Source organism: Xiphias gladius, chromosome 19 (genome assembly GCF_016859285.1).
Source record: "Xiphias gladius isolate SHS-SW01 ecotype Sanya breed wild chromosome 19, ASM1685928v1, whole genome shotgun sequence".
Taxonomy (NCBI): domain Eukaryota; kingdom Metazoa; phylum Chordata; class Actinopteri; order Istiophoriformes; family Xiphiidae; genus Xiphias; species Xiphias gladius.
Genome location: NC_053418.1, coordinates 18,731,178 through 18,980,306, shown reverse-complemented (window position 1 = coordinate 18,980,306; position 249,129 = coordinate 18,731,178). Strand labels below are relative to the sequence as shown.

General features: G+C 41.3%; 11 protein-coding genes across 17 annotated transcripts in view; 7 read left to right on the top strand and 4 right to left on the bottom strand.

The window, feature by feature from the left end:
• The first annotated feature begins 11,003 nt into the window (after positions 1-11,003).
• Positions 11,004-16,261, top strand: lzts1 (leucine zipper, putative tumor suppressor 1). The gene is made up of 8 exons (XM_040155945.1): positions 11,004-11,273; positions 11,365-11,493; positions 12,926-13,088; positions 13,192-13,583; positions 13,723-13,881; positions 14,098-14,229; positions 14,441-14,635; positions 15,053-16,261. The coding sequence occupies exons 1-8, from the start codon at positions 11,043-11,045 to the stop codon at positions 15,599-15,601; spliced, it is 1,950 nt and encodes a 649-aa protein (XP_040011879.1). The 5' UTR covers positions 11,004-11,042; the 3' UTR covers positions 15,602-16,261.
• Positions 16,262-20,172: 3,911 nt separating this feature from the next.
• Positions 20,173-21,820, bottom strand: hspb11 (heat shock protein family B (small) member 11). The gene is made up of 5 exons (XM_040154188.1): positions 21,713-21,820; positions 21,465-21,571; positions 20,502-20,570; positions 20,365-20,408; positions 20,173-20,273 (listed from the first exon to the last, which is right to left on the bottom strand). The coding sequence occupies exons 1-5, from the start codon at positions 21,802-21,804 to the stop codon at positions 20,181-20,183; spliced, it is 405 nt and encodes a 134-aa protein (XP_040010122.1). The 5' UTR covers positions 21,805-21,820; the 3' UTR covers positions 20,173-20,180.
• A 174-nt stretch (positions 21,821-21,994) lies between these two features.
• Positions 21,995-26,135, top strand: smn1 (survival of motor neuron 1, telomeric). Its single transcript, XM_040154187.1, has 8 exons — positions 21,995-22,108; positions 22,630-22,701; positions 22,795-22,914; positions 23,170-23,361; positions 24,214-24,393; positions 24,939-25,016; positions 25,260-25,367; positions 25,924-26,135. Exons 1-8 carry the CDS (start codon positions 22,061-22,063, stop codon positions 25,978-25,980), a joined length of 855 nt encoding a protein of 284 aa, XP_040010121.1. The 5' UTR covers positions 21,995-22,060; the 3' UTR covers positions 25,981-26,135.
• A 4,192-nt stretch (positions 26,136-30,327) lies between these two features.
• rtkn (rhotekin) lies at positions 30,328-85,325 on the top strand. 4 transcript variants are annotated; one of them, XM_040155719.1, is made up of 11 exons: positions 30,328-30,546; positions 74,374-74,635; positions 75,481-75,534; positions 77,281-77,398; positions 77,532-77,756; positions 77,943-78,037; positions 78,645-78,751; positions 78,952-79,083; positions 80,126-80,291; positions 80,462-80,566; positions 82,776-85,325. In XM_040155719.1, the coding sequence occupies exons 1-11, from the start codon at positions 30,436-30,438 to the stop codon at positions 83,459-83,461; spliced, it is 2,061 nt and encodes a 686-aa protein (XP_040011653.1). In that variant the 5' UTR covers positions 30,328-30,435; the 3' UTR covers positions 83,462-85,325. The 4 variants fall into 4 exon arrangements, with proteins under 4 accessions (XP_040011653.1, XP_040011654.1, XP_040011655.1 ...); XM_040155720.1 differs by lacking the exon at positions 30,328-30,546 and adding an exon at positions 45,374-46,073; XM_040155721.1 differs by lacking the exon at positions 30,328-30,546 and adding an exon at positions 57,590-58,137.
• Positions 85,326-85,900: 575 nt separating this feature from the next.
• Positions 85,901-89,212, bottom strand: mblac2 (metallo-beta-lactamase domain containing 2). The gene is made up of 3 exons (XM_040154423.1): positions 88,610-89,212; positions 87,132-87,346; positions 85,901-86,638 (listed from the first exon to the last, which is right to left on the bottom strand). Exons 1-3 carry the CDS (start codon positions 89,049-89,051, stop codon positions 86,465-86,467), a joined length of 831 nt encoding a protein of 276 aa, XP_040010357.1. The 5' UTR covers positions 89,052-89,212; the 3' UTR covers positions 85,901-86,464.
• Positions 89,213-89,294: 82 nt separating this feature from the next.
• On the top strand, positions 89,295-92,709 carry polr3g (polymerase (RNA) III (DNA directed) polypeptide G). Its single transcript, XM_040156280.1, has 8 exons — positions 89,295-89,603; positions 89,782-89,913; positions 90,688-90,817; positions 91,435-91,500; positions 91,582-91,641; positions 91,721-91,785; positions 92,015-92,140; positions 92,266-92,709. Exons 2-8 carry the CDS (start codon positions 89,803-89,805, stop codon positions 92,353-92,355), a joined length of 648 nt encoding a protein of 215 aa, XP_040012214.1. The 5' UTR covers positions 89,295-89,603; positions 89,782-89,802; the 3' UTR covers positions 92,356-92,709.
• Positions 92,710-92,784: 75 nt separating this feature from the next.
• On the bottom strand, positions 92,785-96,688 carry lysmd3 (LysM, putative peptidoglycan-binding, domain containing 3). Its single transcript, XM_040156279.1, has 3 exons — positions 96,560-96,688; positions 95,229-95,505; positions 92,785-94,353 (listed from the first exon to the last, which is right to left on the bottom strand). The coding sequence occupies exons 2-3, from the start codon at positions 95,493-95,495 to the stop codon at positions 93,760-93,762; spliced, it is 861 nt and encodes a 286-aa protein (XP_040012213.1). The 5' UTR covers positions 95,496-95,505; positions 96,560-96,688; the 3' UTR covers positions 92,785-93,759.
• Positions 96,689-109,095: 12,407 nt separating this feature from the next.
• adgrv1 (adhesion G protein-coupled receptor V1) lies at positions 109,096-207,916 on the top strand. Its single transcript, XM_040155521.1, has 95 exons — positions 109,096-109,281; positions 110,072-110,221; positions 112,750-112,845; positions 114,240-114,344; positions 114,598-114,711; positions 115,124-115,354; positions 115,571-115,908; positions 116,094-116,364; positions 117,841-118,167; positions 118,704-118,880; positions 119,333-119,556; positions 121,508-121,634; positions 121,784-121,969; positions 122,363-122,543; positions 122,988-123,151; positions 123,266-123,389; positions 123,507-123,767; positions 124,894-125,020; positions 125,223-125,446; positions 125,627-126,361; positions 128,392-128,765; positions 129,544-129,723; positions 130,246-130,426; positions 130,728-130,921; positions 131,056-131,185; positions 131,534-131,614; positions 132,485-132,624; positions 132,814-133,179; positions 133,326-133,569; positions 133,691-133,906; positions 134,005-134,220; positions 134,322-134,566; positions 134,674-134,855; positions 134,976-135,474; positions 135,627-135,936; positions 136,188-136,397; positions 136,970-137,100; positions 137,344-137,443; positions 137,570-137,749; positions 137,922-138,085; positions 138,409-138,496; positions 138,726-138,752; positions 139,503-139,581; positions 139,678-139,816; positions 140,162-140,303; positions 141,312-141,577; positions 141,801-141,976; positions 142,157-142,284; positions 142,411-142,592; positions 142,766-142,912; positions 143,020-143,100; positions 143,254-143,518; positions 144,216-144,338; positions 144,481-144,703; positions 144,837-145,041; positions 145,207-145,353; positions 145,504-145,759; positions 146,402-146,604; positions 147,404-147,580; positions 147,834-148,016; positions 148,152-148,331; positions 148,661-148,825; positions 149,002-149,122; positions 149,240-149,363; positions 149,497-149,635; positions 149,810-149,995; positions 150,153-150,388; positions 150,632-150,780; positions 150,963-151,161; positions 151,460-151,679; positions 151,780-152,019; positions 152,189-152,338; positions 152,465-152,685; positions 152,790-153,069; positions 153,233-153,376; positions 153,854-154,025; positions 154,268-154,409; positions 154,622-155,190; positions 155,311-155,574; positions 156,055-156,172; positions 156,304-156,475; positions 156,670-156,912; positions 158,317-158,724; positions 159,602-159,774; positions 159,954-160,200; positions 160,400-160,539; positions 161,537-161,697; positions 161,820-161,920; positions 179,604-179,720; positions 183,285-183,463; positions 186,801-186,958; positions 194,106-194,227; positions 200,332-200,517; positions 202,926-203,103; positions 207,479-207,916. The coding sequence occupies exons 1-95, from the start codon at positions 109,096-109,098 to the stop codon at positions 207,595-207,597; spliced, it is 18,651 nt and encodes a 6,216-aa protein (XP_040011455.1). The 3' UTR covers positions 207,598-207,916.
• A 21,632-nt stretch (positions 207,917-229,548) lies between these two features.
• On the bottom strand, positions 229,549-236,151 carry arrdc3a (arrestin domain containing 3a). The gene is made up of 8 exons (XM_040155564.1): positions 235,640-236,151; positions 233,422-233,503; positions 233,159-233,306; positions 232,608-232,710; positions 232,150-232,406; positions 231,405-231,561; positions 231,167-231,309; positions 229,549-231,044 (listed from the first exon to the last, which is right to left on the bottom strand). Exons 1-8 carry the CDS (start codon positions 235,917-235,919, stop codon positions 230,976-230,978), a joined length of 1,239 nt encoding a protein of 412 aa, XP_040011498.1. The 5' UTR covers positions 235,920-236,151; the 3' UTR covers positions 229,549-230,975.
• An 845-nt stretch (positions 236,152-236,996) lies between these two features.
• On the top strand, positions 236,997-241,549 carry arsk (arylsulfatase family, member K). Its single transcript, XM_040154461.1, has 9 exons — positions 236,997-237,087; positions 237,811-237,953; positions 238,182-238,311; positions 238,446-238,605; positions 238,954-239,236; positions 239,344-239,515; positions 240,459-240,683; positions 240,895-241,110; positions 241,203-241,549. The coding sequence occupies exons 2-9, from the start codon at positions 237,846-237,848 to the stop codon at positions 241,475-241,477; spliced, it is 1,569 nt and encodes a 522-aa protein (XP_040010395.1). The 5' UTR covers positions 236,997-237,087; positions 237,811-237,845; the 3' UTR covers positions 241,478-241,549.
• Positions 241,550-241,685: 136 nt separating this feature from the next.
• Positions 241,686-249,129, top strand: part of ttc37 (tetratricopeptide repeat domain 37) — a 16,457-nt gene continuing 9,013 nt past the window's right edge. Inside the window, exons 1-22 of one of the 4 annotated variants that reach the window (XM_040155065.1) lie at positions 241,686-241,746; positions 242,184-242,284; positions 242,431-242,574; positions 242,828-242,919; positions 243,109-243,184; positions 243,279-243,425; positions 243,711-243,809; positions 243,959-244,067; positions 244,276-244,416; positions 244,568-244,666; positions 244,910-245,034; positions 245,255-245,341; positions 245,539-245,642; positions 245,783-245,909; positions 246,165-246,344; positions 246,515-246,639; positions 246,735-246,985; positions 247,119-247,221; positions 247,364-247,546; positions 247,730-247,877; positions 247,967-248,045; positions 249,128-249,129. The exon at positions 249,128-249,129 is cut by the window's right edge and continues 60 nt beyond it. In XM_040155065.1, coding sequence (XP_040010999.1) covers positions 242,195-242,284; positions 242,431-242,574; positions 242,828-242,919; positions 243,109-243,184; positions 243,279-243,425; positions 243,711-243,809; positions 243,959-244,067; positions 244,276-244,416; positions 244,568-244,666; positions 244,910-245,034; positions 245,255-245,341; positions 245,539-245,642; positions 245,783-245,909; positions 246,165-246,344; positions 246,515-246,639; positions 246,735-246,985; positions 247,119-247,221; positions 247,364-247,546; positions 247,730-247,877; positions 247,967-248,045; positions 249,128-249,129 — 2,511 coding nt within the window. In that variant the 5' untranslated portion in view covers positions 241,686-241,746; positions 242,184-242,194. Of the gene's footprint in view, positions 242,076-242,183; positions 242,285-242,430; positions 242,575-242,827; positions 242,920-243,108; positions 243,185-243,278; positions 243,426-243,710; positions 243,810-243,958; positions 244,068-244,275; positions 244,417-244,567; positions 244,667-244,909; positions 245,035-245,254; positions 245,342-245,538; positions 245,643-245,782; positions 245,910-246,164; positions 246,345-246,514; positions 246,640-246,734; positions 246,986-247,118; positions 247,222-247,363; positions 247,547-247,729; positions 247,878-247,966; positions 248,046-249,127 lie in introns of all 4 variants that reach the window. The other 3 variants (XM_040155067.1, XM_040155064.1, XM_040155066.1) reach the window with 3 other exon arrangements.

Below are 249,129 nucleotides of genomic sequence, written 5' to 3'. Positions count from 1 at the left end.
AAATGCCAGGAAAAGAGAAAAAGAGAGAGGCAGGGTAGAAAGTGAGAGGAGATAGATAGAGAGAGATGGATGCAAAGAACAACGGATGAAAGAGAGAAAATACCACAGAAATACTGCACAATTTAAGAGATGTATGTATGTAAGAGGTGGACGAGGCAAGCGGCAGAGGGAGGGAGCAAAGTAGGAGGGAAGGGGTGTTGGATGTTCAGAATGAAGGAGAGAGTGGGAGGGAGTTTAGGAGGTAGACAACAATGATACACTGTAAAGAGAGGGAGGGAATAGAGAGAAAGAGCTTGTTTATGAAGGAATGTGACAGTGTTCAGTGTATAAGAGATGGGATGGACTGATTGCACCATACCAGGTGTTGAAGAGGGATGAGAAGGGGGACTCAGACAGAACATCAGCAAACAAAAGCAGACATCTCTTTCTGTCCACACCAGCACTGTTAGCTAGTATCCAGTTGGAAGTGGTTTGTCTACAGTGATCCACACAGCTTTGGGAGACAGAGCAGCAGAAGCAGTGACTGTGGGGGCAGGCAGACTATAATGGAGGTAAGTCACCTCCAGACAGACCTGAAGGAAGGTTATGGCTGTTTGACAGGATGTGACAGGGGACAGATGAGTATACAGACTCCGTCAGGGCTCAGAGCCTCGCAACTTCAAACAAGAGTGAACCTGTGTGGCACTAGTAGATCCCACAGATTGGAATGTGTGTGATTTGTTAAGTGGAGCTGTAGTGATGTGACTTACAATGCGTTTTTTAGCTCCGTTTCTGTACTAAGTAAGCAACAAAATGTAAACTAGGCTCATTTTAGTACCAAACTGAATTACGTCTGTTGTTTACATAGTTAAAAATTCTGACTGAACCAAAGTTTGTCAGCGTGGAAGCAGTCCAAGTCTTTTGCCAATTTTAATCGGCAAGCTGAATTTCAAAGTAAAAGCATCTCTGTGTTTGAGGAGATGCCAGCTCTGAATAAAATGTCTGCTTTCTACTTTTTTTTCTTTGCAGGAAACTGCCGATCATGCTCTTTACTTTCAGCACAGCCATTACTGGACAAACTATTGTTTTTAAACTGGTGAAATAATACGGCGCAGCATGGGGCTCTGTTTAAATGTTACACCTTACGCAGCAATTTGGGGAAATAAATGGCAATGGACACAGAGCCAGTTGTTACTGGTATTTTAAGTGTCCATCTAGATATGTCCCACCCTATGATTTTCTAAAGTAATTGGCCCCACTGTTCTTATGACTGTTCTCATGATTTTGTTGTATAATTAATGGCAACACAAGGAGGAGATCTGTGTGGGGAATAATTTGCTCTTTGGACAACCTCCCAGTATCAGCAGTGTCACACCTATGTACAGTAATGTAAACGTTGAGACATGCATGGATCTTGAATTACTGTACATTGTGCTGGTGACACCATGTATTGGTAAGTATAGGGCACCTGTTCAGGCATGTTCAGCCTTGCTCAGTACTGTATATTATTTGTACAGAGGAAAACACAGGGGAGAGACAGAATCACAAGGAGAGGGGGTGGAGGATCAAAGTAGCAAAGACAGTTCCCTTGTCTTTTCATGGCAGAGCATAGCTGAGCTATTTGTTTTTCTCATGTGAAGTGCAGAATTCCTTTCGTTGGTGTAAATATTTAGACTTGTCATATCATTTTATATCTTTTATATTATGCATTTTGTCATGGGAATTAACGCAGCTTAGTTCCATATCTGTGGTGTATGACAACCATCGGAGCTGTCATGACCTACTGAAGACAACGCTTCTTAAAATAACTGTCCCAGATACCCAAATACAGCATCCTTTCATGAGTAAAGGCTCTATGTCAGAGAAGTGCAGCATCCCAACATCTTTGTGAGTCCCAGCTCTTGATGATTTGCAGAGTTTTCAGTTGATGATTACCATAAACCTCTTTGAAATAAAATTACAGTCAAATGTTATAAGAATAAGCTGAACAAATGTTGTTTGTTAGTTATAACACCTCACACTGTTAAAAGAGCCATGCAGAGTTTCCCTACAATGGACAATCTAGCATTACAAGGTTATAAGGCTTTTATTTTTTAGCTGAGCACATGTATTGCCTGTAGCACATATTTCAGCACCTTTCAGAATGATACAGATCCCTGAAAGTCATCTCATTGTGTCTTTTTTTACTCCCACATTACACCATACACACACAGACACATACACACACACACACACACACACACACACACACACACACACACACACACACACACACACACACACACACACACACACACACACACACACACACACACACACACACACACACACAGGCAGCTACAGCAGATTAGAAGGATGGGAGGATGGTTATGCTCCAAAATGACAACCTTATCACTGAGTTTTCAGCTTGCAGGGTCAATGGGCCCCAGTGCCAGGAAAGGCTTAATTCTTTTCCACCTACCTATGCATGTCATACCACTGTGATACCATATCAAACAAGAATATATAAGACAGACTTTAAAGAAATGGTGCAGTGACCATGTGTGTCTATGTAAGAAATGGCAATGTTAGGTGATTTTATGTAAAACTTACCATTCACTGCTATTACTAAGTAAAAAATGTTTATCCCTCATTTGTATTTGGAACACAATTTTATGATCTGACATTGTAATAACACTACAAAACCAGAACCAAAAACAAATCTGAAAACTGATCTAGACACCAGTAACAGCCAATATAATGGTTACCTATATAACTTTACACTTTTTACAACAAGCTTCCTTGGTTCCTTGCTGAAAGCTCCGCAAAAAACTGTGGCCAAATAACAAATCTGACACCAGAACAAAGCTTTTATGACAATCCAACAAAGCTTAAATTTCATATTTATGAGGTGGTCATATCATGCATAAATGAAACAGCCTGTTCAAAACAAGTAATGGTTAATGTGAAAGGTAACCAAATATTTGTGGGTAATGGATGGGTGATAATACAAAAATATCTGAGAAAATACTTCCTCTTGTTACGATGCATTTTCACTTTCTGTTTTAGACTGATAAAAGCCTAGAAGTAAATATTTTATGACAATGGAGCTGGCTGGTGATCTGCTGTATTCCAAATCAAAAGACACATACAATTCTTTAAAACCATTTTGGACAGATTTCTATGGCACTGCATGTCTGTAATAAGCATTAGAGAAAAGTGCAGAGACATATTGTAAGGCAATAATCAATCTTGCATGGGTGATGCATCTCAATACAGAAATATAAAAAGGAAATTACACACACAGACACACACACACACACACACACACACACACACACACACACACACACACACACACACACACACACACACACACACACACACACAGACACACACACACACACACACACACACACACACACACACACACACACACACACACACACACACACACACACACACACACACACACACACACACACACACACACACACACACACACACACACACACACACACACACACACACACAGACACACACACACACACACACACACACACACACACACACACACACACACACACACACACACACACACACACACACACACACACACACACACACACACACACACACACACACACACACACACACACACACACACACACACACACACACACACACACACACACACACACACACACACACACACACACACACACACACACACACACACACACACACACACACACACACACACACACACACACACACACACACACACACACACACACACACACACACACACACACACACACACACACACACACACACACACACACACACACACACACACACACACACACACACACACACACACACACACACACACACACACACACACACACACACACACACACACACACACACACAGACACACACACACACACACACACACACACACACACACACACACACACACACACACACACACACACACACACACACACACACACACACACACACACACACACACACACACACACACACACACACACACACATACACACACACCATACACACACACACACACACACACACACACACACACACACACACACACACACACACACACACACACACACACACACACACACACACACACACACACACACACACACACACACACACACACACACACACACACACACAGGCAGCTACAGCAGATTAGAAGGATGGGAGGATGGTTATGCTCCAAAATGACAACCTTATCACTGAGTTTTCAGCTTGCAGGGTCAATGGGCCCCAGTGCCAGGAAAGGCTTAATTCTTTTCCACCTACCTATGCATGTCATACCACTGTGATACCATATCAAACAAGAATATATAAGACAGACTTTAAAGAAATGGTGCAGTGACCATGTGTGTCTATGTGAGAAATGCCAATGTTAGGTGATTTTATGTAAAACTTACCATTCACTGCTATTACTAAGTAAAAAATGTTTATCCCTCATTTGTATTTGGAACACAATTTTATGATCTGACATTGTAATAACACTACAAAACCAGAACCAAAAACAAATCTGAAAACTGATCTGACACCAGTAACAGCCAATATAATGGTTACCTATATAACTTCTACACTTTTACAACAAGCTTCCTTGGTTCCTTGCTGAAAGCTCAAAAACTGTACAAATAGCAACCTGACACCAGAACAAAGCTTTTATGACAATCCAACAAGTTTAAATTTCATATTTATGAGGTGGTCATATCATGCATAAATGAAACAGCCTGTTCAAAACAAGTAATGGTTAATGGAAAGGTAAATATTCGTGGGTAATGGATGGGTGATAATACAAAAATATCTGAAAATACTTCCTCTTGTTACGATGCATTTTCACTTTCTGTTTTTAGACTGGGATAAAAGCCTAGAAGTAAATATTTTATGACAATGGAGCTGGCTGGTGATCTGCTGTATCTAACCAAAGACACATACAATTCTTTAAAACCATTTTTGGACAGATTTAAGGGCACTGCATAAGTCTGTAATAAGCATTAGAGAAAAGTGCAGAGACATATTGTAAGGCAATAATCAATCTTGCATGGGTGGATGCATCTCAATACAGAAATATAAAAGGAAATTTCAGATATTTAATTTTAGGAATCCTTAAATTCATGAGCATCAATTCCTATCCTCTTGCAGTGCTAAAGGCTTCCATTTAGAGTCCATTAAAAATACATTTCCCCCCATACTCCAGCTGCCAAGGTTATGCAAATGCCTGTGCTACAGGAACAGTAGTTGGCCAGCCATACAGACCCAGTGAGCAGTGCAGACAACCGCCTTATCTATTAAAACCCAAGGAGGTGGATTGTTTGGTTGACCTAATGTCTCATTTGTATGCACCTAATTGCATCTGGGTGCAATCTAATTTCAGCAGGGGGTCTTTCACTAAAAGCTGGCCTCAAGTCAGAAATGCTGCCACATGGCTGCCAAAAGAAGACACAGAGACTGAATTAATGAGTAACAAATGTTTACTCAAATTATTTAAGTAAACATGGGGTTCTTACACTTTTCTCTTCATCCAAACCAGAATCCTCAAACTTTGAAGAGAGGAGACATTGACTGTTTGATGGACAATACAACAGTTCAAAATATAATGCAATTTGAGCTCCACAAAATATAGATCTCTCTTTCACACACACGCCGTCTTTCTGCTTGTGACTCTCTCTCTGTGCCTGGTAGTCCATCTTCTTACTCTGGAGCGGTAATGAGTGTCTGATATTCTGTTCTTCAGCATTGAAGCCCTATTCATGCTCAATCTCTTTTACAATGCACTAAAAGGATTACCCAATTAGCTGCTATTGGACATCATTGTGTGTGTGTCTATATGTGTGAATGTGTGTGTGCGTGTGACTGGGGCCTCGAAAGGCCATAGAGGATGACAGAGAAAGAGACAGAGCATTGCATCTCAATAATTCAGCCTATCAGCACATCATTTGGAAATATACTCTCTACTGTCATATCTGTGCTGTTTTGTTCTTCCTTTGGCTTTAATTTGTGAGTTTAATTTCCACTGTGTTACGCCTGGGATAATGGGAAATGCCCGCTTCATTACACATGAATCATCAGTTGCTTTGTGTGAATCACTGATCGATTCCAGTTATATAACGTGTTACATCACAATGTTCAACGTTTTGCATTTCAGGGATCGAACAGTATGATAAAGATTGATTTAGACTGATGTGTCCTCCAGAATTAAAGGTACAATTCTGAATTTTCGAGCATTTAAATTTTGATTACAATTCTTATTGGTTTCATTCCTTACAGAGTGCTGTGAAATAGCATATTGTAGTAAAACACTGGGACACACTACTGCCCTGTAAGGATAAGTCAGGCTTTACTTTATCTTGTAAAATAACAGCAACTCCACTGGAGAGACTGAAACCAGCAATGAATTTACTACCAAGTATTGCCTGTGATGCCAGAGTATGATAGCTTATACGTCTCAGTACAGTTGACTCACATGTTGAGCCATGTGATGACCCAGCATGAATATCGAGGAATAATGTAATGTCAGTGTGCTAGCTTTTTACAAGGTTGCTCTTCAGCAGTCGACTTGACTCGCCTCCAGAAGTCTTTTGTGGCTCTTGAGGGAGCTTTTCTGAAAAATAACTTGTGTCATGGCATCGAGGTTAGCTTGGGTTTTGAGACTTGCAAACTGGAGGCATGGGCCTTTACTGAGCATGGAGAGTAGAAAGAAAAGATACTACTGAGTTGCATAATGAGAAGTGTTTTTGTAGCTTGACACATAGGAGAGACTAAAAGTCGGGATATCTCATCCTCCAAGTGCTCACATTAAAAACTAATTCAACATTAAATTCCAAAAACTTTAGAGTAAATGGGGTAAAACATCAAAAAAAAAAAAAAAACACCGGAAAGTTACTTTAAAGTTTGGGTTAAATATTTAAAACCGTTTAAAAAGGTCTTGTATTAAAGATTCCAGAAATACATTTTTACAGATAGATCGCACAAACCACAATGTAAAACAAGTAGTTAAAACAAGGATAGCATTTAAACAGGTTGGGCCTTCAAATAAAGAGATGCTGTGCATGACATTGTCTATGTCCTTAAGACTGCACACATGAACAAAGTAACAATAAGCTGTCCAAGAATGACCTAAAAAAACAGACACACTGAACTAGATAGATTACACATGCATCTGTTAGAAATTACCATATAGACAGTAAGAATTAAAGTGATGCCATCTGGCACCGTGGCAGTGCAGAAATACAGTGAGAACAGAGGACAGTTTCATGGTCATTGTCATACAGGTATAAATCCTGGACCTTTATAGCACACTGCTGCCTTCCACTGGCTGAGCTAATGGATTGGCTATGCTCTGCAAGTGTCTGTCCTATGTGTGAGTGTGCTGTTTGTGTGTCTGTGTGTGTGGGGGTGTATTGTCAGCTGGTGTTGTGCAGGACAGGGCTTTGTGTCAGGCAGGTCAGCTGGGGCTTGAAAGCTAGGACGACACCCCGCCCAAACACACGTGCCCCTCCTGTGTGTGTGTGCCTGCACACAAACACACACAGGCAACAAAATAGTGTGCACACTCTTTTGTGCAGACACTGAAAAACATCCAGCCAATCAGATATAAGATTAGATGTATGCATGCATCCACACACACTCAGACACCCCCGTACCATCTCACCAAAGGTCTTAAATCATGCTGTCCTCTCAAAAGCCACGAGGTCAGACCATTTGTACTGCTTATTAAAATTTCCAATGATGGTGGAGTAAAAACAAATTCGAATCACTTCAATATTTGAATCAAATAAAAGTGAAATAGGCCAACTCTCAGTAGTAAGTGAGTGGGAACATAAAAGTGAAATTATAGGATCATTGTACAGACAAACAGGCTTGGGGCTCTGAATAGGATTAATGGAGGAACAATGGTAGCCAGCTGAAAGGATAAGTGAATGGTGCTGCTAAAAAAGATTATGGTAGATCTACAGAGATACTTTATGTTATTTGATAAGTGGGTCAAATGACTTTATGAAAACACTTTATGGTAAAAAATTGCAGACAGTATGATGTAATATCATGTAACCTTTAGTGCAATTCTGTCTGCACATGTTGAAAGACACAGTATAGTCATGCTGCTTCCCATGGTTTGTTATCAGTTCAGTTTTAACAAACTGAGTTCTTTATGGATATCAGTGAATCAGTAGTGTTCTATCTGTGGATATGTGGTAAAGCTGTAATTTTTCTTCACATTAAGAGAAAGCATACATTTACATTTGACAAAGGTTGGATGTAAGATATTGTCAGCAGCAGAGCTCTGGGGTCATATCTTTTCTGTTGTTGTAGTTTGTCCATTTGGAACACAGTATCTTGTATTTTTGCTGTGATTGTATTTCATCCACAAGGTGTTTTGTCAACAGTGCGTACTCTGTGGGATGCTGAACGCTCTACTGCTTTAGAGAGACTTTTACTCCAGCAATGAGACTGTGTGAATGCGTGTGGATTTGTAAAGATGTGTGTAAGAGAGTGAGTATGTGTGTATGTCTGACCAAACAGCACGAAGGAAGGATGGTGGTAAATCACTATAAAACTGAAGCTCCCCAGCCCTCTCATTGTGACGACTAGTCATTTATTTAACAGTCAAATATGGTGCTGGGCTGTTTGGGGAGAATACATCAACCAGCACACAAGAGTCGAAACAAAGAGCGGCACACTTCAACAGACAAAGAGTGAAAAGAGAGAGGGCAAGCGCCTTTTTTTTCTCCTTCAGATGAAGTGTTGTTTGTCCAGGGTGGGTGCAGGGCACAGAGTGGGACGGATGGATGGAGGGAGGGACTGATGGAAGAAGGGAGGGTGGGAGGGAAGGATGAATGGTTATTGCACAGTTAGTCGATGCACAAACAGGGGGTGTCTGTGGGTGATAGTGGGGAGAGGAGGGGGGTACACGGGGGGGCTGTAAAAGATCTTTTGTGAAGGCTGGGAGTTAATCACTTGAGCGGCACACGCCAGTTCTATGGGAGCACATGTTGTACACTGGCTCCCCTGAGGGGAGCGGGAGGTCCCAAAACACACACACACACACACACACACACACACACACACACACACACACACACACACACACACACACACACACACACACACACACAGTTGAATTTACATGTCAGTTATAATGCAAAGCTGGGCACAGGCCGACTAGAAAAGCTGAAAGACCCACCCCCTCCACAGAACAGTTAGCAGACCCTCCTGGCCGTGGTGATAGTGTGAGCTTTGCATTTACTGCTGGTTCATTCAAGGCCATGCACACACAGACGTACACACATGTCTGCCTGTTTGGTTTCTCCAGGACTGGATAGATGACTCTGCAGGGGCCTTGCGGGAGATGGATGTTTAATTTGACCTGGCTGTAAGTAAAATCTATTGTTTCAGTATTTCAGTCCCATGTCAGAGGTGGATGCTAATATCTGAGAGTGATAGTGAAGACTGGAGTTTAGATTTAGTGGCAGACATCCAGGCACAGTAGAATAGAGGCAGTCACAGTCATTTCAGAGACTGTTTACATCAATGGCAGTGCAACAGGGCGATGCTTTGCTTTGCTTTGTACTGGTGAAGGTACAAATTTACCATTACTCAACATTTTCAATAGTTGTTTACTTTGTAGAAAAATTTGAAATTTATCCTGAACAAAACAGAAAATCAAAATGCAGCTGTGCCGGAAGATGTTAACTGGCTGTGTGATTCTTTCATGATTAGTAGGTTTCATGTATTTTCGGGTTATCTTTCCTTTTCCTGTATTCACCTTCAGTAGCCTATGACTGTCAGCTTTTTCTTCTGCCAAATCCACCACTCAAACTTTCCCTCCTCCCTCTGTCTCACTCACTGTCTGTGATTCTCCTCCTATTATTCTCCTCATCATGAAACATCTATTTTGTACATGTCTCATCTCGCTTATCATTGTTTTGTGGGTGATGAAAAGTGACAAGCTTGATCAGTGCTCCCTCCTTCATTCAGCATTTTCTCCTTCAAGCACGCTCATCAAACACCTCAGGAAAATGACACTGACAGCTATGTGTATCCTTACAAACACCATTGCGCAACCAATAATTATGGATTAGCCTCAAGCCAAATGCAATGTACACTAATATGTGACTTACAGCAGGCCATTAGTCCCTAGCTTTGTTGCTGTGTGCCTATTATAAAATGCTTAAAGACTGAGGACCAGGCGGTTAGGGGAGCCCACAAGCCCGATCAGCCAGTATGGAGCCTTTTGCTACTAAGTCCCTACTGAGGGGAGTTTTCCCCTGTGGGTTAGATATCATGACTAGCAACATCTGGGGTCTCGTTGCCTTTAAAAGGGAGGTGGGGACAGTGGATAGAGAGCATCACTAGTATCACTGTGAAATGTCCTTGTAGATTGTAAGGGAGAATGTTAACAACATCATTTTTTGTGTGTTTCATCCAATCATTAGTTATTTGTAATTCCAGCCAATAACATTATTAAAACATGAATATTTCTGTGTGGTATGTCTATACAATGTTCAAGTGCAGTAGCAAATAAAAAATGAGTGCATAGTATTATTCAGATGGCAGCGCCGGACAAGTCTGGAGCAGGCAGTAAGGAGTCTAATTGCCAGTTTGTTTAGAGGAAGGGCACCCAAAGGGTTATTTGTCAAATTCAACGGCCGAGCCATAAATTTAGATACACAAAGCCAGGCAGAATGCCAAGATGGAGTTTTTTTTTTCACTTTGTTTGTTTTGCAAACATTAACACACCTGCTTCAACACTGCATCTCTGGAATGAGCAGGAAACAATCAAATTAAACAACACTAGAAAACTGATAACCATCAGAGCAAACTATAGAAGGCTTTAAAAAATCCTCTGTTGAAGGATCAACAGTGATATTCTCTGTGTTTAATTTGTATTATCCATTTCTTTTCCTACAGATGAAGCCACTGACTGCACTTCGAGGTCATGAGCTGTGTTTTCTCCTCACTTCTGTGTAACTTGACCACCTGGACTTCAGCCCCACCATCCGCTCACCTATGCCCACAGGACCATGGGTAGTGTCAGTAGCCTCATCAACGGCAACAGCCCCAACAGCAAACACTGCAAGGCGTCTGAGTATAGTTTAAAAAAGGGAACAAACCATCATAGAAAGAGTGGAGGTTGCAGCCTTGATGGGTTACTGAAGTGTGGCTTCACTCAGGACTCCTCGTCCTCCACTTATCCCTCTAAAGGTCTCACCCACTCCCGGTCAGGACGAAGTGAAGATTTTTTTTACATCAAAGTGAGCAAATGTTTGTGTTTTCAGGTGACATGTATATGACAACACATATTGCACTGCTCCTAGATAAAATGTGTATCCTGTTTCATACAAGGTGAGCCATAAACCAAGGTCAGTGTATCACAGAGAAGGATCAATGGCCGACCGAAGGAACAGAGATGGGGAATCAGATGGGCGAAAGCAACCAAAGCTACTGCTCATGTCAGGGAAAATGACTCAGAGGGTGAGCAAAATGCCCTTTTTCCCTCTCTAACGTAAGATTAGATTTTAAAGGAATAATTCAACATTTTGGTCAAACATCCATATTTGTTTTCTTGCAACAAGTTAGATTTGAAGATTAACAGCAAACTCACATCAGTATTGTAAATATGTAGCCGGACCCTACAGCTGGTTAGCTTAGCTTAGCATAAAGACTGGAAACAGGGGGAAACAGCTAGCATGGCTCTGTCCAAAGGTGACAATATTTGCCTACCAGCAACTCTGAACCTCACTAATTTAGATGCAATATATCATTGTTTATACTGTAAGTGTAAAAATAACAATTCTTTGTTTTATGAAGGGGTTATGTGCTGTACTATCTCTTGGCCAGGAGCAGATGCCAGGCAACTAGTACAGACTCCAGGATGTTACCAAAGTCAGTGGTGGGGGGAGGAGCGGGATATGTGTCATACAACCTCCATCTTTGGCGTTACAGACTTTTCTATTCAAAATGCTTTAAGTGGTTTGTCTTCTCTCTTATAAAATCACAGCCCCCTGTAAAATGACAAATTGTCAATTTTACACTACACGAATAGGAAAAATTGTGTTAATTAGTGAGAATAGAGGTGCTGTTAGGCAAATTTTGTCACCTTTGGACAGAGCCAGGCAAGCTTTTTAGCCCTGTTCTGGTCTTTATGCTCAGCTTAGCTAACCTGCTGCTGTCAGTAGTAGTAGAAAGCAGCTTTAAAAGAGACAGAGCACAGAATAAAGGAGAAAAGAGAGAGATTGATGGCCAAATAGAGTTTGAGGGATAGAAAGAGAGAAAAAAATACAATGAAAGGCATCACAGTCATGAAGTCAGTGAGAAGGAATGCTGATCTCACAAGCTTTACCTCTTACACTTCAGCAGTAGCTCATTTTATTAATATCACACGGAGGGGCTATTCATTTTCCCTCAGACAGCACATGGGGGAGAGATGTGGGATGCAGAGGCAAGGAGAAGAGGACAGAAAGGAGGGGAAGTATGGCACTGCTTGTGATGTTCTTGGACAGCACAGATGGGGCATGTGGAGTTTAAGTTCAGTTTTCTCTTTTATGACAGTCTAGTGAATTTTACTTGCAACTACTGCTGCGTGCCTTTTAATACTGCCAGCTTGTAGTGAGGCATTTCTGCACGCTTCATTGGTTCTATTTCCAATGAAAAAACATGACTGTAAAAAAGATCTACCCCTTTCATTTGTACAGACTTCCAGCATGTGACAATATTTATCTCTGTGAAATCCAGTCATTATGATTTTCAAGTTTCAGAAATACAACTCATCCTTGGCTCCTTGTACTTTCCGTAACAGTACAAGAAGACTTGCTTTTTGCTGTGCTGTCAGCTAAGAGAAGCCACTGAATATAAAAATAAAAATAGGGAAGAGCACCCCTGACTGTGTGTCATTTCACTCTTCTAGACCTCTGCTGAGAAGTCACTGGTCCGTTCCACTGCCTTCAAGCCTGTGATTCCCAGGAGTACGTCCTCCACAGAGACGGGCCAGAGAAGCCTGGACCACATCCTTTTTCCTCTGGAGAAAGCAAGGAATCCAGACATTAGACAAAAGCGAGACACCTTCTCAGGTCTTTATGTATTCTATAGTGGTAAAAAGTTGTCTCAAAATGAGATTATTCAGATTGAATGACAAATAACACTGAAGTACAATGTCATCTCTTTTACTCTCAGGGACTCTCTCAGACTCCGGACGTAACTCTATGTCTAGCCTGCCCACCCACAGCACCAGCGGCAGCCTAAGTGCCTCCACAGGTCCTGTCAGTCACAGTGATGGCAGCTCAGCTACCGCAAACAGTCTCAGTAAGAGAGTACAACCGAGTTTGCCTTCATGGGTCCACGGGAATAGCGCTAACCTTGACAGTAGCTACAGGGCTGTTTTAAACAGCAGTGGCCTGGCATCTAAGGCTAATGGGGATGCTGGCTCCCCACTTTGTGCAGATGAGCCAAGCCCTCTCTCTGAAACTGCAGGTGGGATTCGGTCCCCCATTACTACAGATGAGTCACTGATTGAATGTTTGGAACAAAGGCTGCTGGAGAGAGAGACTGAACTGCAGGAGCTACAGGTACCAAGCTGTCATGTAAAAGAAACAAAAAAAACATGTGTTGTGTGTTCTTGATCAAGATCAGCACTAGCCATCAGTAGTTAGACTGTACAACTGTCTGAGATTTTTTATTTATTTAAATGTATTCACCTTAAAACAGGTAAGTTTTGAGGAGAAGGAAGCAGACACCTGCCAGCTGTTTGAGGAAAAACAAAAGTACTGTGCTGAAGAAATGGAAGGGCTGAAGCAGCGATGCTCCGCAAAGCTACAACAAGCGTCCCAAATGGCTGCAAAAACCCAGCAAGCACTCCAGCTGCAGGTCAGCCAGCTCCAGGTCAGCCCAACCCCTCTTTTCTTACCAGTCCCCTTTATGTCTGGTTCAATATCTAGTCAAGCCTTCTCCCTGTCCAGCAAATCAGTGAATTAATCTATAAATCAAATAAGATTCAACTTTTCACCACTAGCAAGCGCATAGAAATTCCAATCCTTGCACACTTGCAAAATTTTTTGAAATGAGAAATGAACTCTTGTACAGGCAGAGAAGGAGAGACTTCAGGAGGATGTCTCAAAGTTAACCCGAGAGAAGGCTCTTGTCGAGCTCAGACTGAGGTCTTACGAGACTGAGAGCACACATTTGGCTCCGACACTTGAGGAAACTCAATGGGAGGTAGGTCATGAGTCATATGTGTGATATAAATTGGATTTGAAGCTTTGCAACGTACAACACAATCTGGTACAGCCTTGAAGATTGCTGCTAGGGTGTGGGAACATGATGTTCTCCCATCACTAGAGGAAAAATCCAAATTTTTGTATCATGTTTAAGAAGAAACACAAATCCATCAGAAAAGATCTCCATAATTGTCTCTCTCCAAATGCAGGTGTGCCAAAAAACAGGCGAGATCTCACTGTTGAAGCAGCAACTGAGAGATAGCCAAGTGGACATCAGCCACAAGCTAAACGAGATAGTCAGCCTCAGGGCATCACTGAAGGAAAACACAGCAAAGATGGAGATGCTCGAGAAAAAGAATAAAGACCATGAAGACAAACTCCACTCCTGCACTGTAGAGCTTGAGGTTAGTCTGTTAATTATTCAGTGGCAATCCATTTCAAAATGGAGTTCAAACAAGGACGTGTGAATAAAATGCCTACACATTGCTTATGAGATGAAAATACTTTTAGTTGAGAATGATACCTGCTATTATGTGCTACCCTTGCTTTGACCTTCAGACCTTTCAATGTCCATGGCTATTACCGACATACTATGTGTATGTCAAAAAAAATATACACACACACAAACACACACACACACACACACACACACACACACACACACACACACACACACACACACACACACACACACACACACACACACACATATATATGTGTGTGTATATATATATATATATTTATATATATATATGAATGATTAGTCAAAATAATCCTCTCAATTGCTGCCTATATCTGGATATTTTCTATTTTTAATTCAGGTCTGCCAAAATGAACTCCAGCGCAAGAAGAATGAGGCTGATTTGCTGAGAGAGAAAGTGGGCAAACTGGAGAAAGACATTCAGGGAATGAAACAGGATCTGGCCACGGCCAAAGAGCAGAGGGTGCAGCACAGTTTTCAACTTGAGGCCAATGCCCAGACTCAGGCCTTGGAAGGGCTAAGCCAAGGCTTAGATTCCCCCACCCACGGCCAGGGGGAGGTGAACAGGGAACACATCTACACAGAATCACTCCAGAGACAAATAGAGAGACTGAGGCGACAGCTCAGGGAGGAGAAGGATGCTCAAGAGAGGCTGGCCAACAGCTTTGAGCAGGAGAGGCAGACATGGAACAAGGAGAAAGACAGGGTCCTCAAGTACCAGAAGCAGCTCCAGATGAACTACCTGCAGATGCACAAGAAGAACAAGGACCTGGAGAGGATCTTGAAGGAGCTGACCACTGAACTGGAGAGCCGGACAGAGTTAGGCATGGACATGACCTACAGCTCAGGGTTACAAACATATGAGGACGTTATTGCCACAGAGATTTGAATGGAGCACTCACTCACATGCATTTGATAAAAGTGATACTGTCACTTGACTGTTATTTTACCTCAGATATTTATGTGTTTCAATGTCACATGCAACATCACAGCAACTGGAGCTCATTCCCTGCTCATTAGTGTTTTACGAGGGTTATTTAATAGAATATGCATAATCTAGTGTGCTTTGAGGCCAGCACAAAAAACAGTAAGATTATACCTAGCTTTTTGTGATGACACTGGTACCATTTGTAAGTGCTAAATTATTTAATGTTCAAATGAGATTATGTCTTATTTTTTTACCATGTTGTCTAACAGGATCACTCATCGTTCTAATCATGCACAATTTTGTCATTTAAACACAATTTAGTAGTTGTTAATTGATACAGGTTAGACAATAGCTTACTCATCTGTTTCATGGTTAATGTCTGATGGTAACACATGATAAGCATGATTGTGGTTGAACATCTGTCTCTGCAGTCCCTTCAAATAGTGATATATCATCTGTTGTGAGCCTGGGTTCCTGAAATTTAATTTACTTGGCCTTGTGTATCCATTTTACTGTATGTTCCCACACTGTCCATTCTTAAGGGGTTTGTGCATGGAAAATTATTTTTAAACCATTTTATGAGTCATTTCAAAACAATACACAGGTTTTATGATGTGATATATCTACACCATTGTGAAAAAATGTTTTCCACTTCTAAAACATGATCATGTTGAGCTGTCAAGTATTTTCACCCTCAAATTCAATTCAACTGTGAAAATATAAGTTTAAATGCACACAGACAATAGTGCAATTAATATATTTTCATTAGATCATCTGTATGTTTTTGTCATTCTCTGGATCTTGTAAAAACTTTTCAGTGATCAGTAAATTAATCTCATGAGGCTTTGCCACTTCAAGTGTCTAGTCAGGTGCCATATTACACATACAATAACCATCACTCCACTGAACATGAAATATTTCTTTTGTATGAATACTAACTCCTGAGACTGATTCATTGTGGTTCAGGCAGACTGTGGTTTTACAGTTGTAATCGAATTGTCCAAATTAGTTTACTATGGCTCCTTTTACAAACTTAAGCAGGGATTCAAACTTTGGATCCGTGGACAGTGAGTGCTTTGTTTAAGTAAACTATATGTCTGAACTATGCAGAGAAGGGAACGTTTATTATATTGTCAAAATGTTATGTTCATTTCTGATACAGAAATGCAAACATTACAGTACAGTATATACTAGAGAACACCTCTGACAGATATAGAGGGCGAATGGAAATTTTTGGGTTTCACTTTGTGGTGTTTGTGTTTAGAGGGGGAGAGATTAAAGGGAGCTGGATAGTATACAATAAAAGCAAATATTTAAGCGAAAAACAAAGTAAAAAAACGTTATCTCCCAGTAATATCTGTCGCTGTCCCGACATTGTTCATTCAACTTGGTGAAAATAAACTGGCACTGCGCCACTTGGCGACAAACAATCCTTCCTACCATCAGCCTTGGTCATGTAGCTCTTCTATTCCACTTCGCACAAGGGCAAAGTAGGTTGTGAAGAAAAGTTTAACCGCTACGCCCACTCAATATTAAAGGGCTCACGTTATACTATCAGGCAGAAGTATATGCACACACTGCACTGGTCAAGAATGCGTGTCAATCTCCGTAATGAGACTGCTTCAGAATGCTCAGCTACCAACCATTACATTACATTAGCACAGCAGGCCAGGAGAGATTTGGAGGCAGACAGACTAAGTGGAAGTCTAAGGTGAGGTGCTATAACCAGTGGCACTCAAACTCAAGTGAACGATAAGTGTTCTACAGCCCTCACCCTGGGCCTTGGCAAAGAAAAGTGGTCAAATACAGAAGCCCAAGGATGGTTGATGCTGCAGCTATGGTACTGGCAAAAAAATGAATTGGAATTCAATGAACAAAATCAAACATAGAGCAACTTGCACAACTTGGGCAAAGAAATCTTCAGGGAATTATCTGTGATAAGACTGAACTGGAAAGAAGTACCAAGAAACAAGCTCGGGTGCAAACACGTGATTTGAGAAGCAGCATGTATTTGTCATCTTTGCGTTGCTGCTCCTTCTAACGCCATTTCTGATTTACTGTGCTGTATTCTAAAAATCTGTTAATTTAAAAAAGTGAATTTTACATCTATGCCAGCAGAACACATTATTCACAGAGATTTTCTCTGCCAAAAGAGGTGAAGTGAGTGGGTTTATATGTTTAAATATCAACAAATATATTACGGGACTAATCTGCATTATGTTTGCTTCTTATGATTACTAAAACTGTCTTTTAATGCACCTCCTGTTGAAAGGTATGTGGGTGAATACTTTTGATTAAGCAAACTACTCCAAAAAAGACAATACACTGGAGCTATAAATCTGTAGAGGTATTAGATTTACAAAAAAGGTTTTCAGACTCTTGTTACTTACACAACTTCACAAGCAACTGCTGGATTTAGAGTAAGAAATAAATATGAATGTTGTTGTTATATATTCAAAGTTGTCTTCAACTGCACTCTTTGTCAGTTCCTCATTATCATTCTCAATTCCTCTTGGACTAAAATAATGAGAAAATTGTTTTCTTCTCCCGTTCAATCATCTAATTTCAGCCTTTTGATAGCGTTCCCTTCTCCACACAGCAGCTCTTACCAGCTCAGCTTCTGTCATAACTAAGCTGATTGGACCAAATCAAAACTGAAATCAAATTAAGGCCCATTGTCAGTGTGTGTGGCTCTGTCACTGACATGAAAGGAGGACCACACAGAAGAGATAAAAATTAATTCAAAGTCGCTGGTTTGACATGAAAGAAAGTAACAGAGCTGGGTGGGTGAGGAGATTTCTTTCTCAGAATAACCATATAAGATTGTATACAATAAACATAGATCCATTAGCCATTTCTAATATGCCTTAATAGCGGACGAGTTGTAAAAAATGTATTTTAATGTATTAAATTACAGCTTTCAATATTTATCTTTTTCATTAAATCTACCATTGTCGACTAAGTTTTTTTTTTTTTTTTTTGGCATTATTATGATTTGGTATCTCTTTTTATGGACTCAGCTGAACATACAGAGTTGTGGTCCAGCCGATGTCTCAGTGTGATTGGACAGCAGTTAGGCAGCCGTAAGAAGACACTGGGTGATAATTTAGCCCTGCCCTGCAGTGACATGATAATAATGCACTCATATCCTGCTGTGATTCTCCTGATCGGCTGACAGTCGAGCACAAAAGGGCCTGAATTCATTAGTAATGTGGAGGCACATATGCAAACCTCGTGTTCAACATACAAAAAAGGGGAACCTCTGATTACAAACAGTATTCATAGCAAACAAATGTAATAAATTGGAACTATGGTAGAAATAAGTCATGGATCTCCTATGAATTGGGAGTTTGCGCTTCATTTCATGCCTCGACCCTCACCTCTAACGTTTTAATAAATATTCCATACTGGTAAATAATAGATGAGTCAATAACAGTGTATCAGTTTCTACCTTGCCCTCATTACTCATTGCACACTCACATACTTAAATGTGCTATATCCCAGCCATATCCCTAAGCAATTAGTTGCTCTTAAATATCTGGGGGCTAGTTATTCAGGCATGTATTTCATATTTTTATCGGTTTATTCAGAGCCTTGCATGCGGACCAAGCTACACCAAACTGCCTCAGCAAATCTCAAAGCTCCTCCACAGTCAGCAAAGTAATTGGGGAGGGAGTCCCAAGGGGTCCTCGCACACTGCTGAACCCTTTGCTACCGACAAGTTGAAATGGCAGTGAAGGTAGATTGTAATCAGTGCTTGTATGTTGAGTGTGTGTGTATGTGTGTGTGTGTATATGGAGGATATAAGTACAGGAGGTGGCTTGAGTACTTGTGTGAATAGGCCCACAGTATTTATAGACTCGCTGGTTGGCTGGGAAACCATCTGTTTCCCCAACCTCCCAGCTGCATTGCCCATGGTTCCCCATTTCTATGGGGATGTCAAATCTGCTCATGGGGGAGCTGCACTGATGCCAATTTAAACCCCCACTACTCAAAATTAGTTAATTAACTCTATCTCTCACACAGAGAGAAACTTCCTTTGTAAGAATTCTAACCATTCATCACAATCCAACTCTTTTATTCTAAAGCTTTGCCAACTATCAGCTTGTGTAATTAGCAGGAGCAGTTGAATGTGGGATAAAAAGGCCCAGAAGTGAATTCATAACATTAAGGCACAAATGCTGAAAATTGGTTGAAGCAAATTTCAGATCTAGAGGTCAGATTTAAAAATGCATCACAGTTTTCGACCATATGCTTTGTCTGAAATTGAAACTTCACTGAGAAGATTAGGAAGATAAATGGATTTTTTTTAGACATCCATTAATTGATTTTTCCAAATCAATGTACCTCACATATTCATGGAATATCCTTATCAGATTCCCAGTTACTACTACCACTGCCATGTCAGTGTGTGTCCATTATCAAAACAGACTAAGCATATCATGAGATCTACTCATATTTACAATGATAAAATAATGCCATAGAGCCATATATATAAAAAAATAATTCATTTTGATTTAATTCACAATAATCAAGTGTGTCAGTTTTGTACACTGACTCTGTGCACTGAAACAAAGTGATCATATCCTGTAGTGATGATAAAACGAAGGTGTGTTGCACTGCTTCCATTTAGCTGAAAGAGAAAATAAAGAAAAGCATTTGTTTTACCTGTTAATTCTAAGGATTCATATGTTTTATATAATAATATTTTCATTTAAACTTACTGAAATAGCATTTGACTGAAGATGTCCATCTGTATGTTCAAACTCTATGAAACATTCAGATTGTTAATCCCAAATCCAATTATTTGGCATTTAAACCAAACGTGCAAACAGATACTGTAGATGAATGTCCCCCTTACCTTTCTCTGTGACAGACTCAAATTGAAAAGCATTTTGTGAGGTATTCTTTTCTATCTTTAGATTCTTGACTGCAAAAGAAAAAAAAACATAGCTTTACAGATATCCATAAATGAAACCAAACACTGAAACAACACAAACTAGACAATTTTTTCTTTTCAGGAAAAAAACATATTATCTCACAGTGGTGGTAGCATGGCTGTAGACTTGTATCTTCCAAATCAATCACTCATTTTTGACCATGTAAATAACACGTTTATATATATATGAATCACAGACTTTGGGGATTAGATGTAATAAGTATTTCTGTGATCGCAGCTGTTCATAATATAAAATATGAGCCTCTTTACTTCTGATTACAAACACTGCTGACCTATGAAACCTTTAAAGTTCTCAGAAAACTTAGTCTTGACTTTATCTCAACAAAAGATTTGGCAATATAGACTTTGACTGCATATGACTCTATTCTGAAGGCAGAGTACAATGGAAATGAGTTGCCAGCCGATCATAGCAGCTGACAGCTGATCATCATTTTTCCTTTAAATTTAGAATGTGAGTTGTAAATTATTTTCAATGAAGATTCACTGCATTGTGTTTAGATTTTGTCCATTTGAGAGACATGAAAAGTCATTCTCTTTTCAAATTGTTTTAATCCGTTAAAGGGTTCTTCATACTTTAGAATATTAATTTTGATCCGGTTGGTAATAATGTAAAATTTTATACTGACTATGTTGACAGTGTGGCAGAGATTAACTATTAACAACAGGAGATTTGATATCTGTATACAGTTTGAAAACTATCTTATTTAGTTTATCTTAATAGACTTTTATTAATTCATTTATTGGAGATAATGACACAAGCAATGTGTTATGGGGGATTTCAAGGCGTAGGACAGCAATTTTTTTCTTGATTTCTCAATTTATTTGAATGTAACAGTATGTATGATACTATCACAGCCTCCATACCATTGTAGCTGTCCACTGTCACAGCAGAAAGTTTCGTGGGTTCAGCGAAGCGGATGATGAACTCCTGAGGAAACATCCCGGTGGACATCCAAAACGTTTTGGTGTTTCTGTGTGAAAGGGACAAACAAACATTAAATGTTAACATTGAACAGGCGGGGTTAGTGAGCATGGAACGAAGCGAACACCTAACGTTCACTGTGGCGACTCGTGGTTGAGGGAACCATTATTTCAGAGGAAGCTACACTCACCCGTCAATGATGTTTTCTGGTGGGTGACTCTCATCGCTGGATGTAGCGACGACAACCTTTGCACCCAAAGAACTTAGACAGGAATCGGTCATCTTCGTACCACAGAGAATACAGATCTCCGGTGCTGTCTGGTCGAGGAAAATAACAGTAGTTTCGACAACAATGAACAACAATCTGTTCTTTTCACAAGTCTTGGAGAAGTGGACAACTAGCCAGTGCCGTTGCCAAGTCAACCACTGCGTCGCAACAAATGTACGTCAACACTACTAAACGTCACTATTTCCGACGCACGTTGCTCGTTAGTTGTTTAGCAATTGACACTTAGCAGTGAAATCTGCACAACTTCAAATGGCGAATGGATGCAAAGAGACGTTGTTTACGCGCGGAACTGGTCAGGTTAGTTAGGATACACCACTGAACTTCAGATAACAGCACTTGTCCACCTCTCCAGGCCGCTGTAGATTCGGGGGAGATGGGGAGCTAGGAAGCTAGGAAGCTAAGCTACAAACCAACGCTTAGTTGGGCTAAGTTTGGTAACAAAGAAGAAAGGAATAGGGAAAAAAGGCGAAATCAGAAATCCACTGTATTCCTGATGTATTTCATTGGTCGAGACATCGCCTTGTTGTAATACAACGTCTTTGACACACATCACGTGAATTAGGTTTAGCTGCACAAATATGTTGGACTTTGTTGTAGCATCCTTTCCACAGTGCAGGGGACGCACAGGTAAACTTGTCGGGTCAGCTGCGAGCATTAGCTGCACTGTAAAATTGGCTGAGAGGATCAAATACATTAAATCAACTACACAATCTTCTGCATCTTATCGGTCATGTTGCCTACTGAATAGGAAATGCTTGATTTAAAAAAAAAAAAAAAAAATTCATCTGCAGACGCTCTAAATCTGTTCTCTTTTCAAGAGTGATGATTCGGATATATGGGATGACACAGCACTGATAAAGGCTTACGACAAGGCAGTTGTATCATTCAAGGTAAAATAGATCCTTTGCATCATATGTGCATGTAAAATTTTTGTTTGTTTTTGCCACTTATATGTATGTCTCCGCTGTTGCTTTGTTTGCCAGACTGCCCTTAAAGGTGAAGATGAGCCACAAGCCTCCAAGAAAAACCAACCAGGAAAAAAACGCAAACACAACAAAAAGAACCAGAGCAGGAAAAGAAACAATGCACAACCGGATAAAGAGGTCTGTAACTGGAACTAAAAAATACTGATGGGAAGGAGACAGTTTGTAGTGGTCTCATTGACAGCATTTAAATCAACATCATAGGCGTAAAAGTGCATCGTAACACATAAGACAGTTTAGTTTCTGTGTTTCACAACATATTTCAGTGATCTTACTTAGTATTTTTTCATTCTTGGTTTGGTTTACTTCAGACCAGGAGACAGACAGAACAGTATGGTTACGCTTTGACCTTAATGAGTTTATGTTGTGTCACAGTGGCAGGTGGGGGACTCGTGCTGTGCTTACTGGTCAGAGGATGGCCAGCTCTATGCAGCCACCATCTCCTCCATAGATGAGAAGAGGGGTACTTGTATAGTTATTTACACAGGCTACGGCAACAAGGAGGAGCAGAACCTCGAAGACCTGCTTTCAGAGATTTCTGAGGGTGATGAGGAAACAAATATCAAGGTAGAGCAGCACAAATAAATTATTTTATTTATAATTATGAAATTATTTAGTGTTTTTTTTTTGTGTTTTTTTTAAATCATATTTTATTCTTACACTCTTACCTGTTTATTTAACAGGTTAATGGGAATGTTCATTGCAATACTTTAGTTTATTTTGTTTGGTGATGTATTATTCCCATATGCCAAGCGTAAAAGATGTAAAAGTGGCCTCAGACTTTTGGATCCCGCTGTTTGTCACAGCATGACTGAAATTTGACTAAAATTTCTTGCTGTAAATGTCAAGTTTTTCTGTCACTCTGTCAGAATCAAAAGAAAAGGGCTTCTTTCCAGACTGAACATTTTCCAATTTAATATTGATAAACCCCTTTCACACATGCACTTTAATTTGTAGATAGATCACCAACTTTACCCTAAACTCAGTGAAAACCAGTAGCATCATTCCCTGAAGTTATGTCTTTTACTCTGCAAATACACACCACAAATGAGAAATTAACAAAATTAACAGTGTGTGAGTTAAATGGAATTAAGGAAAAGTGAGATAAATGTCAATTACAGTGCTTGATTTTCATCAAATAATAACTCCTGGAATGCAATGAACATAAATATTTGTTGTTCTCACAATCAATTCAAGGATTAAGTTGTAATTAGTATTGCACTTGCATCTTATATGGATTGTAAATTAATTAAGCTGTAGACACGTTAACCTTTATTTCTTCCGTTTTTGCCTGTGCTTTTTTTTTTTTTTCATTGCTTCCAAAATCAAATTCATATATATTTCAGAAATTTTATACCAAGGTATAAATAGAAGGGAAATGAGAAATCAAAGTTAAAGCAGTCTGTCTCGGCAATTAAGGTAAAGGAGGCAGAATCATCAACAGAGGAGAGTGACAGGTCAACCACACCAAACCAACACAAACAGCAGCCGCGCAGTAAAGGCCAAAAGTCCCAGGCCTACAAAGAACCTCCTCCTATGTGGGCTCCTGGCTTCCCTGCGTTTCCTCCAGGCCCACCTCCCATGCATGCTTTCAGACCGGTAGGTACCTTTTCTGTTATTTTTCAGTGAACAAAATTAACTGGTAATAGACTGCTTTCATTCATACTATTGCTTGAGATTAAAATGTTGAGTTTAAACCATTTGAGACTTTTTAAATTATGTGAGAATGTTGGCTCTTTATTGCAGCTAAAGAAATCGCAAAATGAAATGTAAACAATAAAATGTTTACAATGGGAACAAGAAAAATGGAATATAAACAACAGCCTCTCCGAGTTGGCATTTATCACCGGTGCACTCTATTGGATTACAATAAATTGGACTGGCATTTATCCTAATAGTTCTACTCTCTGTGTTGATGTAACTCTGTATGCAGTCATAGTAAGAGGAATGTTATCTTAAGACTCCCTTGCAGGTTGCACATGATATACCTGGAAGTTTTTGTGATTAGAACTGAATGACTCGAGACTGAACTAATTTCATATGTAGAGGTTGTGTAAGCTATTACCTTCACTTTAATCTAAAATGTTCTGGTAATACTGACATCACAGTGTTTTCACCCCTCTTTTGTCTTTTGTGTCCGTTAGCAGGGGGGAGGCAGGCGATCTGGTGGTCATGGGCCTGTACCTCCTTCCTGGCCTCCCATGATGCCTTTTGGCCCACCAGTGAGTTGGAAATATGTCTTACATACGCTATTAATTACAAATGCAAAAGCCACAGCAGATGCTGTTTTATCTGAGCAATTAGTTCTGAAGTCTATGTTTAAAAAGCACACATTTACTTATCCAGCTGGTAAATAGAGAAAAAGACTGCTGATATAGCATGGGAGTGGTTCACAACAAATATCATCAGCCTCCAACATCTGCAATCTGATCTCACTCCTTCTGCTGTTGATGTCTCTGCCTCAGATGATCCCGCCACCTCCACCGATGAGCCCTGACATGGTGGACGACGAGGCCTTGGGCAGCGTGCTCATCTCCTGGTACATGAGTGGATATCACACAGGATACTACCTGGTATGTGCACAAGGACTAAGTGGCTTATTATGGGCTATAAAACAGCTTCTATTTACAGGCTGAGTCTATTGCATTATGTAATGAAGAGCAGTAGGCGTAGATGTGTATATGTGTATATCTGTGGGCGACTGTGGCTGAGGAGGTAGAGCCACCGGAATGTGGGCATGTCGAAGTGTCCTTGAGCCAAGATACTGAACCCCAAATGGCCCCCGATTTATCATGTGTGAGTGTGTGTGTGTGTGGAAAGCACTGTATGTATAGGGGAAAAAAAGTGCTGTGTGAATGTGGTATGTAGTGTAAAGCAATTTGAGGGGTTGATAAGACTAGAAAATAGCGCTATGTAAGTGCCATCCATTTAAGTGTAGTCCATATGGTAATTTGGATACTTTCTGCCTTTTTGATAAAGTTCCTTTATTTTTTTGCTATGCTTCAGAGCTTTTTTACCAAATGCTTCCAGGTTCATAATATGTGTGAATGAATCCTTGATTTTTTTTTTTTTTTTTTTCAAAAGAGGAGCTCTGTTAACGTCATACTCCTCTTTTTACTTCTTGTACAGGGTTTGAAACAAGGTCGCAAAGAAGCTGCCGACTGGACAAAACTGCAGCACAAATGAAATGATCAACTCATGATTTCATCCTTGTTTTCAAAAGGAAATGTCACAAAAGAAGTGTACATGGTGTGAACAGAGCATTCATCAGAGCTCAAGGAGAAGAGTTTTGTATTTTTTGTAAATAGATTACATAAAAGCAATCAGAGCACCTCTGGTAACTGGCTTGGTATTTTGTTTTTATTAAATTGTACACTGTTTATTACACTGCTTTGACACAATGTTGTAAAATGAAAATTTATCGTACAGTACATGGGTGAAATTACAGACACTTTTTTCACTCATTATAAATACATTTTTCTCATTTATTTCACTAATTAGCAAAAGAGGGGGGAGTTTGCTTTAGATCATTTATGCAAATGTGTGTTTGACAGGCTCAATGATGTGGTACTGTAATGGCAAGTATTGTCCAGTAGAAGTCAGACTAGTATAATTTTTTCACGTTATAGGAAGATGCGGCTTGAATACATGATAGCTTGCTGTTTAAACCTGTACAGCTTCACTGCCAGAGAGAGGAACAATCTCCACTTCTAACAGTGTGTCTGTCTTACACTTGTGTCTCTTGGCATGTTAAGATTTTAATTGCCAGCCAGACTTGTTTCATGCTTTAGTCCCTCAGGTGTTTTCAACACAATTAATTCAGAGTATCATTCCAGTATATGCCCTGCGTTCAAGCTCTCTGTTTTCCCTGAGGTGTTCCCTCGTCCACCACCCAATGTAAGATCGCATCAATCATAGTGTTTTTCAACTCGCATCAGATGGGTGCATATTTCAGGCTGATAGTAGTCACGGTTTCAGCTACAGACAGTATGACACATCGGGCCGGTTGTGCAGATAAAGATTGATTCTCTAACAAAATCACTGAGACATTAAGATCATTGAAAGACATTTTGTCCTAATGTCTTTTATACATGACAAACTCAACCTTGCAAACCTTAATTGTCAATGAGAAAACACGGAGACCTTCAGAACCGACAGATAGTCATGTTTCATAATTTTATATGGCAGATATTTATTTGGATATTATTCCTGAGTCGTCCTGAAAACTGAACCTGGAATGTTCGAGGTTTAATAATGTAAGAACAGTAAGGCACTGGTTGTAAATACTGTACGTTTATATTTAGAATATAGAAAACCACATGTAATTACAGTTGGAACAACCACAGTCATTCTGCTGAGCCTGTAGCTCTTTCTTTTCATTTCATGAAAAGAAAAGCCAAACAGATTTCCCGTATTTTCTATACAGGTGATTTGCTGCCTGCTGAGACCCACTCTTCTGGTTCTAAACTGGTGTGCAATTGATCATACACTGTGTGTGTGTGTAAGAGAAACAGAGCAGGGTTTTGTGGTAGGATGCGGCAGCACGATTGTGTCCTGTTTTTCGAACCATGTGATCTTCCTCCAGCTGCTCCACAGCCATTGCTTTCTGAGTGAAGAGCGGTCCCTTTGTTTGTGTACTGACTATGGTCGGCATTTTACAGCCCACTACGACTGTGCCAGTGTCGACTGCTTTATTTGATTCTCACTGTAGCAGTCACTTTTGTTTTCCCTGCTTTGTGTGCTTGTAAGTGGGCAAAAGAGAGAAAACAGGAGAGAAAAGAGGCACGGTAACAGGAGTATGTGTAGTTTGTGGGATTTACAAATGGAACATGCACTGTAAACGAGGGGAGATAAACCAGACCTATCTTTTCCCCACAGATGGGTTTAAAATCTGCCACAGCAAAGCCTGCACATAAGCTCATTGCTTGCCTGACTCTGCAGCAAACTGAGCTGCCCAAAGGGCTCGATGGAGCCCAGCGAGGAGTTAAAAGGGGTCAGACCTAGCTTGGGAAAGCACTGCTCCCCTCTGTGACTGTCTACCCCCTACTGACCAGAGCAGCATGAGGCATGTAAACATAATCTGCATTTCACATAGTCCCTTCTAGAAAACAGACAGACATCCAAGTGAGATCACATTGCTGTGTGAGTTACAGCGCCTTCAGCTATTTACTCAAGTTCCCAACATCAACAAACTTCCTGCTTTTAAATAAGAGTCTTGGGGGAAGATTAGAGCAACAGGGTCTGCACAATCCCCTTTCCCTTTTTCCATAGAGGCCGAGCACCAAACACTAATTGCAGAACTACAGTCATCGTCTGTGCTAAATCACTGGATTAAAGTGTACGTGAGACTGTGTGTTACAGTAGGCAGAGCATCAAACTGTTGAGTAATCATGTTGAAACCTGGCATTGGAAGTGTCTGCAAACAGACTAAATTTACATTTTATGATTGACAGACAACAGGTTTCAGTATCGAGGCTGTTTATGATTCAGACAATGAACAAAACATGCTGACCATCACAAAAATGATACTATGATGCCAGAAAGGGGGTTTTCAGACTTAATTGCCAAACCAATGTTAGTTAACTCAGTTATTTAGTAAATAGTAGCAATCACGGCGAACAATAGCTCGCAATTGCACACACCCTGACGTAGGCTTCTTCATCTTTTTAACCTATTTATGGCTTTTGGGGTACTTCTGATCGTTCTCCCTTTAGATGTCTCATGCTTTATTTGGATAATTTCAGCTGATGCAGTAGATCAGGGTTGGAGTCACACAAGTGTGCAGAAAATAGATAACTGAAGCTTTGGTGAATGCTGGCTTTCTTGCCACCAAATAGTTCTTGTAGTATCAACACTGCCCGAGGTTATCGCTCACAAGTGGAAGAATGGAAATTTTTTTTTTACATCGAAGCAATTCAGATAAGATCAACAGTATCAAGTCTCAGTCAGCAGTTGTGGAAAGTAACTAAGTACATTCACTCAAGTAGTGTACGTAAGTACAAATTTGTGGTACACGTACTTTACTTGAGTATTTCTATTTTCTGCTAGTGTATACTCCTACTCCACTACAATTCAGAGCCAAATAATGTACTTTGTACTCTTCTACATTTATTTGATTACTTTGTACTTACTTACTTCGTTACTTAAAAGATCTGAGCACTTCTTCCACCACTTTAAATCGGTACAGTGTTGTGTGGGAACATCTGGTACGTTGCTTACTGGAAACCTACAGAACAGCCAAACACACACCTGCCATGACGGTTGGTGGACAGTTCATAACTCTAAGGGTCCTCAGTTAGATGTGAGTCCCTTTATCGGGATAAAATGTGCTTTCTTATGGGCTGGACTAAGCGGCTTTGCAGTATCACCTTGTGTCATGAGGCTGGGACTTCCCAGCACACATTTGTCACTGTCTATGTGGATGTAACCTCTGCCTTGGTGAGACTGATCCTCGATGACCTTCTGACCTTTACGAATTCCACTCACAGCATGTCCAGTAAAGTCCTGGTGCCGCCACAGATTGTGATTCACAATCCTGCTGGATCTTCACGCTCTGCTGCAGATGCTCGTAAATAAAATGTTACACCCTGAAGGCAAAGTCAATACTCCCCACTTTATAACTCCCTATGTAGGCTGCATTATTGGCTTTAAAGAAATGAGAATTCTCAAAGGCGTAAGGGTAGTAAATAAGTATTACCTGAAACATACTGTACATTTAACAGACCATGGTCCTTTCAGGTCAAGGAATTGTTTTATCTGGTATCTTACTTATGCAAGAGGCTAGAGAAACCATGTGCTATTAACATAATCAACCCAGCGGACCCACTGGTGGATTCATCATTCAGAAGCACATCGCCTGGCCAAACATTATCAATCACTACAGGTCTTGTATTGGGGCAAAACACAGACATGACAGGAAAAGCAGTCAAAAATGCCTGTGACACTAATTTGAAGTATGAACCTTGAAATATAACACAGCCTCAAAAATAAATTTGGATAAAAGTTGCTCACAAATACATTTTTGGATGGATTTTGTATATTTTGAAAGCTGTATGCCAGAATTAATAAAATTGACATGTTACATGTTACAAATGTTGGTGCCACACACACACACACACACACACACACACGCACGTGTGTTTTTTATGCTTCATCCATCCCTGCTGAATGACTTGCATAAACAGGCCTTAGACAGGAAACCGAGACTTTGCACTAGTAAGTCTCTGCAGAGTACACACCATCCATCGCCGGTAGAGGTCTCCGGATACAGGACAGGGCAAAGTTCGGTCTCAACAGCGCTGTATGGGGTGTCATCGTGTCACTGTCGGACGCACACCGGGCAGTGGTTTTGCAAAAGTGAAAGTCGGCTTTGAAAGAAGACTCCGTAAGTCTGTAGGTTTTTTGTTTTTTTTTTTCCTGCTAGTGGACTTGCTTCAAAAGAGGAAACGTACAGGGGGGGGGGGTGGGTTTGCCGAGATCTCTTGGGAGTTTTCGCCGGTGGGGCCGTTTAGTGCCACCTGGACCTGCGCTTGGCTGCTCGGCAGTTTTTGAAGCGGTTCCTGCCTTTTGTCCCGACCCGAAGTTCAGTTAATACACTCTGCACAGGTCCGTCTGTGAAATTGCCAGAAAAAACAAGAGACGATGTTTTGCCGAAATCAAACGGCGAGAGCCACCGTTGCCCGAGGCTCTGCCCTTGAAATGGAGATACGGCGAGGGAAGTTCAGAAAGAGCGTTTTCCTGGACACATCACAGGTAGACCCTGACTGTCCGCCGGTTATCATCACCGTCGCACCCCACAAACACACACAAGCACACAGCACGGACAACATGTGGGGTGTGTGTGTGTGTGTGGGGGGGGGGGTTCTCTGTTTATACCTCTGACTGACTTCTCTCCCTCCACAAACTCATCTGTTTGGCACACGTTTAATCCGGTTCTGAAGGCGTTTGAGTGGGTACCCGGCTTTGCTTTGTGTGATATTTTAATGAAACTGCGCCGAGGAGCTGTGCTGCTGCGCTCACATCGGCAAAATAAAGCTCTTAATTGCAGCATTTCCAAAAACCACTTTGCATTTTAGTTGACTCTAAACAACAACCAGTAATATTCCTACAGAGACGTAAAAGTGCGTCTGTGGCACTCAGTAGAAGATGAGAGTAACTTAAATGTGCTTTATGTTATGTTCCATCTCCCATGATGTCTTATTATTCCTAGATGGTTTAGTATTGTATACTTTTGTTATGATGCTTGCACCTGCTGAGGGTTATTTCTTGACATTTGTTTAATGAATTGCATCATAGCTACTTTTAAATGCTGCTCTCCAGAAATATCTGCTTCCCTTGAAATTCACCTCGTTCAGCTGTTCTCAGACATTTACTTTGAATATCAGTGCAAAGTTTCGTGTTCCTGTGTATCACGATTTCAACCTCTTGGCTCAGTTGTATGTCTTTGTACTGCTTTAGCATGGGGACAGTCACCCTCGAGGGAATAGAAAGAAAAAAAAAAAAAAAGACTCCATCCACCAAAAGTTGAGAACTAGGTCAAAGCTGTGGCCTGTGTATCCCTCTCAGATGTTTATCGCTGGATTAGAACTGGTACTGTTCCTGCATGTTTCCCCTCTTCCTCTCTCCAAGGCTCCCATGTCAACATCTGCTTGATATTTGTCGGCAGAGCAGACGGGCTTGGAAGCGACTTCCAATCTAACCTCTAATTATTTTTACTCACGGTTCACTTTAAAACTGTTTTTATGAAAAGTCCTCCCTCTGTCTATCACACTTACCTTCCTTTCTCTCTCTCTCCAAATCACGCACTCGCCTGTTCGCCCTGGGCAATATGCATATTCTTTTGGTTTCCTTTTACATTGCTGATATTTTGTTATATAGTCCGAAACTTGTTCTTGTCTCGTGGGTGTTTGTGTCTGCTAAATTAAAACTACACCCACATTTGAGATGTACACAGTTTTGGAAGTTCAGACAAGTCACTTTGTTTTATAAGACCGAAGTGACAAAGAGGGATGTGTGTGTGTGAGGGAGAGAGGGGGAGACACAATTGTAAGAGGATACTTAAGGAATGCTAATGGTGCAAAATGGAAAAGATAGGGTATTGATTCTCTCTCTCTCCTTCCCTATTTGAATCTCCCTTGCTTTTTCACCCTGTCTGTGTTTTTGTAGCAAGCGTACCTTTTTGTCAGCTTATGTCTACTAGTTGTTTATAATTCATGTCACAGGAAAACACAGCTAACCCATGGGAAGTCCAGCACACTCCATCGTATTGATCTGCAGTCAGAATAAGCCTGATCTGGTGTCTGTGCAGCGGGAGTTCATATCTGACACATGAGCTCGTATAGGCGTATAGACGTTTCCTGGAGGTGCAGTAGAGTTAATGTGGTTAAATCTGGACAGTAGCTCGGACAGAAGTGAATGATCTCATGTGTTTTCAGGTTTACTTTCGGATGGTGTGAGTTGATGATCTCCTCAGAGTGTTTGACCAGTGTAAGCAAGTGACCAGATATTGTGATAAGAGAGATGAGCAAAGCCACATGGCCAGTCTTTTTTCTGGGGGGGGGCAGGTTAGGATTTACATTTTTTTGTTCCTTTCTACTATTCTAGTGAATCTTTTGGGGAATTAAATCAAAAAAGTTATTTAAGAAATGACTGGCAAGAGATATTCTGAACGATCACATTCATCTTTTAATCACACTCCATGGAAATTTCACCCCTAACTCATATTACTTTCCCCTGTTTAGTCTCTGTATTAGTTCTTTATCAGGGTAAAGACTTCTCTTCTTTTCACAACAACAACAATAATTGCTTCCTTAACTCTGTAATCTTCTCCCGCTGGTTCTCATACAAGATTAATTTGTGTCTCTGCCTTTGTTGCCAATGCTAATAATCCTCTTTCAGAGGCTGGGACTTTTCCCCAGATCTGTGTGTTCGGGCTCTCTCGGTCCCACCATGGAACCAGTCTGTGGCATTTCAATGAGGCAGGCTACCTCAGTGTGTGAAAGCACCCGCTTTCACTGTGCCAGTGGATATCACGTTTGTGTGCATTTCCGCCAGTGTTTGAGCCTCTTATGTAAATGTGTGTATGTAACGGTGGTTTTTCTGGAATTTTTTGTTAGTCAGTGACAAGTTATCAGACAATGAAACACTTACTGCTCAAACTACCGATAAAGGAAGAAAAGCCTCAAATGCTTTGTTTGCCTGAACCCAAAGAGTGCTGCCAACTTACACATTTATTTGTATGTATGTGTGTAATGAAAACGTCTTAGAAGAGAAGAGATGTTGATTAGATCCGTCACTTCATGCTCCAGTTATCAAACCTAAACTCTTACATTAGTTCAAGTTCACAGCAGTGAAGCATGTCTGTCTAATTACAATAGACGCGTATTTAATGTGTATGTCGTTACAGTAAAGGGACAACTATAGTTTCTATTGAATGGAGTAAAATGGTAGAAATGCACCCATAGTCAGCAGTGAGTGTGTGTGTGTGTGTGTGTGTGTGTGTGTGTGTGTGTGTGTGTGTGTGTGTGTGTGTGTGTGTGTGTGTGTGTGTGTGTGTGTTTGTGTATATGGGTGTGGGTGTGGGTGTTATCGTACCCGAAGGCTGTAGGCAAATTAAGCCAAGGGCATGATTTTGTAAGACTAAATAACCATTATTAATAATCTAGAGACTGAAGAAACAGGCTTTGGGGAGTTCTCTGGACTATGTGCCTAATTACACCATTCAGTTATGTAAATAAAAGATTAAAATGTTTAAAATATTGCCAGGCTTCCAGTTTGAAGTCTAGACATATATCCATGGCAACTTATTGTTTCCATGTGTCTGTGCTTTATCAAGGAATGTTTTGACAGTCTGTCTCACTGTGCTCTGACTCCACATCTTCTGAAGTCTGGTGCTGAATCATTCTGCTGTGTGCGTATCACATTGACAGGGTAATAAGGCCAGACAGTGGAAGGAGAATGAGAAACTGAGAAAACGATTACATGCTCACACAGGATTTGTCCAGAAATCCATTCCACAGTCGCCCTGTCCCCTCTCTGCCCGCTGCTCTCAGTGGGAGCAGAGATGACATCTGCTTTCTACATCCCTCCTCTCTGATCCACAAGGCCAAAAGTGTGTCTCTGCACTCTGCTCTGACTGCATCCTCACTGGCTCTGCTGTTGCAGCTGATGCCACCAAGGCATGCAGTGGGAGCCAGAGATAGTTTGGTTATTATTGTGGAGGTGGGGATGGAATGTCCTCTCTTCCAATGCTCCGACTTTGCCTTATGTTTAAATCAAGGATGGTCCCAACTATTCCAGACCACTGTGGCTGCCACCAGCTATGCAAGGCCAGGAAGTGGTTAGATGTGTGTAGGATGACACACCCATCCACCCACACTCTCTCCGAGTATGCAGGAGGGTATGGCAAGGTCTGGTAGTCTGCCATTTGTGTTGAGTAACAGCTTAACAGCTTTGGGCTGTGGTTTGGTTGGTTTTGATGCACTGCCCTTCTCCACCCTGTAGATCCACACAAACTCACCAGTAAGTATCCAAACTGAACATACTAGTGGCTTTAGTGAAACTTTGGATACTATGGGTGTTTCCTTTGCTCAGCGTATATTTGGCCATCCGAAAAAGAGTGTGTCGGTCATACCAAAAGTGCAGCAACTCCTATCTCAATGTTTGGGTAATATGATGCAGTGTTTTCTTATCAGAACTTGGTTCAGCTAGAGAATTGTTTACTTGTGTATTTGTTTTTCTCCACAGTCTAATCTTTTGCGTATGAGGAAAATTGTGCTTTTTCCTTTTTTTTCCTGGTGTTATTGCATCCAAGTGAGAGATATTGTCTGACTAATATGTTTTTTTCCAGGCGCTTAGATATATGGATTGTAGTTCACAGGTGTAGTCCTTGCACTCTAAGCAGCCTCCCAGTGTGGCTTCTGCTAGTGTTTAATGTGGCCTAGCAGAAAAATTCGCCATGTTTATGTAAGCAAGTAAGTAAGTAAGTAAGTAAGTAAGTAAGTTTGCCTCCCCACATACAGAGAAGGAGCGAGGTCAAATGGATGTTGCCAGGACGACACTTCTGCCAGCAAAGAGGAAGCACCTCAGACTATGAATCTAGTGAGAAGGAGTTGTTTTCAAGGAATGCCAAACCTTCCCCCAAGGCTCCCTCCCAGGGCAGCTCTGTGTACCCAGTGAACAATGGGCCATCACTGCACTGTAGCCCCAAACCAAACCCTGTTCTGGGCCATGAAATGCCAGGGAAAGGGGCTCAGAAGCCTGGGAGTTCTTAAGAGTGGATGCACTCTACCAGATATCCTGAACAACTGCAGTGTAAAATTTGCCAAGACTGGCCTACACAGAGTTCTGTGAGAGAGTAATGATATGGGATTTTTAGCCCACTCTTCCAAATTAGTGTGGGACTACCCAGTAGTGCTTAAATCCGTGTGAACGCCAAAATGTGTGTGTGTGTGTGTGTGTGTGTGTGTTTGCAGCCTCAGGGCTTTCTGGCATTTTGAACATTGCAGGGGTGCAGGGGAGATGCCAGGGAAAACTTTAACCCTTCTAAGATCCTTCTCCTCAAACAAAGCTCGACCACTGGAGCTTTCTGCTTGGAGGCTTTCTTGGTATGCCGAGGGATATTTTAACTAGCAAATGTTTAACCTTTTTTTATTACACAGGCTTTGTGTATATGTCATTGTGGAGCACTGCTTCCCACTCAGACTCTGAGAGCAAGCACAAATGAAAAATTGTTTAATCTCAGTTTCTTAAAGCTGCGAGTAAAATTCAACCAATGTCCTATTATTGTTCCCATGGTAATGACTGGACTGTTTACCTAATAAGTTTGGTGAAAGAGAACAAAGATTTATTGTTCAAATAAAGTATTAGTGAAGATTCTTATTTCTTGAACTCATATAAACACATTCTATATCTTTTTATGCAACAAGGCAAGGTTATGTATTAGTTTATTATTAAACACAATAGAGCTATTATTTATAGGCATATTTTCTGCATCACATGTAACTTGCATAATGTCCTCGCTGTTATGCAGTGATAATCTCTATCAGTCTCTAATTTGTTAATTTTCACAGTGAGCTATCTGAACAACAGCTGACGATCCTCATATACTATACATGTGTTCACCTGCCGTTGGGCCTCAAAGTCTCGAAGGTCTCTTTTCTTTCCTATTTTATATTACACACACACAAACACACGCAAACAAGTCTCAAGTGTCATAGTTACAGGATGTCCTCTTGTGCTGCTGACCCTTCACTGGTCCACTCCACAGGCCCAAGGACAGCACTTTCCTCACAGCTTTATGTTATCTAAGTCCCATTGACAGGACATGCTGGACAACCAATTTAATGCTTGGCTTGGAGAGATGGTAAAATTGGCATTATGAAGATAAAACGTTGTTATGTTCTTACACGTAAGTATTTTGGCCTTGGAATGTGGTTAGCAACCTGTGTCTTTCTGTGGCAGCTGGTGTCAGGGTGCAGTTTAACAGCTGAGGGTCTGCTGCTGATGTTGCAAGTGAACCCTGCCCAATCACAGATACATATTCTGGCACATTATAGGGCTTCACTCTGAATAAAGCTAGAGAACAGATGTGTATATAGTCACATATAGGTGCACACGGCAAGTGAGACACACATAATTGTCTATACATTTTGACATTCGGTGTTATAAATGAAAGCTGCTGTTTTGAGCTTGTCATTAGTCATTTATGATAACTGCAGTTTGTCAAACTCTTGTTTTCAAACACACACACACACACACACACACACACAGACAGACAGTGACTAAGCAGTTGAGCAAGGTCGACTGAATATTCTCAGACATAGACAGGCTTTGTTCCCTCAGCATATGCTGTCCTGAGCGAGGCTGTCACCGGCAGTGACTCGGTTAACAGACAGACAGAGAGATAGGTGGAGGTGGCGTAATCACTGGATGCTTTCCCACTCCTCCATATGGGAAACTTCCTCCATGCATCATCAAACCTGTCTCATTCTGTTACCACCGTGGTTAGTTAAGTGGATAAAGCTTTTGAATCAGAGTAACCCAGAACAGTCCCTTCTTGTCTCAATTTTTAGTCTGTAATACTGGAGAAGGATTTGGGTTCAGCCCTTGTTGTAAAGGAAGCTCTCCCAGACAATATGAATGACACTGAGCCAGAGCTGAAGATAAAAGAAACTTAAAAGAAACTAGAATAGATCTTAAATGAAGTCATCTCTTCCGGGTTAAAGGAAATGAAAATGTTTGACATTATGAAGCATACTGCAGGTAAACCATTAGCTCACCTGCTTCTGTGAACTTTCACATCCTTCCACTGTTTCATTCTCCCTATTCTATCAACCTCAACACCTCCCTTCCCCAGGAGAACCATGTAATGTGGGCCACACCACTTTGTTGAGTCTCAGGCCCCCGGATGTAGCAGAAAAATGGGTCTTTTTTGTCATGTACTATAGTCCTAACCCACTTTCCTGATCCAGATTACTTAGAGGAAGTCCTCCTTTGTCTTTACCTCTAGACAGTCATAGAGGATTACGATTTTTTTCTATGTCCCTTTATCTCTCAGTCTTTTTTTTTTCTTTTTTCATCCCTGTATACACACACCAACAGAGACCTTAAACTTAACCTATTGAGCCTGGCACTAACAGACTGTAAAACAGAACTTGACTGTCTCATGCCAAAGATATCTTCTTCCTGTTAACAAAAAACCCCCACTGCTCTGTTAAACATTGACAAAAAAAAAAAAAAAACATACGCATGCAAACACAGATTCCGATGTGTGGTTTCATTTATAGTCCGGGACACTTATTGTCAGCCCCCTTTGTGTTATCACAGAGGGCTTAGAAACATGAGAGGCTTTGTCTCTATGTGGAAGAATCCCATTCTCTGACAAACAAGCTACTTTGAGAAATAGTTGCAAATGCTGCCATTTGTGTAACTTTCTGAATTTGGGCTAATGAAAAACAGACCTCGCCCCCTCCTTTTCTGGAATTAACAAAATAAAGGGGCCTGATTTGTTTTTATTTTAACCATATTGGCTGAAAAAGGCATATATGTCAGATATGAATGTTTTTTTTACATCTTGTATGGATATGCAAACCAAACACTGAACATCGGTGAACTGCAGTTGAAAATATTAACAACATTTTACAATAAGGTAGCAAAAACACAGATAGGCAGAGAGAAACTATATGATAATCCATTACAACACTGTAGCTTTAAGTTTAGCCTGTAACTTCACCAGAGACAAGTCCACACGGGCATTAAGGCTGAAGAACATTGGGCGTGTCTATGGCGGCCCATTATGCCACACCTTTTCTACTGTTCTTCTCTATTCCACTCTATTACTTCATTTTTTTTTATGCACAAATAGGCTTTTTATGCCGTGCTCCTATACGTCTCGTAACCATCAGACTTCATCGTGAAATAGATGGAGTCAGGGCCTCTCTTTCATACAGAGGAATGCAGTTTGAATTGAATCAATACTGAGGAATGTTTTAGAGGTATATGTGTGTGTATTTGATGAATAGGTGGGTTGTACATGTCTGTTCCTGCACTACATGTTTCATTTTGTGCAGTCTCACTGAGTTACAAAGTGATGAGTTCACGCTAAGTCACCCACCTGCCCACCATAGGAGAACTGTGTGTAATAACCAACAAACTGTAGCTGTTTAGTTGATGGATGTAGGTATTGTATTGCTATTCCTGACTTTTTTAAATTAAAAAAAATAGTGCAGAATGAGTCTAAATTCAAAACTGTATCTTAGATGAAAGGACATTTTTGCAGTGCAGCCTGGCCAGGAGATCACTGGATGTTATTGTGGAGAGGAGAGGGCAAAGGGGCACCGCCACCAATGATGTTGCACTCTTTTGATGATGCCAGGCAGGTGTTTGACTTTATAAGAGCAGATGGGTCTATTATGCATGTCTGCCTTCCCTGCATTCTGCATAGTGTACTAGTCCCTGCCAGCATGTCTGTGTTTTAATGTGTCTGTTTACTGGCCCCAGTGGCAGACGGTGTGGTGTCAGATCTTGTTGTATCGTTGTGTTGTTCCTGCTGTCTCAGCAATTATTTTTATCAGGTCTTTCACTAGTTAGCGCCATTTGTCCGCACTAACAGTCAGTCAGCACTTTAAAATGTGATACCTGCAGGACGAAGTCAAAGCAGCCAAAGTAGTGTCCAAATTAAGTACAATCAAAAGGCTGTAAAATATATTCAATGTATTTAATTCAAAATTCTATCAAAACTGAGGACAGAGTATACTGCACTGACGCACCGAATATGACACACCTTTTATAGCAGTGGGTTATTCAAAAATAAGTCCGTCTTTTCTTTGGAGGTGTCCAACCTTTGGCTGGACAAAACAAGACATTTGTAGATGTCACATTGAGCTCAGGGAAATTTTGATTTCCTGACGTTTAATAGACTAAATTGCTTCTCGATTGATCGAAGGAAAATAATTGATAGATGAATCAACAATAAAAATTTAACATTTAGGGCTGCAATAATCCTAATATAACATCATCACATAACCCAATGTACTGCTGCCTTTATATGTAGAGAATGCAGGGCATATTATAACATTTGCGATATGTAATTTATTATCAGTATTTGTTGTGTACTCTATGTGTCCAGACTCAGCCCAGGGAATTCCCCAAGGGTATAACTAGCCAGCCAGAAAAACCACCCAACCCAGAGATGTTTGCAGTTGCACGACAAATTATTTGCATGACATCATGTTTACCAAGTAATACACAAACCTCATATGTCTGCTTATGAAAGCAACAAAAATAACAAAAAAATGAATTCAGCTCTGAATTTGAGCTTTAACATGACAATTAGTATTTTTCCAAGATGTGTAAGTGGAGAACATTAAAAAGCGGGCCACCGTTGTCTCATTAGACCCTCTCCTTCCTCCCTCCTAGCTGTTTAACCTTTAAAGATGTTATGCTTGTCAGTTTGAGATATGGCCTCCCTAATGTCATCTCTGGAGATGTCCTTAGATTCTTATATTGTTTCTGCAGATGTTTAGATTTGTGGCTTGGATTTTACCCAGGCATTCTTTGCTACAAACAGCAACATCTTGGTGTGAGCTCTACGAAAAGAAACGTGTTATGGTCTGGGAGAAGTGTCCTCATGGCAAATAAAAGAACAGAATTTCTTTTTTTCAAATTCTGACTATTTATATATGTAACAATGAGTTTTTTTTCTCTCTTTGTCTCTGTCTTTCCCTCCACTCCTCACGCTATGTCTGGTTTAAGAAGGCAACAAAAAGGAGCGTGATACCTCCTTGAACTTTCATTTTCCTTTTTTCTTCTGATTACAATTATTCGAGTTTACCAAACTGATATTGACACACAACTCCACTTTATGTGTAGCAATTATTTATTAGTAAAGTACTGTGCAAAATATTGTGGTCTTAGGTTGTGTTTCTTAGGGTGGCATATCTGGCTGTGTCGCTGCTTCTGCTCTGCAGAGGGAGCCATTGCTCCATTTCAGATTGTGCAGCAGCCCTGGAGCGAAGACACAGCTTTCTCTCCTCTTATTCACCTTTCCATTAAAGAATTGACATTCACTTTATATTCAACTTACAGTCATTAATAGTCATTTTACAAGTGCATGCATTTTATCGAATACTAAATTATTTGCTTCAGTGTACAAATCCTCTTACATCCACACAAACCAAACCTGATATTGCATAGCCTTTGCCCCTGAGGGCAACAATCAATGAACTGTCATTATGTTTGGCTCTCTGCGTGTATGTATGCCTGTTTTTCCTTCAGTACGTGGAGTCCTGTTGAGAAATAAGACGGGCCCTCAAAACAAGGTACTAAAAACACTCCCTGTTCTGTTATTGCAGCCTGTGACGAGGCAGGCAACTCCCCCTAGCTTTTCTAAGCTAACCCATGGACTGTGACACATACACCCTTTTATTCATTATAGGATTTCCAGTGGGGGAACAACACCAGCTGCATTATTTGTGGGTCTGTGTCCAACACTTCATACCCAGCATTCCTCAACTTTTAATCATGGGTAGAGTGTAGATGATCTCCAGGACATGCATTGTCATAACATCCCCTGTATCTAATCTTAAAGCAGAAGTTAGACCACTCACACATTGCAGACTAAAACTCATGCACCTAATAACAAGGGAGCCCGTCGATGAGATTCACAATGTCATTACTACGTCTCTGGGTCTGAGTTATGACTGTCTGGCTGTCAGCGCAGGTTTTCCATGCTCTATAACTGAGAACTGACCTCCAGGGGGATTTCTCTATGATACGTCTGGTTTCACAGCTCATCACATGCTGCTGTCATCAAGTGGAGCAGATGTGACCGAGTGCTTGCCGTAACACAGCCATTTAATTGAGGTCCTGTGATATTCAGATCTGTTAGGGCTGATTTTTTTGTTTGTTTTTTTTTCCCCCAAGTAGACTGACTTTAAAACTGTTGCTGGTTTCTGTGTGTCTCCTCCTATCTTGATAAGAACATTTATCTCTTTATAACTGTGCACAGTCACAGGAAGTTTCATTTTATCTTCCAGGCACAAAAACTGTGCACCTTTGTGAACCTTTTTATTAGTGATGCACATTTTACAGGAGCAGTTTGTAACCTGGTGCTTTGGCAGATCACATTTTCACCGTGTGACTATAAATCAGCTGAAAATACCTATTTTTCTCTCTCTGTCCTTGTGCAGTCAATTGTCTTTCATATTGTATATTACACTCTTACAGCTCTGTAATAATTCAGTCTTGTTTTATTTCTTTGCCCTCTTTGCTTTAGGCCATAATCAGATAGACAAACCTTGATCATCTGCACTTGTCTTGTATTTTGAGACAGTTTTGCTATAGCTTCATGTTGTGTGTGTGTGTGTGTGTGTGTGTGTGTGTGTGTGTGTGTGTGTGTGTGTGTGTGTGTGTGTGTGTGTGTGTATACTATGTTCACATGTTTCCCAGAGTGTTCGTTTATGTCTGTTTATGCCTGGGTATGTATTTGTGTATGTAAGTGTAGGTTTCTGTCTGTTTACCTATTTCTCAGTTGGTGAGTGGGAGTCGTGGTGTGGGTGGGGTTCAGTTTTCAGAGTGGGTCTAGATGACAGTCTGGAGTCTTTGTTGTGGTTTGGGGCCCAACTAGCCTGGAGCCCTCTTGTGGTTCCTTGCCCCTGTTCTGCTGCCGCACTATTAGATGGAACACCCTAGGGTTCTTTTTCTCCTTTCCAGACTGCCTGTCTGGACACGGGGTATACTCTGTATTCTTGGATCTTATATTCTTGGTTTTGGCCCTCTTTCCTATTAGTAATCATAACATTTGATTGATCCTGTGAATCGCTGAGATTTGGGAATGATGTAACATCACTAAAACAAAGTTGGACAGGGACAGAAATCTGATCATACAGGTTTTAATCAAACCCCTGGGTTAGACAAACTAACTTGGAAAAGAAACTGAAGGCATGATGCTAAGACGATATAATGTTTGCCATGTTCACCATCCTTGTTAAGCATGCCACCGTTTAACACTAAACAAAAAGTGCAGCTGACACTGATGGGAATCTGTTAGGCCTTTCAGATATTTAGTCATAAACCAAAGTATTGAGCAAATTAAAATTTGGAAATGATGATGGCACTAGAACAAAAGTTTCATCCTAAAGATTCATCCCAAAGGGCAACGTGAATGTGTGTACCTAATTTCTTGGCAAGCTATGCAATAGTTGTCAAAACCAAAAATGCAATGCTCCTGGTGGCACTAGAAGGAGTTGGAGATCACCAGAGTCATTAGGATTCATAATTTGGGAACCATCCATGCCTGAACAAACAAATGGGAATTACCATTTATCATTTCTTACATGTGAAATGAGGAAATTTGTTTTGTTCATTCTTTTACTTTGGCTTATCATTTATTTTAAATGACACAAATTGTCTGGGGTCCATTTGTCTTGACAGTCTCTCCTTCCTTTCTTGCTCAATTCAGTGCCCAGACTGTCACCACTGTCCAACTGATTGATGAAAATATAAATCGGTCTTACAGTCAATTACTGTTTTTCCTCCACGACATTTATAATACTTGCCTGTAATGTCTCTTTGGCGCAGCGCCACCAGCTGACCCTCAGCTCCGACTCCAGCATGTTTCCTCCAGCTGATTAGGTGTATGGACAGGAAGTTTCCTATATTCCTCCACACATCCGTTCAGAAACAAGAAGGGCACCGGGTATTGTCTTGAAACCTTCTCTGAGCCTATTACGCAAGGGTCAGCCTGCGTGTGTTTGGAGGGAAGGATTTCATCCTTTTTTGTTTTTTTGTTTTAATCTTTTCATGGAACAAGTGTCAGTGCTCCGTTTACCTAATCCTCAGTGTTTTGATCAAACCTCAGAGTTAGCGTTGGATTAACTGATGGTGTAATGCTTTGGTTTCATTCTTCCCTCATGGCAGCCAATTAGCACATCCGGCCCTGCTACAGTCAGATCAAGCCTTTAGTCGCAAGCTGCCAATCCACCGTCCTATCAGCAGGTAATCAGCATTTACCATAGCAGAAATCACAGTCCGGCCTAAAACTCTTATCTCTCCGCTAACCACTTATCTGTTGTCTCTGATTACCTTAGTTTGCCCCATCCTCGGTGACTCCTGGCCAAGAAGCAGCGATGCTCTGTGTTTGAGCTGGTTGCCTGCCTGCCTGCCAGCGTGCCCTGTCATTGAGATAATACCTGTTTTCTGTCTGGCTTTGTTACGCCTCTAGGCTTTTGTGACAAGGTGTCAGTCTTTGTGTTTTACTGCAGGGAGTCTTACCTGCAGCATGTTCTGCTTCAAGGAACTGCTGCTGGTGTAATAGGGGGACTAAAGAAAGACTAAATGGATTAAGGACATCAGAATAATTAAGTGGTTGTCCTGTTGCTTGTTCATAATCATCATTTAAAAAACATCCGCATCTATCAATGAGAAAAGTGAGAGCAGCTGTGAGATAAACTTTATCACTTCTTTAAAGGGGTTAGGACTTTTTGAACAGAATTCAGGATAGTGTTCATGGTGTTTGAGGTCTTTTTAAGTGGATATTTTCAAGCTCAGCAGCATGCCAGATCAACTTTCATAGGGGACTGACTGGATATGAATCTGCACACAGTGGATTTTGAATCAAGCGCGAGCACACACACACTCGCACAAGAGCCCCAGAATTTTTTGTGAGTACCTGTAACCCTCCTGCTGTGCAATCACCTCAACAATTTCTCATTCCACCTCAAGAACAATAAATATCTTCTCTTACAGTGTGTATGTTGGTGTCTGTTACAGATTAGCCAGGTGATTTAAACTCTGAGGGTGGAGGCTTTTCTTGGGGAAATGACCCGCTTGCTGCTGGCCCCCCTTTCTCCTCTCCTCCTCTCCTCTGAGGTGAAAGGGCTTTATAGCTCCTTTGTTTTCACTGTTTGCCTGTGTAAAAAGAGTTTAGAGGTAGCGCCTCAGAGTGATGGAGGGCCGTATGGGCATGTGTGTGTGTGTGGAGAGAAGCCGTCCCAAATTTCATGTAAAAATGAGGAATGAGGTTAGAGAAAAAACATCCTTAATACTTTATCTCCCATAACTTTCCTACATGAGTGATCTTCTTTCTCTTGATGAGCCCTTGAAATCAGTCGGTGACCCTCTGAAAGCTCCACTCCAGTGCGCCCGTGTTGTAGAATACCAAAAGAATGTGTGTTTATCACATATAATGTGGCTCAGTGAGCAGGGCACAACGTGACGCCAGTTTCCTGCCGAGGGGTCGGCTTGTGGTTTGCGCAGCTTGGTCTCACCCACACCAAAAGGAATAATACACACAAGGACTGTATCAGGTCCAGGATTAACGCACTGGAGAGATCTCTGTGCTTGTACTTCCCATGTAAGGTCTGAAGAGCAAAGACAGATTGTAAACGTTAGGATCCTCCTGGACAGGAAACTGGCCACCAAACAGCTGGAGTGATGGGAAAGGAGACTGGCCTTGCCCTGGCTTTTTTTTTTCCTCTATGGAAATATTTCTTCCTTTAATAACAAATTTCTCATATTTCTGTAACATCTCACTTCCAGCACTGAATGTGAAATTGGGAGTCAATATTTTTGTTGGATTTGGTAAGAATTGCCAGGAGAGACTTAGATGAATATTTTAAAAGGTTAGGTGATAAAAGATTGAAACGATCTGTGACACTTGGGATCTGTGCTATGAAATATGTATTCGAATTGGCCGAATGCTTGTGATCCTGTGACCTACTAAGGCAAGTCTTTCCATAACTTCTCGAAATGTCAGCGCTGTTTATGAGTTTTTAACAGCAGCAGAAAGGCGCACCGGAATGAGACATTTCACTTTTGTTGTAAAAAAATGTTTTTGGTTTATTAAACAATGACTATGTAATGATAGAAATCCCCGCCTGTTTAAATGTATCACACCTGGGCTTTTCCCGAATCGTCTCTCTCGCCTCCGCTCACCAAGAGCGCCAGCTGACACGGTTATAATTTCTCCATTTATTATCAAGCCATTAAAAAGAACAAAGCTCTCCACCCCGCTATGCTTGTGTGGTGGTGCGGTATTTGCTATTTGTTTGTTTTAAAGGGCGTGGGGGCTTCTACCGTAATCCCTCTCTTTCTTTTCCCTCTTTCTTCTTTTTTTAAAAGCTCATTACCATCACCAGAGGCGCGTCGTAGGGGTTAATTTAGTGCCGAGTTGGGGAGCGTCAGGGCGCACACAGTGGGCTAGTTGTGCCGATCACTCCCGCAGAGGCGATGCCCTTTTGCGGAGAGGTCTCTTGTGGCACAGAGGACAGACGGCATTCACTATCGGGACACAGGGACACAAAGGGAAGAAACTGCATTTTAAAAGGCTCCATTCTTCCCCCGCTGCCGCTGGGTGTTGACTGTGGGTGTTTGAGAGGATCGTTGTTGCCCGGAGAGAAAGTAGAGAAGAAGAATACGCGCCGTGGACGGGTTGGGGGAATTTTATGGACAGGGTTACTACAGTGCAGCTGATGCTGTCATCCACTCCACCTCTGCCTGCTTTCCCGGAGTTAGTTCTCTCTGTTTTGGATGAGGAGCGGAACTTTTACGCACTGATTGTATGAGTGGCGACTGAGCGGGGACCGTCAAGATGAGCTCTGGTCTCCCCGGTACCTGCGGGATCGCGCTTTGAGCCCGATCGTTAACTCCGAGAAGCAGCGATTTTGTGGATACCTGCCTGAAGGATGCCGGTCGATAAATTCGCAAACATGGAGGAAAAACTGTGGATATTAGAGGATCTCAATATGATGTACATCCGCCAGATCGCACTCAGTTTACAGGTAAAAGTTTATTTCAATCTGCAGCTGACCATCACTGGTCTCGGACCGTCTGCACGCGTTTTTGTTTGCTCTTACTTGCGCTGTTTTCGCCAGTTTTTTTTTACACAGTTTCAAATTTGTGGGGTGTGTTGGTAGAAGAAGTGTGCGTGATCGTGTTTCAGACTGTTTTACTGTCTTTTCTCGATTGATGGACTACCCAACCTGATTACAAGAAGGCTCAGTAATAGCTGAAATCTATTTTCAGACATGCCCCCTTGAGTACAGTGCATTACTGTGTTAACCGACTGAGTCTGCAGCTGTGCCTCGGCGTGTTGTAAAGTTTACTGAAGGGTTGGCTGCAGAATCTTTCTATGTGACAAACGAGAGGAGCTGACACTGGTGTGGTCTGTCCCTTTACAGATGGCAACGCTCTCACCGACGGCAAATAGAAAACAAAGCTGCATGCCATCCACCTCTCCCTCTCTGTGTCTCCCTTTCCAACTGCGGTTCACACACAGTCCACAGCTGCACATATGGGCCTCATAAGTCCCCACTGAAGTGTGTGTACGTGTGTGTGTGTGTGTGTGTGTGCGAGCTAATGTTGTTCTGAGAAAGACAGAGATAGGAGTCATTCCACGCAACATGATGAACATTTATCATTTACGTAAGATTTAACCACCTTTTTTTTGTGCAAATCTCCACAATCTATCTTAATGTCAATGTTTATAGACGGAGTACTTTAAAAATGTGTCTGTTTCATTCTTAACAAAATCCAAGGGAAGGGGAGACACATGGCATTTGGAAATGTTACAGGAATTTCAAAGGGAAATTCTAAAATATTTCATTGGCCCCACAATCTGAAAAGATATTGCCTGTCTGTGCTGCAGCTGTTTAGAGCTGAAATCTTCTCCAAAAGGCCTCCAGCTGTGTGACATGAGGGCTGTATGAGAGGTGTTATCACTCACTGGTTTGTTGTACCTGCTAGCAGTCTGGCATGATTTTGTTTTCATCTATGAGTTGTTGCTTTGTTTATCCACCTCTGCCAAGTTCCACAGAGCATGTCCGATTACTGGCTTTTTAATCACATTAGAGGAGATATGTGACCATGAAATAACACACAGCTGCCAACTTCTTCAGCTTGTGTGTAAAGTCTGGTTTATTCTGTTTCTGGGATGTTACGGTTCCCTAATTGTCGATATGTCTTTGAAATCCTCATTAAACTACAGAGCCACTCGTACTCAAGATTACAGCACCGGTAGCCTGAAATGCACCAGCACGAACCAGCTATCACGAGGTGTCTATACCAGCAGGTTGACCAGGCACTAATCGGCTGATTAGTTTCTGTCACAGATCCTCCATTGATGAATAAACTTGATTACAGCTCAGACATAGACTGGAAAGTGGCACTTTGTCTGAATATTGAATCTAGTGCATTATGTAGGAATGCACATAACAGGCAATTCTGTCGTAAGACCTCTGTGCACTTAAGCATTTTCTGGTCTTTGTCTCAGTTTTATATCTGTCAATGCAATTGCAAGGACAGGAATGTGTAATAACAAGATGATGAGCCCTTATTTAGGCCTGTGGGAAAACTCTCTTGTTGCTTCTCCCCTGTCACAGGGAGTTCAGAGGTCAGGGTCGGCTGCAGAGCAGCATTACTCTGCAATAACAAGTGAGAATTTCAGACTGTCGGATACAAAGTCGCGTTCATCTTCAACTCATGAGTGCTTTTGCTGGTAAACACTCACTTGTTTGCTCACATGCTCACTCACTCAATTCTCTCTCTCTTCCCCTCCCTCCCCCCATGTCTCCTCTGCCTGGGTGGGTTTATAAGACAGGGATTCTTTGTATGTGGCTGAGCTGCACGGCCCACAGTCTAACTGTAATTTCAGCTAGCTAGGATGTTTTTTTGCTCCAGGGTCTTTCATAAGCATCCTGTTGGAACATCATGCAGTTATTACGCTGTAAACCCCTTCTCCTCCTTTTGTTTTTCCCTGCAGCAAGACACATTATATGTGGAAGCCCCCCCACCCAGCATTTGCATACACATACATGTGTAACATATAGAGGTACACCTTGTTTGTTATTTTTTTCTCCCGGTCATCTCAGGAGATAGAGGCGTCATGCATGTCCCGAGGTTTCAGCATTCCTCATGCATGGATAATTACTGCGTCGAGAAGGGAGAGAGAGCAGTCACTGTGTTATTCCAAGCTGAGTAGGAAGAAACTTTTCTGCTGTTCAGGTTTTAACAAGTCTGTTATAATAGGAACGACTGCATTCTTGGCTCCACTGTGCTTTTTTTTTTTTTTTCGTCTTTCCCTCCTCTCTTATGAGGCACATAATACAGTAACTGCATTTCAGAAGCATAAGTGTGAAAAGCATTTTGCCCACAGTATATAGGATTCGCCTCACAGGAGAAGTGGCCGATGGGAAGCAGGAAATGATCGTGTGCAATTACTGTATCCCACCGGGAGAGACAACATGATGTCACTGAACCCACTGCCATTAATAGACATATACACACCATTTCCTGTCACTACAGACCCAGATACACACAGCTTTTTTTTTTTTTTTTTACATTTAATGTCTTCTGCTCCTCTCTTAGCCCTCTTCACCTCCTCAAGCTCCGTCCCCCTGTCCTTTCCTCTTCTCCCCATTGATAGCCAGAGGGCCGTAGATGGACACTGTCTCCCTGGTCTAATTTTAGCCTGCAGACTGTCCTCGACTACACAGATCGCAGCTTTGCCAGTTAAATGCTGACGTTTGTGAAGGGGTTTCTGAGGTCATTCATTTTTGCCCAAGTTATAAAAGCAGGATTTGTGTTGAGCATTTGATTCTGTAAGCCAGCCATTGTTTCTGAATGTACAATACTTTCTCTATGTGTGAGTGTGTACGTGTGTTGACCTCAATGGAGCCGACTAGCCCTGCTTTAATCCGAAGGAGTGCAGTTGGGGCATTATGCTGCTACCGCTTTGGCTGCTACTGATCATACCAATGATATAATCTGATGAAAGAGTAAGGAGATTCCCGTTTTGAGTTCTGCTCCAGTTATCGTATTTGTTGAGATTTTAGGATCTAAGCGAATGAAATCATGTTACGGAGCAACTGTCCTGACCTTAACATGTTGTAGTCGCGGTAGCTCATCCTCTGACCCCAGTTGACTGTGAGCCTACATCGGGGTCAGGTGGGAGTTTCTTGCTGTCTCACCCAGGACTCATGTTTGACTTCTCACACGCTCACAAGCCCTAAACTTAGCTGTGGCCATGCCTTGGATAGTTCTGCAGATTCTAGACACCGCAGGCAGGCCTTAAATATCCATTGGCTGGTACTCATGCAGCTTCTCTTCATCTCTTTCAGAACACTGGTCAAGCTGCCTTGACTGTTTGATTGAGCAGGCCTTATCAGACACAACTCCTATCCACCGGGATCGGTGCCTCTTCTATCTAAAACTTTGCTGATGTTATTGCACAAAAATCTCTCCTCTGTATGATTAAGCTTTTTTTCCTTGAACACGTGTTGTCATGTCTCTGAAGACATTGACTGTGGCTGTTTTACCATTTCCTGCTGTATTAAAAGCCTTCAATATATCAGCCCTTGTAAAAGATATTTTTCAGCTCTGCTCCCTTTAGACCTCACAGATGGGACAGTTAACCAGTATCTTCTTTTGCAATGCAGCTGGACTGATTAATCTCTACCCTGATGATGTATCTGTATAAGAGCAAAGGTTAATCTTATTTGTACTGGAATAGCAAAACAGTGCATATAAGGTTTATCTCCAGTCCGCTGGCTTACCTGGTCTAGACTTGTAGTTGCATTCAATTTCATTTGTAATGTTTTAATCCTATTTTGGTTCCATTCTTGGCTTTTCTCCATCATATTCTTCTTTTATAATTGTCACCCTTTATTTGATCATTCTTGATCGTACTGCCCATTTCTTGCTGAAAGGATTTCTAAATTAATCCTTTCAGCATTTTAGTCAGTATCAATATATCCTTCCATGAAGAAACAGCCGGTCAGCCATTGAAATCTGTGTGTGTGTGTGTGTGTGTGTATGTGTGTGTGTGTGTGTGTGTGTGTGTGTGTGTGTGTGTGTGTGTGTGTGTGTGTGTGTGTGTGTGCGCGCGTGTGTTCACATGCGCATTTTTAGGTATGTTTATGTTAGTTCAGCTGTGGGGTTGTTTAAGTAGCCTAAGTTACCACAGACCTGCTTGCTTCAGTGGAAGGTGTGCTAAAGCTAACAGCACCGGGCTCTCTTGTGACACTGGATACACAGTCATGTTCGAGCCCAAACACATTCCTCCACAACGAACCACTTCATCGTACACCGCTCCCTGCTGAGCTCGTCTGTGTGTCTGTGTGCTTCTGACAGTGTGAATGCATAAATATTTGCAAAGTGTAATAAGCCAATACTGTAAGCCTTATAATCAAGCAGAGTGCTTTCATTTAATAAGGGACCTTACGTTTATCACCAAGGATTTCACTGTGAATGTGAGTTTTTTTTAATAACAGGCTTTTTTCATTTGTTTTGAATTAGATGGAAGAGTTTCCTAATGTAGTGCAACAGCCTAAAATGAATTGGAAAAAAGCCAGGTTTGTTTACTTGTAAGTGTTATGTATATAGGTTTTAGTCCGTCTACTGTGTTTGTGTGTTTGTGAGTGTGTCTTTGGCATCTTTACCATGGGTAGCTACAGTAGGTTCCAGTTTTTACTGTGCTGTATGCCTAAATCAAGCACGGTATGTGTGTGAAGTAGAGGAGAAAGGGGGCTTTGTATCACATCACACACACCCAGCGCTGCCTACCCAGTCCTCCTCTCCTTCTTGGAACCACACATCGAACTCCCAACCCTCAGCCTTCTCTTCCAAGCCTTCCCGTCTCCAGGCCAGGCTTAAGTCTACTAACCGCAGTCCGAACCATCTGGCTCCCCACCTCACCTCTGCACTCAACACTTCCTCTACCCCCAGTGCTGTAAACCCCCCCCCCCAACACACACACATACCTCAGTCCTCACACCAGCCTTTGCCCATGCAGCGGATAGGAGGAGTAGCATAGGTCTGAATAGGCACTCTGTTTGTGAGCAGGAACTAGTTAGATGCCACAGCCTGAGCCAGTTTCCTTTGAAAAATAGCAGACATGAGCCAGGAGAGTGAGAAGGAGAAAACACCGAGCCAAACTGAGAGGTGCTGTTATTGGAACATCGATCTGACTCCCTGCACCTTCCCAGCCTGCTTCCTTTTTTCACTCGCTTCCCTCTCCATGCTATCTCTGCCTGAAACTATTTGATAATTTCACTCTTCTGCTCTCCTGTCTTTCTGTCTCTCTCATCTTTTGGCCCTTATTTCCACACTTTTATCTCGACCTTCGGCGTCACCTTTCTTTAATCCGCCTTCTCCACACTTTCTGCTTTCACCTGCAGAAACACAAAGGTGGTTTTTTTTTTGATTTTTTTTTTTTTTGCAAAGAAAATTGGAGCTACTTAAGCCATTTGAAATTGAGATTGCAGGCATTATTCAAATCAGCACAGATTGGATTTAAAGCTAATGTTTGACATGTCCTGTCAACAGCTCACAAGTCACTGTTTTCAAGTGGCAATATTAAAAATGGTGTATTGCTTTGTAAAACATACAATTAACAACATCTGAACATTTCCTGGAGATGCAGCTGGTGATTTAATCAGAGGGCTGTCTTTGAAAATGTGTGCAAACACATTTTAAAAAGACCATTTGGTAATGTGTTTATTTGAGCCTGTAGATGTTGCTTTTGAGTTTGTCCATATGGATTTAATTTATGCTCATTTCTGTGTGATCTATTTGTATGCTTTCAAGCTTGTGCGATACACTCTGCACAGTGTACATGATTGCGTGCAAGTTTATGGTTCATGCAGCGACTTCATTGATCTTCGATGAGGTTTATGTACAGTATGTGGGGGAGTTTTAAGTGTGCATTAATAAATTCAGTCTATCTGTCTCGGCCTGATCTCTGATCTCGCTATCTGTCTAAACCCTGTAACCATGCAGAGAAAGTGCCCTGGAACAGAGAGTAGGTGGAAGTCAGAGAGGCAGAGGACAAGTATGAAGCAAGAGCTGTTTAAACAAACCATTACTACCGTTAAAGCAACCCATTCCCCAGTGCACATTCCTCTGACTGCATCAATAGCATCACCAGCCCCACTGTAACTCTAAAGATTGTGTCTTTTGGGGCAGCGTGAGTGTGTGTTCGATGTGTGTTTAAGCAGTGAGCCAAAGTGTCTAATTGAATCACTGCACGCTGTGGGATCCTTGGCCACTGAGTTGCTGCGTGCAAGTGTGTGTGTGTGTGTCACTGGTTGGAGTGTGTGTTTGGCAGGTGGAACTACTCTGTCAGCATTTGGAGGGCTGCCTTCTGACCATCTGAGAGTCCATTCTGCTTTCATCAAGGACAAGAGAGGATCTCTTCTCTCTTTCATATATGATGTAATGCTGTTTTATTGTCTCTGTCTCCATGTTCTAATTGTCAAAGCATCTGTAAGAGACCCGGCAGAATCACAAAAATAGCAATTTGGCTGTTTAAATGTTGATCATTTTGAATCATACAAGACTTAGAGCAGAAGTAAAACAAAGAGCAAACTGAGCAGATGGTCTGACAGCATCTGTTTAGGGCTTTATTATCGCTGCAACAAGAGCACAGAAAGGCAAGATTAGCCTGAGTTTTGTGTGACTTCTGTCGGTGGATGCCTGGCCTTGAGAAGATGGGTGGCTGCGCTGTTAAGAAAATCTAAATGCCAAAGGCGAACTGTCACGGGGGAATTCCAGGGTTTGGAGGCGGGTCAGCAGAAGCCAGGGCTTAAGGCTGAGGTAGATCTGAGGGCCAAGGCTTCTGAAAGGGGCCTCTTGTTGTGGTAGGAGGTGTTGAGAGCCATGGCTGAGCTGTTCAACCCCCTAAACAACAGCCCCCCCCAAAAAACAAAAAAAAAACAGCGTCTCCGTCTCACCATGATGAGATCAGTGGAACAAACTCTCGAGCTGGATGATGTCATGTTTGGGACTCAGGGTCAAAAGCCTAGGGTCCCTTTTGGGGGAGATGTATGTATGTGTGTGTGTGTGTCTGTGTGTGTATGCGGGGGGTGTGTGTACAAAGCACTTTCATAACTGGATGAATTTAATACAGGCTGTAGTGCTCAAGGTGTTGTCGCAGTACTGTCATTTCTTATTTTTACTTTCTCCTTGCACACACCAACGTGTACGTTAGCACACACACCTTTGACTCCGTTGCCACTGTGTCGCCCTTCACCCCCTCCATTAGCGAAGCTATTACACAAAAGCTCGAAGAGCCTCCTCAGGTTGTCAGGGTTGAAAGGTGTCCACATGTCAGTGTATATGTTTCTAATCTTGTCACCACTAGGAGATGAAAAGGTTAATCCATGTTATCTTCATTGGAACGGACTAAGAACCTGGACAGGGATTCCTATTGGTTCTGGGGAGAAGCATGGCTCAGTGTGATTGGCTGAGACAGCCAACTAATCAAACCGGAGGCCCCTATTAACTCCTGCTACACCAAGCCCCTCTGAAACACTGTGTCATTGGTCAGTATGTCACTTGGTTGTTATGTAACCGCATGTGTAACTTTACTGAGGCACTATTTTAGGACTACGTAAAAAACCCACACACACAGCTCATGTCCTCAGAGTTGGCAACCCCAGCTGTCAACTGTGAGATCCATCAAGACTGACAGTCAGTATTTGCTTTCGTTGTTGATTTAACTTACATAATACTAAGATATGGTGTGCAATAGCTTTGCATCACGGTCTTATGATGTTGTTTGTTAGGTTTCTCATGTTGCGCACATTTCTACTGTTGTAGTGATAATAAATGTGTGTGTTAGCTGCAGTAGGTCGTTTCTACACACCGTTTTCTGTTATTTAGATTTACAGGCTAGTTAAGTTGCACGGTTAGTTAGTATAGTTAGTTTGTAAACTGCCACTGCTACGAGAGGTGAGTGAATATCACCTCTTATACGTTATAACAAGCTTCAGTCAGTTACTCTGTGATGTTGATGTCATGACTGGCATGCCTCCCAGCATACTTGAAGTTAGATAACAGTCATGTCCATGACCTGTTCTACAGCACCTCAGGCTGCCTGGCACTGAGAAGAAAGTAGGTCTCTACATGCCTCTTATGCTTGCGTAAGACAAAGCCACAACAGGCACATAACAATATGGACACAGTTTCTTAGACATGAGGCACAGATCAGCAATGAGAGTATAGGGAGAGGAGTGAATGATTCTGTTTCAGTGTCCGTAGATGTTGCCGTGCCCTCCTATGGCCAATAGGGGGCTGATAGGCTAACCAACCTGAAGAAATGAATGAAGACATTTTTGCTCCTTCCGCGTAACATGTGAAAACAAGCAGCATTGTTGCCATATGAATGATAAAAGGTAGAAAAAAGAGGCAATAAATAAAGGATGGATGCATTGTCCAGTCTGCTTTCAAAGGATTGCAGTTTATTTGTTATGATAAGGGTTGCCCCAAATTCACTCATTTTCATTTACTCCATGCCCATGGAAATCAAGCCCAATTTCTAGCTTATAAAATAACATACACATTGTTAAAACAATCATTTCATTCAATCAGAGCAAATCTTAAGCAATATTTAAAGGTATGTACATGACACTATACTGTAGAGTGATCCCCATGTACTGCACTATTTAGCTAAATAATTGCAATGATTGTCAATGTTGTGCCACCAGCATAATATATTTTTAGCAGTCTAAAAATATAGTGGTAAGAGGAAGGGAAAGGTATTGCACTCTTGCATTTTTACTCTTATTTCTGGCACCTTGCAATAAAGCAGTTAAAGCTTATCCATGTGCTTCAGTGCTTCTTTTGGGTCAGTTTCAAGCACAGGCACAAGATTATTATTATTTTTTTTTGTAAGCTTATTTACTGTCCAGTCACTTCTCTAGACCATGACAGGAATTACAATTCTTTCTTATCCAACTTAAAAACATTTAATAAAGAGATTACTGATTGAAGAGAAGGGAGGAGGGAAAGAGACACGATGCCACAGGCGACTCTTATTTGTGTATATCTACAGTAGGAAGGAAGGGATCTTACGGATGTACAATAGTAGCAGAGAGGAAGAGAAATACTTCTTTGAGAAAAGCACTCTTGTCAGTGAGTCAATAGGAAGTGCTTGAGTCTCAGAGGGACGGGGCTGAGTAGGTTAGTCTGGCTGGAAGAATGTCCTCTCATCCTGTGAAATGTGGTGTGATGACACTGGGAATGATGCTACCATTCATTCAGCTGGTCCCACTGAGTCATTCAGCATGGGAAAACTGAAGCAAGACTCTGTGCAATTGCGAGCCTTTATCTTAAATGTAGATTCCTTTAATATTTTGTAGAGATTCAGTATATGTGTTGTTTGGTCAGCTCCATATTCTTATTTAACTGGAGGACACGGAGAGTTTAAACCAACACTTTTTTTGTCTGTTTATTCTGTGTATCTTTGTCTTGGTATTGTTGCTCACCCGCTCCTGTGACCCCCCCAGTGAACTGTGAGTGTTAATTTGTCTACGATTGAACTCCTCTGGCTGGCTCCCTGGCACAGCTACTTGCTGATGAATCCTTAATCTGATTAACCGCAGTATATTTACAGCCCTAAGTCCTGAGTTATCAAGGCTCATCTTGTTTTTGTTGAACATGTCTGCTCACACAGAGAGATGAGCAAAGCGAGAGAGAAAGATTCATATAAGAGGGTTGAATACAAATTCTTAAACACTGTATGACTTTGTTAACATTCTTCTTGGCGCTCGATGCTTTTGGCTTCTGTGGAGGTGTCCTCTGCTCCCACTGTGAAGTGAATTTCATGACAAAGCACACCCCCCTCCCTTTTCCTGAGCTAGAGGTAACGGGCTGTATTCACTCAGCCAGATGCACAGATGTATTATTGCACCATTGAGATGGACTTTGATGCTCTGTTGCTATTAGCTAAGGCTGCCCACAGATTGACTCTCTCCTCCTCCATCCTGATCCTCCTACAAATCATCTGCTGCATCTCTGGATTTTGTATCTCATTCCACTCCTCAACTCACCCACAAACAACACACAACAACACAAGCATGTTGAACACATTGAACACATTGTTCGATGCTTTACAGTTATTTCCTGCAGAGGTAAATGTTCATAACGTACTCCTTGTGTTTGCAAAATATGTCCTGGGCACTCCATTATTAGTTTTCCAGTCCAGATTTCCTGGAGCCAAACTCTCAGTTAGCTGATTCACCCTAACCACTGTTTTATTCCCGCACTTAAATCTAGCCGGATTCATCTGTGTTCTCCGTTTCCACCTGCTCACAAATTACTCTCATACATCACCGGTCGACAAGGCGACACGCTTCACCGCACAACTTCCCAGTGCCACATACAGTATGGGCCAGACAATAAGCAGAGGCAGGCACAGAAAGAGAAAGGGCAGAGGGAGACAAATGGAGATTTTAATTTTACAGAGAATGATAAATTGTTCTGTCAGTAGAACTACATATACAGTATGTAACAACTGTAGGCTGACGGCTAATGTTATATGAGCACACTGGTGTCTTCATGTTGGAACAGTTTAGACTGCTAATTTAGAGTACAGTTATGGTTATGCAGCTGTCATTGCCAACAAAGTATCATAATAAACCTATGTATTTTGGGAGGAATTGGATGTGTAATGGTAGTATAGTGACTATATTGTACTTGTTGCCTTTTTCTTTTTTGTATCGCTAAATGATCTTCATAATATAGGGACATAAATGTGTCAGTGCTACTCATTGGAGAGTGATTTACAGTATATCTCCACATGGAATCACTTCACTAGGTTGATATCTCACCAAAAATAGCAGCATTATCTGCAGGTTAACTGCTTGGAGGTTTTGCTGTGATTGTTTGTTTTGTGTCCTGCAATATCCCAATATTGCAATAATGAATAAACGAAGGACACTTGAGACTGTCCATGTACTTAATGTATGCACATCTCGATGTTTGGGATGTTTTGCCTGTACTGTGCAGTGATGCAAACAGCAAATTGCCCATTGCCTTGTGTAAGAAGTTGGCTCACAACTTTAAAAAAAGAAAAACGTCTTTTTCCACTGTGGGAGGTGTAGGCACCAGAGCGGACACAGTGGTTTTTTCTACTGACACTCATGCAAACCACTTCAAACCATGGCCGAACTCGGGGCTGCCAAATCCTTCTTATGTCAGTTTCTCCCAAATAGCTTTAGACTCTGCACTGCCATTTGTGAGATTTTCGAGGGACGCTGGGACCCCATGGGAAAGGAAACACTGAAATGCACGTCTGTGTTTGCTATAGTGCACAGACAACAGTAAAGGTTTGAGGGAAACATCACATCATTTACATAATGTCAGTTACTTTATGTCTGGTGAATGAGAGTAGGATGACACAGTGCCTAAAATTGCTGCCAACGTCCCTCCTCGAGGACCCCTAGAGGTCCCTGGACACAGCTTTGACAGCCAGTGTCTTAAATGTCAATTCACTCTCCTTTGCATGCCCGCAGCTACACAGATTAGGCACAGACACAGACACACACACACACACACACACACAAACCCGCCTCCTCAGAATTGGCTTTCATTTGGTCCATCAGTCGGTCAGTCTTTATCCTCCCTTGTGCTGGTGGTGGTGTGTGAGAGTCCGGAATGGAGCTCAGGAGCTGCTAGGACAACGACAACGACGACGACAGTGATTTTCATGATGATAACGAAGACACTGCGGAGAGTGGTTTACACACATGACCGCTGTCGTTCCCAAACTGCCACGAGTGTGGTTTGTATTTCCTGCGCGGATCCATAACAACTTCTGAGGTTAATAACCGGCAGCTGTCTTCGGATTCGCAGCGGATATTTCATTTTGCCCCCCCTCCAAAAAAAAAATAAAAAAAAAAAATGGAGGTGCCTCAAAGGGAAAATCTGAGTTGAGGTATTTCACGGTGTGTGTGGGACGTTGAACGGACACTGGTGTTGCGTAAAGCGCCCGTGCCGCCAGTTTTGGAGAGTTGGGAAGCGGAGTGCTCCTCTTTGAACACGATGAACAACTCACACAATCGAAGGGTAAGCTTGTTGTTTTTGTTTATTGCCCAAGGACTCGGAGCGCTTTAGGGGCGAGATGAAATGGAAAAATGTCAGTCAGTCGTAATACGCGCGACACTTCGGCCACCGTCGGATCACGTACGAGGCTACCTCTGGTCCTACGCTGAGCCGCAGAGCAGCAGCTTTGGAGACAGCCCACCGAGTCCAACTGACTGGAGCAAGGCTACTCCGATAACATGCCGGTTACTCTGGAGAGACGCAACGCTACCACTCAAAACCCCGCTATTTTAAATGTGCCTTGTTTATCTCTCAAGGCTGCTTTCCCGACTGAACCTAATCGGGACCTATTTTGAATCAGTAAGATATGTTGATGAATTCGGCTCGTAGGTGATTCAACCAGAGGATTTCATTAATTAAAATTCCAACTTTTAGAATCGGTTCACATTGCTCGGTGCCACCTACCACGTCTCTTTCTAACTGGAAGAAGATTGAGGTAATAATAGATGAACCAGTTCTAAAAGATGAATTTACCAGGGGAAATTTTTTAATTGGTGTATAAGATATATGCCGAATTAATGATTGGTACCTGATGATTTGTGAAATCTTTTAAGTCATGTTCTACAACTTAAAAACTTCTACTAATAATCTTCCTTTTTTTTTTGATTTCAAGATTTTTAATGGAGTTTGGTTACAATATATCCTGAATTGTGCCAGTATTGTCTGTAACTGTTAGTTAGTGCCTTCTTACATCTGGGGACAGACGTTGTTACGTTAATACATTAATCACATTTCCTATGGGCATAATGGCCAAGTCAGTAATAAGAGCTAGTGATGATTTTGTTCCTTTGTTTGTCACCTTAAATAACTTACTCACTGTGGCTCTTTCTTTGCTGTGTGTGTGTGTGTGTGGGTGGCTGGAGTAAATGGTGACATCAGTAGGGGGATAGTAACTCTCAAATTCATGCTAACTGACAGCACTGTGGCGTATCATCCAGCCTCTCACAGCGGGGACACTGTGAAATCGTGGGATATTATTGCAATAATGACTTACATCTCCCAGTCATCAACCTTTCCCCTCTTGTGAATAAATCTTTCCTCGACGCCTGGAGTTGGCAGCACAGAAATAATCGTATTTAAATTGAATTCAGGAGTAGAAAAGACCTTTAAATGTTAGAATCTTTAGATTTTAGCTGCTTTTTTTTAACATCTATACAATAATAAAATGCCATAGTTTTGACAGAAGGATGTTGGCGCTCTTTGGATGCCAGTCCAAATAGCAGAGACATGTTTATCTTGTATTCATATTTATATCTCAGGAAGAAGTTCACCATGCTCTCCACTTAAACACATGCACTCCAAACCTCTGAAAAATACTAGAGAGAAAGGACAGCTATCAAAAAATGTTTTCCTCAACATGCCATCCCCTTAAGAACAGTGGCCAGAGAACCTGAGTGTGTGTGACAGGCAGTAACTCTGGTTTCCTAGTTTGAGCACATTTGACTGGTAGCTTTGACCACTTCCTACAAATCAACTTTTTAAAAGTCCATGCACAGACTAACCAAACAACTGGCTGCGTCTCTTTCTGTTGATTGACTTCACTTTACTTCAATACAGGCCGCTTCCTGATGTGAGAGAGCCAGAGTTTAGACTTTTAAAAGGTCAGCTGCATCAGCATCAGTCAGAGACTGAACAAACTAGGCAGATGTGATCTTTCTGTTCCTGGAATACAGCCTGCGTTTTTGTGTGTGTCTGTATCTCTGTGTATATGCATGTGTGTATGCAGTGCATTGAAAGCTTAAAGCATGTGGTGTGTGTTCATCTTGTCCCCATTAATGTTACAACCACAGTCATCTCTGGTCATTAGTAGAGAAAAGGTCACTGAAGTGCCAGAGGTCCTCCTCAGTGTCACTACACAGTATCCTCAATATACAGTCTTCCTGATGCGTTTTTATACAGTGGTGTGTTCCTGTTCGCTGTACACTGTAAGTCTGGTCTTGGTCATTGTATGCCGCAGTTAAGTAGGTCCTGCTTGCTGTTAAATGCAATTCTGCTCGTGCTTTATATTTTGTCTGCAATTATGCTAGGAGGGAAAAAGTCAGCATCCTGTGTCAGTTCACTGGCCATGGAATCCTTTTGGCCCTTGTCTTACAATCAATAACCACTTACTGCAGAGGAGGTTTCTGCAGTCGAATGTCTGTCTGTCCACCTAGCTTTCTGTCTCTCTCTTTCAAGATAGGTATCTCGAGTGTCTCCTCTGCTTGTATCTGTCTGTCTCTCCTTCTTCTCCTCCTCCCTCCCCAGCCTTCATTCACCTCTGCAGTCACGTGTGTCCGATTTTTTTTTTTTTTTTTTTTTTTTTTTTCTCTCGCTGCCTCTCTCTGCCCCGCTCTGTGCTGCTCTGTGTCTGCAGTAGAGGTCATGCTGTTTTTTCTGCTGATATTGTCCATTGCTTTTTCCCAGGAGGTGCCTGCTGGGACTGAAATAGGTAGGACCTCCTCAGCCTGAGAAACACAGGTGGAACTGCAACCCATCACTCTATGTACTGTATGGCATGACAGAAGCTGTGGAGGAAGAGGTGGCTGAACTGGACTTTGTTTTGTGTGCGTCTCCTTGAGCCAGTTGTCTGAGGAATAGTGTGAAAAATGAGCCACTTATACCCTTCTCTGCCACAGTACTGCGTCTCCACCTACCCAATGATTTATTTTTTAACTCAAACTTATTTTTACAGTCTTTTTCTCTCCTGGGGTTTCTTACTTTCATATAACCTCTCTTGCCAGCTTTGGTCCTCCTCTCCTGCTTTTGGTTTCTGACTTCATGACTCACATCCGCACTAAACATGCCATGACACAGCTCCCTCAGTAAGGTTATGTCTTATTTTTCTCTTCTCCTTCTAGAAGCAAGCATTTTGGTGGGCAGAGAGGCAGAGATTTTGATGGGTTTGTTCCGGCGTGAGTGCCTCCTAATGAAAGAGACTGAGGAAAAAGTGGGGAGGAAGAAGAAGACATATCTGTGTATTGTAAGAAACATACATGGGACAGCATGTGTATTTATTGAGCCCAAGAGAGATGGTTTGACTTGATGATGCTGATTCAGTGGATTAGGATGGGAGTGACGGACAAATAGAAGACAGGCAGTTAGACAGACAGACAATTAGAGAGGAGCGATTACCTGACAATGCAGAGGGAGATTGTGAAGGGATTGATGGTTGTGTAGGAGAGAGCTCAGTCCCACAGACGGATAATCAGACAAGCAGCTAATGCAGAGCTACTGGCAGTGGATCAGAGTCAGACCCGGTCCATGTCTATCTGTCATGTTTATCTGAGGAAGCGGATGCTGAGCTATCAGTCATTTATACAGCACTGTTTGAAAGGCTGTCCAATATCTGCTACCTGTGTGTGTGTGTGTGTGTGTGTGTGTGTGTGTGTTTTCTCCTTAATTTCACACTGCATCTGCGATTAGGTTCTGTTTGTTTAGCGGAATGGTCTTGTGTTCCTGATATGAGCAGAGCCACAAAATGTGTGCACTGACACAGACTCACACACAAACCCTTATACACACTCTCAGTAGGTCTGCGGAGCTCTAGCATCATGGGTAGTCCTACAAGGCTAGCCTTTATCCTGTTCCCATGGCTCTCTGATGAAATGCTGGCTTGGCCGTATAGAATCGATAATAATAATATCAAAGATACAGCTTTACGCTCCCTCACACACACACTCACACACATCATTCCCTGCACACATCATGTCACTCTCATGGTACCTCAGCCAGTGTGGGTTGGGGATAGATGTTGCAGACAGAAAGGGTTGTGTGTGTGTGCAGCATGTGTGTGACAGAAGACACAAAATAGCTCAAGGATTTGCTTAGCAAGAGAATGTGGAAGGGGCGTGGTGCATACTTGATGCATGGCTCCCGAATGATCTGCTGCTGTTGATAACGGAACATGTTTACTTGGGTTCAGTTAAATCTGTGTGCATATGTGCCTGTTCATTTGTTGGCTGACTGAAGAGCCTCCATAAATACCCCCACACTGAGCAGTCAGCAACTGTCAGACCTGTGTTCTGCATTTGTTTCATGCTGGAAAAACTTCACCAATATGGGCTCTAATATCTTTAGACTGCGCCAGCCAATAGCCAATATTTTGGTAGCGTATTTATCTTCTTTAAATTTCAAATTTCAAATAAAATAGTAATATTTATTCCTTCGCTTCCCTTTTTTAATTTCTGGGTTGAAAAGCTATTTGAAAGAGCACCAGAACATCCCTCACTGCAGCTTTTATGCACTGCTGTGTTTACAGAGAAACTGCCATCACCATTTCTTCCAGATTAGATGACTGCAGAGAAAATCGGCCTCTTAAGTATCCAGTATTTAATGAAAGACCATTATTGGTCCAGCCAGACAGAAGCAGGAAAGACAAAAGGGGTTCACTCTGAACTGGAATGTAAGACTATTTGAAGCCCAGACCAGCTCAGCTCATGTCTGCGTGCCCATGGTACGTTTACATGTCAGCAGATAGAGGCTGTGCATTGTTCTGTTGTAGCTGAATAAATATTTTGTTTAAGTAAATCTGTGTGTGCAGTGTTGGTGTGTAGATAAGTAGTCGTGTAAATGAGTGTGTAGAAGTTTTAAGTTTCATTCTAGTGTGTGTGTGTGTGTGTGTGTGTGTGTATGTAAATGTCGATCCCCAAATCTGTTAAAGATGTTCTGGAGGGCAGAGATAAGAACCATGCGCACACATGCGCGCGCACGCACACACACACACACACACACACACACACACACACACACACACACACACACACACACACTTGCCACGATTAATTATTATCCCTCTCTTGTTCTTTCGATTTCTCCATCTGAGTTGCCCTTACATGCCTTCTTGCCTTCCTGACTCCTTTTTTTCACTGCCTCTCACTGAACTGACACACACGCATTCACACGTGTGCACAACACACACGCACGGACTCCAAGGGTTAATGTGGCCCATTAGTAACCAGAGCAAGCCGTAAGTGCTGTGAAGTGGCAGAAGGGTGGAACCAAAATCACAGAGTCGGGGACTGTGAGTGGATCTCACCTTACAAGTGTTCCCCATGTTATTAATACAGCTGTCAGTGAAACAAATACTGCCTTTATTATCCCATGATAGCAATATTCCTCAGGCCTTGATTTATGGCAGCTCTCCCCCTCCAACTCACTCATATACATACACACACACTCCCTCCAGCCGTGCCTCATCTGTCCCCTTCTTGGTCATTGTACCCTGAGGGCAGAGGGCTGAGGGTCAGCTCAGTGATAACCAGCTTTGCTTTAACTCCACTCAGAAGTCCTGCAGCTTCATGAATATTATAATGAACTGCTCTACTTCAGGGCTGTCGCCGGTCAATAGTCAGAGAGGACACACATGCACCCGTACGCACATACACACAGCTTGAACGTAGAGTGTCTATTGCCTTATTATTGTGTCTGTTCTCTCTGTCTCTGTCTTGAAAACCTTCAGGACAGCCAACAGCCTCACCTCCCCTTCAACAGATCTCACGTGGGGGCAGCACATGTGGTTATATATACACATGTGGCCATATAGTCTAAATAAGGCAACAGTAGCAACAGTGATGAATAATAGAGAGTGTTGAAAACAGCTTTAACTACAGAGCCCTTGGCTAGAAATGGGGCTCAGAGAGAGCACACTGAATAGAAGAGAGACAAACAGAGAAAATGACGACATTTACATGGATTGCATTATCCCATTTTTGATCAAAATGATAGAAGCTGTAAACAACATTGTCTGATTGCTTTAACCTCCATAGACCCACATTGTAATAAGCATAATTGAATTTGGAATATTCCAGGGAAGTGGAGAGAAGATAAGTACAGAGAATATTGGACTCAAACAGTAATATAGAGGATGGACCATTTGTGTGCCTAGATGGTATAAATAACTTGCTAGTGATGCTGCCAGTCAAAAAAAGTAAGCCATCACTGCAAATTAGATGCTTTAATTTCATTTAAAAGAAATTAAGCTGGATACATCTATATGGGAAGTATGAGTTTTCCATTCAAACTAAAATTTCCAGGTAGTTGTAAAGATGTTACTCAAAGTTCAAACTTAAATGCCAAAAAAAAAAAACAAAATAAATCTTGAATCTTTTCTTCCTCAAGCTCTCAGGTTTAATGGCAGCTGGCAAACGACAAAACCATATGGTTAGCAGAGGAGTTGAATGTGTGAGATTGTTTCTGAAAGTTTTATCGCATGACAGTCATATGTTAGGATTTTATAAGAGCTCTGTTTTGCCCAGATATGGAAGACGAGTGTTTTGGAATCTCACCGGTTTAAAGAGTTCATTTGAATGTGAATAGAAGGCCAAAACTAAGAAGAATAATGCATTTTCAGATTTATATGCATTAATATGGTTTCCGCCCCACATGCTTTAGACTTAACTGAACCTCTCCACGTGTGTCTGTAGTATCGCACAGAGAGCAGAGGTAAGAGACAAGAGGGAGGAGAGTTTCGCAGGCTTAAGTGCTAGTTAGGCTGGCTGAGCTAATTAGCCCCGATTTCCTCATCCCGATTCAGACAAGAAGGAAAGCCTGGGATTACTGAGACAAACACTCTGTGTGTGTCACTGAAATTGTGTCAGGCTTTTGGAACTGTTAATCAGCATGGGGGTTTGGGGGCACTTATTTGCAAAAGTCAACTAATGAAAGCTTTAAGTGTGTTACAGTGTGTTGCACAGCAACTTTTAGGATTGGTTCGTGAAAGTGAGATAACTGGCCACCCCATACCCCACTGAGGATGAAAAGGATCTTAATGCTACGGTACTCAGCAGGGATGCCAGTCTCCTTCGGGAAGCTGTGGCACTGTGACCTCTTGCCCTCCCCAACCTCTGTTTGTCCCTTTAGCTGTTCCTCATCTGCCATTTGTCTGTCCCATCTTCCTACTCCAACAACACTTCATCCCATGACATCCTTCTCATACATCTTGTGATGTGAACAGGTTTCAATCTCATTGCCTGATAGAAGGGTCTCATTGTAAAAGGAAGCCAACTCATTTTGCTAAGGTGATTGCCGACATGGAAAATGAAAAGAGATATGAAAAGACACATATTGAAGAAAGAGTCTGTTGTTTTGTTGGTTCTGTAGAGTGTTAAGTTGATTCTGTTTTTCCCTTTGTTTGCAGCATGGGGATTGTTGACACTAATGCCAACATTTCACCCCAAATTTATTTGACATTTTTGAAGAGGAATATGATTCCATGAGAAAGGACTAGTATAGTCATTGCAGCTAAGGGTTTGTTTATTACTCATTTATGTTTGCTGTTTGGGACTGGTTGTAAGCTGGACAACTGGAAGCATGCAGCCCAAAGGCCTCCTGTAAAATATACAACTAGTCATGTGATACTGTTGACCAGTCACAGTCAAAAATGTGAGCAGGCCCAGAAAAACTTTTTGCTGGCCAGCCTGGACACATGTCAGAGATCAAACCCAAGAACTGTAATTGTGCCCTCCTCCTCCCTGATGTGCATCCGAGGTGTGAGTTATACTGAGAGATGTCAGTCACCATGACACATGCATGCACACTGAGGTTCTCGTGAGAGCCAAATTACAACCACTTTAATTAGGAGAAAGTGTTGTGCCACGTATTCTGCCCGTCCACTCACAGCCATACCGGCTAAAGCGATAACATTCACAGACTAATACCTCTCTTCAAACAGTAATTTGATGTATTAGAGAAAGAACAGGATGTAACAACATGAAAAATTCCAGCACAGAGTGGATAACAGTGTCATGTCAGTGTCTTTTTGCCTCATGTGTATCTTTTAATGTGATTAAATCCCCTTTACTTCATCTCCCCACTGAGGGATGATGCACTATAAGAGTGCTCTCATTGAGAGAGACCACAGCAGTCTTTGATCAGGGGCTTAGAAAGACCGATTCACACCCGCTCCTCTCCTAAACCTTTCTCTCCTTTCTCTGTAAGGGCTTCTGGCTTACAGGAAAAGCTGGCTAATCAGTTAATAATACAGTATCAACTTGTGTAATAGTCAGTGGCTGTGTTCCAGCCGGCAGTGCACAACTCTTACTGTGCCAGTAAAGCGCACAGATGAGGTTACAGTATTGCTGTGTGTGTGTTTTGCAATTCATTAGTTACCTCATCTAGGCCTAAGACAGTCCGTTCTGCCAGTTACTGTGATTTGGGTTTCTCCATTACTGTTTGTTTGGAAAAGGAAGCTGCTCGGTGACAACTCTTGCCCCTTCTCTGTCTCCTTTCTCATCAAAATCTGAGGATTGTGTTCGAGGTGTGAAACATACAGAATAATATATTTTGTTGTTCTTCTTTAAGATTGTATCTGAACATATTTTGTGTTTTGAATATAGCCCAGTTTGTTCCCCCTGGTCCTCTTAGAGGTGAGATGGAAGAGGAGCAGAGGGGGTAGTGCTGCGATTAGTGTTTTTGTCCTGTTGTTACTCATAATAAACTAACGTCCAGGTTGAATGTATACATTTCTTTTCCAGCCCACAGTTATTTATGAGGCTGGTCCGGAACATGTACACAGTGTTTCATGAATCTCTACTCTGCAGGCCTGTTAGTTATATGCTGAGAGACCACACAGTCTTAAAGTAGATATACTAACACACACACACACAAATACAAACAACTTCCTGTTATTATCACCTGTACTTTGCCTTCAAATCATTCTGCAGTTTGGTTTGCCTTCCTGCAGCTTCTCCCAGCTCCCACCATGCCACTATATGATAATGCAGACCGGGTTTGTTAGGCTGAGTCTGCACAGCCGTGTAAGAGCCATCAAGCTTTAGTGTGCTATAAATTGTTGAAGTGATCACTGCTTGGCAGACTCTAAGCTCCCTGTGCTCTCTCGTAACTCTAAACAAATTTGTTTTATAGCTCGAAATTCACTCCACTGTTTCTCTCCTTAGGGCCTGCAGCCAAAAAACAAATCAACTTGCAAGTACGAAGTGCACACACAGAACAAATATACACTTATTCACTGCCACGCACTTGTTTGCGTACACAGGCTTATTCGTCACCTCCTGCAAGTACAAACCCATGATCCATGATTTAGGACACAGAAACATGCATATTATTTCTCTCTTTAGCAATTTCTGCTCTGACCCCGCCCCATGTGTGCTGGGACCCAGCTGCATTGAAACACACTGCCTTTGTGTGAGAACAGCTGCCTCCGAAGTCATTTGGACACACGCTTGCGCACATAAGCGCATGTGGACAAGCTCTCACACAGATACACACATCATTTTCCATGCAAGCAGAGCTGAAACAGTCTCTATTGTCAGGGAATAATTGAACGCATAAGTTGTTGGGGGGGGGAGTTCACAGTGTTCCAGCTATAAGACTTGGTCCACTGTTGAAACTCTATAGCGATCACCTCAGTGATGACGTCAGCATGTTGGCACAGAGACCAGCGTACACAGGCACATTTTGCCATATGAAAAGGCCCTGGGACTATGTGTCTTAAGTGTGTCCTGCAATGAACAGACCTGGACGGCTTTGCAGCCAGCTTCGCCGTTGTAAAAAGGTGATGCAAACACTCCACCCGCTACTGTTTCTCTCCCCCCTCCTCTCTGTCTTTCATGACCAACGCCAAACCACTTCCCTTCACTGTTGTTGTGCCCTGGCTGCCCAGCAGCAGCTGGAGTCTGAAACACTGTAGGGATGTTGTTTGGTGAATTGTATCATTGTTTTTGAGTGGTTTGGGGTCGGTTTGGGATTGTCGCCTGTTTTCTCCTAATCTGACACTAGGCTGTGTGTTCTGTAAATCACTGTGCACATGCGTACGTATTGCAGTTTATGTGTACATTAATATGAATTCTTCCCATTCCGTCCTTGCATTTCACTCACCACTCACTTTCATCCTTTCACCCTCATTCTATCCATTCTTCTTTCTCCATCATTCTTGCTGCTCTCCCTTTATTCTACTTGTGTCTTCATTTTCACTTTTAATTTTCTCTCATACTCTAACCTTATCTCAGCTAATTTGCCGTTGATTGTTTTTCTCTCCTCACTTACCTCTTACTCTTGTTTGCACTTTCAACTGCTCCCTCCATCCCTAACTGCGTCCATGCACTGGGTGTGGGAGAGGAAAAGGGGAAGAGGGTGAGCAAGAGGGAAAGTAGCGGAAGAGGGTGGAGAGGAAGGCGAGGCACATAGTTGTGGCTGGCTAATTGAAAGCCAGCAGTCTGGTCAGTAATGTTGAGTCGTAAGGGAGTGGTCAGGAATTTGCAATTCTTGATTATGTGTGTGTATGTGAAATAGAGATAGAGCACATTTGTGTCAGTGTTCATGTCTGTGGCCATGAAGATTGACAGATTGTTCATGTTCTTGTGACTGTGTGAGCTTGTGTGTGTGCTTGTCTGGTTGTCTGCTTTTCTGTGTGTGAAAGAGTGAGAAAGACCTTTTCCTTTTTGTCTGAGTGTCTTTCAGTTCTGCTGCTGTTATTCTCCACTTTTGTCTCCTTGCGTCTTTCTTTTCTATCAGTCTCTTTCACTCTGCCTGTCCGGCAAGCTTTTGTATTCTGTCAGTCAGCTGTAGCGTCTTGTCTGTTCAAAAAGAAAACAACTTCAGAGTTAGTACAGAAGAAAAGGAGACATGGCTGTGTAGTGGTTAGAGAAACCAGCCTTTAACTGGAGCGTACAGGTTCTACCCCAATGTCAGCAATCCTCTTCATGACCTCTGAACACAAGTAGACGGACACTTCCTCTACTGGTATCAGTATTGATATTAAATCTCTGTTGTGGATGTTGCTCATGTTTCAGTTGTGCAGGAGATCATTTTGTACATGATAGTTCTACAGTAATACCCAATGTGACAATACTCTGAACTGTTGTAATCTAATAAGACTAATAGTCTACACTACAGCCATGCTAGCAGTTCCGTGAGGCTGAACTTTGGCACAGCGGTGCTTTGAACTAAATGTTAACATCTGCATGCTAACATGCTGATATTCAGCAGGTATAATGTTGACTCCAGGCTGATGGGAATGTCATTAGTTTTGCAGGAATTTTGGTAATAAAATATTGGAAAAATCAAATTTTTTACAATAGCACTAGAAAAGTCACAGGATCAGCAAATTTGTTACAATTCATCCTGTGGGAAACATGAATATCTGACTCAAACTTAAATGAAAGGTCAGGGGTCACCAAAATCAGGGTGGGATTCATCCTCTGTTAACCATCATAGCAATCAGTCTGATAGTAGTTCAGATATTTCAGTCGGGACGAAGTGGTGGACCAACTGACTGACAGCGTAACATTGCAGTCCATAGAGCAATGCTGCTACCATGGCTAAAATGGTGAAAGTGTGCTTTCTGTTTTCAGGTCTAAAGTTAGTTGCAGCATTTCACAATTATTAATATGAGTAATTTTGTTCAATTATTTAACCATAATTTAATAACTCCTCCTCCTCCTCTCTGTGACTTGTCTGAATTAATTTGGTTCTGCTGCACAAAACGAACCGTGTTGTTCCTTGATGTTTTTAATACTCGCTGTGTGTTCATCCGCACCCTGTGGACCAACCCCATGCTGTAACTGCAGCCGTCTGGTCTGGTTAGGGATAGAGGTCAGAGGTCAAGGGTCAGTGATCTGAAGAGGAAAGTCTACTCATGCAGAACAACACATCGTAAACAAACCATTACACACCATCTGCAGCGGCGTCAGATCCCAAACCACAGTGTGTGTTTGTGTGTATGTTTGTAGAGGTGGTTGTGTGTTCACAGCGTCTCTGTGATCACACCCACAGACACACAAGTGAGGATCACAACACACAGCCAGGCGGGGACAGAGAGGTGACAGAGGAAGTGACCATCTGGTATCTACTGAGGCATCAAATTACCTGCTGAAAGGTTACATTGGCATTATGGATGTACTGTGTGTGTCATGCAGTGCTACTATCGAGGTTTATTGAAACATTTATCTGTAACCCAGTGGAGTTTTTTGGATGAATTCTTATTTTTCATTACATTTTGTACAGCAAATGCTAAAGTCCAAAATGAATTACATTTTTCAAACACACACAATGGATGCAGTTTGGGGTTAAGTGACTTGTATAAGAATCTCAGTCATAATTCATTCACAAGTCATTATGAAGTAATCTGTCCTTAGCCATTGGTGCAACCTTCAAGTTTTGGGGAGACACACTTGTTTCCATATGGCCTACGTTTTTTCCTCTCGGAAAAAGACACTATCTTTCCCAGTTATTGAAACGTCTGCTCACTTGCAGAACTTTGTACTTCGTTACCTTGGGAGCAGATTTGATTATATAGGACCCACCACTTCTGTTTCTTTTGCCAAATCTGTATCTTAATTTCTTGATTGCCACCTCCCTTTTGCACTTTCTGTGTTTTTCCCATCCCTCTTGTCCTCTCTTGCAAGCCCAACAACTTCATCCTCCTCCCTCTTCCTTTTCCTCACCATCCCTCCCTCCTTATGCCCTGACTCTATGCCATTCCAGATATTCTGTGCTTTCTCTTTCTTTTCTTCCACTCGCCGTTCCCTGCCTTATCTCTTTTTTTTTCTCTCTCAACCGCCTCTCTGACTCCACCCAGACCTTTTGCCCTGTCAACCCATATCTCCTCCTTTCGTCACTTTCTCCCTCGTCTCCAATCTTTTCCTCCAGCCCCCCGTTTTATTTGACAGCACCGCCTCCCTTCTGTGTGGCTGCTTGATACCCAACATGCACTGCATCCCTGTCGCCAAACCCTTCCTTCACCGTCTATCTGGCTGCTGTCCACACTGCCACCATCACAGGCATTCAGCTTCTCTGGCATTGCCCACTGGTCTAACACCTGCCACTTTGAAGACACTATGTGAGGGAATCACTGTGACAACATGTGTGTTTGTAAAACTGTATTTATGTGTGCCTGGGAGCGTTTGTCACAGATAATAAAAAGAAAATGAGTTCATCATCCACTCTAGACTTTTGTCCTGGTTGTTGTTGCATGTGTGTAAACCTGTGTTGTTTGCTGTGTTGATCTCTTTATTAACCGTCTGTGAGTGTTTTTGTCCCTGCTAGCCCGACATACAGCCAGACACGTGGATTAGAGTTAGATCTAGGCTGCTTGTTGTCTATTCTGAGATCCCCAGAAGGAGAAGCTTGTTAATTTAGCTGCTATAAATATAGGACCTCCTCCTAGCAGGTCACTCTAAGACCCGCTGCATGGAAGTGGACCGTGGTGACAGCTCCTTTACTCTGTGTTTGTGTGTGTGTATATGTTTGTGTATGCATTCCGTCAAAGTGTGGCTCAGCCTCAGGCTCAGGGATGCTTGTAGCATAGTCTGTGGTGCCAGTATTGACAAGGACATTTTGGACAAAGCCTGAACTGAGCTTCCTCTCTTTATCCTCTTTATCTCATATCCTTTTTTATGTTTATCACTTACAGCTAATGGTTTTGTTCTGATCGAATAATATAACACTATTTTTTTTTTTTCACAAACCAATTAATTGCACCTATATAAAATGTCAGAAACAATGAAACATGTCCTTTGGGGTTTTTTGGCAGGAGTCTAAAGTGGTGTAATCATTTTGTCCAAGTTCAATTAACAAGGATAAGAAAAAGAAAAACAGCAGATCTTGACATTTGAGAACCAGTTTTCTTCAAATGGAAGATATTTATGACTTAACGAATTACTTCATAAAGGAAACAAATTGTCATTGATCAACTAAATCAATTTATCAAATAATTGTTTCATCACTGACAGTTTGATTGTCTTACCTGGTAGAAGAACCTCTGTATCAAAGATGTAGATTCTACAAACCCTTGTGCTCATTATTGTTTTATTGCTGATTTTTAGGAAATATGCATCTGTTCTTCTCTTGCAATGGTTTTAAGGCTCTCTAGAATGATCAGCTAAGTACCCAGTAGATCAGAATTAAAAATATACTTTAAGTGTAGGCTTGCTGGTTTATTTTATCCTCTCATTTTCAGTTAAAATTACTCATTCTTTCTCCAAAAGCAGACACATGATGAAAGAAAAGCACATCAACTCTCATAAACAAACACTTGACCTACAAAATTGAATTCTCCACTTGTGCCTTGCAGACAATCTATGTTTCTGCTGTTGCTGTAATTTGGTCTCCTTTCTTTTGCTGTCACGAGTACCATAGTTGCTTTTCAGTCAGTGAAAGCAACCTTAGACTCTGTTCAACAGCCACAGTGTAGATTTTACACAACTCTAGACTGATCATTATCATTATACCAGTATAAATACACTTAATTATACTGTGTCTAATAATTCTAAACTCCAGTAATCTGAGGAGAAATCTGCTAGTAATCACCTCCATCCATTTTTTAATGTCATATCATGTTATTGTAGTCATCCTGTAATGCATGTCAGGCTTTTACTGACAATGTTTTAATGTTATGGTGGTTTCGGTGGTTTAGAGACAGGGTAGTTGGATCTTGTGTGTGCTTTACAGCTGTTCGTGTAGGTTTCACCACCAGGCAGACGTAGCGTGGTTGTATCCTGAGAAGCAAGTTAGTTTTTCCACATACAGTGGTTAATCGAGAATTACATGAAATCTCATTTTGTAATGCACTGTTTCCAAGCAAGGATCTGTGTCCAAATGTGGACTTTTATGTCAAATCCGCATTCGTTCCTCTCCCACTGGGCCCCTTTCAAAGAAAGTGAGAGACTCATGCTAAGAGAGAGACAGGTGGAAAGAAAAAGGAAGATGTAGAGGAAAAGAAAGAAAAGGCTGATTGAGGACAGTGAAGTGGAACGGATGGAGTGCGAGAGAAGGCGGAAGAAAATGAGCAGTGAAAGAATAAAAGCTTAAATCAAAAAAATTAAAAATTCATAAGAATCAGGCAGAGAGAGAGAGGGGGGATATAAATGTGAAAATATCAGATGGAGGAGGGGAAGGTGCATTTATCAGGCAGAGAGAGGGGTGGGAAAAGAAGGGCAAAGGGAGCATTAGAGATTATTTGTGGGGAGAGTGTGAGCTTACTAATGTAAGAACTGAAGAGGATGAGCACACACACACACATATTCACATTCACATACACATACTCCTGCAGTCAGGCAGATGTTGCATACCATTTGTTCATTCATTCATTAGAAACACAAAGTAAACTTAATATTACCCTAATTTGTTTAAACTATGCTTTAAAGACAACCTTATCGATCAGTATTCCCTGGACTGAAGCAATTGATGTGCATTGATTTGTACGTGACTCAAAGGTGTTTTAGCTTGGAAAAAGAAAAAAAAAAGAGCACAGGCACTAACACTTAAGGTCAACCCGGCTTTGCTTTTGCTTGGTCTTTGTATGATTCCTGGATCCTTTTGTGCTCTTTCATCCCTCTCCCCACAATTGTTATTTCTTTCCCTTCACTGTCTACTGTTTCAAGTTCATGCATACGGTATTTTTGAAGAGGGGCTTAGAGATTTGTTTAAGACTCTGGACAGCATCACCAGAGACAGAGCCAGATAGTTTAGGACTGAGGAACCTTCACTGTCTGCATGTGTTTGGGTTTGCAAGTGTGTCTGTACTGCTCCATAAGTGTACAGAGTCTAATCACAGACAGGATGGTTTTTTTGCCCCACTGGAGCCAGGTCAAATTTAGTCTGATCATATTTTCTTTTTTTTTCCTTAGAGAAAGCTGCTTGAGGGAGGGGATGGTGTCTAGAAATCGCTAAGTCTGTGTGTGGACATTTGTGTGTCTGGGGCTTCGCATTTGGGCTGCAGACGTTCAATGTTTGACAGCCTCATTCTTTATTCTCTCACTCGAGATGTGCTTCTCCCCCCTGTGTGTGTGTGTGCGTGTGTGTGTGTGTGTGTGTGTGTGTGTGTGTAGTGTGTGTGGTGAATAAGTTTGCACTAAATGATTCAGCATCTACGCGTCTGCTCAGCAGGGGACGGGGTCGTTGGTGAGAGGGCAAAAGGCCATGTGTTTGAAAATTGTCTTTCCCAACTCCCTCACATACACACACCAATGAACACAGACTCCAGAATGCTTCCAGAGACACACCTCAATAATATATCCACAATAGGCCTGTAATCTACTGCAGACTTACACTCTCTTGTTTTCTCTCATCTTTCTCTTTTCACCCAAAAAACAATTTTATCTACCTCACTCTCAATTTGCCTCTTGCATATCTCTAATAATATCTTAAATGAATATAATAAAAAAAGGGTTCTTTTAAAAGTGACATTATCTGTCTTTTAAGCCTCATTTCCCTCACACTCACTCATCTTCCCCTCTGCCCCTTCACCATCTCTTGTCCTTGCAGGACAGCGACATCCAGAAGAAGATTGACCATGAGATCCGGATGCGTGACGGGGCCTGCAAGCTGCTGGCTGCCTGCTCCCAGAGAGACCAGGCCCTGGAGGCAGCGAAGAGCCTGCAGACCTGCAGTACTCGCATCATGGCGTACATGTCGGAGCTGCAGAGGATGAAGGAAGCTCAGGTCATGCAGAAGGTCACACGGAGGTCGTCGGATGCAGGGCCAATGGACGACAGATTCCCATGCAAAGGAAAAGTGGCCATCTCAGGCAAGGAACTACTAAAAATATGTATTGATGAAAAGGAGGTGACTGGAGGAAGGGTAGGGGGAGCATTTTCCTTGAGCATTTTAAGGAAATTACATTTGAAATGTGGCAAAAGACTGACCAACAATAAGAAAGGAAAAAGGAGAGAATCTTCACCAGCTTGTCAGGCAAAGGCTGATATCCAGCTTCCTCTCTCTCTAATAGGGCATCATCATTCCCTCTTAATAGACCGCAGTGAACGTGGTGACTTGCAGATGTTTCCCATTGCAATATAATGATTGATTATGGAGCTACTCTGTATCACAGACATACTGCAGAGAGATAATTCATACCAGGGAATAAGACAATGGGGTTGAAATGTTTTTGTTTTCATGTTGTTCTTGTTTTGTTTGTGTTTACAACATGATGAGAAATTAAATAAATTATTGTGTGTGTGTGTGTGTGTGTGTGTGTGTGTGTGTGTGTGTGTGTGTCGGTGGGTTTGTGATGTGTGTGGGTGGGTGGGCTGGAGGGTAGCGGTTCAGTGGGGCACTGCTGCATGTCTAGTACCCAGCTGGGGAACATGCTACACACACTCTCACACTCTCGTGTGTGTGTGTGTGTGTGTGTGTGTGAGAGAGTGTTAGAGTTCACACTCTCTCTCACACACACACACACACACACACACACACACACACACACACACACACACACACACACACACAGCCAGTTATTAGCTGTGGATACTTTAGCCAGTAAATGAAAGCAGCATGGGCAGGGAGACACACACACAGATACACACATTTCAATTAGACAGAAGGGGTGGTTAACATTTTTGTGGTCTAATCCCTTGTCTGTTGTCGTTACAGATCTTCGTATCCCTCTCATGTGGAAAGACACAGAGTACTTCAAGAACAAAGGAGGTGAGATACCACCTCTGTATGCATGAGAAGAAATTCATTGATGGCTTATTAATGATTTATGCCTGTAAGTTCTATTAATGATTTGCTTCTGAGGGAGGTGGTATGTGGCTTCACACAGTAATGAAACTGCTAACAGATGTTGAATTTGTGTGAAAGCTTTTTGCAATCATTGGCGTGAGTGTGGGATTCCTTGTGGCCACAGAACAAAAATCACCTTTTTATCATGGGCTTCAGAGTGAAACACTGATGTGATATTTTTGTATCATATTTTTGACAATATCCTGACCCAAGAGACTACCACTTAACTGTGCAAAAAGACCATTCAGTATGACATTTTTCCACTCTGTGCAGGGTCCATAGCACAGTTCCAGTCGCTAATTATTACAATCTGTTGCAGCTTCCCAGATATCGCTGTATTTTACAGCAACTGATTTTTCTTTTTTAGACATGAGAAATTCCTGGCAGCACAATCTTGACCCACTGCTCAGTCTTGTTGGCTGTGCCTCTTGGCTCTGAGAAGCTGCAGTACACAGGCGCTGAACAGGATCGTTATTGGTGGGGTAGAGAATACTGGAAGGCAGAACAAATGAAGTCTGAAATCTAGGGAACTCCCATAGTCTTTTGTCCTGTGGAGTGTTACAGTGAATCAGGTCATATTTAAATGTTTTGTGGTGCACCGAAAATATTACAATGGTAATATTGATAATGACTATTTTCTTTCCCACCTCCTCTTGATAGAGTCAATGTGGGTTAACCTCTATGCAGTCATTATAGCAGCCTCAGTGCTCATTCTCTCCCCTGGCATCTTGAGTGGAATTAATCTGTGTGGCCTGTGCACATAAATGAACTCGAGAGACAGGTAGTAGACTCTTAACAAAGCTTAATGAAGCTGTTAGTCGAGGTCATTAAGCACACAGAGACATAAACTAAGCCCAGGAGGCAAGGAGGAGCAAAGCGTGTTCCTCCCTCACATGTCCAATCATATTTTAAGCATGCAAGTTTATACTTGGAATAAGTTTGAATATTAAGTGTCAATGTGCTGTAGATGGGGAAACACATAAGTAGAAACAGACAACCTCCCTCAGCCTTTTCACTTGTAACCTTGAATTTGTATGAGAAGTAGCAAAGTGAACAGAAATACACAATAAAAGAAAGATAGTAGACCAGGGCCATATTATTCAAATTACAACAATGATACCTGAGGTACTGTTTCTTACATACATTTCTAGCTCTTATTATGGGTGTGATGTACTGTGCTTTAGCACAAGAATTCACCAAATTAGCCATAATAGTGAAAAAGGGTAGCGAAGCTTCTCAACAATGTATGTGTATTCCCTTGAATAGTTTATTTGCAATGTATATAGAAGCCAAGAGTTGTTGTTACCCAGCTCTCATTGGCTACTATTAAAAACCAAACAGCTAACAATGCTGTATAGGAATTCTTAGCAGAGCTGGTCATTGAGACTGCTAAACTGAAACTAACAACAGTAGAAGTGCTTGTCAGCCAGGTGGTGGACTTCTAACTACTCATGTCATGTTCCCTGTCTAGCGTCTGGTCTCAAACCTTCGTTAACAGTTATTTAAATCTTTAAATCATCTGCAGATGATGCTGTTTTGGAGCTGAAAATGGGTTTTCAAGTGATGCAAATGAATGAAAGCTATTCAGACGTCTTGTAAGTGTGGTGATTTTTTTCTTTTTTCTTTTTCTCTCTCTTTTGTACTGCTTTTCCACCTTGTCCTTTGTAGAGCTCCACCGGTGTGCTGTGTTCTGCCTGCTGCAGCTGGGAGGAGAGATCTTTGACACAGACATGGTGATAGTGGACCGGACACTCACTGATATCTGCTTTGACAACACCATTGTATTGTAAGTCATCTATCTGCTCTATTACCAAACAGCCACTTAAACTGTGATACTCAAAAAAAAAAAAAAAAAATCGCGTACAACCAGTGTGTGACACTGGCATTGTCATGGTCATCATGTCTGTATCCTTCCTCAGCACTGACGCCAGCCCAGGTTTTGAGCTGCGTGTTGAGCTGTACAGCTGCTGCTCGGAGGACGACTACTCAGCAGGGAACACACCAAGGAAACTAGCCAGTAAACTGAGCTCCTCCCTGGGCCGATCAGCTGGGAAGAAGCTCCGGGCAGCCATGGAGCCTGGACCATGCAGTCCTGTCAGCAATGGAGGGGCAGCTCCCCTCCTGCTGCCAGTTCCCTCTGTACCGTAAGTTTGATTTAAAAATAATAACTAGTATACATTTTATACCAAATAGATTGAATCGAAGAAAGAATAACATACAGTATATATTTCTGAGAACACAGGAGCATATTTATGGAGACCGTTTTTCACTGTAAGCATGCATACTCAAACACCGAATCAATTTCTCTCCCCCCTCTTATGTATCGACAGAGGCCCTAAGTACCACCTCTTAGCTCATACCACCCTGTCACTATCACACGTCCAGGACAGCTTTCGCACACATGACCTCACCATCTCAGGCAACGGTGAGTGGCAGCCTCGAACAATCTGTCTCCTCACCATCTCTCCCCTCTCTCTGCCAAATCAGCCATCTGTCTGTTTTTTTTTTTTTTTTTTTTTTTTTTGTCCTTCTCTCACCCATCACTGTCTCACTTCTCCACTTTGAATTCTAATAGTTTCCTTTAAACCAGCCTACTGTGCATCATCTCCCTCCCTCCTTTTCTTCCTTATCCCTCCTGTCTGCCATTGTCAAGAGTATAGTAATAAAGGCTATGCTAGTGAGGTGACTGTTGTGTAGAGCTGTAATAATGTGGGCTAACAAGGTCTGAGACTCTCAGACAGACAAGCCCCTAGTTTTTTATTCATTGGCCCTTCAGCCTGCTGTAAAGTTTCATTGCCGCACTTCATGACACTCTCTGCAGCTGCAAGTCTTTTACACCTTTGTGCCTTGTTTTGTGTGTGTTTTCTTTTTTTTTTTTTGGGGGGGGCGCAGTGTGACATGGGGATGAAGTGTGTCAGTGTGTGTGGATGCATATGAGTACACATGTTTGTGCATGAATTTTGAATTTCATGAGCGAATTTTTTTATTTATTAATGGTGTTTATGTTTGCCCATCTATCTCTCTCCCTGTAGAAGAGTGTTCATACTGGCTGCCACTCTATGGCAGTATGTGTTGCCGTCTCGCAGCGCAGCCTCACTGTATGACCCAACAGATGATGAGTGGATGTTTGAAAGTTAAGGTAAGTTGGCAGGTGGGTGTTCAGCACGGATGCGGGACTTCCCACTCAGGGTTTTAATAGTTTTTAGCTTTTCTCCCCGACTTATTTTTATCCTTTTCTCCCCCTCCACCTCCCCCCTTTGCTTCTTATGATGCCATCTCTCTTTGTGTTTCTTTCCCTGTCTTTTACTCCGCACTTAACTGACTTTCTCTACCTCACAGCAGTGCGGAGGTGACCCTCAGAGCTGGACAAAAGTGTACGCAGTTCTGAAAGGAACAAGCCTTTTCTGCTACCACCGGCAAGAAGATGTGGAGGCTAACATCGAACCAGCTTTCACTATTTCTATCAACAAGGTCAGGAAAAGAATCACATGAAAGCAGAGAAACTATTTGGGATGTGGTAAAAAGTCTCCAGAGGTTGATCCAACCTTCCAGAAAACTTTACAGAAATTTTTTTAACACCTAAGGCATCAGCAACATGGATGATAATGCCTGTGGATTGCTGCCAGTTTGAATCTTAAGCCAAATGGTAGAATCTGAGCCATAAAAGTAAATAAGAAATGAGATCTTCTCTTGCTCAGGGTGCTCCTGAGCAAAGTACTTAGCCGTCAATTGTCCCAGTAGAGCTGCTCAGAAGCCAAGAGTGGAAAAATGTCTTTCTGTGGCAAATCTTTCTGGTGTAACTGTAAATGTTCAGCAGAGCTAGAAAGGAACAGGCATATGTGCATAAAAGGCTTTAAAGATTTCAAAATGAAATCTGTTTGGTATCTTCTCAAGTCTTTGCACACACAATAAGACACAGCGGTCAGAGCCATCCAATCAGGAATCACATTTTTCTCATCCCTCTGTTTTTCCAGAGACCAAAGTGAAAAACAGTCAGCACGCCAGTCAGGTTCTCATTCATCTTATTTCCTGTCTCTGCGTCTGAGAGTCGATGCCTGTGGGGCTTCTCATTCTTTCCATAGTGACTCAGGCAGTCTTTTATAGCATCGGACCCTGAGCACACAGCTGACCCAAAGCCAAGTCAGTTAGATCAGATCAGGTCTGTATGATCCTTTGTCAGTCAGCTGTCGGGCTCTCCTAAAGGAGGAGGAGGAGAAGGAGAGAGTTCAGTGTGACAAATAGAGAATTGGAACAACACTGCCATCTAGTGGTCACAAACAGACCCAGACACTGCACCTGTTGTTGGATAATTGCTGGAGGGGAATGGATTGGAAGAGGACTAATTAGGGGCTTTATTAGTGGGGGCTTATTTTCAGAGGGGACTTACAATTTTAATTGTAATAATGATCACTTGCAGGACATTATTTCGTTCATTCAGAAGTACTGGCACTTATTCCTGAGTGTAGTTATTTTGTCGCAGATGATTGTAGTCTTTGTCGTTCCCGTTTTTCAGGAGACCAGAATACGTGCGTCAGAGAAAGACCCTCACAGTAAAGTTCAGAATATCTGTATCAGCAATCAGTACGGAGGTGAGGAGGTTACACACACTCTGACCACAGACAGCCGCGAGGAGACACACCGGTGGATGGAAGCCTTTTGGCAACATTTCTATGATATGAGTAAGTACTTGCTATGCTATAACACAGGCAGTGTGTGATACACACCCACTACATACAGCCACTCACATACGTTACCATAGCTGCTTAAAAGACTCCATCTCAAGGGCATAAAATGTTCTGTCTGCTGCATCGGTTTGTTGAAGGTGACCTTTTTTGTCTCAAATATACAGGCCAGTGGAAGCAGTGCTGTGATGACTTAATGAAAATTGAACTGCCATCGCCAAGGAAACCAGCTCCTGTCACACCAAAACAGGGCTCTCTTTACCACGAAATGGGTAAGATGGGGGTCTCTGATATGCACAAAAAAACATTTTTTGGTCACTCTTAACTCGAAAAGGAAAAATAAAGGGAAGACAGGGAAAGGAAGAACTGTGCCTGCACTGCATGTGACTGTATGTAGCTATAATTCCTTGGGCCCATGTGCATGGGAGATGCTGTCACAATTAAATTTTCCTCTCTGATATCTCAAACTCAAACTCTGCTTTACTTCTCTGTACTGTAGATAGACTGGGTCTTATCTCTGACACGCTGACTCACTCTCAGTCTTCTGTTTCTCTGTTCCTCTTTGTCCTTTTCAATTTTCCTTGTGTGTCCTGAATCTCACTCCGTGGCTTTGTCTCCTTTGTCTTTCTTTATCATTTCCTTTTGTCCTCATACATTATTCACGATCAACGCCACAAATTCCATCAACTTTTACCATTCATTTTTAACGGGCGAATTATCTTTATCCTTGAATTAATCTTTTTCTGTTCCCTCATCATGCCTCAAAATTAATTTCCTTAATAAACACTTTTCAACCCTTATTAATTTCCATCATGACAATCAAAACCTATAAAAACTCATCTCCACCTGTTGCACATCTACTATCCACTCCCCCCTTTCTTTCTTGCCAACCTTCCTCTTGGTTTTCCTAACTCCCCCGGCAGCTCCTCTTGCCACACCCTCCTGCGAGGGTCTTCTGCTGCAGGATAACGCTGTGTCTGCTGAGATTCGTGCTCTGCTCTCATCCTATTACAACGACAGGTGAAGTAACAGGCGTAGGGTCCCATGTACAGCCCTGGTTGAAATTATCGGCATCCCTGAATTTTAAGTACAGAGTTTAGAATATTTTCAGAAATAAATGCAAATAAACCAATTTTGTATAATCGAAATATTTTAATCAAATGTCCAAGGTTACTGAACAAAAGAAAATAAACACCTTTGTTACCTTCTGATTTCATCATTCCTTTAGTACATTCAATGCCTCCAGTACCAGAGGCAGCAAAGCAGCCCCACAGCAGCATGATAGAACCTCCACCATGTTTTACTGTAGGGAGGATGCTCTCTTCCTTATTGGAGTCATTGCCTCGCCAATAAACAAACTGATGCACTGCATTCCAAAAGATTTCTACTTTGGTTTCATCTGTCCATACAACATTACCCCAGAAAGACTGTGGCTCTATGAAGGTTTTTGCAAACATTAGTTTTGCCTTTTTGTGCCTTCCTTTCAATAGAGGTGTCCTCCTTGGCCTTTGCTCTTGGAGCCCTACTTGGTTTAGTGTGCAGCGAATGATACAGGCTGAAACCACCACTCCAGATGGCTCCAGCTCAGCCTGAAGCTCTTTAGATGTCTTGCATGGTGTTTTTTCCACAATCTGCACAGTATGATCGCTAGCACCTTGTAGCCTTTGGAATTGTTATGTTTTTTGATAGTAGCATTTCTGATGCTCTTAGACAGCTCTCTTGTCTTTGCCACTGTGAAAAAGAAACAGGAATCAATTGGCCCCTTTTTATGCAGTAAAACCATCATTCATTTGTTAATTGTGAACCCTGCAAATGAAGCACAGGTGAGTTTTAATTGTTTTTTAATTTGTTTGAGGAACTAATTTAAATTTATCAAACGGATGCCAATATTTGTGTCACGTGTACATTTCATGTCTGTACTTCTTATTTCAGTATATGAAAGCATTTTTTTGTTGTTGTTGTTCAGTAACATTTTATTAATTATTCTGATTATTCCAAATTGGTTAATTTGCATTTATTTCTGAAGATATTCTGAATTCTGCACTTAAAATTCAGGGATGCCAATAATTTCAACCAGGAGTTATGCAATCCAGGATTTATTTCAAACTCATATATAAACTCAAAGATATATTTGAAAATACCATTTCACGGCTTCAGTTTGAAGTTAACAAATGTAATAAATTGCAAACATGTCTTGAAATCTATCCAGAATCCTTACGTCCTTATTAAGATATTCCTAAATTTTTCAGTAAAACTATCCTTATCCCTACCTTAGGACTCATTACATACAGAGTAGGGCATGATTACCAAATTCATATTCCGAATGGTAAGAACTTCATTATGTGTTCTGAGAGACCCAAATTTCAGATTTAATCCAAACCAATAATTTCAAATTTGTCAGATTAAAATCCTTTTAAAAAACCAGCGTCAAGCCTACTCGACAGCAGTAAAATGACGAGCTTTGCTGCATTCCTCCTGCAGTTATTGAGTCATCTGATGACCTCAGCAGCACTGTGTCAGACATCCTGGCTCGGAGGTTGCACGAGCTGGAGCTCCGCAGCCAGCTGGGCACCTCTCCCACCTGGATGTCTGTGTTTGAGGAGAACAACCCCAAAAGCGCTGGCTGCCCTCGTCCCTGCACCCCTCATCGACTGCCACAGAGCCCTGCGAGCCCTCACCGCTGCCAAAAGCTGGGACTGCTGTCCTCAGATGCAAGTCTGACGTCAGACAGCGACAGCCACTGCAGTACCAGTCCCTGCTCTCACCATCATGGCTGGCCCGAGCCTTCTTCAAACTTCTCTCTCTTGTCATCTTCCCCCTCCCGTCTGAGGCCACGCACTCTGTCCCTGGACGCTAAACTCAGCACCCTTCGAGGGAGGGGATACGGAGGAGGAGGGACCTTCCAGTGCCCCTGCCAGCCTCCTCCCTCCTCGCTGCTCGCACCTATCCCCCTCTCCTCTCGGTCACCTCGATCACAGCTCAGCACACAGACCACACTCTCCTGCTCCAGCTCCACCTCCAGCAACAGCTCCAGCAACAGTGAAGGCAGCCACAGCCCTGAGTCATCTGAGGGAGCCCCCTTCTCGAGGCCCTCCCCAGCTCGACGCAGCCTCAGGAACCTCAGGGCCAGACTTGATCCTCGCAACTGGCTCCAAAGTCAGGTGTGAACTTGTTTCCTGGCAGACATTTCATGCTGACTTAAAGGCAATAGTGCTCATTAAACTATGGTTTAACTTGCTTAACACATGTGAACCAACCTCAGGCTATCTGCTAGGCCATATGCACAGCCCTGAGAAGGATAAGCTGCCTCTAGCCTGCTTCCTGGAGGACGATGGATCATGGAATACCCTCCTGGGGCAAACTGGAATGTCTTCTAACACAAAAGACAGGTGACAATCACTGCAGGCGACTCTGCGCTTTGCTGGGTAGCCACAATTTTGAAGACGGTCCAAAACTAAATAGGAGGTACTCTGCTTGCTTTGACAAATTATGGTCATGCTAAGTGATGCTAAGAGCTAAGGACTTGCTCCGATAAACACGCCACACTAGGCCTACTCTCTGTCTTTGGAATCTAATTCTGAAACTGGAAAAGCTTTTCTTTTGTCCTCAGCATCAACCATCCTGGCCACTCAAACATTGGATCAAGGTCATCTCTATTAATGCACTAGCTGTGTTCTGACTGGATGATTCTTATCTGTATTTTAAAAATAAAGGTTTGCAGTGTTTGATATGAAAGCCAGTACGCATGTGGCAAGATGAACATGCAAGATGAACATAAGGTATAATCCTTCAAGAGTTTTCACATGTAAACTATTAAGTGTGGAGGGAAGGGTTGATGTTTGTTACCTGTACTGTGATATCTACTTCAGTGTACTTTTCGAAAACACAACAGATGATCCTTGTGGTTCTCCTAAAATTACTATGCACCATTTTTGTTTGGGTTTTCTTTTTTTTTCTTTTTTTTTTGCATGATTACACTTACAGTTAAAATGTTGAACTACTTGAGATCATTTCAACAATGAATCTGGTGAAGCTAAACTTAATGCAAGTGCTCATACTTACTGTACTGGTTATTACTGTGATCTTTTCAGGGTAAGAATCTGTGCTCTGGTCTTTACTTCTACACATTTATCTGCACACTATTGACAGGCTGTAGTCAGAACTGCGTAAAAGATCCTAGAATAAACTGAAATTAACCAAAGCTTAAGTATTATTGAAAACCTAAGCCATACTTATAATTCTGCTACACTGTGTCACAGCAGCATTGTAGGATTTTATTGAATAGGGATTCCTGCTTATGATAAATCCATTAAAATGTGAAATGTCCATTGATCCATTAATATGCAACACAGGAAGAAATCTCAGAAATTATTTTATGGTGGCTGTATTTTAGAAAACCTTCTATGAGACTAAGTACTTACATAAAACAAAGTCAACTGTTAAGTCATTATAGTAAGAGCAAAATTTAAATGGTTTGTTTACACTGCAGCCTATTTTTTTTTTTTAATAATGCAAGTTGTTGCCATTTAGACAATTCACTGCAGTTTTTTCTTATCACAAGAAAACAGAATCAAATCTTGTAGGAGAGTCGGTGTCTCTGTCAGTGCAGTAAAGCCTCTTCTTCTCTGTCTCCGTTGTTTACTTTGGACTTACTTACTGTAACAGTTTCCCTCTTGGGGCTCAGAACTCGAGCAACCATTTTAACTAAGATTTATGTCAAATGCTTAAAAAAAACAGCATTTGTTACTGTAAATTAATTTTTATAAGTTAACAAATAAACCTCCTCTCTTTGTCTTTTGTTATATTATTGATTTTGTTATAAATGCAGCTATATTGATAACTGATTATCATAATGTTGACAGATGATGTGCAGATCTTTAACTGTTACAAATAGATACCATTGAATGTTATAACCTTGCAAGAGTTTCCCTTTTTAGCAGGCTTCGTGTTCTGCATGTGCGCCATCCTAGAAGGCGAACATAAAATGAGAGATGTGTAAATCTCACGTTTAAATAATATAACATTAATTATAATAAATGTTTTATCAACTCACAACTGCCTTGTTTCTATCATACCTGTATCTGCCTTGTCCACAGGAAATAAGACCCACTAATTAATATTTTAAATCGTATGCTTTTGTTACATGTAAATATGTCAGAGGTATGACATTTTAAATTGAAATTGATTAGAATCTTCCAAAAATAATTCCTTACCGTGAATCTTACAGTTCCAAGGACATATGAAGACAACACACCTATAACTACACTGTAACACAGAAGATATGAGTGTAAACTAGGTAAAACACGGCACACTTTTCTTCATTCTGCACAGTGTACTAAAAATTCTGATCAGGAACATCCTCTCTCTCCTGTATCACCATCAACACCTTTCCCTGCAGTTGGAGAGCTTTCCATCCAATCAGAGAAGTACTTACAGAACTCTGCACTTTGAACATATGATGGATCATATTCTATCCAATTCTGTTCTGCTTCTCTTTCTCCCTCCAGCAACAAATCCCATAGGAGATCCCCTCTTATGTTAACGACTGAAGATAAAATTCCATATAGCGGCTGGAGCGGTCTGTGTTGTAGAAGCATCAAGAAAAGCAGGTAGAACAGAAGCTTTATTGTCAATGTTTCAATAGCAAAGCCGTAGATTAGTCAATAGTACAAAGCACTCTTACAAACATAGGAGGTAGTCGACACCGAGTCTTCACTGAGCTTTATATTATGCATAGAGAAATACTATGGCCATACTGAGTCTCTTTCGAATGTCTCAGAGGAAAACCCAAAGCTCCCTGCTTTCTGTTTGTAGTGCAGAGTTGTACCATTGTTGTGCTATTGTAACTAAACATCTGCTTAAAGTATAAAAAACCATACATCTAATCATATTCAGGCCAACATATACATAATCATCAGTATATGACAAAATCACACTAATAAATACTCCATATTATATGCTTCATAAGATGCTGATAAGTGACTTATGTAACCCAATAGGGGCATTTTACGCAAAGTTTGGCAATTATATGAATTCTGTTGGAATACATAAGTAAATGAACAATGTTTAAATGAGGGGTGTCTCCCCTCCTCACCCTCTTTCATGTCCTCCATATTTAAACATTTTTCTTTGTGCACTTATGCTTCCTCCAGCTCCATGATCCGCTCTCCTTAGCAGGCGCTCCGTGGGTTGAACGCCCGCAGCGCCACCCCAGCCAGAGTACTCCAGGCAAATGTGGAGAACTTTGCAGGGCACGTTCCAGCTCTGCTGATATATGTGGACGCAATCCGATGGAGCCGCTTCGCACCAAAGGTGTTGTAGTGTCCTGGGAGGACTTGGTCAACCTGTTTAATGAATTTGCCAGTTAAACAGATGTTGTACAGTACAGGCTTAATGAATTTCTAAATCATCAGCTGTGACACACTCCAGCATAATTGCTTTGGGTCAACACCAATCTGTATTCATCAGTACATGGTACATATCTCTGATTTAAGGACAATTTTTACATACAGCTGAAAAACAAATTCTGGTAAATCTTTTGATTTACATGGAAATTACTTAATTAATCATACTTTCTCCTCTTAACATATATTTTTTTACAAAAACACAATTGTTTGTAAACTAAAATCCCATTGTCACTGAGGGTAGTGAACAAACGTCAGCTCAGCACCTAAAATGTACATATAATGGAAACTTCTGGTCAAAAGTCTTATAATAGGACCATGACATTTTTTTAGATGACGGAATTGGATACCTTGTGCATCAAAGCTCAATTAATGACCCAAAATAGTAGAACTATGAAAAAGGCTACGCCACCTCTAGTGTGTTTCACTGTACCTGTTCGCTGTCCACCAGCCCCACCAGGCGCTCACAACTACTGATGTAGTCGCTGACGCGGCTGTAGGGCAGCCAGTCAATCATGGCGCCGTCGTACACTACGTCTCCACTGAAGAGCAACTTATTGTCACGATCATGGAGGCAGATGCTGCCCCGAGAGTGACCAGGCATGTGGAGCACCATCAGCTGTCTGTCACCCAGGTTGATGACATCACCTAGAAAGGAGAGAGGGAGAGATGGTATCATATTTTCACAATCATTCACACATACAAACACAATATAAATTATACCCTTAGGCCCATAGGCATCCCATTCCCAGATTTACATCCAGACTAAATCCATACATTCCTCATAATTTCGCTGGCTGGAATCAAGCCAGGGTTATATTTGTGTTTTACGCATCACCTCAGGTTCACCTCGTATCACCATGATGTGTATAGTCGTGGACATTCAGTATATCATCGATTTGGTCCAGACGCAGTGTGACAAAAACGTGAAACTGGCAGACCAAGCAATTAGATATTTAAACTGCACTGCAGCAGTGGCTCTAACACAGCAGAGCAAGTCAGTGTATGGACCAACAGTGCCAAAATTACACTCTATAAGAATACTAAAGAGGCTAACAGGTAAGGTTTTGGACCAAACTCCAACAAAAGCAGAGCTGCTCATCCCAAATGAGGGGTCCTTTGTGAAGCTTTGTGCAACATCTTAAATCAAAAGTTAAAGAATGTGAGTTTAATCTAATAGTGATTGATCTGGTGTGTATCTACTAACAGCATGGTGGGTGATGGCTAAATCAGTGCTGTAAGGTAATTAATACTCTATGGGATGCTGGCTCCTCTTCTTTCTTTCTTTGATGTAACAGAATTCATCAGTCATCGCTGGCTTAAAAAAAGAACTGCTCTGCAAGTATGAATGCACAAATAGCTGCCCAGAAAAAAAAAACAAAAAACAGGTTTCATTCTTCTTGTCACACATTGTCTCCCAAATTATCAATACAGTTGTGCTTAGGGTGGCCACCCCTTTACAAATAACCTGTCTGTGCACTCTTTACATAACCCATCTCATGTTATGTAATGAGACACTTACAATTATATAAGCAATACCCATCACCTCCTATTGCAAACCTGTCTTGATCAAATACAACATCCTTTGAACATAAACTGTGTGTGTGTGTGTGTGTGTGTGTGTGTGTGTGTGTGTGCGTGTGCGTGCACTCATTTAGCAAGTCATTTTTGGTCTTCTGCCAAATTCATTGTGCCGTGAAATCTTCCCGTGGGGATAGAAAGGATTTCGTATAGAGCATAATGTGCAAAATATTGCTAGAGTGCAGGCGCAGCCATTAAATATTGCCTAACGGTATCGACCATGATGCTTATCCCCAGGCTAATGCATGTAGACCTTGTGACCTGGCCTTTGAGGACAGACCTGCTACCCTACCATATATCATATCTGCAAAAGCGGCCTCTCCGACCTACCCTCTTGCAGTATGTGTGTGGGCTGCACAGCCTTGACTTTGTAGTGCCTTGCCCTCCATCCTGGACTGGGAGCCTCGGCTATCTCCCTGTCGCTGAGCCAGGTGACCGTTTCGAAGTTGTCTCCGTTGGCCAGGGCATCGACCTCGGCGCTATGGACGCCCACCTGTCGGAACTGATGCAGGCCGCCCGAGTGGTCGAAGTGGGCGTGGGTGGCGATGGCAAGCAGCGGGTTCTTCCTCTGAGGATCTTTGCCGAGCAGCCCCTTGGCGTCAATGTAGTCAGGTAAGCTCCTCAAGCCCAGACCAGTGTCTATAACCACGTCCTGGTGTGTGCCGCGGAGCAGCCAGATGTTGGCCCGGTTCTCTGACTGGTAGAATCGCTCCTGGATCCAGAAGAGTCCGTCTCCGAGCGATTTGTGAGCGTACCAGTCGGCTGCAGACATCCCAATTCATGCACTTAGCGAGGTAGGCTGGTGTGGGTATTGTGCTGTCGGGTGATTTTGCTGCAGAGAAGTGCAACTAGCCTTCAAGCTAGAGCTAGTATGTTTTCATTCAGGTTAATGTGATGGTGGCCGCTGTTACACCCGTGTAGGAGGAGAGCGCTCATTGGGCGAACGGGCGGGTGACGACAGCCTAAAGCGTGCTACTATTGGCTGCGTCAGAGGTTACGCCTTCTGCAACGTCAAGCAGGGGCGGGGCGAGTTAAAGCCACATTTCCACATGCTGAGTGTAGTGTGAGAATACGTTTCCACGACGGTGTTAGCAAAGCAGTACCAGTCTTACTAAGAGTTAGCTGTAAATTTAGTGATTTCAGGAGTTAGTTTACGTGCCGAACAACAGATAAAACTGGGTAGCTGCATGTTAATGACAAGTAAACTCGAAAAGTGAAAACATGGAGTAAAGTAAAGGCTAAAAGCCGCTGAATAGCCCTGAAGTACATAGACTCTTAGGATTTTACGTCTCCACATTAGGAGCAATTTACTAACAGTCCCCTAGTGAGTATTACAACTTACTGTATGTGTGAATGTGCTTCCGATCTAATATGTCAGTGTTGACCAACGTTGCATAGTAGGCAAAGTCAGAGAAGAGGCGACGATGTGTCACATTAACTTGTTGTGTCTGCACGTGTTTGACAGTGAAGTTGACTGAAGACATGTGGACTCTGTGCTGCAGGTACAGAGGAGGCTTGCAGCCATGGCAGGCAAGGGTCGTGGAGTCGCTGCCTTTACCTTCAACATTGAGGCTCTGGGCATCGGCAGGGGCAGCATGCCAGAAGCCAGGGTGGGGCCCAGCCCGATGTTTCCAGTAAGTACCGACCACACACACACAAACACACACACACACACACACACACACACACACACACACATATGCAGAGAGCCCAGGATGACATATCAAATTGCAGTACATTAAATTCACGTATAAGCCCTCAAGGTCTTAACCGCAGGTGAAATTTGCATGATCTCTTTAAACAAAAAGCACACGCTGTGAAATTTGATTTCATTTTCATAATTAAAGTTGTTTAAAAGAATATTTGTCATGGTCATGTTAAGGACCTGCACATGTTTAAAACCAGTGTCCCACTAAGTGCCTCTTCCCAGAGCATCCTCTGCTAGAACAGGTATCAGTTGCTATAGGCTGCTTCTAGCATTTTCTGAATGATGCAGCAAATAGGGGCCCAAAGGGAAAAAAAAGACCTTTGGGCCCTTATTGACTCCTCTTCCTCATACTATCTCTGCAAGTATCCACTTGCATTACTGTGCCCTTCAAGGACATTAGACACTATACATGACAGTTTGATTGTATTTTGCATATATTTTAGGATCAGTTTAGTAAAATTTTGTACTACGGAACAGCATTTTACTATAAGCAATAGATGTAATTGTACGCATATCAGTTAAAATCAATATGTGATCTGTTAAAGAAAAAAGAGGGGGTAAAACTTACAGGTTTTTCAGTATGCTTCCACATCTGCGCCATAGTGTTGATCAAAGGTAAACAAATCTTCCTATGAAAAAGAAACATAACTGTTACACTTAACTGCTGTCATCTCCCTTTCACTATCTATCTTACCTCCAGACCACAGACTTTAAACCAGTTCCACTGAAAGCTGGTGAGGATGAGGACTACATGTTGGCCTTGAAACAGGAGATGAGGGGAACAATGCAACGGCTGCCACATAACATAAAGCCTCAATCCAATAAAACAGGTGAGGGGGAGAGTCATGCATTAGAAACCTGACATCTAATAGAAATGCTATGGCAAGACAATTGGCTGCTGTGAGGAAAGATAATGCAGCACTTAGGAACTGAAACATTTAATTGGGGTCATATTTGCGAAAAGGAGAGAGAGGCTGATTGCTGATAGAAATATTGAGTTACAACTGCTGTCTCATCTTTCGTTTTTAATATGATTTCTATGGTCTGGCCTTACAGGCCTTTCAGAGTTCCCTTGGTCAACAGTGAGCTAAATATATCTGTAACAAGTAGCAGATTTAGGTTTTTCAGAATGTCTTGTCCTACATGTTGTAAGATGCATAATTAAGGTGCTCTGTGTTCACAAAACAATGTGCTAACTGTCATTTCAATGGCTGAGAGTTTGATAGATTATATCTATGACAGTAACTCATTCTGTTTGGGACTGGCATGTGTTCTGTAGTCGAAATGTCAAACTTGATTTATCATTGTGGCTAAAAATCTGGAGTAGCACCCAGTGGGTGGTGTTTACACTTGTGTTTCTACTAGACTGCCGAATGTGATGTGAGAGTACATTGGGACTTGTTTTAATGGTATTGAGGCAGAAGTTGCTCTTGTTCACATGAAACAGAAGTGGAGAGATACACGGAACGATACCTAAAGCAAAGCCAGATGGAGGATGAGGAATGGACTCCAGGTACTTGCATAATCACACTGTAATGGGATTAGAACAAATTGAGAAAAATATGGAAAATAAATACTATGCTTGATATTTTAGACTGGAACCTTTTCCCAAAAGAATTGATGCCCCAAAAGAAAAAAACGCGTGCTAAAGCAGGTATATGAAGACATTATTTATATACTGAGATTTCAGTCTATAACTATAAGGATAAAGACAAAATGCTTAAATTCAACAGGCGCAAAGAAGAAAACAGTGAAGATTCCATGCAAAGACACACAGGATATGCTGAGTAAATTAGATGTAAGATTCTATTTACTTGTTTGTTCTTTGTTCAGCTACTGAGGATTACATGTACTGTTAATGTTGACTTGATATGATTTATCAAGTGCCCATTTATCAAAGCGTCATGTTATTGCAGTATATACGAGCTCACAATGTATACTGTATGTACTTACCAAGAACTATGCATGTCCCTCTGAGCCTGCAAATGTTTTACATAAATAACTGAATCCTAATATCGATATTTCAGGAACTGGCAAAAAAAGACGATGGGAACCCTGAAAAATCAGATGATGAGACTGAAAAGAAAAAAGGGAATGAGGATGAAGAGCAAGAAATTGAAGAGGAAGAATATGATGAAGAGGATATTGAAGAGGTTAGATTAAAAATGATAACCTGAAATCTTTATTGCCAAATTTATTAAACACCAATTTAATGTGGTCAGTATGTAAGAATTAGAGTTAATTTTACTTAATCCATGTTTCCTTTGTTTCACTGTAGGATAACGACTACATAGAAAGCTATTTTGACAATGGCGAAGATTTTGCTGCAGACAGTGATGACAATATGGATGGTGAAGCAACATACTGAAACAGCATGACTCAACCATACAAACTCAAGCAAGCGTACACGGTTGTTGAAGTAAACAATCATTATGTGATTGTTTCTATTCGTTAAATATTGTAGATACGTTGGAAATACTCTTCAACAGAGTGATATTTTTTGAGAGAGGAGCTTTCCTTAATGATTTATGTAAATAAATGCCAAACTATGTGCACACTGACAATAATTTATTCAAAATAGATGTATTTATTCTCCAGCCTGTAGCACATTTCCACAGGTTGAAAGGCACATACTGTCAACAACACAAAACGCTTTGTCATAAAATACCAAGTGAACACGGTGACAAAATAAAAGGGCTATATAACAAAGTCTAAAATTTCACATAATATACAAGTGTGAGTCATTGTGGGAATACTGTGCATTTTCCATTTTCCTCACTGTGCTCATAGGTTGTTTTTTTTTAATTAAAAAAAAAAAAAAAAAAAAAAAAAAGCAGTTCCAGGCAAGATCAAAGGGAGAAAAATTCAAGCAAATTTCATTGAATTTCAGAAACATAATTTAACTGGTAGCTCTCAATACTGGTAGTGTAAGTAAAAACGAATGCTCAATAGTCGTGAAATAAATTAATTCTGTATTAAACACAATGGCAGCAATCATACTTTTCCAACAAATAGTATTGAAAAATTACTAACATGGCAAAAATACAGTTGGAACAGAGTAAGTCTGAGAGTAATTCTGTGGATTTGGTTTCTCAAACCAAATCCACAGAATTATTGACTGTCTTAGGGTATGGCCACTGATCCATCACAGAAGAAAGAGGTTAGAGTTTTGCTTTCTCTCTTGGTTTGTTTTTGAACTTGTTTGACACAATTTGTATGGCGCTTTAGGAAAATGCAGCAGCCCAGGTGATGACAAAAACATCCCCTGAGTTCTCCTGGCTTCACTGATGACAGAAACTCTGAAACCTTTCCATCAGTTCCAATTAGTTCAGCTTATTATAACATTTGCTTGTCATGCGACACACATCTGGCATAGACAGTTGGACCCATGTTCAGCCCATCTATGCTTTTTGTTGAAAAGCATATAAACGTAAATGGACAGACACAAGGAATGATTGTGGCCACACCCTTATTCCTAGTCTGTCAACCCTATAAAAATGACTGTTGCACAGTAAAGTGACTGTCCCAGTCAGACAGATTGCATTGATGTATTAAGTCAAAAAGTTAAGTTAAAAAATGGAAACATCCATCCAATTTTATTAAGTCTCTGAGTTAGCAACAAACTTGTATGTAAAGTAATAATCCTTTGCTATGTTTTCTCATACCCGCCGTGTTCACCCTCTGCTGCTTTGTCCACACCGGATCCCTGGGGATCTCATTTAACCACATTTCCAGCATGATGTCCAGGTCCAGCCCCTGTATGGTTGTCTCCTCAAACAGGAGGGTCCAAATTATTGTCATGGAGATGTCCATGAGGCATTTCGCCATGAGCTTGTGTAGGAATGCCATGATGGCTGACATCAGCTTTCATAATAACCTCATAGTACAGCAGATAAAACACAGGCGTGACAATACCAACAACCAGCATGATGGCCACTGCCGCCCACCATCTCATGCCCCAGTCTGCCCCATAATAAGGGTCCTTCCTCTGTGCTGGTTTATACTCTACTTCTGCTAGCAGTGGCTGCTGCTGCTGTAGCGTTAAGGAGGAAACAACCTCATTCAAGCTGCTCCGAGACGGACCTGTGGATTTCACCAGCCGCTCAATGTCCTTGTCCTTCTCCAGGAGGAATCCCTCCACACTGTCGGTAGAAGAAGAAGAGTCTGTGGAGGACTCAGAGGGGAGGGAGGTAACGGGTGAGATCTGAGGCAGGTGCCTGGCACCTGAGGGGGAGGCAGATTTAAGAGGTCCAGTGCTGTGTGTCTCAGTGAGGACGCTGAAGCGCCTCACAGGAATCTTAACAGAACGCAGGGCAAAGAAGTCCTGCTCTGTCAAGAGGTTGTTGGCACGCTTAATGTCAGCCACCTGAGGAACACATAGAAGAAAGACAAATTAATAAAAATGCTTAGAGACAGATGATGCTGTTAAATTTAGTGTCCTATGAATATTCTTGATTCTGAGCCAACCATTAAATTAGAATGGTGCTCTTTACACATGGCGCACAAAAGATATTATAGTCAACCTTCTATAGACTTCTGGAAATAACAATCCAACATATTACATACACGAAAAATCTGGTAAAATAAAAGCAAATAAAAGGGAGAAAATTCAAGAATTTTTTTGTAGCCTTCTCCAGATCTGTGCTTTAACACAATCCTGTCTCTGACCTCGGCAGGCAGTTCCTTCAACCTTGTGGCTTGGTTTTTGCTCTGATATGCATTGTCAACTGTGAGATCCTTTATAGACGTGTGTGCCTTTCCAGAACATCTCAAAGATGATCAAGAAAAATGGGAGGCACCTGAGCCAAATTTCGAGCATCGTAGCAAAGGCTCTAAATACTTATGTCAATGTGATTATATGTATGTAAATAAATATACACACACACACACATACATATATAAATATACATTATATCTATATCTATAGATATCTATAGATATAGATATATATAGATCTCTCTCTCTCTCTCTCTCTCTCTCTCTCTCTCTCTCTATCTATCTATCTATCTATCTATCTATCTATCTATCTATATATATATATATATATATATATATGTTGGTGTGTAAAAAATATAGTTTTAATGTTGTGGCTGATGGGTGAATTATTGGTGTATATGTAATATAGCGCATCAAGATAAAAACAATAGTCTACTTCAGTGAGGGAGGGTTTGAGTGAGTACTCCCTATAGAGAGGAGTGAGCAAAGAAAGACAGACACACACAGATCTGAGCACAGACATACCGAGCAATGGTATTGCAGGGCAATGCTGTTCAGTGTGTCACCCTCCTGGATATCTCTGGTCAGGTAGATTATATCGTCCATCCTCTCTCTGGAGGTGCTCCTCCGTAGCCTCTCTCTGCCACGAGGCCGCAGCTCATAGCTCTCCCCATCCTCCTCTGACAGGTCATTCTCTGAGCCATTGTTTCCAAACAGATAGGCATGGCCGCCATTGGCAGGCTGCACCATGGTGGCTGACTGGAACCCATAGTGCTGGCTTCTACTGGACATTTTTTCTTCACTGTATTGGGAAAAGCAGAGATAGGCTTTACTAATAAATCCTGAACTTGCACAACACCATTACAGCTGTCAATGTCACCCCCAATGTGACAAATTAAACCATACAGATACTTTATAAAGAGACTGTGAATGAAAGCTGGCCTACGTGACCTTTATAACATCATACAAAACCAAGCATGCATTTCCTTTTCTGAAACCTGCAATTAACAAGTGTAGGAAGCAGCGAAGTTCACTTAAACTAAGTATACAGTTCTGGCAGTTAAAATGAGGATGTTCAGCATACTAAAATAAACAAACTGTATCCACTTTCCAGTATCATAAGTAATGCTACAAATAATTTAATCCTCGAGATGTCAAGGTCCTATGTTCATGTAACATTTCAGTTTCGTTATCCATTATAGCCATGGGAACATAACCTGCTAATCTGACATTTTATCTGATAACGTTATCCAGGTATTCTCCTATCAGATCTGTGATACATCTGCTGTGAGCAATGCAAAGCAGATTTCACTCCAGGTTACGATTTTGAACCAAATGCCAGACTCCTGACCAACGTAATGTTAGCTTAATTAGCAGCTAGCAATCCAAAGTGTTAACCATAACCACACAGTCTTCTTTATCAAGCACGGAGGGATGTGATTAACTAGCTACGCTTGCAAAGAGTTAACGTTATTGTGACAAAAATCAAAGGTTAGTTGCTATTGAACTAAGCAATTCGCTTTAAAACAGTATACTAATGCTCTCACCCTACGACAAGCCCGGTCGATGTCGTCTTCCACAAGGAATAACAACGTAACTTTAGAGACACGTCTCTCTAAGCCACAAAATCGGTGTCATAAATGAAGGGTTGTTCTTGTGCTGACAGAAGTGTCATGCACAGCGCACTTCCACAGTTCGGCTAGTTGGTAAACCGAGGACCGTCTGTACAGGCTACACCAGTGGTAACTGGCGTCCTACTATGCAATATAGCTAACAAGGTTTGTACAGTTCTATCGGTCAGTCGTCACAGTTGATGAATAATATGTGTGGGGGAAGTCGTCAACAACTGCCTTTACCTGAAAAAAGTGAACACCAATCAATCAATTTTCCTGAATAATGTCCATCCTACTTCCAGAGGATTATCTTCAGTCTCACCTTGCCGTTGGCTTGGTATCTACCTGCTAGCTACCGTTGAACTGCTATTGCTCACGCCACGTCAACAGAATACTTACGTAATGACGTTATCACTGATGACTCCGAACTCCTTACTCGTAATCGCAAGATGGCGCTAAAGGTTAACTTAATATCTGATAAAATCCTTACGCTTTGGGAGCAGACTGAGCACCAGCTAAACTTTTGGATAGAAGTTAGTGTCAGGTTATTTTTCTATACAGACTTCAGTATTCATATCTGTACTAGCTAGCTCTTACAGTTTACCCAAACTAACTGTTAATAAAAATAGAAGCTAGCTTACTTTTAACTAGGTTAAAACTAAGCTAGTTAAAGTCAATTCATTCCTTATAAATATATAGTAAATGGTGTAAATTCTTCTCTAAATTATTAACATATAGGTTACCACTGTCCCTCCGAATATTTAGCCGAGGATGTATTTAAAGCTATTTATAAATCAACAGGGAACAACATTTTCGGCTACGTGGACGACGATGCAAGCGGTATTTTCCTATAAACCCGCGTGCATATGGGTCGGTGACAAATTGTGTCAGATTTCAAGTTACTCAGCTACAAATCTGCAAAATTCACGTGGAGTGATAACAGCAGTGGCGAGAAGGACAGCAACTGCTCGCGGGGTCTATGCCTCTTCGGCTCTCTGGGTGGAGCTGTCCGCCACCACACTGTGCACCCTCAAGAGACAAATGGGATTAAAACATCCTGTCTGATTAGGCATCGACCGGGAGACTAGCTGGAGTCACAGTAGCGCCGCAAACTAATCTTTTCTGTTGGGACAGTGAGCCGTGTGTGCAGCAACAGTAGCTCTCACATGGCTGCAGGAGCCCGGATCTGTGTGTAGAGAGCGGGGAACCGCTCCATCTCTGTTATTTCACCCGGCTTCTGTACCGTTAGATGACAGACGCGCTTCATCCCATGTTTTTCACCGGGAACCCAAAGCTGCCGAAGGAATAACAGATTTCAGTAGTTTTTTTTTATTCAGCAATAGAAAATGATGCGGTATTTGACTGCTGTTTGAGAAGAGGAGGAGCTGAAGATCCCGGGAGCGCTCATCGATGTAATCCTGAGTAATAAAGATATTGTAGCAGTTTATCTTGGACAGAGAGGCCAAGCAAGGTGTCAGGTAAATTGGAATAATTTATTTTCTGTCTCTTTTCAAATGTGTTTCTCAATGTGTCATTGTGAGCAGGCTAATAGTAAAGACGTGTGGCGCCCAGCAAAACTTTGCTGGATTCGTTTCATTGAAAGACTTGAGGGTGCGATCATATCGCTTTGTGACATATGGTTATACTGTCTCTTAGGCAATTCAAACGGCTGGGATTTATTTTTCGGTAAGTGGGTCAGTAATGATTGGTGACTCCGGGGGCTTTTGCCAGTGGCACATTAATAGTGCAGAGAATAAAGGAAACAAGCGAGAAGCGATACTCGTCATCAATTATGCCAGACAGCTAAAGCAGACATATTGTATAACACTATAAGAAAACGATTAAAAGTGGTTGGCCACTGCTAATTTCTCTTTGCACTGTGCCAGAAATCTCCCTCGGAGCAGCTAATAAAATTGAAAAGCCTAAATATTGATTCAGCGCAATCAGTAAATGAATGGCCGGGTAGCCCATTGAGGACGGAGACAAACGCTTCCATGGTTACATCCAGGATCTCCAGCGTGATTACTGCGCTTTGTGTGGGTTTTCTCTCACCCACTGAAATAAAACAACAATTCAGGGGGAACTGCCACACATGGTGAGCTGGAGACCCTTTCATAAAGGCCCCGTTGACTAATCTATAGGCTTACTCGGGCCATAAGTAATCTTGGCACACTTTGAGTGGCGCACATGTGCTGATACTGTTAAATAAACGAGTGGTGCCTGCAGCCTCATTGTGCTGCTGCTTCTTTGACTCCAGGCTCCATAATTTACACCAGTTGATAGGGTGGGGTTTTCAGTCCTTGAATAACTGAATATGTCCACCTTATCTCTAATTGATTTGACATGATGTCATCTTGGTGCGTCCTTTGCAAATCTCTTTTGTTGCCTCCTCAGTGGTGCTTCAGCAGCGTTAAATCCTTTTTTCTCACTGGGGAGGAAGGGAGGGAGCTGCTTCTGTAACCATTCAGCACTTACACCTGCTCTTCCTCAGCGCCAGCCTTCACTGTTAACTGTTTCTGAAATGTATCATGGTATAAACGGGAGTAATTGTTCAATCAGTTGAAGAATTACAGTTGTCCCTCTTTGTTAGCAAAGAAGCACCCAAACTTGCCATGAAACGTTCACAATTTTATTTCTTTAAACCCTCGATCTCTATTTCCGTCATCCCAAACCCACATGTCACGGTCAGTCTGTTTATGTAGATTTGGATCCTCTGAGATTCACCACTTGCTCAGAGCCCAGGCCCTTTGTTTGTCAGTGTTTATGTCATCGCCTGGCAGGGGTCAGCCCCCAGTCGCCTGTGTGTGAAAGTCTGAATGTGATTCACTGGGCGGAAACTGTTTTACTGCCTCCCTCTCTCCCCTTCTGTCTCCTCTCCCTAATCGCTGCACAGTACAAAAGTGGACAGTGCCATAAACAGAGCTTGTTCATTGAATAAAGGTGCCAAAGTGTTGCACATTGCAGACAGGATGAGATTGATGTTTGCCTGGGATGAGAGGACTTGCATTCTCCCCGTGTGGGGATAGAGGGAAATAGTAGACGAGGGCACAGCTCTCCACACACTTCACCGCCCTGCAACAGGCTGTGCTCGCTTCTGTGCACCATGGATCACTGTTGGGTGCAAGAGTTGTAAAGGATGTCCTTATCTGTGAAATGAAGGAAATTTGTAAAAACTTTGCATGGGTTCATAGTTACTCTGCATGTACAGATATTCATGATCCTTTTTGTGATCTACAGTGGTTCCATATTACTTCCTAGACATATCTCCACTAGTTATCCTGAGCCAAAAGCTATCTGGTTGTTTTCATACATGTGTTCTGAATCCTACCATATCCTCATTTATTAACTGAGCACATCTTATTATAAGTAAACTAAAAAACACACACAAAAAAATTATAGTTGTCTTCTCCTCAGTGAGAGTTCTGCATTTATGTTTTTCATGAGGTGGGAAGAGAAAACCAGCAGACTTACCTACTATACACCTCTGATTAGTTATGGTCTGGTTTTCATTTCCACAAAATGTTGCGCTTACTTTCCCACCTCTCTCTCAAATTACCATTTCTTCCAGAAGTACCGTGCAGTATAACAATTCATAATCCTATGGTGCAAGACAGTCCAGATGTACTTTATACAACAAACCTGCCTCTTTCGCACAATATTGGGAGCTGACTGGACTCACTGTATGCTTATTTGAGTTTATGAAGTATAGATGTTAACATTTTTAAACATCAAACCCAATTTTTGGAGCAACAGATTCTTAACCACACATTTGTGCATGCACAGCTGATATGCAGAGGGTTTCCCCATGCTTTTTAAATCCACTAAAAAATTATTGGGGGAAAATAGAAGCATTAGACAAACTGGGACAAAGAACAAAAATGTTTGCACAAGCACATGTAGTCATGAGGTTTTTGCGCTTTTTAGATTTAACAGTTTTCTATGCTGAGCATGGTGACCAGATCAGATTAATTTTTTCTGTGCTTTAGAGATAATCATTCTTAAACAGAAGTTATTTTAAAGCCATCTCATTCAGTTTTTGGTGTCATTTCAGTATATCGCTTGTCGATTACGTGATATTTGTCCAATGTGGAGAAAAAAGCCACTGCTGTGGGCAGACAGTATAATTAAGGCTCTCAACTCCACAAGGAGACATTGAAGAGACCAGGAGAGTGCTGTAGAGTCAAAGAAGAAAATAAAAAAGTAGGAAAATTATTAACACCAAAATGAGATAAAATAAACAGATCTATGCCATTCTCATAGAATTGAAAATAATTGTGAGCTAATTTCCAATGAAAATTTACTATGTCCTGAATGAGAAATAATACGGTGCCTATGCTATTTTATGCATGTCATCCTGTTGTTTATTTTGACTGGGATGATCATTTCTGATACCACCATGTCTGCAAACCCTGGTGAAGTTGATGATAGATTTAGTGAATGGACAAATTCAAGTCATAAATAAGTCTCTTATAATGTTCTCTGGTATTTTAATACTTTGTTTTCAAAAATCATTTGACAATTCATGCTTACGCAGAGGGGAGAAAGTATCATGTTTTAGTAGTTGTTGTCCTTGGAGCAGATGGACAGGAAAGTAGTGGGTCTTCAGCAGTGGCCAACAATCCTGAGGTCTCTTTAGTGGGCTTGACCAACCGCATATTGTTCCCGGTGAGAGGATTCCAGTACGGTCGCTGCAGTGAACCCTCGGCCATGACCTCGCTGTCAACTCTCATAATCACACACTCATACATACACACACACGTACACATACACACACTTATTGTTATATCTCACACTCTGTAGAGGCAAAGAGGAGCCCTCCTACATCTTCCCAGCATCTCTATTCAAGTATTAAACTTGAACTCTGACCTCTTGTGATGTTAGAAAAGCTGGTGGCCTTAGATAGTGCAGCCTTAGAGTCTTTCCTAGCAGCTGTACTGTACCAGTTTTTCTACTAAGTCCAAACAATAGTAAGTAATAGTAAAACTATTATCAAAAAAAAACACTCCATCTAAAATAGAAAAACAATCATTTTATTTCTAATATTTCTGTTATATGCCCACTTTATTCTATGGTAATTGCATTTAAATACGGATAAACTAAAGCAGCTATGTTTCATTTCAACCTGCAAACTGCATGAAAAATCAGTGCAGGAAGCACACAGAGCAACATCCTTTTCTCAGATATTAAAACAAAGAAAAGTAAAAGAACCTTTAGGAAGGCTGTTTCCTCTCGTTACATTAGCTTGGTTAGACTCTGTACAAATTAAATTAAGTTTCAAGGACTGTTTAAAGCATGTATTCTTTTGGGATTTTGTTTGTTTTTTTTTAAATCATTGAATGTTCTATAATACCCAAGAAATAAACTTGCTCACATAGTGTTGCTTGATTTTCACTGATCCGATCTGTAAATGCACAGACCCCTCTGTAGGTCCCTGTGTCTGGCCATAAATCCTTATGAGTTTTGCCCTGTGCCTTGATGTTTTTGAGGGAGCCACGTGGAACACATCCCATAGTGCCCCCTGCTTCCTGTACTAATTTAGACAAGTTGAGTGGGTCACGCTGGAAGGAGATCATGGCTATCCATCCCTATACCCTTCCTTCTTTTTTAGTACTCCCCTTGCCTCTCACTAGGGTCTTTGTTTGTGTGAGAGAGAGAATGAGAAAGAGTGAGTGGGAGATATAAAAGAGTCACAGTTCCTATCTAAAACATAAACCAGTTGATGTAGCTCACGGACTCTTAGTCGTTGCCCCCCCATTCTCTTTCTCTGTTTATCTCTCATTTTCTTCAATGTACAGTAGTTGTTCATGGCAGAGGAATTCCTTGAGTAGGTAGGGGTGGTTCATCCAACATGGCTGAGATGTGGCATGGTGTGTTTATTGTTGTAAGAAGATGTATTCATACACTTTCTCTTGATGCCTGTCATCATAGACTATAGCTCTGTAAATAAAACATCTCAAGAGATAAAGATCACTCGGTAGTAAATAGAAAACACACCCTGCATCTTTGTGTGAAGCACCTTTGAAGAAAAATGTTTCACATTGGACTGAAATGTCAGTTATTGTTTGTAAGATAAGATGCCTCTGAGTTTGATTAGTGTATTTGTGTAGAAATTGTGGCAGGACCCACACACACACATGTATGTCATGTACACTAACAATGGATACACACTTATAAGTGCCCCATCCTATATTCACTGTTACGTAACAAACAGTTGTGTGAATGACTGGGTCAGTGAATCAGTGAGACAACAAACTTGATGACTACCTTTATGTAGGCAATGAATATTACTTTTTAAAATTATTTTTCTTATTTTTCTCTACAATAAGCAAGATCGGTTGACCACACTTGTTCAGGAATTTGCTTCCTCATCAATCCTGCCATCTGGCCTATAGTGTTCCAATGCCGCAAAGGCCTGAAAGAGGGGCTGTCCCACACCTACTGTACCAAGGATGTGTGTTCCGTGCGTGTCCTTGTTTAGGAGTGATAGAGTAGAGCTGAGAGAAAAGGAGGGAGTCTGAATAGGATGGTTTGGATTCAGCTGGAGAGGAGGCTGGCATAGCAGAAAGTGGGAGTAACAAAAGAATAGAGAACTGTGGCAATGTTGGAAATGCACACAAAACACAAAAAAGAGCATGAGTGAACAAAAGCCTGCTCCTTAAAATTGTGTGCTGGTCAGTGAATCGTAAAGTCCCGCTTCGTCTCCAATGAAAATACACCCCCGTTCTGGGTTGCCTCTCTGTTTTGGGAACTCTTTTGAAATGCAATTAGCATTTCGTCCAAGCCCAACCAGTTACATGCAATGAAGTAATACCCTTTCTAATTTGGCCCTTTGGTCTGTGAGGCTGTGGAGAGCACAACCTTGTTTAATCCCCTGAAAGTTCTTTTCTGTCTGCCTCCATCACTGTGTGTCATACAAGCTAATCAGTCAGCCAATGCTAAAACTGGAAAACACTCTAAATTGCCTACGCACTGGTTCCTACTCAATTGGAACCACTTTCCTTTTTCTATATCCCTTCCCTCCCACTATTTCCTAAGAAGAAAAAACTTTTGTTTTTCTTTAGGGATGTGAAATGCCATTGGCTCAACTTAAGAGCAGCCGACCACGGTCATATGGACAATACGCCTCTCTCTGTTTCTTTTTTCACAGTAAAATGCACACTTGATTGGCAGCCTCTAGCCCCTAAAGGAGAAATGCCTGGTTTGAAAAGTATCGTTTGACAATAGCTGAAAGGCTGACCTCATGCATTTTTTTTCTTTAGAGAGGTATTAATTCAAGTGCGTTCTAGTTCTCCTTATGTGGAATGGCATAATTTGGCTGCAATTCAGGACTGCCATCCTCATTTCCCAAAAATCTTTCTCCAACTTCTTGTTGGACTAATGGTAGGTTTTCTGTTTTTCCCTTCAAAATAAACAGAATTCTGTTTTTTGGGTAGAGCTCTCCAAAATAAGCCCAGTGAGTAAAACAGGCTTTTGTCAGATTTAATGATGTATGTTTTAGCTCTACTCGCTTATTAAGTTTCTTAATTTCTTCTCCCCAACTCCTCTGTATGGCGAGAACATTCACTGATCTAAAAATACCAGAGGCAGAAACTGCATGTGAAGTGCAATTATGGGCTTGTGAGCTGACTGGGTATGGCAGCCATGGCTACGTTGGGCTGAGAACGGACGGTGGGTGGTTTCTGAGGTAGGGCTCGACTCACATTGTGATGATGGCATCACTTAGCATGGAGTGCAGCTCAAACAGAAAACAATCCAATAAACAGGAGAGACCGTGGTTTTTGGCCAAACATGCAGCCTGAGACTTATAAATATAAACTGAACTAATACAGCAGCCATTCTATAACAGGAGAAACAATTTGTTTATATGCATTAAATGTCACAGTAGTAGTATTATAAGGTTTTATTTTATTAGATTTGCTCCATTTATTTATTTTTTTTATTTTAAATTATCAAGGGCTTCAATAAACTTTTTTTGGAAGATACTTTGAACTCTGTCTCTGCCTGCTCAAATTAGGCATTTTCATATTTAGTCTGACCTCTGAATAATAACCGCAGCCATCCAACCACATGGTACTTCCATTTACCAGTGTGTTTACAACCCTAAAGGACTGACTGAGCACTCATCCCTTACAATCTACATCAATAAAGATTAACAGATTGATTGATATATTCGAAGACTCATTATCACCTCTTTCTGTATGCCTTACTGACCACCACACCAACTGTCTCTGTGTGTTGCTGTTTACTTATCTGCTTCTCTGTCAGCATCAGTCATACTGTCTGTTTGCAGGGTTGGTTTTCAGTGTGAATGTGTACTGAGGAGGCACACAAACATTCCAGGAACACTGTTATATTAGTTGATGTTAATGACAGAGCAGTTTCTTTTTGTGGTCAGACTGACTCCAGATCACCAACCAGAGCTGTAAGATTGATGAATGAGATCCCACTGCAGGCCTCGCAGTGTCAGACAACTGGAGATCACGTTCTGTGTGTGTGTATGTGTGTGTGTACGCGTGTGCATGTAACTAACTGCCAGATATAACCACAGGCTCTTCACCAAAGGCGTTTCAGGACCAGGGAAGCCTCAGGGCAGGGATGCCACATGGGAAAGCCCTTGATTAAAACTCTACAGACTATTATCCCACACACCCTCTACCAAAAAGGAAGTAAGAGTATTGCTTTCCACTTTTAAAGCTACCCAATACCAAGTATTCTCAGTGGAACAACTAGGGGAAAAGGCAAAGTCCTTGATTTCAATTATGGAGCCTGGTACTTTACCTCATGAAGCTCCCTGTGGCAAAAAGGGATGACAGATACTGTATTTAATAAGACAAAGAACTGAGACATATATCCCAGTTAAAAAGAGAGAAGTTTAAGTCACTCACTGTCAAACCTGACAGTCTGTAAGGTCACATTTGTGATAACATATACATACGTATGTCAACTACCCAATCATCTGACTCGTTCTATACCATGAATCCTGCTTTGTCATGTTTACTAACATCCTCTCACTGTTAAGTCTTAGGCTTGCAGTGAATAATTGATGCTAAACATTACGGCACAGAGACCACTGTCAGGAGAAACCCTAGAGGCATCAGCAGCAAGCACTGACCACAGGAGCAGCCCTGCAACCAGACACCTCCTAAGCAACTCTGACGGGGATATCCAATAGATCAGTGAGTGAGTGACTGTGTGTGCGTAGTGTGTCTGCAAGGGATCTGATGTAATGCCGGGGTCCTAGCACTGGTAGGCTGTGTCAAGAAGGACTGACAGGTGACGGGGTCAAACCACCACCGATTAGTGCTGATATTATCACTGTGACTGGTCATGATGCTTATCATTTTTGAGCTTGCTGAGAAGGCTGTCTAGTGATGAGCTATCCTTCACAGATATAAAGGGAAAGGAGTTTGTCTCCCAAGAAGAATTAAGATAGAGAGAATTAGCAGAATTCAGCAGAAAGAAAGGACTGAGTGATTGCAAGTGGATACGGATAGGATACTTGACATGTTCTATACTTGTGTGTACATTGGCTGAGTGTATGTGTGTTGCCTATACACTGCTCCCTTTATCTTTGATCTGAGCTTAGCTGGTGAAACAAGTGGACTTAAAGAAACAGTTGTAGCTCAATGCCAAGTGCTAAGAAACGTTCCTGGAATGCACAAAGCCTGCTTTTGCAAGAGATCCATAATTCTAATTGACTGCATATTGAAAGTAAGAGAGAAGTTAGCTGGAAGTATTATGTACTGGACAAAAATGGTTATGGTGAAAGCAGGTTCAAGGTCAAGGCTTAGCGAGATAGTAATCCGATTTAAACAACAGCTTTGGGAATTTGTACCTAATTGTTTGTGAAGAATGATTCAGGGCTGTTCTAGGCCAAAGGTTAATTTTCATTTGAGCTTGATGACTAATTAAAGAGAACATTTGACAATGTATTGTTGTTCTGTTGTGGATGAATGTAATGATGTGCATCACATATTTAACCAAATACTATATATAGTAGGTAATACGTATTTATTGGCTGCTGTGTGTGTTCCAAGAAACAAAGTAATGCATTATAAAAGAAGAGTCAGCTGACTGAGGTCAGAATCACAGAATAAGTCAATAAAATTAATTTTGGATGTTCAGAATGTGAAGTCTCTTTAGTTGTGGTGTTGTCTGTGGCTTGTTAGAGCGCCAGATCCCAGAGTCCTTGCCCCGGCCATCATTTTCTGTTCATTTGGCCAAGGATATTTGTGATTGACAGCTTGTTTTCTTACATTTCAGAGCTCTCCAGTGTCCTTGCCTGTCACCCAGCTGTCAAGCTGAGCACTGAGACCTTGCATTTTGGATGCATATGCTGAATGTGGCAGCCCTGGCAAAAGTGTGTGTGTGTGTGTGTGTGTGCACACGTATATGACTGTGTCTCTTTGCACCTCTCTACATGGACTCCGACTCCCAGCCTTATCAATGTCACAGGTCTGCGCCAGGCACTCCATGCTGCCTTTTGCTGTGATAGACAGATCCCTGGTCCCCCTGTAACCCCTGGGGTCAGGATTGGCACAACGCATGATGCCAGCAAAAAAAAACTGCCTTGCCTCTTATATAACAGACCTGTGCCATCCACACGGCATCTGCTTTGTATTAAGTCCTCTGAAGGAAGAGCAGCATCTGGGTCAGTGGATGCAAAAGGGACCACCCTTCTGTTTTGGAGTAGGGGATTAGGAGGTTAGAGGGTTGGATGCTTGCTACCATGCATCTAAAAGATTGTGGTCTAAGTGATGTTAGGCAATCATTTGGAGGTTTGGAAGTGGGGTTTTGAGGCACAAGGATTTACTGAACAAATAGCCTGAGGGAAGTCAGACCTTTTGTTCTGGAAACTGAAAGCAGGCATGACATAGAGAGACTGAGTTTAAATGAAAAATATTCTATTCTACATGATAAAATTCTGATAATTTTTAGCAAAGTTTGCAAGCTGTGGTGAGTAAGGTATTGACCATGACATATGGTGCCTTAACCGTCCATTATAACTCAATTAGGCAGGTAGGTGGTTATACAGTACATGCAGCTGCCCAAATGCTTTGAAATTGAACGTATCCTCAGGTGCACTATTACCCACTAGAGTGTCGACTAAACACTGGTGTAGACTAATACTGTGTAAGGCAGTTTCACTTAGATGGTGCAAGAAAGAGGGTTTACAGCTTTTCACTCAAGCTCTCAGTCAGTGATTCAGGAAGTTCCCAGCCCCAGGAGAGAGAGCAGGGCGAATAACAGGATTTATTCAACCCTGCCCCGTCTTTGTCCAGTGACACACTCACCTCTCTTCCCCCTTAGCCTCACCCTCTGTTCCACACTGTCCAGCCCTGCTACCCACCAGCTCTAAATCCTTTTTTGATGGATTTCCCAGCAATCTCTCCACTGCTGGCATGTGTGTAACACATGCACACACACTCACACGCACACATGCCCATTGACATCAGCTTCATCAGACAAACTCTTTCATATACATATATGCCCTCTCTCCGTCACACTCGTTCATAACATCTGCATCAATTAATTTTGACTATGTCTGTCAACCAACAACTTCTGATCCTGATATGGTGTCATATTCTTCTCTCCATGCTGACAAACTGATTGATGGATGGTTGCTATTTAAACCCTCACCAATACTGAGAAAAACTCATATTGATATAACAGTAATGGAACATATGAAAAATGGGATATTTTCAATGTCCAACTTTCCTAAACGATTTCTGCGTATGAAAAAAGAACCAAACAGCATGACTTCATCCACTGTAGCTGCTGATGTTCTTTTTCAACCTTGTAATTAAGAGCAAATATTTTTTTACAAGACCTTACGTGTTCATAGTTTTGGCAAGGCTATGTGGTGCAGATTATGAATGGGATGGGTAAAAGGCAGCTGGAAGGGGAAAGACAGAACAGATTGACCAAAATTTAACTTTAAGCTGGCTCCACCCCACTTGTCGTGCTGTGTTGTTTTGTTGTGTTAACCATGACAACTGTCTCAGCAGCTCCATCCAGTTTTAGGATTATTCTGGGTGAGAGAGCTGAGCAGGAGAGAATTGGGGAGAGGAGGGGGGAAGACACGAGATGAGACAAGTAGAGAAGAGAAGAGAAGTCGAGGGCAGAGGGGTGTATAAGAGACAAATTGAGAAGTGAGGATGATTGAAGGAAGCAGGAGAGCCGAAAAAGATAATTAGAGAGAGAGAGAGAGAAGAGAGTGTTGGCAGTGCAGAATTGCACAAGAGACTGTCTGAAGTTTCATGCTGAATTACTGAAAGTACCTCGAGTGATCATATTTATTCTGGCATGATTAAATTTATGTGGTAAAGAAGAACAAACTCGACAACAACTACTTTAACAGTTATGGCAACCTGAGGACAACAGCCGTTGGACTTATGGAATAATGTTATGAATCACTTAGACCACAATGACCAGCAAGCCTGCCAGCCAGCCTGGCTGCACATTTTCAAAACCCAGGCCTTCTGAACATCTGGCCCAGTCAATATTGTCTGTGGATCATATTACTTGTAATCTATACTGACTGTATATTGTTTTAATTTTATCATCAGCATCCATTAGAATAAAGAATATGGGGACGTGTTTTAGACAAACTTTTTGATTCTGTTGTTCTCTGCTCTTTTACTTTAAGTTCTGCACATCCTACATCTTTACACTGAAAGATCTTTTTTTTAAGATTAGGAGATATTTACTCTTAATACTGTATGACATCTTTTTTTTTTTTAAATATTTCCTCCATCTGCTCCCCCGTTTTCGTAGGAATGCTCCCTGTCCTCCTGCTAGGTGGGTTGATTCTGGCTCTGTCCATCCCTGGCACTACGTCTGAGTCAGCCACGCTGCGGTTCCTGGGGCAGACTGACTTTGTTGTCAACGAGAGCAGCACAGCTGTGGTCCGGCTGGCTGTGGAGAGAGTGGGAGACCCGGTCAATGTGACGGCTTTGGTTCTGGTAGGACATGGGACAAGATCATCATTGATAATGTATTGTACTCATCAGCCTGTCACCTATTACATTATGTCTGTATCCAAACAGATCCACCCAACACAATGATACATGGTGTACTATATCATGTAATGCAAAGAAAAAACAGTCACCTTTCTCTGTTGCTGGACTGTCACTTCTATGTTCAGTGAAGGAGAGAATCAGTGACCTTTAATTTATGGCAAATGTGGTGGTATCATCAAAGACCCTGTGTGTCGACAGAAATGGCCTTGGAAATCACAGAATGGGTTTTCGCTTTATGTCCACCATGTAGGGGCTAGTGTCAGCTGCTCACAGTCAGTGTCTGTCTACTTTTTCTTACATGAACTATTACACCTAGGCTGTCTTGTTAGTAAATGAAATATTGAAATATCAGCCTTCCTTCCAGGAAACTAATGAGCAGAGACAGAAGCACATGGAAACTCAATATCAAGCAGATAAAGGTACCAGTTGAAAGGAAGGAAAGAGTCAAGAGCACAATAAATGCACTCTGCTGGAGGAAAGAGCTGAAACCGGCAAATACATCAAGCCTGAGGCATCCTATAGGCTTAGTTGTCTAATGCATAGATCATGTACCTTCAAAATCCTGGATTCAAACCCATCTCTAGTCCATTGTCTCCATATCTTTTGTAACTCTCCCGTTTCTCTCCATTTTACAGAAAGTATCTCAAACAAACAGAAAATGTGCAAAGAAGCAGGTATCTTACTTTAGTGTAATGGTGAGTGATACAATTTTATGTCTGCTTATTTCTCCCAGCTAGAGGGAGTCGACACAGGGGACTTTGAAGCCATTAATGCTGCAGCCTTTCTGCTGTCCACTGAGTCCAGTAAGACTATATTCATTGCTGTGAAAGATGACGACTTGCCTGAAGCCGATGAGACATTTACCTTCAATCTTACACTACAGGTAAAGGCCTGTTTATGTGTGTGCGTGTGCAAATTTTCCTTTGCAGTCTTGTGTGTGTTGCATTTATGTGCCAAATATATGTTTGTGGATTGATGATGAATCCCTCTTCGCCCCTCACTCCATTGTCTCTCCTCTCTCGAGCTCCAAGCTTTTTTCCACAAAGTCCCACTGTTCTAATTCTGCCCCTGACCATCTTAAACCCTAACCCCAGCTACTAAGCAATAGGGAGTGGGGGTGTCATATAGTAAGCCCTGGAAGGCTCTGAGCTGCAAGGTCTTTGATGTCTGTGCTCCATAGGACTTTTCCAGGGCTGGCATGGGTGGGGCCAAATGTTGTGTGCGTCTCTGAGGTTCCCCACTAAAAGACACTTTTGTGAAGAGAAACTAACTTTGACAGCCACTGCCTCACCACACATTAGATTAAAGTGATTCTCTCATTCACTGTCCCCATTGACTTCGATGGGCATGTCCGTTCCGTGGATTTCATTTCTTTATGTGTTGTGTGTTCACCATTGCAACTGGCACACTATTATAGATGAAAGCTCAGTCTGTTACAATGAATGAATGGATTCACAACCAAGTACATTCAAATCTTTGTCAGCAAAACAGTCTTAAAATGCATGAAAAGACCATATCATCAGACAGTGCACCTTGCTACTTTATTCTGTAAGATAAAAAAAATAAAATGAAAAGATGGCCTGCAATTATTGTTTTTTATCATGTTATGCTTTTGCTATTGTGCATAGTCTTGTATAGGACTGTAAATCTTTGTCAAAAGAATTACCATCACAGCCCAGGATGCCTTACCCTTAGAAACTATCTCCATGGTTTCATATAACCTTTAGCTGTCAAGTTTGATTGATGAGCTGGGGGGCCTGGTCCTGCTGTCTGCCTGTCTTATCCCGCAATAAAAGACCTAAGACAAAGGTCATTGTGAATCACTGATTGTCAGCTATGTATGTTTACAAAACAGAAACAACCCTGAGCAGCTGTCAGCAAGACTAACTTTGTTCACAACATTTTCAATTTGCTGCTGCATTTTTGTAACATCTGGTTAAAATCCAGTTGCACAATCCCTTATTTAGCGTGCTACGAGAGTGAAAGACCAGATGAGGCCCACTTAGCCCTTCTGTTTACACTACAGTGGAGACAAAGCTTTTGGCCAAATGCTACCCTATCAGTTTACTGAAGAACTGTCTGAGGATGAATGTGCAGTACAAGGGGTGGGATCTAGGGGTGTCATAGATCAAACACAAGAAATAAAGGGCTGATCAGGGTACATCTATCATTTGTGACAGCTGAATCTGTCACAAATGATAGATGTTTCAATAGAAAATATTGTACTAGCTTTGTTAGAAATTAGTATGACCAAGACTTGTTATATAGAGGTAGTGTAGAACTGTGGTGGACCAGAGCAGGTGCAGCCTATCAGTGCTATGCAGGAACAGAAGGTAGAAACACAAACTGGATTGTAGCATACTATGTAGTGCTATGTGTGTATAATAAAGCTGTTTTTTAATCAGCCAATTTGTGTGCGTGAATCAATTTGTATTTTAGTCTTTTTATGTAGTTCGGCACACATGAGTATGAGCGTAGGTGAATGTGTGTTTTCAGACTCCTGGCTCGGCTAGTGGCTTGGCTTTGAGAAAGCCTGTGGATTCTGTGTCTGTGAGTTGACATCTACAAGAGCTCAGCAGCAGAAAGAAAGCTCTGTTACAGCTGGGAAAAGACCCATTTAGAATAAGCACTAAGCACTTTCTTGTTTTTCATTTTCTACTTTGCTTGCTCTCACCTTAACATGCGCACACACACACACATACAGAGGTTTTGCTAAGGACTGTGTTTGGCTGAGAAAAATAGAGAACATTTCAAAATTGTGTTTCTCTTCATCATATGATGTCAAGACTCTCATAGTTGGTTATTTTCCAGAACACCATTGTATGTTGCAAAGGGATTTTGGAGGTTTTGGTGGAAGCCTGTGCACTTGAGCTCAGACATGGTGGTTGTCAGCAGAGTTGGTCCATAACATGCTTGTGAAAACATTGGTAAGCTCACTAATGGAAACCTTGGAAAGTTAAACCAAATAACAAGGCTGTGGTCTTTCTCTTTGCTAGAGTTCAGAAAAAGGAAAACCCTCCTTACACAGATAACAGGTTGTTGTTCTTTTTGTTAAGTTAAAAAATCAGTGTAAGCCTTGTGAAGTCGCTATGTGATTTTAAACATGCTGAGATTTTAAGTTTTTTAGGTTGTAGCGCCGAATCACAGAGCACAGCAAAAGTCCTGAGGAGGTATCCCACTGTGAGCCAACCTGACATGTCAGCTGGGCTGAGACAAATACTTCCTGTATTTGTGCCTTCTCAGTGGGAGCATAGTAATGAAGTGAAGACAGTGAATAAGGGAGGCATTCTGGTTTTTCACATGAGCATGTGTGCTGGGGAGAGGTTAAGATGTGTTATGGAAGTTAAGATGGTACATTCGGTATATTAAGCCTGGTTTTATGTAACCATTTCAGTTCTTCCCACTTTCCAGAGTTCCTCTAATGGCGTTACACTGGGGACACCAAACAAGGCAACCATCACCATCCTGTCCAATGACAATGCCTTTGGAATAATTGCCTTCAACTCAGTAAGAAACCCATTTTGCATGCATCTTGTCTTAATTTTTATTCATTCACTTTGTCTCATCCATTACAACCTATCACTTCTAATTTCAAACTATGATTAGTTCAATGTACATCAGTTTATCATAGTTAGTCACATGGTATCATTATGTAACTACCACCATTATCACCACTACTCACAGTTATCTTCGCAGGCACAAAAAGAAAGAAAGCACAGCAGCTTTGAGCAATCAGTAACAAGGCCAAATAAGGAAACTGGAGATTTTTTTTTTAATTTATTCAAATTTTTTAGAGTATAGGAGCTACACAGAATTAATCTAAGTCTTTGGAATTTTTTAAGGACAAGACAAGCTGCCTGATCTCTTTTCTTGACCCTTTAGGAAACTGTCAGCTCGTTTTAAAGGGTATAAGTTATGCTGAAATTATTGTCCATTTCTGAAACCTGCCCAAACATTCGTTTGTCACTAATATTGCAAAAGTCAGCTGGCCACAACGAACTGCACTTGCATTATGAACATCCACTTGTATTTGGGACCATATTTATAAAGAAATAGAGCCTACTGATGTTAGTAAGTAGTAGTAGAAACTAAGGGTTTCGGGGTGGATTAATTTGGACCCACTACTGCAGAGAGGGTTTCAATTATGCCAATATCGTGGTTATGGGAGAATTGACCATCTTGTGGCTGAGGGTTTCCAGGAGCAATTAAAACCACAACACTCCTTGGATTAAGTTATCAGTGGGAGTTTATAGTGTTTCCATGGTAGCTGTGTTGTGTATGTTGCGAACTGTTTTTTCTACCACCACCAGATGGTCTCATATGATGGATATTGATTTGGCTTGCTTAGAATCAATAAAGGGCTCCTGGCCTCTGGGGAGGTGTTTATGTTAGTTATGTTTTTATGTACGAAATTAATTCATGTATAGTATTTCTTTGCTTTCTTTGTCTTCTTCTTCCTTTACATTCTTCTGAATTTATTTGGTTATGGTAAATGGAACTTAAATTACGAAGAAAAACAGGAGCTTGATAATGACTTGCAAATTCAGTGATATTTCTCTTACTTCATGTTGCTTTAGATTTAATTTTTTGATTCTGTTTCAGATTTATTTACTGAAACAGAGTACCACTTTATCCCTGCTAGTATGGATTTCCTTTGTCTATGTGTCTTTTTTCAATTCAATTTAATTCAGCTCACTTGTACTGCCTGTTTAGAGCCCATTTAAACTCAAATTTACTTTGGGTTTTGGTTTGTTATTGTAGTCTTTCAAAAATGACATTTTGCTTTGTTTCATTATTTGGTTGATTCTAATTGGGAATAAGAAACCATGTTGAAACTGATTAAAGAGAGCTTATTGGGGTTCTGTTTGTGTGTTTTGTATCTCTCACCGTCTTCATCTCAGACTGAAGAGATAGTAGTTGATGAACCCAGAAGAAGCAACCATTATGTGCCTTTCACCCTGATTAGAGAGAAGGGAACATATGGGACTGTGACCGTGAACTTTGAGGTGAGAGGGCAATGTAGACAAAACCAGCATAACTAAGACACTGTACTTGTAGTATGTTTATCCCACTGGCTAAAAATGGAGTTTGGAGAATTTAGATCCAAATCGGAACATGTATTTCTTTGATTACATGCAGTTTTGTGGTAGATAATTTGATTATTTATATGCAGTATATAAATGATAAATGAAAATCCACATACAGTACAGCACACGGGCATGCCAAAGTGTGAACTTCACTGTGACTCCTCCGGTTCAGATCTCTGAAGGTCCCAACCCTGCCATTGAGGATCTCAGTCCAGTCAGAGGAAACATCATCATCCCTGTAGGACAGGCCATAGTACACTTCAGTATCCTCATCCAGGATGACCAGGTATTGCACAGGCTCCTCACAGTACTAGTTGTAGTTGGAACGATTACATATTTGGGAAATGTGTAAAAAGATTAAAATAAATGATCAAAATTCTAGAGGCTGACAGGACCTAACCTTATATATACCTTATATATATAAGCTTAACTGATGTAATTGCTATTCACATCCAGCAGTGATGCAAATTACACTGATAGGTTTAATATAGTGGAACTTAAAGATCAACAGTACTAAAGGCCACATGTGCATCACCCCTTAGATCTTGATAAAATTTGAAACGCATCTTTTTAACTTCAAAATCAATAAAGCATAGCATGAGGAATTTATGTTACTCATCTTGTCTCAAGTTTCATGTTCAGAGTTGACAACAAGGAACAACTGTATATGAATGTGCTTCTCTTTCTCTGTTGGCCAGATCCCAGAGGATGATGAGGTGTTTTCAGTCAGACTAACAGGTGTGGCGGGTGGAGCCCTCCTCAGGCCTGACGCCAGCAGTGTTCAGCTAAGAATCCGGCGTAATGACAGCCCACTGCGGTTTTCCCACTCTATCATGGTTGTACCAGAGTCTGCTGGAGTCATCGCCCTCAATGTGACCCGAGGTCGATTAACTGAAGACGGGCCACTGATCGGCTCCGTTGACACTGAGGTTCCTTTCTATCAATCCAGTCATTTGTTTACCTAAACTTTTGACTGTTAAAAAATAGGGCACCGCCACTTTAATTATACATTTTTTTACGTACAGTATACCATACACAGCCACAACATTAAAACTGGTAACTGGTTTTAATGTTGTGTATAATAAGCATACAGTATAAGCATAAGACCCAATTTATATAAAACATCTGGACTGTACTGTCTTTAGGTCTCTGTAGATTACATGGTGGTGAGCGGTGAAGGACTGGGCAGTGCCACACCAGCTGTGGATTTCATCGACCTACAGCCAGTCAGAACAGTTACGTTCCCTCCATTTGTCTACACGACCAGTCTGCTGTTCAAAATCAATGATGACATCATGCCAGAAATTGCAGAATCCTTCCATCTGGTCCTGCTGGAAGAGACCATCAGAGGTGATGCTGTGCTAATATCACCTAATGCTGTGCTAGTGACCATCGAACCCAATGATAAGCCTCACGGTGTCCTGTCCATCAGCAGCAGCGCAGTCATTCAGCCAATCAGCATCAATGAAGATCTGACACAGAGGTGGATAATTTACAAATACTTAGAAAACTGTGATGGCATATACAGTATATATTATACAAGGGGATGGGTATTGTAACTTCTTTAACAGCTATTATTTACTGAATAAACTCTCTAAATACACTATAAGTGCAAAAGTGTCATAACAAAAAGAAAAAAAATTATATCCAAGATTGTCACTCCCCCAGATTTGATGGCATCATTATTGTAAGAAATGGAGGCAGCTATGGTGCCGTGTCCGCCAACTGGTCCATCAGTAGAAACTCCAGTGATCGCTCGCCGGTGTCAGATGACTTGAGTCCTGTGGCAGGGACAGTAAGATTTGCTGCCGGTCAGGTGACCGCTGTGATTCCAATATACATTGTGGCAGATGATCAACCTGAAGAGGCAGAAGCCTTCATTCTCAAACTGCTGCCTAATACTGTAACTGGAAATGCAGAGATCGACGAACCCATGGAGGTCAGTTTATAAAAGATCTTTTATAAGCCAGTGTTTATTTATTTATTTAGTTGTTCTCTGTTTGCTGTAATGGGTTTGTGACAGAGAAAAAAAAGGCTTCACTTTTTAAGGAACATATCCTCCAGATGTCATGCATCTGTTATGCATCTGTGTGTGCGCGTGTGTGTGTGTGTGTGTGTGTGTGTGTGTGTGTGTGTGTGTGTGTGTGTGTGTGTGTGTTTGTGTGTGACCTGCTGTAAGGTACAGTGGCAAACTTGGCACATTCTGAAAAAGTCGACCTCGTGGGTGTTCCCTTAATGTGGCTGAATCAAAACAAAGCAAAAACAGCAGGCACACTCTGTGTGTGGTGTCTGTGTGTGTGTTTTTTTTTAGAAAGCGGGGGTGAAGTGGTGACAAGTTTTTATAGCTTCCATCCTTGTCCAAGCCTCTTGGCTATGTGTGAAGGCAGTGGGCAGATCTAACTCTTGTTTATGTTCAAGGCACGAAATGAGACGCATAGAAACTCTGCTTTGGTCACATACAAACACACATCAGAACAACACCTAAGGTTGTGAGGCTATAGGGTCTGTTTGCCATCTTTGTAGAGTGAGTTGGCTTAGCAGAAATTCCCAAACAATTAATAAACACCTTTAACAGCAGAACAAGTTAATCAATGTTAATTGCTATTAATGTTGTAAGTGATATATTACACACACACACACAAACAAAAAAGCATACACAATAATCTGATTTATATATCAGCTGTTACAAATGTGCCAGGCAATGCATCAGACAAGTGTAGGTTTTGGGTTGAAATGAATGCGCCTCAGTTAAAATGGTCATGAAAACTGCTCTGGCAATCTTAGCAGAGTTAATTAAAGAGGATGCTTCTCTAAAGTTAGCATAGGGCTCTGTTTTACTACTTTCAGTCTCACATGCTTTCTTTCCTCTGCCTGTTCCTCACCTCTCCTTTCTTCTTCTTATAACCGAAGATACAGTCTTAGTAAAACAAAAACAGGATACACATCAAAGTCCTACAAAGTAATTGATGTTAAACCTGGGCTTCATTGCAATTACCCCCTCACAGCTTGAAGATCAATCAGCTCCCTCGTCACTGCACGGGGGACTCTACACGGCACAGATGCGTTCCCTCTTAGACAGTGCAGCTTGATGTGTCAAACTTTTGAAATCACATTCTCTTCCAAAGCAAAGTGTATATAACTAATTGTACTCAATTTAAACATGAACATTTTATATTGTTCATCATCATCATAATCTTTTGGTGGAGCAATTTGAAGACTTACAAGAGACTTTACCTGTGAGGCCCTATTTGATCAAATAAAGTAAAGTAAAAGGATATAGTTAATCAACATAACTATAATCTTGCCAAGTCCAAGTTTTGTGTTTCCTACAAGATACCAAAAATATGTTTTTGATAATCATTTTCGTCAGTCAAAGTGTAACATAAGCCTACTTTCCCCCCCGTTCTTTCACCAGATGGTGTTCTACATCCAGGACAGTGACGATGTCTTTGGGGTTTTTCGGTTTGACCCTGCAAAAGAGCAAAGCATCCAGAGCCAACCCGAGGGCCGCTTCCTCTCACTAAATTTCCTGAGAGATGGTGGTACACTAGGTGATGTGTCTATGACCCTCACCGCCCTCTACATTCCTGCAGGTCCAATAGACCCAGCACTGGCCCGTGACCAGGTTCTGAATGTTAGCAGATCTGTTAATGTGATGTTTGCCCGTGAGCGTATGGTACACGTCACGCTGCCAATCAGGAATGATGCCTTTCTTCAGAATGGAGCTCATTTCTTAATACAGGTAGCAAGGCCGGAAATATATGTTTTTTTTCCCACCTTTCAAGACATTATTAATTTTTAAGTTGTAGTCGTGGCAACATTTTGCTTACATGTCCAAAAATATGCTCTTTCAGTTAGTGTTTGCACCTCTAGTGAAATTAGTGCCATCCAAAATTTAAGTGTCTCATTTTCATGTGTGAATAGTTTGACACTGCCTCTCAAATCTGGCATGTTCCTACGGGATTCACCCAGCTCTCCAAACTAACAACATCACCTAGCCCTTAAAGCAAGTAACAAAGTACAAGACAAACCTTGTTCACTTTCTGTAAAACCAACTCCACACAGTTTCAGCCTCAACCCTTTAACATATACATGCACAAACATAAAAGGAGACGGAACAGAAATAAGCAGATGGTGAAGAAAGAGACGTATCTTTTATTTATCATTTATTATAGTGACGTGCTTTATTTTTCACAGCTTCCTCTTATAAATATCAATCCCCTAGTTCACCTGTTTGATCCTTCTGTTAATTGAGTTATGTCTTCTATTTTCCTGTAGTTGAATACACTGGAACTGGTTGATATCAATCCCTCAATTCATTCAAACAGCCCAAGGTTTGGGGGACCTCTAAACCTGACCTTAACTGTCACCCCTGACATTGCTAACGGGGAAATCGGCTTTACGAGTAACACCACAGTGGTGGTTTATGAACCAGAGGATAGCAATACAAGCACGGTAAGATATGACCATTGCTTTCAGCAGTAGTATAAAAATAGTGTCAGATCTGTAATGCCTTATCTCTATTGAATTAAAGAGTTCAGTATCATGTAAAACAGCATATAACTTTAGTGAGAAAAGTGATTTAATGGAAATTCTAAAACAGTTCTTACTTAAGACCTTAAGTTAGCTGACAGCCCTCAATGTACCATGATTTGTGTTAAGGATATGCTATCGTCATTCAGTTGTCGCGTACCCTGTAAAATGCTAAACTAACCAACACTGTTAAGGAAAACGATATCTATTTTGCCACTGTAAGTGAGAAAAGTTTTTAGTCACTGACTTTATAGCCACCATGCTGCTAGTCAGAAAACTCCCTTTGCCCTTGCCGAGTTTAATTTGTCTTCATAAAGTGAATATTCTGAATGTGCATATGTATAAGAGGTTAAGCCAAATGATGTTTGGTGCAGGTGAGCCTCCCTCTGCGGCGTGATGGGACAGACGGTCAGGCTGTAGTGTCCTGGAGGCTCCAGCCAATCGGAGCCAATCATGAAGATGTAACTGCTAATGACCTGAAGCCTCTCAGTGGCTCTGTTGTCTTCCTCTCTGGGCAGAGTGACGCCTCCATCAACCTCACTGTCATGGCTGACAACATCCCAGAAGTCAACGAGACATTACTGCTCACTCTGGATAGGTAGGGACATTAAACTCCAGGGAAGGTCATAGTTGACCAACAGAATAAGTGTTCATTTTGTTAATTATCAACAAGACATATTAGACCCTTCTGGTCTAGCCATAATATGACTGTAATACAACTTTTTGGGGTTCAGAGGGTGAAACTGTAACTGTAATGTTTTAGAACAAACTTATACATCAGAACAATTTGAAAGGCTGAGTGGGGGCTATCTCAACCCACCGCCCCTTTGGTTTTCTGGAGATATGTGCGTGTTTGTGGTAGCAGTTTTGGAGTGGGTTCATCTGTTAGTCTTATGTTCTGATGAGAACGGCATCTCCCTCTTCCTCCCACTCCTTCCCTGCAGGGTGGAGACTACACGCTTTATAGTGTACTTTGGGTAAGTGGAGAGTGGGGTGAACCTGGACCTTTTGTGCGGCATGAATCAGGACTTTGTTTTTCTGAGAAGGGCCTACTTCAGGATTTCTGGGGTCTTTGGTTGACGTGGAAATGAGGGGGATTGGGACGGGGGGGGGGGGGGTTCTGTGATGGTGTGAAAAAAAGAGAATCCAAAGGAGGGTGGGTGTTGGGAGTAAATAGAGAATCTTCTTTATGTGTTTTGCTCTAATTTAACCAAGCTTGATTGTATACCCTTTTAAAGATGTCAGTGTTTGTATGCACACAGCGCCTTGGCTGTGACTGTTTGTTTTGAGTGCTTCATTCTGTCACGTCTTCGTCTCCCATTTACCCATCATGTGACACTTGCTTGGCTCCAATTTTCCCAGCTTACACATACATACACACACCCCTGTGGAGCAATAACGATGCAGGCATGCTGTTGATTGACATTGTGGTTAAACGTGGCCTAAACAGCAGGACTTCAGGATAAGGAGCATCACACTATACAAGGAATGCTTATTACTTCATTAAGAAGTTCAATTTAAAGTTGAGTTGTTTTGCTATATATTATAGCTGATGTTGTAAAAACTCACAACGCTCAACAAACACAAAAGTCAAAAAAATATGCATGTCACCATTGTGATCTGCTGCACCATGAAGGTGACATTTATCTGCCTTGTATGCTTACGATGCGTTATGTTGGGCTGGACTGCAGGGGTGGGGTGGTGGGGGGCAGCCCTATAAAGGAGAATGTCCGTGTCTGACTGACTGACAGAGTGAGTTAGTGAGTGATAAAGTTACACCATTGTCAAGCCGAATGTCACGTGACTAAGTGTTAAAGTTACGCCATTGGTCATTGCTCTTTATAAATGAATTGGTGCAAATAGTTTCTGTTGCATCATCAGGGGTTCATTTACAGGAAGTGTTACCAAGTTAGTGCCTTTGTCGCTAGATTAACCGACTTTCACACCCCTTTAGCGACTTTTTTTAGGCACCTAGCGACAAATCTAGCACCTTTTTGGACAAACCTTAGCTACTTTCTGTAGAAGAGAGTCGCCAGTATTGCCCCGTGAGCTCAGACTTTCCCTCCGCAGGCACACCGTTCTATGCGTCTCATTCAATTGACCGCACAGCAGCTGACACAGACGTAAATGAGCTTCTAAATTTCTCTCTGAGTGATCATTTAACAAGTATTATAGCCAAAATCACAGCACAGCTGTTGTCCTTACCTTGTGTGTATGGTGATTTTGTCAGATGATGTCACGGTTATAAAATCTGGATTTTAGCAGTGCAGAGAAGCAGCTTGGAAAGGGCTTGGAAGTGACTGCTGGTTAACATTTAGTCTTAATGGGCCGCGTTAGTCAATATTCCATAATTGTTCCGTTGTCTCACAACAGAAAAAGAAAAATGTGTAAATGAGAACAGCTTCATTGGGAATTAATTGATAAAGGGCAGTCCAGCCATATACTAGGTTTTGATCTTAGTCTTTGTTATATTTTAGTCATGGTCACACAGTGTGATGATCTAATACTGTCTATATGCTTAAGTGTGCCTTTTTGTGTATTTTTCCCAGGAGTAATGTTGAGAATCAGATCCTTAAAGCTGGCTTCACCAGCAGAGAGATTGTCATTATGGAGAACGATGACCCTGGGGGAGTCTTTGAGTTCTCCCCATTCTCTAGAGGTCCATGGGTCATTAATGTAAGTCAAAGTTTGAAACTGAAAATTATGCATTTAAAGTATTTAACTAGCTACAATGTGAAGTGATAATCATGTACAAAAAAACACAAATATTGTTATTTTCTTTGCTGTCTCTCTGGCCACATGAAATTTGAACATTTTAAACCTAGGAGGGTGAGGCTGTGGAGCTGCATGTGGTCAGAGCCCAGGGACTGCTGTTGAAACAGCTGGTACGATATGCTGTAACGCCTTCAGGCAACACTGAATTCTATGGCGCAACAGGCATCCTGGAGTTCAAACCAGGGGAGAGAGAAGTGATGGTGGCACTAGTGGCAAGGCCTGATGGGGTGCCCGAGGTAAGAACATGGTCAATAAAATGTTGACTTTTTGTGGTTATATAATATCAATTTCCCCCACTACAAAATAAAATCCTTCTGGACTTTTAGTTTAGAGTTTATTTTTAGTTTAACAAGTGAAGTTACTTATCAGTTGATTCAGGAATTTTACCAGTGTCCCTCTTGAAATGAAGCAGAATAAGTCTGTTTTCATTTGGTAGTCACAATGTCAACATCTGTTCTACATGCTGCTAAAATGTATCTCAAATTTAGTATTTGCTCGATTATATTGCAGACTGTAAAGATTATGCTTTTGTACCTATGTACCTTGCTACATGAAAACTGTGTATGTGTGTGTGTGTGTGTGTATGTGTGTGTTTTTGTTTGTGTTTGTGCATATGTGTGTGCATACAGCTGGACGAGACTTTCTCTGTGGTACTAAGTAGCCATAGCACTCCACCCAGTCGCCTAGGCAACTACAGGGAGGTCAACATCACAGTGCGGAAGAATGACGACCCCTTTGGGGTCATTGAGTTCATCCAATCAGGACTGACAGTGACCATCAATGAGAGCAAAGGGAAAGAGATGCACCAGGGTACTTTGAAGTAACAGTCCTTGATTCACAGAACATTTGTATGCATTTAGGATGAGCTGGACTATGATAAAAGTTTGTATTTTATGTGCTAGTCAATTAAAACACAAAGGTACTTCATGAGTTGTCTGTGTCATGTTTGATTAATGCATAAGTATGCGAATGTCCAGTGTTCCATCTGCTCGTGAGAGCAGAGAGAATCAAAAAGCTTTTCTTTAGTGAATGAATAACCAGTGTTTGTACTTACATACAGCATACAGCCATACATTTGAGCTGCACCACTTAAAAAATTCTAAAGTTTAGCTCAAAACGAGAAAAATTGATTATATTTTATATACAAAATGGTAGCTTCTACTGTCAAGAGAAAGGTGCATACACAAGAGTTAATGACTAAAAAAGCTTCAGTATCTAAATAGATCACCTCTGTCTATTCTGAATCTCTTCCAGCTGTTTACCCTGTAGTGAGGAACAGGGGTCACTTCAGAGAGGTGTCTGTTTTGTGGGTGCTAGAGCCGGCCCTGTCTGGAGACGTCAGCCCCCTTCAGGGAAACATCACCTTCGAGGTCGGGGAGTACCTGAAAAACCTCACTCTCTTCTCTGTACCTGATGAGGTAAAGATAGAAAATAAATTCTGACTTGAAACCACTTTTTTTTTTTTTAATTGCATGTATCCAAATTTAAATTATATTTCCTTTTTTTGGATTTTAATTTATTTTTTATTTAAGACCCCAGAGGACATGGAGAATTTCACCATCACACTGTTAAATGCTACTGGTGGAGCAAGACTGGGAAACCTACTCAATGCCAATTTACAGATTAATAAGAATGATGACCCCATATACTTTTCTGGTAAGAATTTCACTATATTTGCAGGATCGTCTGAAAGACTGCAATAATATATGTAGTAATATAGCTACAGCCATTTACTTGTCTTCCCTGTCTCTTTCCATCTCACTCTCGACTTAGAACCTGTTGTCTTGCGGCTTCAGGAAGGGGGGGTGGCCAATTTAACTGTTCTGAGGGCAGGGCGGGCAGACTTTGTTGCCACGGTGATGTACCGAGTGGAATACGGTGACGCATCACCAGGTGATCTCACCATGCTGAGTAATAACACATTGCTGATATATGACGTGGGTGAATGGATGAAGAATATCTCCGTGGCCGTGGAGGATGACAGCACACCAGAGACTGATGAACCTTTCTACATTGTGCTCTACAACGCTACAGGCGAGTATGGGCTTCCTTTTAAACAAGTGGTTAGCACAGGGGTGTACTGTCTATTATACGGATATCTTCTGTGAATCACTACTTAAGTCAGGTTATATAGTGGATATGTCATATCTTCATATATGTATAATTAAAACAGCAGAAAGTCATTTGCTTTTCTCATTGTTCAGTGTGTTTCATAATAGAAAAACTAGGCAAACACACTTCATTTCAAAATAACATCACCCCCTTCTCCCCTGTTTAACGTCTCTTTCTTGATGTCAGTTGTATATGTACACAAAGAAGTGGGTTATTTAGCATTGTCTGTGGTAACACTGAAAGCTCTCCTAATCCCAGCATTGTGTGTCAGGGATGGGAATGAAAGACAGCTGGGCCTCAACAGGACCTTAATTACCAGACTCCAGACTTTCTAAGACACAAAGACCAGCCACTCCACTGGCCTCTCTCTGTTTACTGATTGACATTGAGTAGATTCAAGTAAAGGTTAGGCTCTGGTTTATGCTTGGGAATTGTCCTATATGTAGGAACTGAGTTAGACGTCAATAACCCCCAAGTTAGGAGTCAATCAAACAAATACTGGGACCTTGACACTCTTTACCTTGGCTGTTTAATTTTGAGCCGATTTGCATGCTCATTACAGTGTATTTGACGTCCGGAAACTTGAAATATGTGCTCTTAAGAGGTTATTGCAGTTGTGGGGATGCTATTTCAGCTAAACATTCCCATGTAGTTCTTATTTATTCTGTATTTTCTATAAAAGTTTTACAATATAAAGTTGTTGTTAATGAGTCTCTGTCCTCAGCTTTGTTCACTTTAACTCCTTTGCTGAGAAAAGCCTTTGTTTTTGGATTCTCCTTTTTATCATTAATAAGAAGCCCTTTCCCTCTTGGCTTGGTTGTCATAGTTATGGTGTGCTATGTTAATGAGACAGCCTCTCCCTGTTGCATGACATTTAGCATTACAATAACAATATGGCCAATGCAATCCATGTCAGTTTTTCTGTTGCGTGCGTCTGTCTGTACAAAGCATCCTATTTGGCAACTTGAGAATACATACTGCAAAACACATTAGCAAGAGAGCAACATGTAAGTCCTGATGTAACCTGATAATGTGCTTGTCTACACAGGTGATGCTGTTGTGTATGGAGCACACACGGCTACTGTGGTGATCGAGGCCAATGATGATGCCAACGGGATTTTCTCCCTGGAGTCCATAGAGAAACCTGTCGAAGAGGGCAAGATCAATAATTTTTAGTAAGGAACATGTCCCCAAGTCATATTTTTTTTGTGCTAAACTTGATTTAAAAGTTATGAAAGAGTTATATATTGCTGCTTTTCATGCTCATTTACACTTTATTGGAAGAATTATTTCAAATTAAAAAAAAATGTATATCTCCAAAAGTTTTCACCTGTATTCCATTGCTGAAATTATTACTCTGTTCTCCTCTTTCCCTAGTGTCCTGCGTGAAAGGGGCCATTTTGGTAATGTTACAGTCTTCTGGCAGCTGTTTGCCAATGACTCTGTGACTCTTCTGGAGGAAAACCAGGAGTTTATCAACACATCTGGCTCCATTACCTTCACTACAGGGGAAGAGACCAAGCCTATTGTCCTGCAGGCCATCTCAGATACGCTTCCAGAGTTCAATGAGTTCTTCATCCTCAAGCTGGTTAATATCTCAGGTAAGTTCCAGATAAAAGGGAAAATTTGTCAAACATTGAGATTAAATTCACCAGGAAATACATTTTGAGATTTCTGCTTAGATTCTCAATATTTAGATTCCAAACATGATGGAGAAGGATGAATTTCATTCATACTTTTGTTTCAAAAACCCTTCAGCTCTTGCCTATAATTTCTTTAAGGTGGCTACCCAGGAGAAGGTGGACGACTGGCTAAGACTTCTTTGAATACCTCGGTTTTTATCCCTGTCAATGACGACCCATTTGGTGTCTTTGCAATTGCTGACAGCAACCTGGACCAAGAAGTAGCCGAAGATGTACTCTCAGAGGATGATATGGCTGATGTCACTTCCTTCACCATCCTCCGACAGCAGGGTACTTTTGGTGAAGTGCGGGTTGCCTGGGAAATTGTTTCTGGCCGCTTCGTAAAGGGTCTTCCTCTGATGGATGACCTGCTCCTTCTAGCTTCCTTCCCAGATGAAGTTGAGCTCAGGCCTCATGCCAGGAGACACCACTCAGCCACAGACACGTGGTTTTTCTCTGGGCTCCCAGGAGCTTATGGGACCATCTCGCCTGAAGATGGACCTGCTGCTGTCAGCAGCTTCACCTTTTCTGCTTGGCTAGTGCCCAGACAACACACGGACGGCTTCATAGTCTCCAAAGGAACCAGGAATGGGACATTGTATTATGGAGTGAAGGTCCACACTAATGAGTCTCATGTCACGGTGATGCTGTACTATACAGTAATAGGATCAAACAATACCCAGGTGGCCCGGGCCAGTGCTGTGAAGTTTGTTGAGGATAATACTTGGCTACATGTCATCATTACTGTTGATGATGGGATTATTGAGTTCTTTTTGGATGGGAACCCTATTCTTGGTGGGCTGAAGAGCATCAAAGGAGAGGGCATTACTGATGGTAAGTTGCTCAGTTAGAGATTTATTAAACATAGCATAGTGACAAAGGGGAGGTTGTTGATAGTATAAAGGGTCCATCATATGCATTTGCATAATGTCACATTCAGCTTGTGTCTGTCGCTCCTATTTGTCAGTACAGTTTGTCTGTGTTTAGAATATGTTGTCATGACTTTTGAACATGTTCCCCATAACATTTTGGTTTACCAATACATCTTTAGTTTGGGCATCCCAATTTGGCCTCTTTGCACCATTGTTGCTTTGAAAACTCCATTTCAAATCATATACTGATGCGTTTATAGATAAAAAATGTTGCTAATTGGCATTCAACCAAACATTGCCAATTTGTTTGAATTTGACACTGTGATGAAGTTTCTCTTTTTAGTTCTTTTAATGTTAAAATAATCTTTTTAACATTTATTGTACAATGTCAAAACGTTACGCAAAGGCAAAAGCCTACTCAGGGCAAATTGTGACTTTATAATAAGTTAAAAATGAAGTACATATACCATGCTCATGTCCTTGTAATGATGATGTCATTGACACTCATTGTTTGAGTTCGTGCACCTGCTCGTGTGTGTATCTGTGACTGTCTGGGAGGGTGGATTCAAAGCTTCTTTCTCACTGTTCACATATGGAAGGACAACAAGACTACACTTCTTACATACATATGAGTGCATGCACATCTTTACACACACTAATGCACATTCACACAGACACACACGCACATACCTCTCAGTCGCCTCCTCATTGTTCAGGACTACTGGGACTCTGCCATGCTTGAGTGACCACTTAGCATCGGCACTGCTGGATATTGCTACTGCAAAAGGGAATAAGTCTGCATCTTCTTTTCTTCCTATTCTCTCTGATTAATGGAGACAATAGTGGCAGCCTGTATTGGACCGAGCACTCCGAGAGAGGAAAATGCTCTGATGGCTCTTTGGCTAACTTCAGTCACTCGAGATATATACATAATCATCAATCATGTCATGTGTTATTGTCTGTCACTAGTAACTCAGCCATCAGATGGATTGCTTTGTGTCAGGGCTTTATGCTTGCTCATTGTGGCAGATTTCCTGCTTTTTATACAAGAGGAGAAAACAATAGGCACGAGAGGTGTAAGTATATAAATGAGTAATGAGAAAAAGCAGGACCTATGTATTTGGTGGCCTTAATCAAGATACTGTTTGTGATCCCAATACACCCCAACCATAGCAACCAAATTAGTCAACATTAATAGTAATAATAATAATATGATTATATGACCCTCATTATTATTATAATGATACAATCATATTCTGGGTCGAAAAAGTCTCAGTAAGCAGTGTAAAAATTATGCAGTTTTTAATATTCAGTCGTTATGATCTCACCAAATCTCAAGCCAGGTTAAAGACTCATGGACAAATGTGATATTAGTTAATTAATTATTGATTAAATCACATGTAATTAATGACATTTTACTAAACACTGTAACTTGTAGACCACGTAAACAATTCAGTTATAGTTACATGAAAAATACTTCTCTTCAAAAAGTAAAAGTTTCAGCGATTACACACAAGAAGAACAAGAATAAGAATCAGTATTTTTTTAAAACCATGTAATGGCAACACACAATGATCTCCTCAAAGACATGTAAAAAACAAAACAATACACAGGCTGCCATGGTGTCCTTCCCCATCTCTTTCTCATTTTCTGTGATCTACTGTTCATCCACTAATAAAGGCACAAAATGATTTAAAAATGTTAAATATTAAATTATACATTAGGATATCTGCATGTGTGTATGTGTGTGTGTGCGCGTTTGTTCGTGTTTGTGGATATATTAACCTAAATGTCACTGTTTTCTTTGTTTTGACTGTCATATCTGTCATATCATGTCCTGCAGATTCTTCTTCAGACAAACATTGTTTGTGTTTTTTTTTTGTATACGTGAGCATTTTCTGTTTAGTTCTGTTTAGTTTAAGCATAAGGTTTTTTACTGTTTGCTGTAGCTCTAAAATATTCTGCAATGTTTTTTGGGTATTTCTACCCCAGGACCTGCATCACTGTTTATTGGATCAGATCCTGAGGGTGAAGAGCGCTACACAGGCCTACTCCAGGATGTTCGCCTGTACCGCACTAAACTGAAGCGCAGCCACATCCACGAGCTTCACACCCAGCCTGCTAAGTTAGACCTGCGTAACATCTCAGGTTACCTACGATATCGGCCCGAAGAGAGGCAGAAGTCATTCGTAGTGGAGGTCAGGGAAGATAATGAGGAAGAGGGTGAGGAGGTGTTCTATCTACAGTTGGTGGCAGTGCACGGTGGAGCCCGCCTCCCCCTCCCCAGACCCACAGCCATTTTGCGAGTCATGAAGAGTGACAATGCCAATGGGCTTTTTGGATTCACTGGTGCCTGCATACCTGATGTAAGTTTAGCCAGTGGCATTTAGTGGACTATATTTGTTTCAAAGTATTTCTACAAGCACCTTGGGAACACTGCAGTTATGACAACATTTTTAATGTAAAACCAGTCTGTCAATCAAGAACAAATTATGTATCTTCTGAATAAGCCTGAGTCTACATGAACAATATTACAGTGGCATTTGTCAGTGTCATCACTGTTGTGTCTACAGAGACATATGCAAAGAAACACTTGTAATATAAACCCAGTGGTTTGCCAGTCCCTGTCCTGCTGCATATTTCATCAGTCTTCATGCCTGGCTGCAGGAAGAGCATGCTCTCTGTTTTTAGTTGGATTGGATGTGTGGGCTCTCATGCTGGCCCCTCTCAGGTAGAGCGACAGCTGGCGAGGCTGCAGCAGGTCTGCCGGTCAGGGCATTCCTTTAGAAGTGGATCAGGAGTTCCAGCACTGGAAATGAGAGATCTTGTTCCTTGTTTCTCTCAGCACAACAGGTGTCAGGGCTGGGGATGGCTTTCCATCGGAACTAGAGAATCTTCTTTACATCCTAGACCCTATGGGGATAAAAAGACACAGAGGCATGTGGGTTATCAGGTGCTCCCTCTCTAAATCACATTATTACTGTGCCGGAATTAGACTGGGCCGTTAACATAGTTGGTCAGAGTAGCTCATTTAAGCATAAAAAACTGCGGTAAGTGACTACAGTTCAATGCAGTCAATATTGATCACTTCCTCCAGTGGTTCTGTATTAACTGACATTTTTATTCCCTTGTTTGTCCTCATAGACTGCTGAAGAGGGCTCCACTATCTCTTGTGTGGTTGAGCGTATGCGGGGTTCTCTGGACCATGTTAATGTAAACTATACTGTTACCCAAATGGATGGCTTGAACAGTGAGATGCCAGCTCATCAGGATTTTGTTAATGCCACTGGAGCTGTGCTTTTCATGCCTGGACAGCGTTCTGAGGTGTGTGTGTGTGTGTGTGTGTGTGTGTGTGTGTGTGTGTGTGTGTGTGTGTGTGTGTGTGTGTGTGTGTGTGTGTGTGTGTGTTTTTGTTTGAGTGACTCAACAATTGGACCTGTATTAATGTGACCTTATATGAGCTGGGGAAAGCCCCTCTGTGTCTATCCAGGGTGGCATTGATTGCAGTCACTCAGTGGGTAAAAGCAAGCATGATGTACCTAGCATGTCCAGTTTAACAGCAGTATTTTACAGTCACCCAATTGTAATGTTTTTTTTTGATAACCAGCCCCACCTAGTGGTTGTTGTCTGTGAATTTACTGATGAGTCAACAGGTGTCAGCTGATGATTAAGCTTATGCTTTATGTCTGTCACACACAAACACTATGACCAAATTTTACCAGAATAAAAGGCAACATTAATAGCTACCCTTAATTGAGCACTTAATTGGGGCTGAAGTATAGCAATGTTTCAAGGATAAAGTCTGGACAAAAAAATAAAGCTAATGTATGCACATCTTTCTGTTAGGTACTGAACCTGTTGGTGTTGGATGATAATCTCCCTGAGCTGGCAGAGTCCTTTCAGATCACACTGGTGTCAGCAGAGTCTGGTGACGGGAAGCCAGGCTCCACCCCCACTAGTGGTGCAAGCATCGATCCAAATAGTTCTGTTAACACTGTCACTGTCACAGCTAGTGACCATCCCTATGGTATTCACTCACATACCCAAAAACCAGGACTGTTGTACTTTCAATGTTGCTATTTAAACAATCCGTTTTTATAAGAGTATGTTGAGAGAAGTGGCTCATTGGGTCAACTAAAGTTATGTATAATTTTCTCTCTCCTTCTCTCTCTTATGTGCATTATTCCTCCCCCACTCCCTGTCTTCAAAAAACACCTGTCCTCTCCTTCTCATTTCATTCTCCCCTATTTCCTTTCTTCTGACCATCTCTATAACACATGCACACACACACACACACACACACACACACACACCCGTCTCTGATCCAGGCCTGCTGCAGTTTCAGTCCAGCCCTCCAGGGGAGGGGTTGATTTATCCGGCGTTAGAACCCGCCCACATCACCGTTAACGAGGAAGATGGACAAATCCGTCTGCCGGTGGCTAGGGCCCAAGGCCTTTTGGGAAGGGTCATGGTAGGATACAGGACAACCCCCTTCACAGCATCCAGCCCTGAAGACTACGAAGTTAGTTTCCACTGAAGCCTTGAATCTTGCTGATACATACACACAGATGATATATCAATAAACCAATAAGCAGATAAAGAGAATACATTTTGCCTGCTTTCCTGGTTTCTTCTTCCTCTATATTACACTGGCAGGACTCAGATGGCATGCTGGACTTTCTTCCAGGGGAGAGATTAAAGTTTATCACTGTGACCATCATAGACAATGCTGTCCCTGAGCTGGACAAGATTTTTAGAGTGGAGCTCTACAATGCGGATGGAGCAGGTGAGAATTTTGAGCCCAAAATCATGATGGTAAATCTCAAGATTCTTTTTTCATTAGTATTCACATTTTGATATATGTTGGCTTTTTGAACTACTTTCCACAGTTTTTTTTAAAAATTTAGTACATTTTTATTAGAAACCTGTCTTTACTTTACCTCTCTTAATTAGAGTTGAACTGGTCTTGTGTTCTACCCTACTGTGTTTGTGGGTTTTGTGTGCTCTGTTTCTGTGCGCTTACCCGTACATACCTACCAACCTGTGTATTTACCTGCCTACCCTCCTTCCCATTTGCCTTTCGATCCCTTCTCTTCCTGTGTGACACTTGTTTGATCCTTGTGTGATCCATCAGTGGATCAATTTCTGCGTAGTGAAGGAAGTGGTAGTGGGGAGAGTGACTCTGACTTCCTCCTTCCATCCTATCACCATCATGGTAAGTATCCCCCTCCTTTACTCCCTAAACTGCTTCTTGTCTCCATTCCTTCATCCCCTCACCGACATAATTTCTGACTCTCCAAGGTTGCATATCTCAAAGTCAAGTTGTATTGGGGATCAAGTGACATGTTTCTGTTGGTGTTTTGATCTTTTTTTTAATATCTTCTCTTCATTTTATGTCCTCAAAAATTCCAAGTATTATTTATGGCTGTTTGGATAGAATTATGTCGACAAGATTTGGCCCACAAAAGCTGAGAAACTCTCCTCTGAAACCTATGTTGCTTAAAATCTTTGGTGAATTGGACTATTGATCCAATCCAGATATGAATTTTTCCTCAAACATAGTACACAAAAAAATCATCCCTAATACTTGACCAGTTATCCTTCAACTCAGTCTTTAGTGCATATAAACAAACATACATTTGGAGGTGTGTGGGTGTGCATGCATGTGTGTTAAATTGTGCATGGTATTTACATTGTACTGTGACCCCTGTGAGAAGTACCCAAGGAGAGTGATGTGGGAAAAGCAAATAGCCTTTCACAAGCAGTAGGGGTAAGTTGCTGACATCAAGTGTCAGAGACACTTTTCACTTAATTTAGGCTAACCTCCACAGACTTTTTAAACTGCAATTTAAGTCTAATGTTCTTGGCGAGAGCATCACTTTATTTATTGGTAAGAAGGGTGTGTATTATTATTGGGCTATTTCTATCAAAATCACTGGCTTGAATGATTAAAAGGTGATTTCCATTCCCTCTTCTCTGACCATTGGGTATTTTTCATTTACTTCATACCGAAACTCTTAAAAATGTAACTAAATATGTATCACTAAAAAGTAACATAGGGTCACATCTGGTATGTTATGTGTAGCCAGCTTGGGAGTTGCGTCTCGCATCACAGTGACCATTGCTGCTTCAGATGATGCCCATGGAGTTTTTCAGTTTAGTCCTGAATCGCTGTCTGTTAATGGGACAGAACCTGAGGATGGACGCAGCTCTGTGGTCCTGCAGGTCAGTCTGATACACTGTTTGAAAATGAAGAAATGCCAAGTGAGGCTCAAGGCGATAGATGTTTCTTTGTGCTTGCATTAGTAAATCAAGATGTTAATACCGGTCTTAGAAAAATTAGCAACTTTTTTAAATACAGTGTGTGGTCAAGTATTGTTCATCATCATGGTATTTTCTTTTGGTTTCTCCCAGGTGGATCGGTCCTTTGGTGACCTCTCAAATGTAACTGTGTACTGGGAGGCTGATCCCAGCTCTGAGGAGGAGCTCGTCAGCAGGTTTGGGAACATAAACTTTGGTGTTGGTCAGACATCAGAAAACATCATAATCAGTGTGGCTCAGGATGAGATCCCTGAGTTGGACAAGAGTTTCACCGTGTCCTTGGTTAACGTCTCCCATGGTCGCCTGGGTGTCCAGACATCTGCTGCTGTTACTGAGCTCGCCAGCGACAATCCTTATGGTGTTTTTGTATTCGCTAATGTAACAAGGTCTGTCCGACTTCCTGAAACTGACTCAACTGTCACCCTCACCATCCTGCGACAGAGAGGCCTGATGGGTCAGGTGCGTCCTGTTGTAGAAGATTTGAAACGTCTTACAGTATAGAAATTAAAGCTGCTTATGATGACATAAATAAACTAGAATGACAGATGCCCACATGGGGCACATGTACCAAATTATATGATATTTTCCCATTTTAATTTGTCCAGGTGCGAGTCACATATGGGACACTAAATGAGGCAGATCCAGAACCTCACAGGAACCCTGGGGTGGGCCGAGCCACTGAAGGAAAAGATTTTGTTCCCCTTCGGGATTCTATTGTTTTCTTGGCCAATCAGAGTGAAGCAAACATCACCCTTCGAGTGCTGGATGATGAAGATCCAGAAAGAGATGAGGCAGTGTTTGTGAAGTTGATCAGTGTTCAACTCAGCAAAGGAGAGCAGGAGAGGCTCAGTAAGATACTGACACTCCCTCTGCGTGGTAGATTTTACCTGAAAAAAATCATTGAAGATATAATGATACTTCAACCTTACTACACTAAATTGATGAAATCTCCCTTTACTGTTCCTTACAGTTTCCAATTCCCCTTCTCTGGGCCCCAGGACTGACATTGTAGCCGAGGTGATAGTGGAGGCCAGCGACCATGCTTTTGGAATCCTACAGCTGTCAGCTTCTGCTGTCAGTGTAGCTGAGAACTACGTTGGGCCAATAATAAATGTCACACGTGTAGGGGGGATTTTTGCTGACGTATCTGTCAAGTTCAGAACAGTGCCTTTGACCGCCAGAGTCAGTAAGTGCTGACCATGGAGTATGGATTTGAATATTTATCTGCATGATTTGTGTGTGAGCAAGCAGGCCATGTCCATGTGCATGTGTGTAATCCCATAGGTGAAGACTACAGCGTAGCTTCCAGTGATGTGGTCCTCCTAGAAGGGGAGTCCAGTAAATCTGTACCCATCTATGTCATCAATGATGTGGTCCCTGAGCTGGAGGAGACTTTTCTCATTGAGCTGATCAACCAGACAACTGGAGGAGCTCTCCTGGGGGAGCTCACGCGTGCCATCATCACCATACTGCCTTCTGATGATCCTTTTGGTGCCTTTGGTTAGTAGGCATTATCTAGGATATGTTTAATTCTTTTCATCTTATATTGTCCTGTTTCTTATTGTTAAGTGAGTTCTTCACTTGATTTTATTTCAACCTAGTCTTCCAGGCTCTTCCAATTACCATAGAGGAACCAGGATCAAACGCCATTGAGGTCAAGGTGCCAATAGTGCGTAATGCTGGTACTATTGGCACAGTGGTAGTCCAATGGCAGGCCACTGTCAATGGTAAACTAGCAGTGGGGGACATCAGACCTACATTGGGAGAGGTGAAATTTGCTCCTGGAGAAACTATGAAGACGCTCCAAGTTGAGATTCTAGCTGACGATGTACCTGAAATTACTGAGGTAAAAAGATGAAAATTCCATTGTGAATTATGTTAAATTATACTTGTTTGAAATATGTTACGTAATTTTAGTTGCAATGATTATTACACTCTTTTGGTCTTCTAAAGATAATTAAGGTGGAGCTTACTGGTGCCAGTAATGGAGGAAACCTTGGAGCCGATACATCAGTTAACATAATGGTGCCTGCCAATGACAACCCATATGGGACAGTCTACTTTGAGCAGTCTATTTACCGCACTCAAGAGCCACTGGACGGAGTTTATAGAGCCAATATTACTGTCCGCAGGAGGTACTTTTTATAATTTTTTTTGTGTTTTATTTTATATTTTTTTGCATAATCCTACTCACATTAAGCCCCTTTTTGCTGTACGCTGTCTTTTCTCTGTCATCCCCATTGCCGTTATTCCAGAGGCGGTCACTTTGGTCGCTTGGAGATCGTTTACAGCACCTCTGAGATTGACATTGTTGGCTTGGCTCATGCTGATGGCCAGAACCTGCTGATGTACTATGACCTCCCAAAACCAGGCATTCCATCCACTTCCCCAATTAGGACAGTTAACGTCACTGGTCAGAGAGATCCCGTGGCTGCATGTGCTGCTGCGTGTCTGAGAGAGCAAGCCTGCCAGGGCTTCTCTCTTTCATCAGGGGTTGCCCCACCATCCTGTACTTGGGTGACCTCAGGGGCTGACCAGCTGACCTCTAAATCTCAGGTTTTGACTTACCTAAAAAATGTCACTGCAGCTGCTGTCCTGTTCAGTGCCCAGGCTTTGGCTGGGATTGATTACACCCCTGTGACAGCTCAAAGTGCTTTCATGGAAGATGGGTCAGCGGTCGCCAACCTCACAGTCCCAATCTTGACTGATCAATTCCCTGAAATGGATGAGAGCTTCTCCATAAAGCTCTTAATGGTAAAAACCTAATCTCGTGTGTGTGTGTGTGTGTGTATACATATATATATATTGACCTGTGTTATTTATGGTTTATTTTGTTTACATGCAGCTATGATTTTTTATGGCAAACTGTGCTATAAATAATATGTTTACCATATATTTTTTTCAAGGTACAGCTGATAAATCTGACGGTGGCACAGAAGAACCTGCCGTCGATTGGCCAGCCAGACATAGCTTTGGTGACAATAGGGATGAATGGAGATGCATTTGGCGTCTTTTTGATATACAGCCTCAGTCCCAATGCCACTAACGAGGGGCTCTATCTAGAGGTTCGGGAAGAGCCCACGGTTGTGGTGCCCCTGGTTATTGAGAGACGAGGAGGGAATCTGGGCACTGTCACAGTAGAGTGGAGGTTTGTTGAAGGAAAGGCCACACCAGATGCAGACTTCACTGGGATTGGAGGGAATCTGGTCTTTGATGGTATGTGGATAACTCACTGATTGGTAATAGTATGGAGCTATAATTCTTTATCAAAAATTGTATAAAAAACAACATCTTTTCAGAATGAAATATTTGGGACAACATCCAATTAAACAGTCATCATTGGTCCAGTGTTTTTTGGGGTTATTGACATGACATTTAAAGGTGTTTGCTTTCATTTATGTAATAGTGGAGAGAATTAAAAGCGCACTTAACCAATATTGGATGTACTTTATCCTCTCTGCCTACAGGTGAACTGAAGAAGACAATAGAGGTAGTAATCAGAGATGATATTGAGCCAGAAGACAACGAGAGCCTCATGATTGGTCTAGTTAATACGGAGGGAGGAAGTCGAATCCTGCCCAGCTCTGACACCGTAACCATAGTGATATTGGCTAATGATAATGTGGCTGGGATCTTAGGATTCCATCCAGCATCACGTTCTGTCATCGCCAGAGAGGGTGGGTAGCTATTTGTGATGATTTGCGAGTGTTTGGAAATTCAGTCCATATTTTGTATATCTAAGCACATTATCACCCCAATACTTTACATTCCAAACCCTTTAAACTCTCCCTTTCACCAGAAATGTGTGCTAATTATGTATGAGTGCAAACTTTAGAGAATGCACTCATAGTAGTAGCAGCATGCAGCAACAGGTGGGCCCTGTTGTTGTCAGTTACTATCTTGAGATTATGTATGCATGAGCGGTCGAAGTCTCCCTGCATAGAATCCATGCAATTACAGACCTGGAGTTCCCTCTACCGGCAACTACAGTATAAGTGAGGCAGTTCACATTAGTAGTCCATAAATGTATCCATCTTTACAAACCTATATTTGAAGTCAGATAATGATCGTCTGCGAATTCAGATAGGTCAAATTTAAATTTCTGACTGATTTAAAGCTTAGGGAGGGTTTATGTATGGCAGCATCTTCTTCTGAAATTTACTCAGTCCAGAAATAGGGTAAACATTACTCTTCTTACTTTTCTTTGCATTAATTGCTAAGAATGACTGTATTATATTCCATGTTACAGGTGAGAGTCTGTCCTTATTAGTGTTGAGAACGGCTCCAGGTCTGGGTAATGTCACTGTGGACTGGACTATACAAGGGCCCCTTGTACACCGGACCTTCACCCAAACCTCAGGGACACTTTTCTTTATTGAGGTAAATAATAGTGAGAGATCACTGAACAGTTAATTGTGAGATCATAATTAAACACATTTGTTGCATAGCATGGCAATGCAGACTTTGGAACAGTATGTTGTTATTGTTATTCTTCTGTATGGGTGGTTAAAGGTATCAACCACAGGGCTTACAGAATCAACTAGAAAAGATTCAATTTAAACGCAACAGCTGTAATTTGGTATCTCCAGCAGTAATTATGTATTTGGGATGTGTCTCTTACAGAGAGAACTAAATGACACCATAGTCCTGCAACTTCTTGATGACGCCACGCCCGAGAACAAAGATGAATACAAAGTTTCCTTGTCCAACATACAAACTTTTGGTAATGTATCTGCTCTTAGTGTCTTTGTGATTAAGCATTAAATCTTTGTGAAGAAACCACAAATACCTCAAAATAACCCTAATCGTAATTCTTACACAGATTAACATTCCGCTGACTTCCACACAGGTGTTGTGGTGACAGGCCACGCAGTCCTGGATGTTCAGGGCAGTGAGGCAGTGCTTACTGTCGACACCAGCGATGAGCCCTATGGGCTGCTGACAATTGCCCCGTCATCCCTTCGGGTGACCACAGAGGAACAGGACCGAACTATCAACATCTATATCAATAGAGAGTTTGGAGCCTCAGGTCAGTGGGCCAAGTACGAACACAAAAATCTGTACTAAATTAATGGGTTACCTGTAAATTCATTCATTCCTTTTGTTAAGCGCTAAACACTGTTTTGAGGAATTTGCTAAGCATATATACATTGTAATCCTTTATCTCGTAACTGATATTATACCTAAATGTTTGTGTACAGGAGCAGTGAATATCACCTATGAGGTTTTAAGAGGTTCTCTACAAGACCTGTCCCAGCTAGAGGGCGATCTCGCTGATCCGGGACAAGACTTCATCTCTGGTACTGGATCTGTAATCCTTCAGGACGGACAGACTTCTGTTGCTATCCCTGTCACCATACTGGAGGTAAAGACCATGTCTAACTTCTGTTCTTTCATTTGCCTTCCATCAAAACTTAACACCGAAGATGAGTGATTTTTAATAGACCATCATGGCATGATTTATCCTTTCATTTATTTTTCTTTCTTACTTCTCTCTGGTCGCTATAATGTGTACTTGTGTTATTTGTGGACTTGCATTGTTAACATGTATCAACAAGATGACAAATTTATTATTTGATCTTTGCCATTATATGCTGTTACTCTCTTTCTGATGCAAGCTCTATTTCTTTTAAGCAGATTTGTTTGAATATGGAATTTAAAGCTTTTCATTTCTGTTTGTTTTATTAGGATGACATTCCAGAATTACAGGAGTTCTTCCTGGTAAACATAACATCAGCAGTACTCATCACGACCCTTGCCACTATTCCCCAGCTAGGTATGGAGCTAATTAGCTGCCTACAGTCAATCTTCATCACCAATGGCCGGCATAGACATTACCATATCAAATTACATGTCAAATTCTTAGTTGTTTTCTGTCATTGTTTCTCTCTGTTTGTTCCAATATTTCAGGTGTATTTTTGCATTTTTATGCTTTGTATAATTTTATGAAATCTCTTTCTTTCTTTTCTTTCTATAATTTGTCACCATTTGCTTTTTTTGATGAGTAGAAGTTGTTTATTGCACATTGCCAGGTAAAATACACATCAATATGCCTTTGCCTAAAATGCTGTGTAGTTTGATGTACCATGTTCTTGTATGGGATATCAAACTACAACATTGTAGTTGACTGTCAAAATGCATCATGAAAGAGCTTGTTAGTTACTGCTGCGGCTTTATTCCAAACCACTGTCCAATTTATGAATGAGTAACTTTAGAAAGTGATGAGTAGACAGAATACTACAGGCAGAGCTGCACTTGCAGGCTCCCAGAATACTATCGGGCTTCTGCCTGGAGACACACAGTAAACACACGGCTGCTCTTTTGGCAGCAGTCATTATGTGGCTTGGATGGTGAGGGTGATGCTTTCCATGATTGAGGAAGCCTGGGGATTTGATGGGAGCAGAGTAGCACTGTGTGGTGAGGAGAGAAAAAGCCAAACTAAACCCGTAGCTGGTCTCCCAGTGTCTTGGCCATAGAGTAAATGGGAGAAGACTATTCAGAGGGTAACAAATCAGTCCACCCGAAAGATTTGGCTGCTCAGCTTCCCAAGCCACTTGCAGGAGACACTTCCTTGCTGTAATCTTTCGCTCAAACGTACCCTGACAGAAGTTAGATCCTCTACAGTTTCCTCTTGCAAAGCTTGCTGTTGGTGCTTGCACTGTAGTTACAACCCTGATGTCAGTGCTGCCACTGATATTAAACTTTTTACTACAGCTATTATAAACAATTGACAGTCTAAGGGTCATTAGATGTTTCGTCTTTGTCTGTTGTCCTTTTCACAGACACCCAGGGTTTGGTGGCAGAGGTCAGCATTGCTGCTAATGATGGAATTAGAGGAGTCATTGAATGGACAAACACCATGTAAGAAAAGCATCCATAAATAATACATTTCTTATGTTGATTTGCACATGCTCTTCTTAAAATGCTTTCCTTATTCAAATATATTCTCCTTTCCAGGTTTGAAGTGAACGAAACAATCGGGGCGCTGACTCTAGTGGCCTACAGGAACAAGGGGACATATGGAAATGTCTCTCTTTTTTTCTATGCTCAGAATCTGGAAGCTCAACAAGGAATGGACTACAATAGCAGTGAAACGGTCAGCTATACAGAGTATACAAACATTACACACAGTCACTGACTCAAACATACATACTTAAACAGCTCATCATATAATACTTTTAGTAGCATGAATATCCAGAAGGGCTAAGTCAAGAGCATTCGGACTTGCTTTAGATTTTTGAAGACATTTAGCCTCTCATCCAAAAGGATTCCTCAGTTCTTAAGCAGATGAACTCTAAAGGCCTTTTGGATGTGAAAAGCAAGTCCAGTTACCCTTGACATACCCCCTGTGAATATATTGCATTATGACCTGAAGAACCGATTCTTCTCTGACATGTAGTAGCATCAAGTTTTAAAACTGAAAACCCTGTTGTCAACCCAGATGCTCCATTTTGTTGATGGCGAAAGGCATAAGTTTGTAGAAGTGCAGATCATCGATGACGCCATTCCAGAGGGAGCTGAGAGATTCCAGCTCATACTATCCGAGCCTTCCCCTGGACTCGAGCTGGGCACCAATACCTCAGGTAGATACAAGGGCAGAATAGAACACAATAGAGAGTCTGAAATTTCTGAGTCAAACAGCTTAAGACAGTGGAAAGATATGCTGTATATAGATATATTCATCCACAACATTAAAAGCAGTAACAGGTTTTAATGTTGTGGCTGATCGGTGTAAGCTTCCAATGCATATTCATTTAAAATGGACCACACAAAATGTGCAATTCATGGTAAAGACTTTGTAGAGATCAGGGTTAAGAGGGTTAGGAGTTGAATAAATTAACAACATGTGAGATAAAAGAGGTCGTAGAAAATACTTGTTTCTGATTGGCTAGCAGGTTTTTGAGGATTTGCAAGATTTTTAATATCCTATATCTGGATTCCTCAAACATTGTTTCAGTGAACAGTTGCATCCCTGTACCATATAAATGGGCAAGATAAATTAAACTGTAGGTAACCATGTATCAACAATACATCTTCCTCATGCTGCATCAACCATTAGTTAAACTGACCACAAAAAACTGAATGAAGATTTTAACACAGCCAAATTTATTTTATATTAGAAATTGTATAGTAAAATGGTAATAGTACACAATAAGGTTACCTGGTATATGAAACAAACTCAGCGGAAGCCTCCACTCTGTCTGTTAGTTACATCACATCACGTACATCAGGTTTCATAAGGACACCTTGTTGTTTACTATTGCTTACTTAACTGCATTCTTTCCAATGGAACAAGAACTGAGGCATCATCCACAAACATACCCAACTGTGTATCACACCTACCACTTTATATTGGGTCATATCAGTTAAAGACACTGAAGCACCATATTACACTAAAAACAGTGTAATATGTTGATAGAGACCACAAAAATTTTAGTGTTTTCCCCTTACATTTAACAGAACACTATTAGAATTATGAAAATATTGTCGTGTTCATAAGAATTAATAGCCGATTAATTCTCATCTACCCATACTGTACATAACTATGATATTATCTTCCTAAAAAACATCAATTTTCTGTTTTCTTGTAGCAACTGTGAATATCCTGGCCAGTGACGACGGACATGGTGTCATTTCCTTTAACAATAGAAAGCATTTCTTATTGAGAGAGCCCACGTCTGTATCAGGGCTGAGTGAGAGTGTGGCCACTCTTTACGTGGTTCGGAACCCAGAGGAAGGAACATTTGGCACCGTAACTGTTCAGTTTACCATCACTGATGCCATCGGCAGCCTAGCAGAGGGCGACTTGATGCCAGCACAAGGGTTTGTGGTACTGGAGGATGGAGTCAGATTTAAGGTGAGGAAAAATTCATTTTTACTCGCAAAGAGCATTTAAACACATACATGAGAAAACATGTATATTGTAAACGATTTTTCTTTGTTTTTCTCAAGGTGTTAAAATGGTACTGTATAGAACTTGTTAGAAGTCAGTATTTACTTATTTCACATATTAGTTGTTTGAAACAGCATATACAGTTTGAATTATCAGAAGTTGTTTAGTCTCATCTGCTCTGTTTCAGATGCTGGAGATCTGGGCAGTACTGGATGCTGAACATGAAGTGAATGAAACCTTCACGGTGACCCTGTCCAACCCAACAGGAGGAGCACAGCTGGGTGACCAACTCCAAACTCTCATCACCGTCCTAGAGAACTTGGCTCCTTCTGGCTTGTTCCGCATCAGACCTACAGTCAACAGGTCTCAATGCAGCTGCACCAAAAGGATCCGAAACTTCTGAATGTCATAAGCACTTGCAGTACTTAATGTCATTCATATGTGTATCTATGAAAATGTGTACAAATACCCAAGGGCTCACACAAACATACTCATGCAAAAACATGTTTATGCTGTCTCGTTAATTGTTTATTCTCTATACAGAACTAACACAGAAGTGGTTGCTGATGAGGGCGGCAGAACAGTCTTCCTCACCGTGTCTCGCAGTAATGGTCTGGATTCAGCTGTCAGTGTGGAATGGGAGACACAGTCTGCCACAGCTATTGCCTCTGGTGAGACCAATAAATGTTTTAATTCAAAGTCACCCCAACCTCCTGAACGCTCATAAATGTTCTTTTATTCCCTCTTTCCTTCCAATAAGCAATGCAATTAGGATTTTTTTTCCTTTTTTCTTCTAGCGGGTCACCTCTCTGTGGTGGGTGTGTACCAGAGCTTTGAGGACAGCCCCACGTCTGCTTGGTGCTCCCTTCCCGACGAACTTTACTTCTTGGCTATGAGGCTGGACAGGAGGCCCATTGTTGGATCCCCCCACACCTTGGCCACACTATATCGTTGGCAGGGTATATTCGTGCCATTAGAGGTATGCCAACGACAGCATTGTCCCTCAACCACCACATGATGTCTCTACTGTAAACACATATACCTGAGAGTAAAATCCAGTAGTAATTTGATTAGCAGTGAGCCCCAACAATGAGGTAACTTACAGTGAATTACATTGTTAGCATAAAAATCTCTGTCTTTTGGTTATTACAGTCTGTTAGGATTCAGGACCCAAGCTCTTGTGTTGGGTTTGCAGTGAATGGTTCTACCTACATAGGCATTACACATACTGGCCCTCCCTTCTCCCCTGCTGCCAACCTCAGCATCTTCAAACTGCAGAAGGACCTCAATGTCACATTGGTAAGTATAAAACCAATCATCACATTACCATCACATTTTGTACATCTAACACTATGGCATTGTCTTGTATTATTTTCACATGATTTGAAGAAATCTGATCTCTTTAGGAACAAACTTTAGGTGTGGAAGCTCTGGATGTGAAACACTTCTCCACTGAAGGCAGAGATTATCTAATAGTATCAAGCCAGGTGAGGTTGACTGTTCCACTGTTTAGACAGATCTTTAATTTTTTTCAGTGATGTCGAAATAATTAAAAACAGGCAAAGACTCTTCGTTGGAGGCAATTAAATATTTATATTTCTAAACTCAGGTTTTGTTACTCTGTTTGTTTCATGCTACAGATTTTTGTTTGGAGTGGAGGCTCCTTCATCCTCTTCCAGACTCTTGACTTTGAAGAGGACATCCTCAGTGTGACTCCATTCACTCGTGCAGCTGTTCCCTATCTGGTGGTGTGCTTAGACAGACAGACAGTCAATTGTCTCCTGCTTCAGTGGACCAGTGGAAGATTTCAGAATCCAAAGCCTCTCCCTCTCGCTGGCAGAGCCAGTCAGGTGGAGACAATAAACACAAGAGCAGAAGACACTCTCCTGTTGGTTGTTGTTGAAGGTGACCTGTCTTGCTCTGATGGCACATAACATTAATGAATGCTCTTATGTGTTTTTTTTGCACATTTATATAACTAGTGTGAATCTCTTTGTATTTGAAAATAAGCGAGCTGATGTGTCAAGTAAAATTAGTGAATTAAAAAGTTTTGAGCCGCTTTATTTCTTAGATGCAGTGACTAATTATTTTAAAATAGCCTTGAAAGAGAGTAAAGTGCACTTAGTCTACAGTATACGAAGAAGATGGTTGTGTTTTTGCAATAATGAGATGCTACGTTCTGTGGTTGTATTCTCAGTGTACTTTCTAGAGGATTGTGCAGTGGTTAGATGTTGGTCAGGATAGTACCAATAAGTCAGTGATCAGTGTCTTTTACAGTCAAAACAGCCTTGTTCTGTTGTCTAACCTAAGATGAGAAAAAATTCATAATGTAGACCAGATCATATATTTATACAATGCTCTGTATATTATGATGAGACATAATCCATCTGTGTCAGCAAAAGTGTTGAGTTTTCTTGGTTCAGACCTGTTGTGGGTTTATGGGAAAGACCTCAGTGTGCAGAGCCACGGAGGGACTCAGATGTTGTAATTTTTCACTCTTGGGTATATCAGTCAGACCAGTCCTTACTTTACATAAACTTACTATTTTGCGTGATAGAATTTAGGTGTGTGTGTGATATTGTGTGCCTGTATCTTTCTCCAGGTCTCTCTCCATCCTGTGAGGTGTTACAGTGGAGGTCAGGGCTGCCTTCACCACAGCTGTATCAGTCCATTCCTCACCCAGGCCTCACCTCGATTCACCCCTTCACTGGTCCTTCTGGGATCAGTAAGCACAAATGTCATAAACTGCTTTGTTTGTAAAGATTTTTTTGTCAGTTTTATCCAGTTGTATTTGTCAGCTGTATTATTAAAATAAGTTGGTCAGACATCATGTTTAAATAAATGAAATCTTTTTTTTTTCATCATAGCTTATACCCTGCTAGCTGGAAGAAATGGCTCATCACTCTACTGCTGGAGGTCTGATGTTAACCTGTTTGCCATGATCTTGAGGGCCCCTCCAGCCATTAGCTTCCTCTCGCTCATGGTCCCATCACTTAACACCACCAAGACCCTCTTGGCTTCCACTGAGGAGAATAGCTCCACTGTTTATGAATTCTCTTCTGTCTCCAATCAGTCTGATTTCATACCCAGGTACCCACATTATTTTTATAAGTCACAGACAGGCTAGTTGTTGCTCTGAAAGCAAATCCTGCTGAAGGAGAAATAAGACACAATGACAGTTAAGTAATGCAGGTTGTGTTTGTCTTTATTTCCCCACAATCAGTTTTGGGGAGTTGCACTTTGCACCAGGTGACAGTGAGCAACAGATAGCAGTAAACATCATAGATGATGACATCCCTGAGGTACAGGAGTATTTCCAGGTCATCCTGAAGAATCCAAAAGGTGGGGCTGAGATTGGATTTGGTGGTCAGGTGACTGTTATTGTTCCAACCAATGATGATGCCCATGGAGTCATCGGCTTTGCTCAGGTAAGCAGATAAACATTTTGATATATCCATTTTGATATATTGTACTTGTGTTCATCATGTTAAGCAGTAACCATGTTAAAGCCACTGTGTTAAACCCCAAGTAACTTAAAACATTTCTTGAATATCATTTTGATATAGAAATGTTTTGTGATTAAATCTCTGCAGAATTCTTTATCTATGGAGGTAGAGGAGTTGGAGCAAAATAATCAAATTTCTCTCAGTGTGGAGAGGAGAAGAGGGACTTTTGGCAGACTGACTGTTCACTGGGCTGCCAGCGGCAGTCTGGCAGACATTTACCCCACTTCAGGAGTGGTGAGTAAAACCTTGGACTCCTGACATACTTAAGACATGCAGTATTACTGTATGTATTAATAATGTGTTTGAAAATGAAATGCTCACCAAAATAAACAATGGCAGAATGATAATTGAGGTGTCATTTTAAAATTGTATTTGACCTCATAGGTAACGTTCTCAGAGGAGCAGTCAGTGGCTATCATCTCACTGGCTGTAATAGCAGATGGTGTCCCAGAACTGAGAGAGAGTGTCAATATCACCCTCATGGATGTCACCACTGTGGGGCTGCAAGACCTACGACAGGCTGCGGTCATTGACAAGCAGCGGGCACAAGCTTTACTCATCATCCTGCCAAATGGCTCTCCCTATGGGGTGATTGGATGGCATCTGGACTCCCAGTTTACACTAACACAGGAACCACAGAGTAAGAATTTCTGTGGAAAGAAATGAATGCATGACTGATGACTAGTCAGTAAATGTGGGTTTTTACTGGATTACAGTGCCAAGGGGTCTAATGTACTGTAATTAGCTTAAGTTACATTATTGTTAACCTTTTCAAATACATTCCTCAGTTACTCCTCTCTTTTTTCCATTTTTTTTTTTAGATGACCAAATATCATTTGTTTTGTTTTTATTTTGTTTTTTATCGATGAGGTTTCTTAGGGAGCTATTACGGTAATCACGCATTGAGATTTACTGTAAAGGAGATCTACCATGATTTCCAGGATGTGAAGTAATTTAGGATTTGTCTTAATCTGTCCAATGGAGGCTGTTCCAAAATGTCAGAGAAGTCTGAGTAGTAGTGTAACCTACCCACACATTTTCCTTCAAATGTTCTCTTTCTTACTACTTGCCTGCATGCATTTGTGTGTGTGTGTGTGTGTGTGTGTGTGTGTGTGTGTGTGTGTGTGTGTGTGTGTGTGTGTGTGTGTGTGTGTGTGTGTGTGTGTGCGTGTGTTTGTGTGTGTGTGTGTGTGTGTGTGTCTGTGTCTGTGTCTGTGTCTGCGTTATGTTTTGTTTTTTTAAACAATGGCTTATGTAACCTCCTGTTTCTCCCAACCCGCAGGGACTCCAGTCAATGTGACTCTCTCCATAGTAAGGGAGCAGGGCTCTTCAGGTGAGGTGGCAATCCATTACCAGACCAGGCCAGCCCTGTACCAGCCCCCATCCAACCAAGCCACCGCAGGAAAGGACTACACCACCAAAGACGACAAGATCATCATGATAAATGGTGCTACTGTGGCCCTTGTCAATGTCACAATCCTACCGGTAAGGATATACTGTTGGGTAATGAAAAAGTTTATTAAGTCTACTTGAGTAAAGAAGAATATATTAGAGATAGGACTAATTTTTATCTTCTACCAACATCTGAGTTCATTTTTCCACTCAACATGTGAAACCTAGAAAGCACGTATAACAACAAAATGGGACCATACAAACTTAAAATGCATCAAAGTATAAATCTCCAGTCTGAGATAAACAATAATAGTGTTTTTTGCACAATCTCAGCCACTGTTTTGGTCTTCCAGTGCTTCATCTTACACCTCCAACACTCATGTCCATTCAGACTCGTTATGCTGATTGATACCTGTTTCCTTTTCATCAGGTTAAAACATACTAACCTGCACTGTGATCCTCCAAATACTAACCTTTAAATGCCTTGCGTAGGCCATTGATTAAGGGACAAATCCAGCTCTTTCCCTTCTTGTCTCGTCCCGTTCCATTCATACAGAGATGACCATTAACGTTCAGTAAACTATCCCTTCTCTTACCCTTCCTCCCTCATTCTTTCTCACCCTTCCAGATTAATTTCTTGAGCTATAGTGACCTTTTAACCTCCCATTATCAAGATTTGTGATATTGTTTTGAGATTGTATAAATCTTGTAAAGTTGTATACCTCTTGCATAATTCAAGATTACTGGTGTTTTCACATCTAATTACAGTTGTAAGCACCAAAATAATTTAGTCACAGAGCTTATTAAAAATTATGATTGTGTTTGTAAGATTGACAGAAAGCATCTGTTCATAGACATGTATGTTCATCCATGTACATATGTGTTTTCTAAGGATGACATTCCTGAGCTGGCAGAGAGTTTCCTGCTAAATATCACGAGTGTGGAGCTAGTAAGAGGGTCAGTTGGAGCAGGACAGCCAAGTGTGAAGAGGCTTGGTATGGAAGTAGCAGAGGTCACCATCCAGGAGAACGATGACCCTCGAGGGATTCTGCAGTTTAGTGTTTCTGAGGTGAGTACAGGGTCACTATGACTTGGACGTGAACATGTTAGAGATGCAACTTCTTAACTGATGCAATAATGACACATTTAAAAGATGAACTGTAACAAATAACTCTTTAATTACTACTAATATTCCATCCTAATTATATATATATTATTATCCTGATTATATATATTATTATATAGTTATTTAGCATTTTTCAAAACAAGAGATACAAAGTGCTATTTTGTGCTAATTCGACATTGCTAAATATCTTGTCCAGGATATCCCTGGAAGTGTGCTGGCATATGAGACACCACCACCAGACAACGTCTTCTATCTGTCAGTAGTGCGACTTGCTGGTACGACTGGAAGACTGGTCATCTACTGGGAGTCTCAGCCAGTCACTGCTGATCTTAATGATTTCAGCCCCAACTCTGGAAACATCACCTTTAAAGATGGGCAGGTAGATGGATTAATTGTCCTGATTTGAAATGAACCTGCCCTAAATATCACATCAAGCCATGAAGTGTAGCTTTCCACTGGTTAGTGCTCAGTGTTTGCAAGGTGTTAGCTTGTGTTTTCTCATCCTTATTTTTAGATCGAGGCCAGAATTGCCATCACCATCTTGGATGATGAACTAGTGGAGACTTTGGAGACCTTCAGAGTGAATTTGCTGCATGTGATTGGTGGTGCTCGACTCGGAGAAGTGACCTCTGTAACTATCAGTATTGCAGCCAACGACTCACCTCTTGGACGATTTGGATTTCAGAAACTGGAGGTGAATCTGAAATCTAAAAAATCTACTAAGGTATAACAACCCATGATACAAGGGAAGGATAGTGATTTTACAGTTTCAGGATCATCAAAAAGTGTTGAATTCGCACTCACTGTCAGCATTTGTTAGAGGCACAACCTTTCGTGCCTGAAAAAGGTCCATGACCAAAACGCTGTGTCTCTAATAAATTCAGTGCTCATAATGTGCAGACTTCATCCCTTTTTTTCTCATATGATTTCATTTTCCTACACACTTGTCCAGCATTTGCATTAGACACACTTTAGAGACACTTTGACTGTCAGAAATAATAATTTTACTAAATCCCCTCTAAGGTTACTGTCAGTGAGCCAGAGTTTGTGGATGATCCTGCTGCTGTGGCAACACTAGCAGTGCTGCGTAGTGCGGGAGGTGAGGGGGCAGTGACACTGTTGTGGCAGCTGGAAGACCTGGCCACAGATGACCTCTCACCTTTAAATGGAACTCTAGTCTTCACCGAGGTACAGTGTGGATAGGGTGGTGTTGCTGTCCCACCAGATATTGTTACATAATTGATATTGAATGATTTAGTCAGCATGTAATAATATCATCGATCAATACTCACTGTTTAATCTTTTATCTTCATGAACATTGCAAGTTTCTTCATGAAACCTGCTATACTTTTCATACTTTACAGACTGACTCTATGAAGACATTCTTGATTAGAGCCCTTGCTGACACTGTGCTGGAAGGAGATGAGCATTTCACTGTCCGGCTGTTTCCTGCTGACAGTGGTGCTGTCATCGACCCCTTAAATGGTTAGCATGGTTAGAAAAAGTCAAATGGCCAGCGCATTCATTAATTGAAGAAACGTATGATAATCATCCGTCTTCTCTATCTATCTTACCTTCTCTGATCTGTTATGTGCTATGCAGACATGGTCACCATCACTATCAGGGCAGACAAGGCTGCCCTCGGGATTGTTGGAATAGCAGAGTCCTCCAGTAACATCCCCATCGGAGAACCTCAAGGAGATTACAATGGTGTCGCTGTGGTCAGGTGAGATGCTGTAAACATCATAGTGTATGACTACTCTGAAATGCCAAATAGGACCTTTAAATTTCTCTGCTTCCATTTATTAATTAAGAATGTACTTTGAAAATCGTTGTATGTATTTGTGTGTATTCCCCAGCCTTGTGCGAGGACCAGGTGTGTTTGGAGAGGTCCAGGTTTACTGGAATATCACTCCAGCTCTGGTTTCTGAGTTTGAAGCGATCTCTGGCACTGTGACTATAAGAAACAGAGAGTCTGTTGCCACCTTTATTCTGAAGGTACTGAGTAATGTAGATTTTAGAGTTTATTGAAATAAAAAAAAAAATTAAAACAGGATATTGCCTGTACCTGTGCATTGCAGAATGCTCATACACAGACCAAAATGCATCATAATGATGACTTTCTGTGTGCTTTCTATAAAATTGTCCCTGTCATATCTGTTGTGATATCAGGCCCTGGATGATGAACTTCCTGAAGAGCGCCGTGAGTACCAGCTTACACTGACTGCCGCTACCTCAGGACTGGAAATAAGTCCCATAGCCAGGCATGCCAGGGTTATTATGGCCGCCAGCGACCACCCCTATGGCCTTTTCTCCTTCACCCACCGCCAGCTCAGGGTAACGGAGGAGGAGGGAATGGTGAGGTCATGAAAATAAGACTGATACATACAGTATATACATCTGCTATATGCTCGAGTAGGCATATTAACAAATGAGGTTGTGTATACAGACTCAACTGATATAATGTAGTTACAAACCTAACCCACAACTATATAATGTCTTTTCGTTTCCTCAGGTGAATGTGACAGTTAATCGCTCCTTAGGTAGTCTGGGCAGTGTATGGGTGACCTATCGGACCTCAGGTGACACAGCGGTCAGTGGAGTGGACTTCGCTCCAGCTTCAGGACGACTACTCTTTACCCCAGGCCAGACATCACAACAAGTCACACTACGTATTCAGGATGAAAGTCTTCCAGAGGGGCCTGAGATGTTCTTCCTCAACATCACTGAAGTGGAGTTAGTCGATGGCAGGTAAAGTAACTTGGAGTTCAGGTGAAGTAGATTACTAACTTTGTTGGTTGGAATGTTTATAATAGCTTCAACAGTGGAGAGTGTTATTGTTCCACTAGGATGTTGCAAATTACACTGGAAGGTCCTAGTCGTTCATAACATAGGCACTGCAAAGCTTTACTTTAGCGAAAATACCATCTTGATGTGACCGGTAGAGGTTTCTTTTCAGTGACATTTCATTTTGTGTCTCCCTCTGGTGGTCAGTGCTGTGGACTACACAGTGAGAGAGTCAGGTCTCCAGCTGGACCAGCCTCCAGCTGTAGGCAACATCTCTTCTCTCACTGTGGTCATACTAACGAATGACAATGCTGAAGGTATCCTGGAGTTCAGACAGGACTATGTCAGCATTACAGGTTAGAGTCAAAACAGAGCCAATTTGAAGCACTTTCATTTTACTGTTCAAGAGAGTCAAACACACAAATAGAACTCAACTGTCATGTAAAATTTGCTATACACCATTTGATACAGTGACCATATTAAAAGATTATTTACTATATGTAAAATCCCTTTTTTCTTATGGCTGTCTTTCTTTCAGTTGAGGAGGAGGTGGGCACTGTTTTGATCCCGGTGGTGAGAAGAGTGGGCTCATATGGACCGGTCTCAGCTCAGTTCATTTCTAGAGGCTTGAGCGCAACCCCTGACCTCGACTACATCCTGTATAATGGCTCAGCGATGTTCGTCCATGGCCAGAATACTAGCCACATTAATATCACAATTATAGATGACCGTGACAGGTGAGAGGGGAAATGAAAAATAACTAAAAGAAAGCTCTAGTTTAATCCTTAAAATATACTGTAAATTTAGCACACACATATTTTCTGTGCTAGCTGCATCAGTGCATCTTAACTTGGAAAGACATTAAGCACTGAGTTAAAGTGTAGAGAAAAAAAATGTAGCAAATAAATCATCAGAAATTCAGCAGGTTACACAGCTCAGTAGCTCAGACATTAAGAAAAAAAAAAAGTTAATTCAAGGCTACAATGAGTGAAGATGCTACTTAATTCCAACTAAACACTGCCATTATCTCCCCAGTGAATATGCAGAGATATTTGAGGTCCTGCTGATTGGAGCAACAGGAGGAGCAGCTTTAGGCTCTCAGCGTGTTGCCAGGGTAACCATCGCCAAGAGTGACTCTCCAAGTGGGGTGGTCCGTTTCCTCAATGAGAGCCTAATCACTGTGGTCAACCCTAACTCCACTCTCAAACTCAATCTTGTTTTGGAGAGAGCAGAAGGCGTAGTCGGCAATGCAACGGTATGAGGAACAATATATTCTGCAATTAAGTCCTGATTTTTTCTTTTGGTTTTCTTCATGGATACCAACGAGTTCTAAAATGGTTTTACCCTTTTGACAGGTTGCTTGGATCATCCGTGGCCCTAACAGCAGAGAAGTCCTTCCTCCATTCAATACAGACATTAAAGAGCCTTCGAATGGGTCCTTCTTCTTCAGGGATGGAGAGAAAGGTACACGCACCATAGAGCTGCGGATTCTCCCCCATGGAGAGGTGGAGGTGGAAGAGACATTTATTATAGAGCTCAGCATTCTGTCCGGAGAGATGGATGTTGATCTTCAGGCTGGTTCCATAACACTGAAGGTACTTCATGGTCACGGGTGCAAGGTTATTTCACCATCATGAATCAGTTAAGATTGTTGAACAAGGATTATTGCAAATTCCAAAGCACGTTTGGCTGAAGGAAATCTGATGGGATGCAATTCTCAGCACTCTACTCACCCTACTCTCCTAATTTGTTTTTGTCTTTCAGATAGAGAAGTTTGGTGACCCAAATGGTATTGTCCAGTTTACTGCAGATTCTCTTAGAGACCGTGTCTACGATGAATCTACAGAAGCAGAGGGCCCCTTCAACATTTCCCTGTTGATTACACGCAGAGAGGGTGTCATGGGTAACATCACTGTAAGTTTACATCAATATACATTTATTATTTATCAATCATATCTAGTATCAGTTTTTTAAAGTAGCTGAATTTAATTCTTTGTGTCCACTGTTTAAGCGTAAACACAACCATATTTTTTACCTCAGGTCCATTGGCAGATACATAGTGACACAGATATAGCAGGCGACTTCCAAGCCCTAGCTGGTTCAGTGATTATTCTGGAAGGCCGAAGGGAGGGGGAAATTGTCCTCAGCCTGATGCCTGATAATGTGCCAGAGCTGGAAGAGCTCTACACTGTCCAACTCACAGCTGTGGAGGGTGGTGCTACTCTGGATGCCAACCCAAACTTCATCAGAACCCACATCAGGTGTGTCAATATGGTCCTGTTGAAGTCAATAATATATATTGACTTCCAGGTAAAAAATCAAAGAATTAATTAACTTGAAGTTAATCTTGTTCTCTCACCCTTAGGGTGCGTGCTAATGATGAGCCTCATGGTGTATTTTCCCTGAGCCCTGCCCAGCAATCTGTGGTGGTAGTGGGGTCAGGGTCAGAGGCAACCAGGGCTCTGGTTATGAATGTGACACGGCTTGCTGGGTTGTTTGGCAACGCTAGTGTGGGCTATAAGATCAGTGGAGGGATAGATGAAGTGATGGATATCGAAGAGATACTGGGAGGACAAGCTCAAGGAAGACTGTTCTTGAGAGAGGGACAGACCTTCAGTACTATCACTGTGCCCATCAGCAACCAGGTAAGGAAGAGGATGCTTTTTGACACTAGTACAGAGACACTCATTCAGCAAATTAAAACTTCTGTGAATGATTACAGAGGAACCTTTTTTAAATTCCATAGTTTATATTGTTTTGAAGTGCTCATTTGCTTTTAGTTCTTTGTTCCTGCCTTTCTTTCTTTAGGTTTTTTTGTCAGTGGGTGAAAGCTTCAAAGCAGAGCTCACTGATGTTAGACTAGTCAGTCCCACCCTTGGTTCCCTACCTCGCCTCCTTCATGAGGGCAGTGTTGCTACGTTGACTGTCCCCGAAGAAGCTGCCAGCTCAGAGGTGAGTTGTGGTTGTGTGTTTTCTTTTCTTTTTATGATATAAGATTTTCTTTAGTCAAGACAGAGTAATTTACACAGGTACTGACAGAAAATTGATCAATACATATGTTTATTAAATTATTTCTCAGCCACAAGAGGGAAAATATGAACGTACTGCACCATATCCCTCTAATATCTCTCAAATAAACTTAAATATAATTTAAAACATAAAACTGACTTAGTGCTGAATCTTTGACTGCTCTGTGAACACTCAGCTGTTTCTTGTCAAGCTTTTTGAATGGTCCATATAATGCACAAGAGATTTCTGTGTAGCTGGCTGCTAACAATGAAATTAACATGACTGAACATGTGTAAGCACTAAAAAAGACACTTCATAACTAATACATTTATTAGTGAGTTACAGAATATTCTACTATAGTGTATATATTGGCAACAAGGTAACACCCATTACCTGTCTTTTCTCACTCATGTTGTGCAGGTTGGCTTTGATGCCCTGGCTCTGCAGGTTTCAAGTGTAGAAACAGGGACATGTGAGGCTAAGGTGACACGAACAGGGCTGTTTGGGGAAATCAGGGTTCAATGGAAAGCAGGGTATCCTGCAGGAAAAGCTTTGCCTGGATTCAGAACTGGAGCTATCACCCCAAGCTCAGGTAATACAGTCAGATGGATTGTTCCCTGAAAAACTGAACGACAGTAGGGCAGACTCACACAGTATTATTTATTCTTGGATGGCAGCACACCAATCTGAGCTTTTGTCTCTTCTATGTTAAATCGATTACTTGCTCTTTCTCTATACCTAACTCTTGCAATCTGGTTATCAGGCTGATGCCAAATAGACTAAAAAAAGCCTGCTTTTCTAACTATTGGTATTGTGCTCCTTCCTTATTTTTAGGCTCACTGACTCTGGCCAATGGAGAGAGAACTAAAGCCATATCTCTCACAGCTATTGCTGATGCATTAGAGCCAGCTTCCTATGCTATACACCTCACTGCTGCCAGCTCCAGTACTCCTGCAACTGGTGCTGTCAAGCTCAGGTAACGGTTTCACAGCAGTCGAACTTGTGGCAGAGTCAACGAATGACAATTTGGACTACTAGTCTTTTGATGGTATCTTTGATTAGTGACGTCAACAGCTATTGAAGTTTTTCTCTGTTAGTATTTAAGAGGTGGATACAATTTATATTGAATATTTGCATATTTGTCTTTATCAAGTGTAGCCTCATTCTGATGTCTGTTTCCCTGCACAGGTCAGGCTCTACCGTAGCAGAAGTGGAGCCACTGGGGGTCTACCAGTTTGCCCCCAATTCCCGCCAGCTAGTTATCGCAGAGGACATCCAGACTATAACACTTTATGTTCAGAGACTCTATGGTTCTCGTAGCAATACCACCCACGTGTCCTATAAAACAATACCAGGCAGTGCAACAGCAGGAGAGGACTTTCTTGCAGTGCCAGATGGCCGTTTGGTCTTTGACTCACCTCGCCAAACCAACACTTCGTTCCATCTTTCAATACTTGATGACTCACTTTCAGAGCCAGATGAGTACTTTCATGTCAGCCTAATAGATATTCAAGACCTTACTCCAGACTTAGCTTGGGCAGAGGCTTCTCCTCGCCTCAATGCTGAGCAAAGTATGGCCACTGTCACCATCCTGGCTAGTGATGAGACTGGTGGAGTTTTGAGTATTGGACCTGGACTGGTCCAAGTACCGGAGGATAGAGATGAGGAGACCCAGCAGGAGCAGAGGGTTGTTCTAAGGGTGCGCAGGTCTGACAGTCAGGTTGGGGATGTGAGGGTTCGGGTCCAAGCATATGGAGGTGTGTGTGTTATTTTTTGTTGTACTGCTTTATTGCTCCATTACAGTATATTATATTATGTTATTTACTTTGATGTTTACAATAGCACTTTAAGTTGTGTTGCTGTGCGGTTTTATTCAGATGGAAGTACAACACCTCTTCCCTTCACTGTGGAACCTGTTGGGACCCTTGCAAAGGAGCAACAGGACTTCCACTTGGAGTCCACTATAGTGTCCCTGCAGGCTGGTCAGAATGAAACAGAGGTTATCCTCCTCATCCTGGATGACTCAGAGCCCGAGGGACAAGAAGTATTCTTCATCTACCTCAGTGATCCAGAGGGAGGCGCGCAAATCACAGACAGTCCATACCAGGGCTTTGGAGCTTTTGTCAAGATCACTATCCTCGGTAAAATTATGAAAAAAAGACCTGTGTTTGAGTCTGCTATAGACCGAAAATAAAACATAATAATTATTATGAGGTATACTGTTTCACTCGCAGTGTGCTCTAGCAGATAAGAATGAGGCAATATATTTGTTTATTGGTCTGTGTTCTGGACTCTGTCTTCTTCCGTTTATAGCACTAGATTAATTCCAGGTGTGTCTTTGGGGTCTAATCAAATGAACCTGCAGACATGTGTTTGTTATCTCAATAAGTGATTTAGTATTCTTCGCTGGTTTCACTAATGCCATTTGATTTGCATTAGGTTACAGCTGCATTATCCTCCACCCGCTTTTTTGGCCCTCATTGCAATACTTCTCATATAATCACTGCAGTGGGCAGATTATTTGTTTATTCAGTCTGTAGGACTGATTACAAAATAAATGATTGTGTGATTGTGAGGTTATGAGGAATTAATTTATTTATATTTCCCTCTGTCCATACCAGGGAGTGACTTCCATAATGGTATTATAGGGTTTAGTTTTAATTCTTTGATGGGCCAAGTACTGGATGAGGATTCCGAGAACAGAACTGCTGTCCTCTACCTGCAGAGACAAGAAAATAGGTAATAAAACAAGTTTTTTTTTAACTTCTGAGATTAATAATGAATTGTCCCCTGGAATTGGTTTGATATTTGTCTGCCACCAAGATGTTTTGATTTCAATCATTTAGTACGCTCTTTCTCCCTCTGTTCAGAGCCTTTGAGGATTTGCAGGTCCTCTGGAGAGCTACCTTAAGCAAGGCAACTCTAACTCTTGTCAACAATGGAGTGAACCTAACCAGACAGCTGGTGCAGACCTCAGGAATGGCACTGTGTAGAAGAGGAGCAATCATCTGTGCTCTCACTCTGGAGGTCCAGGATGATGAGGTGAGAGAGAGGCAGGGGCCCCAGATGAAAGCAGAGCTATGATATGTTGGTATCTTGCTGACCTTGAAATGCACCCAATCCTGCAGGATAAAATACATTACAAATTTGGTTGAATAATGGATTGTGGATCTGTGTAATCATAAGAAATCCTCTGCTGCACAAAATGAAACACCTGCTTATCTGTGTTGCCATAGGAACCAGAGTATCAGACGTGGTTCTTGGTGGAGATTTATCAGGTGGGTGCTGGAGCTACCATTAATGAGACCACTCGTTTTGCCAACATCACCTTGGCAGAAAGCGACGACGCACAAGGCGTTGTGTACTTTACTGTTGGCCATAGACTGCCCATTGCCACCCTGATGACCACAAGGCTCAGTCTCCAGATCTACAGACAAGCAAGCACAGCTTCAGCCATGTCTGTACAATATCGCACACTGGTAAGTATAAAACATATATGTAGTAATTAAGCATATAGCACAAGCGGCTCACAGATGCATACATATGAATACAAATGGGCACAGATACATACAGTGAAATATGCAAAAATGCACTGAAGCACACATCGTGCAAATGTTTTGAAATTGTATTTTTAATTGTTTGAAGTGGTGTTTACCCACCAATATTTAACACATGGAACTATTTTTTTTCACTGAAAGCATAACACCTGGACAGTGTTTATCTGCGTCTGTCTGACCTGCTCTGTTGATTTACCTGATGAGATCCAGCAGACACAAATATAACAGAATACTGATCTAATCTGGTTCTTTCATTGTAATGTTGTAATTATTTGTATTTACTGCCGGCCAGTTAGAAGAACTTGATTATTTTATGTACGATGATAATTTTTTCTAGGATTTTTTGTCCAGTCTTGGAAAATTTGAAGTTCTTTTGCAGGACCAGGATCATTCAGACCATTTATGTTTACTTAATTGGTATATTTCTTTAGAGTGATTCAGAGTAAAATTGAGTCATACATGAGATACAGTATATTACAGTGCAATAATGTTAGATAAATGCATATCGAAATTCACAACTTTGTATGATAAAATCCTTAATTTATGCATGTATTTAAAAATGGCGGACCAATAACAAAACAGCATTTAGTAGTCATTTCACATTTCATCTAGTGGTTGTCCCATGATTTCAGTCTGTCCTCCACTTATACTGTCTATATTGATATTTTATGTAAGTCATGGTTTATTGATGCTGACGAATTTCAAAAAGACCAGTGTTTCCTCCTCTCCTCAACTCTTTGAGGAGAAGAGGAAACAACTCTCATTGCCACGCTCCTTTTCTTTGAGGGACCATGATTAGAGACATCTTGGCTACCCACAGCTTGGGGGCACTCACAGTTTTTGATATTGGAGATCAAAGTGACACAGTGTCTAGTACACTCAATAAAAATCAAAAACCTCACAAAGACACAGGGCCAGTTCATCTGCTTTCATCTCTCAGAGCTAAAGCATGTTGCGATACTGCATAATAAAAGCGTGTATTATTATTATTATTATTATTATTATTATTATTATTATTAAAATCCTTTTCACCTTAACCGTCACATCATGGTCAACTTCACAAATTTACATTTGCTGCAATTGCAATGAAGAATTGTGCCTTTGAAAGGTCTGAGGTATAATTTGTTTTTATTGACTGCTTTTAGGTGAAAAGCACATATTAATAAGTTATGTCATTACTTGTCATTTTGGAATTTTTTGCTATATAATGCTGGCTATATTTACAATAATTCCAGTCTTCCCTTTCTCTTTGTTTGACACTTCAACTTGCTGTTAAAAGCAGTCAATCAGAGTTTACCACAAAACATGTCTTTGTTTTTCTTCTAGGAGCTTCTTAGGGAAGACGTGGTGGGTCCCTCTGTAATCTCGCCTGCTAAAGCAGGGATGGACTTTCCAAAACAGGAAGGTCGAATAACCTTCGATATTGGCCACCATAAAACTTCCCTGGACATTTACCTGACACCTGACCTCGCCTCAACCTTGCCCACACCTAAGCGCTTCCAGGTGGAGCTTTACAATGCTACAGGGGGCACCAGAGTGCACCCTCAGTTTGGTCTGGCTAATGTGACTCTGGTGTCAAATGCAGCAAGTGAAGCTGTGTGGGTTTTACTTGACCAGTTACATCAGCCTCTTAACCCAACTATATTGAATGAGGTGCTGCAAGGATTGATCAATAAGGTCACTACACAACTCACTTGTGAGCAGATGACCGCTGTGCTTGAAGCTCTGGGGAAGGTAAGAGGCTCAGAGAAGATTAAGGACGAAAACGATTCCTGTAAAAAACTGTAAAAGCTCCCTTATATGCTCCCTCACAAGACCAATATCATGATGTGTGACTAGATATCTTCTAGGATTAATGAATATATTTTTTTGGTTTAGTTTTAATTAAATTAATTTTAATATGCCAATAGTTTTACTAATGATTTTCTTCCGAAAGCACGAGTAATGTCATCACATTTTCCATATCGACATATGTGGTCAAAATATTTTTGATTTTATCACTATTTCCTGGACCTTGCAAATAGCAGATTACTGATTTGTATTTAATTTTTTAAAAATTGTTGCATAATGAGTCAGTGATGAGTGAAGCACTTGCTTCTGTATGATTTTATTTTTTCACCACTTGAAGCTTTTGAGTCAGTGTAGTAGTTTGTGTCAGACAGAGCTATGCTAAAGGGCATGCATCACTTCCATTGCACTATTTTGACAGTTCTGACAAGTTTGTCATTTGAAATTTTCTCTAATGTCAGGCTCCAGACAAGCAGAGACACCGCTGTAATTTAATATGAGGGAGTGTGCGGGGGACGGAAGAGAGAGAAATGAGTCTCACAGCATGAGAATACGTTGAAGCAGAGAGAGTCAGAGGAAGATGAAGGGAAGGAGACACTGCAGACAAAAATGGCATTAATTCACGAAGAAAGACACGAAAGCTACATAACACTTAGGCCTAAAGAAAGTGACAGAGCCAAGAGCTCCAGAAAAGAGAAATAGGGCACTCTAAATTTTACTCAAATCCAAATCACATGTATATCAGTGACAGATACATAACAATACCAGAGGTTCTCAATGCTTCTATCACTCTCTCCCACACCCTGCCTTTTTCCTGAACCAGGTGCTTGCAGAGGCAGAGATTGCTCCTTTACAGGAAAGTAGCCGGAATTTGACCTATGACCTGCTGTGTGCTTTGGCCAATCCCAGCAGAGTCGACACCCGAGGCCTCAGCTACCTTGCTGAGGTGTCGGAGCGCTTTGCTTTCACACTCCTCACTCGCAGCCAGTGTGAGATGTGAGTGTCAACATCCCTCTTTAACATTTTAAGATGTTCAACATCTTGTGGTGTTTTACAGATAAACACTATCTTAGAATGCATGGTCACATCAAAACACCAGTGATTTTCCTTTTAAATATTATTACCAAGATTTTCATGCTTGGTATTAAATATTTTTCTATGTGTGATTTCTCCAGAAGGGGTACCATCCTGGAAACATGTCCATATATGACCATCTCTGCCTTCCAGTGGTACCCAACACAAATCAATGGACACAAATTCAGGGGTCGTAATGCAGACTTCCTCCAGCTCCCAGATACCATGTTGGCAGTACCAGCACTCTTGACTGCTGACTGTGGCAACCTCAGCCAGATTCAGCTGACCGAGTTTAGAACTGAACACTGGTTTCTCAGCAATGATACAACCACTGCTCTCAATGGGAAGGTAGGGAAGTTCATATAGTTTTGCTTCATTTACTGTATAGAGCAAAGGAAGTTTATCAAATGACTTTTTTTTACTGATGGGACAATATTTAATCAAAATCCTGCAGGTGGCAGTATTGCTCCAACAGAAACTGGCCATTAATTTTGAAGTTCACTCCACAGCTGAACTCTTTTCTTCTGCTGTCTCTGTTTATATGTAGGTATTCTCAGCCAGCCTCCAGGACAGAGGATCACGACCCCTAGAGGATGGCAACGAGGTGGTGTATCGTATCCATACTCCTGGTCAGCAAGTTAAACCAGGCCGGTCTCTGTGCCTTCTCTGGAACCAGACCACTGCAAGGTAATCTACCACAGACATACCTATTTAGGTTCTTGCTGAGTCCCTCTAGATAAGCCAAAGACAGCTGGTTGATACTCTCAAATTTATATGAACAATCAAAAGATTTCTGCAACTACCATTGCCGATAAAGTCAGTGGTAAAGGGTGTTTATTCCAATGTGTGCTGAACTAAACATTTTTTTTTTTAGTAATTGTTAAATGTCTCAACTAAATCTTTATAGCCTCTCTCTGATGCTGAATCTCTGTATTTTTAACTTTCTGAAAATGCTCTAAAACTGTAACCTCAAGCTCACCTATCTGTCATCCTCGGATTATTGTGAGCGAGACCAGTTTGCTTAATAAAGGGCAAAAGTCCAAGTTCAGCCGCTCAGTAATGCCCTTTCTGTGTCCATGGGGGAAGTCACATCTTTATGTTTAATGTCTGCACATTCAGTCTGCTAATCCTCTAACTTGGGAGTCAGTTTGTTGAAGGCGTTCTTGGGGCGTGGGATGGGACTTGGCTGGAAAGCACTGTTACAAGTCAAGAAGTGGCAGGTTTGGTTTGGCCCGAACAGCTACTTGGACGATGTATCCCAGACAACAAAACTGATGAGAGAACTGATATGAGAGAGAGCAAAAGGTGAAGAGAGAAGCAAAGTCACTGATAAGGAAAGGTCAATATTGCAGTATGACTTTCTTAATGTGAATGCAAGGTTAAAATGAAAATGTTTGAGGATGGTTTTCGCTTTCAAAAACTGCTCAATCAATACCTATCTGTTAGTTGTGCCACTGAATCTAGCACAAAAAGTATCATTATGTTCTGGTTTGTCACTCAACATCGTATAATAAAACTAAAAGAAGTCAAAACACCACATAGCAGACTGCTGAGCAGAAGGCCCATTACCATGCCTTGTTATTTTCCTTGTCTGCATTATACCCTGTTGTAACAATAGTGTCATAACTTGTCCTCTTTCTTTCCTCACCTTTTCCGGCATTTTGTCCTCTCCTTTCCCCTCTAGCTGGTCATCAGATGGTCAATACTGCAGGGTTGTGAAAGAGAGTGGGAACTATGTGGAATGTGCCTGCTCCCACTTGTCTATCTACGCAGCCTACGCAGAGTTTTCTACTCTTGCTTCCTACAACGAGGCCTTCTATGCCTCAGGTGTTATCTGCATCTCAGGTACAAAACACACTTCTCTTATGTCTTCTCTTCTACATTTACTTCTACATCTTCTCTTCTGATTGATAAATCATTTTTTTATCTAGCATTAATATTGGTTTCATGTGTTCCGCTCTCCGCAGGCTTTGCATTGGCCATCATATCCCACATGCTGTGCTCCCGTTTCCCCATGTTTGCTGCCAAACTGCTCACTCACATGATGGTGAGCTGCCTTGGAACCCAGGTAATGCATTTCTGCTGAGATCCTTTTGTATAGTATTACAGCACTTTACTATATAGGCCAAAATGAGCACTAAGACCCAAAAATCAATGTTTATGATGACAGACACACTCATACTCCCACACCATCTGCGTTAGTTTCTGTGGCATTTTCATTGTCTATATTACCTCAAATGCAGATGGATAGGGAACCTTTGGAAATTATTATTGTGGCATTCATCTCTCTGTGCTCTATGGATCAGTAGCTCACACAAATTAACACAGGTGTAATGTGTGTAGCGCAACACATACTTTCACTATCGTGATCTACAAATACTGACACACACATACATATATTTCTTTATATTTCAATATTTCAATATTTTTACATGTACCAGGAGTACACGCACATACACACACAAACACACACATATATGCTGCTCCAACCCATCTTACTGGCCACTAGACATGTCACAGGTATTTTCTTGGAAATGTGCATAGAACAAAAATCATTGAATGCAATTGGTTGCATAGTTTGCGGGCTGGTGCGTCCTGACAACACAACCATGTCCCCCGCACCCTCGCCCATTAAAAACGCAAGCTGTCACATAAGCAGTGAGCGAGATAGATATGTGGCTGCACGTTAGTCTCTCAGCTGGTCCCCACCGTGTGTGTGTGTGTATGTGTGCATGTGTGTGCGTGAGTGAGTGCGGGACTGGTAATTTTCCACTGGTCTCCCCTCTCTTTGGTTGACAAACACGAGCCCCTACTAAAGCAGCCTGTCGTTGGGGGCGAACCAACTCGGACTCAACCTGTTTATGGCCCATGCAGAGCCCCTGAACCTTAAAGGGTTTTGGATGGAAAATTCCGTCCTCTTCTGTTTCCTTGTTGATACTGTACTGCATGTTAAGGCGTTCTTCCTTGGATGCGCATGTGTCTGTGCTATAGTTTATAAAATACATGCATGTGTTTCTTTGGCCTTCTAGTCGAGGCCATTCGATGAAGGCCTGGTTGAATTTCACACTGACAAACTGAAGGCCTAACTGAATGTGCAGTCGGGTATTAAGATTTACCCTCTAAGTGGTTATCTGCTGGGAATATTTTGGAGGTAATTGTGGGCTCACGGAGCAGGATGTGCTAAATTAAAATAACCATTTGACGTCATTGTCTTCACTTAACAATGCACTTTATCTTAGATCTTAGATAGCTAGAAACAGAAAAAAACACAACTTCCTTTTTGTATAAACCTCTGGCAGCAGATTAGTTAGTGAAGTCTATTTGTCTTTAGCCTTTTCTGTCTAAAGAAGCCCAATTCTCCTGCCTAATTTTCAGGGGCCTTATTTTCATAATCCTAGTAGATGACGTCAATACAGCACTCAGCTCAAATATTCAGTGGCTGACTTTCCCTTGTTTAAACATGTATGCACAAGATGAGAAGTGCAGTGGACTTGAGCCTGAAACATGACGAATTACCAAGACAATTTAACAGCAAGGTCCATTAAGTAGTTGTTCTGTCTGATATTTTACCACTCAGTGTCATGTTTGGTCTGCCTGGTGCTTGATGAAGTAGGCTTTTCTTGTTTCCCAAATAGCTATCTAAGCACACTAATAAATTTAATAAATGCTGTCACATACATACTGGTGTTTATCTACCTCTATTAAGTGTGTATGGATTTTGATGCATCCGGAGATATCAGTTCTCTAACCACAAAACCAAAACAGTAGTGTTTTGTAAAACTGAGGTTGCAACTGCTTTGAATTTGGAACAAACCTGAGCGTTGTTTTTATAATCAAAGGTTGGCATTAGGAAAGGATTAGCGTTACATTTCTGTATCAAGAAAGTAAAGGATCCTGCATCTTTGATTGAAGAGATGTAATTGGAGACAGAAAGGTCTCCTGAACTTGTGGGTCTCAGCCTTGCTCGTGCATCACCATTGATTTGAACTGTCAGGTCCAGCACCAACCACTGACAGAGAGGGCTCTCCATCTGTGTAGTCTGGGCTGTAATTAGTTACTGACACTGCCCTCAGTGGGGAGAAAATTAAAGCTGCCGGTTTGATTTATTTCTCTCTGCAACAGCTACAGTCAGGTAGAAAGAACTGAGAAATATCCCACTCCTCTGTGAGAGTCTGAGAGTTGAGAGCAGGTGGAGGAGATGGAGAAGGTGGTGGCCCGTGGTTCAATTTGTAACGTTTTTAATTGTCTTACTGTCTCAATATGTCTGGCTGTCATCCTTTTCAGCCGCTTAGTTTCCACAAATGTCACAGACCTGAGGGTACTAATGGTAGCTGTTATTTGGCTTTTAAACTACCAACCACAGTAAGGTGACAGGAGTATGAACACCATCAAAAGAGAATGAGAAGTGAGATGGCAGGATAGAAAAAGAACAACAACATTTAGTAGACTTACTACATTAATATAAGATCAGTTCTAAATAAAATGCATTTAGTTTGTCTATCATCTTGTTCTCTTAATGAAGTTCCATCTCCTCCGTGTTTCGAGATATTACATATTTTGAAGTCCTCAGATTTGTTTCTCTTTTCAAAGAATTAATTACAAGCTATAGGAACAATAGCTCTATTGCCAGAAAATCACCAAAAAAAGGCAACAAAACTCATCTTCAGTGTCGCCAGGCAACTATTTTAGGCAGTATAATGAAAAAGTGAAATTCCAGTCATCACATTACGTTTTGCAGTGTCAGTTGTAGGTGTCACCAAAAAGACACAAGAAGTTAGCCCCTGCAATTCCAACACAATCTTTTCCCTAACTAATAATATCAATGTGACATGTCACTTTTTACAGTTCAAAAAAAGCAGAAAATGTAGATCAAGTTTCTACAAACAGCTAATGCAGCTGTTTTTAGTAATTGTCAGAGCTGTGGGTCCAAAAGTTTGTTTGCTTCTTAATCTTCTAGTTTTATTATAAGATGGTAAAATACAAGATATTAGATATATTATGTAGGCTTGCATAATGTAGTTTCAGTAGGATAGCTTTAGATAGACCCTAAAATATTTCAGACATAGAATCTTGTTGAGGGGTCAGAAAGGCTGGGACTGATCTGTGTTGATATCAAGAAACCCACAGGGCGACAGAGAGCGGCCACTGACAATGATACAAACATCAGACCTCCTACTGAGAGAAAATAATGATTTGTCCTATCCAGCACCTCCAGGGAGAGTCATCTCGCACTGAACGATTGTGGTTTTGTGTGTGTCTGTGTGTGTGTGCGCGCGTGTGCGTTTTTGTCACATCAGAGGTTGTGTGATGACAGTCTCTGGCTCTGGCCAGCCGTTTGTCCTCCCCTCAGCAAGACAACTGAAGATTGTCTGTGTAGAGTGGAAATTTACCCAGTGCATATGTGCTATGGAAGTGAACCTCACTTTGTCGTATGTGTGTACGTATGATAAAATGCATTGGATTTTGTGCGTGCTGTCATGTCAGGGCTCTTCACACTAGCAGCAATGAAGACCAGTATTTGGGCAAGAAATCAAATTCAATGAATAACTAACATTAAGACGGGGAGTATATAAGTACGGTCTATATATGCGCAAATGTACATTCAAGTTTTTATGAGTTATCCCTTATTGTCACCCACATTGAAAAAAATGGTTTTAAACTGAGGATTGTTTACTATTTCTAAGAAGATCTTTGTTCACGTTTGTGTCCCTCCTAATTTATATATACATTTTTTTTTAAATTCTTTGTGACAGTTATCTTATATTTGTAAAACAATATGAGTCCATCAAAATTAAAGATATTGCACAACTTTCCTTCAATGTACCATGCTTTATTCCCCAAATGAATTCAGTTATCTTGCCGTCATCAGGGTGAAAAAAAACTGAAAATTATTTTGAATGGAACAAAAACACAGAGAATCTTATCTTTTCACTACTTTTGATTTAGACTACAGCCACTGTATATGTGGTCCTAAATGCATTAAGACCACATTGTGCACTTTTAGGTCAGTATTCATGCGGTTTTGCTGTGTCTCCAGGGGACAGATCACTGCCGTCATAAATGTGCATTCATTTTACCGAACATAAATCAATGACAGTAGAGACAGCATGGTCACAAAATTGATAGATTGATATTTTTGGGTAGAGACCTCCTTTCAAATACAACTAGATGGCTGGTGGTTTCATTTTTCTTTTTATATGAACCCCTTCTCTCTCCTTTTGTTATCTTTCAGCTCCTCGGGCACTATTCATCCCTTTCCCGCTCATTTCAGAAGAAGTAGAGGGTGTTTGCTTTAAGCCATGGCGAATAAGATTCCCAAAAGAGGGTGAAATAATATGTCTGAACAGGACATGACACGAGTTACCGACACTCTTTCGAGTGAAAGGTGTAGAAGTTTCAAAGAAGTCACAGATCTCCTGTAGCACTGTATGCCAAAACCTGTCGCGCCACTAAACAAATTTAAAAAACGTTGACAGTTTGAGATAATCACAGGCACCGCAGTCAATTTAGACTTTTTATTTCTATTAAAAGTCACTAAAAATATTACCTAAATATTCCCTAGTCTGGTGGTGTTTGGTTCTTGTTTATGTATAATGTGATTGACAGAACTCTGATATCTAATTTAAAATACCTCAGCTGATGTTTGTGTGTGTGCTTGAACACACGTATCCATGTGCCCATGTGGGAAAGGAAAATCTAATCTCCGTCTCTATTGCAAACAAAACACAATTTAATTTCTTATCCACTGTGATTAAAAAACCTTCCACATCCCAGACGGCCATTCCCACACTAATGTTTACCTCAGTGGTCCAAGTGCTTTATTCCAGTTTCTGGGAGGTGTTTAGGTGACTCTTAGTTCTGGTTATAAAAGATTTCCTGTTAGCTCTGGGACTGGTTCCAGCATTCAGAAGCCTGCTCGTCAAACCACAAACTCACACTCATACACATTAACTTCTTTACTCACACACACACACGCACAATACACCACATACACCACCCACCACCATCACTTCCCGTCTCTGAGAAGAATAAATAAGTTGTCTGATTGCTGTCAGGATTCCTAAAAGTTCCTGTTTGTCGTCAGCATGTATGTGTACGTGGGGGAGTTTCTCAGCTCTTCAGGAAAGGGGATGTATGAATTGCACAATGACCAATCAATCATTAAATCAATAAACAGAGAGAGTCTATGTGTCTACTTCTCTGGTTGATGTCAGAGACTATGCCTATCTTGTCGTTTTCTGTGCTTATCTCCATAAGTGTCTGGACACAAAATGGCAATGCAAAAGAAGGAAAAGAATGAGGAGAAAACATAGTGTATACTTATTCCTTCTCCAGTCTACTCTCAGCCAATAGATTCTTCCATTATATTTTTCTCAGGTACTTCAAATAAACGGTCCCTTAGTGGTTTATGAACAAAATGATCAAAAATGTTCCTTTTTTTTCCCTTACTCTCTAGCCATTTTTGCTTGCAGTTGTTAAAAAAAAAATAAACAGCAAGATAAAGCAGACGTCGTGTCCTTGATAGGATTTTAATGTGATGCTAAGCTCTTTACTGTCTGTCAGTCCAAGCTAATGGTAGGCAAGTGATAGAAGGGTATTAAGTATCAGCAGTCAGGGCCCTTCGTTACTGTGTGTGTGAGCGTGTGTGTAGACGGGGCAGGGGAGAGGTGAAGACAGCCTCTTGGGAGACTCAGATTACACTCTACATGTTGGTCCAAAACCTTGTGTCTAGTGTTGCCCTGACTCTTATCTTCTTCATCTGATCTGTCTCTGTTTAAATCAGCAGCATCTTTTCTTCAAAACAACTCAGTTTTCATTGCGACCTTGTCTGTTTTGCCTGATATTGAAAAATGAGGCTAAACTATATAAACTAAGATATTTTTTTACTCTTTCGTGTCTTCATTCCTGTTTTACTTCCTTGTGTCTGTCTTCCCCTCTGGCTTTTTCTGTCTTCTCTCACCCAACTATTATTTCACAAAATGATGAGTAATGTCCCTGTTTCTATTCTCTGTCCCCTTTATCATTCTGGCTGCTGCTGGGCTTAGCTTAGAGCTGTGATATTATAAGCAAGAGGCTGTCTCACTGTGTCTGTCCCTCTCTTTCTATCTCTGTGAAAATGGCCAGGCACATCCTGTGTGACTCATCAGTTTGACCAAGGACAGTATTTTCACATTTTCATTTTTCCCCTAAACTGGTTAGAGACACTGAACTTACACTCGGAGACTCACCAACCCTCTGGATTTCTGCCGGGACCATTTTCATCAAAGTGTAATAACATCATCAACAATGCAATGACTGCTACTCCTTAAAAGTACCCTTTGGAGTTTTCCTGTAAACACAATTATATTTGCGTTCAGTATTTCCAACAAGAACACATTTCCTCTGTTCTTGAGGCTTATCAAATGTGTTGAACACATTTATTTCCCCAAAAATATTTACAAACCTTTGTTTTGTATATTTTGTATTTTTGTATATTTCCTGCATTTTGTTGGCATATTGCATCGAATGTCTTAGCAGTCAGCCCCATTAACTGTTGATCAGTTGCAGACGTGTAGTGCTTGCAGTGCTTGGTTTGTATGCCATTTACTGTAAATAGTCCATTTGATTTAACAGCAAACAGTTTTTTGGCAGACATTGTCAGCAAACTACACCAGCTTCTGAATGTGTTTGACATTTTGTACTGATCTCAAAAATAATGAGGTTTCATGTGGCATGATTCTGTAGTCTGTTTTAGCCTGATCGTCCTATCAGGGTTGGCTTTCGTGCAGGCTGGATAAAGCGAAGAGCATTCAATGGGATACTAAACTGATTCTGAAACTCACACCTGTCTGTAGTAGACAGCCTACTGCTTGACCGTGTTACATTATGTTGCACTAATATCAACTTCACACAGTGGTTATACATTATCAAACCATAAAATCTGCAACACAGAATTAAAAGCTCAGCTAATGTCATATCCTTTTTATACTGAACTTCTCTTTGTCACGTAGAACTTGTGATTTATCTACTTTATCTCTTCACTTTCAAGAGGATATAAAGTAATGTTCAACTAATTTGTGTCATCAAGTCCCAAGCACTTTCCTGACACACACGCTCTATTACCATACGTGCAATTATTCGTGAATTGGTCTAGTTATTTATCCACCAGGGTGGTCAGACATTAGTCTTATAAGTATTACATCATAGGATAGCTAGCAGGGTGAAACACACGCACATACAATCTTCTGCCAATGCAAGCCATCCTTGTCAGTCCAGTACAGGTTTCCTTGGTAAACTATTGACCTGTAATACAAAACAGGTTACATTCAGTTATTAACTCACTTTGTGTAGCTGCTCAGCTGTGTAGTATTTGCAGTATTCATAATTTGTATTTCCTTGACTTTTGCATAGGTTGCAAGCGGTTATGTTTGTGTGTCTGTGGCCACCGATTTGCACCTGTGACAACTGATTTGTTAAGTGCAATGTAAGCTGAATTAATGGTATTGGTTTTCTTACCCTCCGCCATCCTACAGCAGACAAGTACTAACCTTTCTGGACTCTGGAAGTTACACTCTCATTTTTGCCAAATGTGTGTTATCCTAACAGCTGGCGACCCTAGATACACTTCCATGAACTTTCCTCTATTTCCAGTAAAAGCACAGTAAAGAGCAAAAGGCCACATTCTCCTTTGTCAGGACTCTACAGTTAGCTCCTGCCTTGTCAGGTGGCCGTGAGACATGAAACAGCGCAGATAAAATCCTACAAGCTGTCAGTTCCTAGGACAGTTATTTCTGAGGTAATGGGGTATTTCAGTTATGCACACCTTTAGACGGTATAACAAGTCACTGTGTTAAGATCATAAATACAAAATAAATTTATGAATAAATTTATGTTTCAAAGACAACATGTCCTCTTTCTGAATTAACAAAATCTATATCCAACAGACCGGACATATTACTTCCCTTGCGCTGAGCTAACACATTGACTTCCAACTCCATTACCTGCTTCAGTTGATAAAGATAATACAATCAACAGATAGTTACCTGGGAATAAAATCACTTGTGGCAAGTCAGATCAAGGCCGTGTTTCATTTTATCCGTTGCTGGCTTCCCTATAATCATATTTTATTATGAGAGGCTCCTACCTCAATAATTTAGGGCCAAAGTTTAATAAATGCACCGGCATGAAGAAATCTGTTTAAAATGTACCATTAGTCATTGTTGTCTGCTTACTGCTGTACTTTCTAAACTCTCCATGCAGAAGCAGGCACCTTTTACCTGATTCTGTGGAGTCATCCAGTTTGACATGAAGAACTTTATCAAAAGGCTGCTGACATTGTGAATGATAAACAAAGTGGGAGCCTACAGTTGTCAAAGTCCCTGCTCTATTTTTGGAGTTTGACGGCTTGTCTTGGCAGGCCTTTGTGAGTTGAGTGAACCTCGGAGGTTTAGAGAAGTGAAAACACATTTTACCCTGAAACTGTTGAGGTCAGTGCTGTTGCTATTTTAGCTTGTTGTTTGAACTGGTTTTCTAGGTTTGGATGAACAGGAGGTTTCCCAGTTGTTGTAACATGACACAGCATATTTGCATTTATTCTGTCTGTATTGAGCTACATTTTACAATTAGTATCGAAATTTTATATGTAGTAATCAGTTATGAATGTTCTGATGAGGCTGTTTCAGGATTTCTTGTGCTTGGTAAACTGCAACCACAAACAGAGAGAGAGAGAGAGAGACATTGACTGATAGAATAAATTCTGTGATGCTAGGCCTGAAATAGAAAATGAGAGTTGCCCAACTTCCTCAAAGAATCAGGAAATGTTTAATGAAGCAAGGAAATGGTGACTGGTATAATCAAATAAAACTGCATCTCTAATAAGGTCTTTTGTTCTTGGCTTAACAGAAAATTGTAATCAGTCAATTTTGTCAGTTTGTTTTTCATTTTGGGTGAATCTTGAATCTCATTGTTTTCCTGAGCATGTTTTAATAATTTGAGTTTAAGGTGATGACAACAGCAGGCGTGCTGCTGATTGCCAGTGCATTAGCTCAAGAACAAAACATATTTTAAGCAACAGAAACATTAAAAACACAGGAAAAATAAACAGATAAACACACACAAACAGATACTCCAGTACATTAGTGTGAATATGCACACACACACACACGCACGCACACACACACACACACACTCACATGCACACACACACACACACACACACAAACACACACACACACACACACACACACACACACACACACACACACACACACACAGGTAAATGCATAGACAAATGTTGTTCGCAATATTGTCAAGTAAGCAGAGCTAGCTCCTGGATGTCACAGTTATGAAAAACATGCATATGCTTGCCAGATGGCCGTATGTGCATATACCCACTCATCTAACCCACTGTAGCCTACAAACACACAAACACTCATACAGAAACACATAACACCACAAACACAGCCCCAGCCTTCAGCTCTTTGTCACTTTGACCTGTAGGGGTCACTATAGCTCCACAGCCAGAGCCAAGTTCAACAGTAGATGTGAATGAAATGTCTGATCAATGACTCCCCTGAGCTCTATTTCTTTTTATGACAAGACCATTTTGGAGCACACAAAGAAATTGCTGCACTGTTATCCAAAGAGAAATTGTTTGAGTCAAATTCCCCATCTCTTCTCCTTTGGATGATCTCATCCCTAGAGATGTTTAAGCCGTATAACCTCCTCATTATACAGAATCCGATCAGCCAATCAAAAATTCCTCTGGAGCAGTTTATTCTAAGTAGCTTGATACAAAATGACAAAACAGTTTACAGTTGAAACTATAAGATTAAGTCATAGTTTTGTAAGCATTCTGCTAATTTATTCTAAGTTTGGTATGGTAGTTGAAGAAGGCTAACTGGGACATTATACAGCGCATGATAGTACAGCTGTGGCTCTGATTAAGTCTAAATTAGACTGTAAGGTACCAGTGCACAGTGTATAGGAGGAGCATGAATGGAGCATACAATATTTAACTCAATCAGAGTCTTCATATATTGATTGGCTTTACAGCCACCCATTGACAGACACTGAGAGCTGCTTCTACTGGATCGATGGCCTTTTGGACAGCAGTGGATGGGGCTGCTTTAGTGGGTCAGTGTAGGTTTCTGCAGGATTTCTGATCAATATGATTAGACGTGAACTTATGCACCTGATGATTAGATGAAGCATGAAAGTACTACTGACATGAAGGTGATGCAACAGGTCACCATAAAAAGATCTCTGTGTGTGAGTAGCCTAATTGTTCATAGTCTAACCTGTGATGTAACTCAGGTGGCACTTTCATAATCATATCAGCATAGTTGTACATATGTTAGAAAGACATGCTGCAAATTGTATAGACCACTGCCCCCCTTTCCTCTCGCTTTCTGCCTCTGATTCTGAATCAACCTCACATGGAAGTGGAAAGATGGCCTGCATTATTGAGGGGAGTAAAAATCCTTTAGGTTTTGTGTATCTCACTCAGACTGAAATGCCTTGGAAGCTATGACTCAAAGAAACTTTCACAGAAACATATGAATATAGCTGAACAGTGTTCATGTTTTCATGTTGTTTTGTTTCATCCATTGACCCAGAATAGCATAAAGAAACTGTGGTCAAACCATGGCAGCGGACTGTATAATTCTGTTTGTGTCTAGGTGCAGACCGACATGTTGTATGTACTGAAGCACATACGCAGTGTGTGTGTGTGTGTGTGTGTGTGTGTGTGTGTGTGTGTGTGTGTGTGTGTGTGTGTGTGTGTGTGTGTGTGTGTGTGTGTGTGTGTGTGTGAGAGAGAGAGAAAGAGAGAGGGTTTTGTGGTAGAGCAGATTAGACCCATTGAGTGTGTGTGTTTAGGGAGCTGACCTTGCACAGCTGGTTAAAGTGTGCCCCAATGCTTTGCAGCCCAAAGGGTTTTTCTGTCTGGTCTCCAGACTGGTTTACACCAGATGTTGAGGAAGGAAATTCAAGAGGCTTCTTGAAAGTAGCCCCGCTGTGATCGAAAGCAGCTGCAGGTTTCCAGCAGCAGACACTCTTTGACTAAAGTGTGAATGGGTGAAAAGAGAGGAGGCCTGTTGGAATGCAGCTAAATGTGCTTCATGTGGGTGGTACTGCTGAGGTTGTCTGTATGGAGGAGGCAGCATGACTACTGGTCTCTGTATGGGTGTAGTATGAGCAGTGTAGGGGATACAGCAGCAGCAAAAATAACATTGGGAGTAGTTTCCATCTACATGTATGATACAAAAGCTTGTTTTAGCTGCCTCATACTCTTCAACGTACTCTTCAAGTCCCCTATTTGCTGTGTCACACAGGATCACATTGAAACTTAAACCTGAAAGGCTCTGCAGGCTCTCAGTTTATCGTTGATTCTGGGAATATATAATTTATTCCCAGAATATGTGATAAAGGCACTTTATGTTATTCTTCCCTGTTTTACACAAGCATGTAGACATACTATTACCATATCGCAGTGTGTGCTTACGTAAGCGAATGTAGACACAGTGTTGTGGTTGTTTTGATGTGAAACAGACCAAAGAGGGGTGAGTGTTTATTTGCAAACAGCTGGCTCAGCAAGTAAGCCTCAACCCAAGGTTCAACCCAAAACACCTGTGAACTTTACTTCTACACTCTGACCTTAAGCAACTGGACATGCATTTCCAAAAACACTTGAGATAACTGCTCATTATCACGCATGGATGCTATGTTGGTGAACTATCCAGTGAGGCTGTTGCTCTCAAAATGTGACATCAGACACTTTACACGATTGAGATTTAATCACTTCCATGTCAACTGTGATGCATGCCGCTCACACAGGGTTTGTATGCTTATTTTTATTTTAACAACCTCACACGTCTTGTCAGCAAATGTTAAATCACTTATTTCTTCTCCTTCTCCTCACACACTGGCCCACTAACCCAGCTATCAGCCATCCCCATGTGTGACCTGTTTCTTGGAATTGGCTGTCCCGTGTGCTTCAGCAAATAAACAACACACACACACATGAAATGAGAGGCTGCAGAACGTGAGGAGACTGATGATGCTTGCACATACTGAATATTTTAAGGCAAGAAAAAATGGCGTTGAATGGCACTAAAGAAAACCAGTAACATTACTCATAACTATACCTACATAAATATATATAATATTTTATATAATTTTATATCTTTTAAGCACCCTTTGCTAAGATTGCCAGAAAAGTCTGAATTTCTCAGCTGTGGATAAGGAGAGGTGGTGTGATTGATAGTGATGAGAGGACGGAAGCGGCTTGATGGGAAAGCAGTGCTTTAGTGAGAAAATGATGGCGATGAGGGAGGGTGGAATGATAATCTCACATTTCTCTTTCTCCCTTTTCTTTTGCATTATCTTTCACTGAACAAAGGCATAAGAGGAAACACCCAGGGTGCAGGCTGAGGCTGGAACCAGCTAGATCAGACCGGTAGCTGTTAGAGAGAAGGGGGAGGTGAAGGAGAAGGAAGGAGAAGGAGGAGGAGGGGGCGATGAGATGAGGGCGGTAGAAGGAAAAGATGGGATGAGGGAAGCTGGAGGAGGGGAGAGGTGGAGGTTAAGTGTTTTGGACACGAGTCTAGATGGATAGTCTGGCAGGCAGACAGCTAATGCCCCATTCCCTCAGTGATGTAATGCATCAGACAGAGCCTATTTTTAACCACACTGGTACATTTAGCTACTTTAGCGTCAGCACACAGGGCTGTCGATCAGCAGCAGAACTTACTGTTTACTATATTTCCTCTGTTCAGTTTGGTGTTGCAGCGTCTCACTGATCTCCTTTGTTGCACCTTATTAGTAAATGACTATATGTTATTTGGTTACTTTATTGTTTTTGTTTTTTGTTTTTTTTTGCAAATGCATCCTCTTAATGTTTTTGTTTTTTCTCATTTTCATCTTGATGACGCTATTTGGCATTATGCCAGTTTGCTTTGAGCTCTTTTTATCATTCACCTCTGCTGAGCTAAGGTTGGGAAACAAGTATTTTGTTTCTTTCAGGCCTTCTTATCATATCAAAGTGAGGTTAAAGCTTCTTTATAGATAAGTAGAACAATTTCCAAGGCAGCAAGAGATCTGGAACAAAAACAACAACTCTGAGAGAGTCTCCAGGGTGCTTCAGGGCCAAAAAACAAAGGGGAGCTCTCTGATTGGACATTTAGGTAAGGAGATGGACCAATAGTTCAGGCTTAAGGTCTTGGGCCTGATGACAAGGCCACATTCTGTGGGAGAGGAGCAGATTTGTTTTCTGCTTTTCATATGTATTGTCAAAGGCCTTTTCATGGCCTCTGTCTCTTACACTGATCTCTCCCATGTTCCCTTTCTACATATCATATTCTGTTTCTCTCTCAGAATATGATTACTCTCTGGCAATTTTCTGGGTGCTGGCGATAAAATCACGTGCAAGGGAGACAACATGTAATCTTTGTTCACTGGGATAATAAATTAATATCATTCATACATTTTGTATGCAAGCTTTGATGGTTCCTGTTTTACCAGAAACAAGAGCATGCAAGCACGCACATAACACACTACACTGTCCTGCAGCACCTCCCAGTCTCTGCTTTGAATAAGTCTGTAGCCTGAGGGTCTAGACAGGTCGACTCCTGGTGTCTTACACAAAAGAGAAGGAGGCCTGGGGACAAGGGATAGAGGACTAGATATTGCTCTGATAAACTCTACATCCGCACCTGTTACCTCCCCACCGTACTAACCCAAATCATGTGACAGGTCATCATTACTACAGTGCTGACATGTACCTGTGTTATTTCACAATGGAAATAACAATGGCCACAGTTGTAACTGTGACCTCCATACATACTTAGCTAACCTCGGACAATAGGCCTCTACAAAAGCCATATCCATATCAATTCCAGCCCTGTAACATAGTTTGCTGCTGACTTTACATCTCTTTCAAAACCAAAGAGTTAGAACTTAACACAGATTTTTCTCTTTACTGTCGTGTCTCTTCTATAAGACCCAAGCAACAGATGTAGGAATCTTACCATCAAAGAACAAATGGATATAGTTTGGGTTGGATTTGCCCAATGATGCCCCTTCATCCTTACAGGTGACATTATAATGAGAGGCAGTTACATAATTCTTCTGTCACAGTTCATTAGTTCATGGAGTTCTCATGTCAGCACTGATAAAGTGTACAACCATTGACAACTGCCCGAAGGATCGGTCTGCTCTGTCAGAAAACCTGATTGTCTCTCCTTTGCCCACATCCCACCTCCCTATCTTCTGTTTTTCCCTCTCTTCGAAAGTTTGTGCTGTGTGTTTATTGACATTTAGCAGTCTTAGTCTTAGACATTCTGTTCGTCCAAAGTTTAATTAGCTCCAGGGAGGGTTAGTAATTCCCTTACCTATGTCACACCCTATTTCCCACTGTAGTTTCAAAATAGAGATAGTATTCACTTGTTTAGTTTCATTAAGAGGCTCCAGTCTATGCTAGGCTCACATTACACGACGTTTGGGCTGATTTCTTCCTCTGAAATCTCCTGAAAAAAAACTGCTACTTTTAACGCTTTTATGGACTTTCTAACCTCAAACTCACATAATTTATAAAAACTTGTTTTTTTTCCACGTAGTGTATAGTACGGCTAGATTAACATAAGCTTTACTGCCTTGGTACACACTATGTAAAGTAATAAACACCCCAGAGGAGGATCAGTTTCCTTAGTTTATTTGAAGGCTCGTTTCCAGCCTCCCATGTAAATTGTCTCCCATGACAGTTTGAGTGCTTCTAGACAGATAAAACTATCCTTCACTGCACACTGTCCCAGCTAATGGCAACAGCGGTCTACTTGTCTATTTACAGAGATTTGAACTGCAGCAGGACCTAACTGCACAGTGCGTGTGTATATGTGTTTCTATGTGTCTGTTCTACGAACCTCTCTTCTAATATCACATAAAAGAAAATAAGCCATTTAGAAACACTGTTTCCTTAGCGGTTTTAAATGACATTAAGTTTTATTTAGTGTTATGCCCTGCCCCTCTATTTAAGCCATTTGACACCAAGTGTGATATATTAACCAGACCCTAGTCAGTGGTGACAATAGAGTATTATGTAATTGGCACAAAAGCAATAAAAAGGCAGGTCAAGTTCCAGAGTGTGCTTACGTGTGTGTTTGTCTATGTGACTGCTTATTTTAGGAATTTTTGAAAAGACAGATGGCCAACAGACTAGCTCTAATAAAATAAAATCTTCATGGAATCTGCCCTGTTACCTGTTGACTCACTTAACCTGGGTCACTGTACGAATTTACCTGGTTTCAATCCTTGACCTAAGCCAGGTCGTTCCTAGCTCAGGACAATAGAGGACACTAACAGGCAGACTCTTGCACATCTGGGGGGCAGCCACCTGTTAGAGAGTCTACTCACACCACTGCACACAAGCACTCTTTTAAGCTCTATGGCCTCCTTTCCCCACAAGACCATTTCTTTCTACCTGTTATGTCATCATTTCACCACAGGTCAGTAGTTTCAGTGGTTCAGTAGTTATCCCTGTGGCTATTAGGATTTGTCACGAAAGGCTGAAGTAAACGTGTGTGGTTGCATTGCTCAAAGCTGTGCCGTTTTAAGATTTACACTGGTGTTTCAGTATTGAATATATTGTTGTGCTGTAAATCAGCCCAAATAATCATTAAAGGAGATGAGTCAAGGCAATGTGATTGGCAGTGAGTGTTACTATCCCCTAACACACCCAGGGATCATTTATCCAACTCCAATTCCAAGTGTGCTTTTGGTGCACACAGCCACAAAAATACCTAAGGTGCGCTGCCACCCCCTTTTTGCATGCCGCCCTTGACTGTGCCCTATGCTTGATTTCACAAAATTAGAGCCTTTTGTGTTAAACAAACATGCGTGTTTGTACTGCATGTTTGCTTATGAGTATGTGTCTAGCGTCCTGCGGTTTATTTAACATTTTTCGCTTGGTAGTTTCCCCATTGTTTTGCTTTTGAGAGGATAGATGTGTGTCATACTGTGCCTTTGGCCAAATGAGGCTAACGCTCTGCCAAAAACACACAACCCCGCCGAACAATCTTTGTTCCCATAAGCTACCTGAACAGCTTCTCCACTCAGGCACAATTCCAGGCAGTTCGCGCATGAATTTCCTTCCTGTGCCATCCCTCCCACTCACACCCTACAGGGCTTGGAGCATGGATGGGAAAGTGAGTCATGATTCTTATTTTTTGAGGCCCTGACTTTTCCCCTTGCTCAACAGGAGGATGCAGGCAGGGTTAGTAAGAACTGGAAAATCCAAGAATGGTTATTTAAGGTTTTCCTAATGGGTTTTCAAAATGTAAGAAAACAGGACAGAGGCACTTGAACAGGAAAAGAAAAGCAATTCAAGAGAACATCTGTAGAGAAAAGACATTTGAGGAGTGACTATGTTTACGTCACCCCACTCAAACAGCAGTGATTTATGGTGTCATCCAAAGGCTATGTCACTCAATATCATTCTTTATTAGGAGTAGCCTCAGATCAGAAGAAGTCAAACAAATAAAAGCTGCATGTGTGTGTATATGAGGATGGAAAACAGGTCATGTCACAGCTCACCATGCCCATTTACCTGGTTACTATAGCGACTGTCCTGCTAAGCAAATGAGCCAAAACCATAGGGTGGTACCAGAAGTATACATTAGCTTGAAAACCATTTGTTACATTAAATCAAATGCGTGTAACAGAGCTCATTTCTGTATGTGTAGGTACACACATATACACGAAGAGACGCTGTTAAGATGCAGCTTAAGAATCACAACAAAATATAATAAGTGTTAAACAGAAACCTTCCTTTTTACCTGAAGCTGTGACTGCTACTGTATGTCCCTCACTGCTGAGTGCAATGAATATAATGTAAGTAACATTTGACACCAAGTTATCAGTCTCCCCACATCCCTCGGCTCCTGCACACTTCCATTCACCCTCTTTCTGGTCCACGGCACTGGCAGTGGGCCAACAGGCTGCAGGTTATGTAACAATCGCCCAGCTGCATTGGCACCACACTCTGTCAGTGCCAGAGGTTAATGAAGCTCTCTGATGGACAGCAGAGCAGCAGTATTTTCTGCTGCCCTCATGGGTTTTCCACACAGTCCTGCCTCCAATGTTACAAATTGAATTTTGGCCCTGGTGCATTCCCATCTACAAAACTCTCTCTCTCCCTATCTCTCTCTCTCTCTCTCTCTCTCTCTCTCTCACACACAGGCTCACACACACACTTACCGTGAGCTGTTTTCTGCTGCGATTCTGCATGCCCTCTATTCCATTAGTTTGAGAAAATGCAACACCCGCACATTTGTACAAATCTTGTGTGTGTAGGATGATTCGAAGGAACACAGTGTTGTTTATGTTGTTGTTTTTATTTTTATTTTGGCTCCTGCCTGCATAACTTGCTGTATAGTGATGTAACAGGTGTGCAGGATAGGATGTCTATCTTTGGGAGGGAGGCTCTCTGAATCCCTACTGTCTTCTTTAAAAATGTATAGACAATAAAAAAAGCAATAAATCGCCTTACGTGCAGTATGACCTGCCGACACTGCAAGGAGTACTGCACCTGTGAGAGTGCGAGTGAGTCAGTTAGTCATACAAAATGTTACCATGCTCTCTAAAAAGAGCAAATTATGGATATACATTAAGTGCCATAAAAACTTGCTGCTGCTGCTTCCTTGGTGCCAGTATGAAAGGCTGATTTAAACACAATGGCATCTTGTTCTAAATTTGCCTTTTTCTGTGTTTCTCTACAGATCTGCTTCCTGGTGTCAGCTTTCCGTGGCCGCATGTTTTCAGAAGACAGCTGTGCTGCTCTCGCCCTCTTCTCTCACTATTTCTACCTCAGTCAGTTCTTTTGGATGCTCATACAGGTAATACCAAGAGAACAAACAACACTAGACACACTTGAGTTTACACTGCAACTAAAAAACTTTGGCTCCTTATGTCAATAAACCTAAATATTTGGACATAGATATTATTACTATTACACTTAGATTTCTACACGAACAGGGGTACCACACAGTGGTTAGAAAAAAGTAATTTTCCATCATTTTTGCTATTGTGCCATGCAGACAGATCGTGATAGATGATTCTTTCTTTTGCCAAAATGAGCATTGATATTGCTTCATTTTAGCGTATTTGCCTGGAAAAAAGATGTGAGGAAGGTGCAGCAGGCTAACAGCAGGTAAATATCAGGTAAAAACTGTATAAAGCTTGGTCTATGCAGTCTGCAAGCCTCAATAATGAAGTCTGTTCAGTAGGCCTTTAATTACACAATGGGCCACGGTGTTGAACAGTAACACAATGAGGTCAGTAAAATCAGTATGTTGGTCAAAGATAAACTGTACAGCAGACTGAGTGTTTTAATATGCCACCATATATTTCATCATCTTTGTTGCATTCAGCAACTAAGATGTTTCTTGGAGAGGAATCACTTTTTTCACATCAAATATTAATTAATAAATAATTATTGAAGGACTTTTAAATAAAATCTTCTTTCCTCCTTTGGCTAATTTTCCTCATGACTTGGCATAAACACGGTTCCTATTCTTTATTTTGTTTCTTACATGGAACATGTGTATTTTACGTATAAGTAGTGAAACTTCATTCCTAAACCACGTGATCTTAGGCAGTTTTTCATTAGGGGGTGAGATGAAGGAAACACAACTGCATAACATGACCTTTGACCTTAGGCTGGTACCACTTAGTAACACCTCACCCTACCAGCCCCTAACCCCTTCTTCTTGACCATCTGGCCTCTATTTAATTTTGCTCTCTACTCGGTGTTGTAACTGCCAAGAACAAAGCCACTCAGACAAAGTCCTGACTAGAAGATATTAAGGCTTGATTTACCCGGGCAGCAAGAGTCTAAGTGACATCAAAAACTGAACTTTTCATTACTCCTTAAGCACCAAAATATAAGACAATTTTTTCTGTTCTTTGTTAATACAGCCAGAAACAGACATTAGATTTATGTCACACAAAGAGCCAAAGAAAAGAATAGGATTTTTAGCTGGCAGTCTAAATCTCACCTAAGCCTATTTTAATCCTTCAGAGAGACTATAGATGACATCTGACCTGCTGAGAGAGTACAGGAATGTGGTGAACATAGGCCAGGGTACTTTATCATCCCCGCTAGAAAGGACCACTGCCTCAGGGATAGACCCTTTACCTCAGTTGAGCCTCCTTTTCCTAATCCTGCCCGTAGAATTATTAACTTTTTCCTAATTGAAATAATTGCTTGTTCTATTGGTTTCTTTGTGTAAAACTAAAAAAAAAATACTTTAACCTGGTTATACAGATTTTATAGAGGTTAGGAAACCATAGGGAACAACTTCATTTTACAAATGACTACAAACTAACTTAAATAGACTGGGTGGTCGCTGACTGTGTTGTGAAAACTGTAGGCCCAAATAATAATTCACATTTTGAGTTTGGAAATGTGATCCATTGTCGTCATAGCTCAAAATCTCTTAAAGCTGTTATTCTGTGTGCAACCATGAACCGGATAACAGGAATGTGTCTAAGTCATTCAGACTGGGTAAAAATGAGTTCCACCACATAAACATGGGTCACATACTCAACCAATATGTACTGTACCAGACCACTATCCCCAGGAGACCTGTCCCGAATTGAACTTCGTCATTTCCCCCCTTTTTTCCGTGCTGTCCTTGTCATGTGTAAGTCTCTGACTGTTGTTTTGTTTCCATCACTCTTAAATCTTTTACAACTTTTGACATTGTTTGTTAACATAATCATCGTTTATGTAGTGAATATAACCTATCCTTGCACATACGTCATTACTGGCGGAATATTATAAGATTAGCCCTTTGAATAAGCTAATTGAGACAGACCCCAGTAGAGTTATACTGGGATCAAGCAGTGCTGTCCTTCCCTAATGTATGCCTTTTTTTTTTATATAGGAATGTTTATAGATGACCTCTGAAATATAAAAGGGATAAAGGCTTAATTCCAAGGCTTTCATGTAGCTTAAGAAGGGTTAAAAACTTGAATGACAAGAATTGGCAGTGAGATGAATTGAGTTTTGACTTAAGTAAGGGGTTCAGACACACATGGTAGTAGTTAATGTGGTAGTAGAGCTGATATGATTTCATGGAGGAAACATAAACTATGATACACCCCAGAAGGAGTTCAAACAGGAGGAAAAATTTAACTTGTGAATTTCTGCTATTTATTCATACACACACTCACATAGATTTACTTTTTCTTCAATTGCCCTTGTTCTTTAACACCCATGCCAAAAAAGCATCCCCGGTCATTCCTTGTTGTCAGCAGCTATAGTAGCTGAGAATGAAAATAGTGCTGCCAACCAGGCTTCCATTGATGTGTGGCACTAAGCCAGAAGGGTTTTCTGTCCTCACCAGTGTCTCAGTATCGACCCCAGTGATGTCTCACCGCTCATTTTTCCCCCCTATCAGGTAGCTGCTTTCAGCTAAGTGGCTGAAAGGAGGGGGCGCCAGCAAAAAAACATCTCAGACCATGACGAAGACTTAAATCAATAACTGCAGTGTGTGTGGGTGGGTGTGTGCATGTGAGGATGTGCATGTCCAATAGTTGGTCAGCGGAATATACACTGACATAATGCCAGAAAACAGCCAATAATTTAATCACTATCCACACCAGCTTTTTCTTGACTACAGAGGCTCGCAAAGAAAACCTTAGCTTACTGAGAAGCTGCATAATATTATATAACAATACTGAACAGCTCTTTCAGCCAGGAAAGACCTGCTAAAGCCTTGGCTTCACAGTGTATTTCTAGCCTGTTTAACTGTGCTATTTAGCCAGACAAACAACCAGTCAGGGTTCATATTCATAGCTTTGTAGTTAGAAAAAGGTTAGACAGAGGTTATCTGACGGAGAGCTCAGCATCTCTTAACCTCCTGTCATTAGCTGTATTACCATGCCCTCTTTGCCAATGTCCTGCTTAAGCGTTTACAGACAGATGGACAGTAAGAAACATTATCAGCTTATATTCATTATAGCTGTTGCATAAATGTGTATTACTTCTGAACAAAACAAAGGACTTTAACTTTAACCCCAGCCCGCAAGTTGGATTGGAAATTGGAGAACTACATCGTTTTGCTCTTGAGCTTATCTTTAAAGCCTAACTTAGCTTAAAATTAAACTTTGCCCTTTACTTCCCACCAGTGCAGCATTTTTAAACTGAAGATATGTCCTTGTCTACTGATGTCTTAACACAGGGATAAGACATTGTGTCTGTGTTACAACACACAGGTGTTCAGAAAAGCCACTTATGTAACAATGCAGGGCTTAGTGTGTCTAATGGATGAGACTATCAAAGCTTGCTATATTATAAAGCAAATATAGCTGTTGTAGGTGTGATAAAAGTGTGGTTTTATCTGTGCCACATATCTTCACAGTCCTGTACACATTCTTTAAAACTGTTTCCCCAGGCAGTGAACTTCTGGCAAGTGTTGGTGATGAATGACGAGCACACAGAGCGTCGATACCTGCTCTACTTCCTGTTGGGCTGGGGGCTTCCTGCTCTGGTCATCATTGTCCTGGTCATCGTCTTGCTTGGTGGCTTTGGATGGACCATACACACTGTATACGGACTGGTGCAAGGAGATGTGTGAGTGGAAAGTGCAAAACACAGATACAATAACAAGTGGTCTTTAGAACTGATGAAATGGAGGGGAAATAGACCTGACACTAGCGTAATCTGTTTTCATAAGAGGACTTGTGACTGTGTTTTTTTAAACTGGTTTGTGTCAGTCGTGGTGACTTCAGTTTCTTCACATAGAAAACACGTGAGCGAGCGCTTGCAACAGCTTGCCCAATCAACTGAATGAATAAATGAATGAGTTTCAGCGTTTACACGCGTCTCCCGACAGAGAGTCTTTACATTGGAGGTGGAGGCTTTCACACAGCAGGGTGCAGACAGGAAGGGAGAAACCTTAAATAACCCATATACTGTGTGTGTGTGTGTGTGTGTGTGTGTGTGTGTGTGTGTGTGTGTGTGTGTGTGTGTGTGTGTGTGTGTGTGTGTGTGTGTGTGTGTGTGGGGTAAACGTGTGTCTTTCTTTCCTGTGTCGGTGTGAAGTTGCATGACGGATAAAGTCAAACACTGATGAAGATAGAACCCTTAAATCACATCTAAAATTAGCCAGTGGTCCTAGGTGTGGCTGTTATCTTTGGGATCGAGTGTGTAAGTGTGTTTCCTGTGGGTGGGTGTATGTGAGACAGTGAGCGTACACATGAGAGAATTCGGGATACAGGGGAGTATTCAGTTTCCCAGGAAGCTTACCTTCCTCTTTTAGGGAATGAGGCAGCCTATAAACCCCACCCCTCTCTCTCTCTCAGGCTCCTCATTGTAAACAGGTAGCCTCTTGCTTTCTCACCACTCAGTTGTCACAGTTTCACCCTGCCTGTGTACAAACAGGTGTCATGCTCACACCTTGCTTCAGTAGGCGGTTTTGAATTGTACTGTTTTGTAACTGTATGTATTTGTGTCATATATATTCAAACAGATGCTGTTGTTAAATGTCAGTGAAAGACATTTTTATAGTACTTACTAATTACTTACTAAGTATGGTGAGATGATTACATAATAGGAAGGGGCACTAGTAAATCACACAACAGGTCTCCATTTTTTTCCCCGTTTTTGTCATGATTTCATTTTTTACCCTACCGTGAATACGTAGTAATTAGTCAGGGAACTTCAAGGTTTACCTTCATCAAGCTGTGTCTCACATTGTGTGGTTGAGAGCTCCTGTTACTGCTCTGTAATTTGGACCTCATTTAATTTTTATTATGGCACATATTTTTACATCTTTAAATTAAACAGAGACATCTCTTAAGTTTAAGAGACCTGTGTGGATAAAACAGAAACTTTAAACATAAAATCAGGAGACAATTAAATTGTGAGATAAAAGAAGAAACTGAGAGAAAATCATGAAACAGATGTCTATTGATATTTTGTTACATTTACTGATACACATTTTTTTAACTTGCTAAATATATTTAAATTGTATAATATAGCTATAACATAGTTTTACAATGATTACCTTCTGCAAAAGTCTGTAATTACTCTGGTGGCTCACTTAAGCCTTGTATTTATTGATTTTCATGTTAATTGCCTAAATTAGTTCATAGTCCTCACTCAATTACTGTATGTTACTCATCACCCATGCACAATTGATCAGCAGAAGTGATCATAAATATTTCACTACAGATGCATCACCCTGTTGGTTTTTGCTAGAGCAATAATTCTCATAACTTCAAATTGAGTTTGGATTTAGATTTGAACGAAATACAATTTATATACATTTGTTTCTTAATAAATCTTATTTGAGTCTGAAATGATGAACTGTGTAACCTGGACACACAGACTCTTGGTTAGTTTGGCTACTTTACAGGATATAAAGTTGCTCAAGTAAATTCCTGTACAACCTGATATTTAAACCTGACATCTGTCTATCCTATGCAGGCTATTTTATAATCTCACCTATGGACATGTGTTTCTATGAGTTGAATGTCCTGCGATCATGTTCTATAAGATCAAAGCTACCACAGAAGCATATGTTTCCTTAAAAAAGATATCATTCATATCATTATCTTTATACTAGGTGTTCCCTAACCAAGGCCATGTGCTTAAGTGCCTCATTACCTCACACTATGGTATGTATAAAAAAAGAAAATCCCAGAAATATTTCTATGAAAAAAACCCATAAAAGTCATTGCTCACTTTATTTCTTCTCTCCCAAACAATGAAGTTAGTGAAATGGGCTCCTGTGTTATGTTTGTTCCACTACAAGAATCCATGGGATTTCACTTTCTTGTGAGACTTTCAGTACAGTAGGATCTCATCCCCTCACAAGGCCACAACGGTACAAATATTCATATTCCAGTATGTTTACACTCTCATGGTCTGGCTGTCTTTGTGGGACAGGGTGATGCAATGCTTTATTTGGCATACTTCATGTTATGTTATGGCTAGCGTAGTTCCGATTACTTTTATGCCATTACTCAAGCCTGCGGTGAAGTCCTATCTGTATTTTACGCTCCCACCAAACAAGCGGCCAAGTTTGTTTTGTGAAAGTCACATGAGTGTTTTGATAGTTGTTTGGCAGTTACAGTTTATATGAGGATGTTGATTTTCCCAGAGAAAAATATTTCACTCAGTTTTATTAAATAAAAGCAAAACATGTCTGTTTGGAATGAAACTGGAAAAGGACTCGTGAGATTTCCCAGGAAAACAACAGAGAGATAGACGGTAAAATACTCACTCACACCAATAGACAGATTAGATTACAAAGAGAAATAACTTGATCTTAATTTTTTTTTTTCAAGGAAAAACCTTCATTTCGACATTTTATTATGTGTATTAGGCCTGAAATTCAGTTTGTCCCCAAAGAAATTGAAAGGTTTCCCCTTTTCTCCAGCAGATGAACTGACATAACCCACTCCACATTCATCTCCTTTTCAAAGCAGGAGACAAATGTATAAAGTTGTTTGTTCTTTGAACTTTGCTTTCATCCTTTAAATAGAAAAACACTTTTAAGCGTCTTTGGCCTTAGATAACATCCCGCTGTAGCTGCAGGGTGACCTGGTTGTTCAGAAGAGTTAATAACATGCATATTTTGCTGCTGAAGGAAAGAGCTGCTGTTGAGCAATAATGCTGTGAGTCTTAGGCAGGCTCAGAAGTCTCACTGGGCAGATCCTGTTTATGAAACTTGAAGAAACAAAGTCTCAACTGGAGTAAATTTAGTGCAGTACAGGCAGCTAATGTGTTTCCGATTTTCCAGATCTCACCTTTGAGCTGGATGCAGTCTTTGCTTAAGGCTTCTTAGCATGACTTCCCCTTCTCTCACCCTCCCTTTCCTCTTGTTTTCTCAAACATTCTGCTTTTTTCTAAAATACACTGAGGCAAAACCAAACACTCACATTTCTGTCCGTCTCTCCTCTAGGTGCTTTATCCCAAACATCTACGCAGTTTTGTGCACAGCGGTGCTGGTTCCTCTCATCTGTCTGGTAGCTGTGCTGGTCGTATTCATCCATGCTTATCAGGTTACTCAGCAGTGGAAAGCCTACGACGACATTTATCGCGGACGCACCAACAGCACAGGTACCCAAAAAACCTGCACACATGTGAAGTACACAAACACACACACTTGTAATACGTAAGCATGAATTTGAAATTGTGCACACTAAAGCGGAAAAACCTGTTTATGCACACAAAAAGATAAGAACTGAAAATTGTTTACATGTACAATCACGCTATCATTCACTCTATATGTCTGTGATTTGCATGCATAGAAATGCCATAGAAACAAGTAACTTGCTGCCAGGATGCTCTCAGGAACTAGACTGCATCCATCCCTATTTTTGGCTAAATGTTTCCGCCCCGATTTTGCTCAGTTTACAGGCTCTGTCTGTGTCTGCTGTGAGTAGCAAAGGGATCCGTGATACAGAAACTCAACAGGCACAAAACATTATCAGTACCTTATATGTATGTCACAGACCTTTTGTGAATGAAATGATGCTGACCGTCTCACTTTTATTCAGCCATTGCACTTACTTGACTTAATGGAATGATTTGCAGAATTGAACACAGTTTAAAGCACCATTTAAGACATTTTTAGGAATAATGGTAGTAATGTGTTTTAAACACATCTCCAAAACCTTTCTACCACATCTTATGTGTTTCAATCACACATTTATAGTAGTTTAAAGCACTAAATACACTCAATGCAGTGTACTAAGATGTGTGCAAACAACCACAAACATGTACAGTGTGTAATATTCTTGTTTGCAGTGAAATAACCATCATAGACTTACAGCCAGTATGAATCAGTAGCATTTATTCAGTGCAGTCGGACACTTTGCCCACACATGGAGATCCTAGCCAAACCACTTTAGTCCCTCTGTATCAGGCTGTAATCAGTGGCCATCGGTGAGACTCAGCAGGCTTTAGCTTGTTTTGCTCAGTCAAGGCCCTCCAATGACAAAGCAAAGCCTGAATTAGTGCCGGTCCTGGTGAGCAGTCTGCCCTACGCACTGTGTGTGGCCTCTGAAGTAGTGTAAGAAATCAAAACAGCACTTTGCTGAGCTGCAGGTAGGTGTGCGTTATTTACAGGAGAGCAATACCTTCTCATTCACAAACTAGGCTTAGGCTAAAGGTCAGTCTATACGATTTTTCCCTGACAAGAGCGTTATACTGTGGGGCCAGTGTGGACAGCAGGAATCAAGAGTAGACAGAGACTGAGTAGAAAGGATATGTTTTTGGTGAGTTGAGGGATAAGGAGACTAGGAATATGGTACTCTACTATATGTTAAATGAGAAGGGCAGAGAGGGAGCGGTCAGCACAGCAAGCAAGGTTCCAGCAGCTTTTAAAATTCTTTATTTACACTGAGAAACCGAGTGAGAGAGCAAGGGATCCAAGGGAAAGGTAGGCATGGCACACACTATTCAAAGCAGGAGCTTAAAGACCTCACTGACTGTGTGTGGCACAAGCACAGAGGACGTCCATTGAGGTGTGAATACGTGTGTCTAGTTTTGTATAGAAGAGCTGTGCTGTGAAAATAAATAAATTCAAAAGCACAAACTTGGACAGCAATATTCTTTATCAAAGTTCATGCAGGTGATGTTATTTAGACACATAATGACACAATTCAACCACACATCCATACTCACATTCACTATATTTAAGCATGAACACAATATGCACACAAAGAATATGGACTGAATTTAGTTGCTGTTTTCGTTCATTTTCTTTCTCTTTACTTTTGCTTTTGGCAGACACCCAGTGCACAACTCTTTGCAATATTTCACCGTTGGCTTTCTCTAAATATGTCCAGAGTCCAAAGGAGAATAAAACAATGCGAGGGAAAGGTCTGTTTTATATCATCGTTCTAAACACAAGCCATGCTTCTGCTCACTCGCTGTTCATATCCGCAATTTGTCAGAGTTGGCATAACAGCAACAGGTGCTGTAAAAAAAAAACCTGACCAGTTTCAGATCTGCAAAATGCAGTGGGCAGACAAATGACTGATGAAAAATGAATTAGCTTAATATGTTCATAAGACATGTTTTGCAGGTTCTATCCCTTTTTTTTACCTTTAAATAGGCTTAATGACATCTATCCATTACAATCATGAATCTAACAGTTTGAGCCTCACCTTGATGTTCCCATTCATCTGAGATTTGTGCAGAACCTGTGAAATACCTGATACCATTCGGACCATGAATATTTAGATTGCCAACATTTTCAAATTTCTTACTGCAGCCAAAAACTGATGAAATAGGCTGAGGGTTAATCTATGTCTGTGTGTGTGCGTCTGTGATTGTGAGAAGTGAGATATAGCTGGATATCTGACGCCAGTGAAATCTAGAAAGTGTCCCAGCGTTTGCCTGCTCATTCGCCCCAGCCTGCAGACACGTACCTGTACCTCAGCAAAGATTGGAACTGATTGATTGGAAAAAACAGAAACTAAACTTACAACAGCGCCTATTGAAAACACATCAGTAAGCCCTTATCACAGTCCCCACTGAGCCCACAAGGTATGTTTGCAAGATGGGCTGTTCTTTTGATACAGAAGTGAGCAGACTTTCAGTTTTCAACAAAGTAGAGTGAAATTAATAACTCTTGTTCTATTTTTATGGCTCCCTGACTGCAATTTGATTTTGATTTGTGAGGAATGTGGAAATAAACAAATAAATGTGATCAGGTTTGACTGCAGAATGCTTTATTATGTACTTTGTGTGTTTGAGGCTGGTAAGTTGCTTTATTTGGATGCAAGATATGTGTTTATATTTTGCTCTCACAGCGTTGTTATCAGTAGCCTTGAAATGCAAACTCTTTTGTAGATGTCGTTCATCATAGATTCATCTTCTCATACTTGGTTTTATTATATATATATTTGTTATGGCTACATTAAGCACATCTGTTTTCTGTTATCATGAAATTACACAAAAAAACATTCATTCGTTTGTAACCGTAGAAATCTTAATCATGTCATTACTATCACCAGAATAATATTTTTAATTATACAATAAAAAAATATATAGCTTTTACTGTGTCTGTATGTTCACACGTTGTTCACACACATAACTTGGGTGTGGGGTGTTTGTGTGTGCTCAGCACACACTTATTTCAGCTTGTTGTTATTACAGCTGCTGACCTATATCTCAAAGTAATGTCTGCACTGTCTTGAGTTTCTGCCTAGCTGTTTTTGTTGAACCAATGCTCTCCTCTCAGTTTATCTTCTCACACCAGGAACCCGCTCTGATCAAATGTAAACTGGAACCTGTCTGCCTGTGGAGAAAAGTAGCTCCTTCACATTCAGCAAAAATCACTAGAAATAGTTCGAGACAGAAATTGCACCACTGGGGGTTAAAGTTTGTTTACTTCTTAGCTCTGCCAGACTTAAAGGACATCTTTTAGCATCTCTTCCGCACAGAGATAAGTCCCTCTCGCATGTTTTTTGCAAAGGCTTACATATGCATTCATAATGTTCATATGCACACATACAGATACTACCGAAAACGTGTGCCTGCTCTGCTTCTTTTCACTTCTTCTTAGAGGTATTAATCCAAACATTCAGTCAGCATTTTGCAGTCAGTTTTCATTTGGCTCTGGGAACCTGGTCTTACTGTGGGAGCTCTGCCCTGTCCACAGACTGGAATGTGCTTACATGGTTGGAAAAATCAAACCGGGGAGGGAGGAGATGGAGACAGATGTGCAAGATAGAAGGGCGAGAGAGAGAGAGATAGAAGAAGTTGGTGCAGCTATAACTACATGCGATAGAAAGTTTGAGAAGACAGAAAATATTGGTGAAAAGCGGCAGATGAAAGGGCTTATTAAATAGATTTTTCAGCTTTGAGCAAAGATTGACCAAAATGAGACAGAATTTGGGCTTAAAGCACAACAAGACTAGGTGTGAAATAATAATACTGAAACAATAGAAAGCAATGAGCAGAAAACAATGAAGAAAGGCTTGCAAATAAGTTTCAAATGAAAAGGGAGAGGCATGAAAAGGAAAAAAATCATAAGAAGGAAACATTGTTAAGAAAGTACATTAGGGTTGAGCCAGAGGAAAGTTGCAGTGAGATAAGGAGCAGAACTTGGAGCAGATTGGAACTGGCAGTGTGGTGGAAGTGGCACCTAAGTGAGGACTTTTTGTGTAAACTTGGGCCCTGTGCCTTGTGTTTCCATCCTGCTTGTGAAGTGAACTGTACAGTCTGTCCTACATAACACCAACCAGTGGACAAAAGTGAGAGTGACTCAGCAGTGTCGTTTTGATTTGGTACATTTTCCCTTTGGATTCAAAGGTCAGTTTAAAACCAGCATTTATGTTCGTCTGGGGTACAGTGGATTCGGAATATGTTGCCTTGAAATCCATGTGTTATGTAATATATAAGATCACTCTTGCACGCGTGATGGACTCAAATTCCAGCCACCTTACCATCCCAGCCATCTGCGTCCCCATACACACATAGAATCACACAAATACACAGAGCATCGCAGAATGGCATGCCTAATGATATCTCTGACTTTAACTATTACAAATGTGTAGCTAGAGTGATTCACTCAGACATTTATAACTTTAGTTTAACTACAGAGATGCAGTGTGGTTGCAGAGAACTTAAAAAACAACAGACATTTGATTGACATCTTTGGTTCGAACTCAACCTTGGGCCAACAACACACAGCTAATGATTTAAGTGTAAGATTAAGCTTGTTCAGGTCTGAACTCACACACCTGTTTTAAATTCTTCTTTTTCCTTAACTTTCGAGTTTGGTCCCATCACTACTAATATTCTGCCACTTAAGCTCTTATTGCATCAGCTTAGTATTTATCACACTGAGGCTAATGCTCACAAACCAAAAAGATTTGGGACTGGAATTTGATGGTAATGGCTGATAATGTCCCAGTAGTGTTTTTACTCGGGATCCCCTATTTGCACCATACATCACAGCAACGTGATGTGGGTGTGTTTCTAATGTGCTGTTTACAATCTTTAAATTTGACCTGTGCATTACACCTGTGACACCTGTGACTGGCAAACAAACTCTGATGCGTCTAACACAAAAACTGAACAAGTTGATCATCAAGTTCATAAAGTGGAGTCTCTCTTTTAATTTCCAGTAAAACCCTCTTCTTCATAAGTACCAGACCAGATATTTTTTAAAATATACAGTTTTTTTGGTCAGGTTTCAACAGCTGCTACCATCATGTTCTCCTTCATTATACCCTCCTGAAGGAATCTAGCTTGATAGTAATGAGCTGTTTTATTTATCAGGCCTCTCTCTTTGTTGTGATGATTCACTCTTGACAGTTGACTCAGTCTGCGCCTTACCGGCAGTACTCATTTTGTTTGTCTTCTAATTAGCTGTTCTAATAATAGGACAGGGTATGATTTTTCAAGCTGAGATGAACACCATGAGCTGACATAGATGAGGTGCAAGGATACGTCAGTGGCCTTAATTCTGTCACCACTTCAGTGAGAGACCGAGTTTGTTCTCTTGAACCCTCACATCATGAATCATGAATAGTACAAGGGGCAGTGGTTAAAAAGAATATAAATTTATCTGTTCTTACTTTTATAGCACATTATTTACCTCTACTTGTGTAGCGCCACATACTGTATGCCTGAAAGCAGTATCGGCCCTATCAAAAAGTGGGTTACCAGTGACGCTAGTTGCCACAGCACAGCTCAGTTTAGAAACATGTGCAGAAAGACCTCTTGGTTGTCCCATCTTATCTTGGAAACACCTGTTGCAGTAAAAATAAGGAAGATATGTTTGAATGTTTCTCTGTGTTCTGTGCACAGTTTGGTGTGTGAGAGAGTGCATTTTAGCATGAGGTGGCATGTTTGTATGCTTTTGTGGCAATTGTTGGATAACTTGCATCTGATAGTATGTTCATAGGGCTGTATTTACTAAAGGACATGCTAAATACTGAGTACAAACTTAGACTCAAACTTTGGAGAGGGGCACACCTATTTCCAGACTACTGCCTGATTAGTTAAGGTCACCTATTAAAATGATGTTAGTTGTACTTTACTTTACTTTAGTAAGGTGACATGAGTCACGGCGACAGTCCCACTCCCTAAAGCATGAAGAGAGGTGAGGTGAGCCAAGATGTAGGCTTGCTACAAGGTTTGTCAGAATAGGAATGTCATGACTCCTTTTTTATTTCTTAAAGCATTGCAAATATCTATATTATTATTGTATACTAAAGAAAATTTCTAGGCAATGTATGATTAATTTTAGACTACTTCTTAAACTCCTGCTTTAAAGCTTGAAATTATCAAATGAAATTTAAACAAAATCAAAATTGTCCACCAGGCTCTTTGTTTTAAAGCCTGTTGTGGCTCTGGGTTAACAACGCGGCAGCCATGGTTTTCCAACTGTGAGAACTTTGGATGTTCCACCTGTCCATTTTGATAATCAGCTCCATTTTGCACCCTACCATTGCCACCTCTTAAAATATACAGTATATATAAAAAGACGCTAAACACGCTAAGGCACCAGTTGTCTCCACCTTTTGCACAACCAAATGATTGTGCACACAGGGTGTTAGAATAGTATCAGCACTTCTTATACAATTTACTGCATTAGTGGCACCACAAATGTTCAATAGAGAAAGCTCTGAGTGGGGAAAATGGGAGTACTCCCCTGAGGGCACACTGCATGCTTGCCTACTCGCATATAGAAGTATGAATGTGTGTTGCTGAGGTCATCTCAGTCAACCTTATATGTCTGCTCTCCTGCAGCGTGCAGCAATCACTAGCTGGGACTTTAATCAGGGTCCACTTGAGTCCGCATACACACCACGTGGACTCATGAGGACTTTTAGACCAGAAAAGGCGCCATACACCAAAGCTCGCTCATGGTTCTAACATTCCCTCCCACACTGGGGGTTATCAGCCCAAACTTCAGAAACATTAGGAACAAATGAGGATTACACCAAACTGTATATATGATGATGCATCAACATCAGGAATCAAGCATGATTATATGTAATAATAATATATAAGTAAGTGTTTGTGTGTGTACATGCACAGTCATATATTGTAAAGTACATGGGGAATTATAAGTGTCTACTCATCTATGGTACAGTAAATAAGATAAAAGCTCTTTAGCTGTATTTTACAGTAGTCATAAAATGAATAAAACTTTGTCAGACAGTATACTTTATGTAGTTGTTGATATTCTTTCTTGTGCTGGTATTGTCGTTTAATCATCCTCTGTTATCTTGTGCTCCAGAGGTGCCGCTTGTCCTCTATCTGTTCCTGCTCATCTCTCTGGTCTGGTTGTGGGCAGGACTCCATATGGGCTACAGGTACCTGTGGATGCTCATCCTCTACGTCATCTTTAACTGCCTGCTGGTGAGCTCATTGGCCTATTTATTTGTTTGCATGCATGCAAGTTTGTATATTTAATTACAGTCCTTTTTTTTTTCATTTATACGATTACTTAATCAAATAGACCTATCAACAGCATCTTGTACTGTATTGCAATTCCTTCTAGGTTATACAGTGTACTAGTGAAATTGATGTACTGATTTCCTGTTCTTTACCTTCCTTCTTAATCTCATCATCAGTGTTGTCATCATTTTCAAATTATCAACATAAATTTTAGTTGTCATCTTTTCTTAATTTTCCCAGTGCAGAGATATGAATTGAAACGTATCTATAGAACTGTTATGATACACACTCTCAAGCTTGAAATTATCTTGACTTTTTTTTTTTTCCAAGTCTAATTTGAGGTTGACATCATCATCTCATTTTGTTATACAGCTCCCAACAGCATTCCCAAATTTCCAAATTACCTCCCAGCAAAATGTTGCTGTTTTAAAACTCAACTGTGAAGTTTGCACAGTAAGCCAGAAGAAAACATGGGGATTTGAGGGTGCTATGGGGCGCAATAATAATATCAGAATGTGTACTTTTGGATTAACATAGATTTATTCTTCGGTGTGGTAGTTGGTTAATGTGTTTGCATTTCACAGATGGTAATATTAGAGGGCTTTGTTCCAAGTTACCACAAAAGCAAAATTGATTATTTAGGGTGCTAGACTGGTGTGTGTGTGCGCGTGTGTGTGTGTGTGTGTGTGTCTGTGTGTGTGTGTTGATGTTCTGTTGACTTAGAGAGTGAGGGAGTGATGAAGGCTGCTTCATCCCACGTTGAAGCCCTGCTTTGATGTGTTGGCGAGGCAGAGAGAGCAGAGCCTCAGGAGCAGAGAGATGATTATAGGTTGCACTCTCCTAATACGTCTGGTTTCAGCATCTGATAGTAAATTATTTATAAGATTTCTCTATGGCCAGTGCAACTTACACAGAATTCACAGACAAATTAAATTCACTTGTAGTGTAATACACAAATCACAAAAGTTTTCGATATAATGGATTATATTTAGTTTAAACTTATATGAACTTGAAAATATTAGGCCCATATGGACATTGGCCCTGTCATCAATCATCTCTTTTGTTAGGATTATATGTGTTATTGACTGCATGTGGCTAAAAATTAATTGCAGTGTGGTCTGGGAGAAGTTCCCTAAACTAGCCCCATGCCAGTAGCTTATCATCAGTGGCTGAAGTACAGGATTTCAAAAGTTCATGTCAATTTCGCACAGCTTTAAATGTAAACTTCCTGGCACAGGGATGTAGGTTTTTGGAAATGTCTTGCATCCTCCTTGCAAAGATATCCAGGAAGCTTTGCCAGCCCCCCTCTCGCTGATGCAATAGATTATTTTCTTTTTTGTGTAGTCTATCAATGTTTGTGGTCTCTTCTGTCATCCTCTGAGAGGCACCATCTGCCTGTAAAGTGTGCCATAAGAGGTCTGTGGTAACCCGTGGTGATATGTGGCATTCCCATGCCGAAGACAACAGCACTGTACCAAAGTAAACTTCTCCTGTTGGTACAGTGACTAATGAACAAAAGTGATGTCAATGCCAACGGTTGACGTTACATTTAGCTCTTGTTTATGAGGTGCAGTAGAGTTTGTCCCACTCTTTGACATCATGTGGTCAGTTACTTTAGCTGACCGATAGTGATGATGATGCTCTTTAAGGGTCACTTGTCATCTATGACATGAATAGGTTTGTTAATTAGAGGATTTTAATAAAAAGTTTACACTTCTGTGTTTTTGTCCTGAGAATGGATCGGCAATAACATGTTACATTCCCAAACCTTGTCAGTTTTTCTTGAAACCAATTTAATATTTCTTTTGACTGTGGTAAAAATCCTGCCTTAATATCCCGTAGGAACACTTTAAAGATTTAAGTCCTTCCTGCCTTCTGTAGCGACCTTAATGTGTTCTTGACTTTGATTTAGGCCCCCAAGGCCTTCCAGTCCTCTGCATCCAATCCTCCAATGTCCACCTTCACACAAATAACAGAAACATACAGGCATGCGCGCGCGCACACACACACACACACACACACACACACACACAACCACACACACACAATCACAGATACGACAACAGTCTTCTCCTGCTTGCTCTATGGCAACCAGCAACATTTCTCCTGAGAAAGTGCAAATACAACATGAAAGCACTTCATTCCAGCCTAATAGACTGCCTCCCATTGGATCCAGTTTGCCCTTGGCTCAGGCAGGACACATGATGACAAACTTTTAAACTCAGCTTTCGCTAGAAAATAAAGTCTTTTAGAAAATAAAGATAGGACTATGACAATTGATTTTCAATCCTAGCCCCAACATTGCAACCTCAAAGCTTAGACTAAAGCACTAGCCTCTGGGGTTTGGTCTGGGTCTGCGGTAGGAAGAACGAAGGAGTCATCAGAGTGGAACAGACAGGTAAAAAGCCCCAAAGCCAAAGCACATCTGAGGACATTGATTTGCAGTAAACAAATGCGTCTGACCCAGTTTTCACAAAGCATTGCTAAGGAAACAGACTCTGAGATGATGGTTGCAGAATGGTTGCAATTAGATTTGTGTGTGTGCAGGGAAGTTTTATGGAGAAAACTTAATTTATTTAGCTGTGAGGGAGAAAAGAGTTGCAGTAAGAGGGCTGGCATTATGTGTTATTGTGGGACTTCCATTAGGGACTGAATGAAAGTTTAATGAAAGCAAATGAGATCATGATAAACAACACTGAAAATGTACTTCTTGTCAAACACTCTGCAAACCTTGAACAGCAATTAGATGGTCATGTTTTATAACAGATGCAAAGATATATGAAAGAAGTTAATTTCTGTGTTAATGTATCCTGGCACAATTGCAAGAAGTTATGATTAAAGGGCTATTTACAGAATGCTTTTAAAAACTGTTGCACAAGAAGACTTCATCAGATCAGATTTCATGTCACCAGTTATGCACTAGCTTGATAACTAGAAGGATTTGTAATCTTATTTTGAGTTTGTGGTTTGAATCACTGCACTCAAAGTGGAAAATTTTAAATTAACAAAAGACGTCGACATTATTATTATCATTCCACTAGCTGCTCATGTAAACAATGCTTTCTTATCCTTCAGTCAGGTCTTAGATGTTATCATTTTCCATTTGGTTCTATTGCCTTGACGTTGGAAGTCGTTATACTGTAGGTCTCTGCTGCAAAGTATGGTAAACCAGTTATTGTTTCCTTCATGCCGTGAATTTTCCATTAGGAGAATTTTCCATGTTTACCTTGGTGGTGTTGTTGACGTAGTTGTGTGGCACACCTACAGCTGATTACTGAACACCATTAAACAGATGCAGATGTTACCGCTGTGCACAACAGTGTTTCTGTTGCATTTTGTGTTGTGTTGTGTTTGAGATCCCTTTTTAGTTATTGAGCGCTTTGTTTATAGAAGGCAATATTTAGGGTATTCTATAGAGCCAGACTAGTCAAACTGATCATGTTTGCGGTGATAATGAGGAAAACTAGACTTTTTCATCCACAGACCACTGTTTTTTCTTTTCTCTCCCTATTCAATTGTGCCACACTGTTACTCAAGATCCACATCTGTGCCACATCAGGCTGAATTAGAATACAATAATCAAATCATCACAGCGCCACTCCTCATTATCTCCTCCTGCTCCTCTGCCGGTAAACCTTACCTCATTGTATCGTCACAGTCAGATACATCCACACCCATGAAGCAGCACCATGCCCCATCACAATTCAATTCCACCCCCGCTTCCTGATTCAACCTTTGTAGTCACCTATAAATAGGACAGAGGATATCTGTGTGTTATTATGGAAAAGAAGACCCAGGCCCTCGCGTGTCCACACACACGCAGTCAGCTGTGTGAAGCCTGCAATAATCAGGATTTAGGGGAAATAAGTCTGTTATATGTACACAGCACTTTTCCCAGTTGTGAGTGAGGGGAATGTTACATTACTTATCCAGTCTAAAACAAGAATTACACTGTCCCCAACAGCAGCATTACCACTCACATGAGTCCAATCAGAAGACTTTGTGGGCTTTTATTTCTTTTAAATTACCTCTACTTTTTTATCTCTACTTTTTTTGTCTCCTTGTCCTTTTCATCCCCCAAAGACAATAAACTTCTGTAGCTATTCTTTTCTTCTTTCCATTCTCTGTAAACATCACTTCATACAATTTTATTCTCAGTCTTTCCCACAAATTTTTCTGCTCATGGTCTTTCTTCCAACCCTCTTTTCTTCCTGTTCTCCTTGGCTCTGTGCTTTCCATCTCTAAAGACGTGGCCTCTCCAGTGATCAGGGAACACTTACATAACAGGCCTATGGTTGTAAAACCTGTTCCTTAGGCTACACAGCCTGCTAATGATATGTGCTAATCACCCACAACACTGTTGTGATGGATAGCAGAGTACACACCTAGACATTAATACACACCTGGCTGCTTTTGTTCAGTGTTCAAAGTGATCACACAAAGAAAAGTTCATTTCATTCTTTAACTTCATACAAAGAAATTGCAAACAAAAAAGTCACAACAGTAAAATCATTCTACATTAATCTCACACTTGTCCTCAGAGACACATTAATGCATGGACGCATATTGATTTATGTGGATGTACAGCACTAGACAGTTTGTGTTGCTCCTTCAGAGACACCAGGCTGTAAAACACAGCTAATGACCTGTGAGGTGTTCCATGTTCTGTTTTATCTATTCGCAGCCATTTTTTTCCTTCTTACAAGCTGGATGTTCAAGTTTTACAATGCACCCATAAAGTTTCCAGTTTCCAGTTTCCACAGTTTCCAGTTACAGTTCCTCTTGTCTTCCTCGTAATGTTGACTGTAACCATCAGCACTGTTTATAATCCTTTTTCTATATCAAGATCCTTTGGGTACATGGGTAATGATGATCACTTTGCTACATATAATAGCGTGCTGGGCAAGTTTACTGTTCTTTGTTAATCGGCCTTGTAATCTCCTATACACATAAAACAGACACCTGTGGTTTGGTACAATGCAGCCTTATAATTTAAATATGCAACAAAACTTAATGTCACATAGAGGGCTTTGAAGATTGGGACAGTTTTTACCCACTGCAACTGTTGAAAACGAAGCACTTTGCTCATGAGACAGATTCAGAATTGTCTCCCTGCTAAAGGTGTATTTTTCACAAACAAGCCAATTTAGGAGATCTGGTTTTATTGTTGTAAGAATTAGAATATCATAGGACCGTGCATATCTCCTATGATGTCAGTTGCTCTCTTTACCATGTTCAGAAATACTGCATGTGTTTTGCTGACCATCACGGTGTTCAGAAATGTACTTTATGCCCATTTCTTGTCACTATAAATTATATTGCACCACCGTCCTTTCATATGTCTCAATGAAAGGACAGTTTCTGTGTGTGCATAATTGGCTGTGTGTTTGCATTCACCCGTATGCACAGCCCAGTGCTGTTGACATTCATGCTCCACGCTTGTGCATTGCATCTCTGTCTGCAGCTGCCGTCATCAGCCGGTGATGAGTGTTGCGAAATACGGGATGGTCCCGTGGTATTTGACACTCTGATGTTTTGGGGTAATTCACAGCCCTGTGGTGTTGACCAGGAGGATTTGGTAATGACGAGGAAGTGGAGGAGGCAGAAATACCAGGGTGCCAATGATGTCATGGCCCAATGATGAAGTAGTTCTCTATTAATCATGCTGGAAGAGACGCAGTTGGTACCAATGATGTGAAAAAAGTTTAAATATTACTGCAACAGCAATGCATTGCTTAATAATCATTTATCGTGGCTACAGTATGACTTGATATAACACAATTTATACTTGTGTTTTACAGTTTGAAAATATGTACACTTACATTTAGGGATTTAGTTCTTGGATCCAAGCTATTACAAGCAACCACGAAACCTGCCAGCATCAGAGACTTTGTCGTAACAGATAGAGAGAGCCAGCAAAGTTACAGATTGCATGTCTGAAACAATTAGGCTTTCAACTGATCTGATACGATACTGAGGAGCTTTGCAAAAGTAAAGGAACAGAGCCGCGGAGAATGTATTTATTTCTATTATTTCTAAACGCTGATTTTCCCCTTTCTCTACAGGGATTGTACGTATTTGCAGTGTACTTCATCATGCACAACCAGCTGTGTTGGCCAACTAAAGCCAGTTACACAGTGGAAATGAGCGGCCATGAATCTCCCGACTCTACCTACCAGGGAGGGGGACCCACTACTGTAGGGGGTGACATCAGCAAATCAACTCAGAATCTCATAAGCGCTATGGAGGAGGTATGACACACAGATACACACATGCACAGAGCTTAGTGAGCTATTAGAGAGACGGATACACCTGTATGATCAAAGATAGAAATACTGTACATTTTAGATGATATGGATTTACAGTATTTTTACCCATACTCTCTGGCTCTAATGCATAGTATTTCAATTTTTACTGTGCACTTCATTTTCCACTGTCAACTATATCCCCTCTCTTAACTATTAAGGAAATTTATGGGGGTTTTTTTTATGGTCTGGGTCTTCTTTCTCTAAATTTGGCCATCAGTTCTGTCGGTTATGAAAACATTTTGCTCACAAAGTTTTCTGCACTGAGGCTGCAGCAACCTAAAACAGGCTTACTAGTTGAACTTTAGCCTACTATACCTGCCATAGTTGCATCTACGTGCAGTTTTGCAATGCAGTGAGGACATTCCATGTGCGCTCACTTTCGATTTCACCTCCAATAGGGGTTTATATAATCCAGCTGGGGGTGATCCTTGCTCTGGTGGACTTTGTGATAGCGATGCCCCTGTATCTCCAGATCTCAGCAACTTTGTTAATAAAATGTTATCACAACTGATATGAACGATTGCCAAAATTATGAAAACAAGGCCTGGTTTATAAAATGAAAGTAATTTTTCTTTAAAATACAAAATTTTAGTCTTTGCTTTACCTTCCCTCACCTCCAACTTCTCACTTCTCTCTTAGTCAGTTTTTTTTCCCATGCCCTCATTCCCATGGCTGTGTTTGCCCATTCCTGGTCCTCCTCCACACATTTCTCACATCAGCTGAGCGTGACTCCAGAGAGAACGATCATACTCACTCACTCAGACACTCACACACATTTGTCCTTACTGCTTCAGACTGATTCTCAGTATGAAACATTCGTGTAAAATTGTGTGTGTGTGTGTGTGTGTGTGTGTGTGTGTGTGTGTGTGTGTGTGTGTGTGTGTGTGTGTGTGTGTGTGTGTGTGTGTGTGTGTGTGTGTGTGTGTGGACGGCACCATAAATCAACTCTTCTTGTGACTTTTCTGTCAAACTGGCAAATTGCATGCAAACACACATGAACCACTTCTATAGTACCTCAGTCTCCTCAACAGCTTTGTCCCTGGAGAATACCCTACAAGGACTGAGCTTCTTAGAGGGAGAAAAACAAGGAGGAAAAAATGGGGCAGGTTTAACTTCATTACTTCTGGGAGCCCCCACCCTCCCTTTTTCTTTCTCGATCCCTCTCAACATGTAGGAATCCAGTAATCTTGTTTTATTCATGAGTGCACACTCCTGCCTCTGAGAGATCTGGCTACAGCCCAGTAAGAAAATTAAGAGCGCAGATAGAGACCGCTAAGAGTGGTGATCTGAGTGTTAGATAAGTGATGATTTGTGGAGTGGATTAGCTGAAAGAAAATTGAAGAGATATTATAATAGGGATGGGAACGTATAATTTGAGGGTACAATAGCTTATTGAAAGGTTTGAGTCATCCACTCCCTGCCTCCTGTCAAAGGGGATGTGACAGATCTGAGGTGCCTGGTGGTGCTTAATTCACCTCACCGGACACTCTGTACCAGTTACAGCCTTGCAAGCCTCAAAAACACACAGACACACACACATTTATGCATGTACATGGACAGTCTTAGTCTTTCATAATAAATGAACACGGTGGAAAACGAGGAGACGATGTATTCAGCTGATTCTTGTGGAAAAGAAGTACAGTACAATGATATGCTTTTGTTGTTGGGAAAATCCCTTTAGTCAGTTCCCTCTTTTTATTTCACTCTCTGCCACCCTCTCTTTTTTCTTTCCCATCACTCCTGTCTTTTGCTGAATGAATGCATGGATTAAGTAGCCTTCACTCAACCACCAAAAAAAAAAAAATGTATTCAAACTTTGGACTCTAAATAGTACTCCGTCATCTGTGCTGGCAGCATAATGTTCATAATGTTAAACTGATTCAGTGTGGAACCCTATACCCACTGGCCTCACTCTCACCCCATGAACCTGCTGTGACCCTTTGGGTTGGCCTTAACCCTTTGGGGTGCTTGGACAACTTGCACTCTGCCTGACCCTAACATATCACAGAAGTGATTACACGGCTGACAGATGCAGCAATTCTCTAAATTAAGTGTTTATATGTGTATTTGTGTATTTGTGTGTGTGTGTGTGTGTCTGTGTGTGAATGGTTGAAATGATTTTGACCTGTGTTCACGTGAAGTTGATGTTTTTGGGCATTGGGTGTGCTATATCAATAAATGTACCATCTATATTTTACCGTTAGGAAGTGAAAGCCTCACATCTCACAAATACTTAAAATCAAATAGGCCAATAGCAACTATAATACATAATAATGCATATTTTATACAGCCTGTGTGCATTTTGATGTGCGTTGGCTCATATGACTGTATACTGTGTCTGTGTGTGTCAGGTGTCAGCGGAGTGGGAGCAAGCGTCTCTGCGGCCCAGCAGTCAACCCAGTGGTGTGTTCAAACCCTCTCCTGTGATGGGGACGTACACCACCGAGGGAGGCTTCATCAACAGCAGCCTGGTGACCGCAGATGAGGAGTCACAGGAGTTCGACGACCTCATATTTGCCTTAAAAACTGGTGAGGATCCAACCAACACAGAGATGAGCTGTGCACTCACACATTCATACTGTTTGTTTCATGTAGCACAATAATTATATCTTACATCATATCATTGTATCATCTGTATGACAAATGTTTTAGTTATGAAAAAGTACCATTATTGAGCTCAAACTGGCTCAAAACTCATCTGAACTTTCTTATTTCCCTTCTGTTTCTGATACATCAGCATCTTCATAATAACACTTAATTGAAAATACAGCTGTTGTTTCCCCTAAAAAGATTCATACCTGGGGGAATTTTATATTGCATTTATATATAGACATTGGTTTTATTTTATTGATTTGCTTAACCTATATTTAAGCAGAAAGGTCGTTAAGCTTTAATGTAGACCTTAGCATTTAACGAGTTTAATTTGTTAACATATCTAGTCAGTCAGGAACATTACTTGAGTCAAACTCTCACTGAAAACCTGTGAGCAACATCTTTTCCATTACCTTTCCATGAAATACAAAAACAACGGCACTGTGGACTTTGCAAAAGGTCACCGCACAACATGCAACATGCTTCTAAATAAAACCTTTTCAACCAGGCTTGGCGCATGTGGCTTAAATTTAAACTAGACTGTATAATAAGACAGAGACAGAAATAATTTTAAAAAATATATAAATATATAGATGTGTGTGTGTTTATGTGATTATTTCACAGTGTATATACATGCAGTATCTGTAGCATCTATTGGCATCGGCCCGGCTTAGTCATTCTGAGGCTGACCTTAAATCTCTCTGCTGCCATGGAAACCGTTCTTCCTCTATCGCCATCAATGTTTAATGAGCTGAGGGCCCAAACTGCTCACTGATACATCACCAACACACACACATGCCTATATAAGACAGCCAGTCCTCTCCTCACTCCTTCAAATCATGGAGTAATTGCTTCACAGTGTCTGAATGAGAATCAGTCCCAGCTGGACAACAGCCAACAGAAGCCTCAGTACGCGGGGACACTCCTCTGCTGTTGATGTGAGACACTGCCAGAAGACACGAGAGAGGCTCCGCTGGAGTCATTTGCACACAGCTGAAAAACAACCAGTCTGATGAAGTGAAGGTCTTCCGCTGCTGACAGGGCCTAGCCTGTCTCACCCAAACTTTTGACATAATAAGATGTACTCTGTGACTTTAAAATGAGTACAAGAAATACTTTAATACGGAATAAATGCATTCATGAATCTAATTTGAAAATCTAATTTAGTAACTAAATCTTTTTGCTGTTCAGCACTCTTCCTATTGTATTACATGCACTGGGAAATGTGAGGCTTATTTGCCAGCAAATTAAGTAAATATCATCCCTTCAACTTTTTGACAATTTGAGGATGATGAGCATGCCATGAGCTTGAGTTATGTTGGTTTGGATGTGATTTAAAAGGAGTAATAATCAGTTTTAGGGTCAAATTGAAACACCAGTAAGGTTATGCAGCAGTACCAAGCAATGTTGTAATGAATATATTTAGCATATCATGTTCTCTGTGAAAATCGTCGTGATTGTTTTTGTCCTGCTTTCAGCTACTGTACGGAAAATGTAGAAGAACAGATTATAATGCCTTGAAGCAGCATCTTGAATTTGGACTTATTTATAGACCTTAAATTTCTAATCACAAAATCTTTTGGGAAACGCAAGTGGAGACATCAAGAACGTTGATAGTGAAAAAAGTATTCTTTGTTTTTAAGACAGTTTGTTGTCAGGAAATGTGAATTATTTAGTTGCTATACAACAGAATACATGAAATCTTTGTCTGTCCGTTGCTCATCCCAGGATGTGATTGTTATTCTTTGTTTATTTTTTGCCCTACAGATCATTGTCAGCCGCTATTACTCTCCACCAATACCGAGTTCTCCTGCTGATGAAAAGCTAACCATTTGAGCTTTAAGTAAATCCCAGCCAGCTTTACTCCCACATCATGGAAAGAGCAAAAGTCTGGTCTTCCAAACAGTGGTCACTCTGGGAGAGACAAGAGATACCTAGTTAAGATAGACAGACCAACCTGATAAGACCCTAAACCTAATGGGACTGAGTCAGGTCACATTGAATTTATCATTTAATCTCTTGAGAATCTGGAGAAAAGAAATAACTTTCAAGGAAAATAAATTAATCATTAGCAGTTATTGAGCAACAACAGGCCTCTGATGGGTTTGAGCCCATTAAAGCTACAGCCCGGAGGTTTGGTTTGACTTTGCAAAGAAGGTTGCCCTGTCTGGGAGACAGGAGGCTTTAAATTTTGAAACCCATATCAAACCTAACTTTGTTGAAGCCTCACAGAATCTATTCAGGTACCTCATTGCAACATAGGCCTCTAGGGAGCAGCACTGGAGACCTGCTAGCATGCACCCCAGAAAAAATAACACCTGAAACCATGGAGATACCCAAATTAAAAGTCCTACCTAACAGGTGTGAGAACAAGACACTTACAGGTGCTAATAAACATGGATTAAGCTAAGAGGGTAGTGTTACACTAAGTAAGAAACTTGGACAGAGATAAACTTGCTCTCTCATTGATCATGTGAGGACAAGGTCAGTCAGACTCACAGGAGTGTGTTTGTACATGTGCGTCACTCTCCGTCTCAAGTAAAGTGACAGTTGTAGCAGCGGGACACTTGTCTCTGAGCCGCTTTTCTCCTCACTGCTGCCTGCTCTCCTGAGTCTGTGTGCCGTTCAAACTTTAATAGCCTCGGGGCTGCAGCGAACAAGCCAGGGAATTTATTGGTCCTCTTGTCTGCAAACTCAGCAGTTTGAAGTAATCATTCACATTATTATTCAGTGTAGCAAAGAGGGCAGGTTTGCAAGATTTAATTAATTCAAAGCCGGTCCTCACAGGTCTCTGCCGTGGCCTCAAGAAAATATAACTGTCCAACGGGTACTTGATCTTTGCTGTGTGGAAAATGCAAACTCAGAACTTAGATTCTTTACGAAAACAATCTGCTGATAAATTTGGGTTTTAATAGTCTGTATTCTGCAGGTAAAGGACCATTGTGTAGGATTTAGTGAGGTTGTCGATTCCAACCAGCTGAATTACATAACCGTCTCACGGGGGTCAGGAACTAGCGCTGTAATGAGTGTCATTGCACTTCATTTGGTAGTGAACCGTTAACACACGCACACACAGAGGCACACATGTGCTCTACGTACAGTAGTACGGCTGGGGGCTGAACATTACAAATGTTGGTTGTACTATTAAATAAATATATATAAATAAATGTCTCTGCTTAGGGTGTATCATACTTGATATGATACCCAGTCCAATAAAAATTATTTAAAAAAAGGAACTTAGACGCAAATAATTGAATCAAATGAACAAATGTTTTTTATCCTAATAATAAGAAATTTTTAGAAATTTCTGAATCTGTGTCTTGATTTGCTCCAAAATAAATGTAGTGATTTTTTTTTTGTTATGTAGGTAAGTAGTAGAGCAGTAGTTCATACAAAATGAAAATGAAAATGTTTAAAATGCCCTGTCTCACAATGTGGGGAAATCTTTGCAACAGTTGCTAAATTGATTATTTATTGGTCTGTTGCCTAACTTTCCACCAAAACACAATAAACTCTTGAAATATCCTGCAAGCAAACAACAGTCAGTCACTTTCCTTTTGAGCTAACTATGCTGTGCATACAGTTTATTATATTATTCATAGTTTATTGTTGAACACCAACAGTACATAGCACACATGCCCTGGGGAAGGTTGCATAAAATCTATAGCAAAATTTAAAAATACTTTGAGAACACACGCACAAACACACACACACACACACACACACACACACACACACAGCAAGGTGCTCACCAATGTGAGCTTCAATGCAAATCCATCAACACTAAAACACTTACAAGTCCTCTCTATTAAACCAAGCTGAAAACATTTATAAAGACAGAAATGCTCTGATTTTGAATACTTACTATAAATCATAGGTCAGCATGTCTTTATAGTATGAAACTGTTTTCCCAGAAGGCCTGCTGTATGATTTATCCTTTGACATATAATGAGTTACTTTGTTTGACTGCCTGTTTTTTTGTCAGCCTGCTCCGTTTGCAACTCATTACCATGACTGATTAAAAACAATACATTATGCTGTCCTATAACCCAGAAATGATAATATATAGAATCAAATACATAATACCATGTTGGCACTAAAGGGACAAATGTGACAGATAATCAGCACTGGAAAGGATTAGCAGCGTGGATTTGTCGCACTGAACCGATGAGGCTGTGGATATTAGGTGGTCCAGCTGCTGAGCAAGGAATGTGACATATGTGAAAACCTCAAAGAAAAAACTACACCTGAATGTACTGCAGTCTCGTGTTTTTGGACTGAAGCATAATGTAACTTTTTGTGTCTGTTTTAGGGACCGGCCTTAACGTCAGCGATAACGAGTCCATCCCTGGAAGCCACGACGGAGGGAGCGTAACCAATTCCCAAATAGTTGAGCTGAGACGAATCCCCATCGCAGACACACACCTCTAACCTTTCCACCTCACACAGATCCCACGTCCTTCACTCTTCATATCAGAAAGAAAAATCACAACAAAGTATTTTTATATTATAAAATGCTTTTGCACTAAAACGGTTTTTTAATAGAACATTGTCATATAGATGTTTGATACTGTATGTGATTTTTACTGTACATCTGTTTTTTATATATATATATGGTCCTATACATAAATGTTTTACTAAATTAATTTTTTTTAAGTCCTTGATGAAGTTGTTTTCTGAATGTATATTTTGATTTTTTTTTTCTTTCTGTAGAGACCTAGGAAATGAGATAGCCAGATGTGCCCCCTTTAGCACAACTTCTGCTGCTGAGGACAGAGATTGTGTAACATTGTTAATAAATAATTTACCATACATTTTTCATTTGGATATCCTGATTCCATTTTTACTGCTCATAACCCGTCAGAGAGGCAGTTTACAGTTGTTGTTTGGGGGGGGGGGTCTCTGTGCGGTCAGATGTCACACCCCTACAAAGGATGGTTTGTGTGAATGATCACTGGAGTTTCACAACCAGAGATGAGGTCCGACTGCTCTGCTGGTGTCTGCAGGGAGCAATAAATGAGAGTTTCAACATAAGAGAAATGTAAGCGATGCAGAGCAGACGAGTGTGAATATTCAGAATATTGTCAAAGCTGAAATATATCAGTTCTTCAGTCATATTTGAATCTGTTTCACTTCACAGTATACTCTTTTTTTTAAGCAGAGTCTCGTTTTTTGATCTGCTCCCTGAAAAATTGGCAGCTGTGAACGTGCAAGCAAGTATTCCCCTCTCAACTCTGACAGCAGCTTTGAACGTCTTGGAATCTACCGTCTACTTGACCCGTGCACCAACCTTTAACCTCTGTCCTCCATCCACTCGGCTTCTGAACTTGATTAGTGGCTACATGAGAGGCAGTTAGTTTTTCTGCTTTAGCAGGAATGTGAGGTTTGCGAGAGGAAAGACAGAAAAGACCTCAGACACAGGCTGAAGTTTAAGAATTACCCAGCAATCCATTTTTTGGTGCCAGCGACACAGCACCTTGCTCATTACAGCTACTCTCCCAGGTTCACGCTGGATGGTTGAGGTTAGGATCCCAGCAGATAACGAGAGCAGCGGCAGGACATGAGCGTGCTACTGGAAGATACTTTGACACTACCGGAAGCGGCTGGAAAGTTCTGTCTCTTAGGGCTTCATTGTCCTTCCTGTAGGCAAGTGAAGGAAAGACACATGAAGTAGTTTATCTTCATTTAGAGAATGAATCAGAGCCAGTGTTTCTTTGCTCTCAAATTTATAAGAATATTGATCATATTGATCCTCCTCTCCCAGCTCACTATAGTGGGAGAGAAAATGTGGCTGGAAGTGCAAAACTTTTCTTGTTTTTTTTTTTTTTTTGTCCTCCAATGTGACACTTTTTCACCCCTAACGCAAAAGCAGCAATCAAAGTTTGTCCACAACGGAGGGTTGATAAGTTTTTCAGACAAATCTACCCTGAAAGAAAAAGAAAAATCAACATCTCAGAAAAACATTCTCCGAACACAACAATCTTTAGTGTGTGTGCCTTCACCGCCTACACCCATCCTTTAACCATCAGTAGGAGTCTTCAAAGGAAAACAATGCTCATTATTCCATTTAACAACATTAACACTCCACCATGTAATGGCAGCAGCTCCTGGGTTTGTTTTTTCCTGCTGCTTATGAGCTCGTCATAGTGCAGTGAGAACTTTTGATTGTCATCTAGCATTTCCAAGGGGCCTCTTTCGTTGTTTACCTCCTTCCAAGGAAAGACACAAACAATTCATTTTCCATGCATTACTGCAGCCCCCCGTCATGGCAACATTACAGCTCCGACCTATTTCCAGAATTCATTCATTAGCGTGAACTGCATTGCCTGTAGACTGCATTATGTCATCATTGTTAATGAGATATGGCGCAACCAACCAATCACTAACTTTGGAAGCTACGGGGGGACAAGGAAAATGGATCTGCTGCAAAAGAAACACTCGACCTTTAGTCAGGTGTACTGATGAACATCTAAATGAGCTGCTGCTTAGAAACTGCCCACATGGCATATTTTACTGCATATGTAATTTGCAGATCAGGCTACAGGTGTTTATGAACCCTGAGAATCTGGGGCCTGTTGCTCACAAATTGCAGATAAATTTGTGTGTCCTACAAGGGTCTTGCACACTCATGCATGGATCACTAGTATGGCATGATTATGGTATGATTAGTGTTAATGTGAAGGAAATGATCTCACGTGTCATATCCGCAACTTGCTGGTTGCAGTTAGCTTAGCTTAGCACAGTGACTGGAAATGGGGAATTATCACACCTGGCTCTGCCCTAAGGTAACAAAACCATCTCCCAGCACCTCTGAAGCTCTCTAATAACCACTTTATATCTTGATTGTTTAATCCACAAAAAAAAAAAAAAACAACAACTCAAGCATTATGTGACTATTTTTTGTGCTTTTGGTTAAACAGCAAGGATCTAATGATATGAATTAATTGTCAAATTGCTATTTCCAAGGTCAAGAATGAACCTTCCCTCAAGGATTAAATATGATTAAAAGTATAATGTGCTGTTGTGGATTTGGTTCTTCCTGTTTACAGGATGTTTTGAAGAGACACTCCCAGAATTGTGAGGCACTGACATGGTTTCTGTCAGTTCTTTACAGAGTCTCAGATGAGATGAGCAGGGCTTTATTCGAAATGTTCAAATTATCTAAATTATCTCTCTTAGCCGTGGGGGGGGGGGGGGCAATTAAACAGCCACAGCAAACAGCTTGACGCCCCACCCCAGCGTCCTCAGTTCCAGAGACACCAGACTGCAGGCAAACATGTTTATGTTAAAGTCCTTGGTCTCCTCTCAACTGCGTGCCCTCTCCGCCTGTCGCTGCCCAGGGGGAATGACAAAGATAAGACAGCAGACAACCAGGCAACAGCTGATTCTCAGCTCACTCCCAGTCAGTCTGTGTGGATGCTCAGATGATGACTCTGCACATCTCGCCCTCAGTGAATCACCACATCCTCGATGCTAGGCTGTCTGACAAATAAAGCAGGGGAAATGGCAAACACAGGATGATAAAAAAAGAGCACATATTCCCAATAGTTTCATTTTAGGAACCATCAGGGATTTCTCTCCTTTAACATCTCACTTGGCCTTGTTGACAAAGTAATGACTGGATCTTTTTGTGGAAACAATGAATGCATCTGTCTTCACAATATTTGCAAAAAAGGATGCAGGAGATGAAGTTACACAATAAGAAATGGCATGGGGTGTTTTTTTTAAATAGACCTTTCAGTGACATTAAACTGAAGTTTATTAGGACAACGACAAGCTCCATGGATTACATCATTCTTTCAATTCAACGGAAAGGGTGCGGATTTCTGAAACATGATAATGCCACCTTTTGACTGTTTGCTCTTGGTCTTTTCTCTACAACATAATAAATGTTTGAAAAAAAAAAAACCCTCTTTAATTTTTCAGGCTCTGAGTAAGTGCACAGTTTAGGTGAATACAAACTAGTCAGAAATTTTAATGGAACCTGCAACACCTTGTCTCAGACTACAACAGAGTGACCCAGTTTCCCACCTACAGTAAAGCCTGGCGGAAGCAGCCTTCACCTGTTAAATCAGTACAGCCAGACAGTGAGTCAGGAGTCGCTGTGGTGCTGAGGGAAGAGAGCAAACACCAAATTGACATATCGCCCGATATTTAACATCCCTGTTTATCTGTTTTCGCATCCTTAAAGTGACCCGCCCTGCACTTGATTCAGCACATTCAAGAGGGTTATCACCGTACGTGTACCTCCTGTGCCCTGAAAGTCTCGCGGAGGAGCAGACTGTATCAGTCATTGTAAAAACCCCTCATTAGAAGTATCGTGGCAGTGTAGGTGTAATTTGTTCAACCAGTCATCCCCTTGTGACGTCTGTTGGATAATCAATAACTTGCTTCATTGAGGCATTCAAGATAAGATAAAATTAAAAAGTAGTAATGTGTCAGAGACAGACAGATGTACAGTACGTAGCACACTGCCATGCATGTATGCCTGTCTTTAACTTACCTAACAGATACCATAACTCTTCTTTCCATACTAAGGGACACTGCTGAGCAAGCACTACTGTCTAAATTCATGACCTCAGAATCCGGTCGAGTTCAAGTACGGATGATTTGCACTGCTAAGAAGCATTTGTGAATCTCCGTGTTATGCACACTGCACTCGCACTCGCACTACATTCCCCTTGCTCCTGTCGGCCTTCCCTGAAACACACCGCTGAGCAGAAAAAAAGGGTAGGGCACCAAGTCAGCAGAAGCTTCTTTGATGTATGCAAAGTTGCACAATGTGAGGAGAGAGGACAGAAAGTAAACATGTTTAAATGATGGTGCTTTTGTACTTGTGTTTGCATATGCTATCTTCCCATCTTTCCTCATGTCCATGGAAGGAAAGAGACATCAGCTCAGTGAGGACATGATGCAAATATGTTCCTACATCAGTGTACATGCATGCCTCTTTGTGTGCGTGTGTGTGTGTGTGTGTGTGTGTGTGTGTGTGTGTGTGTGTGTGTGTGTGTTTGTGTGTGCAAGCATATGTGCACATTATAGACTATTGCCTCTCATTAAGATGGCAAATGATGACCTTTTCTATAACGAGATCAGAGTGTGCTTCTCTCTCAACACTTCGACAAGCCAAAGGGACTTAGAGCATCTCGTCATCCACCGTTAATTACATTGCATTCATCGCTGCAAGACTGGTGCGTCTGACATCACCAACAAGTCCTGGAGGGTATCCGTGGCTTCAGCAGTGCCAGTGGTGTCACACTGCTTGAAAACTTTGAGTATGTGTTTATTCTTGGCTGATTCGATGGAGACTTTGGCCTTCTACAGCCTAAAATGGAAGTGTGTAAGAGTCAATACCATTTTATTACAATATATACAGTACTTTATTATAGTTTTATAAGTTGTAACCAGTGGCAAAGCTTTATTGGTCAAAGATTCCTTTTAATTTTTTTTTTTTTTTTTTAACAACATGCCAGCACAGTACAGGCAAATTTCTCTGTAGCTTTTTGTGAAGAATTTTTTTGTAAAGATTCGCAAACTACACTGAAAGTAATATCTCATCCACCAACTTCATTGAATTCTCCACTTCTCGTTTGATCAAACACATCCCACTCACTTTGAATTCATTTCAGTAACTCTGTACCAACTTAATTAAAATAGATGAGATGCACTTGAGCAGCTGGGTGCCGGTCGTATTTTCAGGAAGTGCAACAGGGGCTCAGTTTTTATTTGAAGCTGCTGACACCCAGGTCAGATAACATGACCTTCTGACTCTCTCCGTCCACTGACTGCAAAGGTCAGGCAGATTAAAAAAGAGCGTTGTGGAGGTGTAGCCGGGAACACTGGAGCAAACAGGATGTCTTGAGCCATAGACACAGACATCATAGATCAATATAGCATGCTCGCTGAAATGAGCAGGGTACCGATTGAATCTGACAGTGGGCTCTACGAGGGGTTCGGATTGACGACTTCAACTGCAGGGAAGAAAAGAAAAGAAGAGAAAAAAGGAAAAGAGGCCAAGACAGATTTTCCCTTTGGTCCGCTTCCAGATGTGGCTTTGTTGCCTTTCGTTGTTTTTCTGCCATATTACAGTGTGCACAGTGCGTTGTAGCTGCAGGCTGTAACTGTTCTGTGAAGTGTGATTCTGCACAATGAAGGCAACACTGCCCGTTGACGCCTTGCCAACATGGCTGACCAGGGGGCGTAAATGCAGGGTTGTACGAAGCCAACAGGAGTAGACACATCTTGTCTGCAAATGACACCCTGTCTTGTTCTCACTATGCTGTATGGTTGGCAAGAACACTAGCTCGTCCTCTCTGTGGCATGTGTGTGTTTGTGTTTATCTGTATGTACTTTCGTGTAAGGCAACGTCTTAGTTTGTGGGTATAAACACATGCAGGGCCTCATGCATGTAAAAGCGTGTGCAAAGCACTGCATCACCCTCACTGCATGCTTGTGCGCGAGCGTCGGTACTGTACATATGCTTTGATGTGTTTGAAAGTGGACAAGGGGGCAATAGCCTCCTGGTTGCCATTTATATTTTCAAGCCCTCCAGCAGCCAGAAATAATGGTCACATTAGGTAAGATGATTTGGTTTGCTGGCTGCAGACCTTTCTGGTTTAAACAAAAACTCACAGTCAGATTTGAAACCCGTCTAGCTACCCTTTTATCCCCAGTGCTAATTTGTATGAAAAAGCTTCATAGGATCAAAGCTGTGTGTGGGGCAATTGTGTTTTGTTTGCTTGTCATAAGCAGTGCTATGTTCCAGTGCGGGTCGTGTCTATAGAACTGGTCTCTGCAAGCTGTGCTTTCACAACCACCACCACCACACCCATTTGTGCTTGAGTGCGCACACGTGTGCTCAAAGTGAGTTTCATGTGTGCGCGCGTGTCTGCGTGTCTTTGTGTGTGCGCACAAAAGGGAACACGTGCATGCTCCTTTGTCTATGCAGTGATGCCGATTACGAGCAGAGCCTTAAAAAAGAATTTCAGAGTTGCCAGCGATCTGTTGCAAGGGGTAAAGTTGGCTACAAACTCTCTCTAACTGCTCCCTGACTCCCTCTCTGTCTCCTCCTCTCCCTCTCTGGAGTGCATTGCTCAGCAGGCTGTGACCGGTTCTTGCTTATCACCCACCAGCTGCTTTTGCTGTGACAGCTTAATACACGTGAGGGACAGATGGCTGCCGCCTACCACGTTCACAACCATGACCACCAACATCCTCATCATCATAATCATCATCATCATCATCATCATCACCAATATCTACAGCAGCATCATGACTATAATAAATTCCATCTTTATCATTACTGCCAAACTTTAAGGGAGAATTCCTACAAAGACTGCATAGAATATACCTGTTACCAACCACCTAAATCACTATGTTTAATTTCCTCATTTCAATTCAGCTCAGTCCTGTTTGCATCAGTTAAAAGTGAATCAGAATAAATAGCCTTGTCATTCAAATCAGTGAATGTTGTTTGCTCGGAGTGGAAGAGCACTTTTTGACCTCACTGGTAAGGATGAACTCTATAAATACCCCAATCTGAGCACAGTAAGTGGAAATGTGGGCTGTCGTGCTGGCAGATATCACTTACAGCGGTTCCATTAGCATCTACAGGCACGCCTGACAGATGACAGGCCACTGGAAAAGGACAACAACTAAGGAGAAGAGGGGGGAAGTGGGGAGAAAGTTGCTGTGGTAGAGGGATACCGATGGAAACCAGCAGTGACTTCACTGGAGGGGATGCGTGACCTTTCCAAAGGAAGTGACACATCAGAGAGGCAAAGTCATCATGTCACACTGGTTCCTCTGTGTGTGTTCAGCCAGACTCAGCTGGTTTGATCCAGCAGTTCGTCTGCACCAACAGCAGCAGCGGCATCGCATGGGACAGAGTAACCGGCCCAATCAGGCTCTGGCTGCATACGAGAACAATATCGGTTATTGTTGCATGTCCGTCATGAAATGTCAGATGCAAGGCAGTTGGGGCAGGGCCTGAGGGTTGGTGGTGGGGAAGCTGACTGACCAATCCAGAACAATGGAGTTACTGTGATGAGTTTAAAAAAAGGCCAAGGATGAGAACAGAAAACCGAATGAAATTTTCATTAAGCTTTAATTTTATCATAACTTCTTTCTTCCACCATTCCCATGAGTTCCCCTCAGCCGCGTGCTCTGGTAGAGAGTCCAAGATCTGCCTCCAAGGACTGAGAACAGACAGTGTTTTTAAAAATTAGGTCAAATAGCAAGAACAGCGATCATCCCTTTGACGCAAATCTCTAACCTCAGTGTTACGCTGTTGATAGTACCTTGAACACATTTACCAAGAAGCATTTGTTTGGAGTTAATGTGATCTTTTTATATGCTGCATGCTTCATAGGTCATATTGTTTGCAGTTGCCCACCTGTTGTTCCCTATCGGCAGGTGTGGGGAACAGCAGAGGGAACCACACGTGGAGTGTGGCCTTAGTAGCATTACAGTTAAGCGTGTGGGTGTTTAGGTATTTTAACCGAGCAAAATAATGAACCTGAAATTTGTTTTAGCAAACTGACATGCTTCATTGAGGACTGCGGGTAAATTACAACTCGTTAACTGGATAACGACACACAATGAGAAATTTATAATTTTACAGTCTCGCCATGATTAGATTCTGTCATGGACATCCATGCGATGTATGTTGTTTGTATTAATGTATTGTTTCTCCCTCAAAAACCTCCAACCTTGAATTACACCTGAACGGGGCTGAGAAGCTATTTAAATTCGTATAGTGTTACTCGACGTGACAGACTGACTGAAAAGGACACTGGACAAAACGTGACAAAATGCAGCAATGTTCAAATAGGTTTACTTCATGAGAAAAATGATGTTTGCAGGAACTAAGCCTATTCAAGACTTGAGCTGGCACTGCTGTGTCGTATTAGTGCAGACAGCCTTGAAATTGGCCTCAAGATCCCTTCACAGCTCTAACCACTTGAAAATGTAGCGATACAGCTCTTTAGTCTCATACTGAACTGTATTTCTGTAGTTCACAAAACATAGTTCAGAGAGCTAGTTTTCTCGTTGATTATGAAGATGTTACTGTAGCAAGAGGTATAAAAAGTTGGACAACAACAACAGTATAATATTAAATGCTAAGATGTTTTTGACATTCACCTAATAAAACATACATGTCAAGACTGTCTTCGTCCAGTTTTTCTGTGGAATGAAGTGGGAGCCACGGAGAGGGGGTGAGCAGAGTGAACCGGTCAGAAGACGACTGCACTGATATGTGTCACACATTCCTCTCTGTCTGCTCAGCTCACAGTGACGATGAACGAAGCTCTTTTGGAAGGAAAAGAGAGGGGCTGCCAAAAACTGACTCAGTTTGATGAAATGAGAGAGGCCTTTTAGTCCCTTTTTTTTTTTTCTTTTTTCACCGGACAGCCGCTCCAAATGATTCAAATGAGTCACGGAACTGGAGCAGACCAGACCGGACCGGGCCACCCGTGTCCTAAAGTGACTCTTGTCTTGTGTGTCTCGAATGGGAAATAGTGAAAACAGTTGGGAACGGAGAAGGACAAGGAGCTTGTTTTTGTGATATTTGAGATCTAGTTACAAGTTCACGCTCCAGAGAAAATAAAAAACAAAAAAGCGACAAAGTGACTGAAAAGATGTGGCACGATTTTAAATTCAACAGGGAAAAGGGTGTTTTGGAATTAGGGAGGCAGCTTCTTTGAAACCACGAAAAAGCAGATAGTACACTGCTGATTTGGACCACATGGAAGGGTGAACTGTGGGCGTGCTTGTGTGTGCAGTCAGATGTTGGAGCAGGAAGCAGCATGACTGGAACTAGTAAGGGTGCGGTCCATCCCCTTTTTCCTATTGGCTGATTCCTGTCAGCTGAAGCAGTTAGCCACAGCCCAAAGACAGGACCCTCATGACTCAGTGGTGATTCATGGCTCAGAGTGGAGAGGAGACGGGGCAGAAACTGAAAGAAAGAACCCACAACGTTGAATACATCAAAAGAGAGGCGTGAAAGAGTTAATAAAGAAACAAAAAGTGAATAGTTAAATAGTTGGAGGAGGAGCTGGTGTGATTGAGAAGAGATCGAAAGGTAAACAGGAAACTGAACAGATGGGGCAATATGAAGTGTAAATATGAAATATGAATTTGGATGAGTTGAGTTTTGCCTCAGAAAGTTCCAGGAAGGAGTTCAGCCTCTCACTAAGCAAATACCGCCTCCTCTCCCCCTCTCTCCCTCTGTCTCCACTGCTAAACAATGTTTGCCAAAACTCTGAGAGATTCAGCCTCTCTCCAAATCTTTTGGCGAGCAGAGCAGGGTTTTTTTTTTTGTTTTGTTTTTTAACTTCTTGTCATCCACCGATATACTGACCTATGGAGAAAATACATTCTATCAATACATCCCAACAACAATACAAAGGAAACCGCATATATAGTCCTGGTTTAAATGATTGGCACACCTGAATTTTAAGTGTAAACTTTAGAATATTTTCAGAAATAAATGTAAATTAACACATTTTGTATAATCAAAATATTTTAATAAAATATCCAAAAAACAAAACAAAAAACTTGCACAACAGTTAAATAATACAAACACAAAATGTACCATCAATTATTTGCAGCCTTCACCAGTATTTGGTTGCCTCTGAACGTTTCTTGTAGCCATCTAGAAACTTCTTGCACATATGTGCTGGTCGTTTCTGCCACTTTTCCATTGCTCTGGTTCAAGATCTTTTAAGTTTGCAGGGGTCCATTTTGCAATGGCAGATTTCAACCCTCTCCAAAGGTTTTCAATGGGATTTAGGCCAGGACTCACTTTCTGGCTAGTTTAAAACGGCCCCTTTTCAGCCAGCCATTCTTTTGTGCCACTGGATGTGTGCTTTGGGTCATTGTCCTGCTGAAAGACTCAAGACCTTAACCTCAAACCTACTTTTCTGACTCGGGGTAACACATTTGGCTCTAAAATGCCTGGTAACCCTCTGATTTCATCATTCCTTTAGTACATTCAATGCCTCCAGTACCAGAGGCAGCAAAGCAGCCCCACAGCAGCATGATAGAACCTCCACCATGTTTTACTGTAGGGAGGGTGCTCTCTTCCTTATTGGATTCATTGCCTCGCCAATAAACAATCTGATGCACTGCATTCCAAAAGATTTCTACTTTGGTTTCATCTGTCCATACAACATTACCCCAGAAAGACTGTGGCTTATCTATGAAGGTTTTTGCAAACATTAGTTTTGCCTTTTTGTGCCTTCCTTTCAATAGAGGTGTCCTCCTTGGCCTTTGCTCATGGAGCCCTACTTGGTTTAGTGTGCAGCGAATGATACAGGCTGAAACCACCACTCCAGATGGCTCCAGCTCAGCCTGAAGCTCTTTCGGTGTTTTGCACAGTAGTGTTTTTTTTTTTTACCACAATCCGCATCAACCTTCGCAGACTTCTCTCATTGAGTTTCTTCTTAGCGCCACGTCCTGGAAGTGTCTCAACAGTTTTATGATGATTAAACTTCTTGACAACGTTATGATCTGTTGAAACAGGGATTTAAAGATCTTTGGCAATTGCCTTGTAGCCTTTGGAATTGTTATGTTTTTTTGATAGTAGCATTTCTGATGCTCTCAGACAGCTCTCTTGTCTTTGCCACTGTGAAAAAGAAACAGGCAACAATCAGCCCCTTTTTATGCAGTAAAACCGTCATTCATTGGTTAATTCAGGGCACGTGAACACTGAAAATTAAGCACAGGTGAGTCTTAATTGTTTTTTAATTTGTTTGGGGACCTAATTCAAATTCATCAAGAGGTTTCCAAAAGTTCTTTTAAGCTTCCATTTTATGTCTCTATTTTTTATGTCACTTTATGAAAGCAGTTTTTTGTTGTTGGTCAGTAACTTTGGACATTTTATTAAATATTCTAATTGGTTAATTTAGAGTAATTCCTGAATATATTATAAATTCTATACTTAAAATTCCGGGGTGCCAATAATTTCAACCAGGACTATATGTAAGGGTGTTTTTGTCTAAAAGCAACAACTGGAAAAAGTTTAATAATTAGAACTTATTCGTAAGTCATTTGTCTGTTCTGTAACGCCCGTCTGTTATGTCCTCTGATGTCACACAGCCAGCTCCAATCCCATCAACATTTCAGCAGCTCTCAATTTGTTATGATTAATATCTTTTGTGGCTTTCATCAAATTGTCATTTGGACACAACTAAAAGTGTTGCTAGGGGATAATGTGGCCACACAACTCAGCCTCATAACGACATGTGTGAGTGCTTAGACTTGACTGTGTGTTTCTGTGTGGCTGTCTCTGTGTGTCTTTTCCTTGTTTAGCCACCTGGTCCTCCCTGTCCATTCTGCTGGACTCTGCTTTACAGACACCGGCTGGGGTGACAGACCACGTTGTTTACATGTCAGTCTAACCCTAGGACCGCATGCGGGCTCGGGGAAATGCCCACCGTGTCCATTCCAGTCCGCACCAGACAGAATCTGAAACATGAGCTGGAGTCCCAGGATATCTGGCAACAAACTTAAGGGACAAGAAATGTAAGTCTTGCCAGCAGAAGTAGATGTTGATAAAATGTTGGAATTGGATGAGGGTTTTTGATATTGCGCTCCATTAATAGCTGAAAACAGTCGGCTAAACACAGCATCTTGATCCCCTGCAAAAAAATGCCTTCATAAAGGCCATTTAACCTCCCAACAAACTCTAGCTTGAGATACTGATGAATGAGTCATTTGTCAGAACGAACCCAGCAAATGAGTAGTCTCTGAAAAGAGTAAAGAAATAATGACTAGATATTTCGGTTTTACAATTTCAACTGTTAATTTCAACTGTTTCAACTATACAGCAAAAGGGAGCACTTGGTGTAGATATGTATCAAATTATAGAACACAAAACTCATCTCTCTGCAATTTGGACTTTTGTCAACTCTTTACAATCAAGCTGCTGCTACAGGGTCATTTTTAATGTCAGCTCATATATAGACTAATCAACAGCAAGTGTCTCACTCCTATTTTGAGCAAGACCAAAGAGAGGTTTTTACGACTTCTCCTCACAATAAAGAGTAATAAGAGAAGTTTAGAGTACGTCTTGACAGTGCAACAGCATATCTGAAGGCTACACACAAGTATAAACTCAAAATAGCAATTTTCCACCAACATGCATGCTTTCATAAAAGATAAGAAAAAAATACTGCTTTTGCTGCAGTTTTATTTTGCTGCAGCACCACAGTTGATAAAGTTGGAGCTTTTCGGCAAGCACCATCACTAACCCACTAACAAAACACTTGTCTACTTACCCCTACGAAGCTGTATTGTACAACTTACCCCATTTTACTGTACGGATCGGGCCACCACACTGTTTTGGAAGTCACTGGGCTATCACCTCCAGGGTGTTAAACAGAGAGATCTGGGTTAGAGAAGGGAGGCCATGTGATGTTTGGAACCTACTGTGTGCACAGCACCAGTGATGGCCTAGAAACCATACAGGCCACATACAGAGAGCAGACTGTTGACCCACAAAACAGGCAGATGTTGTTGAAGTTCAGGAATGCTAAAAATCTGACATTACACCAATCCTGTTCATTATAAGCATCGGAATATATTGCAGTATGCAATATATTACAATAAAGAGAGGTGTGAGGGACAGAGAGAGAAAAGCAGTTACAGAGAAAGAAACAGATTTGTATCAAAAAGCAGAATTAATCAGGCTATTTTTGAAACCAAAGGTCATCCTCGTGGTAAGCTCTTTCCTGCGTAGGCAAGATTGTAGAGGACAATGTATAATTTGCCTGGAAGGAATGTGCATCCAGTGGGGAGGAGAGTGGCAGGAGTTTGAGATTAGAGGAGTGGAGAGGTGGCAGAGCTGGAACAAGTGCAGAGATAGAGGTGGTGGGACGGGCAGAGAGGGGGTGAGAGGGTTTAGAGAAGGATGGGGAAGAGGCGACAGATTGGATGTTTGGAAGGCAGAGGGGTGAAATAACAGTGAGAAGACACGCTGCCCACCAGACAGCCCGCCCTCTGCAGGCCCCCGCTGCACCTGTTGTTTTTCAAGACTGAGACGCGCGGGTGGGGGGAAGGAGGCAGGGGTGAGTTGAGGAGAGGGGTGTCTTTGCTCCCTGTGACTCAGGAGAATCTGAGCAGGCACAGAGAGGGGGAGTTAAAGCTGAGCAGAGACTTTGCAAAAGATCCAGGAGGGTGTGTGCGGTTGGGGGGGGGGGTGCTATGAGTCAGCCATGGCTAAAAAAGGAAAGTGAGTGACTTCCACTGGGGATCTGTGGTGTAAAATAAGACAAGTGGTGAAACAGCACTCCTCAGCCTGGCCTCTCATCGCCTTGAAACAGAACATTAGGTGACCAAGGACTTTGGGGAGGGAATTGCATAAAAAGTACATCAAGTTTCACCCTGGATAATCATGCTTGACTTGGTGGCATGCCGTTAGATATCATATTTTATAGCCACAAATAGACTAAATAGAACTTAATAACAAACATGAAAAGGGAATTTAGAGGAACTAAATCATCTGGGATCTCAATTTTCAAGAGGTATCGACATTATTTTGTCTAACCCTGGCATCTAATCTCTCAGATACGGCTCCATCCCCGATTGAAAGAATTGGTGAAGGAGATTATAGATAGTATATTAAGACGGTTAAGACACACACAGCTATTAATACAGATAGATAATCAATTCACCTCTTAACAAGGTATTAACTGCCACATCTTTGCAGTTTATACGGCAGCATTTAAGAATCTTTTTTTAGGGCTACAACCGAATTTCACCCGCACTATGTTCCGGAGCCAAATCCCCAGTGACATAACAGGAGAGGTATAGTGTTACTGGTGAAGATATCTTCCATTGCTCCCCTCGAGCTCTCAGAATAGAGCACCCGCTAGTGCTCGCCATGGTGAGGAAATGCAGTAATCTGAGTTGCATGGTACAATGCTTCACTTCATGTTGTTTGGTACAACTTGAACACAGAACGTTTGACCATGTTGATCATGTCAGGCTGACTTTATTTTTCTCCTTGGGTCCATTTCACGCAGAGTGCCCAAAATCCTCAGTCCTTTCTATGATAAGAAATACCATCTAGTTTGGTCTTGCCATAGTCATCGAAGCAGCTTTGGCCTCTGCAAAGCTTTTCAAACACACCTGGTAATTCGGTGAGACTTCAGATGGAAAATTAAGGGGTGAAAGACAACAATGTGGATGCACAAAATGCTGCAGATGACATATGCCTGAAAAGAGAGAGAGTGCAAAGGCAAGTAAGGCATCAGTCCAAATGCAATCTGTCAGAAATGAACTCTGGGTGACTTTCTCCGTATGGCCTGGCTTTGAGAGGATTTTAAAGTATTATTATCAGGCCTGACAGAGTGTTCTGTTTACCTCTGCTGGCTGGGACGAATGTAAAAGCTGAGGAGTACAGTTGACATCCTACCCACAAAGCAGTATAGCTATCTAATCTCTCTGCAGCCTGAATAACAGAAATCAAAATGACGTCATTCTCCACTGTGCACTGTGCTTGTTTTTGCATGACTCTGTGACTTTAGGGCAGGATTCACTCAATGGCTCATCATGTATCTCACAGGTGAATTTGAGAGATTAGATAGCCCAGTGTAACACATACAGTATTTCTCTTTTACATACAGCACAATTATAGTGACACCTAATATTAGCTTCAGTACCTTGAACCTGACCCTTACCTTTAACTACATCTTTTTTGGCCATTGCCGGTCCTCCAGTGGGAGCAGAAAGAGGTGCAAGCTGTGCAGGACTTTCCCGGCGGTGGTAACGGCAAGGTTTTGAACTTGTGGTGCTACGTAAGAGTTGCATACATGCCAGTGGAGGGGACTGGAGTGCAGTGTATGCGTGTGTGTGTAAAGGATGGTCCGAGGTGGAATGCTGACCATGCTGGGACTTTGGTATGGCAGGGATGGGAGTCCTGGCATGGGAACATAGCACAGTGTCACTCAGGCTATCAGGTTCCTGTCCGTACTAAACATGGAGGTCCACAACAGCTCATACAGCTCCACAGAGGATATTTAAAAGGATGTTCAATTAGCACCACCATTACAAATTATACTCAGTCCATGAGTCGAGGTTATTGTGGTATAGCTATGGATAGCCACAGCAAATTACCCTTCTTTCTTTAAAATACGACAATTACATTTTTGTAAAGTACACCGAAAAACATGAGACATCAGCGAGGCGAGGACAGAGTCTGGAGACTTGAGGCTGAGTTTAGAAGAGGAATCTGACATCTGTCTTTCATGGGGGGGACTAACTTAGAGTCAAGGAGTTTAAAAACTGACAAGTGACATATACTGTTTATGTGCAGCAGCTGCTGTTGACATGCACTCACTGTATCAATATTCATTTAAAATGTTTTTGCAGTGAAAAGGCACGTGCACACGTGTTGACAGAGACAAGGTGCAGGGACTAAAGGTCTGCATGAGGCTTAACGTATGTTCCCTCTGTGCTGAATCCAAATTGCAGAGGCCCTGCTTTGTGTCACGTTAAGTTATTCTCTCTTTCAGCCGTCCAATGTGGTGCATTCAGCGAAGGTAAACAACTTGTTCCTGGCAAGGTCAGAAAAACAGTCAGGCTTTCGGTGATGAAAAAGCAGCAGCCTCTGCTGTCAGCCTCCTCATGCAGAAGTGCTTCAAACTGGAATGAACCAGCTGCCAAGAAAGATCATGAAGAAAAGTCCTTGAAAAAAAAAGAAAAAGAACATTGCTCCCCCCTATGCCTCTGCTCAGTCTATCTGTAGCTCCATCTCTGTTCCTTTCTTTGAAAAAAACAGAGCAAGTCTGTACTCGGGACAGATGGAAAGCTGGCTGCAGAGATGCTTCTTGCGTGTGTGAGAGAATGGGGATGATGAAAAAGTTCACTACTAGGGACTGGTGTACAGGACGTGTTAACTAAATATCTGCAAAAACAGATCTTTTAAAAGTCATTCAGTATCATTCCTGATTCTGTGAAGTCCCCCTCCACTCAGAAATGTAGTTTTCCTATTTTCCTATACTTCACTTGGATGTTTGACCTTCACTGTGCAGAATGATGTGTGTGCAGAGTTTGACACTGGTAGACCGTGTTCACATTTATCTGTAGAGGGGAGAAAGTTTCTCTGTCTGAGTTGAAGGGGTATGTACAAGCATGATTTTGTGATGTCACAACGACTGGCTACTACTTGCGATCTAACATACACAGGTGCGACATACACCTGGTGTAAACTTGAAGCCCACACACACTGCACATGCACTGAGTAGGAGACATCTTGCATCCAGCGGTTAAACTTTTGCAGTGAAAAAATATTTCCATATTCACACAAAATAGTTTGTCACAAATCCTGACGTTGGCTCAAATATAAAATATAAAGTTTAGTACGTGAGTAATGTAGCAGCTGGGTTTGTGTGGGTGAGACAATGAACAAACTGTGATGGAGGTGCTGGGAAGGATGAGCAGAGAAAGACTATGATAAAGTTATGAGGACAGCCTATAGAGTGCAGTAGGGTTTATTTGGCGGGGAGGTCACGATTCGGTTTGAGACCAGCTCCTGGAAAAGAAGGAAAGAAGGAGACTGGCTAAATGATTTTGCCCATGGAAAGTGAAGAATTGCACTGACTGGTTACATGGGTTCAACAATAAATATGGCTGAAAATATAACAACTGCTTTAGGAATAATCACAGAAAGAAAACGTAAATAAATCGACTGGATTTGATTCTTGGAGCATATGAAGTGTATGTCAGGAGTGCCAGGAAACAGTGACCTTCCTTTTTGAACTTACCTTGTACTGTGGCTTAATTTAGTAAATAAGTTAGGAAGATTTAATGTTTGACGAAGAGCAGTGAGATTTCCAGAGAGGCTTCTGTGTTAATAATAACTAAACAGGAGCTCAGTTCTGTCAATTATTGAAGTTATCAGCTGCAGAGGTCAGATTGCCTCTTCAAAGGGTCAGACAGTATGACCTGGATGCGTCCACAAAAATGTTTTTTTTGATACATGTTCAACAAGTGCAACATGTTTTATGGGACTGAACATGTATGATATTATTCCTGTAAGCTTACATGCACATGAGGATATTATACGTCTCTGGCTTTAACAAAACAGCAGTCAAAAACTAGAAATTTCTCAGATACAATTATAAGTCCCCGTCTGTGCTCTCTGCTCTGTTCCTGCATAACATTGTCAGACGTGTAGTAATATTGGTTGTTCCATTGTTTCGAGGAATGTGTGGGCTCACATCGATGCTGTGCTCCGTGCCTCAGCGCAGAGCTGAGTGTGTGCGTGTGTGTATTTCTATTATGTCACAGTGATGATGTGGCACTGGCAAGCAGGCGTACAGGGGCCTCAGTCCAAACCTCCCCATCCATGCTGAACGTGCCTGGTCACAGCAAGCTGCCGAGAACCTCTGGATAACAGGGGCTTCTGGGTAGTGGGATTAGCTGGTGAGAGGAAACAGCTGAGGCCTGTGTAGCGTCAGCACTTGCTAATCAACACTCTCACTGCACACACATACATGCATGCTGCCCCAATCTATGCTCTCCCTCAATAATCCCCTCCTCCTTTTTTTCAATCCGCAGGGGTCAGACACCCACAAAGGCCTGGGCCCACAAAAGTCAAGGGGGGGTGGGGGGGACAAAGGCAAACTGAAGTGCTTGGTCAAAGCTGGCAGGGCTGCTGAGTCATCACTGATGCTGGCTCAAACTGATAATTTGCAAAAATTCCCAGTTAAGTTGATGAGCTGTCACTTTGTGTTCAACATGTCACTTTTGGCTAATGGTTTAGAAGCAGTTTTTCCCTTTTCTATACACTACAGTTACTGCAGGTTCCCTGCGTCACAGAGGACTCTTGGAAATCAAATCACTTCCAGCTTCTGTTATGCAACAGCAATGACTTTCAGGATGTTTTCGGAGATCGCTCTATGCATTTTGTTCCAGTTCGACCTATGAGACACGCAGTAGAATGCATTCATTCACATCCGGCTTGATCCATTCTGCTGAGCTCATTTGTACATGCATGCTTGTAGTTTGCAGCAAAATCAATTAGTATGAAACCAGGCTGACGTAATAGGTAAGTCGATACAGTACGAGTGAAATTGATTGACTACTCACAAAACAAACTGTTGACCATCATAAATAGGTCAGGTGTATACAAACTGTTACCAGAAAGAGACAAGCCATATTTAAAGATAGAACGCTGCAACCTATGGAAGTTAATCAAGGATTGGTAATGTTTTTCAAAATGTTAAGTGTGACTTATACGATGACGATAAAATAACTACTTGCCAACACAAAAATAACTTGACAAATTCATGACATATTTTTAGAAATAAAAAAGACGATGGACAACATAACCCGATGGCAAAAAAGAGCCCAAAGTAATACAAACGACAAGAAGTTAAGAACGCAGTTAGCACATTTAAGTCTAATGCTGGTACCTTCTTCATCATTGACCTGCGTGCATCATTCAGCACGGAGCAGTAAATCGTGTGTTTTGCTATACAGTATTTCGACCTGTAGCTCTGAGTCACCAGGCCCGTAGCCATCAACCAATATCAGGTTCACTGCCAGGTGCGTAGAGAGGGGTGCTGAGCGTCAACCATGATTCTTTTCAAAGGCTTCAGAGGCAAAATAATTGTTGAACATATTTATTTTTCAACCAACTGAATCACAATTAACATCTGGTTTATCACACGTATGTAACAATAGTAAGATTTCAACAGCTAACCTGCAGTAAAAGACACACTAGATGTGAGGAACATGGTCAACAACCCATCAAGAACCCTAACATTTTGCCCCATCATCAGAACCAAAAAAGCCTTTAATATAAGGTGAAGAGATCCTGAGTTTATTACTTGGAACTCTGAATCACTCAGACCTAAAGTAGTCACATCATTAACATTAGTGGTATTTAAAGAGGAAAGTGCAGCTTTTTTTCCGGCTTTGCCTTTCCTGTTCTGACCTGAGGAATCCCCACAGTTAACCCCCGGAAACAAACTCTGGTCTGTAAAGACCAGTTCAGACATGCACGAACAGAATAAAAAGAGGAATAAATCCTGAGTCCTCTGTGCCACGTTTGCCTCAGTTTAGAGGATTCCATCTCTGAAATGAAAACCTGACACACACCCTAAAAACAAACTTTAAATATATTCATAAGGTGTGTTTTTTTGCAATGAACTGGCCTGCAATGACAGTAAGACTTATCCAGTTTCAGCCTTTGGGCTTCATCATCATGCCAATTTCTGCCAGCGGGCCCTTTGCTGTTTCTGAACCACCTCTAGGGGCACTGTTGTACTACTTTTTTTTGAAGCAGAGCAGCGCAGCAACCTGTTTGCTTCTAATCTGAAGCTGGCATGACCCAAATACAATGGGTTTCTGTCACTGTAAAGCAGTGGATGATGATTAATCATATGCAGCTTCATTTTAACTCTGTTTGCTTGTCATCTCAAGGGATGTTTTGTTGTAATTCTGTCAAAGATTGACCAACGGTATACAATGGTGCTTAGATTAAAACAAAAGTGAATGGTGTATGTGTCTCTCTCTCTCTCTCTCGTATATATATATAAATAAAATGTACAAATTAATAAATTAATAAATAAACGCGTATAGTGTATATGGAATACTTGTATAATTGTGTTCAATGTTGTACAAAAAGATTCACCTCACAGTCCATTGTAATTTAGAATAAAATGTTTATTCAAATCAAAAGGAAGAACTAGACAAAAGGTTAAATCATTCAGAACATAGTATATTCATAGAATATCTATACACCGTCATGATTAACAGACAAAAAAAAAAAAAAAAAAAGATAAAAAACATACAAATGGAGAATGAAGAAAATTCAGTGAGTAATATTGCACTTTGTTTCTAAAATGTTTCAGATCCCGTCTCCTAGGTTCTTTTATCTCTGAACATTTCAGTTCCTGCCTTTAATAGGTCAGGACTTTAGCTTAGTTTTGACACTGGACTACTCTGAGGCCCAAGCGAATGGACTATGGAATTGACGAACCTGAAACAAATATGTAAGCTTATTCATTACCGTGCAGCTTGATTCAGTTTCCCTAAGATAAAATCCAAACAAAGAACTGCAAACAAATAGAACAGGATAGAACATGAGTTTACTGTGGAACAAGTAGTTTGTCTGTTGTCCCATGTTACCTAAATGTTTCTCAGAGGGGGGAAGGGTGCTGGTCAACAGCTGCCCACCCCAGGCCTGAGGGGGATCAGAGAGGTCAGGGAGACGAACTCAGGAAGGTTGCTTGTTAAACTAGAAAGCAAACTATATCAATGCCCAAAAAGATACATGGAAAAAAAGAAAAAGAAAAAAAAAAAAAAAAATTTGTCAACCCTCGTTGGCTTCAGAAAAACAACGCAATCGAGAGGCCTGTCCAGGATGTCATTTTTTCAAAACACTTGCTTCTAAAAGGACTTTTTTTCCCCCTCTTCCCTTTTTGTCCTTTTGAATAAACACGGAAAGGTTTAAAAAACATACAGGTGTTTACAAACATAACAAAAGAGGAGAACAAGAGTTAACGTAGACACTGAAAGATGAAGAATCATGATCAGGTCTTTTCTGTGTCAAGGCCACTAAGATAAGATCACTTTAATTATCTGCAGTTTGTCGATTACTTTCAGAAGCTGTATATTTAGTTGCCAGCTGGATCTCGAAAAGAGCGTGCACACACACACACACACACACACACACACACACACACACACACACACACATAACACGTACAAACTTGTGTCAGCTACGTTTAAAATGTAAACTTAAAAAAAAAAAAAAAAAAAAAAAGTATTAATCTTAAAAAGATTAAATAATGCATTTACGTCCTACACAACACTGCTTTAATGGAAAATCCTCTAGTATAACATGGTTAGTTCCAATGGTTTTTCTCCAGACCTTCACCATTGAATGCTTTTTTTTTGTTTTCTTATCAAAAAAGTGCTGCGTTTCTTTTTTGACTATGTCAAACCTCTGTTGCAACTGGTCTTTTGTGTTGAATGAGTTAGAAAACCAATGTATTACTCAAGTCAACCTACTACTACTTGTTCTGACCAGTCTGAACAGAAGTTTAGCAACGTCCCCAGCTATTCATCTGAGCTGGGTTTGCTTCTTTAATGTAGAAGCAGGGTCATTCCTCTATTTTTTTTTTATTTTTTTATTTTTAAAATTTTTTTTATAGCTAGCATTCTGGCTTCACTGGTCTGGTAAAATCTAACTGTTGGTTGGATGAACTGGGCGAGTGCAGCAGGACAAAAAGGGAATGTGATTCATCTCAGAAAGCTGCCTTGCTTCTCTGCAGGTCTAGTCTCTTGTTTTGGTAGTTTCAAAACAGAACTCTTCATTATTTTTTAAACAGTGCAATTTAAAAGAAAACCTATAACATTTTTCTCTTTTTTTTTTTTTCCAACGGTTTGGCAAGTGAGAAGACCACCTGAGACAGTGCTTTTTGGGCAGTTATGCAAGCCTGGCTTGCCCTGAGATTAGGAGTAGAGGGGCTGCAGGCAGTAAGGGTGAGGTGAGTCCCTCCACAATGCACCACCTGCTGTCACACACACACACACACACACACACACACACAGACACAGACACACAGACACACAGACACACACACACACACACACACACACACATCTCAGCTACAATTTGAGTGGCAAATGCAGGTCTGCAACCCTCCTAGTCCAAATCCAGAGCAACCGCAACACAAAAAAGGCTAAAAGCTATTCTATGATTGGAGTTAAATACAAAAAAAGACTAACAGAACTAAACTAAAAGGAGGTGAAGCCACAATTGGATCCAAGCTGAGGAGGCAACAACTTAAAGAGCTTCCAGATGGAGATAGTGTGCTGCAGCTGTTGTAAAAGTCCAGTCTAGTTGTTATAAGTCACTGAGGAAATGTCATAAGGAGAGAAAGAAAATTCTTAAACAGCTTAAAACATATTCAGTGCATTGTTCTTGACCTTTTCAGTCTTTTTTTTTTTTTTTTTTTTTAAAAATCAAATCCTGTTCTCAGCGTTGCTCAAAGTTATGCAGCAGAAAGTCTTAAACGTTAAGCCTGCAGTCTCGTATTTTTAGTCTGGCGCATAACAAGGGTGAAACCAAACTATTAGTGATTTTTTTTTTTCCAATTCTCATCATTAAAAATGGAGCCACACAACTCAAGTAAAGAATAAAATGTGCAAAACAGAATCCCAAATCAGGCAGGAGGACCTAGTCTTTGCTCTGTTGATGACTGCTGCCGCTGAAAACTTTTCATACAGACTATGGTGGTTAGAACTTTGTTGTTGGTTTTTTTTTTTCTCTCTTCAGACCCTTTTCCGTAGGTGATTCTGCTGAAGTCTGGACATGATTAGTCCTGCCCTTTGTGTGAGGAGCCATGTCCATATGTGCCATGAGTGCAGAAGAATCAAGGGTGAAAGAGAAACTTGGCAGGCTGAGCCTTGGTGATTCTTCTTTTTCATCGTCAATACCATCACCAGGGCTCTCGCTACTAGTGGGTTTTTTTATTCTCATACAGACTGAATATGTGTTCATCTGTACATATCCCACCCTCAGCAGACTGATACAGGAAGGAAGTGATACCCCAAACTTGCGACTCCTGTTTCTCTCACTGAGGGAAGGCAGGAACAGATTTGTCCAACCCAACCCAACTGTGGGTATTTGTCCAAGACTTTGTTGGTTGGTTGGACACTTTGTTTTTCTCTTGATGTCAACAGCGTAGCGTGAACGTTGTTGTTTGAGAAAAATAAACAAAGCTGAGCCTTGCAAACGGGTTCCTGCGAGTTCCTCGAGTTGGTCGGGGGAATTTCAGGAACACCCTTCAGCGTGACGGACAGGCGTCGAGCCTGCGCTCCTCTGTACGCCTGGCGTGATCTGGGTTTGGATCAATCTGGAGTGGAGAAGGGAACAGAAGAAGATGCTCTATTTATGGAAACAAATAGCTGAGTCAATTTAGTCTGTAATAGAAAGATAAATGGGAAAATGCTCTGCTCTATGGTATTTGGTGTTTACCTCAGAGTACAGAGGAGGAGGCTGGAAGCGGAACTCATGAATATAGGCAAAGAGAGGTCCATCCAGCTCCTCGCGGGCTGCTGGGACATCCATACTGCTCTGCCTCTGCTCTTCTGTCACAATTTCTGCATAGCTTGGAGGAGCTGCAGCGGAAGAGCAAGCCATGAGTCAGCATTCTTGGGAATTATATTTAAATTAGAAATTCAAATTTGATTCATGACCATGAGATCTAACCTACCTTCAGGTCTCTCAGGCAGACCCATGCCCAGCCAGCTCATGCTGCACTGGCTGCTGACGCTGGATGTACGGGAACCGAAGGGGTGGAGAGGGATGGTTCCGATGACCAGGGGCAGGTTCAGGGACAGGTTAATTGCCCCGGGTATGTCCACGTAAACCTGAGCACAGATATGAGTACACCAGAGCAGGTTAGAATATGTAAGTCATTCTAAGGTTTAATAAATGTGCTGCAGTGCTAGGGCTTTGGGGCTGAGCATTCAGCATGAAAAACACACAGTTTTGTAACAATCTGTAAGATAAAACCACACTAGCCAGGGCTATATGGGTTGTGCAGTAGTTCAACAATATGTGGGTCAATGTCTTGAGGTCAGTTGCTTATGCAAGGTAGAGCCCTTGCCTGGTGCCTGTCTGTTCACATGGTAAAGAGGTTGTAAGCGTCCTCCAGGCAGGTGTTACCACAGATATTCTGGGCTAATGCTCTTAGCCGCACGTAGAGATAACACCGGCAGTGCTAGCTGACTCAGCCAGGTTATTTAGCAGAAGAGATACTGGCTTACTAGGAAATATTGATTCTGTACTGATAATGGCACAGAGTAATGGTGATAACAAAGGAAACTACTGAAGACAGACACGGTTATGTCTCTATGCCAGTGATCTCTGGACAAAGGCAAGGTGGCAACCAGAACAGATGGTGGTTATGCTAAATGTTCAGAGGAACATGAAAGCAGCAGTAAGGCTGTACTCACCATGAGCGAGTACTCCACTCTGATGATGCTGCAGTCCAGGATGGAGGGCGAGACAGGTGGGATCTTCAGCATCTTGCCGCTCCAGGTCTCAGTTTTGCCCGAGGACAAAGACTCTCCCCGCAGGTTGGCCACCAGCTGCTTGACCTCCTTCATCTTCCCTTTGGCATAGAAGGTCTGGGTCTGGTAGATGGCTGCCTTTGGCACCACCATGCGGGATGAGCAGTTCTCAATCTCGGCAAAGATCTGGATTGACTCTCCTAAAGAGTTATAGAGGGTGGAGGAGAGGTTGAGTGATGTTCCTCTGTGTTTTCAATCAGCAGCAATCAGCTTTTTATCCAGTGTGTACTTACTAATCAATGCAATAATCTGCAGAGTGTGTTTCTTTCATTAACTTATCTTGTAAAACAGAAGACTAACAAGGTTATCGGTTGCATTATTAATCATTGACTTATTCTTACCTGGGGTGTATCCCTTCCTTTCAATTTTGGCACTTAGGGAAATTGGACCTGAGGTGCAGAACCAACAGCAAAGCGTCTTGTCTTTTGTGCCGGCCTGTGGTGACTGAAGGAGCGACAAGACAGAAAAACCACACAAAACACACACACACAAATTAGTTTTTTGATAGTGATATATTATGTAGAATTTTCTTTTGTTTTGCTCACCAACATCATAGAATAATAAGGTCTAAGAGAATCATGTATGGGCCACTCTGTCCTTTCTATCCATTGATTAATCTGTTAAAACTAGATAACTTTTCCACTTCAAGACTCATTTGAGATTTCTCTTTCCACAATTCAGGGTGTACAGTCGAAACTGAAAACAGGGCCAGGCAAAACACACATGGAAACTGGATGCAAGAGATTAAAATGGCAAATTCTTTCCAAAGTTTCCCCATAATTAGGAAAATGATGTCTAGAGTGAGTCATACTAAAGTGGTATTCTCTTTGTACAATGCCTCCGCCAGCTGAAAGGCCTATTCAAGACTACAGGCTGCGTCAAAAGGGCTTACCAGCAATAATGGAGTGTTGATGTCGATGTGCTCAAAGACTGTAAATTCCTTCTTGGTCTTCATGGGCAGGAGCCATGGCCTGTGAAGTTCTGCCTTCACCCAATAGCGCACACTGCCATGCTTCCCTTCAAAAGAGGTAGCCAGAGGTCTACAGGAAAGAAGAAAGGAGGAAAAATAAGAGTAAAGAGTTATGTTTTGTACAGATGAAGGATGATGGTATTGATATATAATCTCTGAATCAAGTGTAATATTGCGACACTTACGTCTGTGGAAGCTCGAGGCTGAATGCATACTCATGTCTTCCTGAATGGATAGTGGTGAGTCCTTCCTCAGAGTTGTCATCGTCTGAAAAACAAGGAGGACAATATTCCAAACACGTGTATACCGTACCTGGGTAAAATGCTCTACGAAGGCATCTGAAAGTCATACCAAAAACACAGGGTGGGGGAGACAAAAGAGAATAAACGGATTTTACTATTGTATGTCTGTCTGTGAAAAATTAATGTATTGAGAGATGAGGAGCAGACCAATATTTAGAGCACAACAAAGAAGTTGGCCAGAAACTGAGGGTGCAAGATTGTGCTTTTGTAAGAACAAAGAACTGCATCCCAGAAAGCCCCTTATGCCATATATTATAGGGAATCTATAGGCCAGGATAGAGAAAACTAGGGGATATGAGGAAACAATATTATCCTCAAGACTGTAAAATCTGTCTCACCAATAAGGACCAATTCGTTTACTCTGAATTGATAAACAAAAACAAAAACAAAAAAAAAAATAAAACATGATGCTCTCCAGTTTTACGGGGAGGAGGCGGGTGGCACCTCTGCAACGTGAAGCTGCTCGTAAAATGTTTTGAAAGGAATAAAAATATGATTTCATTTCTAACATCATGAGAGCATTTGGAAGAGCAGGCTCGACAGGCCGGGTGTGCTTCTGCCAGCTCAGCACTCCCTCCCCCTCGCAGCAGCCGTGTGGTAAACAAGTGCGGAGCTGTCAGTCACACGGCAGACTCCAGCAGGAGGAGACCGGCCTAAACCGGTGCGAGCAGCTTCCCGCAGCCGCTCTGCTCTCATTACGCATTCACTGTGCGACACCGCAGTCGCTACTACCATCCTGCTCCGACCACCAGCGGCTGCGGTTTTCTACCGTTTCATCCACTTGAACCTCGCAGGAGACGTTTCATAAAAAGAGCTTGTGGTGAAATGAATCTTACGTCGAAGTATCCGTTTCGGTGAACGACTGAGCGCAACGCGTGTTTACTGTAACGTATCTCCTCAATATAAACCTCAGCCCATAATGACGGTAAACTACTGCGCCCCCACCCCCCCACCAACACTTTGCTTTAAAATGACAGAAAGCCTGAGAGTTGAGGAAAATGACAGCTCGCCCGACCAAACCTATTCACCTGCCTACACATATTGTAGGCGACCGCAGAGCGGACCAGAAACCAATTGCCCATTCATTGATAAGAGTAAATATGTTACAGATGGGCGAAAACACGCTCAACTACACCCAAACCATTGAGGGGATACACGTGCAAATATAGACGCTTACAAGCGGCGCGTTTTACTGTCAAAACCATCAAATATCCTGTCGCTGAAATGACACAATTTGTTTTTGCAAGGACGTGTCTCAAGCACAAAAGCTGCTTACAGTTAAGCCCAATGTAACCTTAGATTATACACCAGCAAAAGCATGTATGTGTGCGGCGAAAGGATATAGTCAATGGAAGGAGAACGGAAACCGATCTGCCGGAGCTTTTAATACATTTTAAAATCAAACTGCAGGTACATCTTTCGACTCAGACCATTTTGCAGGTGCTGTCTCAATAAAAAAGTTGCAGGATTTTCTGTCACTCTCCGCAAGAGAGTGATGTCATTGGCCACACATGAGCACCTCCGCCAATGACACGCGGGCGAGGGCGGGGCCAGCACTCTGCCCCCGCCCTCTCCCGGTCCAGTTTTCTGAACAGGATTGAACCGCTTTGAACAATGGGTGGAAACTTCAGAAAAGCTACAAAGAAACGCACAATATGATGCGTTTCTGCGCCCGACATTCCGGACGAAGCCGCGGATCCGTCCCTGCAAGTTATTACGCCATCGCCCCGTGTCTTGAAAACGACCGTAATTCTCGTTTGTCGCTTGAAATACTGTGAAAAAATACGGTCGCCCGATCTGCTGTCATTCATTCTGACACCTTGACACACACACACACACACACACACACACACATGTGACGACGAGGTTGTATATCCAGCCAGTGTCACAAAGCACGTTAATACCGACGCCACCACAGGAGGCTACAACGTTAAAGTTCTCCAACTCTTAATTGTGTCCCTTTTATGTTCCCATCACCGTGTCTGGCATTCGAGACAACAGCATCCTCCGGTGACCCTGATCCCCAACCAGCACAAAGAGCATCTCACAGTCAGTTTCTACAAAACTTCTGCTTAGAAAAATAAAGACCACACACTCTTACCTCTCTCGTGTCCGATTAAGATATCTTTGTGATTTAGGTATTCCACTTCTTCTGTGTAGTTTTGCGTGTAGGCAGTGTTGGATCCAGCATTTCTCGATTCGGTCCAACGAACTTTTGCAAATCCTTTTGCGTGGATTTTGAGAGATTTCACACGGATGTCTCCCGTGACTTCGATGATCACCCTCCCTGAGACGCAGTCCCCGCTGGAGAACACGGGAACATTGCTGTCATTGAGACAGTCGTAGCTTACTGTGAAGCTCTTTACCTTTCCTAGCACCATGGTGGAAAGAGATAGGCTACAGAGACCTTGAAGTTAAAAAAAAAAAAAAAAAGTCTATGAAAAATAATCTCATAAGAAAAGGGGATGCAGTTTTTAGACACTGATCGGTATCTCTGCCCTGCAAAAAGCAGTAGGCACGATCAGTGAGTTCTTTGCGAGCAGTTCATTGAGATGTGTGAAGGCTGAATAACAGCAATGGATGCTGTTATCGTCCGCCTCTCTGCTTGTTGGTCTCCAGTCAAAGACAAGGAAACCCCCGTAGCTCAGCTCACTTTAAGCGGCAGGCTGTGTGAAAAACAACCTTGAGCGCATGCGCAGGGCATCACTGCCCCCTCCTTCCGCCTTCTGGAACAACGCAGACAAGTGTGGCACGCAGCCAGATGACAAGTTTGGTCAAACAGCTGAAAGACTGCACAAAGACATGTTCACCAAAGTGGTTTCTTAGGTGACTCTACAGGTCATCTGTTATATCGAAAATACACGAGTGCATCGTCCCAGTTTATTTCCGCACTAATTCAGCGATTGATGTGAGGAACGTGTTCGCCGAGTGCACTAGAAACAAATGGAAATACACCTTCCCACTCGTTGGGATATAGCATTCATAAATAGTGCATCGCCACAGGATCTCTCCATACACCCTCCAGCCTTACGCCTAGGTCTGCACATTCGTCCGTGATATGATGCACACCTATGCTCTCCCATGTATCCAGGCTCACTGCAACCTATACATCCCAGGGCAATCAACGGAAAACAACAAGGCTGCGTCTTACATGACGGCTGCAACACAGGCCTCGCAGAATTGCTGGACAATATGCAGGTTTATCATTTAAGGGAGTAGAGGCTGAGCAGACGTTCAGAAAAAAAAAAAGCTCCCTATATCTATCACGTATGCTGTTTTCTGGATTAAGATTAAAAATGATCCAGGCACATATGGAGGGGGTTGGGATTTCTCATTGTGTTGAACTCAGTTTTACAGATAAACAACTCTGAGGCTCAACTCGCCACCTGGTGGCCATTCGGGGCTTCCGAGATGGGCTGCAAGTATCACCTGTTGAGCGGCATTGCTGTCAACGAACAATTGATGATCACCAATAAAATCCCCATCAATTCTAATTCGGTGGGATTAATTACATGGTGCAATGCCATCTGGTGATAGCATTTGCCTCCGGTAGGTATTTACAGGAGACAAGCGTATAATATCTGTGTCTGTAGGTCTGCGGTTGCAAGATCCGCAGCAAACATCAGCGCCAGTGAATTATATATGATCAAAATTGGATAGAAAATGATGAAAACCCATTAAAACAAGTCAAAACCACAGCATTACGAACCATATTTCACGATACCTCCTATCATTAAAACACGCATCAGCCGCAGAGGGACGTGGTCCTGTTTGATTTTAACATTCACTCACTAACTAAACATTTGGTTTGTCACACACATAGACATACATCCTTGTGATACTACTACTAGGCAGCGCATTATAATAGCATACAGCTGTGGTCATAACGGTGCGAACTCAACACATTTGCGAGGCGTGTGTTTTGTTTTTGTTTTTCAAAGATAAATGCTGCCCTTTAGAGTTTTCACGTTGTCATTACACGTTAAATAAGGAACGGCTTGATTTATGTATCCCCTTCTGATTATTGTTTGGGATGATTGGTGGCAGTGGTGATGGGTGTTAAATATTTTTGTTTATGAATTAAGTCTGTTTTCCTCCCAAATAATATATTCAATAATTATTATTAATATCGCTGGATAGCCTCGTTTTCAATTAAACAAAAAAAACAACAACTCTTATTTTGAAAGCGTAACCGGGATGTTTATATCAAGTTCCTTACTCGAGAGTGAGAGGAACGTTTTTTTTAATGTCAAATCTCTTCTTTTGTAGCAGCAAATCACCTGAGTTGTAGGAGGTGAAACGTTGTCATGAATAAATTGGTACTGGCTTTGATTTTCCTGTATCAAAATTACGGTCAAAGTTTTTGCCAAAACGGAACCAGACCAAACATTGTGATGGTGATGAGTGATGCATTTGTAAGTATGAATTAAGTTACATTTCAGTGCTTTATTACTGTATAACAACTGCCACACTGACAACAGTGTTTTTTTTGTATTTATAAGGCTACAGCAGTATGAGAGAACAGGGCTACAGCTCAAGATTAAACACCATACAGAGATGCTTTATATTTTTACATTTAATCTTTGCTTGACTATCCGTCTTATTGGCTTGTTGTCTAAATGTCAGTTTCCTTGTTTCTTGAGGATGGGCGATTGACCTTTGATCCTGGAAGCAAAGTTGTGCAGCTGCCGTATATAAACTACCTCAGGGAGCTGGGCTCTACCTTCCTCAATGCCTACACCAATTCTCCCATCTGCTGCCCTTCAAGGGCAGGTAAGTGACAGTTAGCCCCCAAAACGCATTTGGGAGTTCCCTTTAAAATGCAGTTAAATTAATATTGTGGTGATTAAAATGGTCATAAAGTTGGAATAATAAATGTTTTTCAAGTGTTTAATCTTTTTTCTCAGCAATGTGGAGTGGTCAGTTTGTCCACCTCACTCAGTCATGGAACAATTTCAAGTGCCTATATGCAAATACAACCACATGGATGGATTTTCTGGAGGAGAATGGATATCTTACCATGATGATGGGCAAGTTGGACTATACCTCAGGGAGTCACTCTGTCAGGTAGGCAGACACTGTCAGGGATGTGGACATGAGGTGTCTTTAAAGTAGAGCCATATCCCTGATAAGTGTGGTTTCAGGTAAGAAAACAACCTCACTAACTTTTTGTTATTCCTATTCACCAAACTAAGATCAGTATAACAAATACACACCCATGTAAACAAAAAAGCTGTGAGCGACCTTCTCTATGAGTAATAAGCAATAACAGACTGTTTAAGTGGGCAGCTATTTTCCAGAACAGTGTGAATCATCCTTGGGATTTTTGTCCTCACATATTTCTTTCCACTTGCCTTTTTTGTGTAGCTGCTTGCATCTTGTTGGTATTTTTGTGTGTTTGCGCAACTACTGCAGTAATCGAGTTGAGGCTTGGACACGAGATGTTCAATTCCTCCTGCGCCAAGAGGGCCGGCCAGTTCCGCAACTTGTTGGGAACATGTCAACAGCCAGGATCATGAGAAAAGACTGGAAAAATACAGACAAGGCTACACAGTGGATCCACCAAACAGCTGCATCCTCACACCAGCCCTTTGCTCTTTATCTTGGACTCAATTTACCTCACCCCTACAAAACTGAATCCCTGGGGCCTACTGCAGGAGGATCCACCTTCCTTACCTCACCATACTGGCTGACAAAGGTATGCTTTTTCTCTCTGTGATTTTTGATCGCTTTCTCGGTTGTTGCATTATTAATTAGTGATTAGAAATCACTGTGAAATCCTAATTGCTTATTTTGCACACACAGGTGTCTTCTGATCTCATCTCTGTTCCGAAATGGCTGCCCATGTCTGCCATGCACCCTGTTGATTACTACTCTACCTTCACCAAAAACTGCAGTGATGTTTTCACTGAGGACGAAGTCAAAAGCATTCGGGCCTTCTATTATGCCATGTGTGCTGAAGCAGATGCCATGCTGGGTTAGTTGACAGCAGTAATTCACCAGAGGCCAGTCTCACCTAGAATGATTTGTGGATTAGACAGCCAACTTTGAATTTAACCCTGGTCTTTTGGAATTACAAAGATGGCTTCAGTTCAAAATAAACTCTGTTGCCAGGATAACTAATTAAACAGACAAATCTTGCAAGGAGCAGTTTTTTTGTTTGGGTTTGCAGATCTAATCATGTACTGTAGAAAAAAGCATGAGTCACCACCCCAACATGGACAAAAATACAAATACTAAAATAAAGTTGTCTTACAGAGGGACTTTCTGTGACAATGTTTGCAACACAGCCATGGACCACTCTGGCTATATAACAAGGTGTAGCATAGCAGGCAACAGCAGGTAGCTAGATTTTTGGTGTATCAGTGATACTAATAGATCAAATTTACAGTGCAAATTGCAATGAATTTCTTAAGCGGTGTTACTGTTCATTCAGCGCAGCCTGTTAGAAAAATGTGGAGACTTCGACTTTAATCACTCTCAGTGAAACTTCCCTGAATAAATCAAGTTTAAAAAATAGTAAATGCTTTTTATAGGCACAATGATATGAATGACATTTAAGTAAGAGCTTTTTTCTCTGTGTCCTAATGACAGTGACCAGCCTTTTGTTTAAAAAAGCAGCACTCTTCTCTGTTCTCTTAAATGCTCTTTATCACCCATATTCATTACAATAGCTTTTTCTTCATTCATTTCTGTCTCAAAGTTACTCAACATTTTAAAATATCAAAGGGCATATTAAATCCTATACAATATTTCTACTCTAGAGTATATCTCTAGAGTTTAGTCAGCAGCGAGATCCTGTTTACCATCATTTTATCCTGTTGCTACAGTTCGAATAATGTATTTCAACTGAATTAAGTACAAAATCCAACACAAGCTCAGTGCATACTCTGTGTTTCCCACACCCTCTGTCTTACCAGGCCAGGTGATTTCAGCTCTGAGGGAAACTGGGCTGCTAAACAACACTGTCGTGATCTTTACGGCTGACCACGGAGAGCTAGCCATGGAGCACCGGCAGTTCTACAAGATGTCAATGTTTGAGGGCAGTTCCCATGTTCCCTTGCTGATCATGGGGCCTGGGCTGATGTCTGGCCTACAGGTCAACCAGGTTGTGTCTTTGGTTGATCTCTATCCCACTGTGCTGGGTAAGGAAGTAAACTGAAAAAACAGGATTAAAATGCCTATTAAGGATAAGAAATCATTAAAATGTCAGGTCAAAATAACTCTTATCGTTGTCAAGACAAGAAGGGATTTGAACTATCTGCCAACTGTCCATAAAAGCAACAGAGTGAAAGCACCTATTAGAATTCAATTTTGATATTTTAACTTGACGTAACACACTTATGTGTTTTGCAGACATTGCTGGTATTTCAGCAGTAGGTAATCTAAGTGGCTACTCCCTCCTTCCTCTGATATCCAAGTCCAGTGCCTTCTCCAAGAAGCAACATCCAGACTGGGTACTGAGTGAATATCATGGTTGTAATGTCAATGCCTCTACATACATGCTAAGAAGTGGCAGGTGGAAATACATCACCTATGGAGATGGCCAGAGTGTCCCTCCCCAGCTTTTTGGTGAGTTCCTAGCTTCAGAAACTAAACTTCAATCACTCTTCATATGTTCCTCAAAAGCCACCATAAAACTCTTCCTTGTTTCTTTTCTGCAGATCTTATACTGGACAAGGAAGAACTTTACAATGTGGTTCTCAAATTCCCAGATGTACAGGTGCATCTGGACAAGCTATTGCGCAGCATTGTAGACTATCCAAAAGTCTCTACAACTGTCCATCTCTATAATAAAGAAGCATTTGGCGCCTGGCGCGATAGTCTGGGAAGCAACTACAGCCAGGTCATTGGAAATCTCAGGTGGCATGTAGATTGGCAAAAAGATGTGTTAGCCAATGAGAAAGCTGTTGACAGGTGGCTTTATGGCTCTTTGTGATATTTTTACAGTGAAAATGATACTTTAAGGTGTCTGTTATTTTATGAGCTGGACTTGCACTTTGATTAAAGTATATTAAATTCCTTCCATTAGTGTATTTTTTGCTGGTCTCCTGTAATTTTTTATTCGAAGCCTGTCGTCATCTCCACACCCTCACGTAGACTAAACTGCAAGTTATTTTATTTTGAAAAAATTCAGAGTAAGTGTAGCTACTTTTCTTTCACTTCCGTGTTACGAAACATGAGCAGAGCAAGTTGTCAACGTAAACAGTGGGTGGCCCCAACTCTTGCTCACATTTGCAAAACCTACGTGTGTAACAGCTTAACGAACTAACTGAACATTATTTTTATATTATGTATAAATTAAGGTTTGAAACTAGCTCTCATTCTAAAGTACATAGTTTGTAGGTTCGTGACAAGCTAACAGCTAACGGTAAATTGTATTTAGCTAGCTAACACCGCTAACGGTCATTACAAACTAGTTACATCAGTTTGCTTTGTTAAGTCAGCTGTCAACTTTTCAGTCAGGTACATCAGCGCTAGTCGGTAAGCATAGCAAACATTTTCAGCCTACTGTAAGTCAAATAAATAGTACGTCGGTAGGTTGCAAGTTCACTTAGCTATAAGGCTAAAAGCTCATTTTAATTATTTTGGACTCAGCGTGACGTGACAGTATTTCTTTTGATATGTCTCCTTGTTTCTCTCAGACAATCAAAAGATGTCTAGTAAAGAAATGAAAACAGCCCTGAAAAGTGCCAGAGAGGCCATTAAAAACAAAGAGTTCAAAGAGGCTCTAAAACACTGCAAGGTAAAGTATCTCAGACGCTGGGAAAAGTCAGGTATTAGCTGTTGATATGCATGTGTTCAAAGGAGTCAGGGTACTGAGTTAGGCAATGCATCTCTTCGCAAAGAGATGTTGTATGGTTGACTGTGCTCTCCTGAATGTCTTTTTAGGCTGTTTTGAAACTTGAGAAGAACAATTATAATGCATGGGTATTCATCGGCTTGGCGGCCAGTGAACTCGAGCAACCAGATCAGTCACAGTCAGCCTACAAAAAGGCAGTGGAGCTGGAGCCTGAGCAGCTACTGGCATGGCAGGTAAGATGGGCAAGTGTAGTGGAAACTGCTACGGTTACTCATTAGATGTCTTACACTGAGAACAATTCATTTATTGATAATGTCTTACCAGTTGAGCTGAAATTGGAGCAGTGAAATTACATCCGGATGCCATTGCAAAGTGGCACAATTCTTAAAAGAAACGTGTCCATTCTTATTGAGGATGCTGCATTTTATGCTACTTGTCTCTGCATATCTAATTATCGACCATGTCAATAATGCGTTTGTGCTTAAGGGCTTAGCTAATCTTTACGAGAAGACCGATCAGTGGGACTTCAAAGTTGAGCTACCTAACGTTTATCAGAAGCTTGTTGAGCTGTATGCCAGGTAAGATATGGAAACATATTTATGAGTACACATTTCTAATAATTTAGTCGAAAATTGTAATAATTTCAGTAGTATTACTTGTGCTTACCTCATAAGGTTTTAGGAGTTTCAATACATGTCGTAGTATGGACTATTTTCATATATTTGATTTTTGATGTTATTGATTTTCACTAAATTCTCCATTCGCAGCTCAGACAAAAATAAATGTTATGAAGTGCTCAAAAAGCTGTCAGATATTTATCAGTCTGACAAAGAATATTTAAAGGTAAGTAATTTTAAAGGCATGTGGTGAAGACTAATGAAAAATTAGTGTTTGGTGTTCTTTCCACAAATTTGAATGCATTTCTCATTGCGGACAGTTGGCAAAGGTTTGGCTGCAGCTCATTCAACTGAAGGAGGATGATGGTGCGGACAAGAATGAGTTACTGCAGCTATGGCAACAGATGACCCAACTCCTCTCTGACTGTCTTAATGAGGAAAGGCAGGACAATGAAACTCAACAGCATGTAAGGCTTCCCCAAATTTGGACTTAAACGCTGCAATATGTTGTGTTTCTCCTTCTGTATAAACACTTTGCAACACATAAGAGTCCATACCCTTTAATCTACAAGTCCCAAAAAGTTATAATTAGAACTTGAAGCAGGTACACCTTACCTCGTGGAAGTCATAAGCCCCCATTTCTCCCACTGACTGACAAAAATAAAGACAATATTTTTCTTAATGCTGTTTTTACTGCACATATCCCTGCCATCTGCCCTTTTCTAACTGTTTTGTTTGTCTATGGTCATCAGTTAATCACAGCATTTGAGAATGCCATGGTTCTCATAGACCCTATACCAGGAGAGAAACACAAGAAGATCTCAGTTGACTATTTAAAATGTCTTTCTAAAGTAAGCAGACCTTCTCTTATGTTTGTATCACCATTACAGATGCTCAGTGATAGTTGTGTTCATATTCATCAAAATAGGCTACCTCATACTTGGCTTTTGACAGTTTTTCCCTAAATCACCTGCTCATCATGAATCTGCTCTTACTTTAGCTGCCACAAGAAGAAGCCAAAATAAAAAAGGCTTGTGAGTCCATGCTGTCCCACTACCCCAACCAAAGTTATCCTCTTGAGGTCCTTTGTTCCCATTACCTCAAAACAGGTAAGATACTTCTGAATATACGCTCTACGTACTATGATTTTAGATTTAATGAACCAGACAAGAGTTTTGTTTTTTTTTTTTTTTCCCTAATAAAATGCCATTAAGTGCCACTCTCAAGCATTGAGGGGAATTGTTGGCCCTTACTATCAGAATGTATGTTAGTAAATGGCAGAGGCAATCTTAATACATGTTATATTTCCATTTGAAGGTATCCTGAATGAGGATACAGTTGGTTGTTTCTCTCAGCTCCTGGACCTGGCGCCTAACTGTGGGTTAGGTCACTTAGGTCTGGGAACCAAAGCACTTCAGGAAGGAAGATATAAAGATGCCATTAAGGATCTTTCACAAGGTTAGTTTGGACAATAGCAAAGAATGAATTCTGTTCTTAGTGCAAAAGACACCTGAACACTTTATAGTGAGACATACACTTCATGACCATCACAGTGATTTAGAATGACAGCTATGGTAACTGACCGTGATCTGCCCCCTCTCCCTATCAGGGTTGAAGAAAATGAGCTGCAGTACAGGATGGTACAGTCTGGCTGAAGCTCAGTTTAAAATGCACAGATACTCAGACAGCACTACATCTTGCTCCCAAGGTATGTTTAGTCTCTTATATATCACTATAGCCATCCAGACGATCTAACAACAGCATGTAATCTCTGATCCAGCTAGTCTAAAAGAGTGTGTCTAATCAGACTTCATAAACATTTACCAAAAAAAACCAACAACAACAACATAAGGATTTGTGAATTAATCACAGATGTTAACTATTATGTTAATGGGCTGTCTTTAGTGCCTGAAAAACTTACTGAACTTCAGTGTTTGTCTGGTGTTATTAGGTCTGATGATGTGTGTTGCTGGAGATAATGAGCTGAGGGTCAAACTGCTCAGGTTGAAGCTAGGGACATTAGTCAGAAATGGAGGAGAGAAGGCTGCAGGCCAGGCTTTGGAGACCTTTTCAAAGGTAATGCGATTGCCTAATCCTCCTGTTTATTCACCATGTTGTTTGTACTAAATTTTTGAATATTCTTTTATTCATTAATTCAACAGTTAAAAGTATTTTATTTATTCTGAGTTTATATGAAGATATTTCACAGTTGTAACCATGGATATACATGTGTATATAGCACTACAGAACATCAAAGGAAATGTCATGTCTATGTTTGTTGTTTTTTCTTTTTTAGATTCCAGATGCTGAAAAAGACCCAGTTCTAGTAGCCCTTAAAGGATGGGCATACCTTAACAAAGGGCAGACTGATCAAGCACTTAAGGTTAAAAACCTTTGAACTACTGAATTCTGTCTATGAAAATGTCCCTTTTATTTTATGATAAACATAGGAAACACAATATTTCAGCAAATAATTAATATGAAACACATTAAACTTATGATGATCGTCTCACCCTGTAAATGAATATGTGTCATGTATTAGATTGAAGATTGATTAGTACAAAATCAAATCTTTCATAGGTGTCATTAGAGCTACTGGCCTCCAACCCAAACCTGGCCCAAGGTTTAGCATTGAGAGGACTGGTACACTTAGCTGAGGGCCAGCAGCAGCTGGCAGAGCAGAGGTAAAAACTGTGTCTCTTTTTGTTTGCATGTTTTTCATCTGTGGGACTCCATTGTCTTAAACTTGAGTAAAACAGTCCATTTGTATGATAAAAATGATACAGTTCTACAAAGTTAACTTTTCTTTTCTTGCATTGTGTAGTTTCTTGAAGGCAGCTACCCAGAGCCAAAACTGTGGAGAGTATTATTTCTTGCTGGGACAACTCTACTGGGACATGGGAGAAGAGACCCGTAAAGACCGGAGCAAAGCCCATACACACTTGCTGAAAGTTAGTACAATTATTGAGAATTTCAAAGATATGGTTGGTAGGGAGAACTGTATTTCACAACAAGATGTACCTGTTTTAGATAAATAAAAACTTTGCCTCATTTTATCTCTAAAATGTTGATGGTCCAGTCTATGAAAGATTGGTGTTGAAGGACTTAACTTGCCCACAAATAAACTGTCATTCTATCTTTTTCCATTGCCAGATGTCAAGTGTAGTGTTGAACTGCAATTTGAAAACTTTATTTGTCCATTTCAGGCTGCAAAGTTAGATCCACATCTTGGCTGTGTGTTCCGCTACCTTGGGCATTATTACCGGGAGATTGCAAATGATCGTGGCCGAGCACGAGGCTGCTATAAGAAGGCCTTTGAGTTGGACAATGAAGATGCTGAGTCTGGAACTGCCTCAGTGGATCTAAGTATGGAGCAGGAGGATATGGTGAGTGGCCTCAGTGGTAAAAAAGCCACAGTGTTCAGAGTTGTCAAGTGTGTTGTTTGCACTTTATCGTGTTTCCTTACAGCTGCCTCTCTTTTCTCTTGACCCTTCCCATGCTCCCCCTTTCCCTCCTTCCCTTTTTATACCCCTTTCCTCTTCCCTAAATGCCATAGGACACTGCATTAGCAACACTACAGTCAGTGATAGAGAAAGCCACTCCAGGCTCAGCTAAATGGGCCTGGATGAGACGAGGCCTATACTACCTCAAGGTTGGAGAGCATCAACAGGCCATAGCTGAGTAAGAATTTAAAATCTGAATCAAATAAATTTATTACTTTGGTTTAGATGTTTTGACTGTATGAGCATTATTGACCAATCAGTTTATGTTAATAGTCTGCAGGCAGCTCTGAGAGCAGACCCCGAGGACTGGGTGTGTTGGGAGTGTTTAGGTGAGGCCTACCTAAACCGCCGGAGCTTCACAGCGGCTCTGAAGGCCTTTGGTAAGGCCCATCAACTTCAGCCCTCCTCCATCTACAGTGTTTACCAGGCTGCTGCAATCAAACAGACCCTAGGCAAGTTCAAAGAGGCGGTCGCAGAGTACTTGCAGATCACTGCACAGCAGGACTATGTTCCTGCTCTTAAAGGTAGGTGTTTGTTTCATTATACCCTAAAAATGCACTACAGTTGGTATAATGTTATGCTTTTTATTGCATATCACTGGTGAGTCATCTGTCTAAACATGGGCATTTAAGTTGATTTATATTGTCTGTTGTTCAGGTCTTGGAGAGTGCCAGCTGTCTCTGGCAAAAAGTTTAATGGAGGACTGCAGAGATGGGGGAGCCATTGACCTCATTCAGCAAGCCATACAGAACCTCTTCACGTAATGATTAGACATTCATTAAACTTGCAAACCATAATATGAAATATTGCTTTGTCTGCGATTCATTACATGGCAGTATCAAAACGACAATGCAGTATCTCCAATTTCGTCTATCTATCCTTCCACATTTCTGTGCTTAAAGAGCTGTGGAGCTGCGTCCAGACCTGTCCTGTTTGTGGAAGCTGCTGGGAGACGCATGCACTGCAGTCAGCACTGTGTCGCCAAACAGAGCACAGGTTTTAGTGCCTGCCCCGCTGGCTGGTTTAGACCCCAACACACAGAGCCACATGCTGAACCAGGCACAGGCACTCAAAGTCGGAGAGAGGTATGTCCACAAACAGACATATGTTTTCTGAGCTGACTATACCATTGCTACTCTGTCAAAAGTTGAGACTGAATAGTTTTAAAGGCATAATAATTTATTTGTTGCCCTTCAATACATGTCTGCCCCTGTTGGCCAAGCATAGAATCAGAATATTGAACATTAAGTACATTATATTGTCTGCAGGTGCTATGCTCATGCTTTAAAGCTGATGTCTGAGGTCCCCAGCCTTTGGTATGACCTAGGAGTAAACTATTACCGCCAGGCCAGCCTACCCTGCCCTACAGAAGGAGACCAGAACTCCCAATCTCTGGTCTTAGAGAAGGCTCAACAGGTAATTCACTGGATCCTACACAACAGTTTTGCTTTGTTTGTTCCCGGAGTTGGTCTTCTAAGAGTTTTTTTTTTTTTTTCTCTTCTCAGTGTTTGAAAAAGGCTATAATGATGGACAGTGGAAACCGCGGCTACTGGAATGCCCTGGGAGTCATTTCCATGAACAAAGGTAACAATGTGCATCCCCATTTTTGTAAATAATAGTGGAATACCATATCTGGTGGACAGATTGACTGATTGGTCAACGTCTACTTGACCCACCAATATTTCATTACTGAAGAAAAAATGCTGTTTCAAGTGCATTATTGACTGCATCCTCTAACTAGATTAATTTATTCTGTTTAGGATTGTTGCTGTAAAATCTTTTTACTTTCAGTTGATAATAAAACGTTGTATGAAAATGTTATCAGCGTGATTTTTCAGAGGAAAAAGACCCTACATTTTGTTTTAGTCCCTTTGCTCTGCCCCTAGAAATTAAATGACAAGCCAGCTGTCATAATACAAAGACCTACGGTTTGTGGAAATCTCTGTCTATTATTGTATCAGACCAAATAGGGTTTGACTTATTGGTATTCCAAAAGCTCTTAATATCTTTGATTAGAATAAAGAGTGCAGCAGCCGGCTCCTTCCACTGTAGCCATAGGTTGCTTTTCAGACTTCTGTACTGCACAGTAGACTGCTCAAAAATAAATGATTTTCATTTTGCAGTAGGAAATACTCAAGTTGTTGGACTCCACATACACTCTACATACCATCAGAGTTCAATTTTAATTGATTCATACAGACTTCATTCAGTCTAAAAAGCTGTAATTTTTCACACATAGCCCCGCCTGATAAACAAACACATGTCTAGGAATTTGAATTAGGCCTGAAACATGAAAGAAATAATATAAATAATCTTATTCAAATAACACAGGCCTTTAAACACATAACTGCTGTCCCAGCCAGACGTGGTGGAAATTACACTGCTCTCCTCATTTTACAGCTTTTAAAATGTGGGTACTAGTAGCAGTACTAAGGCTACTAGTATTTAGGAAAAGTCGTGGGTCGGTAAACATAAACATAGATACATTGGAAATATAAAAATTGTTGTAGCATTAGCTTCGGTGTTAAATAAATCGGCAGACAAAAAAACATAGCCTAATTATGTATGTAGATACAACTTTTTTTCTCTTTTTAATACAACAACTTTTGATTGATCTGTGTCAGAGGAACTAACACACTTCTGTCACTTTCTTTCTGTCACATCAGGT

Coding starts and splice junctions, on each gene's coding strand:
- smn1 (XM_040154187.1), top strand. CDS start 22,061: ATGGCGAATGGATGCAAAGAGACGTTGTTTACGCGCGGAACTGGTCAG. Junction 22,109..22,629: donor TTACGCGCGGAACTGGTCAG/GTTAGTTAGGAT, acceptor TCTCTTTTCAAG/AGTGATGATTCGGATATATG. Junction 23,362..24,213: donor ATGAGGAAACAAATATCAAG/GTAGAGCAGCAC, acceptor TCGGCAATTAAG/GTAAAGGAGGCAGAATCATC.
- arsk (XM_040154461.1), top strand. CDS start 237,846: ATGAATAAATTGGTACTGGCTTTGATTTTCCTGTATCAAAATTACGGT. Junction 238,312..238,445: donor CTGCTGCCCTTCAAGGGCAG/GTAAGTGACAGT, acceptor CTTTTTTCTCAG/CAATGTGGAGTGGTCAGTTT. Junction 239,237..239,343: donor CACCATACTGGCTGACAAAG/GTATGCTTTTTC, acceptor TTGCACACACAG/GTGTCTTCTGATCTCATCTC.
- mblac2 (XM_040154423.1), bottom strand. CDS start 89,051: ATGTCTGCAGCCGACTGGTACGCTCACAAATCGCTCGGAGACGGACTC. Junction 87,347..88,609: donor CACACACATACTGCAAGAGG/GTAGGTCGGAGA, acceptor TCTCCTTTCTAG/GTGATGTCATCAACCTGGGT. Junction 86,639..87,131: donor GGCTGGTGGACAGCGAACAG/GTACAGTGAAAC, acceptor TTCATTAAACAG/GTTGACCAAGTCCTCCCAGG.
- hspb11 (XM_040154188.1), bottom strand. CDS start 21,804: ATGACCGATTCCTGTCTAAGTTCTTTGGGTGCAAAGGTTGTCGTCGCT. Junction 21,572..21,712: donor CCAGAAAACATCATTGACGG/GTGAGTGTAGCT, acceptor CCTTTCACACAG/AAACACCAAAACGTTTTGGA. Junction 20,274..20,364: donor TTCAGTCAAATGCTATTTCA/GTAAGTTTAAAT, acceptor TTTCTCTTTCAG/CTAAATGGAAGCAGTGCAAC.
- lzts1 (XM_040155945.1), top strand. CDS start 11,043: ATGGGTAGTGTCAGTAGCCTCATCAACGGCAACAGCCCCAACAGCAAA. Junction 13,584..13,722: donor CTGAACTGCAGGAGCTACAG/GTACCAAGCTGT, acceptor ACCTTAAAACAG/GTAAGTTTTGAGGAGAAGGA. Junction 14,230..14,440: donor TTGAGGAAACTCAATGGGAG/GTAGGTCATGAG, acceptor CTCCAAATGCAG/GTGTGCCAAAAAACAGGCGA.
- arrdc3a (XM_040155564.1), bottom strand. CDS start 235,919: ATGGTGCTAGGAAAGGTAAAGAGCTTCACAGTAAGCTACGACTGTCTC. Junction 232,711..233,158: donor TCAACACTCCATTATTGCTG/GTAAGCCCTTTT, acceptor TCGCTCCTTCAG/TCACCACAGGCCGGCACAAA. Junction 231,045..231,166: donor CTCCTCCTCTGTACTCTGAG/GTAAACACCAAA, acceptor TCTCCACTCCAG/ATTGATCCAAACCCAGATCA.
- lysmd3 (XM_040156279.1), bottom strand. CDS start 95,495: ATGTCCAGTAGAAGCCAGCACTATGGGTTCCAGTCAGCCACCATGGTG. Junction 94,354..95,228: donor CCCTGCAATACCATTGCTCG/GTATGTCTGTGC, acceptor TGTGTTCCTCAG/GTGGCTGACATTAAGCGTGC.
- polr3g (XM_040156280.1), top strand. CDS start 89,803: ATGGCAGGCAAGGGTCGTGGAGTCGCTGCCTTTACCTTCAACATTGAG. Junction 91,642..91,720: donor AAAAACGCGTGCTAAAGCAG/GTATATGAAGAC, acceptor TAAATTCAACAG/GCGCAAAGAAGAAAACAGTG. Junction 91,786..92,014: donor ATATGCTGAGTAAATTAGAT/GTAAGATTCTAT, acceptor TCGATATTTCAG/GAACTGGCAAAAAAAGACGA.
- adgrv1 (XM_040155521.1), top strand. CDS start 109,096: ATGCTCCCTGTCCTCCTGCTAGGTGGGTTGATTCTGGCTCTGTCCATC. Junction 149,636..149,809: donor TTGCCACCTTTATTCTGAAG/GTACTGAGTAAT, acceptor TTGTGATATCAG/GCCCTGGATGATGAACTTCC. Junction 183,464..186,800: donor GGACTGGTGCAAGGAGATGT/GTGAGTGGAAAG, acceptor TCTCTCCTCTAG/GTGCTTTATCCCAAACATCT.
- rtkn (XM_040155719.1), top strand. CDS start 30,436: ATGTTTTGCCGAAATCAAACGGCGAGAGCCACCGTTGCCCGAGGCTCT. Junction 30,547..74,373: donor TTTTCCTGGACACATCACAG/GTAGACCCTGAC, acceptor TTGTCCTTGCAG/GACAGCGACATCCAGAAGAA. Junction 77,399..77,531: donor TTTGACAACACCATTGTATT/GTAAGTCATCTA, acceptor ATCCTTCCTCAG/CACTGACGCCAGCCCAGGTT.